The 243,222-nt window shown below is 45.0% G+C and overlaps 3 protein-coding genes and 1 non-coding gene across 4 annotated transcripts; 2 read left to right on the top strand and 2 right to left on the bottom strand.

The window, feature by feature from the left end:
• Window positions 1-83,375: 83,375 nt before the first annotated feature.
• On the top strand, window positions 83,376-84,739 carry LOC130493901 (zinc finger protein OZF-like). Its single transcript, XM_056867523.1, has one exon. The coding sequence runs from the start codon at window positions 83,376-83,378 to the stop codon at window positions 84,723-84,725; it is 1,350 nt and encodes a 449-aa protein (XP_056723501.1). The 3' UTR covers window positions 84,726-84,739.
• Window positions 84,740-93,392: 8,653 nt separating this feature from the next.
• LOC130493890 (zinc finger protein OZF-like) lies at window positions 93,393-207,902 on the bottom strand. Its single transcript, XM_056867515.1, has 4 exons — window positions 207,800-207,902; window positions 206,156-206,266; window positions 94,736-94,831; window positions 93,393-94,621 (listed from the first exon to the last, which is right to left on the bottom strand). Exons 1-4 carry the CDS (start codon window positions 207,900-207,902, stop codon window positions 93,477-93,479), a joined length of 1,455 nt encoding a protein of 484 aa, XP_056723493.1. The 3' UTR covers window positions 93,393-93,476.
• Window positions 95,036-95,107, top strand: TRNAA-AGC (transfer RNA alanine (anticodon AGC)). The gene has a single exon. It is a non-coding gene; the product is annotated as a tRNA-Ala (tRNA).
• A 7,234-nt stretch (window positions 207,903-215,136) lies between the features above and the next one.
• Window positions 215,137-217,225, bottom strand: LOC130493880 (zinc finger protein ZFP2-like). The gene is made up of 2 exons (XM_056867503.1): window positions 216,637-217,225; window positions 215,137-215,255 (listed from the first exon to the last, which is right to left on the bottom strand). Exons 1-2 carry the CDS (start codon window positions 217,223-217,225, stop codon window positions 215,137-215,139), a joined length of 708 nt encoding a protein of 235 aa, XP_056723481.1.
• Window positions 217,226-243,222: the final 25,997 nt, after the last annotated feature.

The following is a 243,222-nucleotide window of genomic DNA, read 5'->3' as shown; positions in this document are numbered from 1 at the left end:
TGTGACAAATCTCTGTATCAGTCCCTGATAGGAAGTTTGTTATATCTTGCTTGTTGGACTCGCCCAGACATATATCAGGCGGTACATTGCCTGAGCAGGAAAAATATGTCACCAAAGCAGAGTGACTGGAAAGCAGCTAAGCGTGTACTCAGATACCTGAAGGGATCTGTAAACAACCAGTTATGCTTGAATGCATGTAATGGGGAACTGACTGCGTATGCAGATGCATCATGGTCAGATCAGGGGAACGCAAAATCAACGACCGGGTATGTGTTGTATTTTGGTGAAGAACCCATACATTGGAAATCAGTAAAACAGTCATTTGTAGCCATGAGTTCATGTAAAGCAGAATATAGTGCTGTGAGTGAATGTATAAATCAGGTGGAATGGTTTGTCTATCTCATGAAGGAACTCAATGTGTCTGTACAATTACCAGTAAAGGTGTATACTGACAGTCAATCAGCGCTACAACTTGCGACTGAGCAAAACTTTAAAGGCAGAAGTAAGCATATAAGAATAAGATATGTCAATGTAACTGAATCTGTGAACAAAGGCTTGGTATGTATTGTAAAGTGTGCCAGTGCTGGTAATGTGGCAGATCTATTTACAAAAATTGTGGATTGCAATAGATTCATGAAACTAATAAAACTAATCTGAAATACTTGAGAAGGAGTGTCAAGATTACAAGTCTGTCAGATAGTTTGACAGGTGCAGGTTAGATCAGTGAGATCTAAGGATGATGTAATCAGCCTGGAAAGTACCTGGGGAGCTAGAGAAAGCTGGCCTGATCCAGTTAGAGCCAGGTGGCTGATACAATGCAGTAGCAATACCAGGATAATTGGATATCTACTGTGATTGGTGGCTGTGTCCACCAGGTGTATATAATGAAGTGAGACCGCAGTTCTATGCGGGATGTTATGAGCGGAGAGTGTGAAAGGAGTATCTGTATATATTTCTGCACTGTACAAATAAACTACACTTTTCTATGTGGCCGTGGACTTTCTGATGGGTATCCTGGACAAGACTGCTAATCCGCTTGGCTTCCGCGTCAATATCTAAAAGTTGGAGCATTGATAATGACTTGTTGTCTAACCAGGAAGTAAGGGAAAGGCTTCAAGGTGAAGTACAAAACTATTTTGATCTTAATACAGGTAAGGAGCATTCCGATTAAAGGACTAGAAGCAAAGCATAAGTCTGATCATAATACTGAGAATCTGAAGGTGCTTAATGAGGAAAGATCCAAGTTATAGGATTCAGATAGTTAGAATCCATAAAATATGTAATACACCAAGCAGCAGTATTGTGAGCAATGGAACAGATCAGGTGAACTTCTTACTCATAAATTAAATAAGAAAAAAGATGCAACGCTATAGTAGCAATTAAAAGAAAGGATGGTCAGAGGGTAACCCATATTGACGAAAGAAGCAAGGAATATGAAGAGCTATATGCATAACAAAAATATAAATAAATAAGAAGGTTCAGCTACTCCAAATAAATGAACACATTATTGCTATTTTGGAAGCTGTGTTCATGGTTCAGGAAATAGTAGCAGTGATTAAAAAAAACTAAAAGAAAATTCAGGCTCTTGGTCTGGATGGATTGATGCCAAAATATTATAAAGCCTTTACTAGAGTCTTATTTCAACTGCTATTAGAGGAGATAAATGCTAGTTTTATTAATAGATTTCATCCCTCAACATGGATTGAATCAAAAATAGTATTAATACCAAAGCAGGGAAAGGACCTAGCTGATGTCATAGCATCTTGACCTAGACGTCTACTTAGTTATGATTATAAAACTGTGACTTCTTTATTGGCATGTAGACTTAAGAGGTTTATTTGCAGTTATATTGCCCTGGATTAAAAAAGCTTTATTCCAGAAAGAACAGTGTCCACAAATATAACTTCTAAATTTAATAGAATATGTACATCACAGTAAGCTCAGTACAGTATTTCCCTTCTTGGATACAGAAAAAGCTTTCGATAGGGTCGAGCAACCTTTTCTTCTTTGGTGTCTTAAAGAATCTGGTTTTGGAAACCCTTTTGTGAAGACTGGGCAACAAATATAAATTTGAAGCCTTTAGCTAAATGATGTATTAACAGGATGCTTTTCTCACCATTAGTGTATGCAGGGTTGTGAAACCAGACTGACCCCTTTCTGCTTTGCTCTTTAACACAGCTCCTGAAACTCTACCCTGTCTAATAATGAACTCCCAGAATATTTTGGGTATAAAGGTTGCTTCATATCAGTATAAAATGAATCTTTTTACTGGTGATATTGTCATATAGGAATTGCTGCTGTGCAATGCTAGGTCCATTAGCAATAAGACCCTGCACAATTATTTTATATCGCAGAGTGTGGACCTGGCTTGCATAACTGGGACCTGGGTGCGAGAGGGCGAAACTGTTGCCCTGAAAGTGCTGACTCCCCCAGGTTGCTCAGTCCTACGCCAGTCTCAGACAGTCTCAAGTAGGCCACATGGTGGACTTAATCTTCGGGTCTAGGATAGGTTTGGGTCTGATATGGAGTGAGGAAGTACCTTTGTCAGACCACTTTGTCCTGAAGGCCTGGATGGACTGTTCACCTCCATTCTGTTTGGGCAGCGAACCGATTTGCACTCGCCCGTGGAGACTCATGGATTCGATTAGTTTCCAGAGGACTCTGTAGGATCCTACTCCCCTTGGCAATTCTCTAGATGTGTTCGTGGAAGGCTGGCATAGTTGGCTCTCTGCAGTCATCCATCAAATCACAACCCGATCCCCTCTTTGCCCCTGCTGAAATCGGACCCCTTGGTATACCAAGGGGCTGCAGAATATGAAACAGGAGTTTAGACCGCAGGAGCGAGTTTGGCAATGAGCTCGTGACGCAGTTTCAAAAACATCTTATAGGATGTTTATGGATGCCTATGAGATGACAGTGAAGGCTGCTAAGGAGTATTATGCAGCCTCCATTGCATCTGCTAGTTTACGCCCGGCACAATTATTTAAGATCATTAGATCTCTTACGTCTCTAGATGGACAGTAAAATTTAATAGTGAATTCGGCCCATAGCTGTGAGGCATTTGTGAGCTTTTTGTGGATAGAGTCTTGTTGCTCTGTCATGCCCTCCCTGCCAGCCTTGATACAGTAAGGGAGCTAGAGGACCTTTGCCCATCTTGTGGTCCAGTTTTGTACCACTTCAGCTGGCTTTCACAAGCCGATGTTGAGAGGACCCTGTTAGCTGTGAGGTCTATCACATGCCTCTTTGACCTGTGCCCATCCTGGTTGGTCATAGACAGCCTGAATGTGGTGCAGGCTCTTCTGGGAGAGATTGTCAACTTGTCCCGCAGTATGGGGATCTTCCCAGGAGCTTTGAAAGAGGCAATGGTGTGACTGCTATTGGGGGAAAAAACATTTTTAGATCCGAGAGCTCTTTTCAACTACTACTCAGTATCAAATCTTTCGTACCAGGGTAAGGTAGTTGAAGGCCTCGCTCTGTATGGCCAATTCTTCCATCATCATGGCAGCCATTTTACTGGTTATTAATCGTGGTTGGTTAAAATCCCACATTTGAGCTGAAAATACAACAAAACACCAGTCTTTCCTTCCTTTCCTTTCTAGGTCAGTTTTGGTTCTGTTTCTCATGTTCTGAGTGATAAGACTCAGTTCCCTTACTTCTACCGGATGCTGCCCAAAGAAGAAACCCTGCACTTGGGGATTGTCCAATTACTCCTGCACTTTAGATGGACATGGGTCGGCCTCATTGCTCTAGACACTGACAATGGAGAAAGGTTTCTGAGGACCTTGACACCTCTGCTCATTGGACACAACATTTGTGTGGCTTTCTCAATAAGTGTGCCAGAATTCTCTTTGGAAAAACGAGTGCCTCCCATTACTTCATTTCTGCAATGGAGACAAGTCAATGTGGTTGTTTATTATGGGCAAAATCGCCTCTTCTATGAGACAATATTCCTTGCCCAAAGAGCAGACGAAATACTTAATAAACAGATTGCGGGGAAAGTCTGGGTCACAACTGCTTTGTGGGACCTCACCTTCCATCTCTCTTATGGAACTCTGGCTTCAGAGCACATTAATGGATTTTTTTCATTCCTAATCCAGACCAAAAAAAGGTCAAAATATGCTAATTTTTGGTCATTTCTCTCCGATGCTGATCAAATTGGGGAGAAGGCATTTTATTGCTCGTATTCAAATCACGCGTTGTCTGCAAAAGGTAAAACAAGATGCAGAGAAAAAGCACAACTGGAGGCCTTCCCCCAGGACCTGCTCGAAAAGATCCTCTTCTCTCAAGACAGCTTCAGTATTTCCAACACAATCCAGGCTGTAGCTCATGTTTTAAATGCTGCCTACTCAGACAGGCCCAAAAGGACAGTGATGGTGGGTGAAAACCATCCAGAAGTCCAAAGGTTACAGCCATGGCAGGTATTTCTGGTCCCTCGCAGATAACTCCACTGAAAGTGATGATTCATGTTTCCATTGTGGAGTTGAGAAGAGTTAAAATGTAGAGGTGATTTTTGTTTTGCCGTCAAGTCACATCTGACTTATGGCGAGTTCTGGTGGGGTTTTCAAGGCAAGAGACCTTCAGAGGTGGTTTGCCATATCCTGCCTCCGTGACACATCCCTGGTATTTCTTGGAGGTATTCCATCCAAATACTTGCCATGGTTGGCCTTCTTAGCTTCTGAGATCTGACACGATCAGGTTATTCTGGGCTATCCAAGTCAGGGAAGAGTGATCTGTACAATATTAAATGTGGAAGTGAGCTCTGCTGTGGTTCTCTGCTAATTCAGCCAATTTTGCTTCTTGTTTAGGGTAACTTACAAAACAGTGGTCCCCCAGTATTCCCTGTAACAGTGGCTCCTAGTGGATGTGTAACACATCCAATCTAGTAATATCTCTTTCCATCTAGGCAAACTGGTCTATGAAGCTTCCAATTTGTCCTACCTTGTGGGTTGCCAGCCCTGACCTGGATGGCCCAGGCTAGTCAGATCTCATCAGATCTCAGAAGCTAAGCAGAGTCAGTCCTGGCTTTTACTTGATTGGGAGACCACCAAGGAATACCAGGGTCATTATGCAGAGAAAGTCAATGGCAAACCACCTCTGAACACCTCTTGCCTTGATAACCTTACTGGGTGACCATAAGTCGTCTGCAACTTAATGACACTTTACACACACACAAACACACACAGAGTGGGTTGCCAGCTCCAGGTTGGAAAGTTCCTGCAGATTTGGGAGAGAACTAGGGCTGTCAATTCGGTTCGGTCCGAACTGAAAATCAACCGAATTTCCCCTGATTCGTTGCTTTTCTGTTCGGACGGATCCGAACTCAAAACTGGCGGGCAACCGGGGGGGCCGAATTCAGCGAGTTCGAGAGTTCGCGAATAAATTCAGCCAATTCGGCCGTCAGTAAGCAGCATAACCGTCAGTAAGCAGCATTCTCCTCCCCCGGCCAATCGGTGGGCAAGCTGGGTCTTCTTCTGGCCAATCAGTCAGGATTGAGTACTGGAGGAATCAGCTGATGTGCGGCCCGGCCAGGGAAAGAGAGAGAGAGAGCGAAATCCTCGTGTGTGTGTGTGGGGTGCTTGTGCACATTCGCTCCTTTCTGTGGCTGCAGGGGGCGCATTTTTTGGGGTGCACACACAAAACTTTCACTGGAACTTCAGATGAAGCTTCTTAAGGTACCCCCCAAGTTTTGTAAACATTGGGTCAGGGGGTCCCGAGATATGGGCTCCCCCCTTTTTCTTTCCATGGCTGCAGGGGGCGCATTTTTGGGGGTACAAATCCCAAACTTTGAGCGGAGTTTCAGACCAGTGTTCTTAAGATACCCCCCAAGTTTTGTAAACATTGGGTCAGGAGGTCTCGAGATATGGGCTCTCCCCCTTTTCCCTCCCCCCTTTTCCATTTATGTGGCTGCAGGGGGCGCTTTTTTGGGGATATAGCCCCCAAACGTTTAGCATAGCTTCAGTGAATTATTCTTAAGATACTACCCAAGTTTTGTAAAGATGGGTTCAGTGGGGGCAGAAATATCGCCTCCCCCCCTTTTCTCTTTCCATGGCTGCAGGGGGCGCATTTTTGGGGGTGCAGACACAAAACTTTCACTGGAACTTTAGATTAAGCTTCTTAAGGAACCCCCCAAGTTTTGTGAACATTGGGTCAGGGGGTCCCGAGATATGGGCTTTCCCCTTTCCCCTTTCCCCTATTGGGATGAATGGGGCAGCCGATCCGATCCTGTGTGCATCTCTCCAGAGCAAAACGTTCCGTGCCTAATTGGAATCATCTTGGATTACAGCCCGTCCTGATGGAACAGAAGACAGCCACAGTAAGACCCCTTTGGGGGCTTTAATCTATAATTTTTCTCCTGTGTATGTGTGTGTGTGGGGGGGAAAGCAGAGTCTGTGTGTGTGTGGGGAGAAAGCAGTTTCTGTGGGTGGGGGGGAAGCCAAAGGGGGCTTTCGTCGGTTCTGCCTGGGGTGTGTGTTCCCCCTCGAGTCTCTCGCTCCCTGGTTTGAGGGGGGAGGTTTCAGTTGTGTTGCAAAGGTGTTGTTTAACAAGGTTGTGTTTGCAGTTGTTTTGCTAATTTCTCCGCTGTTGTCGGGCTGGGAGCTTTGTGCGTGGGCGGCAAGCTCTGCTGAGAGATGCACAACATTAAGGGTGGGGGGACCCCTTTCAGGGCCCATATCTCAGCCCCCCCTGACCCAATCTTTACAAAACTTGGGGAGTCTTTCAATAAACGTCCTTTGAAGCTCTGCCAAAAGTTTGGGACCTCTAAGCCCAAAAATGCCCCCCCCCAGAGCCGCGGAAAGGCGCGGTTGTGTTTTTAATGGCTTTATTCGGCCGAATTTGTTTCCGAACTTTGAATTCCCGCCGAATTGAACGGATCCGAAGTGGGGGAGTTCGGACTTCGGCACGTACCGAACCCACAAGGGCCAAATTCGGCCGAATCCGAACTGTACCGAATTTTTTTTTTTGACAGCCCTAGAGAGAACCTTTATGAAGATGGAGTTTGGGGAGGGAACACAGAATCATAGAGTTGGAAGGGACATTCATGGTCATCTAGTCCAATCCTCTACACAACACAGGAAATTCACAACAACTCCCCCCCCCACACACACACACCCTCCCAGTGATCCCTGCTCCATTCCCAGAATATGGCAAAAAAAGCTCCAGGATCCTTGGCCAAACTGGCCTGTAGGATATTTGCTTACTGACCCCCAAGTGGCAATCAGCATTACCCTGGACATTTAAGAAAGGGTCACGAGAGCCAAACACTGACACAATCCTTCATGCCCTCTCTCTCGTGATCTGCCTAAGTTCACAGAATCAACCATCTAGCCTTGGCTTAAAAAGTTCCAAAGAAGAGCCCACCACTTCCCGAGGAAGCCTGTTCCACTGAGGAACTGCTCTCAGAAATGTCTTCCTAATGTTTACCTAGAAACTCTTTTGATTTAATTTCAACCCGTTGGTTCTGGTCCGACTTTCTGGGGCAACAGAAAACAACTCTGCATATCACCTTTCGGTCGTCTCCTGCTCTCCAGGCTAAACATACCCAGCTCCTTCAAACTGGTATGAATAGGTCTCCAGCCCTCTCACCATCTTCGTTGCCCTCCTCTGGACACGTTCCAGCTTGCCTATAGCCTTCTTAAATTGTGGTGCCCCAAACTGGACTCAATACTCTAGGTGAAGTCCATCCAGACCAGAGTAAAGTGATACCATCACTTTGCGTGAACTGGACACTATACTTCTTTGAAACAGACCAAAATAGTATTTGCCTTTTTAGCTACTGCATCACACTGCTAACTCATGTTCAGTGTATGGTCTACTAGGACCCCAGATTCTTTTTGCACATACTACTGCCAAGGCAAGTTTCCACCATCCTATAATTATGCATTTGATTTTTCCTACCTAAATGCATAACTTTACATTTATCTCTGTTGAAATTCATTTTATTTGTTTTAGTCCAGTTTTCCAGCCTGTCAAGATCATCCTGTATCCTGGCTCTGTCTTCTACCATATTTGCTACCCCTCCCAATTTAGTATCATCTGAAGATTTAGTAAGCATCCCCTCTATTCCTTCATCCAAATCATTTATAAAGATGTTGAACAACACAGGGCCTAGGACAGATCTATGAGGCACTCCACTAGTTACTCCTCTCCAACAGGATGAGGAACCATTAACAAGCACTCTCTTTTTTTGCCACATTGAGCACTGTTTCCCTTGCAAGAAAAGACTGAGGAAAAAATTGAACAGTTCTGCCCTCTCTTCATCACCATTTGAAATTTCACTTTCCGGCCCCCGTAATGGGTCTACCACTTCCTTCTTTTTTTCTTCCTTTGAACATAACTAAAAAAACCTTTTTTTTGTTTCTAACTTTTTTTTGTTTCTCAATAGGGATGTGATGGCGTGGATTCCATCCTCCAAGGTAGTGAAGAAAATTCTCAGATAGAACTGATCTCTGTAATCTGGAGATAAGTTTTAGTTTTGGGAGAACTCCAGGTGTAGTTAGAGGTTGGCAACCCTATCTCCTATGAAGATATCTTGCAGAAGATATGTTCAATATATTTTGAAGCCAAAGGGAGAAAAGCTAAACATTTTCCCTCTCTGTCTTACATACAAACACAGGGGGTTACCACACTTTGTATTCCCAGTGATGTACAAAGAAAGCCTTCGACGATGTATAAAGAGTTTGAAAATGTTATAAAAAACATTGCTTTAAAAAGGTTTTTGGATTCAACGGCTAATAAATGGTTGGAAGACATCTTCACAGCTAAAGGGGCCAAACAAAGTGCGAGCAGTATTTTTTACAACATTTTCAAACTCTTAATACATCGGTGGGAATACATAGAAAGTGCGAACAGTATTTTTTACAACATTTTCAAACTCTTAATACATCGGTGGGAATACAAGTGCGGTAACCCGGTAACCCCCAGTCACACAGTGAAAAATACATTTGTTAAATAGAAATCATGTCCATTTCCTTTCCTTCCATCATATCAAAAAGCTGCACCTACAGAGTCCTATCTTGTTTTTGCAAAATGGTAGAATGGGCTCACTGGAATGCAAAATTAGGTATATAAATATCATGGCTCCAACTACTTCCTGACTCAAAATACTGAAAACTCAAAAATGGCAAGGCAGAGGTACCCAGAGTTGTTTTCTTTTTTAAAACACTTGTTTTTTTCTCTTTCCAGCTTCATCCTTTCTTGAGAAACCTCCAGCTTTACAATGTTTCCCTGGATGGTGTGTATTTTGATGAGAAAGGGGATCTGGCAGCTGACTTGGATATTGTGAACTGGGTGGCGTTTCCTAACATATCCATCGGTGAAGTGAAATTTGGGAGTATCAAGAGAGAGACATCAACAGGCATGAAGCTCACCATTCAAGAAGATGCCATTATGTGGCCCACCAGAATTAACCGGGTGAGGAGACCTCCCATTTCATTATATGTCCTTTCAAATGTGCTAATTGGCTGAGTCCCATCTATACATTACAAATTAGGAGACCCTGAGAAGTAATCTTGGGTAAAGCTGCTTCCACCCCATAAAGAAGGAACTCTCGCAGCAAGAAACTTGCAGACCACGTCGCTTGCTCCAAATGGCCTTAGTTAAAGGAGAAATAGGGAGGCATAACATAAAGCCCTAGATGAAGAGAGTTTGCCAAATGGTAAAACTTCAAGGTAAAATTAATGCCGGTTATAGTGCTCAAAGTTATTTCCTATTTTATGACTCATATCCACCACATATTTGAATTGATCCTCCTTGTCTTTTTAAAAAAAGTTTTTTATTGATTTTTTGGGATATAGAAGGAAAAGGGGAAAAAGGGGGAAAGGGTATTAAGGGAAAAGACATCATTTTTTGTGTCCCATGCAACCCACCTTCCTCTTATACAACTCAATAATCTGAACTAAACATTAAATTTTTATTTAATGTTTAATTTTTAATTAATCTTTTTTAATTAAAATTTTTAATCTTTAATTTTAAAGAAATTCTTCTTTCTTGCAAATCTCACTGAAGTACTAAATCACATTGCCAAATCTGTTTCCCCTTTGGCCTATATATTTTCTAAATATACTATATACTATTCAATCCTCAATATATTGATTCTCTTTAATTAATCATCTATTTAATAAGTAATCATGTTTAGCTTTAAGAGTCAGCCTCTTGTGCATATGTGTCATAAAATGGTTGCCATCTTTGTTTATGTTCATCTATCGTTTCTCTTTGAAGCAAATCTGTTAGTCTTGCCATCGTGGTGAATCTTGCAGACCACGTCCCTTGTTCTAAATGGCCTTAGGAGGAATAGGGAGGCATAAAGACCAAGATGAAGAGAGTTTGTCAACTGGTAAAACCTCATGGTAAAATCCACACCAGTGATAGTGCTCAAAGTTCTTTCCTATCTTATGACTCAATTCCCACACATATTTCAATTGATCCTCCTTGTCTTTATGCATAGACCCAGCCCCACTCAAGGTGCACTGAAAGCTGCCGCCCTGGATACACAAAGCTGGCACGGGAAGGAGATGCGATTTGCTGCTTTGATTGTTCTCCATGCAGTGAAGGAACAGTCTCCACACAGGAAGGTAGGCAGGGGACCCCAGCGGAACGGGCAGCCTTTAGGGAACAAGGCAAAGAAGGACAGAAGTCCATAGAGTTGCATGAAATGATGTTGTGGGATGGACTGCTGTGGGGTCAGGGGTGAGTTTTCTCTCTGCTTGAATGCCTTTCTGTGTCTTTCAGCCACTCGCTCCCAAGGGACAGTGTTAAGGCCCAATTTGGTAGAGAAGTGCCCCAAATGAACTTTGGGGTATCCCCCAGAATCACCTGCAATGTGATTAGCAGACTGGTTGGCAAGGAAAAAGGTTGCTTTGAGATAAGAAGTTTGGAAATGACCAGCCCGGGGGGAGGGGGGCTTCATTAATAGATCAGGTGGGATCTAGATAGCAATTGTGGTTTTTGATGGTTTGGGAATATGATGAACCAGGATATCATTTTGGTGAATTATTTAGGGAGTTGGTCTTGGACTAGAGAGTGGTGGTGGGGGGAATAGACGTTGGGCCAAACACCACCTCTTAACCTACATTGCTTCTTAATGATTAGATAAAAACAGATAAGAGCACCCTGAGAACACTGGATTCAAGTATATTACAGAAAAATAGAGTGAGAACATAACATAAGAAGAGCCCTTCTGGATCAGACCAGTGGTACATCTAGTCCATCATCCAGTCTCACATAGTAGCCAACTTTATTCTAAACATCCCCTTGTTCTAAACAATTGTGGCTTCTAGCTATCTGTTCCTACTTTATTATTTGACTTCATTTCAAGTATATCCCTGTAGTGTTTAAATCCCACCCCTCCCACAAACACACACCATCTCACGAGGAGGGATTTCCTATTTGGAGACTAGAAATGAAATCCTTATATAGGTGAATAGGCCAAAGGTTGTTCTTTGAATATTCTGCATGCAAAATGTATTCTCTCTCACAAAACGTTTGGAGCACTCCCATTGTCTTCAAAATGTTTTCTTCCGAATGGACTCCTCTCTCTCTCTTTCTCTCTCTCTTTCTCTCTCTCTCTCAGCCCCCTTTGACTTGGCTTTTGTTGCCTATGAGTTCTCAGGTGGAACATATCATTTACGGAATGCAATAGACCCAAAATCATCACAGAAGTAAGACAGATTAACGTGTCCTGGAAACGAAGTCACTGTTCTTGTTTTCAGAGGCAGACCACTGCACCCGGTGTCCAGAAGATCAACATCCAAACAAGGACAGGGATGAATGTGTCCCCAAGATTATCACCTTCCTCTCCTATGAAGAACCTCTGGGAATCAGCCTTGCTTTGTTTGCTCTGTTCTTCTCTCTTTCCACAATCTTCATCTTAGCAATCTTCATTAAATACTTAGAAACTCCCGTAGTCAAAGCCAACAACCGAGACCTCAGCTACATTCTCCTCATCTCCCTCCTGCTTTGCTTCCTGTCTGCCTTGTTATTCATCGGCCAGCCTGGAAGAGTGACTTGCCTTCTCCGGCAAACAGCCTTCAGCATCATCTTCTCCATCGCTGTCTCTTCAGTGTTGGCCAAAACAGTCACTGTGGTTCTGGCTTTCATGGCCTCAAAACCTAGGAACAGAATGAAGAAGTGGCTGGGGAAGAGCTTGGCAAACGCAATGGTCCTTTCCTGCACCCTTATTCAGGTCACCATCTGCATTATCTGGCTGGCGGTCTCTCCCCCTTTCCCAGAGTCTGACACACACTCCCTGCCCACACAGATCACTCTGCAATGCAATGAAGGGTCTGTCCCCATGTTTTATTCTGCTCTTGGCTACATGGGGTTCCTAGCTGCTGTCTGTTTTGTAGTCGCTTTCTTAGCTAGGGATCTTCCTGGGGCTTTCAATGAAGCCAAGCTGATCAGCTTCAGCATGCTGGTCTTTTGCAGTGTCTGGGTGTCCTTCGTGCCCACCTACCTGAGCACCAAAGGGAAGTACATGATAGCCGTGCAGGTCTTCTCCATCTTGGCCTCCAGTGCCAGCTTACTGGGCTGCATCTTTGCCCCCAAATGCCATATTATAATACTGAGGCCAGCTCTGAATACGAAGGAACATCTAATGATGAAAATAAAAGATGGTACCTGATTTTGATTGCATCACAAAAAATTGGAAAGGCCTGTGTTGCCAGGGAATCAACAAAACCATTGCCTTTCCCTTCAAAGATGACCCGTTGGTTGTTCTTCTAACAAATCTTTCTTCTCTTCATATACATCACAAGGGAAACTAATTGTGAGTGATGAACAGAAGGAAATGAAAGATGTGATACAGGAATGGGGGGGGGAATAATGTACCTCTATTTCTGTAGATACCAGTAAAAAGTGGGGAAAGTTGATTAATGACCATAAGGAGCCAAAATTGGGTAGGATCCAGTGATCCTTTGATAGAAGAGGCCGAAGGTTGTGGATCTTTCTCATTTTCCTCTCCTTCCCCAAGTAGCTCTTTCTGACCCTAGACAATTTTATTCCTGGGGTCAAGGGACCCACATAGCTATGCGGGTCAGAGTGCCGCAGAGGACAGGTGGAAGGCACTCTGACCCGCATAGCTATGTGGGTCCCTTGTTTACAGGCTTTTCCATCAGTGTAGCTCCAGTGACAGCATAGGAAAAGGGGAACATTTTTAGAAAATGTAGAAGAGTTGGTTTTTATACCCTGTTTTTCTCTATCTTCAGGAGTCTCAAATCGGCTTACAATCACCTTCTCTTCCCCCTCACAACCACAGCATGCAGCTTGGGAGGTAGGTGGGGCTGAGAGAGTGCGGAGAGAACTGTAACTGGCCCAAGGTCAACCAGAATGCTTCATGTGGGGGAATCAAACCCAGTTCTCCAGATTAGAGTCCGCTGCTCTTAACCCCTACACCCCTTTCCCCCTGCTCACTGCAGCCTTCCTTCCTATGTGGCAATTAGTCCATGTGGATCCTGTGACCCTGGAAATAAACTTTACCCCCAAATCAGTGACCTAATAAAGCTGCCCCCTCTCTTTACTTATATAGGGGAACTGTACCTCTGTCATATTTTTAAACAAGTTCGAGCCAATTACACCATGGAACCATGAAACCAACTAGAAGAAATAGTGTAAAGATATAACAGCACTAATTAAAAAAACTAGAAAAATGGTGACCATGGTTCAGATATGGTTGACAACTGGCACTGTGCATTCCTACACGTAAAAGAAAGCTGTGTAATTATGCAAAGCCAACACATGTTGAACTGTCCAGACACATCTGGACTGCTTAGTGAGCAATTGGCTCCCTGCTTGCCACTGCCAAAAAGCATCCAGGCCAATCCAGTGGTTGCTTGATCATTTTTTGAGCTAGGCCTAATCTCTGACTAGTTAAACCTTAACTAGGGCTAGCTGGAACCATACTGGTTACTACACCATAGGTTAAGGTTGCCTGCCATAGCTGACAACCAACAGGGAGAGTTTGGGGGTGGGGACAATCATATTGGTGTAGAAAAACCAGAAGTGGAATCACTGTGCAGGGGCAGTGATCAAGGATTCACCCAAAACTAGAATTCGGACTGAATCCTAGAGTGCCACCTTGACACCTTGTTTTGTTTTGTTGCCAGAAGTGATGTCATCCCTTGGTGCAATGCCGATGAACCCCTCCCATTTCCCCACCTCAGGCCTGTTAGGCTTTGGCAGGAAACACAGGGCCTGACCAGGAAGTCTCCCACTATAGCAGTCCTCCTACCATAGCTGTGGTTATTTGGAGAAGATCCTGAGTCATTTATGTATGAAGCACCATTATCAGAGCATCCCATAATTGGCCAGAGGGGCCAGATATGTAAGGATGGGTCCCCCTTGGTGCTAAATAGAACCATACTCTTAGGTGGTCGAATAGCTCACAAGGTGGGAAGAAATAACACCTCTCAGTACAGTTTGGATGAGCTGACTGAAATAAACAAAGTTGGTGGTAATGCTAGTCAAGTTTGAAACCAGGGTGGATTTCCCCATAATTCTGACATCCAAATCACAAGATGCCATAGTTCTGCTATATACTGCATTGGTCAAGCCACACCTGGAGTATTGTGTGCAGATGTGGACAGAATCGAGCAGGTGCAGAGAAGAGCAATGAGGATTATCAGGGGCCTGGAGATCAAGCCCTATGAGGAATGACTGAGGGAGTTGGGAATGATCAGTATGGAGAAGAGGAGGCTGAGGGGGGACATGATTGCTCTCTTTAATTATTTGAAGGGCTGTCACTTAGAGGAGGGCAGGGAGCTGGTCCTGTTGGCAGCAGAGGATAAGACTCGCAATAATGGGTTTAAATTGTGGGTGGAAAGGTACCGGCTGAACATTAGGAAAAAATTTTTTACAGTATGAGTTGTTCGACAATGGAATCAGCTTCCTAGGGAGGTGGCGAGCTCCCCCTCACTGGCAGTTTTTAAGCAGCAGTTGGACAAACACTTGTCAGGGATGCCCTAGGCTGATCCTGCATTGAGCAGGTGGTTGGACTAGATGACCTGTATGGCCCCTTCATGCTCTATGATACTATGATTCTATGACTGTTCTGGTTTTGGTTCTCATGATGATATTTCTGCAGTAAAGCCACATTCACCTGCCCCTTCACTGACCTGTGTCTGAGTTGGAGCCACACATGGAGTTGATTTTTGCAAACTTTTTTCTCACTCTGTGCACCTGCGCATGGAACCACAACCAGAGCGCATGGAAAGAGCAGAGGCAATTTCCCTCTCTTATCATTAACGAAATCATAGTGATTTATTGTTCTTCTTGCCAAAGCTCAAGGGACCCCGTGCCAAAGATGGCCTTTGAATCTAAAATGGTAAAATTTACATCCAAGGGCAATAAGTGGTGACTTTTTGTTTTGAGCCTGTGACATCTGGGGCATAAACATTTCCTCTGCCCTTGAGAGCTTGGGCTGAGATTTCAGACCTGTGACTAGCATAAGGATTCACAGCATCCCTGGATCAAAGGCCTCGCTTGGGCACCTTCCGTGTCAGTCAGGACACTGCAGTCTTAGCCATGCAAAAAGAGGGTTGGCAGCTTCTCTTTGTGTAAAGTGCTGATAAGTCACAACCGACTTATGGAGACCTTGCAGGTTTTCAAGGCAAGGAACAAACAGAGGGGGTTTGCCATTGCCTGCCTCTGTGTAGCAACACTAGACACTGCAGAGGAACAAACAGAGGGGGTTAGCCTGGCCTTCCTGGTCCGTGTTGGTAGTTTCTAGGAACCCGTATAGGCCACTGCAAGTATTCTCAAGGAAGGAGATGGCAACAGGCAGACCGAGAATGTTGCTGCTTCTCTTGCGGCTGCTGCTTCTGCCCCGTGCCGCCTGTGGGATGCAGAAGGCAAACTGCAACCTGAATCTGGACAAGGATGAATTAGAACCTCTGAATTATTACAGGCCGGGAGACCACCTGATTGGTGGAGTCATTTCCACAAGGAAATTGTTTCTACATCACACTTTCTCCAGTCCCTATTCTAACAGAATACTTGGGTAAGTTATTGCACAGTGACGGTCTTAATGGAAAAGTCAAAAAAAGTATCCAAGAGGAACACAGTGCATAGAATTGGATGAAAAAATGTCTTAAGAAACACCCCATTGTATATTTGTACTGGACAGGTTACTCCTTAAAACAATTATTGGGACAAAAGTATCAATAGAAGTGATGATCATTAGACTAAAAGTACATTCACATGCGCTAAATACATATTCAAAAAGAGTCCATCACAAGCATTAACGAGACAGGTAAGTGGCATATCATCCTGTTCATATGAAGAATATCTTCATCTGAACAATGTATGAACAGTACACAAGTTACGAATTGCATTCTTTCATCATAGTAACTTGTGAATATCTGAATATTTACTGCAACTGTTTTCTGTAGGCACTTTCTGGTTTATAAATCTTGATGTAACAAAGTGATGTCTATTATTTGTTTCAATTATGGAGGGTTCTACATAAACTTTGACAATAGTTTTTTCTCTTCTGTTAAGTTTGGATCAAGCTGGGGGCCGGACAACGAAATATGTTCCACCCCTTTTCCCCATCCCACCTTTTCTTTTTTCTGTATCCCTTTATATAAAAAATAAAATTTTAATAATTATGGAGGGTTCTCTTGGCATTACTGGGGGATTGGTGCAACAGTGCTAGGATCCATTATAACACAGCGGGATTGCTTGGCCAAGATGGTGACCATTCCCCCTCTGAATTATGATCTCGGGTTCTTGGGGGGGGGGTAAGAACCCACGCTGGCACTCCTCCGTTTCCATGGGCTGAGAATGCTCCATTGTCTGAAGCAGGGTGGAAAAACCTCAGCAGGAATATTTTAGTTGTCTCTTGTGGGTATCTGCCTTAATTTCTCCAAGTTTTCCTGCAAATTTCTCCAAGGCGAAAGATTCAAAACAGATAAAAGGAAATATTTTTTCACACAACGCTTACTTAAATTGTGGAACTCCCTGCCCCAGGATGTGGTGATGGCTGCCAGCTTGGAGGGCTTTAAGAGGGGAGTGGACATATTCATGGAGGAGAGGGGTATTCATGGCTATTAGTTAGAATGGATACTAGTCATGCTGCATACCTATTCTCTCTAGTATCAGAGGAGCATGCCTATTATTTTGGGTGCGGTGGAACACAGGCAGGATGGTGCTGCTGCAGTCGTCTTGTTTGTGGGCTTCCTAGAGGCACCTGGTTGGCCCCTGTGTGAACAGACTGCTGGACTTGATGGGCCTTGATCTGATCCAGCAGGGCCTTTCTTATGTTCTTAAGTTTTCCTTTTAATCATTTTATCCTGCTCAGAAGGAGTGAGAGAACTAAAGGAGGAAAAAAGTTCGGCTTCAATCACAATCAATGCCATATCACTTGAGCCCTCATGGACCTCCAGCTTAGAATTATAGAATCATAGAATCATAGAGTTGGAAGGGACCATCAAGGTCATCTAGTCCAACCCCCTACACAATGCAGGAAACCCACAATCACCTCCTCCATACACCCCCAATGACCCCCACTTCATGTCCAGAAGATGGCCAAGATGCCCTCCCTCTCACCATCTGCCTAAGATAATAGAATCAGCATTGCTGACTGATGGCCATCTAACCTCTTCTTAAAAACCTCCAGAGAAGGAACTTGGGATCAGAAGCACCAGGATTGGTTAAATGTGCTTTGTCCGGGACTCTGCGACATGTCCCTGGGTTCTCTGTTCCATCGTACCTTCCCCAGTTGGGACTGAATGATTAACAAATTTTCTCCTAGCCTTTCTAACTTCAAATAATGTTTATTATTTAAGGTTGCTAACTTCGAGGAATTCTCATGTGGAATCAGAGGGCCTAAAAACAGAATCCCAGAAGAACCTTGTTACCACTGTGCCAAAAGTTCTAAGTCTTCCCCCTTCTTCCAGAAGCTAGTGATGTTATTCTAGATGAATGGAAAGGGAGCAAAATCCTGTCACAACAAAGGGCACCTGGCACTCGCTTGACCCACTTTAGGTTAACATAGGATAGATTCAGAAGGAATTGAAGGTTTTGCCCAGCTCTCCTCTTAAGTAGGGTTCCCAACTGCTCAGTGATGGTGGAAAATTGCCCGCCAACTCACTGAGCTGCCTGCCGCCCCTCAGCTAGCTAGCAGCAAGCTGCATGTGAGGCACGATTCTGACACTTCTGGGTTTACCCCAGAAGTGTCAGCAACACTTTACCCCCCTTCCAAAAACTCTATGGGCGAAAACGCATGGTCGCTTTATCCTCCTTTAATCCCTGTTTCAGCCAGGATTCAGCCAGGCTCAAACGAATGCGTTTCACCTAATGTACGTTCAATCCTGGCTAAAACAGGGATTAAAGGAGGATAAAGCGACCGTGCGTTTTCACCCTATGTCGGCACTTTCAAGGTAAACACAAAAGTGATAGAATTGGACCACACACGGTTTGGAAGTCAGGAGTCCCATGCAAAATAAGCTCCCACCAGAGACCAGGTAGGATCTGGCAACCCTACCATTTAGAGGTCCGGTTTATAATTTTGCCCAGGTAGGGGGAAACATTCAAAATAACAGAATGTCAGTCCAACATCAGGCTTCTCTTCCCAGAAGGTATGTGTAATTGAGCACCCACTTTTATTGTAACAGTCATGGCTGACAGGATGTCTCTCACCACATCTATTACTATTAGAAACAGAGCCTTGAGGTTCTGAACATTTTCAGGAAAATCCACACAGAGAAAGTTGCTTCTGACAGATCTGTGTTATATTTTCCAGTTTTTCATAAATTTTATTGAGAGACTGGGCTATAATCAGAGTTTGTTGAGCAAGCAACACAAGAGTATCAGTTTGACCTGTGCAAGCATTAGAGATAGATGTTAAGGGTTCCTAAAGTCTAACATCATTTTTTGGCTTATTGAACTCCTCCGTAGCCAATGAAGGAGTCAGGCTAGTTTCCACTAGGGATAGGAAAGGATCATCATCTTCAAGGCACACATATCGCAAAGGCCTTCCCAAAAATCTACACTTCATTTTGTGGACAGAGTTAGGGCGGGGGTCCTTAAATGGCCTTCCTCTTTTGATCCCCATACCGAAAGCGAAACATACCGACCCACAAAAGAGTAATGTGAATTCTGATAATTATTCCAACGGCCCAAAGGAGTAATAAAATAGTGTAGTGGTTAAGAGCGGTGGATTGGAGCGGTGGAATCTGATCTGGAGAACCAGGTTTGATTCCCCCACTCCTCCACATGAGTGGCGGAGGCTAATCTGGTGAACTGGATTTGTTTCCCCACTCCTACTCACAAAGCCAGCTGGGTGACCTTGGGCTAGTCACACTCTCTCAGCCCACCCACCTCACAGTGTGTCTGTTGTGGGGAGGGGAAGGGAAGGTGACTGTAAGCCAGTTTGAGTCTCCCTTAAGTGGTAGAGAAAGTCAGGGTATAATAAAAACCAACTCTTCTTCTTAAATATCTGGTTCTTAGCCAATACAATATAAATAGTATATAAAAAATTAGACCGCAAAGATAAGGATTTTCTCTTCAAATGAATGAAAAGACCAGCTAGACCCTTCCTGCCCTCAAACAGAAATATAAACGTAGAATAAAAGAGAGAAACGGAAAAGCGGTAACTGGCGGTATTCTTTAATCAAACCTCCCTCTCATGTGCTTAATTGGGTGCCGGGGGGGGGGGGGGAGAAAAGCAGGAAAGAGCTAACTCTGCCACAACCACAACCTGCAGATGCCAAACACAGCCTATCAGGACCAAAGAAACATGGACCGACAACAACAACAGAAGAGGTAAAATAGAAACAATTAACAAAGCTTGACTAAAAGAGTTATAATAAGATAGCATTGAGCCTAGGGCTGCCAATTTGGTTCCATCCGAATCGAAAAACTGCTGAATTTCCCCCGATTCGGCGGTTTTCAGTTTGGATGAAACAGAATTCAAAAAAACGACAAGCCGAATTCGGCGAGTTTGGGGTGATTGCCAAAAAAATTCAGCAAATTCGGGGGCTCCGAATCAGCAGCATAACAGTCAGTTAGTAAGCAACTAGCAGCATTCTCCCGCGGCCAATCAGTGGCCAAGCTGGGTCTTCTTCTGGCCAATCAGTTGGGGATGAGTGCATGAGCCCAGCTGCTGCGCAGTCCGGGGGGAGAGAGAGAGAGTGTGTCTATTTGTGTGTGAGAGAGATCCCCGTGGGTGGGTGGGGGTGCATGTGACATTCACGCCTTTCCGTGGCTCGGGGGGGTATTTTTGGAGGTAGAGGTCCCAAAATTTCAGGGTAGCTTCAGGGGACCCTTCTTGCTAGAACCCCCAAGTTTTGTGAAGATTGGGTCAGGGGCTCCTGAGTTATGCGGTCCCCCCATCCACCCACTGGAATGATTGGGAGCAGGCAGCGATCCTGTGCATCTAGAGAGCGGCAAATCCAAGGCAAAACCTCCTGTGCATAAATGGAATCATACTGGATTACTCCTGAGTCCTGACTCCCAGTCCCTTCATTGCCTTCCAATTTGGTGGCGGTGCTGCTGAGAGATCCGATTCCTGACTGGGCCGAGCTGCTGGTGCTTACCGGAATAGGATTGGATTTACTTCTCCTCCATGCTCCTGCTGGAAGACATCCACACAGTTTGATTTTGGGGTTTTTTCTCTATACCTTTTCTCCTGTGTGTGTGTGTGGGGGAGCAGTTTCTGTGGGTGGGGGGGAAGCCAAAGGGGGCTTTCACCCGTTCTGCCAAGGGGTGTGTGCCCACTCGCCTCTGCGGGAGTGTGCGTTCTGCTTGTGTTGTTTGCCCATTGCCACCCTCGCCTGGAGTTGAGTGCAGCAGTGCAGCTTGAGTCTCCCTCCACTCGGCACCCACACACCTCCTCCTCCTTGCTTTGTTTCTGTTTGGGGTTGAGCCAAGCCATACTGGTTTGAGAGGGGGGGCTTCACCTTTTTTTCCTGTTTGCTGAGCTAATAGCATATTCATAGCTAGTGTGCCTCTGTTCCTTTCCATGTTTTGCAAACTCCCAAGGTCGAGGGTTGCAATTGCAATGGGGTTTGCAAACTCCAAAAGGTCTGCAGGTGTGGGAGTGATGCCATGACAAAAAGGAGCAGGGCAGAAAACAGTCAGTGTGGCAATGTTTGCACAGTCTAGGTCACGTGTTGCAAATGCAATTGCAATAGTTTGCAAACTCCAAAAGGTCTATTCTATTCATTCCAATGGGCAGATTATGGGGGACCCCTTCCAGGCCCCATATCTCGGGACCCCCTGATCCGATCTTTACAAAACTTGGGTGGTCTTGCAAGAAGGGTCCCCTGAAGCTACACTGAAATTTTGGGACCTCTACCTCCAAAAATGCCCCCCGGAGCCATGGAAAGGCACAAATGTGCTTTAAATGGCTTTATTCGGCCGAATTTTTTCCTGAACTCCGAACTTAGCGCCGAATTCTACGGATCCAAATCGGACTTTGGATCCAAATTTGGACTTCGGCATTTCCCGAATCAAAACGGGCCAAATTTTGCCGAATCTGAATTTTACCGAATTTTTTTCCAACAGCCCTAATTGAGTCCCCTAGCAAGAGACACAAAATTAAAACAGTAAAAGTATATTTTCTTCCCCTCCCCCCAGCTCCTAAAACAGAGGAAGGAGGGAGTTGGAGCAAATGTAAATATAAAGATGAGAACCAAAGCTAAAATAAACTGGGGCAGAGTGAGGCAGGCGAAATAGAACAAGGCAGATGAAACAAGGAGCACTGCTCAAAAACATCAAGCCCAACTCAGCCTAATCTCTAGTTCCCATAATAAAGAGAAGGGAGAAAATAAAACACAATAAGAAGAGGAAAAACAAATAGAATAAGGTTTCATTAGACATACAACAAGGTAAACAAACAGAACAAGACCAAAAGTAAAATTAGAATGTCCCAAAACGGAGCCCTGCCTTGTGATGTCCACTCGCTCAGAAAACCGGAAGCTGAAACCATTTCAATTATGTAGGAAAGTCACTTCTTGAAAATCCATTTGAGAGATCCTGCATTCTTCTGATGAAGACACACTTCGAATCAGGGCAGTATCCTGGATGCCTGTCTGGTTGTTGTTTGTGGTGAACCCTTTTCAAGTACATCTTTAGCACATGCAAATGTACTTTTGTTCTAACAATCATCACTTATATTATCTGACAAAGGGAGCTCTGACCCTTAAAAGTTTAAATCTCCAAAATCTTGTTGGTCTCTAAGGTTCTGCTGGACCCAAATCTATCACAAGTGTAGTCCAATGCTGAGATCTCTGCCATCCATCCATACCCTTCTCTCCCCAAACTCCGCCCTCCTTAAGCTCTGCCCCAAAAACCTCCCACCGGTGGTGAAGAGGGACCTGGCAACCCTACTTGTAGTGCTTGCCAGTCAAAAAATAAGAGTTCACTGGGGACTTCCGGGTTGGAAATGGCCGCCAACCAGTCTAGCCTCGGCTAGCTGCTCACAACCACACTAGCAAGGAGAGGTTTCTGGCCCTCTAGAAATCTCAGAGGGCTGTAAACACCTCCCCCATTAGATTGGGGTCTGTAGCATTGGGCTCCTGCACAAAGCGGGTCCGAATTGAGCTGGTGCTGCGCCAGGATCTCCCGAGCCGGCTGCTTCCATCTCCCCCACCATTCCTCCCTCCTTCCTCTTTTCTCATCTTTGAAGAGAAGACTTTGGATCATACCTTGCAACCCACTTTAACAAACAACGAACAACACCCGGTGAATGGATTAAAGCTTAATTGCTGAACAAGACAAGACAAATATTATAACAATCTGAATTTTGAAAGCTTAAGACAAGGGACAAAGAGAAAGGAGAAGGGAGCTTAAAATGGCGGATGAACAAAAATGAAACTAACTACGAAATAAAAAGTTGAGGAGAAGGGGGCCTTGAGAGCAATTAAACAAAAGAGGGACTTACTTGAAAGGCATAGACTTGTTGATTGGGCTGCTGGGGCGGCTGCCTGACCGGCACCCTGCCGCCAAAGGGTGATAGCAGCAGGAGCCCGAGCGCCTGGACAGAGCGAGTCAAGTGGGGGACGGTTGTGATGTGATGAGCACCAGGCCAGAGAAATGGGCTAAGGCGAGACCTGTCGGATGTTGCGGGCACGCAGAACGAGTGCTGGAGTTTGACCGTTTGCCTGGAGGGTGACTTGTGGACGGCTGTGATCAAGGCGGGTGAGTGTTGGAGTGGGATGGCGCTGACTGGTGAGGAAGGCACTTCGGAAGGCCTGAAAATTAGTGAGTCTGGCTGGGAAGACCGAGGCAGGGGAGCGAAGTGGGCACAGATGAATAACTGCTGAGCATGCTGACGGGCGTTTGGAAATTGTGAGCAACCGGTCTGTGGCTCGGGCGTCGGGGGTGGGCGCCAGTGGAGGTCCGTTACGAATTGATTGAGTCATCCAGAAGACACCATCTGTTAAGATCTTACTAATAGCTTTTCTCCCCCTATAGTGGCACTAATATAACCCTCAATTAAGCTTTTTTTAAAAAAATGTCTTCCCCACCTCCTTGATTAACTCTTTGGCTTAATTCAAATCTAATTATTTCTAACATACATTAATAATTTTTGGACACTTATTAATTACTAATTAATTAACTTGTAACAAGATTAACCGATATTCACTTAAGAGTTGTAAATTGGTGATTTGAATATTGATGAATGAATATTTGAATTTAACTGTTTTTTGAAGCTGCATTTGATGAATTAGAAATTGATTCTAATTATAGTTGGTTACTAAATATTGATTTATTACTTGATTGTTTGATTCTGCACCATTATCATCACGATATTGATTAATTGTCAACTTGATGAACTATAGTCTAATTGCCTGGCTAAAATCGATAAAAGGATCCATAAAATTTGTTGCTGTGGATTATGAGAAAATACTTGCAACAATCCAAAAATTGTCTTATTTCATCTAAAGTTTTGACAACTTGTCCTGAGCAAACTCAACACTTGGTGGTTAACCGAAAAGAAATGCCTAAGTCGAAGAAAAAAAACTAAAAATCAAGAAGAATCACAAACGCAAATGGAAGACCTCAAAACTTTAATAACACAACTTAGTGAAGAGAACAAAAAAAGACAAGAAGAAACTAAACAAAGCATACAAGAATCCTTGCAAAGGATTGAACAGAAGATTGACGACAACGCCAAAGAAATAAAAATTCTATAACAAAAACACCAAAAAATAGAGGAGAAACTCGAACAACCATCGGCATCTATACTGTCACACAAACAAAAGCACCATGATGTAGAAGAAAAATTTGACCTCCAAGACATCATTAATCGTGAACACAATCTAAAATTTCGAGGCCTGCTGGAAAGATTTGGCTTAACGGATTTGGAAGTAGAATTACAAGAATTACTTCAAGAAACTTATGGTTTCCGCCAAGAACTCCTCCAAATTGACAAGATGTTTAGAATCAACTCAGCATTTTCCTCCAAATATAACACACCTAAAGACGTACTGGTCAAGTTCTCCAATCAGAAAGCTAGAGACGAAATAATCCGAGCGCAGAGAGATAACAGATTGTCTTATCAGGAAAGAGAAATCTCGGTTCTTACTGATCTACCGCCCACAGTTATACAGAAGAGGAAACAATTAGATGAATTGAGAACCATCCTACATAAAAGAAATATAAGATTTCGTTGAATTGCTCCATATGCTTTGAACATTTCTTTACCGAAAGGAAGAAGGATAATTAGAAACAAGGAAGAGGCAGATCAACTCATAGACGAACTCTTATTTGAACATTCATTTCAATCGAGTGGATCGAGAGGAGAGTCATACCCAAAAGGCAGAAATACTCCAACACAAGAAGCTGACTCAGAAAAATACCACAATAGGAAATAAATTGTGGAAGCAGTGGTTAATTTGGAACAATTAGAATCGGGAACACCGATTACAGAAAGGATTCAAGTCAACAAGGTTGCGAAAGCAATTAAAACAGTAGTCTCTCCCGAAACAAGACAACTGATAGACCAAGCAGAAAGTCAATTGAGTATCCAGGTACCAGAAGAACTCTCATTAGAAGAACAAGAGGAATTCAAACTGTCTGAAGCTACAGCTACCGATTAATAATGGAGAATCTCAAAGTAATATCATTAAATGTTAACAGTTTAAATTCCCCATCCAAAAGGATTTTTTTCATAAACTCCTTAAAACCTCTTCAAACATTGTCTGTCTTCAAGAAACACACATTAAACAATCACATGTTGAACTTCTAAAATGTAAAAAATTAGGAACAGTATATACATCTTCCTCATCAACCAAAAAGTGAGGAGTGGCCATATGTTAGAAGCAATAAACTGTCAGTAATAGACTCAATTGAAGACGAACAAGCAAGATACTTGATCTTACTAATGCAAGGTGCAAATGGGCAGAAATTCATGATAGCTAATGTTTATGCACCAAATCAAGCTAAAGAAAAGTTCTTTAAGTCATTCTTTTGAGAGCTGATTAATTTTCATCACGGAGAACTTTTAATTGCCAGAGACATGAACGGAGTGATGAATACTAAATTAGATAAATCTGCTAAACACAAGGGAGGAAAATTACCAAAGATGGTTTTTCAATTTATGGAAGACTGGAAACTTATAGATGCTTGGAGATATACACACCGGAAAGAAAAAGACTACACTTTTTACTCAAACCAACACAAGACATATTCTAGAATTGATATGATTTCGGTCTCCAGTACTTTGCATAATCGATTGGGAGAAATTAAAATTTTACCTGCAACTTATGCAGACCACAATCCAATGGAACTAAATCTGTGAAGCCCCAGGATAGGGCTAAGAAGATGGAGGATGAACGATAATATTCTACATAGAAAAAATATATTGGAACAATGCGAGAAAGAACTGACATCTTTTTTTGAGATAAATATGATTCCTGGACTAGCGCATAGAACCATATGGGATGCGAGTAAAGCTTATATGAGAGAAAAATTAATAGCAATAACATCCAAGTTGAAAAAGGAAAGAGAACAAACATTAAATGACTTATACCATCAATTACGCTAATCAGAAGAGAAACATCATGCGTCCGGCGACCCACAGACACTTCAAGAAATTTCTAAATGAAAACTCAGAATTGCCACAGAAGAAACTGACTTGCAAAAAAAAGTTGAGATTTGTTAAACAGAAATACTTTGAGCAAGCGAACAAACCAGGCAAACTATTAGCGAATCCTTTGAAGAGAGAATCAGAGAAAAGGAAAATTATGGAGGTCGCAAAGTATAAGTCATGTATGGTCAAATGGATGCAAAATTTTGGTGAAATGATTCCAGTGGGAGAATGGGAGAAAATGTGGAAAGTTGGAATAAAGTTTTCAAGATCTCAAGATGTCCGAGAAAATTGGTATAAAATGTTTTACAGATGGTATTTTGCACCAAAAGACTTACAAAAATGTACAGATCCAACCAAGCGAACTGTTGGAAGTGTTCAGAGACTGAAGGAAATTTCTTTCATCAATGGTGGATTTGCAAAAAGGCTCAGAGATATTGGAAACACATACAAAAAGAGATTACCGTAATACTTCAGACGGAATTTGACTTTAATCCAAAATTTATGCTTCTGAGGATGATTCCGATTCAACTACAAGCCACGCAAAAATAATTCTTCCAGTATGTAGTTACCGCGGCGAGAATTATATATGCAAGATATTGTAAGAACAAAGAGACACCCGTTTTGACTGAATGGATTACAAAAATGATGGAATTTGCTACCATGGCAAAGCTTACTGATCAACTACAGCGAAAAGTAATGAAGAACACCAACAGAAATGGCAATCTTTTTATAATAGAGAAATAGCTAGGCGATCTCCAGGGCTCCTTGGCATTGTTCCGCGGAACCTGGTAACCCTAGCGATTACCCGGGCGCGTCTCCATTGAGGTGCAGATGCCGGCCGGGGCATGGAATGCACACAGGAAAGAAACTAGCTGACATCGTGTGTGTGGGGCTTTTTGTGGACTGCAGCATTTGCAGTTTTGCACCACATGGTCCATGGTAAATCCGGCAATGGAACATTTCTGTTGTCCCACCCTTCCCTTGATGCCCTAAGCACATGCTTATTTTGCTTAATGGTTAATCCAGCCCTGGTTGTCAATCCAGGTAGGGTAATTCCTGGAGATTTGGAGTAGAGGCTGGGGGCAGGGGGAATTCAGTGGGGTATAATGCCATACAGTCCATCCTCCAAAGTGGCCCTTTTCTCCAGGGGAACTGATCTCTAGTCAGGAGACTACCTGTCAGCAGGAACAACCTGCACTTAAAGAAGGCCATGCTTTAGTGATGACTTTATCCTGTTGTTCAGACAAGAATAAAAATCTTGTAATACATACACTTGTATCTTGTTCATTCTATGAGATCATTGCTGTATATCCTAGACTGTTTTGATCTTGGCTCTCATAATGATATTTCTGCAGTAAAGCCACATTCAGCTGCCCCTTCACTGACCTGGGTCTGAGTTGGAGCCACACATGGTGTTGATTTTTGCAAACTTTTTTTTCTCCAACTGTGCATTTGCACATAGAACTGCAACCAGAGTGCATGGAAAGCTCAGAGGCAATTCTCCACTCTTATAATTAGAAAAATCATAGTGATTTATTGTCCTTCTTGCCAAAGCTCAAGAGAACCACCCTAAAGGTGTTATTTGAATCTAATAAGATAAAATTTAGATCCAAGTGCAATAAGTGGGGACTTTTTGTATTGAGCCTGTGACGTCTGCTGCATAAATATTTCCTCTGCCCTTGAGAGCTTGGGCTGAGATTTCAGACCTGTGACTAGCATAAGGATCCACAGCATCCCTGGATCAGGGGCCTCGCTCGGGCACCTTCAGTGTCAGTCAGGACGCTGCAGCCTCAGCCTTGCAAAAAGAGAGTTGGTAAAGTGCTGATAAGTCACAACCAACTTATGGAGACCTTACAGGTTTTCAAGGCAAGGAACAAACGGAGGTGGTTCGCCATTGCTGGCCTCTGTGTAGCAATTCCAGACACTACAGAGCTGGTTAGCCTGGCCTTCCAGGTCAGGATTGGCAGTTTCTAGGAACCTGTATAGGCCACTGCAATGTATTCTCAAGAGAAGTGATGGCAACAAGCAGACCCAGAATGTTGCTGCTTCTCTTGCTGCTGCTTCTGCCCCATGCCTCTTGTGGGATGCAGAAGGCAAATTGCAACCTGAATCTGGAGAAGGATGAATTAGAACCTCTGAATTATTACAAACCAGGAGACCACCTGATTAGTGGAATCATTTCCACAAAGAAATTGTTTCTACGTCATACTTTCTCCAGTCTCTATTTTAACAGAGCATTTGGGTAAGTGATTACACAGTGGCATCTAAATGCTAAGGTAAAAAACAGCACCCAAGAGGAACACAGTGCATAGAACTGGATGAAAAATGTCTTAAGAAGCACCATATTGTATATTTGTACTGGACAGATTACTCCTTAAAACAATTATTGGGACAAAGGTATCAATAGAAGTGATATACATTAGAACAAAAGTACATTCACATGCACTAAATACATATTCAAAAAGAGTCCATCGCAAACATTAACAAGACAGGCACCTGGTATATCATCCTGTTTTGAAGTATATCTTCATCTGATGAATGTAGGTATGGTTCACAAGGAACAGCATTATATACACAGTACTTTGTGAGTTGCCTGTTTCATGACAGTGACTGGTGCTTTCTGGTTTATAAGTCTTTATTTGTTTCAGTTATGTAGGAAAGTCACTTCTTGAAAATCCATCACAGAGATCCTGTATTCTTCTGATGAAGATACACTTTGAAACGGGACAGTATCCTGGATGCCTGTCCAGTTATTGTTTGTGGTGGACTCTTTTCAAATATGTATTTAGCACATGCAAATGTACTTTTGTTCTAATAATCATCATTTCTATTATCTGAAAAGGGAGCTCTGGCTCTTGAAAGCTTAAACCTCCCAAATCCTGTTGGTCTCTGAGGTGCTACTGAACCCAAACATTTCACAAATGCAGTCCAATGTCTGTGTTGTCTACCATCCATACATACCCTTCCCTCTCCACATTACCTGCCTGGCCAATTTTACACATTTCTAGATGGCTATTTTACATGAATCACTTTTTATATGTTTAGATTACAGAAACAAATCAACATTTAACTAATTCCAAAATCAGGTAAGCTTAACAAGAGATTTAAAATTTCCAGAAACTTTTCCCTCCAGGAAAAGAAAGTTTTGTTGTTTTTGGAGGGGGAGTGGACACTAGAGACTTTGGCAGCAAGAACATTTAATTTGTTGTCAGTATTTAAAGTTTAACAAAACATTTAATGGCTGCACAATTACTATTTTCTTCTCAATTTATTGAAATGCTTGAAATTTCAATTTGGAGATCTGTGTGAATTAAAAAAACTGGTAGGCAAGGGACTTAGAAGGGTGTAACACTGCTTACGGAGTTACAAATGCATTGCTAGTTCTATAAAGTTGGACTTCCCCACTTGTCAAACACCACAGTGTAAACTTTTTTTAGATTTTGTTTTCATTGGCAAATGGAAGGTCACCTTAAAGCATGGCCATGCTGCAAAACATGTCAGAAACTATTACACCAGGACTGGCAATCACACAGATCTGGTTTAGAGCTAATGTTACTGTAGTTTGAGGAATACAATCCAGAGATTGGTTGTGTCTGTAAACACCCTTGATGTTAAAGAAGAAATGGGGAATGATCATGTGACACGTCCTTTCCCTTTAGGCAAGTGTTCAGAGGGCATCGACACATCCTGCCTATCTTGATTGCCGTTCAAGAAGTCAACAGGAATCCTGGTCTTTTACGGAATATAACCCTGGGCTACAACATCTATAACAATTTTTTCAATGAAAGACTGACATATGACAGCATGGTAGACATGCTTTCTCCTGGCCAAAAGAACATTCCCAACTATAGCTGTGGAGCACAGAATGTCCTCTCGTCTGTCATTGAAGGGACCGACTCTGAAATCTCCATCGACATTTCAACCATGTTGAGCAACTACAAAACCCCACAGGTTTGAACTGGAGGGGGTGGGGGGCAGTAGAAGGGGAGTATGATTCTATTGTATTCTTTCCCAAGAGGACTCAGTACTTCAGTGGGTGTCAAAAAGCCATGCTAAAGAAACTTGAAGGTAGCTAAGAGAAACAAGAATTCTTAGTACAATGGTGGAGGAGGAAAGTGCCATCAAGTCACAGAAGACTTTTGGTGACCCTGTAGGGTTTTCAAGGCAAGAGACAAACTGGGATGGTTTGCCATTGCCTGGCTCTGTGTAGAAACTCTGGAGTTCCTTGGTCAACCAGAGCGGACTGTACTCAGCTTCCGAGAACCAATGAGATCAGGCTAACCTGGGATATCCAGGTCATGCTGTAAGAACTAGGCAGTTACCAAGAGATATTTTGGTGACATTTGAGTCAATCTCAGTTAAAGAGGCAATCTTCTGGTAGCCCTTAGAAGACCCATTTAAAATAGGAAATAATGTAGTTCAGGTTCTTCAGATTTTATCACTTTGGTGAGAAGAAGTTTGACATTCTTAACTGAGAAACTTAGGAATCAACAAATTGTTTATAGAAAGGGGTTTCCTTTTAAACTAATTTTTAAAGTTGATGAAAAATCCTATACAGTAAGATCTGTTGATGAAACAGAAGACATAACTTCACATATTTTCTCAGTAGAAAATTAACTGTAACGATTTTTAAATATACTAATAAAATATAAGGGGAATTCTTTTTTCTTTCTTTCTAAAATAGCTGTTTTGAAAAAAATCAGTTAATGGTAATACTTTGGAGGATCTACATAAACATCATAGTATGATATTAACTCTACAAGGTAAATGCAGATGAAAACAGGAAAGCGCTAGAATTTAGTAACTAAACACGAGCTTCCTCCATGCCATCAGTATGTATGTCAGCAACATTTGCATGTATGTCAGCAACATTTTTCTCAAGTCAGGAGATCACAGGCCTTTAAACATCAAGAGAAGCACAATTGTAAATGAGAGTTATTAAGAAGGGAGGAAACGAGCCACTTGAATGTCAAAGCCAGTTCTCGACACTGTAGGCTACAGAAAGGTACCTATGTTTGTCTGCAGTAACACGAGGAGATTCTAGTCCAGTAGCACCTTATAGCCCCTTGACCAATCAGGGTGATCTCCAGCAACAATCACGTTTATCCCTCTCTCCTATTCTTTCCTTTCACCCACATAAACAGTTGCTATTCATTCTTGTGGTGGGATGCCACGTGAAACACTTATGTATTTGTTCTGGTGAGGGTAAATTCTGACCCCCTTTGACTTCATCCCCCTCCTTAATACGGACCCGGTAGTAAGCTTCCGCCAGGTCAAGTTTCGAGAAAACACAGCCCTCCTGGAGAGCACTCAGGAGGTCCGGGATTAAAGGGATGGGGTAAGAGTTAGTCTCAGTAATGGCGTTAAGTCCCCTATAGTCCACACACAGCCTGAGATCAGACGTCCCCTTCTTCTTCACAAAGAAGCAGGGAGACGAGAATGCGGCCTTGCACGACCGTATGAACCCCCACTCCAAGTTCTTGTCCAGGAATTCCCGCAATACAGCCTTCTCTTGGAAACACTATCCGCTGCTGTTCCCAGTCGATACTAGGGTTGTGTCCCGCCAGCCAGTTGCTACCGAGAACCACCAGATAAGAGATCTGAGGCACTACCGTGAAATGGATCTGTTCCCAGTGGTCCCCCACCCCCAACAACACCTTGTGGGAGCGCAAATGGACTGGACCCCCCGTAGATCACTCCCATCCATCTGATGGAAATGCAAGGGCTGATCCAGTTCTAGAGTTCCGACCTTCAGGCGTTCCACCACAGCCTGATCTATTAAAGTCAAGGAGCACCCGGAGTCCAGGATAGCAACAACAGCAACAGGTTCCCCTCCCCGGGGGTTCTGCAACACAACAGGCAGCAGTAAAGTTTCCCCCTGGTCACTCACCCTACTCGGAGCCGGTTTGGAATCTTCCGAGGGTGCCCTCCTTGCCGGCTCGCTCACAGAAGGCTGTCCTCTGGAGTCTCTGGAGAGGCCTTGAGGGCTAAGGCTGTACGGACCAGATGCCGGTTCCGCTTGCAGGGCTGCCGCTCCACGTCGGCTGGCTGTCCCCTCTGCTCTTCTCCGATCCAGGGTCCTAGTCGGGGTAGTCTCCCGTTCTCAGGACGCTCGGTTGCCTGACAACTCCGCCGATGTGCTGGTGCGTTTCGCCATGAAATGGCCCATCCTCCCGCACTGGAGACATGCTCCTTCCTTGAAACGGCGCGGCTTTTCCAGGCTGAAGCCCCCTTGGTTCCTTCCATCTCGCCGCGGTTTCACTGCATTGCCCCCTTTGGCGGGGCCCACAGGGAGCTCCTTTGACGGGCGATCTTTGGAGAACTGGAGGATCTGCTTACGATTCTCCATGAAGGCCGCCAGTTTAATCCATTCCTCTACCGACTCTGGGTCTCTCAGGGTCAGGCAGCCATCCAGCACTTTCCAATGCAGTCCTTCACGAAAGTGCTGAACCTTGGTGGCCTCACTCCATTCCCTTATCTTACAGGATAGGGATTGAAAGTCCTGGGCGTACTCAATTACGGAGCGGGCCCCCTATTTCAAATGACACATGGCAATCTTGGCCTTCTCCTTCCTATGCGGGTTTTCAAAACGGCATCGCAGAGCAGACAAAAAATCATCCAGGGACCTCAAGACCCCGGGCATAGTCTCTGCCGCCGTCACTGCCCATTCCACCGCCTCTTTCTCCGGTATGCTGATCACGTACCTGGCCCGGGCTTCCTCCGAGGAAAAAGTCTCCCCTTGGTCCTTCATGAACCCGGAGACTTGGAGTAGGAAATAGGGCAACTGTGTGCTGGATCCGTCAAAGGACACCTTCAGATCCCTGGCAGTAGGGCGCCTGGGTAAGGGCACCTCTCCACAGACGGGTGGTTCAGCGGCGGGCAGTGAGCTGGCTTGGGGTTGCTGTGAGGGCTGTCTGAGATCCCTCACTGCCCCCAAAACTGCAGCCAAGTCCCTCTGCAGAATGCTCATCTGTGCCTGTAGGTCCCGGTTCTGTAGAGCCAGCGCCTGGTTCTGTCTGCTTAGCCGGATGACTTCCTCCGTGGCGATGGGGGCTGGGGTGACTGGAGTGTGGGTGATCAAGGGTCCTTCCAACCATTCCCTAGGAATGACCTCCCGGCTCCGCTCTTCCCCCTCTCCATACCAATCGGTTAGCGGTCCTCGGTACAACCCGCCCCAAGGTTCCGACGCTGCCCGTTCGCTGGCCCCAATTCTCCGTCGCTGCTCAGCTTGCGTGGGTAAGGAGGTCCACGTCAGCATCCCAGGGAAATCGGTAAGCCCGGGCAGGTGCTGCTCTGGGGTCGCTTCTTCCATGCCAACATCAATATCAATAACGGTCTGACGGAGGTCCTCTCCCACGGAGAACGGATTTGAGGATGGTGCAGACATATTAATACTAACTATTCACTAGACAAAAAAATAAAATAAAAATAAAAAGGAAGGCTAAGGAAAACTGTGATTCTGACCTACTGTCAGAACTTCAGTACCTCGTTGCATATCCGTAATAGTAAACTTCACTCCAGACGGTGCAGCGAGTTAAAAGTTGTACTAAGAAAGCAAAATGAGTTCAGTAGGTCCATACAAACCTAAGGTCAGAATACAGATGGGGGAAATACTGGTCATCTTTATAGGGAACATACAATAGAATTGATTACACGTAATGGCGGAACACAAAAGGATGAGATGCAGCAATGCTGTCCTGAATGGGAAAGGAAACAAGTTTACAGTAAGGAAGTATTTGCCGGTGATTACCCATTATGAGACATACTGGTGAAATTGACTAGTAAACGACCGGGCGATCTCACGGGCTCCCAGGCATAGTCCTGCGGCTCCAGCTGGCTCACAGCGGATGTCTATTGAAACGCTAATGCCGTGTGAGAGAAAGAATGAGCACGGGGGCTGGGGGTGAAGAGAATGGAGCTTGCTTATCCGGGGCCCGAATGGAAGCCCTTGCTGACACATTGGATGGCTGAAGTCCACCAGCAGGGACCCCCTCAGCATGAGCTGGAATCAATTATCCCGCCCCAAAGGCCCTTGTTCTGTATGGCCACTTCCTCCATCATCATGGCAGCCATTTTGCTGATTATTAATCATGGTTGGTTAACAGCACACGTTTGAGCTTCCGTTCTGAAAATAAATCAAAGCACCACCCTCCCCTTCCTTTCCTTTCTAGGTCAGTTTTGGCTCAGTTTCTCATGTTCTGAGTGATAAGACTCAGTTCCCTTTCTACTACCGGATGCTCCCCAAAGAAGAAACACTGCACTTGGGGATAGTCCAATTACTCCTGCACTTTAGATGGACGTGGATCGGCCTCATTGCTCCAGACACTGACAACGGGGAAAGGTTCCTGAGGACCTTGACACCTCTGCTCATCGGACACAGCATTTGTGTGGCTTTCTCAATAAGTGTGCCAGAATTCTCTTTGGAAAAACCAGTGGCTCCCATTACTTCCTTTGTACTATGGAGACAAGTCAATGTGGTTGTTTATTATGGGCAAATTCGCCTCTTCTATGAGGCAATATTCCTTGTCCAAAGTGCAGATGAAAAATTTAATAAACACATTACGGGAAAAGTCTGGGTCACAACTGCTTTGTGGGACCTCACCTTCAATCTCTCTTATGGAGATTTGGTTTCTGAGCACATTAATGGATTCTTTTCATTCCTAATCCAAATGAACAAAAGGACAAAATATGATCATATGTGGTCATTTCTATACAACACTGAACAAATCGGGGAGAAGGCATTTTATTGCTCGTATTCAAAGCATGGGTTGTCTGCAAAAGGCAAAACAAGATGCAGAGAAAAAGCACAACTGGAGGCCTTCTCCCAGGACCTGCTTGAAAAGATCCTCCTCTCTCAAGACAGCTACAGTATTTCCAACACAATCCGGGCTGTAGCTCATGCCTTAAATGCTGCCTACTCAGCCAGGCCCAAACGGACAGTGATGGTGGGTGGAGACCATCCGGAAGTCCAAATGTTACAGCCATGGCAGGTATTTCTGGTCCCTCACAGATAATGCCACTGAAAGTGATTGTTCATGTTTCCATTGTGGAGTTTTTATTTTGGAGCCAGAATCCAAGAAGAGTTTAAATGTAGAGGTGATTCTTGTTTTGCCGTCAAGTCCCATCTGACTTATGGCGACCTCTGGTGGGGTTTTCAAGGCAAGAGATATTCAGAGGTAGTTTGCCATATCCTGCCTCTGTGTCACACCCCTGGTATTCCTTATCACTAGGTGAAATGCTTCTTTTTTCTGCTCTGACTCATTTTACAGGCTGCAATGGTGAAAGGAAGCACTAACCTGGGCATGTAAGAAAGGGCCACGAGAGCCAAACGAGAGCCTTCACAATACATCTGATTTCTTGCTGTATACACTGACAGATGTATTGTGAAGACCCATTGAAGGGTGAGCGATTATAATGGTTGATTGGGCTGATGAAGTATACCTTATATGAAACGGTGTGATTCCAGAAATACTTTTCCCGTTTTCATAAGATTTTTTGGATTATGCAAATATTGGCTACCTGAAGAGTGGATGACCACATGGGACCACCAAGGAAAATCTTTCTTGTTCTTGTAGAGACTGGAATTTGGCTTTTTGTTGCCTATCATCACAAGGACACTATTTACCTGTTGATTATCTTTGTTTGTAATATTTATGTACATATATGGTATTACACTTTATATGTTTATATGAAATAAAAATATATTGTTTATGAATAAGTTGGTTTGTGGCCAGTTATGCTTTATTTTAAGAAATCTTGCAGAAGTCAGGTCTAATATTCTTTGAAGCCATAGGCAGAAAAGCTGATCATTTTCTCTCTTTATCTCACATACAAACACAAGCACAGATATTTTTTAAATTGAAATGGTGTCCATTTTCTTTCATTCAATTGCATCAAAAAGTTATGCCTATAGAGTCATATCTTGTTTTGCCAAATGGTAGGATGGGCTTCCTGGAATGCAAAATTAGGTATATAAATATCCTGGCTCTAACTACAGCCTCACCCAAAATGTTGAAAACTCAAAAATGGCAAGGCAGAGGTACCCAGAGTTGTTTTCTGTTTTGGAAACGTTGTTTTTTCTCTTTCCAGCTTCATCCTTTCCTGAGAAACCTCCGGTTTTACAATGTTTCCCTGGATGGGGTGTATTTTGATGAGAAAGGGGATCTGGCAGCTGACTTGGATATTGTGAACTGGGTGGCGTTTCCTAATAGATCCTTTGGTGAAGTAAAATTTGGGAGTACCAAGAGAGAGACATCAACAGACATGAAGTTCACCATTCAAGAAGACGCCATTATGTGGCCCACAAGAATTAACCAGGTGAGGAGACGTTCTGTTTCATTATATGCCGTTTCAGATGATCTAAGTAATTTGCTGAGGCATTGCTGAGGTAATACCTGAGGTTAAAGAACCTCTGCCTGAGACCTTCGAGAGCCACTGCCAGTGTGAGTAGGCAATACTGACCTTGATTGGCCAGTGGTCTGATTCAGTATAAGGCAGCTTCATGTGTTCATTTGTTCAACCTGTAACATGGAGTTTGGAAGACCATTCTCTGTTGACTAAGCAAAGCCAGGAGGCCCATCTCCTGGCCACCTGAGAAGTTTCATTTACTCCCTTGCACATTTCTTCATAACCAGAAGACCCCAAGAAGTAATCTTGGGGGAAGCTGCTCCCACCCCATGAAGAAGGAATTCTGGCTGCAAAAAACTTGCAGACCATGTCCCTTTTTCTAAATGGCCTTAGTTAAAGGAGGAATAGGGAGGCATAAAGACCAAGATGAAGAGAGTTTGCCATCTGGGAAAACTTCATGGTAAAATCCACACCAGTTATAGTGCTCAAAGTTCTTTCCTATCTTATGACTCAATTCCACACATATTTCAACTGATCCTCCTTCTATGTGTGCATAGACCCAGCCCCACTCAAGGTGCACTGAAAGCTGCCGCCCTGGATACACAAAGCTGGCACGGGATGGAGAGGCGATTTGCTGTTTTGATTGTTCTCCATGCAATGAAGGGACAGTCTCCACTCAGGAAGGTAGGCAGGGGAGCCCAGCGGAACAGGCAGCCTTTAGGGAACGGGGCAAAGAAGGACAGAAGTCCATAGAGTTGCATGAAATGATGTTGTGGGATGGACTGCTGTGGGGTCAGGGGTGAGTTTTCTCTCTTCTTGAACACCTTCATGTGTCTTTTAGCCACTCTCTCTCATCCCTGTTTTAGTTGGCTTTGGTTGCCTATGAGGTGGCATGCAGAAACATATCCTTTATAGAATTCAATAGATCCAAGATCATAACAGAATTATGATGGATGCATGTGTCCTGGAAATGAAATAACTGTTCTTGTTTGCAGATGCAGACCTTTGCACCCGGTGTCCAGAAGATCAGCATCCAAACAAGGACAGGGATGAATGTGTCCCCAAGACTATCACCTTCCTCTCCTATGAAGAACCTTTGGGGATCAGCCTTGCTTTCTTTGCTCTGATCTTCTCTTTTTCCACAAGCTTCGTCTTAGCCACCTTCATTAAATACTTAGAAACTCCCGTAGTCAAAGCCAACAACCGGGACCTCAGCTACATTCTCCTTGTCTCCCTCCTGCTTTGCTTCCTGTCTACCTTGTTATTCATTGGCCAGCCTGGAAGAGTGACTTGCCTTCTCCGCCAAACGGCCTTCAGCATCGTCTTCTCCATCGCTGTCTCTTCTGTGTTGGCCAAAACGCTCACTGTAGCACTGGCCTTCATGGCCACAAAACCAGGGAACAGAATGAAGAAGTGGCTGGGGAAGAGCTTGGCAAACGCAATGGTGCTTTCCTGCACCCTTATTCAGGTTGCCATCTGCGTTATCTGGCTAGGGGTCTCTCCCCCTTTCCCAGAGTCTGACACACACTCCCTGCCCACACAGATCACTCTGCAATGCAATGAAGGGTCTGTCGCCATGTTTTATTCGGCCCTTGGCTACATGGGCCTCCTAGCTGCTGTCTGCTTTGTGGTAGCTTTCTTAGCTAGGGATCTGCCTGGGGCTTTCAATGAAGCCAAGCTGATCACCTTCAGCATGTTGGTCTTTTGCAGTGTCTGGGTGTCCTTCGTGCCCACCTACCTGAGCACCAAAGGGAAGTACATGGTAGCCGTGCAGGTCTTCTCCATCTTGGCCTCCAGTGCTGGCTTACTGGGCTGCATCTTTGTTCCCAAATGTCATATTATAATACTGAGGCCAGCTCTGAATACGAAGGAACATCTAATGATGAAAATAAAAGATGGTACCTGATTTTGATTGCATCACAAAAAATTGGAAAGGCCTGTGTTGCCAGGGAATCAACAAAACAATTGCCTTTCCCTTCAAAGATGACCCGTTGGTTGTTCTTCTAACAAATCTTTCTTCTCTTCACATACATCACAAGGGAAACTAATTGTGAGTGATGAACGGAAGGAAATGAAAGATGTGATACAGGAACGGGGGGGGGGGAATAATGTACCTCTATTTCTGTAGATACCAGTAAAAAGTGGGGAAAGTTGATTAATGACCATAAGGAGCCAAAATTGGGTAGGATCCAGTGATCCTTTGATAGAAGGGGCTGAAGGTTGTGGATCTTTCTCATTTTCCTCTCCTTCCCCAAGCAGCTCTTTCTTACCCTAGACAATTTTATTCCTGGGGTCAAGGGACCCACATAGCTATGCGGGTCAGAGTGCCGCAGAGGACAGGTGGAAGGGGATGAAATCATCGTTTACAGGCTTTTCCATCAGTGTAGCTCCAGTGACAGCATAGGAAAAGGGGAACATTTTTAGAAAATGTAGAAGAGTTGGTTTTTATACCCTGTTTTTCTCTATCTTCAGGAGTCTCAAATCGGCTTACAATCACCTTCTCTTCCCCCTCACAACCACAACATGCAGCTTGGGAGGTAGGTGGGGCTGAGAGAGTGCGGAGAGAACTGTAACTGGCCCAAGGTCAACCAGAATGCTTCATGTGGGGGAATCAAACCCAGTTCTCCAGATTAGAGTCTGCTGCTCTTAACCCCTACACCCCTTTCCCCCTGCTCACTGCAGCCTTCCTTCCTATGTGGCAATTAGTCCATGTGGATCCTGTGACCCTGGAAATAAACTTTACCCCCAAATCACCTAAAGTGACCTAATAAAGCTGCCCCCTCTCTTTACTTATATAGGGGAACTGTACCTCTGTCCTATTTTTAAACAAGTTTGAGCCAATCACACCCTGAAACCATGAAACCAACTGGTAAAAATATTGTAAAGGTATAATAGCACTAATTTAAAAATTGTATCTAGAAAAATAGTGACCATGGCATATGGTTCCGATATGGTTGGCAACTGGCACTGTGCATCCCAAAATGTAAAAGAAAGATATGTAATTACGCAAAGCCAACACATTATGAACTGTCCGGACACATCTGGACTGCTTAGCGAGCAATTGGCTCCCTGCTTGCCACTGCCAAAAAGCATACAGGTAGGGTTATGCAAAAAAATAATATGGTAAAATTCGGGTTTGGGTTTACTGGGCCCAATTTTTGGGGGGGAAACCCGAAATAAGCCAAATTCCCATACCGGTAAATATAAGAATTCTCAGGTTTCCTGAAATATTCAGGCCTGGGGGGCATTTTTGTTTTTAGGTAGGGCCCCCAAACTTGCAGGATAGCTTGCAGGGACTCTCCTTGCAAGAACCGCCGAGTTTGGTGAAGATTGGGTTGGGGGTTCCGAAGTTATGGGGTCTGGAAGAGGTCGCCTCCTCCCACCTCCATACACAAGAAGGAAGGTAAGAGTGAGGTTCTCTGTTTGTTTGCTGATCGGCTAATGCTTGTCTATGGAGGAGGGAGGGGTGACCTCTCCAGAGCCCATAACACCGGACCCCCTGACCCAATCTTCACCAAACTTTGGGGTTCGTGCAAAGAGAGTTCCTGAAAGCTACCCTGAAAATTTGAACATTTGGGACCTCTACCCCCCCCCCCAAATGCTCAGGAGCTTCGCAAAAAATACCCATTGTTTTATATTATGGAATTTTCAATCAGCCGACTTCCGCAGGCTTTCTCTACATAGACCACTGGTTCCCAACCAGTGGTCCGTGGACCCCCAGGGGTCCGCGAGAACTAAATTAAGGTCCGCGAAACAAAGTTATAAACCCATAATAAATTAATATTTTCAATTAAAAGTTCTCTATTATAAAAATATATATTCAAAAATTATTCTAAGTTTAATGTTTAACTAACAGTTATGATTAAAGTTTATTTTCAAATTCTCAGAATTTTTATTTTGAACCTTGGGGTCCCTGCACCGAACAAAAAAGTCCTAGTGGTCCCTGGTCAAAAAAAGGTTGGGAACCACTGATTCATAGACACAAGCCTGCAGAAGTCAGCTGGAGTTTAGGGCTGGGACAGAAAAAAACAGAAGTGGAATCACTGTGCAGGGGCAATGATCAAGGATTCTCCCAAAACTAGAATTCGGACTGACTCCTAGAGCGCCACCTTGAGACAATGATGTTACCTCTGTTTTGTTTTGTTGCCAGAAGTTATGTCATCCATTGGTGCAATGCCGATGAACCACTCCTATTTCCCCACTTCAGGCCTCTTAGGCTGCATCAGGGAACCCAGGGCCTGGCCAGGAAGTCTCCCACTATAGCAGGCCTCCTACCATAGCTGGGGTTATTTGGCAAGGAACCTGAGGCATTTATGTATGAAGCACCATTTTCAGGGCATCCCATCATTGGCTGGAGGGGCCAGATTGGTTAAGGATGAGTCCCCCCCTTGGTGCTAAATAGAACCATACTCTTAGGTGTTCAAGTAAATCATAAGGTGGGAAGAGATAACACCTCTCAGCACAGTTTGGATGAGCTGACTGAAATTAACAACGTCGGTGGTAATGCTAGTCAAGTTTGAAACCAGGGTGGATTTCCCCATAATTCTGACACCAACAGAGGCATAACATCCAAATCGCAAGATGTCATAGTTCCGCTGTATACTGCATTGGTCAAGCCACACCTGGAGTATTGTGTGCAGATGTGGACAGAGTATTGTGTGCAGATGTGGACAGAATCGAGTAGGTGCAGAGAAGAGCAATGAGGATGATCGAGAGCCTGGAGATTAAGCCCTATGAGGAATGACCGAGGGAGTTGGGAATGATCAGTATGGAGAAGAGGAGGCTGAGGGGGACATGACTGCTCTCTTTAAGTATATGAAGGGCTGTCACTTAGAGAGGCAGGGAGCTGTTCATGTTGGCAGCAACTCACAATAATGGGTTTAAATTGAGGGCGGAAAGGTACCGGCTGAATATTAAGGAAGTTTTTTTTTACAGTCTGTTGTTCAACAGTGGAATCAGCTGCCTAGGGAGGTGGGGGGCTTCCCCTCATTGGCAGTCTTTAAGCAGTTGTCAGGGATGCTCTAGTCTGATCCTGCATTGAGCAGGGGGTTGGACTAGATGGCCTCTATGGACCCTTCATACTTTATGATACTATGATTCTATGACTGTTTTGATTTTGGTTCTCATAATGATATTTCTGCCCCTTCACTGACCTGTGTCTGAGTTGGAACCACACATGGTGTAGATTTTGTGCAAACTTTTTTTCTCCCACTGTGCACCTGCGCATGGAACCACAACCAGAGCGCACGGAAAGCGCAGAGGCAATTGCCCTCTCTTATCATTAGCTAAATCATAGTGATTTATTGTTCTTCTTGCTAAAGCTCAAGGGACACCCCCCCAAAGATGGCCTTTGACTCTAATAAGGTAAAATTTAGAACCAAGTGCAATAAGTGGGCCTTTTTGTTTTTAGCCTGTGGTGTCTGCGGCATAAACATTTCCTCTGCCCTTGAGCGCTTGGGCTGAGATTTCAGACCTGTGACTAGCATAAGGATTCATAGCGTCCCTGGATCAGGGGCCTCGCTTGGGCACCTTCCGTGTCAGTCAGGACACTGCAGTCTCAGCCTTGCAGAAAGAGAGCGGGCAGCTTCTGTGTATGCAAAGTGCTGATACGTCAAACCAGCTTATGGAGACCTTGCAGGTTTCCAAGGAAAGGAACAAACAGAGGTGATTTGCCATTGCCTGCCTCTGTGTAGCAACACTAGATGCTGCAGAATGGGTTAGCCGGGCCTTCCAGGTCAGGGCTGGCAGTTTTTAGGAACCTGTAAAGGCCACTAAAAGTATTCTCAAGGGAGGGGATGGCAATACGCAGACCCAGAATGTTGCTGCTTCTTGTGCTGCTGATGCTTCTGCCCCATGTCGCCTGTGGGATGCGGAAGGCAAATTGCAACCTGAATCTGGAGAAGGATGAATTAGAACCTCTGAATTATTACAGGCCGGGAGACCACCTGATTGGTGGAGTCGTTTCCACAAGGAAATATTTTCTGCATCATACTTTCACCCGTCTCTATTCTGACAGAAAATCTAGGTAAGTGATTGCACCTTGATGGTCTTCATGGAAAAAAGACTACCAAGAGGAACACAGTGCATAGAATTGGATGGGGGGGGGGGAAGTCCTAAGAAGCACCTCACTGTACATTTGTACTGGACAGATTACCCCTTAAAAATTCTTAGGGCAAAGTTATCAACAGAAGTGATGATCATTAGAACAAAAGTACATTCACATGCGCTAAATACATATTCAAAAAGAGTCCATCACAAACATTAACAAGACAGGCAAGGGGTATATCGTCCTGTTTTGAAGTATATCTTCATCTGAAAAATGTATGAACGGTACACAAGTTATGAATTGCGTTTTTCCATCACAGTGACCTGTGAATATCTGAATATTTACTGCAACTGTTTTCTGTAGGCGCTTTCTGGTTTATAAATCTTGATGTAACAAAGTGATATATATTATTTGTTTCAATTATGGAGGGTTCTACATAAGCTTTGACAATAGTTTTTTTCTCTTCTGTTAAGTTTGGATCAAGCCCGGATGACATAATATGTTCTACCCTTTTTCCCCACCTTTCTTTTCTTTTTTTTCTTTTTTCTCTCTTTTTTAAATTTTTTTTATTGATTTTAGGGATACAGAATAAAAAGAGGGAATGGGAGGGAAAAGGGAAGACAAAAGGGAATAGTTTTACAATGTATGTGTACCTTGTAACCCATCTCCATAATCATGTAAATAAAACCGTTATTGCTCTAAAACTTATTTACCTGTTACTGCATTATATCCATTACTGTATTTCTACATTATATCCTTTACTGTATTTCTACCCTTAGCTATAACATAGATTAAATACTAACCATAATAATTTTATGAATCAGTCTAGAATTTACACTTTATCATCCATGTGTGTGTGTTGTGCCGTCAAGTCGCTTCTGACTAATGGCGACCCTATGAATGAAAGTCCTCCAAAATGTCCTGTCTTTGACAGCCTTGCTCAGATCGTGCAAACTGAAGGCCGTGGCTTCCTTTATTGAGTCAATCCATCTTCTTGCTTCTCACATTCCAAGTTCCTATTATATGCATCAAGCAGCTTCAGACTTTCCTTTTGCATCTATTCATTCCAACCACTGAGCGTCCTTTTGGCTTTAGTCCAATCGCATCATTAAGAACAGTGCTATTTGTACTTGTCCTCTGCTCTACCCCAGTAGCAGATTGCCATCCGACCTGGGGGTTCCATCTTCCAGCACTATATCTTTTTTCATTTTGGATTGTCTCATCATAGGGTTTTCAAGGTAAAGGTTGGTCAGAAGTGGTTTACCAGTGCCTTCTTCTGCGCAGTACTAACCAGGGTTAGCCATAGTGGCACTGCCGTTGTCTACGAAAGATCCTCCCCCAGTGTCACCTTCCACTACTGTTGCTGGCCAGTAGCTAACCTTCAGGGATTCCTCTGCCCCCATCTACATTGGAACTGCCTGTTCTCTTCTGCGGATGTGGCCATTGATCCCTTAAGAGGGTGAATGCATCTTCATCTGGTGTCTCAGCTGTGACCATTCTGTCTTGAGTGACTCTGCTAGGAGTTTAGTCTCTTGATAGAGTCTAGACCCGTGTTGGCGAACCTATGGCACGTATGCCCGACTTGGCACGCGGAGCCCTGTCTGTTGGCATGCGCGGGTAAGTCGAGAAGACTCCCTGCCCGCCCAGCTGGGTGGCAGGGGCTTTGAACTGCTCCACGCTGCACAGACCAGTTCAAAGCCCCCCCTTCCCTGTGGATGAGGCCAAGCCTCATCAGCGACAAAGGGCCACAAACCATCTGCCCCACTTGCCGCAGCAGCGTCCCACAGCAAAGCTCTCCCCCACCCGTCTCGATCAAAGAGCACATCGGGGGGGAGCGGGGGTGTGAATGGCAGCACGAGCAGGCCTTCCTGCTGGGGTGTGTCTTGGCCGGCACGTCCACGCGTCGGGCAGAGCATGCCCTGCTCCCTGGTCCGGTGCGGGTGTGTGCCCGGCTTCGCCCTTGGGGAGAGTGTCGGGCTGAGCGCCCGCGCCCGGCTGGACTGCAGGATGGGACAGCAGGGCGGGTGTGCCAGAGAGAGGGCGTGCGGTTGGCACACGCACCCCGGGCCACCCTCCGGCCAGAGGGTGGCTGCGCGGGCTTGTCTGGACTCGGGCTTGGGGTGCTGGCTCAGCAGTTGCTCACTCGCTGGCTGGCTGGCTGCGCATGGAGAGAGAGGGTGCTCCCCCCTGTCCCATCCCGTTACGTCGACATCAGCGGCCAGCAGCAGCTTGTGGCGCTCGCCTCCGCCCGCCTGGGCTGCCCTGCATGGTGGGCTGGGCTGCGGGGGCAGCACGTGCTCACCGTGGGCAGCCTGAGCCCCCCTTGCCCCCTCGGAGCGAAAGAGCGGCCGGCCTATGCAGAGCGCCTGCCGCTGCTGGCCCACAGAGGGGGCTCGCAGGTTGCGCGGACGGGCGGGGGGGCCTTTGCCAGGCAGCCTCCCTCCCTCCCTCCCTCTCTCCGCCCCACGCCCTCAGATGGGGGGAGGAGGAGCGGAAACTGTCCACATAGAGATCCCAGGAGCTCCCTGGAGCTCCGCGCTGCGTGCGCCCACCAACCCTCGAGGCCTCCTCCAGAGACAACGGGCGGGCTGGCCCCAGGGGCTCACCGCAGTTTGGGCTTGCAGAGCTTTGGAGGGAGCTGCCAACCACACACCACCCCACACTCCCACAAAAGAGCCCCTCGCACCTCTCCAACGCGAGGAGCTCCATGAGGTCTTGAAAGAGCAGGGAGAAGCGTCCGGAGCAGGGAGCCGAGCAGTTCCTTCCCTGGACTCCAAGCCCCCCCTTCCCCGGACTCCTCGCCACTCGGCAGGGGCAAATTGCCGAGTTGGCACTTTGCGATAAATAAGTGGGTTTTGGGTTGCAGTTTGGGCACTTGTTCTGGGACTTATATATTGCTTTTATTCCCATCAAAAAGTCCTTCCCACAATCTATTTGATGCAGTACCGTGATAAGGAAATTCCATGACACGTTATCAAACGCTTTCTCTGCGCCCAAAAATACCATGGCCACCTTCTTCTTACTGACTTTGGTATAGTTCATAGCCACTAGTATCACTCTTACATTGTCTTTTAGTTGTCTTTTTGGAATAAACTCTGTTTGGTCTGGGTGTACTATTTTGTGAACGCATTTTTTAAGCCTCTCAGTTAAGATAGACGTTAAAATTTTATAATCCACATTTAATAAAGAAATTGGTCTATATGCCTTCAGAGATTGCTTCTCTCTTTCATAAATTTCTCAAAACTTCATCGGACATCATCTGCCTTCAAGAAACACACATCAAACAATCACATGTCAAATTTCTTCAATGCAAAAAATTAGGGACTTTGTTTGTGTCTTCTTCATCAACCAAAAAGCGAGGAGTATTTATGTTAAAAGCAATAAATTTTCGATATTAGACTCAATCGAAAGAGGGAGATACTTTATTCTATTGGCACAAGGGGCGAATAGGCAGAAATTTACAATAACAAATATTTATGCACCAAATCAAGCCAAAGAAAAATTCTTCATGATGCTTTTTCGAGAATTGACCAATTTTCATAAAGGAGAGCTTTTAATTGTTGAAGATATGAATGGAGTGTTGAACACTAAACTAGACAAGTCTGCTAAACACAAGGGAGGGAAACTTCCGAAGACTGTATTTCAATTTATGGAAGATTGGAAACTTATAGACGCCTGGAGAGACAAACATCGGAAGGAGAAAGACTACACCTTCTTTTCTAATCAACACAAGACATACTCTAGAATTGACATGATCTGGGTTTCCAATACATTGTTTAACAGATTGGGAGAAATCAATATTTTACCTGCAACTTAAGCAGATCATAATCCAATGGAACTAAATTTGTTGAGCCCTAGGATAGGGCAAAGAAGATGGAGGATGATCGATAACATTTTTTTTAGGAAGGATATCCTAGAGCAATGCCAAAAAGATTTGGAATTTGTTTTTAAAGAACACGACTCCTGGATTAGCTCACAGAACTATATGTGATGCGAGCAAAGCTTATATGAGGGGGAAACTAATTGCAGTAACATCTAAGTTGAAAAAAGAAAGAGAGCAGACACTAAGTGATTTATAACAACAACTACGTCAATTAGAAGAGAAGCATCATGCATCAGGTGACTTACAAACTTTTCAAGAAATTTCCAAGTTGAAACTTAAAATTGCTACAGAAGAATCTGAAGATATGCAAAGGAAGTTGAGATTTGTTAAACAGAAATACTTTGAACAAGCTAACAAACCAGGTAAATTACTAGCAAATATGCTGAAAAGAAAATCGGAGAAAAGAAGAATTTTGGAGGTCATAAAGGGAAATAAGTCTCTCCAATAAAGAAGAAGACATACATGAAATCTTTCGGACTTTTTATTTGGAACTTTATTTAAATACAGACACTAATCAAATAGGACTACAAGAATATGTCAAAACCGCAAATCTACAGAAATTTTCAGACGAGGATCGGTAAATCTTAAACCAAAAGATTTCGACTCAAGAAATAGTGGAAGCCTTTAAAAAACTGAAACTAGACAAGGCTCCAGGTCCAGATGGACTAACTGCTAAATATTACAGAACATTCCCAGACATTTTGATTCCCCAACTTAAAAGAATTTTCAGTGATATAATTACTGATGGTCAGATACCAAATTCGTGGGAAGAAGCTAACATTTCACTAATTCCCAAAGATGAACGACCTTTTCTTTTTTCTGTATCCCTTTATATAAAAAATAAAATATTAATAAATTTGGAGGGTTCTCTTGGCATTGCTGGGGGATCGGTGCAATAATGCTAGGATCCATTATAACACAGCGACATTGCTTGGCCAAGATGATGACCATTCCCCTTCTGAATTATGATCTCGGGTTCTGGGGGGCGGTAAGAACCCACGCTGGCATTCCTCTGTTTCCATGGGCTGAGAATGCTCCATTTTCTGAAGCAGGGTTGAAAGGGTTGAGAATGCTCCATTGTCTGAAGCATGGTGGCAAAAACTTCAGCAGGAATATTTGAGTTGTCTCTAGAAGATTTCTATCAATGATCGTAAAGGGGAATGAAGGTACTAAAATTTTCAAAAAACTAACCTATGTCAAGTAGTACCTTCTGTCTAGGAATCTAGCTTGTTAATAATGTATAAAGACTCTCTTTAAGTGAAATTACCAATATTCAGGTTGCTAATTCACCAGGGACAGTTCCAACTTAGATACAGTTTCAACTTCAGCTATTTTAATTTTAAAATTGAAACAGAAAACTTACAGATAACACATCAAAGTTAATACAGAGATAGTCCCAAACATATATACAGTACGCTAATCCAACAGGTAGTGTTTTGTGTTACATATATTGTTCTGTATAGTATATCCTCAAATCAAAAGTCAAATAATATATTCCAAAATAATTTCCAAAAATAATATACAGTCTTTGCACAATAAATTCAAATTTCCAGTCTTTCAAATTACCCAACACAGAGTATGTAAAGGTAAAGGTCCCCTGCGCAAGCACCGGGTCATTCCTGACCCATGGAATGACATCACATCCCAACGTTTCCTAGGCAGACTTTGTTTACGGGGTGGTTTTCCAGTGCCTTCCGTAGTCATCTTCCCTGTACCCCCAACAAGCTGGGTACTCATTTTAACAACCTCAGAAGGATGGAAGACTGGGTCAACCTTGAGCCAGCTACCTGAAACCAACTTCTGTTGGGATCGAACTCAGGTCGTGAGCAGAGCTTGGACTGCAGTACTGCAGCTTACCACTCTGCCACAGGTTATGCAGGTTGTCATATCCACATACGGTCTTCCTTTGAACAAATTCCAACAAGTTCCTGGGTCTATACTTGTTTCGTACAGTGACTTCTTCAGTGAATACTCTGTAAGAAGATAGAATGAGAAGGACTGCTTAAAAGAATTTTTCTCAGAAGGCAACATTGTGAAAGAGCTATTAGGCATCAGCTTTATAGGAATTTGTGAAGGATTACAGAGTACTCACGGAAGAAATCACTGTACGAAATACATATAGAAAGCAGGAAAGAGCTAACGCTGCCACAACCACAACCTACAGACACAAACACAGCCTATCAGGACCAAAGAAACATGGACTGACAATAACAACAGAAAAGGCAGGGCAGCGGGACTTCTGCTAGGGCAGCGGGACCTCCGCTAGGGCAGCGGAGTGGAGCAGTCGCCTCCCCCGGAGCTCTGGGAAGGGGAACCAAGAACGTCATAAATAAGGGCGCTATCGTGCCCCCCCCCCGATTCCTAAAAAGTGGAATGGGCAACAGGAAATCTCCTGCAGCCTCGCTGTGTGGTTAACTCCTGGAATCTCTTGAGATTTACGACTTGGAGACCCAGTAGCAGTTCCGCCCGCTAAAGAGTACTACACCGCCGAAGACGCTTCTTGGAATTAATTGGCTTCACTCCCCCCTATTTATCTACATCTGGCAACTATATAAGTAATTATACCTGCTCTTTTGACATCTGAGTAAGTTTGAAAGACCTCTTTTCTTCTACCAGGATCTGGAAGTCCCAGGAAATTCTTAAGCTTTTCTGTTGAATCTGTCTCTCCCCACTCAACCTTTAAACGACTTTTTAAAATCAAGAAAGCATCAATAACTTGACAGGAGCTTTATCAACTTGATCAGTGGGAAGACATAACAGCTAAGATTTTTGAAAGACACTTTAATTGCCAATCAGGAACTATTACGTATTAAGGGGAGGGAGGAGTGGAGATCCCCCCCAACTCAAGGGCAGTCTTTTTAATTAAATAAAAGCTTCCTGCCACGTCCTTCCTGGCAACAGTTTAGCATTGCGAGAAAGTCAGAGAACTTGGAACCGGAAGTCTGATATCAGTGTGTAACCAGTAAATGATTCCTAAGCCTCTGACTACAAAGAAGGAAGGTTTATGACTTTGGTTCCTGTAGTACCTCCCTGTTACTCATCTTGAATTTGCCTGGATTTCACTAACTGAACTTTAACAGGAAAGTTTGGAGGTGCAATCATGGCATTCATGGCAAATATGATTCAACAGATGGAACAATTCATGGATTTGATGAACACCTCATTTCAAGGTCTTATTCAGAAACTGGACATTATTTTAGAAGAAACCAAAGAAATAAAAGCCTCATTCACCTCAATGAGATCAGAGGAAGCACCAAAAGACTTTTTGGCTGACAAGAGAGACAAAGAACAAAGGGATCTTGTAAATGACATGGGGAATTTTACAAAGCAATCTGCAGCAACTCACTGGATAATAATGGATTGGAAAGAGACTGAGTTTCATTTTCACTATCTGGATTTGTTTGATAACCTTCTCAAAGTGACCGATTTTGACATGTGCTACCTGGATATATCTGATGGATTTTACAACAGCTGCATGGAGGATTTGAGGAATAGAAAAACTGGGTCAGTCAAGATTCCCTTCTTTGAATTTGGGATGGAAGACAATGCAACATGGATCTACTATGCTCCATCTGCAGAAAAGAATTTACCAACAATATCCAAGGATGCCTTGCGTCAATTACTTCAAATGTGGAAAAGGCAGAAATGCTGGAAATTCAGGATAAAGAGACTAATTTAAAAGAGTCTGGTTTGTTCCTGCTGGTTAAAATTGACAAGTAACTGACTAAATGTATTGGTTATAATGGAAATGGAATTACATAAAATATTAATCTACTAGAAATGTCATGCAATAAATGAGTGCTAGGGAGAAATGGAGGATTTACAAATTAACTAATTTTCACTAGAAATAATTATATGCTTCTTACTATACTAATCCATCTTTTATTAGGGAGATTTAATATTTTTCTTTCTTTTTTTAAATCTTTTTTTCTTTTTTCTCCTTCTTATATGATGTTATTAATTGAATTCTTTTTTTTCTTTTTTTGGTTTTGTTAGAGAAAATATAATAATTAAGTGATTAATGATTAATGATTATTAACAATGGTATTAGGGTTAGAAATTAATGCAAAAGAGATTACAAGTCTATTGCAGGATGGAGGGAGAAGCAGGGGAAGTTAATTTTTTTTCTATTCAATATATGTTATTGTTAAACTTTTTTAGTAATAATTTTTGGAAAATAATAAACATTTTATTAAAAAACAACAACAGAAAAGGTAAAATAGAAACAATTAACAAAGCTTGACTAAAAGAGTTATAATAAGATAGCACTGAGCCCCCTAGCAAGAGACACAAAATTAAAAGCGTAAAAGTATTTTCTTCCCCCAGCTCCTAAAACAGAGGAAGGAGGGAGATGGAGCAAATGTAAATATAAAGATTAGAACTAAAGCTAAAATAAACTGGGGCAGAGCGAGGCAGACAAAATAGAGCCAGGCAGATGAAACAAAAACACCAAGCCCAACTCAGCCTACTCTCTAGTTCCCATAACAAAGGGAAGAGAGAAAAGAAAACAGAATAAGAAGAGGAAAAACAAATAGAATAAGGTTTCACTAGACATACAATAAGAGGTAAACAAGGACAAACAGAAAAAGACCAAAAATAAAATTAGAATGTCCCGAAACGGAGTCCTACCTTGTGATGTCCACACACTCATGTTGTGCCTAGAAAACATTACCCCAGGTAGATCTGATCAAGGATAACGCACTGGAGATCAGGAATTACGTTTACAGCTTATGCTATTTAATGGTACCAGTTTAAAGTACAAAAGAGGATTCCTGCACCTGTTTATGTACACAGGGGCAGTTTATAGTGCCACAGGTAAAAGACCTTTATTGGGGCACTTCACTCAGAAGACCGGAAGCTGAAACCATTTAAATTATGTAGGAAAGTTACTTCTTGAAACTCCATTTGAGAGATCCTGCATTCTTCTGATGAAGATACACTTTGAAACAGGGCAGTATCCTGGATGCCTGTTTGGTTATGGTTTTTGGTGGACTCTTTTCAAATATCTATTTAGCACATGCGAATGTACTTTTGTTCTAATAATCACTCCTATTATCTGACAAAAGTTGCTCTGACCCTTGAAAGCTTAAATCTCCAAAACCTTGTTGGTCTCTAAGGTGATACTGGACCCAAATCTATCACTAGTCCAGTGTCTGAGATCTCTGCCATCCATCCATACCCTTCCCTCTCCAAACCCCACCCTCCTCAGGCTCCACCTTAAAAACCTCCCGCCGGTGGCGAAGAGGGACCTAGCAACCATACTTGTGGTGCTTGCCAGTCAACTAATAAGAGTTCACTGGTTCCAGGCCCTTCTTCCCAGGGTTCGCCTGACACTGTCCAAACAACAAAGTCTCTACCTGGAGCTTCAGTCCTGCAGCAGGAATCCCTGCAGTTTTCTGCTCCAGTCCTTAGTTCCTCTTTTTCAGCTTTTCACCAGCCTGTTTCTCCTCCTTGGCCTGTTCCTCCTGCCAGCATGCTCCAGCCTAGGCCCCCCTCCTCCCTCCTCCCCTCTGGAAAAAGGAAGGCCAGCCTCTCCAGAACCAGTACTGCTAGGAGATATAGCCCCTTTGAAATTCCATTACACTTGTGTGTATAGCCTGAGGTTTATCATAATATTATCTCCCTGGAGGATAGGGTTGCCAGGTCCCCTCTTACCTTCGGCGGGAGGTTTCTTTTTCGTTTGTTAATGTGTGTGTTCATGTGCGCGCATGGGCGTGCGCGCCAACGCAGCACTTACGGTTTACAACCAGAAGTGCCACCTCGCAAGGAGCCAAGGGTTGCTGCAGCCCTTTACCTCTCGAGGCTCCTCGCAAGGCGGCACTTCCGGTTGTAAACTGGTTGGTGGGCAGAGGGACACATTACCGGGGGTTTGCCCGCCACCAGCGGGCACCTGGCAACCCTACTGGAGGAGAAAATCTATAATGGGCAGGGACCTCAGTGGGGTATAATGCCATACAGTCCACCCTCCAAAGTGGCCCTTTTCTCCAGGGGAACTGATGTCTAGTCAGGAGACTACCTGTCAGCAGGAACAACCTGCACTTAAAGAAGGCCATGCTTTAGTGATGACTTTATCCTGTTGTTCAGGCAAGAATAAAAATCTTGTAACGCATACACTCGTATCTTATGTCTTGTTTATATTTATTGTGTCTCATTCTATGAGATCATTGCTGTATATCCTAGACTGTTTTGATCTTGGCTCTCATAATATTTCTGCAGTAAAGCCACATTCAGCTTGACCCTTCACTGACCTGGGTCTGAGTTGGAGCCACACATGGAGTTGATTTTTGCAAACTTTTTTTTTCTCCCACTGTGCATTTGCACATAGAACCGCAACCAGAGTGCATGGAAAGTGCAGAGGCAATTCTCCACTCTTATAATTAGAAAAATCATAGTGATTTATTGTTCTTCTTGCCAAAGCTCAAGCGAACCACCCTAAAGATGTCATTTGAATCTAATAACATAAAATTTAGAACCAAGTGGGGACTTTTTGTTTTGAGCCTGTGACGTCTGCTGCATAAATATTTCCTCTGCCCTTGAGAGCTTGGGCTGAGATTTCAGACCTGTGACTAGCATAAGGATCCACAGCATCCCTGGATCAGTGGCCTCGCTTGGGCACCTTCTGTGTCAGTCAGGACACTGCAGCCTCAGCCTTGCAAAAAGAGAGTTGGGAGCTTCTCTGCATGTCAAGTGCTGATAAGTCACAACCGACTTATGGAGACCTTGCGGGTTTTCAAGGCAAGGAACAAACAGAGGGGGTTTGCCATTGCCTGCCTCAGTGTAGCAACACTAGACGCTGCAGAGCGGGTAAGCCGGGCCTTCCTGGTCAGTGTTGGCAGTTTCTAGGAACCTGTATAGGCCACTGCAATGTATTCTCAAGGAAGGAGATGGCAACAGGCAGACCGAGAATGTTGCTGCTTCTCTTGCTGCTGCTTCTGCCCCATGCCGCCTGTGGGATGCAGAAGGCAAATTGCAACCTGAATCTGGAGAAGGATGAATTAGAACCTCTGAATTATTACAGGCCGGGAGACCACCTGATTAGTGGAGTTGTTTCCACAAGGAAATTGTTTGTACCTCATACTTTCTCCAGGCTCTATTCCAACACAGCATTCGGGTAAGTGATTACACAGCGGCGGTGTTAATGCTAACATAAAAAACAACACCCACGAGGAAGACCGTGCATAGAACTGGATGAAAAAAGTCCTAAGAAGCTTCACACTGTACATTTGTGCTGGACAGATTACCCCCTAAAATTCTTGGGAGAAAGGTATCAATAGAAGTGATGATCATTAGAACAAAAGCACATCCACATGTGCTAAATACGTATTCAAAAAGGCTCCCCCACCGCTCCACATTTATCCTTGCACCCGCAGCCTATCTCCGTTACTTAAAGATAAACAAATATATTGTAGGAGGGCTTTTACCTTGGCTAGGTGCGCAGCCTTACCCTCTGCTACATTAGAGGGGAAATTCAAGAAGATACCCAGGGCAGAGAGACTGTGCCCCTGCAAATCCGGGGATTTAGAAACCATGTTCTCCTGAACTGTAACTTTTACACTATACCCCGTTCTAAGTTTATTGAGCCCCTCATACTGAAAATGGGACCCGACAGGGAAAGAGAAAAGATAGAAAAGCTCCTACAAGGAGATAATCCCTCAAACACCTCTCAGGTAGCAAAGTTTTGTACGGCTGCAATGAAAATTCATTTCCACAGAATAGTCTCTTAGTCCAAATGGCAGATGTAACTTGGATGTTTGTTGTTGTTGTTGTTGTTGTTGTTTTCTTCTGATGAAAATACACTTTGAAACAGGACAGTATCCTGGATGCCTGTCTAGTTATTGTTTGTGGTGGACTCTTTTCAAATATGTATTTAGCACATGCAAATGTACTTTTGTTCTAATAATCCTCACTTCTATTATCGGACAAAGGGAGCTCTGACTCTTGAAAGCTTAAACCTCCCAAATCTTGTTGGTCTCTGAGGTGCTGCTGGACCCAAACATTTCACAAATGCAGTCCAATGTCTGTGTTTTCTACCATCCATACATACCCTTCCCTCTCCACATTACCTGCCTGGCCAATTTTACACATTTCCAGATGGCTATTTTGCATGAATCTCTTTTTATATGTTTAGATTACAGAAACAAACCAACGTTTAACTAATTCCAAAATCAGGTAAGCTTAACAAGAGATTTAAAATTTCCAGAAACGTTCCCCTCCAGGAAAAGAAAGGTGTTTTTTTTTAAGGGGGGGACACTAGAGACTTTGGTAGCAAGAACATTTAATTTGTTGTCAGTATTTAAAGGTTAACAAAAGATTTAATTGCTGCACAATTATTATTTTCTTCTCGATTGAAATGCTTGAAATTTCAAATAGGAGATCTGTGTGAATTAAAAAAACTAGTAGGCAAAGGACTTAGAAGGGTGTAACACTGCTTATGAAGTTACAAATGCATTGCTAGTTCTATAAAGTTGGGCTTCTCCACTTGTCAAACACCACAGTGTAAACTTTTTTTAGATTTTGTTTTCATTGGCAAATGGAAGGTCACCTTACAGCATGGCCATGCTGCAAAACATGTCAGAAACTATTACACCAGGACTGGCAATCACACAGATCTGGATTAAAGCTAATGTTACTGTAGTTTGAGGAATACAATCCAGAGATTGGTTGTATCTGTAAACACCCTTGATGTTATAGAAGAAATGGGGAATGATCATGTGACACATCCTTTATTTAGGCGACTGTACAGAGGGCATCGACACATCCTGCCTATCTTGATTGCCGTTCAAGAGGTCAACAGGAATCCTGGTCTTTTACGGAATATAACCCTGGGCTACAACATCTATAACAACTTTTTCAATGAAAGACTGACATATGACAGCATGGTAGACATGCTTTCTCCTGGCCAAAAGAACATTCCCAACTATAGCTGTGGAACACAGAATGTCCTCTCGTCTGTCATTGAAGGGACCGACTCTGAAATCTCCATCCACATTTCAACCATGTTGAGTAACTACAAAACCCCACAGGTTTGAACTGGAGGCGGGTGAGAGGGAGTAGAAGGGGAATATCATTCTATTGTCTTCTTTCCCAAGAGGACTTAGTACTTCAGTGGGTGTCAAAAAGCCATGCTAAAGAAACTTGAAGGTAGCTAAGAGAAACAAGAATTCTTAGTACAATGGTGGAGGAAAGTGCCATCAAGTTACAGAAGTCTTATGGTGACCCTGTAGGGTTTTCAAGGCAAGAGACAAAGTGAGATGGTTTGCCATTGCCTGCCTCTGTGTAGAAACTCTGGAGTTCCTTGGTCAACCAGAGCGGACTGTGCTCAGCTTCCAAGAGCCGATGAGATCGGGCTAACCTGGGATATCCAGGTCATGCTGTAAGAACTAGGTAGTTACCTAGAGATATTTTGGTGACATTTGAGTCAATCTCAGTTAAAGAGGCAATCTTCTGGTAGCCCTTAGAAGACCCATTTAAAATAAGAAATAGTGTAGTTCAGGTTCTTCAGGATTTATCACTTTGCCGAGAAAAAGAAGTTTGACATTCTTAACTGAGAAATGAAGGAATCAACAAATCACTTATAGATGGGGGTTTCCTTTTAAACTAATTTTTAAAGTTGACAAAAAATTCTATACAATAAGATCTGTTGATGAAGCTGAAGACATAACTTCACATATTTTTTCAGTAGAAAATTAACTGTAACGATTTTTAAATATACTAATAAAATAAAAGGGGAATTCCTTTTTTTTCTAAAATACCTGTTTCGAAAAAAAATTCAGTTAATGTTAATACTTTAAAGGATCTACATAAACATCATAGTATGATATTAACTCTACAAGATAAATGCAGATGAAAACAGGAAAGCGCTAGAATTTAGTAAATAAACATGAGCTTCCTCCATCGCCATCCAATCCTTTGTATGTATGTCAGCAACATTTTTCTCAAGTCAGGAGATCACAGGCCTTTAATCACCAAGAGAAGCACAATTGTAAATGAGAGTTATTAAGAAGGGAGGAATCCAGCCACTTGAATGTCAAAGCCAGTTCTCGACACTGTAGGCTACAGAAAGGTACCTATGTTTGTCTGCAGTAACACGAGGAGATTTTAGTCCAGTAGCACCTTTTAACCCCTTGACCAAACAGGGTGATCTCCAGCAACGACCAAGTTTACCCCTCTTTCCTATTCTTTCCTTTCATCCATATAAACAGTTCCTATTCATTCTTGTGGTGGGATGCCTTGTGAAGCACTTATGTATCTGTTCTGGTGAGGGTAAATTCTGACCCCCTTTGACTGACATTGGATGGCTGAAGTCCACCAACAGGGACCCCTCAGCATGAGCAGGAATCAATTATCCCGCCCCAAAGGCCCTTGTTCTGTATGGCCACTTCCTCCATCATCATGGCAGCCATTTTGCTGATTATTAATCATGGTTGGTTAAAAACACACGTTTGAGCTTTCGTTCCGAAAATAAATCAAAGCACCAGCCTCCCCTTCCTTTCCTTTCTAGGTTAGTTTTGGCTCAGTTTCTCATGTTCTGAATGATAAGACTCAGTTCCCTTTCTACTACCGGATGCTCCCCAAAGAAGAAACTCTGCACTTGGGGATAGTCCAATTACTCCTGCACTTTAGATGGACATGGGTCGGCCTCATTGCTCCAGATACTGACAACGGGGAAAGGTTCCTGAGGACCTTGACACCTCTGCTCCTCAGACACAGCATTTGCGTGGCTTTCTCAATAAGTGTGCCAGAATTCTCTTTGGAAAAACCAGTGGCTCCCATTACTTCCTTTCCACTATGGAGACAAGTCAATGTGGTTGTTTATTATGGGCAAACTCGCCTCTTCTATGAGGCAATATTCCTTGTGCAAAGTGCAGATGAAAAATTTAATAAACCCATTATGGGGAAAGTCTGGGTCACAACTGCTTTGTGGGACCTCACCTTCAATCTCTCTTACAGAACTCTGGCTTCCGAGCACATTAATGGATTCTTTTCATTCCTAATCCAGACAAACAAAAGGACAAAATATGATCATTTGCGACTTTTTCTATCTGATGTTGAAAAAATTGGGGAGAAGGCGTTTTATTGCTCGTATTCAAAGCATGGGTTGTCTGCAAAAGGCAAAACAAGATGCAGAGAAAAAGCACAACTGGAGGCCTTCCCCCAGGACCTGCTCGAAAAGATCCTCCTCTCTCAAGAAAGCCTCAGTATTTCCAACACAATCTGGGCTGTAGCTCACGCCTTAAGTGCTGCCTACTCAGCCAGGTCCAAACAGACAGTGATGCTGGGTGGAGACCATCCAGAAGTTCAAAGGTTACAGCCATGGCAGGTATTTCTGCTCCCTCAAAGATAACTCCACTGACCGTGATGATTCATGTTTCCATTGTGGAGTTTTTATTTTGGAGCCAGACTCTGAGAAGAGTTTAAATGTAGAGCTGATTCCCCCCCCCCCCCAATCAATTCACATTTGACTTAGGGCAACCTCTGGTGGGGTTTTCAATGCAAGAGACATTCAGAGGGGGTTTGCCATATCCTGCCCAGGTTAGCCTGGGCTATCCAGGTCAGGTCAGAGGTGATATGTACCAGTTTAAAAGTAGAGGTGATAGGTACAAGTTGCACATAGCTGATGTCTGTGTGTGTCTTTTGACTTCCTTAGATATGGCGGGACTAGGTTTGCCAGCTCCGGGTTAGGAAGTAACTGGAGATTTTGGAGGCAGAGCCTGAGGAGGGCAGGGTTTGGAGAGGGGAGGGACTTCAATGCAATAAAGTCCAATTGCCAAAGCGGCCATTCTCTCCAGGTGAACTGATCTCTGTCGGCTGGAGATCGGTTATAATAGGAATTCAAAGGAATCTATTTTCTTCCTATCAGCTTTCTTCACTGTCCAGCTTTCACACCCATACATAGTAATAGGGAATACAATGGCATGAATTAATCTAGTCTTGGTAGCCAGTGACACATCCTTACACTTCAAAATCTTTTCTAGCTCCTTCATGGCTGCCCTTCCCAGTCTCAATCTCCTTCTGATTTCTTGGCTGCAGTCTCCTTTTTGGTTGATGGTGGAGCCAAGGAATAGAAAGTCTTGAACAATTTCAATTTCCTCATTGTCAACCTTAGTTGTGTAATTCTCCTGTAGTGTATCACTTGCAACCCATTAATATTTCCTTCCATCTAGTAATCCTCCAATTGTCCTACCTAATGGGTTGCCAGCCCTGATTTGGATGCCCCTGGCTGGCCTGATCTCATTAGAACTCAGAAGCGAAGTAGGGTTGATTCTGGCTAGTACGTGAATGTGAGACCTCCAAGGAATACCGGAGTGTAACCCAGAGGCAGGATGTAGCAAGGCACCTCTGAACATCTTTTGCCTTGAAAACCCTACTGGGTTGCCATTAAGTCATCTGCGACTTGACGGCACTTTACACATACACACACAGTGGGCTGCATGTGCCAGGTTGGGACATTCCTGCAGACTTGGGAGGGAAGCCTTATGAAGATGGAGTTTGGGGAGAAAGGGAGATCACAGAATCCTAGAGTTGTAAGGGACCAGCAAGGTCATCTAGTCCAACCCCTTCCACAATGCAGGAAATTCACAACTACCTCCCCCTCACACACACCCAGTGACCCCGACTTCATGCCCAGAAAATAACCACTAAAAACCCTCCAGGATCCCTGAGCAATCTGGCCTGGGGAAAAATTGCTTCCTGACCCCAAAGTGGTGATCAGCACTAATCTAGCCATGTAAGAAAGGGCCACAAGAGCCAAACATGGACACAACCCTTCCTGCTCTCCCTCTCATGATCTGCCTAAGTTCACAGAATCAGCATTGCTGACAGATGGCCATCTAGCCTCTCCTTAAAAACCTCCAAAGAAGGAGAGCCCACCACCTCTTGAGGAAGCCTGTTCTACTGAGGAACTGCTCTAACTGTCAGAAAATACTTTCCAATGTTTAGCCCTTAACTCCTCAGATTTAATTTCAACCCGTTGGTTCTATTCTGACCTTCTGGAGCAACAAAAAACAACTCTGCACCATCCTCTATATGACTGCCCTTCAAGTATGTGAAGATGGTTATCATATCACCTCTCAATGGTCTCTTTCCAGGCTAAACATACCCAGCTCCTTCAGCCTTTCCTCATAGGACTTGATCTCTCCAGACCCTTCATCATCTTCATTGCCCTCCTCTGGACATGTTCCAGCTTGACTACATCCTTCTTAAATTGTGGTGCCCCAAACTGAACACAATACTCCAAGTGAGATCTAACCAGAGTAGAGTAAAGCGATACCATCACTTTGTGTGATCTGGAGACTATACTTCTTTTGATACAGGCCAAAATTGCATTTGCCTTTTTAGCTTCCACATCACACTGCTAATTCATGTTCAGTAAATGGTCTACTAGGACCTCTAGATCCTTTTCATACATACTACTGCCAAGACAAGTTTCCACCATCCTATAATTATGCATTTGATTTTTCCTACCTAAATGCAGAACTTTACATTTATCTCTGTTGAAATGCATTTTATTTGTTTTAGTCCAGTTTTCCAGCCTGTCAAGATCATCCTGTATCCTGGCTCTGTCTTCTACCATAATTACTACCCCTTCCAATTTAGTATCATCTGCAAATTTAATAAGCATCCCCTCTATTCCTTCATCCAAATCATTTATAAAGATGTTGAACACAGGGCCCAGGACAGATCCCTGAGGAACTCCTTTAGTCACTCCTCTCCAAGAGAATGAAGAACCATTAACAAGCAATCTTTGGGTGCGATATGTCAAACAATTACAGATTCACCTAACAGTAACAGGATCTAAACCACATTTTCCCAATTTGTCAACAAGAATATTGTGAGGAACCTTATCAAAAGCCTTACTGAAATCAAAATAAAGTCCAGAGTATTTCCCTGATCCAGCAAAGGAGTAACTTTATCAAAAAAGGAAATGAGGTTAGTCTGACATGACTTGTCTGACAAGAGAAACCCATGCTGGCTCTTCATAATCACAACCATTCTTTCTAAATGCTCAAGGACTGACTGCTTGTTGATTTGTTCTAAAACTTTTCCAGGTATAGACGTCAAGCTATTTAAAAAATGTATTTTTGCTCTGTGTTTGCATTTGTATGTGAGATAAGGAGAGAAAATGATTGGCTTTTTTTGCCTTTGGCTTTAAAACATATTAGATTAGTAATTTGCAAGATCTTTGCATAGGAGATAGGGTTACCAACCACCAGGTAGGGTCTGGCGTTCTTCCAGAACTAAAACTGATCTCCAGCTTAAAGAGGTCAGTTCTCTTTGAGAAAATCACAACCTTGGAGGGTGGAATCTATGGCAGCACATCCCTGCTGAGCGATGCAAAAAACAAACAAAAAGTTCTTTAGTTATGTTCAAAGTAAGAAAAAGAGCAAGGACATGGTAGACCTATTGTGGGGGCTGGAAAGGTAAATTATAACAGGTGATGAAGAGAGGGCATTACTGCTCAATTCCTTCTTTTCTTTGGTTTTCTCTTGAGAGGGACATGGTGCTCATCATGGCAAAAACAAAATACATGATGAGAAAAGGGAGTTGCAGTCTAGGATTGGCATAGGGGTAATACATAAACACCTCATTTCTTTAAATGAAACCAAGTCCTCAGGGCCAGATGAATTGCATCCAAGGATATTAAAAGAACTCGCAGATGTGATTTCTGAACCTCTGTCTAGTATTTTGAAGAATTCTTGGAGGTGCCAGAAGGTTTGAGGCGGGTAAATATTGTCCCCATCTTGAAAAAGAATGAAAGATTGTATCAAAAAGCTGAGCTTACAGAGTCCTATCTTGTTTTGCCAAATGGTAGGATGGGCTCCCTGGGATGCAAAATTAGGAGTATAAATATCATGGCTCTAAAACAGCCTCACGCAAAATGCTGAAACCTCAAAATGGCAAGGCAGAGGTACCCAGCGTTGTTTACTGTTTTAAAAACACTTCCCCCTCCTCTTTCCAGCTTCATCCTTTCCTGAGAAACCTCCAGTTTTACAATGTTTCCCTGGATGGTGTGTATTTTGATGAGAATGGGGATCTGGCAGCTGACTTGGATACTGTGAACTGGGTGGCGTTTCCTAATAGATCCTTTGATGGCATGAAATTTGGGAGTATCAAGAGACAGACATCAACAGACATGAAGCTCACCATTCAAGAAGATGCCATTATGTGGCCCACCAGAATTAACCAGGTGAGGAGACCTTCTATTTCATTATATGCCCTTTCAAACGTGCTAAGTAATTTGCTGAGTCATAGCTGAGGTGAAAGAGCCTCTGCCTCTGCCTGAGACCCTGGCGAGTCACTGCCAGTGTGAGTAGGCAATACTGACCTTGATTGGACAGTGGTCAGTGTGAGTAGGCAATGTGTGTATGTGTAAAGTGCCGTCAAGTCGCAGCCGACTTATGGCGACCCCTTTTGGGGGTTTTCATGGCAAGAGACTAACAGAGGTGGTTTGCCAGTGCCTTCCTCTGCACAGCAACCCTGGTATTCCTTGGCGGTCTCTCATCCAAATACTAACCAGGGCTGACCCTGCTTAGTTTCTGAGATCTGACGAGATCAGACTAGCCTGGGCCATCCAGGTCAGGGCTGAGTAGGCAATACTGACCTTGATTGGCCAGTGGTCTGATTGAGTATAAGGCAGCTTCATGTGTTTATTTGTTCAACCTGTAACATGGAGTTTGGAAGACCATTCTCCGTTGACCAGGCAAAGCCAGGAGGCCCATCTCCTGGCCACCTGAGAAGTTTCATTTACTCCCTTGCACATTTCTTCATAACCAGAAGACCCCAAGAAGTAATCTTAGGGAAAGCTGCTCCCATCCCATGAAGAAGGAATTCTGGCAGCACGAAACTTGCAGACCACATCCCTTGTTCTAAATGGCCTTAGTTAAAGGAGGAATAGGGAGGCATAAAGACCAAGGTGAAGAGAGTTTGCCAACTGGTAAAACATCATGGTAAGTGGAGGTTCCAGAACTTTACCTGGAGCCTGATTTGGTCTGGGTTGCTGGAGCCTGGGTTGCTGGAGCCTGATTTGGCCTGGGTTGCTGGAGGAAGGCTGGGTCCACTAGTCCAGGCAGGCAAGAGCAGCCCCCCCCTTTTCACTGGAGCCATTTTTCCCCGGGCTGTTCTGTTGCTGGGCTCCCCGGCTGGCCAACCAGAAAAAGGGGGAATTTGAAGGGGCCAATAGGGCCCCAGTGGCTGTTGAGGTGTGGGGTGGAGAGAACAGGGTCGGAAGGGGAGTTCTCCCTCTGGTCCAGCTTAAAGGTTTAAAAGAAAAGAGGACTGGGCAAGGGGCTTCAGTCGCCACGGGATTTCGTCCCCCACCCACCCTCCCAAATCATTATATTTGCTGATTAATTCGTCACAACTTGTTGGGCGATAGGGCATCTGGGCTGGATTCGTTTGGGGAGGGAAGCGGCCTGCGTGCCCCTTCCCTCTGCATCCGGGGATCCTATTAAGGGATTTTGGGAGAGGCTGAGTGGCTAAAATGCCCTAAGGGGATGGGCGTTTCTTGAAGCCTTGTCCCAAATGACATGGGGAACCACTAAGTGGCTCACGTCCAAGTGGTATCCCAGCAGTGTCATCCTGAACTACTCCCAGCGGGAGCGCTGGGAGGTTTTCCTCATAACAGGCAGCATTGGGGTCGGCCCCTTTACCCGGATCCAGCCCTCATGCTACGCCGTGCCTTTACAGCTGTTTGAAGAAAATTAAGTTGTGGCCGTTGCCATTTTCCAGATTAGGTTTCTGAGTGTTAATTGTTAGAAATATGAAGGTGAAGTTGCTCACCCTCCAGATACTAACCCTAGGCAAGCAAAATCCACGCCAGTTATAGTGTACAAAGTTCTTTCCTATCTTATGACTCAATTCCTACACGTATTTGAATTGATCCTCCTTGTCTTTATGAGCAGACCCAGCCCCATTCAAGGTGCTCTGAAAGCTGCTTCTCAGGATACACAAAGCTGGCACGGGATGGAGAGCCAATTTGCTGTTTTGATTGCTCTCCATGCAAGGAAGGGACCGTCTCCACTCTGGAAGGTAAGCAAGTGACCTGAGGGGAACGGGCAGCTTTTAGGGAATGGGGCAAAAAGGACAGATGTCCACAGAGTTGCATGAAATGATGTGGTGGGATGGACTGCTGTGGGGTCAGGACTGGGTTTTCTCTCTTCTTGAACACCTTCCTGTGTCTTTTAGCCACTCTCTCTCATCCCTGTTTTAGTTGGCTTTGGTTGCCTATGAGGTATCATGCAGAAACATATCCTTTATAGAATGCAATAGATCCAAGATCATCACAGAATTATGATGGATGAACATCTCCTGGAAACAAAGTCCCTGTTCTTGTTTTCAGATGCAGACCACTGCACCCGGTGTCCAGAAGATCAGCATCCAAACAAAGACAGGGATAAATGTGTCCCCAAGATTATCACCTCCCTCTCCTACGAAGAACCTCTGGGGATCAGCCTTGCTTTGTTTGCTCTGTTTTTGTCTCTTTCCACAAGCTTCATTTTAGCCATCTTCATTAAATATTTAGAAACTCCTGTAGTCAAAGCCAACAACCGGGACCTCAGCTACATTCTCCTTGTCTCCCTCCTGCTTTGCTTCCTGTCCTCCTTGTTATTCATCGGCCAGCCTGGAAGAGTGACTTGTCTTCTCCGCCAAATGGCCTTCAGCATCGTCTTCTCCATCGCTGTCTCTTCAGTGTTGGCCAAAACAGTGACTGTGGTGGTGGCCTTCATGGCCACAAAACCAGGGAACAGGGTGAAGAAGTGGCTGGGGAAGAGCTTGGCAAACGCAATTGTCCTTTCCTGCACCCTTATTCAGGTTGCCATCTGCGTTATCTGGCTGGGAGTCTCTCCCCCTTTCCCAGAGTCTGACACGCACTCCCTGCCCACACAGATCACTCTGCAATGCAATGAAGGGTCTGTCGCCATGTTTTATTCAGCCCTTGGCTACATGGGCCTCCTAGCTGCTGTCTGCTTTGTGGTAGCTTTCTTAGCTAGGGATCTGCCTGGGGCTTTCAATGAAGCCAAGCTGATCACCTTCAGCATGTTGGTTTTTTGCAGTGTCTGGGTGTCTTTCGTGCCCACCTACCTGAGCACCAAAGGGAAGTACACGGTAGCTGTGCAGGTCTTCTCCATCTTGGCCTCCAGTGCTGGCTTACTGGGCTGCATCTTTGTTCCCAAATGCCATATCATTATACTGAGGCCTTCTCTGAATACGAAGGAGCATCTAATGATGAAAATAAAAGATAGCATATGATCTATAGATAGGGTTGCCAACCCCCAGATACTGGATTAATAATGAATATTCATAATAAAACTATGCTAAATCAATGCATACAAAAACAACAACAAATAATAATAATAACTCAAAATTGTGGTGGTGTCCCAATTGGCCAATAGGACCTAGTGACTATTAAAATCAACTTGAAGGATCAGCTCCCTTAGCAGCCATGTTGGACCTTATTTTCTTTGTTGCCAGAGCATACAGGGCAGTCCTATGAAAAACAAACCGATTGGTATCTTTTAACAAACATACTAGTTTCTCGGCTCTAGGGCAAGTGTTTAGGCCAGAAACCAACACGGCAAGAAATTTAGCCCTAGGTTCCACATATAAAAAGGTAAAGGTCCCCTGTGCAAGCACCGGGTCATTCACTGGGTGACGTCACATCCCGACGTTCACTAGGCAGACTTTGTTTATGGGGTGGTTTGCCAGTGCCTTCCCCAGTCATCTTCCCTTTACCCCCAGCAAGCTGGGTAGGGCTGTCGATTTGGTTCTTCCCAAACCGAAAAACAGCCGAATTTTCCCCGATTTAATTTCCCCCGAAGGCGCGCGCGGGGGACCTTTAAACAGATTTGTGCCTCCCGGCCGGGAGGCACACATCTGTTCCACCACCACCCCCCGCGCACCTTCAGGGGGCTTCCCTGAAGGTGCGCGGGAAGGCCTCCCAGCCCAGAGGCGCAGATCTGTTTAAAGGCCCCCCCCCCCGTGCCTTCAGTAGTGGTATAAGTCCTGCAGAGCTGATGTTCCACAGTTGCAAAAATGTTGATCTTTGCATTCTTTTCCATAAGCAGACAAGCAGGAAAGCTGGAACAAGGCAGGCTCTCATTGGCTGGAGTTGTCAGGTAGGTGAGAGAGGGGAAAGCCATTGGTGCTGAGCAGCATCAAATTAGCCCTTAGTTGCTTAAGCAGTATGTGAGGGAGGAAGACCTCTTGGTATAGTTTAGAAGAGCAGGCTAGGATGAACAGAATCAGTGGTAATTCCGGCCAAGTGTGGACCGAGGGTTGATTTCCCACCAAGTTGGACTTGTTAGAAGTTGTCGGTTAGAAGCAACCCACGCTGACTGTATGTCTGTGAAGGGGTGTCACGTTGTAGCCAACTTATAGCAACCCCGTTGGGTATTCAAGGGAAGAGACAAATAGAGGGGGTTTGTCGTTGGCTGCCTCTGGACTTCCTTGGGGGTCTCCCATCCACATTCTAACCAGGGCTGACTCTTTTTAGCTTTTGAGATCTAATGAGATCAGGCTAGCTTGGGCCATCCAGATCAGGGCATACTTGTGGGCGATGCTTCATAACTGTTTCTGTCCTGTAGATCAGGCAAGAATAAAAACTGTGTTTAACCTATACGTTGGTGCCCTGTATCTTCATTTAGGGTATAAGAATACTGTCTGCAGATCAGCCAAGAATAAAAGCTGTATTTAAACCGTACATTGGTGCCTTGTATCTTCATTTGGGGGAATACAGGTACAACGTTCAGGAGTACTTAATCATGTGAGATCACTGACTATAGCCTTTTATGCACGGACGTTTCCCTGCGGTCACCCCCACCAACTGCTTCGGAGCTTCCTTTTGATCATGCACGCCCTTCCTGACCATCAGAGGTTGCCTTGCTCTCCCCTGTTTTCCGGATGCTCTTTTAGCCAGAATCTGGAAAATGAGGGCAAAATGCGAGAGGAGGGCAAGGTGACCTCTGACAGGTGGAAAAGGCATGCATAATCAAAAGGAAGCCCCGAAGCAGTTGGTGGGGGTGACCGCAGGGAAATGTCCCTGCGCAAAAGGCCTTTGATAATAAGACTCTTACGTTCTTAACTCCCATAATGCCTTTTTACAGTTCTCCTGACCCATTGAAGATCCTGCCAGACTTGGAGCCATGTGGTAGTGATTTTTTTGCATAATATGTTTTCTCCAGCCATGCACCTGTGCCTGGAACCACCCGTGGAAGACACAAAAGTGATTCCTCCCTCTGTAATTAGCAATGTTACAGTGACTTATTGTTCTTCCTACGAAAGCTCAGGGGTTTTTTCAAATGATAGCTTTTGAAGCAAACAACATAACATTCAGAACCAAGTGCAGTACATGGTAACTTATTGTGGTGGGAAGTGTCACAGCCAACGCATGACAACTCCATAGGGTGTTCAAGGAGAGAGACGAACAGAGCTGTTTTGCCATCCAAGTACTGACCAGGGCCAACGCTGATTAGCTTCTGAGATCTGATGAGATCAGGCTAGCCTGGGCCATCCCAAGTCAGGGTTTATTGTACCAGGCCTGAAAAGTCTGGTACACAAATACTTCCTGAGCTCTTCAAAGTCTGAGATGAGGTTTAAGCCATACACCAACTTGAGCGTTAATGGTGTCCCCTCTCAGATCAGAGGCTCCATCTGGGTTAGCCAGGTCACTGCACTCTTGTGTGTGTAAAGTGTCATCAAGTCGCAGCCGATTTATGACGACCCCTTATGGGGCTTTCAAGGCAAGACACTAATAGAGGTGGGTTTGCCATTGCCTTCATCTGCACGGCAACCCTGGTATTACTTGTGGTCTCCCTTCCAAGTACTAACCAGGGCTGACTCTGCTTAGCTTCCAAGATCTGACAAGATCAGGCTATACAACGTTTCCTTCCTGCTCACTGCATCCTTAGTCCTGAAAAATGTAAGTTGATGGCTTCTAATACTTGGATATGCAATTGAAAGCAGTCTCAAGGAAGATGACAGCAACAGGTGGATCCAGATTGTTGTTGCTGCTGCTGCTGCTGCTGCTGCCTCAGGGAGCCTGTGGTTTGTGGAAGGCAAAATGTCCCCTGAATCTGGAAAGGGATGAAGTAGAACCACTGAATTATTACAGGCCAGGAGAACATTTAATTAATGGAATCATATCCACAGCAGTATGGTTTAAACCACATACTTTCTTCAGTCCTCCTTCTAACAGACTTGTGGGGTAAGTGATTACACAGTGATGGCTTTAATGCTACTGTTTCCAGTTCATGTACGCCTGCAGGGACACATCTGGTGTCAAGGAGAAAGACAGAGGAGAAAGAAGGTGGAGAGTCATGGCAGATCAAGGCAAATCCTCTTCTAACTGAAACAGGATAGCATGCAGAGAGATGGAGGAGAAACTTTCTTCTTGCTGTGTTAGTTTTATGATTGAGGGGAGGGTTTTTTCAGGGGGATATGAAGGAACATTCGGAGCTGGAATCCTCTACTTAGTCCCTCTCTTCTACCCTCTCTGCATTCTACCAGATCATTCTCCAGCATGTTCGAACCATGTGGTGGTCAGATGACCTTGGGTAGAAGGCTGCGTCTCTGATTAATTTCATGAATGGCAAACAAGAGAGATGGAATGTGCCAGTAGGTTGTGTCAGCTTTCTTGCACCCAAATATTTGTGCCATATTGTATTTCGGGAAACACCATCTCAAATCCATTCTCTTTTAATGGGCCACACATCAAGATGTGTGTGTATGTGTGAGAGAGGAAAAAACTGAGGAACGGGGTATCTTTTTTACCAGGAAAAAAATGGCTGGGAAGACTTTCACACCTTTCACAACAGGATTCGAAATTTCGTCTGATCTTATGTTCTTGAAATTGGGAGGCTTCCTTTAGATCGTAGTGAAGGATCCAGCAAATTTCACACTGACTTGACAAGTTATCTCAGATTACTAAGAAGTAGAATTTTATTAGCCCTACATGTAGACCTCTTTGGGTAACACTATGACCCATAATTCTTTTCTGACCTGGACTGTATATCTAACCTGTGGAAAAATTCCTTCACTTCCTCACCCTTCTCTCCTTCTCCCTTCCACCCATTCTCCTTTCCCCCTTCTCCTTTAGTCCACCCCCTCTCCTTCCCTCCATCCTTGTCTGCCTCCTTCCTTCTCTCTTCAGTGCCAGCTGCCTTGCTTTGGTGTGGTGCGGCAGGTGTGAAAACAAAGAGAATGGGTGAAAATGCATGGTTGCTTTAGCCTCCTTTATTCCCTGTTTCAGCCAGGATTCAGCCAGGATCGAATGCACGTTTGGCAAAAACGCATGCGTTCGATCCTGGCTGAATCCTGGCTGAAACAGGGAATAAAGGAGGCTAAAGTGACCGTGCGTGTTTTTGGCCCACGTCTCAGCTTGTCCTGACTCCCGCCTCAAATGCTTTCTTAAAAGACAGGAATTCCTCACAAGACATCTGATAGTGTCTCTGGGATTCTAACGCATTATCTGCCCCCAAAGCAACTTAAATGGTGTTGAGGTGGTAGTTCTAAGAATAAAGACAGAAGTCGATGTTTGGGAAGACCATTGGATTTATAAAGAAAGGATCTGATATGATGTTTTCAGTGAAAGGGAGATTATAATGTGAGGTGCCATTTCTTTCCCTTTAGGGAAATACGCAAAGGGTATCAGTACATCCTGCCTTTCTTGTTTGCCATTCAAGAGATCAACCAGAATCCTGGTCTCTTACGGAATATCACCCTGGGTTACAACATCTATGACAACTACTTCAGTGAAAGAATGACGTACGACACCATGGTAGACATGCTTTCCACTCACCAAGGAAACGTTCCCAACTACAGGTGCGGAAGACAGAACGACCTGTTGGCCGTCCTTGAAGGGACAGACTCTGAAATCTCCAGCCAGATCTCAACCATGCTGAACAACTACAAAATCCCGCAGGTATGAACTGGGGAGTAGGGGAGTACAAGATGATTTTAAATTCTATTTCCCCGAGAACTCAATTAAATTCTATTTCCCAGAGAACTCAATATGGTGGTGAATATCAAAAAGTGAGGCTGGACATGGACAGTGTGAAACTACCCCCATCTACCCCTTTTTCCTCACCCTCCTTGCCTGAAAGTACCCAAGTGCAGTGGGAAAGGTTGTGTGTGTCCAACAGGGCCTGCACGCGTGCTCCCTTTCTGCTGTGTGAGAGAGACAGCATGGTGTAGTGGTTAAGAGCAGTGGTTTGAAGCAGTGGGCTCTGATCTGGAGAACCAGGTTTGATTCCCCACTCCTCCACATGAGTGGCGGCGCTAATCTGGTGAACTGGATTTGTTTCCCCACTCCTCCACATGAAGCCTGCTGGGCGATCTTGGGCCCATCACAGTTCTCTCAGAATTCTCTCAGCCCCACCTACCTCACAGGGTGTCTGTTGTGGGGAGGGGAAGGCGACTGCAAGCCGCTTTGAGACTCCTTAAAGGTAGAGAAAAGCTGGTTTTAAAAACCAACTCCTTCTTCTTATGTCCTGGAAGATTAAAATGTTCTCTCACTGGTGTTCGAGCGTTCCTTTTCCTTCTTTCAAGCCCCCTTGACCAAAAGATCTTGAGCAGTAAAAGGGGAGCCTTTATTTCTTTAAGGGAAATGTGGTGGATAGATACTTGGCTACCGCCAATGTTGTTCTTGGGTCTCTATCCGCCATCTGTTTTATTGTTTGTTACGGTGGCAGATATCAGACCTCCATGACTCATGCTGGATGGCTGATACCCATCAGCAAGGGCCTTTCATTGGGCACAATTTATGAAACGGGAACAACTAGGCTCCTTCAAATAGTCTTTACTCTGTGCGGATTATTCCTTCATCATCATGGTGGCCATTTTACTGATTGTCGATCATTGTAGATTAACAATCTACATCTATGGGGGTGGGGTTGTCCTGAAAATAAAACAAAATATCAGTCTCTTCTTCCTTTCCTTCATAGATCAATTTTGGGTTTGTTTCTCATGTTCTGAGTGATAAAACTCAGTTCCCTTTTTTCTACCGCATGTTCCCCAAAGAAGAAATCTTGCACTCGGGGATTGTCCAATTACTCCTGCACTTTAGATGGACGTGGATCGGTCTCATTACCCCAGATACTGATAATGGAGAAAGGTTCCTGAGGACCCTGACACCTCTGCTTATCCGACGCAATATTTGCATTGCTTTCTCAGCTAATGTACCAGCATTTTTTGTAGAAAAAGCAGTGGTTGCCATTACTTCATTTCTTATATGTACACAAGTCAATGTCTTTGTTTATTATGGGCAAGATAACCTCTTCTACGATGCCATATTCCTCATTCAAAGAGCAGATGAAATGTCCATGAAACCTGTCATGGGGAAAGTCTGGATCACAACAGCTTTATGGGACCTGACCTTCAACTTGTCCTATAAATTTCTCTCTTCTCAGCACATCCTTGGGTTTTTTTCTTTCTTAATCCAGGCAAGCAAAAGGACAAAATACAGTGATTTGAGACCATTTTTCTCAGACATTGACCAGTTTGGGGAGAAGGCGTTTCATTGCTCATATTCAAAACATGCCTTTTCTGTGAAAGGCAAGCGAAGTTGCAGAGAGGAAGAGAAACTGGGGACCCTCCCACAGGATCTGCTTGAAAAGATTCTCTCTCAGGAACACTACAGTATTTACAACACTGTCTGGGCTGTGGCTCGTGCCTTAAATGCTGCCTACTCAGCAAGATCCGAGCGGATCACGATGGTGGTTAGAGACCATCTGGAAGTTCAAAGTGTACAGCCATGGCAGGTAGTCCTTTTCCCTCTCAGCTCCACTGAAAAATGATGACTAACTGTTCTGTTGTGAAATCACTACTTTGGATCCAGGTTCTGAGAGTTTTTCAGGTCTAGGGGTGATGTACAGTTTTCGATTCCTGGGGCATCTCTAGTGTTTGAGGCTCCTAGTAGCTGCTCATGTGTGTCCTTTCAGCCCACGTGAGGTGGAACTCCTCCCATTTCTCAGTCATCTGCTGTGTGAACCATTCCTTAGACTCCATTGCAGCAGAAAAATCAAAATAATCATGCACACACAAGATATACTGTTCAGACAGAATAACAGTGGAACTGGCTACCTAGGGAGATCTTTTAGCAGTGGCTGGACAAACACTTGTTGGGGATGGTCTAGGCTGATCCTGCATTGAGCAGTGGGTTGGGTTGGACTAGATGGCCTGTATGGTCACTTCCAACTCTTTTATTCCATGATTCTGACTGCTCATTTTTCTATCCCTTAATGGTATGCAAGATCTGCCCCTTAAAAAGGCTTTCAGGGAACAATCATGCCCTCAAAAGGGCAAATTGTGCTCCCTCCCAAGTTTTATCAGGCTGTTTTAGCTGCCAGAAATGGCACAGGGTAGGGGGAAGGATTGTTTCCTTCTTCCATGCAATGTTCCTGATCCTAATACGGACCTGTTGCATTTCTACTCATGAGTTGCCACTGGGAATTAGCAGCTAAAGTATAACTGCAAGTCCCCATAGCAAACTCATGCAGTTTGTAACATCCAGTTAAGTTCTACTACATACTGCCTTTGGTGAGGTTAGAGCTCCAGATTGACAGAGTTGAGATACCCAGCATTGTTTCTTCTTTGCTTAGAACTGATACCTTCTTGTTGTTATTCTAGCTCCATTGGTTCCTGAGAAACAGCTACAATGCTTCCATGGATGGAGTCTATTTTGATGAGAATGGGGATCTGTCAGCAGACTGGGATATTGTGAAATGGGTGGCATTTGCCAATAAATCCATTGGTGAAGTGAAATTTGGGAGTATAAAAAGGCAGGCATCAAAAGTTACAAAGTTCACCGTTGAACCGGGTGCCATTATGGGCCCCTCCAGAATTAACCAGGTGAGGATCTCTCTAAATTGGGTGATCGGGTATCAACATGGTAAATGAAGTTCAGTGTTGGTAAGTGTAGCACAAAAGACCAGGAAATCCTGACTTTAAATTAATTTATTTGTTTGTTTATTATTTCCACTTCTTACCCTGCTTTCCCCGGCCAAAACTAGGCTCAGCGCGGCTTACCAAATATAAATGTCCCATTAAATCAGTAAAAACATTAAAACATTTTAAAACAACCCTATAATAGCATATAATTATTATCCTAATTTACCAAAGGCGCCTCTATAGTGTAACACAATACATGCTGATCAGGTCCAAACTGACCAAGGCTCTTTCACACAGCCCAAATAATGCACTTTCAATTCACTTTCGATGCACTTTGAAGGTGGATTTTACTGTGTGAACTGGCCAAATCCATTTGCAAATGATCGTTAAGGTGCAGTGAAAGTGGACTGAAAGTGCGTTATTTGGGCTGTGTGAAAGTGCCACAAGGCTGAAAGTGATCATGGGTCATAGTTTGTATTCTCAATGAGAATACAATGAGAATGTTGACACAGACCCCATGCTGGGGATTATTAGGAAAGGAACTGAAAATAAAAAAGTCAGTGTTCTGATTCCCTTCATAGATTTATGGCAGAGTGCCCGCTGACACCTTTCCTGGTACCCGCCAAGTGTTTTTAGAAAGTGGGTATGGCCTGGTGGGGCGTTTGCCCGGCCACGCTTCTGACTGAGCACTGGAGAGCTGATCGGCTGTGCAGATTTTTTAAAACGTTGCTGCCACCACAGCACAAAGATCTTCACGGTGTGACTGAAGGTAATCTGTAGCAGCCGTTTTGTGGCTGGCTCTGCCTCCTGCAGCTGCCATTTTATGTAGGGTTGCCAGGTCCCTCTTCGCCATCGGTGGGAGGTTTTGGGGGTGGAGCCTGAGGAGGGCGGGGTTAGGGGAGGGACTTCAATGCCATAGAGTCCAATTGCCAAAGCAGCCATTTTCTCCAGGTGAATTGATCTCTATTGGCTGGAGATCAATTGTAATAGCAGGAGATCTTCTGCTACTATCTGGAGGTTGGCAAGCCTAATTTTATGTCTGAGCCCACCGCAGTGTATCAGAATAACAAAAGTGCCCTCAGGCTCCAAATGTTTGGTGACCCCTGGTGCATGGTATGGCTTTATCTGGAATACCGTATCTCAAAAAGAAAGGAAGGAGCTCTGGCCCCATAAAGAAAGAACTCTGGCAGCAAGAGACTTGAACTCAGCTCCTTTGGGGAGCTCAGCTGGCATCTTAGCCTTGCAGATCACATGTCTTCTGGAGCTCAACATCCTCATTTGCTGCTGTCCTTGATTTATCCTGAAGTGTGTGACTGGTTCACGTTCCCTAAATGTTATTGCCATTTCTTCTCTACCATCTTTAGACTTGTTTGACTCTTTTCCTCAGCTATGGAAATGATGCCAAAATCAGTCCCCTGAGCACAGCACAGCCCGTACAAGTGGTGAAAATGAGAGGGCAAAATCCCATACCAAGTTTCATAATAGGTCCGATGACAGCATATGCTAATCGTCCTAAAGATTACACTCCCTCATCCCACCCCAAAATGTTTTATAAATGTTGTATTTAGGGCTGCCAACCTCCAGGTAGTAGCTGGAGATCTCCTGCTATTACAACTGATCTCCAGCCGATAGAGATCAGTTCCCCTGGAGAAAATGGCTGCTTTGGCAATTGGAATCTATGGCATTGAAGTCCCTCCCCTCCCCAAACCCTGCCCTCCTCAGGCGCCGACCCCCAAAATTTCCCACCAGTTGTAAAGAGGGACCTGGCAACCCTAGTTGTATTATTCTGGAGGGAGAAGGGAGGCTGTGCTTCATTTCTAAAATGGGAGGTGGTGGGTTATCTACCAAACAAGCTTCTTCAATTGATAGGACCATCGGGGGGGGGGGGGCTCTTCCTGTGATTTTAATTCCTGGGCAGGAGCCTACGGGAGAAGACGGTATTTCAGCTACCTGGTCCCAAGCCATGTAGGACTTTAAAGATCAAAACCAACTAGGGTTCCCAGGTGTCCCCCCCACCCGGCTACTGACGGAGGATGGAAGGGTAGGGCTGCTAAATCCAGGTTGAGAAACTCCTGGAAATTTGAACATGAAGCCTGGGGAGGACAGGAACCTCGGTGAGGTACAATGCCACAGAGTCCACCCTCCAGAACAGCCGTTTTCTCCAGAGGAACTGAGCTCTGTAGTCTGGAGATGAGCTGTAATTCTGGGGGGTCCCCCGGTCCCACTTGGAGGCTGGCATCCCTAAAACCAACCCCTTGAATTCATTTCCTTCACATGTTTGAATAGATGCCTTTTGCCTTTATGCTTAGACCCAGACTTATTCGCAGTGCACTGAAAGCTGTCGCCCTGGATACACAAAAGTGATTCAGGAGGGAAAGCCGGCTTGCTGCTTTGATTGTTCACCATGCAAGGAAGGGACCGTCTCCACTCAGGAAGGTGAGTGATTCCAAAGAAAATGGCAGCCTTTGGGGAGTGGGGTGAAGACTCACAAAAGTTCACTGATCTGGATGAAACACCTCGTGTGAGACGGAGTGCTGGCAAGAAGAACGCTCTCTCTCTCTCTCTCTGCTTTAACACACTGAGTGTTGAACATCTTCTCCTTTAGTGACCAGGGGGCAATGCTAAGTAGGGTTGCCAAGTGCCAGGTGGTGGCGGGCAAACCCCAGCCAATCCACCTGGCTGCCCGCCAACCAGCTGAGGGTTGGCAGGCAACGGGTGCATGTGCGCCTGCCCACCGCGCCATGTCACTTCCGGTTTACACCCGGAAGCGCCGCATCGCAAGGGGCCGTTTACTGCTCAGACTCCCAGTGGTAAAAGGCCCCTTCATGAATTGGTACTTCTGGGTGTAAATGCATCGCAAGGGCCTTTTACCATTCAAACTGGGAGTCTGAGTGGTAAATGGCCCCTTGCGATGTGTTTGACACCTGGAAGTGCCGCATCGCAATGGGCCTTTTACCACAAACTCCCAGTTTGAATGGTAAAAGGCCCTTGCGATGCATTTACACCCAGAAGTGTCAATTCATGAAGGGGCCTTTTACCACTCAAACTGGGAGTCTGAGCGGTAAACGGTCCCTTGTGATGCGGCACTTTCGGGTGTAAACCGGAAGTGATGTGATTGCAGGTGCACGGCCACGCGCATAAGTTATCTCACCTCACCTCCACCCCAAAAACCTCCCGTCGGAGAAGAGGGGGGACCTGATAAGCCTAATGCTAAGGCCTAGTATGTCAAGCTAATGCCCCAAGTGAGCTGTATAGTTTACATAGGGTTGCCAGCGTCCAAACCCCCATCTGAGTGGTAAATTGTTCCATCACACTGCAGCTTTCCGGAAGTAAACCGGAAGTGATGGGATTGAGTTGCTCATGGCCATGCACGCACTCAATCCTTGCTGTTAGTAAGGAGATGGATTGGCGGGAAATCCAAGCCACCAGGCAACCCTAACCTCATCCCTTCTAAACATGGTCAGTTCCTGATGTCTCCCCCATCCCCTTTTTCTCTGGCTTTTGTGGTATAAGGGATATCTTCAAGAAATGTATATTTTATTGAATGCAATAATTATTATTATGGATGCACAACAGGTGTTAAGAGACAGGATCATAAAGTCACTCTTCTTGTTTTCAGATGCTGACCGTTGCACTCCGTGTCCACAAGATCAGCTTCCAAACGAAGACAGGGATCAGTGTATCCCCAAAATCAAAATCTTCCTCTCCTCTGAAGAACCTTTGGGGATCAGCCTCACTTTCTTTGCCCTTTTGCTGTGCCTAACCACCAGTTTTGTGTTAGGAATCTTCATTAAATACTTAGAAACTCCAGTAGTCAAAGCCAACAACAGGGATCTCAGTTACATTCTCCTCATCTCCCTCATGCTTTCCTTTCTATCCTGCTTGCTATTCATTGGCCGGCCTGAGAGGGTGACCTGCCTTCTCCGACAAACGGCCTTCAGCATCGTCTTCTCCACCGCTGTCTCTTCTGTGTTGGCCAAAACAGTCACTGTGGTGCTGGCCTTCATGGTCACAAAGCCTGGGAACAGAATGAGGAGATGTCTGGGGAAAGGTTTGGGGAACGCAATTGTCCTTTCCTGCACCCTTATTCAGGTTGTCATCTGCAGCATCTGGCAGGGAATCGCTCCCTCTTTACCAGGCTCTGACATGCACTCCCTGCCCACCCAGATCACCCTGCAATGCAATGAAGGGTCTGTCGCCATGCTTTATGCGGCCCTTGGCTACCTGGGCTTCCTGGCTGCTGTCTGTTTCCTGCTGGCTTTCCTGGCCAGGAATCTGCCTGGGGCATTCAATGAAGTCAAGTTGATCAGCTTCAGCATGCTGGTCTTTTGCAGTGTCTGGGTGTCCTTCGTGCCCACCTACCTAAGCACAAAAGGGAAGTACATGGTAGCCGTGCAGGTCTTCTCCATCTTGGCCTCTGGTTCTGGCTTACTGGGCTGCATCTTTATGCCCAAATGCTACATTATTTTACTTAGGCCTCATCTGAATACAAAGGAACATCTAATGATGAAGAGAAAAGTTGGCATGTGATCCATCACTGAAGCATTAATGAAACCAGCCTATTGGGAGTGAATACCTTGAAGCTGTATTTACGTTGGTTCTTGTAGGTTATCCGGGCTGTGTGACCGAAAGCAGTTCAAACCAAATCACCCAATAAAATTCAAACTTTTCTCCACGGTCCAATCCCGATTCTAGGGGACAGCAACCCCTTCAGATGATAGGATTAACTACACATAAAAAATAGCCACAATTCCCCCAGTAACCTTGTAGCAGGACCACCCCACCTACTTCTGGCTAAAACAGCATCTGGAAAGTGCAGCCAAAATAAGGGGGGAGAGTGAAGCGACCTCTGACGGCCGCAAAACACATGCATAAATCAAAAGGAAGCAGTTGGCAGCGTGACCACAGGGAAACGTCCCTGCATAAAAGGCCTCTGCCTCTGCACAGGGGACTTGTTCTGCCCCAGCTCTCCAATCTGAATTTAAAAAACCCTAAAAATGTCTGCAGGTTATCTTCCAGTTGTGCTCCCTTCCATCTAGTTTGCCAGTTCAATCTCGAAAAGCGTCTCAGGACAAACATATCTGATGGCAGTAGATGGCACTGCGGGATCACTTTTCTCACAACTAGGCTTCTACTTGAAAGCTGGTCTATTTTAGTTTCAACAACCCACTCTTGAACAATTTTGTGTTTGTGTATGTTTTTAAATTTCAGTCCAGTATTGCTTTTTTTCATGCGCAAATACTGGCAAACCCACTTCTTAAAGTGACCGAGGGCCTTTTTTCACCTACTCCACGCTGCCTGGTAGTGGTGGCAGGAATTATTAGTACTTCATTTATTGAAGTCTGATCCTTGTTATTATCATCCCCCTAACTACTTCCCAGTCACTGCTAAGGCTGGGCTTGCCAACCTCCAGGTGAGACCTGGAGTTCTCCCAGAATTCCAACTGATCTCCAGAGTGCAGTGATCAGCCTCTAGGGTTGCCAGGTCCCTCTTCACCACCGACCGGAGGTTTTTGGGATGGAGCCTGAGGAGGGCCGGGTTTGGGGAGGGGAGGAACTTCAGTTGCCAAAGCAGCCATTTTCTCCAGGTGATCTGATCTTTCTTGGCTGGAGATCTCTTGTAATAGCAGGAGATCTCCAGCTAGAACCTGGAGGTTGGAAACCCTATCAGCCCCCCTGGAACAAATAGCTGCTTCGGAGGGTGTAGTCTAGAGAGCAGTAGTAATTCCGGGAGAACTCCAGGCCCCTCCTGGAGGGTGGCAACCCTACGACAAAGATTAGATCATGGGGAAAAATGGCTGCTTTGGAGAATGGACTGTATGGCATCGCATCCCTGCTGAGTTCTCTTCCCTTCCCAAACTCCCCTCTCCCCTCTACACCCTCCACCCATATATCTGAATTTCCCAACCCAGAGGTGGCATCCCTAGATGGAGTACCTGAAACTTTTCAGCAAAATTCAGGGGGAGAACATAAAGAAAAATCAGTGTCTGTAGCAATTTTCCTATAGAACAGGTTTTTTTTTTCCAGTCTGGCCTTTTATGCAGGGACGTTTCCCCATGCTTCAGGGCTTCCTTTTGATTATGCATGCCTTTTCCGCCGTCAGAGGTCGCCTCGCTCTCTCCATGCATTTTGCCCACATTTTCCAGATTCTGGTTAAAACAGCATCTGGAAAACACGAGCAAAATGCATGGGGATAGCGAGGCGACCACTGACAGGCAGAAAAGGCATGCATAAGCAAAAGGAAGCCCCGAAGCAGTTGGCGGGGGTGACCGCAGGGAAACGTCCCTGCAAAAAGGCCTCCTGTTGACTGTCTTGGTTTGATTTAACTCAGTGTAATATGGCTTGGCCCTGAACTGGATGGCCAAGGCTAGCCTGATCTCGTCAGATCTCAGAAGCTGAGCAGGGTTGGCCCTGGTTAGTATTTGGATGGGAGACCACCAAGGAATACTAGGGCTGCTGTGCTGAGGAAGGCACTGGCAAACTGCCTCTGTTAGTCTCTTGCCATGAAAACCCCAAAAAAGGGGTCGCCATAAGATGGCTGCGACTTGAAGGCACTTTACACACACACACACACACACACACAATACGGCTTGAGTACCAGTGAGAAAGGCAGACTAAAAATAACGTAAACAAAACAAATAAACACAAGGGCCTTCCTGGACTGTTCCATTCCACTGCAATTCTTATCCCTAAAATGTGTTTTTGCGCATTCTGCGGAGTGGCGGAAATGTGGGAGCCTAAGAATGTAGCTGTTAAATGAATAAAACTGTCATTCATCGTATGTGATGGCTATTAGTTAGAATGGGTACTAGTCATGCTGCATACCTATTCTCTCTAGTATCAGAGGAGCAGGCCCATTATCTTGGGTGCTGTGGAGCACAGGCAGGACGGTGCTGCTGCAGCCGTCTTGTTTGGGGGCTCCCTAGAGGCCCCTGGTTGGCCACCGTGTGAACAGACTGCTGGACTTGATGGGCCTGGGTCCGATCCAGCAGGGCCTTTCTTATGTTCTTATTTAGTTGGAATGGATACTAGTCATGCTGCATACCTATTCTCTCTAGTGTCAGAGGAGCAGGCCCGTTATCTTGGGTGCTGTGCAACACAGGCAGGACGGTGCTGCTGCAGCCGTCTCGTTTGGGGGCTTCCTAGAGGCGCCTGGTTGGCCACGGTGTGAACAGACTGCTGGACTTGATGGGCCTGGGTCTGATCCAGCAGGGCCTTTCTTATGTTCTTATGTGATGGCAGTGCTTATTTAAAATATCAGCCCTTAGCAAGATTGGCATCCTTCCTTCCTTCCTTCCTTCCTTCCTTCCTTCCTTCCTTCCTTCCTTCCTTCCTTCCATCCTTCCTTCCTTCCTTCCATCCATCCATCCATCCATCCATCCATCCTTCCTTCCTTCCTTCCATCCATCCATCCATCCATCCATCCTTCCTTCCTTCCTTCCTTCCTTCCTTCCTTCCTTCCATCCTTCCTTCCTTCCTTCCTTCCTTCCTTCCTTCCTTCCTTCCTTCCATCCTTCCTTCCTTCCTTCCTTCCTTCCTTCCTTCCTTCCTTCCTTCCTTCCATCCATCCATCCATCCATCCATCCATCCTTCCTTCCTTCCTTCCTTCCTTCCTTCCATCCTTCCATCCATCCATCCATCCATCCAGCGCTCTTCCTTCCACACTCGCTGCCTTTGTCTGAGCATTAGCTAAGGGTTAAAACGATAGAGCTCCCCGGTCCTAGAGAAGCCAAAAACAGTAAACAGTGCAAGCCACCTTCCTCTTCCTCCTCCCTCCTCCCAGTGGTGGGGGAGTCGCCTTTTCGGAGGTTTCCGGGACCGGGGTTTTGGCTGCAAATTTCCCCGGTGCGGGATGCAAGGCGAAGACTTCATGCGGGTGAGGAGAAAGCACAGATGCGGAGGGAAGCAAGGGAAAGGGAGAAGCAGCCTGAAAAGCCACTTAGCCCCTAGCAGTAAAAGTAGACAAAAGAGTCTGCTGGCAACTAACAAATCGGGGGCGGGGGTGGGGGTGGGCATGCAAGGTTTTGCAGACCACAACAGCCTTTTCCATCCGTTGCAGGAAACAGGCAGGGGCGGTGATAACGCTCGGCTGTTTCCCAGGGTCCAAAGCACTTCGCTTAGTTCGTGGTAAGAATCCCCACAACAGCCTTGCAAGGTTGGCCAGTACGATCCTGCTGTTGCAGAGGTATGGGGCTGCAGCTTAGAGAGGTTGGGTGGGAGGCCTTGCCTTGGGTTTGCCCCTCTCTAAATGCACATTTCCCCCCCGGCCAAATTCTCAACACTCAACCGTAGGCCGCCGTGCAGAGTTTTGAGAATTCAGATGGGGGAAATGTGCATCTAGAGAGGGACAAATCCAAGGCAAAGCCTCCCGTTCGTTTTTGCCCATAAAATGACACACCTGAGACCAGCTTGCCAGTTTGTCTCCAGGAGGAGATTGGAACCGAAACACTCTCAGATCATAACCCCAAAACGTGCGGAGCGGTTACATTCACAACACTTGTTCATCTACCCCAGTACTGTTTCATGTGACTGGCAGTTACGGATGCCGACCTTCAGGTGGGGCCTGGAGATCCCTTGGCATTACAGCTGATCTCTCGATGGCAGAGATCAGTTCCCCTGGAGGAAAACAATAGCTTCAGAGGATGGTATGGCATTACGCCCGGCTGAGGTCCCTCCCCACCCCAAACCCCACCCTCCCCAGGCTCCACCCCCAAATCTCCAGGAATTTTCCAAACCGGAGCTGGCAAACCTATTGGCAGCTGCCCTCCAAGGTCTCGTGGGAGTGGGGAGGTCTTTCCCTAACCTGCTACCTGAGATTCCTTAGCTGGAGGTGCCAGGGGCTGAACCTGGGACCTGTGTGCAAAGCAGGTGGAATGACAGGGGAAATCAGAGAGAATCCACGGGTAAATGGATTCACCATGCAGAGGGAGCCACACTAGCCTTGTTCATAATTTGCAGTGAATGCACACACAATCCATGTACAGCGTACACTTTATTTACCTTTATATGTGTGCCAAATAATTCTCATGTTACTTTCAACACATGTAGTGATTTAAACCCCACCTCAGTACTGGTCCCTGTTTTCTTTTTCTTATAAATTTTTATTAATGTTTATAACAAAATATAAAACAAAAAAACAAACAAATACAATAATGAGTAATACAAAAAAAATAACAAAAGATAATACAAAAGAGTTTCTAATACTTATTAATACATTCATAATTACCAAGTTTTTAAGATCAAAAAGATACCCCTTCGACCCTTCACCCACCGTAAAAGTGTGACCCATCACCCGACTTCCGAAGAAGTGTCCTAACAGTTTTAAAAATATCTATCAACAGTAAAATATAAAAATCTCAAAACTAGTTTCTATAACTGTTTTCATTTGTAAAGAAAACACGTGTTGGCTCTTTCTTACAAGCAGGTGTATGCATGGTGTAGTGGTTAAGAGCGGTGGTTTGGAGCGGTGGTCTCTGATCTGGAGAACTGGGTTTGATTCCCTGCTCCTCCACATGAGCGACGGAGGCTAAACTGGTGAATTGGGTTGGTTTCCCCACTCCTACACATGAAGCCATTTGGGTGACCTTGGGCTAGTCACAGCTCTCTTAGAGCTCTCTCAGCCCCACCTACCTCACAGGGTGTCTGTTGTGGTGAGGGGGAGGGAAGGAGATTGTAAGCTGGTTTGATTCTTCCCTAAGTGGCAGAGAAAGTTGGCATATTAAACAACAACAACAACAAAAGACTAGTCCTATCTCTGTGTGTAAAGTGCTGTCAAGTCACAGTTGCTAGGCCCAAATTCATTCTCTGGTACCTTTTGTTTAAAAATGAACCCCAGGTAACAGGGCCAGGAAGAAAGACTTCTGCCCCACAAATTCTTGTAATGCTGCTGCCATTAAGAGTTGATATCACTGGATTAGATGGACTCAATGAAAGCATCTCTTAGTGGTATAGCTTTTGTTTTGTATGCAAAGGTTTGCAAGGTTCAATCCCTGGTCTGTCCAGCTAAAAGGATCAGGAGTCAGGGCGGGCTGAAGTTCAGCGGTAGAACATCTGCTTGGCAAGCAGAAGGTCCCAGGTTCAATCCCCGGCATCTCTAGTTAAAAGGATGAAGTAGTAGGTAACGTGAAAGACCTGTGCCTGAGACCCTGGAGAATTGCTGCCAGTCAAAGTAGACAATCCTAACATCGAGAGAACGATTTGTCTGATTCAGTATAAGGCAGCATCATATGTTCATATGAACAGTCCTGGGGTAGGAAGATTAAGAACAAAATAGCTATTGCTGACTAGTTCTGTTTAGCCATAAGCTGTTGGAGGTCCTGGGACTGGAGCCTTTGGGGAGAAAGCTCATACTGGCAGGGCACCTGCTTTACATGCTGAAGGTCCCAGTTCAGTCCCTGTTTTTTTCAGTACCTTGGTAACAAGACTGGGGCAGGTCTTTCTCCATGGCTCTCTGTGGCCCTCTGGATTCACCACCAGGCAGAGTAGACCATGCTTGGCTAAAATAAACAGAACTCTTGTGTCCCCTTAAAAACCAATGCAAGTTATACTCCAGTATGATGTTCCATGGACTGAAGCCCTCTTCTTCAGATGCAATGAGTGGAACCTCACTAAACAGTCATTTTATGTAGGAGGTGCAAAAAGATAGTTTATGGTGTACAGTTTTGTTGGTCTTTAGGGTGCTGTTACAAGACTCCTGTTCGTTTTTGCCACAACAGACTAACACAGCTTTCTCTCCGTAAGAGCCAGTGTGGTGTAGTGGTTAAGAGCAGTAGTTTGGAGCGGTGGAGTCTGATCTGGAGAACCAGGTTCGATTCCCCCACTCCTACACATGAAGCCAGCTGGGTGACCTTGGGCTCTGATAGAGCTCTCTCAGCCCCACCTACCTCACAGGGTGTCTGTTGTGGGGAGGGGAAGGGAAGGTGATTGTTAGCCGGTTTGATTCTGCCTTAAGTGGTCAGTGTATAAAAAACAACTCTTGTTCTTCTGTAATCATGTGGAACACCTGGGATTGATGCTGTAATCATCTAACTCATATATTGGATTTTGTGTTTGTTCCAAAGGGTGATGAACGCATGCAGAACAACAAGGAAGGAAACCTTCTGGTAGGAAGACGTGATCTTTTGTGAATTATTGGTTGAAAGCGATAGAGGGACGTTTGTTCTGAGGAGTCTTGAGCAGGAAGAGATGCCTGGAAGCCAGGTGGGTCAAGGCCACCCGGAAAGACATTCCAGGAAAATGACACAAGAAGATCCTTGTGATGAAAGTGACATTGGCTTAAATGAAAGTACCTTCCAAGAGCGGGTTTTCAGGAACAAGAGACAAAAGGCTGACTCAGAAAAAAGCCTGTGTCAGAGCTCCGAGTTTTTTGAGAATCAGGGTGTGCAAGCAGGAGGAAAGCCACATAAATGCTCGTATTGTTGGGAAACTTTTCATGAGAGAGCCCATGTGGTTATGCATGAGAGAAGCCACACTGGAGAGAAACCGTATGAATGCACAGACTGTGGGAAAACCTTTAGTCTTAGCTGCGAGTTTGTAGACCATATCAGAATACACACAGAGGAGAAATCCTATACCTGTGCGGCGTGTGGTCAAAGCTTCCACCTGAAATCCAACCTTACCGCACATAAGAGGACTCACACGGCTGAGAACCCCTATGAATGCTCTGAATGTGGGCAAAGCTTTGGCAAGAGATCGCATCTTGTGACACACGAGAGGACCCACACTGGAGAAAAACCATATCAGTGCTCAGACTGTGGGAAAAGCTTTAGTCAGAAAGGAAACCTGGTTTCACACATGAGGATTCATACGGGGGAGAAACCGTATCAGTGTTCCCAGTGTGGCAAATCTTTCTCTCATTGCACTTCCCTGATGATGCATGTGAGGACCCACACTGGGGAAAAGCCATACAAGTGCTCGATCTGTGAAAAAAGCTTTGTTAATAAAGGAAACCTTGTCTCACACGTGAAAATACACACTGGGGAAAAGCCCTACGAATGCACCGACTGCGGGAAAAGCTTCAGCACCAGTTTTCAGTTTATAGAACATAAAAGGCTGCACACGGGGGAGAAGCCATACACATGTGCAGAGTGTGGGCAAAGTTTCAACTCGAAATCCAATCTCATTACGCACAAGAGAACCCACACAGGGGAGAAACCCTACCAATGCAGTGTCTGCGGAAAAGGCTTCCGGGTCAAATCGTCCCTCACGAAACACGTGAGAATCCACACAGGAGAGAAACCGTACGAATGCCCCGAGTGTGGGAAAAGCTTCAACACCAGCTCTTTGCTTGTCAATCACAAAAGGGTTCATACAGGAGAGAAGCCCTATACCTGTTCCTGCTGCGGGAAGAGCTTCCGACAGAAAGGCAACCTTATTTCGCACATGAGAATTCACACAGGGGAGAAACCGTATGAGTGCCCAGACTGTGACAAAAGATTCATTGACAAAAAGTCCCTTATTAAACACAAGAGGACGCATGTGGCCAAAGAAGCTTACGAGTGCCCCGAAAGTGGGCAAAACTTTGGGTATAGCTGAATATTTCTGTAAAGCACAGGGGAAAAGACACAGGGAGATCATTTCGGGCTGCAAGAAAAAAAATTGTAGCCATGCTGGTCTTTATAAACCAGCAGAAATCCACAGAAGACTAAGGCCACAAGGGTCATTGTATTCTAGAGAAGGCTGAAAGCTCTGCAGAAAAACAATACATCATTTCTCAACCATGTTCTGTTGAGCTCACACTGTTCAATATTAATCTTTTCATATTTGGGGGAATTTCACTGTAGGTGGATGCTCAAAAACAATTTGACAAGGGATCAAACGTGGCAAAGTAGCTCCTAGGAGATGAGTCATCTGAGAACTTGGAGCAGTTGGCAAGGGCCCAATTAGATTTTGCACAAAAGGTGTAGACGATTCTGAAAATAGGAATTGTGTATCTGGTCCCCTCACCCCCATTCTGCATTTTTCCTGCTAGTAACTCTGTTCTAGCCACCAATAGTGGAGGGCAGGGAAATACATGGCCCAGTGATATGACTCAAAATGAATCCTGCTTCTGGGCTTCCCCATGGTCTCTGACTGACCGCTTTTGGTAACAGGATGCTGGATTAGACAGACCATTGGTTTGATTCAGTGGGGCAGCATTTTCTGTTCTTGTGTTACAGAGGGAAACGGAACTAGATGTGCCACAGCTGTTTTCAGTACATTTAGGAAAACATCTCATTTGTCCCTGAAAATCATCTTCGTTTCTCTCATCCTCTTCACCTTTTAGCCGTATTCTGGAAACACCTGAGGATCCTGAGCCCAAGCCTCTGGAAACATAATGGTGTGTGGAAACTGAAAGGTTCTGCTCTCATGAAAAGCTGGTGTCTAAAAATGCAATGCTTGCTTTTTTAAAAAAAAAGGTACTAACACTTCAATAGGAATTATTTTTCTAACTTTTTAGATGAGTGTGTGCAGTTATTTAGGTGGGGGTGACTTGCATTTTAGTGCCCAGGATAATTAAAGAGCTTGGCATGTTTTAAACTGTTTTTAATTAATAACATTTATATGCTTTGTTTCCAGCTGTGGTTACCAGCCGAAAGCTGGAGCAATCACTTAGAATTGTAAATACATTGACACATGGAACCTAAACTTAGCTCACACACGTGAATTAAACTGTAGGCCTGATGTAAAACTGTTTCCTTCCCTCACTAAATTTTACTTCTCAAGATATTATACGGAACATACTGTTTGTTTTCAAGGTGCTGTTCTTGGTCTCATGGTGCTGGAGCCAGAAATATTAGCATATTATGTTTATGGCAGTATTGGTTAATTTTGCTTTTTTTTAAAGCGTGTTTTATTTGGTGCCCTCTCAAGGATTGTATCATAGAAGATACACAGGAGAGTAATTCACAAAGTTGATTCCCTGTGTGAAGTAGAGTAGTCCATCCCATGTCCCCCTTCTGCTACAGGCAAGACCAGAACATTGTGCCGAAGCTTTAAACCAGTCTGAATCCCACCTCTCCTATGTGCTCGCTAGTTAGCCTCAAAGAGCTAGTGGGTTGGATCCAGCAGTCGCTTCCACTCACGGAAGGGATTTCCATCAGCAGATTGTGACTGCGTCACCTTCCCGCTTCTGCTGCAGCCAAAATTGCCCCCCAAAACACTGCTGCCAGGGAAAGAGGACCCCCCAGAAGCTGCAGAAGAGAGTGCCAGAAGTCTGTGGCAAAAGCAGAGAATTGGTAAAAAAAAACGCCCCCTCCCTTTCAATCTGAGGAAATCCTCCACTGGATCCAACCCGGTCCCCTCTGGCTTAGTGTGAAGCCTTCCTCCACAGCGAGGAACCTTCTGCCAGCTGAAGAACCTGTTGGTGGAAGGTTCCTTGCAATTGCGGAAAGCTCTGCAGTAATCAGGAGAATGACAGGATCAAACCCTGCTTATCTATGCTCCAGCCAATCTGCAGTGTGGGGAAATAATAGCATTGACTTGCCTTATAGCGATGTTGTATAGTTTATTGGTCCTGACCTGGATGGTCCAGGCTAGCCTGATCTCGTCAGATCTTGGAAACTAAGTAGGTTCAGCTCGGTTAGTATTTGGTTAGGAGACCACCAAGGAAGTCCAGGGTTGCTATGTGTGGGTTGGCAATGGCAAACCACCTCTGTTCAGCTCTTGTCTTGAAAACCCTACAGGGTCACTATTAGCATGGACTTGACGGTACTTTCCACCACCAAAGATTATGGAGATAAATGCATGAGAAGTCCTTTGGGCATTTGGAAGTGCTAGGTAAATGCTAATTATTATTACACACCAGCTGTATCAAGAACAACAGTTAAGATTTTGAAACTATAAATAAAATTAAACTTTTTATTATGCACATATTTCTGGGCCAAATAACAGTGGTTAAAACCAAACTTTATATACTATACAAAATAGATAAATTAAAACCATCTAAAACATGAGGAAAACAAAATACACACACCCTCAAACTCACTTCCATACCAACATTCTTCAACAGGGCTGGAAACATAATTTTAGGAGCTGAGGCGACCCGGTGTCTGGGATTTTTTTAGTCCGGTTCATGTGTATTTTTTCTGTGTGTAAGTGCTGTCAAGTCATTTCCGACTCAAGGCAACCCTAAGAATCCATGTCCTCCAAAATGTCCTATTTTTGCCAGCCTTGCTCAGGTCTTGCAAATTGAGGGCTGTGGCTTCCTTTATTGAGTCAGTCCATCTCTTGTTGGGTATTTTTTCTAGCCTAACATTAAAAGGTGCAAAGGTTGAGTGAACTGAAGCTACTTTCGGTCATTGCCCCTGCTTCACTGCTTGCAACACATTTACTATTTAATATAGACTCTAGGTCCTAACTAGACAAATAATATTGTACATAATTGAATACAACCGAATTCGGACAAGAGGAGAAAATCCTTACAGTGGTAAGTTACACGAACAAGTGGAAGCTGACACAAATTATATACGCAATACAATAAAACTAAACCTTATGGAGAGGAGGATCCTAAACCCTGAGAGGGGTTCAAACAGGATGTAGCCAGATTCGTTGCTCTGTAGGATCGCTGAATGTTAAAGCGTCCAAAGGTTAAAGCGCCCGCAAGCTTGTGGAATGAGCAGGAGCGGGAAACTCGATTCCAAGACCCAGCAGGGATGGCTTGTGCTGTACCAAAACGCTTTGTAACGTGAAACAGCCTCTGCTGAAGTAACCATATATAGGATCGGTGCTCATGGTGTGAACTTGTAAATGGGGCACCCGATCCACTGGCAAAGGAAATTGACAACGAGTCCATTCTTAAGCCAGCAAAGATCAAGGTCTGGTTAAATCGAAACAAGACATACCGGAATCTTGTCAATTTCTTATCTTGAGGTAGGCAAGGCTAAAAGGCTCCTGGGGAAGTGGTTCGAGGTATAGTTAATAGGTGACAAGATTAGATGAAGCCTTGGAAGGTCCGTACAGCGAATGAGCAGTCTGAGGCAGCTTTGGTATGAACAGGGGTTGCCTGGAGATCTCCCAGAAATCCAGCTGATCTTCAGACAACAGAAAATCAGTCCCTCTGGGGAAAACTGCCTGCTTTGGGAGATGAACTCTATGGCATTATACCTCATTGAGGTCCCTCCCCTTCCCCAGGCTCCATCCCTGAATCTTCAGGAATTTCCCAACCTGCCGCTGGTTATCCTAGCGCTGGCAGCAGTGACTAGGAGTTAGAGCATCGTACTAGCAGGAAAGAAACATGGGTTCAAATGGCTGCTCAAGCATATGCTGATCTGGGGCCTGTCACTCCCTCTCAGTCTGCCCTACCCTGAAGGGCAGGGTACCCTCGGTCCACAGGCAGAGAGTAGCACGCTAGACCCTTTTGCATCGCACTCAGCAGGGCCCAATCACCATCCTAGCTACCAAGGCCCTGGCAGTACTGCTAGAGCCAGCAGTGCGGGAGAAGGTGGCAACCATGGCCTATGCCTGTCTTTGCTTCCCGGACCTGCACAGTCCCCAGCCTAGTCCAAGACGAATCTCTGAGATGCTGGCAGTGCCACTGTGGCTTGGCTTTAAATTCTGGGCACGTCTGGCCAAGTAAAACCCTCATCTCTCCCCCACCCCATTTTGTTTGCCAACAGATGAGAAGATGTATGCTTGTGCCATGGGCTAAACAAATCTGCCTGCCCCAGCTGTGGTGGGATGTTGGCATGGTATATAGTCAGATCATGTCAGATCTCAAAAGCTAAGCAGGGTCAGCACTTAGATGGGAGATAGGGTTGCCAACCTCCAGGTGGTAGCTGGATATCTCCTGAGATTACAATTGATCTCCAGGCAATAGAGATTAGTTCACCTGGAGAAAATGGCCGCTTTGGAAGGTGGACTTTATGGCATTATACTCCACTGAAGTGCCTCCTCTCCCTAAACCCCGTCCTCACATGAACACATGAAGCTGCCTTCTACTGAATCAGCCCCTTGGTCCATCAAAGTCAGTACTGTCTACTCAGACTGGCAGAAGCTCTCCAGGGTCTCAGGCAGAGGTCTTTCACATCACCTCCTACTTGCCTAGTGCCTTTAACTGGAGATGCCAAGGATTGAACTTGGGACCTTCTGCATGCCAAGCAGATACTCTACCACTGAACTACGGCCCTTCCCTCCACAGGCTCCCAAAACCCGCCCAGGCCCCACCCCAGCAACCCTAATGGAACACCACCAATCAAAGCTCTGCAGAGGGAGGCAATGGCAAACCACCTCTGCTTCTTACTTGCCTTGAAAGCCCCTTGCTGAGGTTGCCATAAGTTGGCTGCAACTTGACGGCACTTTACACAGATACACACACAACCTGGTTGTGTAAGGGATGAGAGGGAATGTATCTTGGTCATCTTCTGGGCCTGTAGTGGGGGTCACATGATGTGTGGGGGGGAGGTAGTTGTAAATTCCCTGCATTGTGCAGGGGGTTGGACTGGATGACCCTGGTGGTCCCTTCCAACTCTATGATTCTATATTTCTAGTCACAGGTGGGTAATTGTCCACCAAACAGTTGAGCAAAAAAGTCAGAAGATCAAGCCTTGTGGCGTGACATTTAGATTCTATTTCAATACTATTCAGCCCACCAGTTAAGAGCCTCTTCCCAAGGGTTTCTCTCTGTACCCCCATCTACAAAGGTGTGTGTGTGGGTGTGTGTGTCAGGACCAGAGACAGGACTTTTTCAGTGGTGGTGCCTCACCTTTGGTACACCGTTTCTCTTGAGGCTCACCTGGTGCCCATATATTTCTTTTCATCCAGGCTTTTAACAGTAAGATTCCATCTTTACTTAGCTGCTTTTATGGTCTGCTTCTAGTCTGAGGACTGTTTCATTTTAGGTTGCTGAACATTGTTTTAACTTCGATATTGGAGTCCAGTGGCACCTTAGAAACCAACCAGATTTTCAGGGTGTTAACTTTTGAGAGTCAAAGCTCCCTTCATTAGACACCTTTGTCAAAGAGCTTTGACTCTCAGAGGTTTGTGTGTGTGTTAAGTGCCGTCAAGTCACTTCCAACTCATGGCGACCCTATGAATGAAAGTCCTCCAAAATGTCCTGTCTTTGACAGCCTTGCTCAGATCTTGCAAATTGAAGGCTGTGGCTTCCTTTATTGAGTCAATCCATCTCTTGTTAGGTCTTCCTCTGTTCCTGCTGCCCTCAACTTTTCCTAGCATGACTGTCTTTTCCAGTGACTCTTGTCGTCTCATGACGTGACCAAAATACGACAGCCTCAGTTTAGTCATTTTAGCTTCTAGGGTCAGTTCAGGATTGATTTGATCCATAACCCACTGATTTGTTGTTTTTTGTTTTTGTTTTTTTGGCGGTTTATACCCTGAAAATCTGGTTTATACCCTGAAAATCTGGTTGGTCTCTAAGGTGCTCCTGGACTCAAATCCAGCTGTTCTACTGCAGACCAGCACGGCCTCCCTCCGAAACTTTAACTCTGATGTTGTGCATTTTATGAATTAATTGTTTTCATTCTGTAATGTGAGCTCTCTCTCGAGCAGGACTCCAGATAGATGGCATACACATTCTCTAAATAACAGCAGCAAGTCATTGAAACGTAGAAATCACTGGCAGAGGATATCATGATAGCCACAAGAACAGACAGCTTTAAAAGGGGATTAAGAGGATTCACAGAGGACAGATCTATCAGTGGCTACTAGCCATGGTGACTAAAAGGAAACCTCTGAATCCCAGTGCCAGGAGGTAACATCAGGGAAAGGCCTCAGCCTCTATGCTCTGCTGTTGGACCTCCAGGGGACCTGGTGGGCCACTGTGTGAGACAGGATGCTGGACTTTGCGGACCACTGGTCTGATTCAGGAAGAAAAGTTGGTTTTTATATGCCGACTTTCTCTACCGCTTAAAGAAGACTCAAACCAACTTAATATTGCCTTCCCTTCCCCTCCCCACAACAGACACCCTTTGAAGTACGTGGGACTGAGAGTGTTCTGAGAGAACTGTGACTAGCCCAAGGTCACCCAGCTGGCATCATGCGTAGGAGCGGGGAAACAAATCCAGTTCACCAGATTAGTGTCCGCCGCTCATATGGAGGAGTGGGGAATCAAACCCGGTTCTCCACATTAGAGTCCAACGCTCTTAACCACTACACCACGCTGACTCTTATATTCTTAACTTGGTGCATTCTGCTGTCCAGTGCACCAAGTTTATTTCTCTCCTCTCCCAATAGCAGTTTGTGGGAAAGTTCATAGTACAGAAAAGGAAGAAGAGTTTTCCCCATGAACTGAATCCATCATGTGCATTCTACGTGAGAACTCCTAGGGGAATACACCTCCTCTTACCAACATCAAAAGTAAAGAGGCATTCAAGGAAGAAAAAATACCATTCAGAATTACAATCATTATTACAATTATTTCTCCATAGGTCAACAGCACCCCTTCTCAACCTAAAACCCTGAAATAATCCCTGGTGTCCAACTATGACCATGACGCTATCTGACAATCTTGAAATACTGAATGAAGAGAACGAGTCTTATATTTATATGCTTAAGAACATATTTATATGCTTAGGAATTTTTAGAAAAGCTTTTTTCCCCTTAAATAATTTTGTTAGTAGGTCACTGTATTTATGGTGTTGTTGAAAGATGAAATCCATGGCCTCAAACAACCCCATCTCAGCAAGCGCAACCAGATTACCTGGTGACTAATATTCTCTCTCAATTTGCCTCCCTAACAATATCAGAGAGAATCTTTGGGGTATGGCATTTCCAAAGAGGAGTAAGCCAGGACCCAATTCCTTCCAAAGTCCAGTCGCTCTCACCTGCTTCTCTCCTTTTGCATTACATCAAAACAGAAACCCTACTTCATTAGAAATGTCTGCGCTCATATCTGATGATGGGAACTTGGGACTCTCAAAATTTATACCCCCCACACAAATCTCGTTGATCTCTAAGGTGTTACCTGAATCTAGTTGTCCTGCAAACACTCTTAACTGAAGCTACAAGTCAGCTTACAGCTACTTGCCCCTAAGGGCCATTAAAACTATGAAATGATAAATTAAAAAAACCCAGTTTACATTGGCTAATAGAATCAAGCAACAAAAACCCCTCACCCCAAAACCACAAACCCTCCCAAACAAAAGTAACAAGTCAAAGACCTGGAAGGGGGGACTTTTCACATGGCAGATAAACCTGAAGTTCTAGATGAGCAAGTATAGAGAGTTGTGTCAATGACATGCTTCAGATATTAACCACTCAGAAATTAACCACGCCTCTTATTGATTTACTTGTTCATTTATACCCCATCTTTCTCCCAAATGGGGACAAAGTGGCTTACTTGTTCTCTTCTCCATTTTATCCTCACAAAAACAACTCTATGAGGTAGGTTAGGATGAGAGTGTTATCAATGGCCCAAGGTCACCCAGCGGCTTCAATGGCAGAGTGGGGATTCGAACCTGGTTCTCCCAAATCCTAATTCAACACTCTAACCACTACATCACACTGGTTGTCTATTGACTAAGGCAGAGCTAAAAGGAATGGTACTGTCCACACACACAAACAAAATTGTGACCCCAGATCTTTGTCCTCCACTCTGGTGGTATATGGTCAGCGGACTCAAATCTGGAGAACTGGGTTTGATTCCTCACTCCTCCACATGTAGCCTGCGGGGGTGACCTTGGGCCAGTCACAGTTCTCTCCAAACTCTCTCAGCCCCACCTACCTCACAAGGTGCCTGTTGTGGGGGAGGAAGGGAAGGTGATTTTTAAGCCACTGTCTCCTTACAGTAAATCGGGGTATAAAAACCAACTCTTCTTCTACCTGTGCCATCAACTGTACTCACTGATCTAACAGTAGCCCCAAAGCAGAGAACCTGCTTTGTTAGAGGGAGCACAACCGTGTCCAGAGCAAGCTGACTCGTTAACCCCTAATTTGCCACATTATTGAACAGCAGCACCTCACACCTGTTTAGACTGAGCTTCAGTTTATTGACTCTCACCTCCAGCCATGACTATCTGAGGGCATTGGTTAAAAATCTCCATGGGCAATCTGATGCAGCTGAACTCAGGACAATCTCTTTCAGCAATTTCACGCAGATCTTGACTAATATGGGAACAAGACGGCACCCAGTAGGTCCCCATAGCGCACATGCTAAGGATCTGAGCAAGCGATTCCCCATTCTTCAAGTATCAGGTGGCAAGGACACTACCATCGATGGGATTAAACACACCAATGATAGAAGTGGATGAGCAACAGGATTAAGAAAGGAATGGGATGACAGACACTGTGATAGCAACCTCTCCTACTACAAATACACCAATGAACAGGAAATGCTAATATCTGATGATCTACCTAGCAACTTTCTTTAGACAGTACTGATGCGGCATTCCCATTGCTCAGTTTTTCAGACTTCTGGCCTGGTTCTCCTCCAACATGAATTCTCATGTGCGTATTGCGGTTTGACCTCTGACTGAAGCTTTTCCCACACTCTGAACATTTAAACGGCTTCTCCCCAGTGTGTATCCTCTTATGTTCAAAGAGTACTGACTTATTACTAAACCTTTTCCCGCAATCGGGGCACTTGTGTGGTTTTTCTCCCGTGTGGGTTTCCATGTGCCTAATGAAGTCATATGACCTGCTGTAGCTTTTGCCACAATCCGAGCAAGCATAGGGCCTGTCTCCAGCATGATTTCTTACATGCATCTTGAGGCTGCTTTCCCAACGGAAGCTTTTCCCACACTCTAAGCACTTGAACGGTTTCTCTCCTGTATGGATTCTTCTGTGGACAAAAAGCTGGGAGCTCTGACAGAAACTTTTCCCACATTCCAAGCAACGGTAGGGTTTCTCGCCCGTGTGCGTTCTCTCATGTAAGAGAAGATCAAATTTTCTACTGAAGCTGTGTCCACAGCGCAAACAGGAATGCGGTTTCTCTCCAGTGTGGATTCTGTTATGGATGGTCAGATGCGATTTCTGGCTAAAACTTTTCCCACATTCGGAGCATTCGTATGGTTTCTCTCCCGTATGACTTCTCTGGTGGGCAGAGAGCGTAGATCGACTCGCAAAGCCTTTGCCACACTCTGCGCAGCGATACAGTTTTTCTGCCACGTGAGTCCGCCGATGTTTTACAAAATGTATTTTCTGGGTAAAGTTCCTCCCGCAGTCTGCGCAAGTGTAGGGCTTCTCTCCTGTGTGGGTTCGTTCATGGATTGAAAGGACAGTACTGCAGCTGAAGGATTTCCCACAGTCTAAGCATTTGTATGTCTTTTCTTCTGTGTGGGATTTTCCATGTCGAACAAGAAGCGCTTTATATCCGAAGCATTTCCCACAGACTGGACACTGATGCGGCTTCTCTCCGGTATGCAAGGTTTTGTGGTTTGTTAGGGCCGAATTCCGACTAAAGGTTCTCCTGCATTCTGAGCATACAAACTCTTTCTTTCTTCTCTGACATGGCCAACTGCCAACAGAGCCAGGGTGATCCACTCCTTTTCCACATAACGCTGTTTCAGTTGAATTTGGGTTACCCAAAAGAGAATCTTTTTTCACCGGATCGAGTTCTCCACAACTTTCTAGTCCCAGCTGATTTCCACGGGCTTCTAGTATCTCAGGCATACCTTTTACTTCAATTACTGATGCCCCATCAAGGTCGCTCTCCTCTCGTTCTTCTGAGTGAAAATTCACTCCTTCACCATCACTCACTTGTACAACATCTGTGGGGATAAAAATGACATTTTTAAGTGCATTGAATTGCATGCCTCCATTTTTATGTCTTGTACTGCAAATGAAAATCAGTCTTGAGAATTTCAAATTCATACACTCTGATGAAGGGAGTTTTGACTCCTGAAAACTTATACTCTGGAAATCTTGTTGGTCTTTAAGGTGCCACTGGTCTCTAACACTGGACAACAACTGAAGGGGCTGTGGCTCAGTGGTAGAGCATCTGCTTAGCATGCAGAAGGGCCCAGGTTCAATCCCTGGTATCTCCATTTAAAGGGACTAGGCAAGTAGGTGATGTGAAAGACCTCTGACTGAGAACCTGGGGAGCCACTACTGGTCTGAGTAGACAATACTGACTTTGATGGACTGAGGGTTCAGTATAAGGCAGCTTAATGTGTTCATGTGTTCAACAATAATTCCTCAGTGCAACTCAGAAGCAAACCAGACCAAATCCTGGGAGTTTCAAAGACTCCCCCCCCCTTTTTAAAGCAGATTCTCAGGGCCTCCATTCAGACTGGGACTGAAATAAGGCCTTCTCCTACACAATTTTCTGAACTGAAATAGTCTCACTGGCACAAAATACTACATGTTTGCACCAGTGTGACATACAGCAACTTTACATAGCCATTTCTACTTGCCTCCCACTACAGCTTCATTCCACATTGGGACCCTCCTCAAAATAGGATGCAAAACTAAATAAAGCCCCTCTCAGCCATGTGTCCCAAATTGGCATGTGTCCCAAATTGGTAAGATGGTGGACAGAAGATTCTGCCCTCTTTTCTCCCATCCCTTTCATTCTTTGCCTATTTAGTGAAATGGCATTTATGGTAATAAATTAATTTGTTACCATGAAATACTGCATACTGTGAACCATACTTGCCCCTCTTTTGGAATCTGAGGCAGGATCAGTAGCCACATTCTGGGAAAGGAGGAGATGTGTAACAGTATCTGAAAAACTTCACATTAATGCCCACATCGCCAAGCTAAGCAAAACCTCCATGTTCAGAGGGACTCTACCTTAAATGTGGTTGGGCTAACAATGGAGGGAGACTTTGTGGCTCCGTGGCAGAGCCTTTGCTTTGCACCCAGAAGATCCCAGGTTTAATCCCCAGCATCTCCAGTTACAAGGATCAGGAAGCAGGTGATGTGAAGGACCTCGACTGTGGAGAGCTGCTGCCCGTCAGAGCAGCCAACGCTGACCTTGATCGACCAAGGGTCTAACGCAATACAGGGCAGTTTCATGTCCTCATACTCTTAGGAGCCTCCCTGAGAGTTTGGCTAGAAGAAGAAGAAGAGTAGGTTTTTAATATGCCAACTTTCTCTACCACTTAAGGCAGAATCAAAACCGGCTTACAATCACCTTCCCTCCTCCTCCTCACAACAGACACCCTGTGAGGTAGGTGGGGCTGAGAGAGCTGTGACTAGCCCAAGGACACCCAGCTGGCTTCGTGTGCAGGAGCGGGGAAACGAATCCAGTTCACCAGATTAGCCTCCGCCGCTCTCACATGAGCGGGGAATCAAACCCGGTTTTCCAGATCAGACTCCACCGCTCCAAACCACTGCTCTTAACCACTATACCACGCTGGCTCTCCTAGCTGCTGCAGGAAAACACAATGCTGGACTGGATAGCCCCTTGGCCTGACCTTGCAGGGCTCCTCTTGGGTAGATTTCTTGCAGCCTTCCCTTGCCCTGTCTCCTAGCTGCTGCAGGAAACACAGTGCTGGACTAGATAGCCCCTTGGTCTGACCTTGCAGGGCTCCTCTTGGGTTGATTTCTTGCAGGCTTCCCTTGCCCTGTCTCCTAGCTGCTGCAGGAAACACAATGCTGGACTGGATAGTCCCTTGGCAGGGCTCCTCTTGGGTAGATTTCTTGCAGCCTTCCCTTGCCCTGTCTCTGATCTGCATGGAACTGGATGGGAAACGCTCCTTGCCACCGTGGCTGAAGCTCCTCTATTCACCGTCCTTCCCCACCTCCCCATATTCGTGGCTACCTCTGTTAGCCCTTGCATTTATTTCCTCTCGTCATCCTCGCAAGGTCTCCTTGCATACAGGAACACGCCCACCCTTGCTTCACTTACCCGCTCCTGCCAGCCTTTGCATTGCAACCTCCCTTGAGAACCTGCGCAGTTTGCCCAATTCCTTGCAAGGAGAGACTCGCAAAACTAAAGGGAGAAGAAGGGGGTGGGCTGGGGGAGGAAGCTCCCGTGTCGGGGGCCTCTCTAGAAAACAGAGCTCGGTGCATTTAACCCCTTCCGACCTCTCCGGGGAAAGCAGCCCGGGGACGAATGTGTGTGTTGGAGGGGTTGACGCCCTGCGTCATTGCAGGCAGAAATCCAGCTGGGGCAGAGAGATGCCTGATGAACCGCGCGCCTGGTGAACTGTGGCCCTTTATTCATGGAAGGTTTTGCATTGGATTTGCCGCTCTTTCGATGCACTTTCCCCCCCATCCATATTCTCAAAACTCAACAATAAGCCGCAATGCAGAGTTTTGAGAATTCAGATGGGGAAAATGTGCATCTAGAGTAGGGGTGGGGAACCATTTTTCTGCCAAGGGCCATTTGGATGTTTAGAACATCATTCGTGGGCCATACAAAATTATCAACTTAAAAATTAGCCTGCTATATTTGGTCAGACATTTAGCCAAGAGGCACGACCGGAGACGGCTCCGAGTGTCCGCCACATAGAGCGACTCACTTTTGAGCTCTGCTGTCCCCAGCTGGGCCCAAGAGATTCAGGCAGGGCAGCATCCTTCGGAGCTAGAGATCTGCCAGGACCCATGAAGGGCCAGACCAAATGATTTCGCGGGCCTTATACGGCCCCCGGGCCTGACGTTCCCCACCCCTGATCTAGAGAGTGACAAATCCAATGCAAAACCTTCCATGAATGCCCGGAGCGTTTGGGGCCATTCAACCCGCCCGCCTAAAAGACGTTGGCCATTTACGCACGGGAGGTCTTGCCTTGGATTTGCCGCTCTCTAGATGCACATTTTCCCCATCTGAATTCTCAGATCTCTGCATGGGGGCTTACTGTTGAGTTGTGAGGATTTGGATGGGGGAAATGTGCATCTAAAGAGTGGCAAATAATTAATGGCCACAAACTCTCCGTGCCTTTCTCTGGGGCGGAGCAACCCATCCTGGCTGAATCCTGGCTGAAACAGGGAATAAAGGGACAGGGTAAAAGCCGGAACGGGCATTAAACAAATAATGGCATGCCTTGCAGGGGCTCCAGAACAATATTTTAGTAATCAAAACGGGGAGAGAACATGCAATTATTAACCCTTTCCAGGCCAAAATGACTCCGGGATGGCCCAAAATGACTCCGGAACGGGTATTAAACAAATCATACCACAGCAAAAAACAGTGGTATGTCTTTCAGGGGCTCAGGAACAATATTTTAGAAACCAAAACGCAGAGAGAGTGTGCATTTATTAACCCTTTCCAGGCCAAAATGACTCCGGGACGGCCCAAAATGACTCCGGAACGGGCATTAAACAAATAATACCGCAGCGAAAAACAGTGGCATGCCTTGCAGGGGCTCCAGAACAATATTTTAGAAATCACAATGGGGAGAGAACATGCATTTATTAACCCTTTCCAGGCCAAAATGCCTCCGGAACAGCCCGGAACGGCTCGGAACGGCCCAGAACAGGCATTCAACAAATCATACCACAGCAAAAAACAGTGGCATGTCTTGCAGGGGCTCCAGAACAATATTTTAGAAATCAAAACGCGGAGAGAGCGTGCGTTTATTAACTCTTTCCAGGCCAAAATGCCTCTTGAACGGGCCATTTTGTTCCGTTCCGGAGTCATTTTGGGCCGTCCCGGAGTCATTTTGGCCTGGAAAGGGTTAATAAATGCACGTTCTTTGATTTCTAAAATATTGTTCCGGAGCCCCTGCAAGGTATGCCAGTTTTTTACTGTGGTATTATTTGTTTAATGCCTGTTCCAGGCCATTTTGTGCCGTTCCAGAGGCATTTTGGCCTGGAAAGGGTTAATAAATGCGCGCTCTCTCTCTCAACGTTTTGATTTCTAAAATATTGTTCTGGAACCCCTGCCAGACATGCCACTGTTTTTTGCTGTGGTATGATTTGTTGAATGCCCGTTCCGGGCCAATTTGGGCCTTTCCGGAGGCATTTTGGCCTGGGAAGCGTTAATAAATGTGCCCTCTCTCCCCGTTTTGATTTCTAAAATATTGTTCCTGTGCCCCTGCAAGGCATGCCACTATTTTCTGCTGTGGTATGATTTGTTTAATGCTCGTTCCGGGCCATTTTGTGCCGTTCCAGAGGGATTTTGGGCTGTTCCGGAGTCATTTTGGCCTGGAAAAGGTTAATAAATGCACTCTCCATGTTTTGGTTTCTAAAATATTGTTCTGGAGCCCCTGAAAGACATGCAACTGTTTTTTTGGGGTTGAGCGTGCCTCCCTGCTCTCAATTGTTTTTTCTAATGTGCTCGTCCCAACGAAAAAATGCAAGATCGTTGGACCAACGCCCGAAAAGAGCTCTGTGATTAGCACTGTGCAAGGAACGGCTAGTTTTTATTGTTTTTTTTGGGGGGGGGGGATGCCTGCATAGGTTGTGATTAGGGTTTCCCTGCTGTGCAAATGAGGCAGTTCTTAATGGCGTACAGCGCTCCTTCAGATCAATGATATGTGTGGGGGAAAAAGGGAGGGGAGGCGAGGAAGCATCAGCGACATAGACATGACGCAGTGCTCCCCCACGCTCCTCCTCTCAACTTTTCAGACTATTACTTTGGAGGTGCGATATGATGATAAACCATCTTGGGAGCAGTCTTAACAGGCACGGTGAGATCGGAAATGAAGAATACGCATCCAAAACACACACACCGAGCATGATGATAATATGCTGTAAATTGTTGGTGCAATAAGCCTTTCAGTCTGCCTAGGAAACGTCGGGATGTGACATCACCCCATGGGTCAGGAATGCCCCGGTGCTTGCACAGGGGACCTTTACCTTTAGGAGTATGTATGTGTCAGCAGTGTGCTCCTCACGAGGTGGTTCTACCTACCTCACCCCCTCCTCCCTTCCCTGAGCTCCCTTCAAGAGCCTCTTCTAATATTAATCTTTCTCCAGGGAAATCCCATTGGCTATGGAGGAGGAGGAGAAGAAGTTGATTTTTATACTCTGCTTTTCTCTACCAAAATGGGTCTCAAAGCAGCTTACAATTGCCTTCTCCCCCCACTCCACCACCACAACAGGTATCCTGTAAGGCAGGTGGGACTGAGAGAGTTCTGAGAGAACTGTGACTGGCCCATGGTAACCCAGCTGGCTTCATGTGGAGGAGTAGGGAAATCGAACCCAGTAGTCCGGATTAGAGTCCACTGCTCTTAACCACTACACCATGCTGGCTCTCATGCAGGACTGGATGACTCTAGTATTAAGAACGAATGCCACACATTTTCTTCTTGGGGGGGTTGTGGGAGAGGGAGGAGAGAACTGCTGCAATATAGCTAAAGATTTCCCACACAATCCCTGCTTATTCTAGAAATTTCCGCCCATGATAAATACTACGTTGAATCATAAACTCACTGTGGAGCATAGCTAGAGGTCCCTTTGCACTGCCTACCAAGGATGCATGGGGCATTTTGATCTGGAGAGAAGGTTGCCAACTTTTCAACTGACCCCGTGTTCCTGCTCCTGAGACATCAGCAGGTGATAATTCCAGAGGGACATACTGTAAGAAAAAAGGAAAAACTACAGTGAAAGGAAAAACAATTAGAATTAAAAGCATTTATTTAGCATTAAGAATAGTTGGTCTACATCTCCACTCTCAACCCCAGCACCCTCTTCCCAAACAAACAACCCACCCATATCCCAAAGGGCAAGGTACCTTACCACACAAAACATAATGGAAATAAAAATAAACCAAAACCAAAAAAATTCTTCCCAATAAAATGAAATACTGTTTCTTGTACAGGCCTGAGTAATGCATTACAATTTTTTCAAAACCATACTTAAAAGTTGGATGTGAATGACACGATAGAAGCCATCTAAAACCACTAGATGCCCTAAAGAAAGATGTTCTAAAAGTTCCTTCAGAAAGGTCCCTCCCCCACAACCAGACTCAGGTATTCCTTCTGTCCATGGGTTTTCCCAGTATGGGGCTAGGAAAGTCGTCGTCGTGAGTCTTTGGGTGGGAACGTTTGAAGCTGATGCTTCTCCTTCAAGCTAAGCATGTGGAACCTTTACTGTAGAATATGCACTGAATTTTGAACAAACCTTTCCCCGCACTTTGGGCACTGCTGTGTTTTTCCACTTCCTGGGTGGGTTTTCCTTCTGACTATGAAGACTATAGTTAGTTATGGGTTATTTCTGCCACATTCCAAATGTAAATATAATCTAGCTCTGGCACGGTTTCTTCATATGCACTTTAAGGCTGCCTTCCCAGAAAAAGCTCTTCCCACACTTTGAGCACCTGTGTGGATTCTTGTCCCTATGGAATTCTCTGTGGGCACTGGTACTTCCAATGGAATGTTCTTCGGCATGGAAAGCAATGATAGGATTTCTCTCGTGTATGCGATTTCTTGTGTAACAGACGTTCAGTCACTTGACGGAAGGAATTCCCACACTGCAAGCATGTATGTGGTCTCTCTCGAGTGTGGACTCCCTTGTGGACAACAAGCTGTGATTTTTGACTGAACTTTCCCCCACATTTAGAGCATTATTTTGGTTTCTCTCCAATATGCAGTCTTCTGTGTCGAACAAGACTAGATCTAAACCGAAAGGTTTTCCCACACTCTGGGCATTTATAAGGCTTGTCTCCTGTGTGCACTCTTCTATGCTGAATGAGATACCATTTGAACTTAAAGCTTTTCCCACACGCTACACAGCGATGTGGCTTCTCTTCCCTATGGGGTTGTTTATGTAATGAAAGCTTTGAATTAGTACTGATATTTTCCCCACGTTCGCCAATATGAGATATTTTATGTTTAATGAGTCTTGATTTAAAAGCAAAGCTTTTCTCACACACCAAGCATTTATGTGGCTTCTCTCTTGTGTGGGATTTTTTGTGTTGTGAAAGGTTTGATTTCATACTAAAACTTTTCTCACAGTCTGAGCATTTATATGGCTTCTCTCCAGTATGTGATCTTTCATGTAGAACAAGCCATGATCTAAAAAGAAAGCTTTCCCCACACACCAAGCATTTCCATGGCTTCTCTCCAGTGTGCATTTTTTTGTGTGCTGAAAAGTTTGATCTACAAGTAAAACTTTTCCCACAGTCTGAGCATTTATAAGGCTTCTCTCCTGTGTGCACTCTTCTGTGTTCAACAAGATACCATTTCAACTTAAAGCTCTTCCCACACTCTACACATCAATGTGGCTTCTCTCCTTTGTGGGATTGTCTATGTTCAGCAAGATTTGATCTAAAAGGAAAGCTTTCCCCACACACCAAGCACTTCCATGGCTTCTCACCTGTGTGCCGTCTTCTATGTTGAATGAGATTCCATTTGAACTTAAAGCATTTCCCACACTCTACACATTGATGTGGCTTTTCTCCTGTGTGGGATTGTTTGTGTGCTGAAAGGTTTGATTTAGTATTAAAACTTTTCCCGCAGTCTGAACATATATATGGCTTTTCTCCTGTGTGGGTTCGTTGATGTTTTGAAAGGGAAAAACTGGAACTTAAAATTTTCCCACACTGTGAGCATATATGTTTTCTTTTCTCTCTTGGCTGATTGCCTCTTTAAAAGGTCAGAACTTTGATTGATGTTTTCATGACACCCTACCTCCACCACTTCTCTCTCAACTGGATTGATTTGTGCACAGCTTTCTAGTCCAAACCGAGTTCCACATCCTTCTTGTATCTCAGTTGACTGGAGAGTCTCCCCTTCTTCTCCATCTACTGATGACCCCAGGAGACTGCTACTCTCAGGTATTCTCAAGTGAAGCTTCTCTTCTGTGGTCACCTGTTCAACATCTGTTTTTGGGGGAAAGAGGATCACAACTTGAATCAACCATGTTTTACTCGACATGAAACTAACAGATGGGATGGGTGGCAGACATCCTGTTCTGACGGCAGATTATCAAAGGTGAATCTAAACCAGCATCCGATTTCCATCAGTGACTAGCTTGACTTGCTGTTGTTTATGCCAGCATCTCATATTCAGAGATACAGCCTCTGAGCATGGTGATTTTATTTCATTATTACAGCTTGTAGTCATTGGTAGTCATTTCATAGAATCATAGAATTGAAATGGGCCGCACAAGCCATCTAGTCCAACTCTCTGCTCAAACCAGGCTAAAGCATCCCTGACAAGTGTTTGTCCAACCGTTGCTTGAAGACTGCCAGTGAGGGGGCTCTCACCACCATCCTAGGTAGCTGATTCCACTGCTATATTACTCTTACTGTAAAATAAAATTTAAAAAAATCCTAATAACCAGCTAGTAGCTTTCTGCCCATAATTTAAACCTGTTTCCTTGATGATATTCTTTAATATTTCTTCAAAGTGATTTAACCTAATGGCCATGTCCACATCCCATGTCAGTGATGCAGAATATGAGAAATTTCTACACAAACACAACTGCACTATGCAATTATTTCAGAGTTTCACAATGTGTGTCACATAAGGCTCACAAGGTCCTTGGCACCTTTCAACATGTATTCCTCATGGTTTCATACGAGTTAGCATTTGGGTCATCAGATATGAGAAATGGATTTACCTTTATATCTGATGGTGTACCATGGCACCATAGTGCAGATCAAGAAATCAGCACCATGGGGCCATGGATATGTTCAGGGGAATTTGTCTTACACACCTGGGGGAATAACAAGTTTACCAAAAAATTACAACCATTAATAGGGGTGAGGATTAAAACCACCCAAAAATAGGGAATACCAACTGTGATCGTGTAAATGCTTGCAAGATCACAGTGACCATTGTAGGGTTGCCTAGAACGGAGACCTGGGAGACTGGGCCTAGGCAACCCAGGCTTGACTACAGGTTTGCTTTAAAGAAGCAGCAGCAACCAGGCATAAGGAGTAGGATTACCAGGTCTCCCTGGACAACAGTGGGGGATGGGGATAGGGATGTCAGATCCAGGTTGGGAAACTCCTGGAGATTTGGGGATGGAGCCTGGGGAGGACAGGTACCTCAGTGTGGTACAATGCCATAGATTCCACCCTCCCAAACATCTGTTGTCTCCATATAAACTGATTTCTATAGACTGGAGATGAGCTATAATTCCAGGGGATCCCCAGGTCCTACCTGGAAGCTGGCATCCCTAACAGGGAGGGAGAGACATGATGGACTGGGGAGGGGAAGCATCAGCAGGCCAGTGGGGGATGGGTTTTCCCTCCCCACCAATCTCACAGGTCCCCACCATAATAATAAGACTGGCTTCTTTCCTTGCAAACACTTCTCTAATCATTCCCACCTCTTTCTGCCACAAATAGCAAACAAAACACTGCTGTCCTAGCGATCCTCCAGTAATTCAAGTACATGAATCCGTACCGGGTGAGCTGGCTTCTCCATCACCCTCTTGTTTGGCATCCATACTCAGGGCATCCGATGTTGCCGGCAGTTCTATTGAAGAGGAATAGATTTTAGCATCTCAATGAGGTACCTGTAATAAAAGTATGCTTATGTGTTCCCCGACTCAATCAGCTCCCCCCCACCCCAAGCAGTCTTGAAGGCAGGTAGTGGGACTGGCACCCTTTCCCATCCTTGCTGATGACTTCACAGGAAGCCAAGTATATCCAACCGGCATCTCCAGATAGGCTCCAGGCCCACTTTTCTGTGCCTGTGACAGGCCTTGGCTTATTTTATTTGAATGTAGGAGCCAGCCACAAAATTATGGAGCCCAGACTCATTCATATCAAACAAAAGATTTTTTTTTTATCTCTCACAAGTTTAAGCAAGTTTCTTGTTGCCTCTAAGTTCTCAATGAGGTTTCCTACTGGCCTGGTGAAAAGTGACCAGTCCCTTTAATAGAGGATTAATTGGATATTATTTTATCAGGCAGTGTTATTTACCTCCATGCTGAGCTTCAACAACCCAAGTGCAGAGGGGCCATGGCTCAGTGGTAGAGCATCTTCTTGGCATGTTGAAGTAGTTTCACTTCTCAGTGCTGCCAGCTCTGGGTTGGAAAATAGCTAGAGATTTGGGGGCTGGAGCCTGGGGAGAGCAGAGTTTGGGGAGGGACCTCAGCAGTTCCACTCTCAAAAGCATTCATTTTCTCCAGGGAACTGATCTTGGTCATCTGGAGATCAATTGCAATAGCAGGAGATCTCCAGGTGCCACCTGGTTAGAGTTGCCAGCTCCGGGTTGGGAAATACTTGTAGATTTGGGAGGGTTCATCGTGGGGAGGGCGGGGTTTGGAGAGCAGAGGAACTTCAATGCCATAGAATCCAATTGCCTAAGCGGGCATTTTCTCCAGGGGAACTGATATCTATAGCCTGGAGATTAGTTGTAACAGCGGAAGATGTCCAGTCATCTCCTAGAGGTTGGCAACCCTATCAAAATATCAGGTAGTAGGTGATGTGAAAGCCCTCTGCCTGAGACCCTGGAGAACTGCTGCTGCCACTCTGAGTAGACAATACTGAACTTGATGGACTAATGGTGTGACTCAGGATAAGGCAGCTTAATGTGCCGCCAGTTGTTCATGTGTGTGTCCATTTCCACACATTAAGCCTCCATTAAAGTGACAGGACATTTTTCTCACACCAGTGGGCAACCCGACCCCTAAATCTAGCAAGTCAGGCCCTACTCTAAGAGGTGTGAAGATCACTGAGTTGTGAAGAGCAGGGCCTTTGATGCTCTTCCACTTTGTATGGGCTGCAGCTAGGGTTGCCAACCTCCAGGTACTCAATAAATCACAACGTGTGCTGAGAAAACACTGGTTAAAGGGAAAAACAGAATTGATTCTGTAAGCTGTCACAATCATCCCTGCAATTACTTCTTCAGTTTCCTGTAGAAAATCTGCCAGAAGAACTGTCAGGTATCCACGTAAATCCCGATTTTCCACTTTTTCTTTCAATCCACGTATACGCAACGAAGATTCTTTTATCCTAAGCTCAATCATCGCGATCTGATCTTGTTGTCTCTCATCTCTGTCAGATGAGGCTGCTATTGCCATCTCAAGGGTATCCACCTTCTTCTTAGTTTCTTTAATTTCCTGTATATTTTTCTTGAGCTTAGTTTCAGCTCTATCTTGCCTGATGGTCAGGGATGAAATTGTGTCTTGCAAAGTAGCTATTGCAGCAGAATTTTGAGATGTAGTTGCTGTATTCTGGGATAACTCCTGCTTCATTTCTGTGACATCTTGATGAGTCTTAGTTAGAAGTTCAAAAACAGAAGTCAGTGTTACTTCAGGCTTTACTTTTGGGGGCATCTTGGCAATAACAGATGTTGACGTGACTGGAGACGTTATCTGTTTAGCTGGGATTTGAGTTATTGAGGGCCTTCTCTGAGGAGGCTGTACCACCAATTTTGTATCCTTAAGAATGTCTTTGGTATGTTTCTCTTTTTCTCCCATTGGTAAGCTGTGAAAACTGAAGACAAAACAGCTGGCAATTGTAATCCAAAAACAGAGAGGAGGATGGGGGAGGGGGGCAAAGACTTTCTTTTAGTTCATTACACAAAAATTATTTCAGATGAAAGAATCCCAATCAGAGAAAGCAATCACTATGACATCTTAGATAGTGTTATTCCATGTCACTTGATTGTTCTCCAACTCTTTGCTTTTATTTCCAAGTTCTTGCTTTAGTGAGAAACTTTTTGAAGTGCGTCACACAGCTGGCAAAAAGACAAAAGTCTCAAAACAGAGCGTAACAGAACTATAGATGGTTCTAAGTGAAGTCTTTAAAAAACAATACTGCCACACACCCCAAGTTGATATTTTAAGTGTAAAAAAATTCTTTATTGCAAATGTAAAAGAAAATCGGATCCCACCTCGCTTGCTTCTTGCTGCTCCTTTAAGATGGCGCCGGCCATTCAGCAGAGTCCCGTCAGAGCGACCGCCGCCGATTTCAAGGCGGCTAACGCTCAAATGACGGGTCCGCCACCGGCACCCGAATCTGCATCCCCTCTTACACCGAGGGGTGCCGCTTGCCGGATCTTCAAGGGGCTGGTTAGTCGCCCTGCGGCAGCGAGGCAGCAAGAGCGCGGCTCCGCGCTTGCGGCGGGGGGGAGGGGCGTCCGACCCGGAAGTCACATTCAAAAGTAGAATTTCGTTTAAATCTAAGAAGCTGACTGTAAGGTAAGTTCCGTTTTAAATGAAGTGGATGATTGGACAGAAAATGTAATCCTGCTCCCACATCTGTGGGTTTTTTGTAAGGTCTTACGGCTATCCGTTGCTCTGGGGTCCTAAAGACCTCCACATCCAGAAAAGAAATGGACTGGCTATTCATGTTGCCTGTGAACTGTAAATTAGGATTTAAGGAATTAATCCAAATCAAGAAGTCATCATAAATAGAAGAATTATCTAGAATACAGAACAAATCATCAATATATCTGAAATAAAGAGCTACATGCTCTTGAAAAATATGATGGGGAAAAAGAAAATCAGTTTCAAATGAATGTGACTTCACTGACGCAGCTTTGAATTTTAATACCAATTTACTTAGAAGAGGATATGAGCCTTCAATTATCTCTCATGCCATGTCCAAAGTGGCACTTCAAGAAAGAGGAACCTTACTCCACCCAAAGCCTAATGTGACACAGAAACCCTCTCGGGTTTACTCTTCTCTTGAGTATAATCATCTTACTCATGAAATTCAAAAAATTATTCGCCGTCATTGGCATATTTTGTATAATATACCAGGCTGCTCTGATTTTCCAATTTTTGGTTTAAGAAAAACACAATCCCTACGCAATGTTCTTGTGAGGTCTGATAGATTGCCTAGGCAAGAAGGAGTTAAAGCCCCGGGACATTACAAATGCGGAACATGTGTATTCTGTCCCCAGAGCCTTCCCATTAAGGAAGTCAGTGCAACAGGCACCAATTTTAAATACACCTTGTGACAATTTACTAATTGCCTGTCTAACAATGTTATCTATGCGGTCACTTGCCCCTGTTTTTTAATTTACATTGGGTCAACAAGCCGCCAATTAAAATTGCGTATTGGGGAGCATAAAGCAAGGATACGCTCTAAGACCCTGGAGGCTCCGCTCACAGCCCACTTCCTTGAGAAGGGCCACTCCGACACAGACCTGCGTTTTTTTGCATTATGGCAATACAGACCACGTAGGTTTCAACAAGAGGACATAACAAAGATTCTCCATAGACGTGAAATGCAGTTTATATATTTATTCAAAACTCTCTCTCCCGCAGGTCTAAACAATGAATTTGATCTAAGTTGTTTCCTATAAGGCATCTCTTTAAGACTCACTAGTTCTCATTCCTGCTCTTTCCTTCTCCGCTTGCCTCTGCAATTAGTTTCAGCTGGTTTCTGTCTATAATTAGTGTTTACTTTTGAGCCAACACTACCAGCATTAAGCTAGGAGAGCCCGTGGGGCCGCTGGTCATTGGTATGTATATATATGTGGTTCTTTATTAATAATAATTTTCTTAATTGGAATTTGGATACAATATGGTTCTGTTGGATATATTTATTACAGAGGTCATTGTACCCTTATGAAAATTGATTAATCAACTGAAGAAGTTGAGGTCGTTATACCCTTATGAAAATTGATTAATCAACTGAAGAAGCTCTTTCCAGGCGAAACACACTCAAATCCGGAGGTGTTGTCTTGGATTTGTTGGACTTTGGACCTTGATGAACACTGTTATTATTGCAAGTTTCATACCAGATTGTTTCTGGATCTTCCCGGAACCAGTTCATTTTCTCTCAAGAGGACTCAGTATTGGACTTTGATTTGAACTCGAATTGTACATTTTGGACTCTATTTCATTTCAATACTTTTATTTTTCATGGGTGGGGTAACCTGTGACACCTTGGTTGTGACTGTTTTGATTATATCATTGACAAATGTACAGAATAGTACACCAATACTGAATTATTTTTGAGTAATCATTATAAAATTCAGTTTGATTATTGTTAATTGGAGCTGGTGCTGTTTTTCCCTTTAACCTCCAGGTACTAGCTGGAGGTCAGTAACCGTAAAAATCATGCTGAGCTGTTTGGTGGCTACTGCCAGGCCTGGCCAAGTCAAGAAAAGCTGTGTGGCGGCTGCTCCTGGCCCCAGACAAGTTGTGTAGCATGAAGTCCTAGCCATTGCCCCACCCGGGTGAGTTGCTCAAATGGCATGGTAGCAAGAGGAGGGTGGTTACTATTGGTCTTGGCCCCAATGAGTCCTCTTTCCAGGGCAGGAAGGAGTAGTGCAGGGGTGGCCTGGGAGGCCGGAATAGTCCTAGAAAGGGCCTTGTCACTCCCCCATTCCATTCAAAGAAAGAAACCAAATTTTGAAGGCTGGCAGTATTGTTGTGGTTGCCTAGCAAGCCACACAAGGGTCACTGAAAGGTATATTTCTTAAAGGCACAGGTGCTGTTAAAATCTCACCTCTCCGTTTTTTAATTTTTTTTAAGATTATTTTGCAAACCTGAGGCTTTTCTCAGATTTGTAGAAAGCTGTGGCTTGAGGGTTTGTGGACCCAGCCACCCAACCACGGTGGAAACAAGCTGACCTCACCTGGGATTTCGGGAGTTTTCTTGGCATCCCAGATATGCACCTCCTGGATCTATCCCCTCCCCATCCCTTGCAAGCTATCTCCTTGCGTGCACTCACCTGCTTCTAGGTAACTCTTTCCTTACATTATTCCTAGGAAGCAGACCAGCCCAGGACAGCAAAAGGACTGCAAAGAAGATTTCCCTGAGAAGGAGAAAACAGGTGGGCTAAGAAGGGCCACTCCCATTTGTGGGCTTCTAAAAATGAAGTTGTCATGCATTTAACCCTTTCCACCCACTCCCAGGAAAATGGGAGTAGATACATCTGAGCCAGACAGTTAGTCAGCCATTGTCTCCCTACCCCACAGGCCCCCACCCCTGGCTTTGTCTTCTAAATGACAGGCGACTTTTGGCATCTGAAGGCTTTTCACTCATTTGATTTGTCTGCTCCGCTGCACCACTTGAACTTCCACCTGCCACGATGCAGAGCTCCAAGATGGAGGCATGGGCATCAGACGAAAGAGGCAGCCCTCCAACAGCACTGTTGAAGTGCTAATCCCCCCTCCTTGGAACCAGTTCTGTCCTCCAAATAAACATCTCTGCCATGCAGCCCTTTCTGATTCAACAGGGAAAGGATACCTGGCATAAACCAAGACTTAGAAATCATAGAGTTGGAAGTGACCTCCAGGGTCATCTAGTCCAACCCCCTACACAATGCAGGAAATTCACACCTACTCCTCCCACACCCCCAGAGACCCTTGTTCCATGCCCAGAAGATGGCCTGGAGGAAAAAAAATGATAAACCTGCTCTTTATTGCTGTGCCATATGTTCAGAAAATGTGTCGTACCACTGAAATAAGGTTTGGGCCTGAGTTCATTCCAGGGTAGCCAACTGACCATAACCTGACTTGCTGTTCTGCATTTGCTGAAGCTTGACATGAGGAAATGAGAAAAAATTAAAGCTTTATTTTTTACTTTTTATGCACCAGGTATCAACATACTCAACCTTAGACTTGCATGGCTGCCCTCCTGGAATTACCAACTGCAAATGTCTCTGCATCTATCCCCTTCCCACACTCTTCCAATAGGAGCAAGGGGCTGGTGGAAAAGTTGGCCGGCTTAGCCCTGCCTCAAATTATCCAATGCAACAACAGCAGGCTAGTCAATAGGACCTCTCCCAAGTTCCACAAAGCTTTCAGAAGCAGGTTATGGCTCAATACAATATTTCTTATGGGTGGAAGTTCTAGAACAAGAAGACAGATCTCAATAATCGTATGGAGCCTTTAAGGTATGTTACAGCGCCTATCTGCCAGCACTGTAGAAGAAAATGTGTACAGTTCAGACATCTTGGAAGAGACACTTGAAGAGAGCCTTGGGAGGAGTGTTGGGTGAACTAGAGCCACTTCAGGAGAAGTATGATAGGCTTGGTCTTGCTTGTGGCCTTTCCTTGCTCATGTGGCGACTCTTGTCATGGGAATAGCACAGAAAAGTACCCCAGCAACATGGGAGTAAGTCGCAGTGCTTTGAATCAGCCAGTCGGATATATTTGCTGTGAAAAATTAAGGTCTGACATCGGATATGGTTAGTCAGTACGATTATCTTGCCCACAGAGAATTCCATAGGGACAAGAAGCCACACAGGTGCTCAAAGTGTGGGAAAAGCTTTTTCTGGGAAGGAAGGCTTAAAGTGCACATGAAAAAACCGTGCCAGAACTAGATTATATTTACATTTGGTATGTAGCACAAATAACCCATAAGTAACTATAGTCTTCATAGTCAGAAGGAAAACCCACCAAGGAGGGGGAAAAACACAGCAGTGCCCAAAGTGTTGGGAAAGGTTTGTTCCAAATTCAGTGCATATTCTATAGCAAAGGCAAGATAATCGTAGTCAGATTTTGAGGGCTGATAGAGGAAGGCTGATCAAAGACGAGTTTAAATTTACAAATCAGAGTTATAGCAGAGTGCGAAACTGAGTGTAATGAGGTGTTCAAATAGGCTGGCAGGGTTTACTGGGTTTAGCGTGTGACTTAGGGCTTTTCCAGATTCTCATTTTACTCTCTTGAAATTCCAGTTTCTTCAGGGTGGTGGTGGCTCTGTCCCATGTGTGGTTTGCTCCCTCTAGTGGTTGATTTGATATTATACCATTTTATGTCCAGCTTAAAAACCTGCAGTTTAAATTGCAGGGAGATGTGCTGGACGCAGACCAGTGTAATATCGAATTGACCACTAGAGGGAGCAAACAACGCATGGAACAACCCCCCCCCCCCGCAAGAAACAGGACCTTACAAGCGAGGAAAATGAAAATGTGGAGGAGGAGGAAGAGGAGGAGGAAGAAGAATAATTGGTTTTTATAAGCCGACTTTCTCTACCACTTAAGGCAGAATAATAATAATAAAAAGGAAACCATCTTGTGTTTGTCAGTTCACTGTTATCAGTCCAGGCCTGGGTGGGATTTTGCTGAGGTGCAGTCATCTTCTTTTAAGCAGTTTTAAAAATTTCCAACTGAGAGCCCTACTGTAGTGGGGTACTCTCACAGGGTTGCCAACTGCAGTCTGGGGAATTCCTGGAGATTTGTGGGTGGAGCCTGGAGAGCAGAGGGACGTAAGCAGGGTTTAATGACATAGCTGCCATCCTCCAATGAAGCCATTTTGTCTAGGGAAACTGATCTCTGTAGTATGGAGATCAGTTGTTATTCCAAGAGCTCTCCAGGAGCCATCTGCAGGCTGTGACTCTATACAGCAAATTCTGTTGTGCATAGAGGGGGGAAATCCTGTTGGGTAGTGTCTAGTCCAAAGTAAATCTGTCACAACCCTCTTTGTGTGAATGGGTTTTTCCACACAGATTTCATATGCATGGTCATCCCAGTTCCCATGATGACAGCAGAGATGTGTCAGAGCTCAGGAACCACAACTGTTCTTTGAAAGCCGGGATGATATGCTGTGGTCCAAAAAGCATTGCATATGGCTAAGATCTTGTCATAATTCAAGACTCCAATTTGCCCTTCTGTGGAGCATCAACTGATTGATAATGCATAAATGGTCATATCAAAAAGACTGAACACTTCTTTTGTGTTCAGAAGATCTCAGTGTCCATCCCTTGCATTTCCAGTTAATAGGGTCACAGGATACAGGTTTGGGGAAGGACATTTCTCTGCCTGAGATCATAGAAATCTATTGCAGGCAGAGGAGACTGTAGAAAATTAGAGGAAATGTCCACACTGATGCAAAGAAGAAGATTTAACTCCTCCTAGGAGCATGGATGTATCAGTGTGCTCCTCATGAGATGGTTTTTTTGCATCACCCTCACCTCTCTTCCCTAAGAAGTGCCTCTTCCAACATTCATCTTTCCCCAGGGAAATCACACTAGCTATAAAGGCTCAGATGACTCCCATGTTAAAGACTGCTGAATGCCACAGATTTTATTATTGGGAGGCTTGAGGGGAGAGAGGAAGGCTTAATATAGCTAAAGTTGCTCCACACAAACCCTGCTTGTTCTACAATTTCCATCCATGAGAAATATTACGTTGAATCATAAACTCATTGTGGAGCTTAGCTAGAGGTCCCTTTGCACTGCCAACCATGGATGCATGGGGCAATTTGAGCTGGAGTTAAGGTTGCCAACTTTTCAACCAGCCCCGTATTCCTGCTCCTGAAATAACCATTTGATGCAGAGACATTAGCAGGTAACAATTCCAGAGGGTCATACTGTAAGACAAAAGGACAAACTACAGTGAAAGGAAAAACAATCAGAATGAAAATCATTTATTTAGCATTAAAAACAGTTAGTCTACATCTCCAATCTCAACCCTAGCATCCTCTCCCCAAACAAACAACCCACCCTTGTCCCAAAGGGCAAGGGACCTACCACACAAAACATAATGGAAATAAAAATAAACCAAAACCAAAAAATTTTTCCCAATAAAATGAAATTCTGTTTCTTGTAGAGGCCAGAATAATGCAGTACAATTTTTTAAAATGCATACTTAAAAGTTGGATGTGCATGACACGACAGAAACCATCTAAAACCACTAGATGCCCTAAAGACAGAGGTTCTAAAAGTTCCTTCAGAAAGATCCCTCACCCACAACCAGACTCAGGTATTCCTTCTGTCCAAGCTAAGCATGTGGAACCTTTGCTATAGAATATGCACTGAATTTGGAACAAACCTTTCCCAACACTTTGGGCACTGCTGTGTTTTTTCCCTTCCTGGGTTAGTTTTCCTTCTGACTATGAAGACTATAGTTACTTATGGGTTATTTGTGCTACATACCAAATGTAAATATAATCTAGCTCTGGCACGGTTTTTTCATGTGCACTTTAAGGCTTCCTTCCCAGAAAAAGCTTTTCCCACACTTTGAGCACCTGTGTGGCTTCTTGTCCCTATGGAATTCTCTGTGGGCAAGATAATCGTACTTCCAATGGAAGGTTCTTCGGCAATGCAAGCAATGATAGAATTTCTCTCGTGTATGCAATTTCTTGTGTAACAGAAGTTCAGTTGCTTGACGAAAGGATTTCTCACACTGCAAGCATGTATGTGGTCTCTCTCGAGTGTGGACTCCCTTGTGGACAATAAGCTGTGATTTCTGACTGAACTTTTCCCCACATTTAGAGCATTGGTTTGGTTTCTCTCCAATATGCAGTCTTCTGTGTTCAACAAGATTAGATCTAAACCGAAAGCTCTTCCCACACTCTGAGCATTTATATGGCTTCTCACCTGTGTGCAGTTTTTTATGTTGAATGAGATACCATTTGAACTGAAAGCATTTCCCACACTCTACACATTGATGTGGCTTTTCTCCGGTGTGGGTTCGCTGATGTCTTGAAAGGTTAGAAGTGGAACTTAAATTTTTCCCACACTGAGAGCATTCATATGGCTTCTCACCTGTGTGCAGTTTTCTATGTTGAATGAGATACCATTTGAATTGAAAGCATTTCCCACACTCTACACATTGATGTGGCTTTTCTCCTGTGTGGGTTCGCTGATGTCTTGAAAGGTTAGAAGTGGAACTTAAATTTTTCCCACACTGTGAGCATATATAAATTTTCTTTTCTCTCTTGACTGATTGCCTCTTTAAAAGGTCAGAACTTTGCTTGATGTTTTCATGACACCCTGCCTCCACTACTTCTCTCTCAACTGAGGTTGCTTCGTTTAAACTTTTGTTTGCTAAGGGAGAAGCTCTTTTCACTGGATTGATTTGTGCACAGCTTTCTAGTCCAAACCGAGTTCCATATCCTTCTTGTATCTCAGATGACTGGAGAGTCTCCCCTTCTTCTCCACCTACTGATGCCCCCAGGAGACTGCTACTCTCAGGTATTCTCAAGTGAAGCTTCTCTTCCTTGTTCACCTGTTCAACACCTGTTTTTTGGGGAAAGAGAATCACAACTTATAATCAACCATGTTTTACTCGACATGAAACTAACAGATGGGATAAGTGGCAGACATCCTCCTCTGACAGCAGCTTATCAGACCAAAGGTGAATCTAAACCAGCATCCGATTTCCATCAGTGACTAGCTTGACATTGCTGTTGTTTATGCCAGCATCTCATATTCAGAGATACACTTCCTCTGAGCATGGAGATTTCATTTCATTATTACAGCTTGCAGTCATTGGTAGTCATTTCATAGAATCATAGAGTTGAAATGGGCCACACAAGCCATCTAGTCCAACCCCCTGCTCAGTGAGGGGGCTCTCACCACCATCCTAGGTAGCTGATTCCACTACTATCCTCCTCTTACTGTAAAAAATAAAAGAGAGAGGAGAGTCTCCCCAGCTTTCAACACGTATTCCTCATGGTTTCATACAAGTTAGCATTTGGGTCATCAGATATGACAAATGGATTTACCTTTACATCTGATGGTGTACCATGGCACCATAGTGCAGATCAAGAAATCAGCACCATGGGGTATATGTACGGGGGGGGGGAGTCCTTACACACCTGGGGGAATGACAAGTTTACCGAAAAATGACAACCATTAAAGGGGGTGGAGTTTAAAACCACCAAAAAATAGGGAATACCAACTGTGATCATCAGAATGCTTGCGAGATCACAGTGACCATTGTAGGGGTGCCTAGAACGGAGACCTGGGAGACTAGGTCTAGGCAACCCAGGCATGACTACAGGTTTGCTTTAAAGAAGCAGCAGCAAGCAGGCATAAGGAGTAGGATTAGCAGGTCTCCCTGGCCAACAGTGGAGTGCTAGCCCCGTTGGAGCCAGAGAGATGGAAGAGCTCAAGAACAAAAGTAATTAGCACCTCCTCCATGACGGAAAGACCCGAGAGCAGCTGGCAGATACCGAAAACTGCTCACTGGTCTCTTCCTATTACTTCTATTCTTTAACTTTCAAAGGTGGGGTTACCATTTCGGCTTGCCCCTGGGACAAAAATTAGCAGGAACTTAATGACATTTCAGTACAGCCCCCGAAGAGGCTGGTTCAAGTGGGCAATCTGCCCCATCTTGCAGAGACATGTGAAGGCGGTCCCTGCACTGATGCCGCTCCGGTTTCGGACTGACAGCCCGTGGCCAACACATTGGCTGGCTCGATAAAGAGTAAGGCTGCAAGTCCCCCGGGTCTACGGAGGCAGAACACTTGTTTAATATGGCTACCACCTAAATTCCCAGGCAGCTTACACCTAGAAAGTTAAAGAAATTCACTGTGCCACCAGGTACTTTCCGTTCCCCCAAAGTGAACTGTCTCTTTAAGCTCTTCTCTACAGTTCAAATCAACGCACCTGGTCCTGAGCTCCACCATGAGTGCTGCCAGGTACCTTTACCCAGCATGCCCCTGATTCAACCATTTGCATACGACAGCCCCTCTAAGTCAAAGGCATTGTGCATAGGAAATACCTCCCCTGTAAAAACGGGACACTCTGGGAATGTGTTTAGAATGTTTTTTATTGTTGTTGGTTTATCTGTTTTAAGATCTATTAAGATCTAAGTAAAGTGAGACCCCTCCCCGAGAAGGAGACCCCACCTGCACCGAGGGTTTCCCCGTTAGAAAGAGGTCTCGAGGTTCTGACCAGACACACACCCCGCGGGAGTGTCCAGTCCGAAACCAGGGCAACACCAGTGCAGCCAGTCAGGTCATAATGACCTGCTGGGTAGGTGCCGCTTTCCAGAAGGCTGTACTGAGTCCCATGTGAGCATGGGAACTCAAGCTTGATGGTTTTGCTGGGAAGTTAGCCAGACAACCCTTTTTAGAGAAACAGCTTTTGTGAATGAAGTGAACATTGAACTGCTACAGGAAAATGTACCCTATATGCTTAGCACAGCTCGCAGCAAATGAAGTAGAGACAGGCAGAAGTGTAAAATTTTTCTGTTGCACCGTTTGTCTTGCTCCACGTTAGACCAGCATGCCTTGCAGTTGTTATGCAAATCACCTCACGCCTACTCGGCCTGGCCCTCCCATGCCAGACCCCAAGGAAAGTAGGGAGCCAAAGAGTGCTGCCGAAAAGGCACGAAGAACACCCGAACCCAGCCAGTTACCAGCGGAAGAAGCAAGGAAAATTTTTTTAACCCTTCCCCACCTTTTGAACTTTTGGGAAGTGAACTTTTCTTTTAAAAACACTACGCATTTTTATTTTTGCCTTCACCCTTATACTGGGTGTGTGTGTGATGTTTTTCTAGTTTCAGAATATGCATGTAAACCAGCGGTCTATCTCACTGTTTTCTTTTTGCTATGACTTTTTAAAGGTGCAAAGATTTTTCCTTCTAACATCTGGCAGTCTCTGCCTAAGGTTTTTCTTTGTACCCTATGTTTGCCTTATAAATCAATGTATATATTTATCTGGTTACAGTTTTTATAGTTTAGCAATGTAGTTTGAGTTTAGAAATTGGTGTTTATTTATGTATTGAAAGTCGAACCTGATGCATTCACCCACTTTATGTAACTGTTTTAAAAATTGCTTGCAAATTCAACAATGCATATCTCTCATTGGAGTGTACCAAGTTCCATAGACAGTCACCATTTTTAATCTAAGATTTTAGTTTAGTTCAAATGGTTCCCAATAACCCTTTGGCTTATGCATCCCCGGCTTTGGCGTCTTCAATCAAGACTTCAAGCAACACGTGTAAAGTGTGTCGCCATTTCAGACGGTGTCTTCAAGCGACAAGGGGGGGAATTGTTAGCATACGGGCCGCCTAACTCCCGGACTGGACCTGGCAACCCGATATGTAGGCACACAACTACTCTTCCAGCCGTGCGCGCGCCCCAAAAGCTACTGGGACAGCCGCTGTGCGCACCGTTGAAACTGACACGGCCGCTCCTGTGTGCTCCGTGCAGCCGGCAGCTAGGAAGCAGAGGCAAGGGCAACCTCCAGTGAACCTGAGAGACTCCATGTTCCTGTTCGTCCCTGTTCCAGCCGCCGCCATCTCGTAAAAAGCAGACTGTCACATAGTCAGTGCCAATACCCCCCCCCATTGCAACATCAGCAGATTAATGGGCAATCAGCAGCAATCCTGATATCAGCGATGAGTTGTCTTTCCAGCTTTGCAGCTGCGATCCCCAGACGTTAGCCGCGATCGCACCTTTTGTTTAAGAATGTTAAGCACTTCAGCAGAGATCTCCCGGTTCCTCCCGAGTTGCACAAGCTATTGGAATTAGAATAGATTTCTAAATTCTCACTATCCCACCCCGGCAGCCGAAGATTAATCCTTTTTGTCACCTGGGAACCTCGGAGGGGTAATCCCATCACCCCGCCCCCAGAAAAACACTATATCTGGGGTAGCCCACTGCCATTATGTTACCTTAGTTCTTTCCTGGCATATTCGCTGTTACTCTGTTGGTCTGGTTTTGCGCAGCCTGATCACGCTCCCTCCCGCCTTGCTGGCCAAGTCTACGGGAACCCCTTGCCCCCATCTTTGCTCTTATTTTCTGCTATCTTAGTCTATTGGAACTTGGACAACTCCTCTTCAAGAACAGTAAATATACCCCACCAACGATCCCTGCCAAATGGGCATCTGTCTGTATTCTATTACCTTTTGATTTCTTAGATTCTGTGTATGTTTGTGTTGCACCACTGAATGCTTGAAACAACATAAACTCTCTTAATTCGGAAATCCCTTGTCTGTCTTTATTCTTAAGATCACAGTTAATGGGCTCTGGTATAGTTGGTTGATCTCACTATAGAAATATTAAAGTTACCGATCTGCTCAGCTAATTCCCCAATCAAAGAGCATTTCGGGTAACAGGAGGATGGGGTAGGGATGTCAGGGAAACTCCTGGAGATTTGGGGATGGAGCCTGGGGAGGACAGGGACCTCACTGTGGTACAATGCCACAGATTCCACCCTCCCAAACACCTGTTGTCTCCATATGAACTGATTTCTGTAGACTGGAGATGAGCTGTAATTCCAGGGGATTCCCAGGGGAGAGACAAGATGGACTGGGAGGGGAAGCATCAGCAGGCCAATGGGGAATATATTTTCCCTTCCACCAATCTCACAGATCTCCTCCTTCCATAATACCATTATAAGAATGGCTTCTTTCCTTGCAAATACTTCTCTAACCATATCTTTCTGCCTCAAAATAGCAAACAAAAAACTTCTGTCCTAGCAATCCTCCAGTAATTCATGCACATGAATCCCTACCGGGTGAGCTGGCTTCTCCATCACCCTCTTGCTTGGTGTCCATATTCAGGGCATCAGATGTTGTTGGCAGTTCTGTTGAAAAGGAATAGATTTTAGCATCTCCTCCGACCAATGAGGTACCTGTAATAAAAGTATGCTTATGTGTTCCCCGACTCAATCAGCTGTCCCCCCAGCAGTCTTGAAGGCAGGAAGTGGGACTGGCAGCCTTTCCCATCCTTGCTGATGACTTCACAGGAAGCCAAGTATATCCAACTAGCATCTCCATATAGGCTCCAGGCCCACTTTTCTGTGCCTGTGACAGGCCTTGACTTATTTTATTTGAATGTAGGAGCCAGCCACAAAATTATGGAGCCCAGACTCATTCATACCAAACAAAAGATTTTTATCTGTCACAAGTTTAAGCAAGTTTCTTGTTGCCTCTAAATTCTCAATGAGGTTTCCTGGTGAAAAGTGACCTGTCCCTTTAATAGAGGATTAATTGGATATTATTTTATCAGGCAGTGTTATTTACCTCCATGCTGAGCCTCAACAACCCAATTGCAGAGGGGCCATGGCTCAGCGGAAGAGCATTTTCTTGGCATGTTGAAGTAGGTTCACTTCTCAGGGCTGCCAGCTCTGGGTTGGGAAATAGCTAGAGATTTGGGGGCTGGAGCCTGGGGAGAGCAGAGCTTGGGGAGGGACCTCAGCAGTTCCATTCTCAGAAGCATTCATTTTCTCCAGGGAACTGATCTTGGTCATTTGGAGATCAATTGTAATAGCAGGAGATCTCCAGGTGCCACCTGGTTAGAGTTGCCAGCTCCGGGTTGGGAAATACTTGTAGATTTGGGAGGGTTCATCTTGGGGAGGGCGGGGTTTGGAGAGAGGAGGAACTTCAATACCATAGAATCCAATTGCCAAAGCAGGCATTTTCTCCAGGGGAACTGATATCTATAGCCTGGAGATTATTTGTAATAGTGGGAGATTTCCAACCATTTCCAGGAGGTTCGTAACCCTACACCTGGAGATTGGCAACCCTGAGAAAATTCTGGCCAAGGCGCAAAAGTCATGCTGTAGCAAGTGGCTCAGCTGAGTTGTTTGGTGGCCACTGAAACATGCATTCCTTAAAGGCAGAGATGCTGTATAATTTGGGGGAGGTTTTAACTTCCCCTCCCAGTTTTTTAAGATTTAAAAACCTGAGGTTTTTCTCAGATTGCCGGACAGCTGTAGCTTGTATGTTCCTGGATCCAGCCTCCAAATCATGGTGGAAACACCCTGACCTGACCTGGGATTTCAGGATTATTCTTGGCATCCCAGATATGCACCTCCTGGATCTATCCCCTCCCCATCCCTAGCACTCTATCTCCTTGCATGCACTCACCTGCTCCTAGGTAACTCTTTCCTTACATTATTCCTAGGAAACAAACCAGCCCAGGCCAGCAAAAGGACTGCAAAGAAGGTTTCCCTGACAAGGAGAAAACAGGTGGGCTAAGAAGGGCCACTCCCATTTATGGGCTTCTAAAAACGAAGGTGCCTGGCATTTAACCCTTTCCACCCTCTCCCAGGAAAACGGCCGAAAGGGAGTAGCTACATCTGAGCTGGACAATTAGATAGGCACCTCCCCCCTACCCAAGAGGCTCCCACCCCTTGCTTTGCCTTCTAAATGACAAGCGCCTTTTGGCAACTGAAGGGTTTTCACTCATTTGATTTGTCTGCTCCACTGCACCACTTGAACTTCCACCTGCCAGGATGTAGAGCTCCAAGATGGAGTTATGGGCATCGGACATAAGATGCAGCCCTTCAACAGCACTACTAGGTTTGCCAACCTCCAGGTAGTAGCTGGAGATCTTCTGCTATTACAACTGATCTCCAACCAATAGAGATCCGTTCACCTGGAGAAAATGGCTGCTTTGGCAATTGGACTCTATGCCATTGAAGCCCCTCCCCCTCCCTGCCCTCCTCAGGCTCTACCCCAAAAACCTCCTGCTGGTGGTGAAGAGAGTGGGCAACCCCAAGCACTGGCGAAGCACTGATTCCGCCCCCCACACACGCTAGTTCTGCTATCCAAATCTACATCCACCGAAGGGTTGCCACCATATGGTGCCAACAGTCTATTTAGAATCTGTGTGCCATTGTGTTAGGATTTTAGAGTTTATTGTGTGGTTTTATTGAGGACTATGTAAATTGTTGTTGTGCTTTTAATGATGTTACCTGCCCTGAGCCAGCTCACTGGAGAGGGCAGGTTGTAAGTCTAATAAATAAATAAATCTCTGCCATGCAGCCCTTCCTGATTCAACAGGGAAAGGATATCTGACATAAGCCAAGAGACTTAGAAATCATAGAAACATAGAGGTGGAGGGGGCCTCCAGGGTCATCTAGTCCAATCCTTTGAACAATGCAAGAAATTCACAACTACCCTCTGCCCCGACACATATGCCCGGTGAACCCTGCTTCACGCCCAGAAGATGGTTAAAAAAAACCCTCCAGGATCCCTGACCTGGAGGTAAAAGTGATAATCTTGCTGTATCTTCAGAAAATGTGCTATAACACTGAAATAAGGTTTGGCCTAGAGTTCTTACCAGGGCCGCCAGCTGACCAGGAAATAAACATAACCTGATTTGTGTTCTTCATCATTTACTGAAGCTTGACATGAAGAAAATAGGAAGGTAAGCTTTCTTTTCTTTCTTATTCACCAGATATCAACATACTCAACAACCTTCTGCCCTTCAAACTCTTCTGATAGGCGCAAGGGGTTAGTGGAAAAGTTGTCCGGCTTCGCCCACCCTAAAATTATCCGATGCAACAACTGCAGGCAGTTCAATAGGACCTCTCCTGAGTTCCACAAAACTTTCCAAAACAAGTTATGGTTCAATATAATATTTCTTATGGGTTGAAATTCTCGAACAAGCAGGCAGATGTCAGTCATTGCATGGAGGCTTTAAGGTATGTTACAGGGCCTGTCTGCCAGCACCGCAGATGAAAATGTGCACAGTTCAGACATCTTGAAAGAGACACTTGAAGAGAACTTGGGGAGGGCTGTTGGGGAAACTGGTGCTACTTCAGGAAAGCACGATCGGCTGGTACCCCAGCAACATGGGAGTCAGTTGCAGCAGTGCTTTGAATCAGCCAGTCGGAGATGTTTTCTGTGAAAGGTTGAGATCTGACATGGGATATGGTTAGTGAAAAGTTAGATTTTGAGGGCTGAGACGGGTTTATTTGACGAAAGTGTGAATTTAAAAATAAAGTATCCTTTTCTGGGAAACCGAGTGTAGTGAGGTGTTACAGTAGGCTAGCAGGGTATGCTAAGCTTAGCATGTGACTTAGGGCTTTTCCAAATTCTCGTTTTCCTCTCTTGAAATTCCCGTTTCTTCCAGGGTGGTGGTGGTTCGGTTTCATGTGTGGTTTGCTTCGTCTAATGGTTGATTCAATATTATACCAGATTAAAACCTGCCGTTTAAATCGTCAGGGAGATAAGCGGACATAAACCAGTGTAATATCGAATTGACCACTAGAGGGAGCAAACAAAACACAGAACAGAATCCCCCCTCACCCCCCAAGAAACAGGATCTCACAAGTAAGAAAAATGGAAATGTGGACAAGCCCCTAGTTGAAGCACGGTGCTGTGCTCATACCTTATAAACATGGTTTAGAGATTATTTCTCCGTTGGGCCTGAACTTTGTAAAACCTACCATCCCATAAGTCTTGGTTGAGTGTTCCTATTTACATCAGTTTTCTCTGTATTTATTATGCTGATGCCAAAAAAGGATTTAACTCCCCCTAGGAGTATGTATGTGTCAGTAGTGTGCTCCTCATGAGGTGGTTCTACCTCCCCCCTTCTTCACTTCCCTGAGCTCCCTTCAAGTGCCTCTTCCAATAGTCATCTTGCCCCAAGGAAATTCCACTGGCTATGGTGGAGTCTGATGACTCCGGTACTAAAAACTGCTGAATGCCACAAAATTTATTTTGGGGGCTTTTTTTGTGGGGGGGAGGCTGCAATATTTGTTCCGCATAAACCCTGCTTGTTCTAGAATTTGCATCCATGAGTAATATTACGTTGAATCATAAACTCACTGTGGAGCATAAACCGAGGTCCCTTCGCACTGCCTACCAAGGATGCATGGGGCATTTTGATCTGGAGATAAGGTTGCCAACTTTTCAACCGACCCCGTGTTCCTGCTCCTGAAATAACCATTTGATGCAGAGACATCAGCAGGTGACAATTCCAGAGGGACATACAGTAAGACAAAATGAAAAACTACAGTGAAAGGGAAAACAATTAGAATTAAAAGCATTTATTTATTTAGTTTATTTAGAATCTGTGTGCCATTGTGTTAGGATTTTAGAGTTTATTGTGTGGTTTTTTTGAGGACTATGTACATTGTTGTTGTGCTTTTAATGATGTTACCCGCCCTGAGCCAGCTCGCTGGAGAGGGCAGGTTATAAGTCTAATAAATAAATAAATCTCTGCCATGCAGCCCTTCCTGATTCAACAGGGAAAGGATATCTGACATAAGCCAAGAGACTTAGAAATCATAGAAACATAGAGGTGGAAGGGGCCTCCAGGGGCATCTAGTCCAACCCTTTGAACAATGCAGAAAATTCACAACTCCCCCCCCCGACACACATACCCTGTGAACCCTGCTTCACGCCCAGGAGATGGTTAAAAGATATCAACATACTCAACAACCTCCTGCCCTTCTGGAATTATCAACTGCAAATGTCTCTGTATCAAACTCTTCTGATAGAAGCAAGTGTGAAAGTTCCCCACCACTTTGTGCAAACTCCATGAAATCACTTGCTCAGACGGTGATGCAGAAACAAGGACTTTATTGAAGGCTTCAAGCAGTACAGGCCAAACACTGATAAAGTTGCAAGTGAGCAAGACTTGTCAACTACAGAATTATATCCCCTACAGGGAAGCAAAGGTCACACCTATGTTATGAGAAGCTACAAGATAGATGGGTCCGTTACAGACATCAATCGACCCCAGAGAGCTTGTTAGGGTTATCTGTTCTCCAAGGCTGAATCTGGCAAGAGGGAGTGAATCAAAGCACAGCAGGCGAGACATCCGTTAGAGGGGAGACATTCCAGCCAGGGCCTGACAGATATGGCGCCTGAACCCAGGATAGACCAAATGGTCTGAACTGCTTTTACGAGTCCAGTGGGAGGGGGGAATTGGGACCACAGCAGACAAAGACATACAGACCCTCACATTCTGCCCCCCTTAAGGCCCCCCGAGTCCGGGCGGGCGAGGTCTATCTGGATAGGCAGAGTGAAACTCTCGAACCAGGCGAGGGGTGGCCACATGGGGAGCTGCCACCCACTCATCATGAGCGGAGCCCAGGTGTTTCCAGCGCACTAAATAGAACAACTTCCCTTTCTTCATTTTAGAGTCCAACACCTTAGACATCTCCAAATGCATTTCCCCCCCCCACAACCGTAGGAATCTCGGACTTAGGGAGAGGATGGAACTGAGGGGCAGCGACGTACGGTTTAAGCAGACTTATGTGGAACACAGGGTGCACCCCCCGAAGGGACTTAGGGAGCTCCAACTCCACCGTGACGTCGTTGATCACTCGGGTGATGGGGAAAGGGCCTACGTACTTGTCACTAAGCTTTTTACAAGGCCGAAGTGAACGTAGGTTCTTGGTGGAAAGGTACACCTGCCCCCCCACTTTGAGTTCCCACCCTGGAGACCGATGCTTATCGTCTTGATCCTTGTATTTGCGTTTGGCCCTCTCCAGGTTTTTCTGCAACCAGGGCCAAGTGGTTTGCACTACCTGTACCCATTCCTGGACCTCCTGCACCCCCTCGAGCTCGGGAGTGATGTTAGGAGAGCCAAAGGGTCCAAAGTCTTTCCCATAAACCACACGAAAAGGACTGAAACCTGTGGAAGAATGGGGGGCATTATTGTAGGCATATTCAGCAAAAGGCAACAGATCCACCCAATCGTCCTGGTGGTAATTGACATAACACCTCAAATAGCATTCAACCACAGCATTGACACGTTCAGTTTGACCATCAGTCTGGGGGTGGTAAGCTGAAGAGAGTCCCTGCTCTTCCACCCCCATTACTTTTAGGAAGGCTCTCCAGAATTTGGCCACAAACTGGGCTCCTCTGTCGGAGAGGACCTTCCTCGGAATCGAATGATGCTTCACCACATGATTAATAAACAGTTTAGCCAGTTTCTGAGCTGAAGGCAACCCTGTACAAGGGACAAAGTGAACCTGTTTGGAAAATAAGTCAGTTATCACCCACAATACAGTTTTTCCCCGACTGGGGAGTAAGTCAGTGATAAAATCCATAGCGATCACTTCCCAGGGCATGGTCGGAGTCTCAAGCGGTTTTAAGAGTCCAGGAGGTTTCCCCATCCGTTTTTTGGCAGTGGCGCAGACGGGGCAGCTGCGCACGTACAATTCCACATCGGCTCTCATGCCTGGCCACCAAAACTGCCTCCGTAATAAATGCAAAGTCTTATCAAACCCAAAATGACCTGCAAGTTTGGCCCCGTGAACCATTCCCAGTGCCTCCTTCCAGAGGACCTCCGGGACATAAAGTTTACCCCCCTGCTCCCACAAAGAGTCCTGTCGGTCGAGATGCGCGGGAAGGACTTGCTGCTCCGCTTCCCTTAGAGAAGCGTTTCGGAGCCGCTGTAGAAAATCCTCCGGGATTCCCTTGGGGGGAGGGACCTCCTGACGGTGGGATTGGGAGCGAGTGGTCACTGCGAGTCCCGAGACCTCCCCTCTCTGCTCAGGGGTGAATAAGGAGTCCACCGGTCGATCAAAGTCATTGCGGTATTGGGGAAGTCTAGAAAGAGCATCAGCCAACGCATTGTCTTTCCCTGGCACATGTTTCAGAACAAAGCGGAACTTAGCAAAAAACTGAGCCCAACGAATCTGTTTTGCGTTGAGCTTTCTAGCTCCTTTCAAAGCCTCAAGGTTCTTGTGATCGGTGCAAACCTCAAAAGGGATCTCCGCCCCTTCCAGAAAATGTCTCCAAATGGTGAGGGCATGTTTAACAGCCGCGGCCTCCTTCTCCCAAATGGCCCAGTTAATCTCAGACTGAGAAAACTTTTTAGAGAAATAGGCACACGGTTTCAATTGGTCGTTCTCGTCCCGTTGTAAGAGAGCCCCCCCCCCATGGCAACATCAGAAGCATCAACCTGAACGACAAAAGGCTTATTACAATCAGGGTGTGCAAGAACGGGTTCGGACGAGAAAAGCAGCTTGAGCGTATCGAAAGCCTGCTGGCAGTCCGAAGTCCATTGCAATCTAGCTGAGGGCAGAGCAGCGTTCGCTCCTTTCCCTTTAGTGCGCAGGAGCGAAGTGAGGGGGAGCGCTACCAGGGCAAAACTAGGAATGAAGTTTCGGTAAAAGTTGGCAAAGCCTAAAAATTGTTGCAAATGTCTACGCGTGGTGGGGGGTTCCCATTCCGTTACCGCCCGAACCTTTTCGGGATCCATTTCTAAGCCTTGATGGGAAATCACATAGCCCAGGAAGGTGATGGAGGGTTGGTGGAAATCACATTTGGAAACCTTAGCAAACAGTTTGTGCTCACGCAGCCGCTGCATGCTCTTCCATGGTCTCAGTATAAATGAGGATATCGTCCAGGAAAACCACCACCCCTCGAAACAATAGATCGTGTAGAACTTCATTAATTAACTGCATAAACACACTCGGGGCCCCCAAAAGTCCGAACGGCATCACCAAATACTCAAACATTCCAAAACAACTAGAAAAGGCAGTCTTTGGTTCGTCCCCTTCTTTTATGCGGACTCGGTGGTAAGCCTCCACCAAATCCAATTTGGTGAAGATCCGGCCCTCCTTCAATTGTGCGAGAAGGTCTGGAATGAGAGGGAGGGGGTATGCATTAGACTGAGTGACCGCATTCAGTCTACGAAAGTCAATACAAAGTCTCAAATCTCCCGTCTTTTTCTTGACAAAGAAGGCGGGGGCCGAGTAAGGAGCCTTGGACGGGCGGATAAAGCCCCGAGCCAGATTGGTGTCCAAATATTCTCGCAACACAGCCTTTTCATTTGGGCTCATGGGGTACACCTTTCCTTTGGATAATTTGCCATCCCCCACTATTTCAATAGCACAGTCTGTCTCCCTGTGGGGGGGCAATTCGTCGCACTCCCGCACGTCAAACACATTGGCGAATTGGGAATACTCGCTGGGAAGTTGGGGCAGGGTAGTCTCGAGAGAAGGAGCCCCCACGAGGGCGGCTGCTGGAGTGCTAAGCACCCTGTCCTTATCATGGAGTTCGCATGGGTTGCGAGGGAAGGTGAGCGTCCGTTTCACCCAGTCTATGGAGGGATTGTGCCCCAGCAACCAATTCATCCCCAATACTACGGGTGCGACTATGGGAGCAATGGTAAAGTAAATGCGCTCCCAATGCTCCCCTATAGCCATGACGACTGCTGCGGTGCGGTGGGTTACGGGTCCCCTTTTAAAGTCACTGCCATCCATCTGGGAAAAGCGGATGGGTTCAGGTAACCGCTTCCGCTTAACGTGCAGCAGTTGGGCAGCCTCTTCGCTCATCATGGTGCGGGCACAACCCGAATCCACCAGGGCCGTGAATTCTAACGTGGGCCCCCCTTTTGGTAGTGAGAGTTTGACTTTAACATACACATTGTCTTCTTGAGCGCTTACCATTAGTGGAGCTCCTTGCACAACGTTCGGAGCGGTCTGCTGAGGAGCCCCCCTTACAGCAGACCGACTGCGTTTTTTGCCGGCAGGTCCCAGTCCTCCTCTTCGCTGGAGGAAGTGGCTGTGGTATTTGTAATCCGTGACTCCGATGAGTCAAAGGCTTCCTTTGTAATCCGTGACCCCGATGGGCCGGCAGAGTCCGAGGCTTTGACCTCGGTGCGGGCGTGCAGGGCCGAGGGTGCGCTGCGTCGGCTCGGTGTCGGTGCGCCGCTCCGGCGGCGAGGTTGCCCCTCGGGAGGGGGCTTCTCAGGTTCGGTTGTAGCCGGACGAGTCGGTCCCGGACGTCCGGGTCGAGAAGGGCATTGAGAAGCAAAGTGTCCTTTCCCCCCGCAAACGAGACAGACCCCGCTCTCGAAGCGTTTGCGGCGTTCGGTCATGGAGGGTCCACCCCCCAAGGGGGTTCGAGGGTCCTTTGGACCGCCGGGTCTGTCTCCACGGGTCTTGGTCTCTCGTCCGGTGCGTTGTCGGGACAGGAGCAGCAGTTGCTTTCGGTTTTCGATGTCGGCGGCATGGCGAACCCAACCTTCAACATCGGGAGGGTTGCCCTGCATGAAAGCCCAGTGTTGCAATTCCGGGTTCAAACCTTCGCGGAAACACTGCACCCTGGTAGCTTCGCTCCAATCCAAAACTCGACTCGAGAGCGACTGGAACTCGCTTGCATACTGAGCGACAGTTTTAGTCCCTTGGCGCAGTTGTTGCAAGGCAACCTTTGCTCGCTCCCCCAAATGCGGGTCCTCAAAGCGGTGTCGAAGGGCGACCATGAAGTCATCGAGGCTTCGCAAGACCGGGGAGCGAAGTTCATACTGCTGTACCATCCAGGCGGCCACCTCTCCTTGTAGGAGAGAAGCGACATATTGGACCCGGGAGTCTTCCGAAGTAAAAGTCCGGGCCTGTTCGCGCATAAAAACGTCCACTTGCACCATAAAAAACATTAGCTGGTCACTCGACCCGTCATACGTGATTTTCAAATCTCTGCGAGCCGGTGGAGCGGGACGGATGGGAGGTGCTGGGGCTGCAGGTGGCTGTTGTCCTCCGTCTGGGGGAGCCACGGGTGGAGTCTGAACTTTCAGTTCGTCCATGGCCTGGGCCATCTCTAGCATCACTGCTTGCATAGTATCCATCCGTTCCAGTAAATCCCGGCGCTCTGTCTGCCAGCGCAGCCGCTCCTCATCCATCTGGTGAAGTAGCAAGGCTTCCTTTCGGGAGGGATCGTCCTCGAACCCCAACCTGTGAACCACAGTCCGTCTTAACTGCGCGTCGCTCTTTGAGTGCGACCAATGCCGGGAGTTTCCAGCCAGCTCTCCAAGCGGGTTTGCTTGGGCTTTGTTCCCAAACCTGATCTGGTGTCGGCTCCACTGGGCGTCTTCCCAGTCAACTTCCCTTCCGAAGGGGGTAGAACAGGCTTTTTAGGTACAGCATCGTCCTTCTTGTCGCCGTCATCCGGCTTGCTATTGTCATCCACGTTGCCTGCCATAGCTGTCCAGGAACGGTACAGGAGCAGGTCAACGCGGCAGGACTTGCAACTTAATGTGAGAGTTCCCCACCACTTTGTGCAAACTCCATAAAATCACTTGCTCAGACGGTGATGCAGAAACAAGGACTTTATTGAAGGCTTCAAGCAGTACAGGCCAAACACTGATAAAGTTGCAAGTGAGCAAGACTTCTCAACTACAGAATTATATCCCCTACAGGGAAGCAAAGGTCACACCTATGTTATGGGAAGCTACAAGATAGATGGGTCCGTTACAGACATCAATCGACCCCAGAGAGCTTGTTAGGGTTATCTGTTCTCCAAGGCCGAATCTGGCAAAAGGGAGTGAATCAAAGCACAGCAGGGGAGACATCCGTTAGAGGGGAGACATTCCAGCCAGGGCCTGACAGATATGGCGCCTGAACCCAGGATAGACCAAATGGTCTGAACTGCTTTTACGAGTCCAGTGGGAGGGGGGAATTGGGACCACAGCAGACAAAGACATACAGACCCTCACAGCAAGGGGCTGGTGGAAAAGATGGCCAGTTTCGCCCAGCCTCACATTATCCGATACAACAGCAGGCAGTTCAATAGGACCTCTCCCAAGTTCCACAAGACTTTCCAAAGCAAGTTATGGTTCAATATAATATTTATTATGGGTGGAAATTCTAGAACAAGCAGGCAGATGTCAGTCATTGGATGGAGCCTTTAAGGTATGTTACAGGGGTGTCTGCCAGCACTGCAGAAGAAAATGTGCACAGTTCAGACATCTTGAAAGAGACACTTGAAGAGAACTTGGGGAGGGCTGTTGGGGAAACTGGTGCCACCTCAGGAGAAGCATGATCGGCTGGGTCTTGCTTGTGACCTGGCCTTGCTCATGTGGGGACTCTTGTCATAGGATCGGTACAGAAAAGTACCCCAGCAACATGGGAGACAGTTGCAGCAGTGCTTTGAATCAGCCAGTCGGAGATGTTTTCTGTGAAAGGTTGAGATCTGACAAGGAATATGTTAAGTGAAAAGTTAGATTTTCAGAGCTGAGAAAGAAGGGTTTATCTAATGAAAGTGTGAATTTAAAAATAAGAGTTTCCTTTTCTGGGAAACCGAGTGTAGTGAGGTGTTACAGTAGGCTAGCAGGGTTTGCTAAGCTTAGCATGTGACTTAGGGCTTTTCCAAATTCTTGTTTTCCTCTCATGAAATTCCTGTTTCTTCCAGGGTGGTGGTGGTTCTGTTCCATGTGTGGTTTGCTCCATCATGTGGTTGATTCAATATTATACCAGATTAAGTCCAGCATAAAAACTTGCAGTTTAAAACGGCAGAGAGATAAGCGGGAGATAAACCAGTGTAATATCGAATTGACCACTAGAGGGAGCAAACAACACACCGAACAGACCATCCCCTCCCCCCAAGAAACAGGATCTTACAAGTAAGAAAAATGGAAATGTGGACAAGCCCCTAGTTGAAGCACAATGCTGTGTTCATACCTGATAAACATGGCTTAGAGATTATTTCTCCGTTGGGCTTGAACTTTGAAAAACCTACCATCCTATAACTCTTATCTGAGTGTCCCTATTTACATCAGTTTTCTCTGTATTTATTATGCTGATGCCAAAAAAGGATTTAACTCCCCCTAGGAGTATGTATGTGTCAGTAGTGTGCTCCTCATGAGGTGGTTCTACCTCCCCCTTCTTCACTTCCCTGAGCTCCCTTCAAGTGCCTCTTCCGATATTCATCTTGCCCCAAGGAAATTCCACTGACTCCCATATTAAAGACTGCTGAATGCCACAGATTTTATTCTTGGAAGGCTTGAGGGGAGAGAGGAAGGCTCAATATAGCTAAAGTTGCTCCACACAAACCCTGCTCGTTCTACAATTTCCATCCATGAGAAATATTACGTTGAATCATAAACTCACTGTGGAGCTTAGCTAGAGGTCCCTTTGCACTGCCTACCATGGATGCATGGGGTATTTTGATCTGGAGTTAAGGTTGCCAACTTTTCAACCAGCCCCGTATTCCTGCTCCTGAAATAACCATTTGATGCAGAGATATCAGCATGTAATACTGTAAGACAAAATGAAAAAGTATGGTGAAAGGAAAAACAATCAGAATGAAAATCATTTATTTAGCATTAAGAACAGTTGGTCTACATCCTCACTCTCAACCCCAGCACCCTCTCCCCAAACAAACAACCCACCCATGTCCCAAAGGGCGAGGTACCTCACCACAAAAACATTATGAAAAAAAAAAACCCTTCCCAATAAAATGTTTCTTTTAAAGGCCAGAGTAATGCATTACAATTTTTTTAAAAGCATACTTAAAAGTTGGATGTGCATGACACGACAAAAGCCATCTAAAACCACTAGATTCCCTAAAGAAAGATTTTCTAAAAGTTCCTTCAGAAAGGTCCCTCCCCCACAACCAGACTCAGGTACTCCTTCTGTCCATGGGTTTTGCCAGTATGGGGCTAGGGAAGTCGTGAGTCTTTGGCTGGGAACCTTTGAAGCTGATGCTTCTCCTCCAAGCTAAGCATGTGGAGGAACCTTTGCTGTAGAATATGCACTGAATTTTGAACAAACCTTTCCCTACTCTTCGGGAACTGCTGTGTTCCCCCCCCCCTTTCTGGGTGGGTTTTCTTCTGACTATGGGCGAAAACGCATGGTCGCTTTCGCTTTATCCTCCTTTAATCCCTGTTTTAGCCAGGATCAAACGCACATTAGGCGAAACGCATGCGTTCGATCCTGGCTGAACCTGGCTGAAACAGGGATTAAAGGAGGATAAAGTGACCATGCATTTTTGCCCTCTGAAGACTATAGTTAGTTATGGGTTATTTGTGCCACTTTCCAAATATAAATATAATCTAGCTCTGGCACGGTTTCCTCATGTGCACTTTAAGGCTGCCTTCCCAGAAAAAGCTCTTTCCACACTTTGAGCACCTGTGTGGATTCTTGTCCCTATGGAATTCTCTGTGGGCAAGATAATCATACTTCCACTGGAAGGTTCTTCGGCATTGCAAGCAACGATAGGATTTCTCTCGTGTATGCGATTTCTTGTGTAACAGAAGTTCAGTCGCTTGACGGAAGGATTTCCCACACTGCAAGCATGTATGTGGTCTCTCTCGAGCGTGGACTCCCTTGTGGACAACAAGCTGTGATTTCTGACTGAACTTTTCTCCACATTTAGAGCACTGGTATGGTTTCACTCTTCTGTGACGTTTTTCATGGTAACCAACTCTTCTGTGACGTTTTTCATGGTAACCAAGACCGGATGTAAACCGAAAGGTTTTCCCACACTCTGAACATTTATAAGGCTTCTCTCCTGTGTGCACTCTTTTATGTTGAACAAGATACCATTTGAACTTAAAGCTTTTCCCACACTCTACACATCGATGTGGCTTCTCTCCTGTGTGGGATTTTTTGTGTGCTGAAAGGTTTGAATGAAAACGAAAACTTTTCCCACAGACTGAGCATTTATATGGCTTCTCTCCAGTATGAGAACTTTCATGTTGAGCAAGGATTGATTTAAAAGGAAAGCTTTCCCCACACACCAAGCATTTATGTTGCTTCTCTCCTGTGTGGGATTTTTTGTGTAGTGAAAGTTTTGAATGAAAACTAAAACTTTTCCCACAGTCTAAGCATTTATATGGCTTCTCTCCAGTATGAGAATTTTCATGCTCAACCAGTCTTGATCTGAAAGGAAAGGTTTTCCCACACACCAAACATTTATGTGTCTTCTCTCCTGTGTGGGATTTTTTGTGTACAGAAAGGTTTGAATTAGAACTGAAACTTTTCCCGCAGTCTGAGCATATATATGGCCTTTCTCCTGTGTGGGTTCGTTGATGTCTTGAAAGGGAATAACTGGAACTTAAATTTTCCCCACACTGTGAGCATATATATTTTTTCTTTTCTCTCTTGGCTGATTGCTTCTTTAAAAGGTCAGAACTTTGCTTGACATTTTCATGACACCCTACCTCCGCTATGTCTCTCTCAACTGAGGTTGCACCACGTAAACCTTCGTTTGCTAAGGAAGAAGCTCTTCTCACTGGATTGATTTGTGCACAGCTGTCTTGTCCAAACCGAGTTCCACATCCTTCTTGTATCTCAGACGACTGGAGAGTCTCCCCTTCTTCTCCACGTACTGATGCCCCCGTGAGACTGCTATTCTCAGGTATTCTCAAGTGACGCTTCTCTTCCTTGCTCACTTGTTCAACATCTGTTTTTTAGTGGGAAGAATCACAACTTGAATTGTCCTAGAGTAACTTGAACTCAGTTATTCATCTCCAGTGAAATACAGAGCTTCTGAGTCCCTCCCCCTGACAATGCTGCTTTGTAATTGGCTGTAGTGTGTTCTTTGAAATATGTCACTAGCCCCGCCAGCCCTGCAGAGGGATTCTTGCATTTGTAATTAACCACATTGTCATTTTACAGCCAAAGCAGAGATGGGTCTGGAAAAACACGCCCCCCCCCCCAACCAACCAACCAACCAACCAATTTATTTTAGGCTACCTCAATGCACTGGCAATCTCTCGCAAACGGGAAAAAGGGTTTCATGCCTTTAAGAGGATGTGCATGTGTGTGTGAGAGACAGTGAGTGGGAGGGGAATCTGCCCAGCTGTGTTCCCTCCTGATCACACCTGGGCAGATTCCCCTCCCCCACACACATCCTCTTAAAGGCATAAAACCCTTTTTTCCATTTGCCAGTGATTGCTAACAAGAAAAACCAGAAGGGGGTGGGTGGATGGGGAATGGGGGGGGCATGGAGCTGCATTTTAGCCAAAGTAGAGAACCCTCTCTTTCATTCTCTTTCCCCTCACTCTCTCTATCTCTCCCTCTTTCTTTCTCTCTCACCTCCCTCTTTCTCTCTCTCTCTCCCTCTCACTTTCTCCCTCTTTTTCTTTCTCTCTTTCTTTCGATCTCTCTCCTTCCCCTCCCCTCTTTCTCTCCCTCCCTCTTTCTCTCCTATCTGTTTCACTCTTTCTGCCCCTTTCTTTCTCTTCTCTCTCTCTTTCTTCCCATCTTTCTGGACTGGGGGAGGGCAGCAGGCTCACCACCCAAGGCTGCCAGTCCAAATCTGAGCTGCTGAGCCCAGTGTGAACTCACCTGCCAAGGCAGGCCACCACCACCCTGGTTTAAATTTTAAAAAAAATTAATAGCAGGGACTAGAAATACAAACGTTATAGAAGACACATGCAAAGTCAATTAATGATATTATCTTACTTTGCTTTTTACTTAAAATACAAACATACTTAATAAAAATAAGACTGTTAAATAAAATAAAATAGAATGTTATTGTTGCAAGTTGGTGTTTTAAGTAAAAAAACCCCAATATAATTAATTGCCTTTGCATGTGTCTTCTATAACGTCTTTTATAAAGTTTGGATCTCCAGTATCTGGTATTACATTTTATGGTATTTATTTATTTAGTGCACATGGCCCGGCCCGACAAGTGACATTTATGTCATATCCAGCCCGCCTAACAAATGAGTTTGATGTCCCTGGCACAGAGATTTTATTTGATTTTTACAGCTAGCAGCCATTGATAGAGATTTCATAGACTCCAGAACTGTGTTGGCGAACCTATGGCACGCGTGCCGAACGTGGCACTCCGAGCCCTCTCTGCCAGCACACGCAGGTAAGTTGAGCAACCTTCCCTGAGTGGTTCAAAGCCCCGCCCCCGTCCTGCTCCAGGAGGCCAGGTCATCCGAGCTGGTAGACCTGGCCCCTGGGAAAAGCCATCCACTGGAGGGCGGGGGGGGGGGAGAGGAGAGAGAGAGAGTTTTCTAAACTAAAACCTCAGTATTCAGGTTAAAATTGCGGTGTTGGCACTTGGCTATAAACAAGTAGGTTTTGGGTTGCAGTTTGGGCACTCTGTCTCCAAAAGGTTCGCCATCACTGCTCTAGAATCATAGAGTTGGAAGGGGCCACACAAGCCATCTTGTCCAACCCTGTGCTCAATGCGAGATCAGCCTAAAACAGTGATGGCGAACCTTTTAGAGACCGAGTGCCCAAACTGCAACCAAAAACCCACTTATTTATCGCCGAGTGCCAATGTGGCAATTTAACCTGAATACCACCCCCAGAGGGGGCCCAGAGGGAGAGGCTAGGGTTGCCAAGTTCCTCTTCGCCATGAGTGGGAGGTTTTTGGGGTGGCGCCTGAGGAGGGCGGGGTTTGGGGAAGGACTTCAGTGCCATAGAGTCCAATTGCCAAAGTGGCAATTTTTTCCAGGGGAACTGATCTCTATTGGTTGGAGATCACCTGTAATAGCAGATCTCCAGCTAGTACCTGGAGATTGGCAACTAGTTCCTTAGTGTTTTCTCTCTACATATCAAGACAAATGGAAAGGTGTTTGGAGGATAGCTTGTGGGCACTTCAAAGGTGGAATAGGACTGCACGCCCCTCCGCCCGCACAGACCCAGAGGGCGCCGGAGAAGCCGCTGGAGGGAAAGAAGGAAGGAAGGAAGGAAGGAAAGAAGGGAAGGGAGGGGAAAAGGGAAGGAAGGGAGGAGAGAAAGAAAAAAAGAGAGAGAAAGGGAGAAAGAAATGGAGCAAGGGAGAGAAAGAAAAGGACAGAGGGAGACAGAAAAAGAAGGAGGCCATTTATGCATGGGAGGTTTTGCCTTGGATTTGCCACTCGATGGGGTGCGGCGGCGGCAGGCTTATAAGAGGCGAGCAGGGTGGGGCAGAGGGCGCCTCCTTCGCACCCACCAGCCAGCCACGCCCCTCCGCCCGCACAGGCCCAGAGGGCGCCAGAGAAGCCGCCGGCCATGCCGAGTGTGGGCGCTCGGCTTCTGTTCCCCGCTCTCCCACCCGTCTGGCTGGCCGCTCACGCTCCAGCGGTGGCAATGGCGGCAGCTTCTGTGGGAGAGTCTGGGGGCCACTGCCAATGATGTGGGAGGTTCCCCACCCCTGGGCTACAGCCTCCCCCACCCGGGGCGGGGCAGAGCCGGAAAGGCCAGCGGCTTGGAGGAACCGCGCGTGCCGGCAGAGAGGGCTACGCGTGCCGGAAGTGGCACGCGTGCCATAGGTTCGCCAACACGGGCCTAAAAGGCATTCCTGACGAGTGTTTGTCCAACTGTTGTTTGAAGACTGCCAGACAGGGGGCGCTCACCACCTCTTTAGGCAGCCAATGCCACTGCTGAACTACTCTTAGGGCAAAAGCACATGGCCGCTTTCGCCTCCTTTATCCCCTGTTTCAGCCAGGATTGATCACATGCGTTTTCGCCAAACGTGCGTTAGATCCTGGCTCAATCCTGGCTGAAACAGGGAATAGAGGAGGCGAAAGCGACCATGCGTTTTCGCCCTTACTGTAAAAATGATTTTCCCCCCCCCCCATACTCCATATGGTACCTTTCTGCCCATAATTTAAACTCTTGTGGTTGCTAATCCCATAAATCAATGATACAGACTATGAGAAATTTCTGCCCAAACCTAGCTGCAGTTTGAAATTATTTCAGAGTTGCGTAATGTGTGTCACATTGCTGTGTACGCCACATTGCTGTCAGCAATGCTGATTCTATGACTTTAAGCAGATGATGAGAGGGAGGGCATCTTGGCCTTCTTCTGGGCATGGAGTAGGGGTCACTGGGGGTGTGGGGGGAGGTAGTTGTGAATTTCCTGCATTGTGCAGGGGGTTGGACTAGATGACCCTGGTGGTCCCTTCAAACTCTGATTCTACATAGGGCTCACAAGGCCCTTGACAAATTTCAGCATGCATTCCTCATGGTTTCATATGAGTTAGCATTTGGGTCATTAAATATGATGAGCTGATTCATCTATATATATGATGGTGTACCGTGGAGGCAGAGTGGCGCAGAGTGGTAAGCTGCAGTACTGCAGTCCAAGCTCTGCTCACCACCTGAGTTCGATCCCAACGGAAGTTGGTTTCAGGTAGCCAGCTCAAGGTTGACTCAAGTCTGCCTAGTAAATGTCGGGATGTGACATCACCCCATGGGACAGGAATGACCCGGTGCTTGCACAGGGGACCTTTACCTTTTTACCTTTACCATGGCAGCATAGTGCAAATCAAAAAACCAGCACGATGGGGCCATGTATACGTATAGGGGAATTTTTCTTACACGTAGGGTTGCCAGGTGCCTGGTGGTGGCGGGAAACCCACCGGCAATTGGCCCCGCTGCCCGCCGACCACCTGAGGATCAGCGGGCAAACGTGCACATGTGCATACACACCGCAAGCACGGCACTTCCAGTTTACAACCGGAAGTGCTGCCTCACAAGGGGCCCTTTCCTCTTAGTTTGAGTGGTAAGGGGCCGCTTTACCTCTCAAACTAAGAGGAAAAGGCCCCTCACGAGGTGGCACTTCCGGTTGTAAACTCACACAATCTGATCGCAGCCCCATAGCCACCCGCCGGGGGAGAGAGGGGACATGGCAGCCCTGCCTACATACCTGGGGGAATGACAAGCTGAAAGAAAAAAGAGAGTAATAAGACCCAACCTCAAAACAGAAGCTGGGTACCCGAGGTTGGGTAAAAGTAAAATGCATATATATATCTGTGTATAAATACTGTAAATATAATTTATTGGAAGCGCTATATAAAGGTTAAAAATATATTAAAGTCCATTAAAATGGACTTATGGCATTTCCTAAGGTTGACATCTGTAACTACAACCAAACGCATTTCGGCCTAATGGGCCTTCATCAGTGGTTAATTAAAACCCATGTTAAGCCTGCACACATTTACAGAAATAAGTAAATACATACATATACAAACAGTTCAAACCCAACCAGGCATGTGTATAGGTTGTAAAAGCTATTGCCAATTACTCAAACATCTGGTCAGATTGGTTTTAGTTGTAATACTGGTTAGTATATGTCTCTCAGGTACTATGTGTGCAGGTATCAATCTAGCAGAGCAGTCTATTCTATGCTCTTATTTCTGTAAATGTGTGCAGGCTTAACATGGGTTTTAATTAACCACTGATGAAGGCCCATTAGCCAAAATGCGTTTAGGAATGACAAGCTTACAGAAAAATTCCAACCATTAATGGGGGGGGGGGAGAGTAAAAACCACCTCAAAATGGTGAACACCAACTGTGATCATCTGAACTCTTGCAAGATCACAGTGAGCATCGTGGGGTGCCTAGAACTGCGAGACTGGGCCTAGGAAACCAGCATGATGGTAGGTTTGTAAGAAAGAAGCAGCAGCAAGCAGCCACTGGGAAGAGGTCCCCCCCTGGTCTCCGGTGGGGGATGGCGGTAGGGATTCCAGATCTAGGTTGAGAAACACCTGGAAATTTGGGGGTTGAGCCTGGGGAGGTCAGCCTGGGGAGGTCTGAGTCCACCCTCCAATACATCTGTTGTCTCCAGAGGAACTGATTTCTGTATTCTAGAGATGAGCTGTAATTTCAGGGGATCCCCAGGTCCCACTTGGAAGCTGGCATCCCTAGCAGGGAGGGAGAGACAAGATGGACTGGGGAGAGGAAGCATCAGCGGGATGGGCTTTCCTTCCCCACCAATCTCACAGGTCCCCACATTCAATATTAACATTATACGACTTGCTTCTTTCCTCTCTTCTCTAATCATTCCCCCCTCTTTCTGCCACAAATAGCAAACAAAACACTGCTGTCCTAGTGATTCTCCAGTAATTCAGTTACATGAATCCCTACCAGGTGAGCTGGCTTCTCCATCACCCTCTTGCTTGGTGTCCATATTCAGGGCAGCCGATGTAGCCTGCAGTTCTGTTGAAGAGAAAGAGATTTTAGCGTCTCCACCGACCAATGAGGTACCTGTAATAAAAGTATGCTTATGTGTGCCCCGAATCAATCAGTTGCCCCACAGCAGTCTTGAAAGCAGGGGACCAGCTGCCCTTCCTCTCCTTGCTGATGACTTCACAGGAAGCTATCCATATCCAAGCAGCATCTCCAGCCCCACTTTTCTGGTTTTCGGGCAGGCCTTGATGTATTTTATAAAAAATGTAAGAGCCAAGAATCATCCATAACAAACACAATTTTTTTTCTTCTGGCACAAGTTGAAGTTTCATGTTATAAATGAGGTTTCCAAGTGGCCTGGAGAAAAGTGTCCTGCCCCTTCAATAGAAGATTAATCGGATGTTATTTTATCAGGTAGCATTATTTACCTCAACGCTACTGAAAGCTTCAACAATCCAAGTGCCGAGGGGCCACGGCCCATAGCAGAGCATCTGCTTGGCATCCTGAAGGACCCAGGTTCACTTCTCAACATCTCTAGTCAAAAGGATAGTGCTGGCAACTCTGGGTTGGGAAACATCTGGAGATTTGGGGGGTGGAGCCTGGGAAGGAGGGCAGCCACAGCAGGGTATAATGCCCTAGGGTGAAAACGCATGGTTGCTTTAGCCTCCTTTATTCCCTGTTTCAGCCAAGACTCAGCCAGGATCGAATGCATGCATTTTCGCCAAATGTGTGTTCGATCCTGGTTGAATCCTGGCTGAAACAGGGAATCAAGCGACCATGTGTTTTCGCCCCTAGAGTCCTCTCTCCAAAGCATCCATTTTCTCCAGGGGAACTGATTTGGGTCATGTGGAGATCAATTGTAACAGTGGAAAATCTCCAGGTATCATCTGGAGGTCGGCACCCCTCTCAAAGGACCAGGTAGTAGGTGATGGGAAAGACCTCTGCCTGAGACCCCGGAGAGCTGCTGCCACTCTTAGTAGACAATACTGACCTTGATGAACCAGTGGTGTCACTCAGGATAAGGCAGCTTCATGTGCCTCCATTTGTTCATGTGCGTGTCCATTTCCACACACTAAGCCTCAGTTAAAGGGACAGAGCATTTTTCTCCACACCAGTTGGCAACCCAACCCCTCAATCTAGCAGGAGGAGGAGGAGCAATCTGTCAATGCTAGTGCGTTAGTAATTCCATGGGATCAGTATTTAATGCACTGCCACTATGTATTCCAGAAAAGCATCAGTTTTATATCTTTTGCAACAAAGATCAACAGGAGACTTCTGGCACCTTCAAGACTTAACAGCATTTTATTCCAGTCTAAGCTTCTGTGAAGTACAGCCCATTTCATCAGATGGATTTTAGCTTGTGTGTGCAACAATGTCGTCCGCCAACAGAGGGCTGACGTCATTTGACTCTCTTATTTATAATAACAATAAACAAAAGGCCTAACTTCATCTACACATTAGACCTTTGCAGTCCCAACCACTTCGGGGTGATTCTGCAATTGTATTCTTAGGCCATCTCTTTTTGCCTTACCACCCCACCCTCTCTCAACTTTCCCTCCTTCCCCCCTCCTGGCAGCCTCTGCCTGGAAAAATTCTGGCCAAGTCGCAAAAGTCTTGCTATAGCCAGTGGCTCAGCTGAGTTGTTTGGTGGCCAATGAAAGGTACATTTTTTAAAGGCAAAGATGCCGTATAATTTGGGGGAGGTTTTTTAAAATTTCAGATTTTTTCTGCAAATCTGAGGCTTTTCTCAGATTGGTAGACAGCTGTGGCTTGTGAGCTCCTAGATCCAGCCACCCAACCACGTTGGAAACAAGCTGACCTGACCTGGGATTTCAGGATTCTTCTTGGCATCCCAGATATGCACCTCCTGGATCTATCCCCACCCCAGGCCTAGCAATCGATAACCTTGCATGCACTCACCTGCTCCTAGGTAACTCTTTCCTTACATTATTCCTAGGAAACAGACCAGCCCAGGCCAGCAAAAGGACTGCAAAGAAGGTTTCCCCGACAAGGAGAAAACAGGTGGGCTAAGAAGGTCCACTCCCATTTATGGGCTTCTAAAAACGAAGGTGCCTGGCATTTAACCCTTTCCACCCTCTCCCAGGAAAATGGCCGAAAGGGAATAGCTACATCTGAGCTGGACAATTAGATAGACACCTCCCCCCTACCCAAGAGGCTCCCACCCCTTGCTTTGCCTTCTAAATGACAAGCGCCTTTTGGCATCTGAAGGGTTTTCACTCATTTGATTTGTCTGCTCCACTGCACCACTTGAACTTCCACCTGCCAGGATGCAGAGCTCCAAGATGGAGTTATGGGCATCGGACATAAGATGTAGCCCTTCAACAGCACTGCTAGGTTTGCCAACCTCCAGGTAGTAGCTGGAGATCTTCTGCTATTACAACTGATCTCCAACCAATAGAGATCCGTTCACCTGGAGAAAATGGCTGCTTTGGCAATTGGACTCTATGCCATTGAAGCCCCTCCCCATCCCTGCCCTCCTCAGGCTCTACCCCAAAAACCTCCTGCTGGTGGTGAAGACGGAGCAGGCAACCCCAAACACTGGCGAAGCACTGATTTCGCCCCCCCCCCAAGCTAGTTCTGCTATCCAAATCTACATACCCGAAGGGTTGCCACTGTATGGTGCCAATAGTTTATTTAGAATCTGTGTGCCATTGTGTTAGGATTTTAGAGTTTATTGTGTGGTTTTATTGAGGACTATGTAAATTGTTGTTGTGCTTTTAATGATGTTACCCGCCCTGAGCCAGCTCGCTGGAGAGGGTGGGTTGTAAGTCTAATAAATAAATAAATTTCTGCCATGCAGCCCTTCCTGATTCAACAGGGAAAGGATATCTGACATAAGCCAAGAGACTTAGAAATCATAGAAACATAGAGGTGGAGGGGGCCTCCAGGGTCATCTAGTCCAATCCTTTGAACAATGCAGGAAATTCACAACTACCCCCTGCCCCGACACATATGCCCGGTGAACCCTGCTTCACGCCCAGAAGATGGTTAAAAAAAAAACCTCCAGGATCCCTGACCTGGAGGTAAAAGTGATAATCTTGCTGTATCTTCAGAAAATGTGCTATAACACTGAAATAAGGTTTGGCCTAGAGTTCTTACCAGGGCCGCCAGCTGACCAGGAAATAAACATAACCTGATTTGTGTTCTTCAGCATTTACTGAAGCTTGACATGAAGAAAATAGGAAGGTAAGCTTTCTTTTCTTTCTTATTCACCAGATATCAACATACTCAACAACCTTCTGCCCTTCAAACTCTTCTGATAGGCGCAAGGGGTTAGTGGAAAAGTTGTCCGGCTTCGCCCACCCTAAAATTATCCGATGCAACAACAGTAGGCAGTTCAATAGGACCTCTCCTATTGAGGTTCCACAACACTTTCCAAAGCAAGTTATGGTTCAATATAATATTTCTTATGGGTTGAAATTCTCGAACAAGCAGGCAGATGTCAGTCATTGCATGGAGCCTTTAAGGTATGTTACAGGGCCTGTCTGCCACCACCGCAGATGAAAATGTGCACAGTTCAGACATCTTGAAAGAGACACTTGAAGAGAACTTGGGGAGGGCTGTTGGGGAAACTGGTGCTACTTCAGGAAAGCACGATCGGCTGGTACCCCAGCAACATGGGAGTCAGTTGCAGCAGTGCTTTGAATCAGCCAGTCGGAGATGTTTTCTGTGAAAGGTTGAGATCTGACACGGGATATGGTTAGTGAAAAGTTAGATTTTGAGGGCTGAGAGAGACGGGTTTATTTGACGAAAGTGTGAATTTAAAAATAAAGTATCCTTTTCTGGGAAACCGAGTGTAGTGAGGTGTTACAGTAGGCTAGCAGGGTATGCTAAGCTTAGCATGTGACTTAGGGCTTTTCCAAATTCTCGTTTTCCTCTCTTGAAATTCCCGTTTCTTCCAGGGTGGTGGTGGTTCGGTTTCATGTGTGGTTTGCTTCGTCTAATGGTTGATTCAATATCATACCAGATTAAAACCTGCCGTTTAAATCGGCAGGGAGATAAGCGGGACATAAACCAGTGTAATATCGAATTGACCACTAGAGGGAGCAAACAAAACACAGAACAGAATCCCCCCTCACCCCCCAAGAAACAGGATCTCACAAGTAAGGAAAATGGAAATGTGGACAAGCCCCTAGTTGAAGCACGGTGCTGTGCTCATACCTTATAAACATGGTTTAGAGATTATTTCTCCGTTGGGCCTGAACTTTGTAAAACCTACCATCCCATAAGTCTTGGTTGAGTGTTCCTATTTACATCAGTTTTCTCTGTATTTATTATGCTGATGCCAAAATATGATTTAACTCCCCCTAGGAGTATGTATGTGTCAGTAGTGTGCTCCTCATGAGGTGGTTCTACCTCACCCCTTCTTCACTTCCCTGAGCTCCCTTCAAGTGCCTCTTCCAATAGTCATCTTGCCCCAAGGAAATTCCACTGGCTATGGTGGAGTCTGATGACTCCGGTACTAAAAACTGCTGAATGCCACAAAATTTATTTTGGGGGCTTTTTTTGTGGGGGGGAGGCTGCAATATTTGTTCCGCATAAACCCTGCTTGTTCTAGAATTTGCATCCATGAGTAATATTACGTTGAATCATAAACTCACTGTGGAGCATAAACCGAGGTCCCTTCGCACTGCCTACCAAGGATGCATGGGGCATTTTGATCTGGAGATAAGGTTGCCAACTTTTCAACCGACCCCGTGTTCCTGCTCTTGAAATAACCATTTGATGCAGAGACATCAGCAGGTGACAATTCCAGAGGGACATACAGTAAGACAAAATGAAAAACTACAGTGAAAGGGAAAACAATTAGAATTAAAAGCATTTATTTATTTAGTTTATTTAGAATCTGTGTGCCATTGTGTTAGGATTTTAGAGTTTATTGTGTGGTTTTATTGAGGACTATGTACATTGTTGTTGTGCTTTTAATGATGTTACCCGCCCTGAGCCAGCTCGCTGGAGAGGGCAGGTTATAAGTCTAATAAATAAATAAATCTCTGCCATGCAGCCCTTCCTGATTCAACAGGGAAAGGATATCTGACATAAGCCAAGAGACTTAGAAATCATAGAAACATAGAGGTGGAAGGGGCCTCCAGGGGCATCTAGTCCAACCCTTTGAACAATGCAGAAAATTCACAACTCCCCCCGCCCCGACACACATACCCTGTGAACCCTGCTTCACGCCCAGGAGATGGTTAAAAGATATCAACATACTCAACAACCTCCTGCCCTTCTGGAATTATCAACTGCAAATGTCTCTGTATCAAACTCTTCTGATAGAAGCAAGGGGCTGGTGGAAAAGATGGCCAGTTTCGCCCAGCCTCACATTATCCGATACAACAGCAGGCAGTTCAATAGGACCTCTCCCGAGTTCCACAAGACTTTCCAAAGCAAGTTATGGTTCAATATAATATTTATTATGGGTGGAAATTCTAGAACAAGCAAGTAGATGTCAGTCATTGGATGGAGCCTTTAAGGTATGTTACAGGGCCTGTCTGCCAGCACCACAGAAGAAAATGTGCACAGTTCAGACATCTTGAAAGAGACACTTGAAGAGAACTTGGGGAGGGCTGTTGGGGAAACTGGTGCCACCTCAGGAGAAGCATGATCGGCTGGTTCTTGCTTGTGACCTGGCCTTGCTCATGTGGTGACTCTTGTCATAGGATCGGTACAGAAAAGTACCCCAGCAACCCGGGAGACAGTTGCAGCAGTGCTTTGAATCAGCCAGTCAGAGATGTTTTCTGTGAAAGGTTGAGATCTGACAGGGAATATGTTCAGTAAAAAGTTAGATTTTCAGGGCTGAGAGAGAAGGGTTTATCTAACGAAAGTGTGAATTTAAAAATAAGAGTTTCCTTTTCTGGGAAACCGAATGTAGTGAGGTGTTACAGAAGGCTAGCAGGGTTTGCTAAGCTTAGCATGTGACTTAGGGCTTTTCCAAATTCTTGTTTTCCTCTCTTGAAATTCCCGTTTCTTCCAGGGTGGTGGTGGTTCTGTTCCATGTGTGGTTTGCTCCATCATGTGGTTGATTCAATATTACACCAGATGAAGTCCAGCAGAAAAACCTGCAGTTTAAAACGGCAGGGAGATAAGCGGGACATAAACCAGTGTAATATCGAATTGACCACTAGAGGGAGCAAACAACACACCGAACAGACCCCCCTCCCCTCTTTCAAGAAACAGGATCTTACAAGTAAGAAAAATGGAAATGTGGACAAACCCCTATTTGAAGCATAATGCTGTGCTCATACCTGATAAACATGGTTTAGAGATTATTTCTCCGTTGGGCCTGAACTTTGTAAAACCTACCATCCCATAACTCTTGTCTGAGTGTCCCTATTTACATCAGTTTTCTCTGTATTTATTATGATGACAAAAAATGATTTAACTCCCCCTAGGAGTATGTATGTGTCAGTAGTGTGCTCCTCATGAGGTGGTTCTACCTCACCCCTTCTTCACTTCCCTGAGCTCCCTTCAAGTGCCTCTTCCAATATTCATCTTGCCCCAAGGAAATTCCACTGACTCCCATATTAAAGACTGCTGAATGCCACAGATTTTATTCTTGGGAGGCTTGAGGGGAGAGAGGAAGGCTCAATATATCTAAAGTTGCTCCACACAAACCCTGCTTGTTCTAGAATTTCCATCCATGAGAAATATTACGTTGAATCATAAACTCACTGTGGAGCATAGCCAGAAGTCTCTTTGCACTGCCTACCAAGGAAGCATGGGGCGTTTTGATCTGGAAATAAGGCTGCCAATTTTTCAACCGACCCCGTGTTCCTGCTCCTGAAATAACCATTTGATGCAGAGACATCATCAGGGGATAATTCCAGAGGGACATACTGTAAGACAAAAGGAAAAACTACAGTGAAAGGGAAAACAATTAGAATTAAAAGCATTTATTTAGCATTAAGAACAGTTGGTCTACATCCTCACTCTCAACCCCAGCACCCTCTCCCCAAACAAACAGCCCACCCATGTCCCAAAGGGCAAGGTACCCTACCACAAAAAACATAATGAAAAAAAACCCCTTCCCAATAAAATGTTTCTTTTACAGGCCAGAGAAATGCATTACAAATTTAAAAGCATACTTAAAAGTTGGATGTGCATGACACGACAGAAGCCATCTAAAACCACTAGATTCCCTAAAGAAAGATTTTCTAAAAGTTCCTTCAGAAAGGTCCCTCCCCCACAACCAGACTCAGGTACTCCTTCTGTCCATGGGTTTTCCCAGTATGGGGCTAGGGAAGTCGTGAGTCTTTGGCTGGGAACCTTTGAAGCTGATGCTTCTCCTCCAAGCTAAGCATGTGGAATCTTTGCTGCACAATATGCACTGAATTTTGAACAAACCACTCTTTGGGCACTGCTGTGTCCCCCCTCCCACTTCTGGGTGGGTTTCCTTCTGACTATGAAGACTATAGTTAGTTATGGGTTATTTGTGCCACTTTCCAAATGTAAATATAATCTAGCTCAGGCACAGTTTCTTCATGTGCACTTTAAGGCTACCTTCCCAGAAAAAGCTCTTTCCGCACTTTGAGCACCTGTGTGGATTCTTGTCCCTATGGAATTCTCTATGGGCAAGATAATCGTACTTCCACTGGAAGGTTCTTCGGCATTGCAAGCAACGATAGGATTTCTCTCTTGTATGTGATTTCTTGTGTAACAGAAGTTCAGTCGCTTGACGGAAGGATTTCCCACACTGCAAACATGTATGTGGTCTCTCTCGCGTGTGGACTCCCTTGTGGACAACAAGCTGTGATTTCTGACTGAACTTTTCTCCACATTTAGAGCACTGGTATGCTTTCACTCTTCTGTGACATTTTTCATGGTAACCAACTCTTCTGTGATGTTTTTCATGGTAACCAAGACCGGATGTAAACCGAAAGGTTTTCCCACACTCTGAACATTTATAAGGCTTCTCTCCTGTGTGCACTCTTTTATGTTGAACAAGATACCATTTGAACTTAAAGCTTTTCCCACACTCTACACATCGATGTGGCTTCTCTCCTGTGTGGGATTTTTTGTGTGCTGAAAGGTTTGAATGAAAACGAAAACTTTTCCCACAGACTGAGCATTTATATGGCTTCTCTCCAGTATGAGATCTTTCATGTTGAACGAGGCTTGATCTAAAAGGAAAGCTTTTCCCACACACCAAGCACTTACATGGCTGTTCTCCTCTGTGGGATTGTTGGTGTACTACAAGATATGAACTAGTACTAAAACTTTTCCCACAGTCTGAGCATTTATAAGGCTTTCCTGTGTGCAATCTTCTATGCTGAACCAAAGGCCATTTCAGCCTAAAGCTTTTCCCACACTCTGAGCATTCATATGGCTTCTCTCCTGTGTGCAGCCTTCTATGTTGAATGAGATACCATTTGAACTGAAAGCATTTCCCACACTCTACACATCGATGTGGCTTTTCTCCTGTGTGGGTTCGCTGATGTCTTGAAAAGACGGAGTTAGTACTAAAACATTTCCCACAATCTGAGCATTTATATGGTTTCTCTCCAGTATGAGAACTTTCATGTTGAGCAAGGTTTGATTTAAAAGGAAAGCTTTCCCCACACACCAAGCATTTATGTTGCTTCTCTCCTGTGTGGGATTTTTTGTGTCGTGTAAGGTTTGAATTATAACTAAAACTTTTTCCACAGTCGAAGCATTTATATGGCTTCTCTCCAGTATGAGAATTTTCATGCGCAACCAGTCTTGATCTGAAAGGAAAGGTTTTCCCACACACCAAGCATTTATGTGTCTTCTCTCCTGTGTGGGATTTTTTGTGCACAGAAAGGTTGGAATTAGAACTGAAACGTGTCCCGCAGTCTGAGCATATATATGGCTTTTCTCCTGTGTGGGTTCGTTGATGTCTTGAAAGGGAATAACTGGAACTTAAATTTTTCCCACACTGTGAGCATATATAATTTTTCTTTTCTCCCTTGGCTGATTGCCTCTTTAAAAGGTCAGAACTTTGCTTGACATTTTCATGACACCCTACCTCCGCTACTTCTCTCTCAACTGAGGTTGCACCACGTAAACTTTCGTTTGCTAAGGGAGAAGCTCTTCTCACTGGATTGATTTGTGCACAGCTTTCTCGTCCAAACCGAGTTCCACATCCTTCTTGTATCTCAGATGACTGGAGAGTCTCCCCTTCTTCTCCACGTACTGATGCCCCCGTGAGACTGCTATTCTCAGGTATTCTCAAGTGACGCTTCTCTTCCTTGCTCACTAGTTCAACATCTGTTTTTTAGGGGGAAGAATCACAACTTGAATTGTCCAAGAGTAACTTGAACTCAGTTATTCATCTCCAGTGAAATACAGAGCTTCTGAGTCCCTCCCCCTGACAATGCTGCTTTGTAATTGGCTGTAGTGTGTTCTTTGAAATATGTCATCAGCCCCACCAGCCCTGCAGAGGGATTCTTGCATTTGTAATTAACCACATAGTCATTTTACAGCCAAAGCAGAGATGGGTCTGGAAAAACACCCCCACCCCCTCAACCAACCAATTTGTTTTAGGCTAGCTCAATGCACTGGCAATCTCTCGCAAATGGGAAAAAGGGTTTCATGCCTTTAAGAGGATGTGTGTGAGAGAGACAGTGAGTGGGAGGGGAATCTGCCCAGCTGTGTTCCCTCCTGATCACACCTGGGCAGATTCCCCTCCCCCACACACATCCTCTTAAAGGCATAAAACCCTTTTTTCCATTTGCCAGTGATTGCTAACAAAAAAACCCAGAAGGGGGTAGGCGGATGGGGAATGGGGGGGGGGGGGCATGGAGCTTCATTTTACAGCCAAAGTAGAGAACCCTCTCTTTCATTCTCTTTCCCCTCACTTTCTCTTTCTCCCTCTTTCTTTCTCTCTCTCCTCCCTCTTTCTCTCTCTTTCCCTCTTCCTCTCACTTTCTCCCTCTTTTTATTTCTCTCTTTCTTTCGATCTCTCTCCCTCCCCTCCCCTCTTTCTCTCCCTCCCTCTTTCTCTCCTATCTGTTTCACTCTTTCTGCCTCTTTTTTTCTCTTCTCTCTCTCTTTCTTCCCATCTTTCTGGACTGGGGGAGGGCAGCAGGCTCACCCCCCAAGGCTGCCAGTCCAAATCTGAGCTGCTGAGCCCAGTATGAACTCACCAGCCACGGCAGGCCACCACCACCCTGGTTTAAATTTAAAAAAAATGTCAGGGACTAGAGATACAAACTTTATAGAAGACACATGCAAAGTCAGTTAATGATATTATTTCTTACTTTGCTTTTTACTTAAAATACAAACATACTTAATAAAAATAAGACTGTTAAATAAAATAAAATAGAGTGTTATTGTTGCAAGTTTGTGTTTAAGTAAAAAAAACAAAACCAATATAATTAATTGCCTTTGCATGTGTCTTCTATAACAACTTTTATAAAGTTTGGATCTCGAGTAACTGGTATTACATTTTATGGTATTTATTTATTTAGTGCACATGGCCCAGCCCGTCCAAGTGACATTTATGTCATATCCGGCCCTCCTAACAAATGAGTTTGTTGCCCCGGCACAGAGATTTTATTTTATTTTTACAGCTAGCAGCCATTGATAGAGATTTCGTAGACTCTAGAATCATAGAGTTGGAAGGGGCCACACAACCCATCTAGTCCAACCCTATGCTCAATGCGAGAACAGCCTAAAATGCATTCCTGACAAATGTTTGTCCAACTGTTGTTTGAAGACTGCCGGTCAGGGGGCGCTCACCACCTCTTTAGGCAGCCAATTCCACTGCTGAACTACTGTTAGGGAAAAGCACATGGCCGCTTTCGCCTCCTTTATCCCTGTTTCAGCCAGGATTGATCACATGCGTTTTCGCCAAACGTGCGTTAGATCCTGGCTCAATCCTGGCTGAAACAGGGAATAAAGGAGGCGAAAGCGACCATGCGTTTTCGCCCTTACTGTAAAAATGATTTTCCCCCCTACACTCCAAATGGTACCTTTCTGCCCATAATTTAAACTCTTGTGGTTGCTAATCCCATAAGTCAATGATACAGACTATGAGAAATTTCTGCCCAAACCTAGCTGCAGTTTGAAATTATTTCAGAGTTGCACAATGTGTGTCACAATACCTTGTACGCCACATTGCTGTCAGCAATGCTGATTCGATGACTTAAAGCAGATGATGAGAGGGAGGGCATCTTGGCCTTCTTCTGGGCATGGAGTAGGGGTCACTGGGGGTGTGGGGGGAGGTAGTTGTGAATTTCCTGCATTGTGCAGGGGGTTGGACTAGATGACCCTGGTGGTCCCTTCCAACTCTATGATTCTACATAGGGCTCACAAGGCCCTTGACAATTTTCAACATGCATTCCTCATGGTTTCATATGAGTTAGCATTTGGGTCATCCAATATGATGAGATGATTCATCTATATATATGATGGTGCACCATGGCTGCAGAGTGACGCAGAGTGGTAAGCTGCAGTACTGCAGTCCAAGCTCTGCTCACCACCTGAGTTTGATCCCAACGGAAGTTGGTTTCAGGTAGCCGGCTCAAGGTTGACTCAGCCTTCCATCCTTCCAAGGTCGGTAAAATGAGTACCCAGCTTGCTGGGGGTCAAGGGAAGATGACTGGGGAAGGCACTGGCAAACCACCCCGTGAACAAAGTCTGCCTAGTAAATGTCGGGATGTGGCATCACCTTATGGGTCAGGAATGACCCAGTGCTTGCACAGGGGACCTTTACCTTTTTACCTTTACCACGGCAGCATAGTGCAAATCAAAAAACCAGCACGATGGGGCCATGTATATGTACAGGGGAATTTTTCTTACACATAGGGTTGCCAGGTGCCCGGTGGTGGTGGGCAAACCCCCGGCAATTGGCCCCGCTGCCTGCCGACCACACGCGCGTACACACCGCATGCACGGCACTTCCAGTTTACAACCGGAAGTGCTTCCTCACGAGGGGCCTTTTCCTCTTAGTCTGAGTGGTAAGGGGCCGCTTTACCACTCAAACTAAAAGGAAAAGGCCCCTCACGAGGTGGCACTTCCGGTTGTAAACCGGAAGTAACGTGCATGCGCATCAGCACATGCACGCACTATCCTGATTGCAGCCCCATAGCCTCCCACCGGAGGAGAGAGGGGACCTGGCAGGACTGCTTACACACCTGGGGGAATGGCAAGCTGGAAGAAAAAAGAGGGGAATAAGACCCAACCTAAAAACAGAAGCTGGGTACCAGAGGTGGGGTAAAAGGAAAATGTTGGGTAAAAAGGAAAATGTTGGGTAAAAAGAAAATATATATATATCTGTGTTTAAATTCTGTAAATATAATTTATTGAAAGTGCTATATATATAAAGGTTAAAAATATTTTAAAAATATTAAAATAGCACTATGGCATTTCCTAAGGTTTACATCTGCAACCACAACCAAACGCGTTTCGGCCTAAAGGGCCTTCATCAGTGGTTAATTAAAACCCATGTTAAGCCTGTACACATTTACAGAAGTAAATAAATACATATACAAACAGTTCAAACCCAACCAGGCATGTGTACAGGTTGTAAAATCTATTGCCAATTACTCAAACATCTGGTCAGATTGGTTTTAGTTGTAATACTGGTTAGTATATGTCTCTCAGGTACTATGTGTGCAGGTATCAATCTAGCAGAGCAGTCTATTCTATGCTCTTATTTCTGTAAATGTGTGCAGGCTTAACATGGGTTTTAATTAACCACTGATGAAGGCCCATTAGCCAAAACGCGTTTAGGAATGACAAGCTTACAGAAAAATTCCAACCATTAATGGGGGGGGGAGTTAAAACCACCTCAAAATGGGGAACACCAGCTATGATCATCTGGACTCTTGCAAGATCACAGTGAGCATTGTGGGGTGCCTAGAGCTGGGAGACTGGGCCTAGGAAACCAGCATGATGGTAGGTTTGTAAGAAAGAAGCAACAGCAAGCACCACTGGGAAGAGGTTCCCCCTGCCCACCGGTGGGGGATGGCGGTAGGGATTCCAAATCTAGGTTGAGAAACACCTGGAAATTTGGGGGTTGAGCCTGGGGAGGTCAGCCTGGGAGGTCTGAGTCCACCCTCCAATACATCTGTTGTCTCCAGAGGAACTGATTTCTGTATTCTAGAAATGAGCTGTAATTTCAGGGGATCCCCAGGACCCACCTGGAAGCTGGCATCCCTAGCAGGGAGGGAGAGACAAGATGGACTGGGGAGGGGAAGCATCAGCGGGATGGGCTTTCCTTCCCCACCAATCTCACAGGTCCCCACATTCAATATTAACATTATAAGACTTGCTTCTTTCCTCTCTTCTCTAATCATTCCCCCCTCTTTTTGCCACAAATAGCAAACAAAACACTGCTGTCCTAGTGATCCTCCAGTAATTCAGTTATATGAATCGCTACCGGGTGAGCTGGCTTCTCCATCACCCTCTTGCTTGGTGTCCATATTCAGGGCAGCCAATGTTGCCTGCAGTTCTGTTGAAGAGAAAGAGATTTTAGCGTCTCCTCCCACCAATGAGGTACCTGTAATAAAAGTATGCTTAAGTGTGCCCCGAATCAATCAGTTGCCCCACAGCAGCCTCGAAAGAAGGGGAGCAGCTGCCCTTCCTATCCTTGCTGATGACTTTAAAGGAAGCTATCCATATCCAAGCAGCATCTCCAGCCCCACTTTTCTGGTTTTCGGGCAGGCCTTGATGTATTTTATAAAAAATGTAAGAGCCAAGAATCATCCATAACAAACACAATTTTTTTTCTTCTGGCACAAGTTGAAGTTTCATGTTATAAATGAGGTTTCCAAGTGGCCTGGAGAAAAGTGTCCTGCCCCTTCAATAGAGGATTAATCGGATGTTATTTTATCAGGTAGCATTATTTACCTCAATGCTACTGAAAGCTTCAACAACCCAAGTGCAGAGGGGCCATGGCATCTGCTTGGCATCCTGAAGGACCCAGGTTCCCTTCTCAACATCTCTAGTCAAAAGGATATGGCTTTCAACTCCAGGTTGGGAAATATCTGGAGATTTGGGGGATGGAGCCTGGGGAGGGTGGAGTTTGGGGAGGGGGCAGTTTGGGGGGGGGGCAACCACAGCAGGGTATAATGCCATAGGGCGAAAACGCATGGTGGCTTTAGCCTCCTTTATTCCCTGTTTCAGCCAAGACTCAGCCAGGATCGAATGCATGCATTTTCGCCAAATGTGTGTTCGATCCTGGTTGAATCCTGGCTGAAACAGGGAATCAAGCGACCATGTGTTTTCGCCCATAGAGTCCACTCTCCAAAGCATCCGTTTTCTCCAGGGGAGCCGATTTGGGTCATGTGGAGATCAATTGTAACAGTGGAAAATCTCCAGGTATTATCTGGAGGTCGGCACCCCTCTCAAAGGACCAGGTAGTAGGTGATGGGAAAGACCTCTGCCTGAGACCCCGGAGAGCTGCTGCCACTCTTAGTGGACAATACTGACCTTGATGAACCAGTGGTGTCACTCAGGATAAGGCAGCTTCATGTGCCTCCATTTGTTCATGTGCGTGTCCATTTCCACACACTAAGCCTCAGTTAAAGGGACAGGGCATTTTTCTCCACACCAGTTGGCAACCCAACCCCTCAATCTAGCAGGAGGAGGAGTAGAAGCAATCTGTCAATGCTAGTGCATTAGTAATTCCATGGGATCAATATTTAATGCACTGCCACTATGTATTCCAGAAAAGCATCAGTTTTATATCTTTTGCAACAAAGATCAACAGGAGTCTTCTGGCACCTTCAAGACTTAACAGCATTTTATTCCAGTCTAAGCTTCTGTGAAGTACAGCCCATTTCATCAGATGGATTTTAGCTTGTGTGTGGAACAACATCGTCCGCCAACAGAGGGTTGACGTCATTTGACTCTCTTATTTATAACAACAATAAACAAAAGGCCTAACTTCATCTACACATTAGACCTTTGCAGTCCCAACCACTTCGGGGTGATTCTGCAATTGTATTCTTAGGCCATCTCTTTTTGCCCCCCCCCCTCAACTTTCCCTCCTTCCCCCCTCCTGGCAGCCTCTGCCTGGGAAAATTCTGGCCAAGTTGCAAAAGTCTTGCTGTAGCCAGTGGCTCAGCTGAGTTGTTTGGTGGCCAATGAAAGGTACGTTTTTTAAAGGCAAAGATGCCGTATAATTTGGGGGAGGTTTTAACTCCCCCTCCCGGTTTTTTAAAATTTCAGATTTTTTCTGCAAACCTGAGGCTTTTCTCAGGTTGGTAGACAGCTGTGGCTTGTGAGCTCCTGGATCCAGCCACCGAATCATGGTGGAAACACCCTGACCTGACCTGGGATTTCAGGATTCTTCTTGGCATCCCAGATATGCACCTCCTGGATCTATCCCCTCCCCATCCCTAGCACTCTATCTCCTTGCATGCACTCACCTGCTCCTAGGTAACTCTTTCCTTACATTATTCCTAGGAAGCAGACCAGCCCAGGACAGCAAAAGGACTGCAAATAAGGTTTCCTTGAGAAGGAGAAAACAGGTGGGCTAAGAAGGGCCACTCCCATTTATGGGCTTCTAAAAATGAAGGTGCCGGGGATTTAACCCTTTCCACCCTCTCCCCGGAAAATGGCCAAAAGGGAGTAGCTACATCTGAGACAGACAGCTAGAAAGCTACCTACCCCCTACCCCAGAGGCCCCCACCCCTGGCTTTGTCTTCTAAATGACAGGCAACTTTTGGCATCTGAAAGTTTTTCACTCATTTGATTTGTCTGCTCCGCCGCACCACTTGAACTTCCACCTGCCATGACGCAGAGCTCCAAGATGGAGGCATGGGCATCAGACGTAAGAAGCAGCCCTCCAATAGCACTGCTGGTGTTGATTCCCCGCCCCCCGAGCCAGTTCTGCCCTCCAAATCTCCGTCATGTGACCCTTTCTGATTCAATGGGGAAAGGATACCTGGCATAAGCCAAAGAGACCAATCTGGTCTGGAGGAAAAAGTGATAAACTTGCTATTTATCACTGTGCCATGATAATAATGCTGAAATATGGTTTGGGGTTGAGTCTTTACCAGGGTTGCCAAATGACAAGGGAATAAACATAACCTGACTTGCTCTTCTGCATTTGCTGAAGCTCGACATGAAGAAATTAGGAAGTAAAGCTTTCTCTTCTTTTCTCTGCACCAGGTATCAAAATGCTCAACAACCTTAGCCTTGCATGGCTTCCCTTCTGGAATCATCAACTCCAAATGTCTCTGAATCAAACTCTTCTGATAGGGTCAAGGGGCTGGTGGAAAAGTTGGCCTCTTAGCTCTGCCTCAAATTATCTAATGCAACAACGGCAGGCAGTTCAATAGGACTTCTCTCAAGTTCCATAAGGCTTTCAAAAGCAAGTTATGGCTCAATGTAACATTTCTTCTGGGAGGAAATTCTAGAACAGGCAGATGTCAATTATTGTGTGGCACCTTTAAGGTACATTACAGGGCCTGTCTGCCAGTACTGCAGAATCAGCCAGTCATAAGAACATAAGAAAAGCCCTGCTGGATCAGACCAAGGCCCATCACGTCCAGCAGTCTGTTCACACAGCAGCCAACCAGGTGCCTTTAGGAAGCCCCCAAACAGACAACTGCAGCAGCACCATCTTGCCTGTGTTTCACAGCACCTAATATAATCGACATGCTCCTCTGATCCTGGAGAGAATAGGGATGCATCATGACTAGTATCCATTTTTACTAGTAGCCATGAATACCCCTCTCCTCCATGAACATGTCCACTCCCCTCTTCAAGCCTTCCAAGTTGGCAGCCATCACCACATCCTGGGGCAGGGAGTTCCATAATTCAACTATGCATTTGTGTGAAGAAATATTTCCTTTTATCAGTTTTGAATCTCTCACCCTCCAGCTTCAGCAGATGACCCCGTGTTCTAGTATTATGAGAGAGGGAGAAAAGCTTCTCCCTGTCCATTCTCTCCAAATCGTGCATAATTTTATAGACCTCTATCATGTCTCCCCTTAACCTCCTTCTTTCCAGGCTAAATAGCCCTAAGCGTTTTAACCGCTCCTCATAGGGCAGTTGCTCTTTTTTAAAAAAATAATTTTTATTGATTTTTTAATAAAGGATACAAAAAAGAAAACAAAAGAAAAAAAATAATATATAACAATAATGAAAAAGGAAAAACAAACAATACAAAAAGATATGTACAGCACACTATTACGACCAAACCTAGTACAGGGCAGTTGCTCTAATCCCCTGATCATTTTGGTTGCTCTTTTCTGCACCTTCTCGAGCTCGGCAATATCCTTTTTTAGGTGTGGTGACCAGAACTGTACACAGTATTCCAAGTGTGGTCTCACCATAGATTTGTACAAGGGCAGTATGATATCAGCAGTTTTATTCTCTATTCCTTGTCTACTTATGGCCAGCATGGAATTTGCCTTTTTTACAGCAGCCGCACACTGGGTTGACATCTTCATTGAGCTATCCACTACCACCCCAAGATTCTTTTCCTGGTCTGTCGCTGCCAGCACAGATCCCATCAGGGTATATGTGAAGTTGGGATTTTTTGCCCCAATATGCATCACTTTACACTTGCTCACACTGAATCTTATTTGCCATTTTAATACCCGTTCTTCCAGTTTGTAGAGATCCTTTTGGATCTCTTCACAGTCCAGTTTTGTTTTAACCACCCTGAATAATTTGGTGCCATCTGCAAACTTGGCTACTTAGCTGTTCACCCCCAACTCCAGGTCATTTCTGAACAAGTTGAAAAGCACCAGTCCCAACACAGATCCCTGAGGGACCCCACTGCTCCCATCCCTCCATTGGGAGAACTGACCATTGATTCCTACTCTCTGCTTCCTATTTTTCAGCCAGCTCTCAATCCATAAAAGGTCTTGCCTTCTTATCCCATGACTATGAAGTCATGAAAACAGAGATGTTTTCTGTGAAATGTTAAGTTGTGACAGGGGATAGGTTTAGTCAGAAGTTAGATTTTGAGGGCTGAGAGAGAAGGGTTGATCTAATAGGAGTGTGAACTTAAAAATCAGAGTTGATGCCAGACTGGGTTTCCTTTTCTGGGAAACCGAGTATACTGAAGTGTTACAGTAGGGCTGCAGGGTTTGCTGGGTTAGCGTATGACATAGGGCTTTTTCCGAATTCTCATTTTCCTCATTTGTAATTCCTGTTTCTTCTGGGGTGGTGCATGTTCTGTTCCACGTGTGGTTTGCTCCCTCTAGTGGTTGACTCGATATCATACCAGTTTATGTCCAGCATAAAAACCTGCAGTTTAAATGTGCAGGGAGATATGCTGGACATAAACCAGTATAATATCAAATTGACCACTAGATGGAGCAAACAACACATGGAACAGTATTCTAAGATTCCCCCCCCCCCAAAAAAAAACAGCATCTTAAGAGTTAGGAAAATGAAAATGCGGGAAAGCCTTTAGTTGAAGCATAGTGCTGTGCTCATATAAACCTGGCTTAGAGATTCTCTCTCCCTTGGGCCTGTACTATGCAAAACCTAACATTCCATAACAACTGGCTTAGTATTCATATTTACCTCAGTTTTCTCTGTGTTTATTCTGTTCTTCACTTTAAAAAAAAACCTGGGGAGCCTGGGGAGAGGAGGGACCTCAGCAGGGTTTAATACCATAGATGCCATCCTCCAGAGCAGCCATTTTGACTAGGGAAACTGATATCTGTTGTATGGAGATCAGTTGTAATTCCAAGAGCTCTCCGAGAGCCATCTGAAGGCTGGCAACCCTAGGCAGCAAATTCTGTTGTGCAAAGAAGGGGGAAATTCTGTTGGGTTGTGTCTAGTCCAAAGTAAATCTGTCACAACCCTCTTTGTATGGATGGGTTTTTCCACACGGGTTTCACATGCATGGTCATCCCAGTTCCCATGATGGCAGCAGAGATGTGCCAGAGCTCAGGAACCACAACTGTTCTTTGAAAGGTCTCTGGTATGATATGCTGTGGTCCAAAAAGCATTGCGTATGGCTAAAATCCTGCCATCATTCAAGACTCCAATATGTCCTTCTGTGGGACATCAACTGATTGTTGATTCATAAATGGTCGTATCAAAGAGGCCGAACACTTCCTTTTTGTTCAGAAAATCCCAGCATCCATCCTGTGCATTTCCAGTTAATAGGGTCACAGGAAACAGGGTTTCAGAAGGATATTTCTCTGCCTGATGATCATGGAAATCCACTACCAGGCAGAGGGGAGACCAGCAAATTAGAGGAAACACTCACACTGATGCCAAAAAATGATTTAACTACTCCTAGGAGTATGTATGTTGTCATCAGTCTGCTACTCATGGGGTGGTTCTTCTTCACCCCCTCCTCCCTTCCCTGAGCTCCCTTCAAGAGCCTCTTCCAACATATCTTTCACCAGGAAAATCCCACTGGCTATAAAGCCACGGATTAGTCCAGTATTAAAGACTGCTGAAGGCCACAGATTTTCTTCTTGGGGAGATTTTGTAGGGAGGGAAAGAAAAAGCTGCAATATAGCTAAAGGTGTTCCACATAAACCCTGCTTGTTCTAGAATTTCCATTCATGAGAAATATTATGTTGCATCATAAACGCATTGTGGAGCTTAGCTAGAGGTCCCTTTGCACTGCCTACCATGGATGCATGAGGCAATTTGAGCTGGAGTTAAGGTTGCCAACTTTTCAACCAGCCCCATGTTTCTGCTACTGAAATAACTAACCATTTAATGCAGAGACATGAGCAGATGATCACTCCAGAAGGGCTACATTGTAAGACAAGAGGAAAAACTACAGTGAAAGGGAAAACAATCAGAATTAAAAGCATTTATTTAGCATTAAAAACAGTTGGTCCACATCTCCACTCTCAGCCCCAGCACCCTCTCCCCAAACAAACAACCCACCCTTGTTCCAAACAGCAAGGTACCAACTCTACAGCACAAAACATAATGAAGGTAAAAATAAAAACAAAAAAAGATCTTCCTAATAAAACAAAACAGTATTTCTCATATAGGCCTCAATAAAGCATTATTATTTTTGAAAGACATACTTAAATGTTGGATGCCCGTGACATGTCAGAAGCCATCTAAAGCAACTAGATTCCATTGTGACAGATGCTCTGGAATTGCCTTTAAAGAGATCCCCCACCCACAATCAGACACAGGTATTCCCTCTGTCCATGGATTTTTCCAGAATTGGGCTAGGTAAGTCATGAGTCTTTAGGTGAAAACTTTGGAAAGGTTTGAATTAGAACTAAAGCTTTTCCCACAGACTGAGCATTAAATGGTTTCTCTCCAATGTGCGATCATCTTTGTTTAAGAAGACTTGAATGAGAACTAAAAGTTTTCCCACACACTGAGCATTTATGAGGCTCCTCTGCTGTGTGCAGTCTTCTGCGATGAACAAGATTCCCTTTCAACCTTCTTTCCTGTGGCTTCTTTCCTGTTTGGGGTTGTTTGTGTACTGAAAGGTTTGAATTAGAACTAATGCTTTCCCCACAGACTGAGCACTTATATCATTTCTCTATAGTATTCGATCTTCTATGTTGAACAAGACTGGAGCTAAAGCTAAACGTTTTCCCACACTCTGAGCATTTATAAGGCTTCTGTCCTGTGTGCTGTCTTCTATGTTGAACAAGATTCCCTTTCAATGTAAAGCTTTCCCCACAGTCTACACAACAATGTGGCTTCTCTCCTGTGTGGGTTTGTTGATATAATGAAAGGTTTGAATTAGAACTAAAATGGTTCCTGCAGTCTGAGTGTTTATACGGCTTCTCTCCAGTGTGAGATCTTTCATGTTGAATTAGTCCTAATCTAAAAGCAAAGCTTTCCCCACATACCAAGCATTTATCTGGCTTTTCTCTTGTGTGAGATCATTTGTGTGCCCAAAGGTGGAAACTACTAATAAAACCTTTATCACACTGTGAGCATTTATATGGCTTCTCTCTTGTATGGGATCGTTTGTGTACCGAAAAGCTGGAACTATTAATAAAACCTTTCCCACATACTGAGCATCTATATGGATTCTTTTCTGAATGGGATTTGATATGTTTAATGCAATATGATATGTTTAATGCAAATCTTTTCCCACATTCTGAGCAGTCATGTGGTTTCTGTCCTATGTGGGATAGTTTGTGGTCTGAAAGGTAGGAATTGGAAGTAAAACATTTCCCACATTCTGAGCGTTTATGTGGCCTCTCTCTTGTGTGGGATTCTTGGTGTTTTTAAACTTGAACCTGGAATTAAAACTTTCCCCCATACTCTCTTGTATGGAGTGTCATATGATACTTTAGGGTTCCTTTTTCTCTGAATCTTCTCCCACACTCAGAGCATTCATGTGGCTTCTCTCCTGTGTGGATCAGGTTATGTCGTGCAAGGGAACTCTGGGAACTTAATGTTTTCCCACAGTGTGAGCATATGTAAGTTTTCTTATATTCCTGGAGTGGCACTGGCAGCCAACTGAAAAGGTCAGAACTCTGCCTGAGGCTTCCATCACTTTCTTTGTCCCTCATTTCTTCCCCAGAGGAAGTTGCTTCACTTAAGACTTGGTCAACTAAGACAGCCTCTTTTCTCTTTGGACTGACCTTTATAACAGTTTCTCGTGCCTGTTGACTTCCGCTGGCTTCTCTCCTACGGGAGGCTGATCCACTTAAGATCTGGTCAACTAAGAAAGCATCTTTTCTCATTGGATTGAGTCTCATAAAGTTTCTTGGTCCTGTTGACTTCCACAGGCTTCTTCTTTCTCAAGTTCCTGGGAGATCATCCCTTTTGATTCACCTGCTGATGTCCCAGTGAGATTTCTTTGCACAGGTCCTTCCAGGGGAAGATTCTCCTGCTCACTCACGCATTGAACATCTGCTTTGGGAAAACAACAGAGAGAATTGCAACTTGAATCCACCAAGTTCCATGTTGAATTAAACTGACACATGCTAGTTTTTACCCTGTATCATTTTTGGTACATAATTTTGATGTCTGGCAGATGCCTAGTTTTGTCCGAAGATGATCAAAGATTCCTCTAGTCTAGTACCCTTTTCCCATCAGTGGCCTTCCAGAGGTTTCTGAGAACCTCATAAGAAGGTTTGTTCCAGGAAGTAGAATTCAGAAGTGTATTGCCTCTTAAAAAGGAAGTTTTACTTTGCAATAATGGCTAACTGCCACTAATGGACAAGCCCTCCATAAAGTTGTCTACTCTTTCTTTAAAACCATTTAAAACCATGTCTATGTTTTGTGGTTGCTGCGAACACCCTAAGTTATTGATGAGCGGGTGGGTCGTCAGGTATATAACTTTGACATCTTCATATCTGACCCTTAACAATGTCACTATATTCCTGATCAAACAGGCCACAACTTGGTGTACATATTCAAGGGATTTTTGTTTCTTGTACACACCTAGGATAATCGCAATTTTAAAGAAAAAAATTATAAAACTTAACAGGGGATTTAGAATCCCCAGAAAGTGGAGATTGCTGACTAAGATCATTTGAATTTTTGTGTTGTGGGTCAGCCTGCTGACACTTCCTCAGATGAAGAGGAACTAGAGGGAGAGGGCAGGGTGAGAGCAGCAGAGCTGCTCCAGCAGAGAGAAGATAGTGAAAGGAGTGAAGAACAGGAAGTCTCACCAGGTCTGCAGCTTGGCAGCTCAGGAGAACCGGCTGTGTCTGGGATTCAGCCACAGGTGGTCTCACCTGGAGGGTCACCGAGACCACTCGAGCAGAGATGCCGGAAGATCAGGACCATGATAGAAAGCCGTTGGGAAAGTGCAAGGCTATAGGCTTTGCATAGAGTACTAAGCGATAATGAAACTGGGAATGCCTAATGAGCAACAGCTGATCTGCATTAAGATATGGTGTATTTAGACAGCCAATGAGCGGTGGACACTGGAGCGGTGGACTCTGATCTGGAGAACTGGGTTTGATTCCCCACTCCTCCACATGAGCAGCGGAGGCTAATCTGGTGAACTGGATTTGTTTCCCCACCCCTACACAGGAAGCCAGCTGAGTGACCTTGGGCAAGTCATACTCTCTCAGCCCCACCTACCTCACTGGGTGTCTGTTGTGGGGAGGGGAAGGGAAGTGATTGTAAGCCAGTTTGATTCTTCTTTAGCTGGTAGAGAAAGCTGGCATATAAAAACCAACTCTTCTTCTTTCACATCACCTACTTGCCTGGTCCCTTTAAGTGGAGATGCTGGGGATTGAACCTGGGACCTTCTGCATACCAAGCAGATGCTCTACCACTGAGCCACAGCCCCTCCCCTATACCACTGAAACACACCCTCTTTAACAGTATTAGCAGACTGGATTTTTTCTCAGTCCCTTCCCTAACCATTCCAAACTTTTTCCCCCTGCCACAAAATAGCAAAATGAACTTTTTAATTCCTGGTAGCAGTCGGTAATTTTATTATTTATGTATTTAAAAATTTTCTATGCCACCTTTCCATCCAATTCAGGATCCTGAAGGTAATGAACATTAAAAGAATACATTAGCACATATGAGACATTAAAAGACATTTAAAATACACACACACACACACACACACAGGCTGAGTATCCCTTATCCAGACCGCTTGGGACCAGAAGCTGTCTGTATTTTGGATCTTTCCATATTTTGGAATTTTTGCATATATATAATGAGGTATCTTGGGAATGGGACCCAAGTCTAAACACTAAATTCATTTATGTTCTATATATACTTTGTACACATTGCCTGAATGTAATTTTAAACAGTATTTTTAATAATTTTGTGTATGTTGAACCATCAATGGCACTGCGGAGGGCCTGTGAGGAATGCCTGCATGCCAGCTCAAAAGGTCTAGTTTTCAGATCAGTCCGGATATCGGATGTCCAGATAAGGGATACTCAATCTGTATAAAACACCTAACCCAGGTACATGAATCCTTACCCAGCGATCCGTCTTCTCCATTTCTCTGTTGCTGGGCTTCCATATTCAAGGTGCGTTTGCTTTTGCTAAGGGTGGGAGGGGTCTCAACAGGCACCGTTTCCAAAAGTCCAAGAAGAGTATTACATCAGGACCATTTAGAGAGCTAGGGAAGTGATTTATTTTATAGATTCAACTACACCATATGCCCCCACCCCCACAAAAAAATTAACTCAATCTCCTGTTCTACTGCAATCTCAAAAGAAGGAATGAGGACTGGGTGATGGCTTTGGAGAAGACCAAGCAACGTTTTCGGGCCCACTAAGGTTGCTAACTCTGGGTTAGGGAATTCCTGGAGATTTCAAGGTGACGGTGGGGTTTGTGGCAGGGAGGGACCTCAGTGGGGTATAATGCAGAAGGAGGAGGAGGAGAGAAGAAGAGTTGGTTTTTATATGCTGATTTTCTCTACCACTTAAGGAAGAATCAAACCAGTTTACAATCCCTTCCCTTCCCCTCCCCACAACAGACACCCTGTGAGGTAGGTGGGGCTGAGAGTGTGATGAGCCCAAGGTCACCCAGCTGGCTTTGTATGTAGGAGCAAGGACACAAATCCAGTTTACCAGATTAGCCTCCACCGCTCATGTGGAGGAGTGGGGGATCAAACCCAGTTCTCCAGATAAGACTCCACTGCTCCAAACCACTAAACCACGCTGGAGCACACCCTCCAAAGCAGCCTCTGTTGTCTGGAGATCATTTGGGATTCTGCTAGAGCTCCAGGCTTCATCTGGGGGCTGGCAACCCTAAAGCCCATTTTTCTGTACACAGTGGGATAGGCTGATCTCAGCATCTTATCTGGGCCTAATCACTGCTTAGTTTAAAGTGAAAGGACTCTTATCCTACTTCCGTGAGTGTGTCCATCAATAGTTAATAACCTCAATAACTAGAGTTGCCAGCTCCCAGTTGGGGAATACCTGGAGATTTTGGGGGGTGGAGCCTGAGGAGGGTGGGGTGGAGAAAGGAGGGGCTTCAATGCCATTGAGTCCAATTACCAGTGGCCATTTTCTCCAGGGGAACTGATCAGTTGTAATAGCTGGAGATCAGTTGTAATAGCAGAAGATCTCCAGCCACCGCCTGGCGATTAGCAACCCTATCAATAACTAAATAACTCCATCTTCATAGGCAATGCATCGCTGCAGGCCAGACGCTGGAATAACAAAGAAGGAGCTATTGCTTTCTTGTAGGACTCCTGGAAACCTCTGGACTAGGGTTGCCAACAACCTGGAGTGGGGGGGAAAGGGCTTTAATAGAGGCTCAATGGGACGTTGTTTATCAGGTAACGTTATTAGCCTCCATGCCATGAAAAGCTTCATCTGTCCATTTCCAAACATGAAACGCCTCTATTAAAGGGCAGGACCTTTTCTTCTTCTTCTTCAGGTCACTGGCAACCCTCCTCCAGATAGCAAGAATGCAATTCTAAGCACGTTCAACAGAATCCTACTCAGGTCTATTCAGGGGAGCGTACTAGGATGCTAGGAAATGCTAGGAAAGTATTCTAAGGATTACTCAGTGAATCACCTGGGAGGAAAGGGGAGCCCTTACTAAAGAACCTTTACATGTTTCTAGGCCCTGCCCTTGAGTCCATATAGGAGAAGCTGGGACTGAGAACACCCAACCGTGGTGGAAACTCACTAAACTGACCTGGGATTTCTCTGTTCCTCACAGGTATGGATCTCCTGTATCTATCTGCTCATCACCCCTAGCAAACGATTTCCTTCCACACGGGCACGCCCGCTTCTACACAACTCTTTTCTTCGGTTACTCCTAAGGAACAGACCAGGACAGCAAAAGGATTGCAAAGCAAATTTCCCAGAGGAGCTAAGAATGCCTCTCCCATTTATGGGCTTCTAGAAAGGAAGGCGCCATGCCTTTAACCCTTTCCAGCCTCTCCCGGGAAAATGGCTGAAGAGGAACAACAGCTGTGTCTGAGGAGGAGAGTTGGGCTTAGGGTTGCCAGGTCCCTCTTCACCACCAGTGGTAGATTTTGGGGCCAGAGCCTAAGGAGGGTGGGGTTTGGGGAGGGACTTCGATGCCATAGAGTTCAATTGCCAAAGTGGCCATTTTTCTCCAAGTGATCTGATCTCTATCGGCTGGAGATCAGTTGAATTAGTAGGAGATCTCCTGCTACTACCTGGCAGTTGGCAACCCTAGTTGGGCTCCCATTTTCTATCTACTCCAGAGGGCCCCAATGACAGTGGGAACTTCAGCACATGCAGTTTTTCCCTGGTGGTGTAGTGGTTAAGAGTGGTGGACTCTAATCGGGAGAACCAGGTTTGATTCCCCACTCCTCCACATGAGCAGCGGTCTCTAATCTGGTGAACCAGGTTGGTTTCCCCATCCCTACTCATGAAGCCAGCTGGGTGACCTTGGGCTAGTCACAGTTCTCTCTGAACTCTCTCAGCCCCACCTACCTCACAACATGTCGGGAGAGGAAGGGAAGGAGATTGTAAGCCAGTTTGATTCTCCTTAAAAAGGTAGAGAAAATGGGCATATAAAAACCAACTCTTCTTCCTCTTCTTCACTGCCTGTCTCTGGGGAGAAATGCTTCACCAGTTGAATTGTCACCTGCTATGATGCAGAGCACAGCAGTCACAATGCAGGCAACGGACTAGGTTGCAAGCCTCCAGCAGCAGTGCTGAATTGCTGAAGAGAAGTGCTGAAACCACATGTCAATTCTGTGTCCAAAACTGGTGATAAGGTTAAGTTCTTTGCTGGGGTATATTAGAAAAGGGATTGAACACATAACAGCCAATATTGTACATCTCCAAAAAGGATATTGCAGAGCTGGGGAAAGTGCAGGGAATGGAAAGATGATGAAAACTGGAGCACCTTCTGGAAAAGCTGGACAAAAATGCATTATGTAGTCTGGCCCTAAGACACCAGTTGAAAATCAATGGTTGATAAGAGTCAGGATAAAGAAAAGGAAATAACTTCTTTATTCAATGAGCCAGTGTGGTGTAGAGGTTAAGAGCAATGGTTTGGAGCAGTGGACTTTAATCTGGACAACCGAGTTTGATTCCCCACTCCTCCACAGGAAGCCTGCTGGGTGACCTTGGGCCAGTCACAGTTCTCTCTGAACTCTCTCAGCCCCACCTACCTTACAAGGTATCTGTTGTGGGGAGAGGAAGGGAAGGTGATTGTAAGCCAGTGTGAGACTCCTTAAAGATGGAGAAAATTGCTATTACACGTTGTATCCCGCTGGGAACCAGTTTTACTCAACTGCTGCAACATGCTGTAAAAATTATTTTTTTATATTTTGTATCCCTATGGGGAACCAGTTTACTGTACTCTTGCAAGAAATATTTTTGTTGGAAGAACGTATGAATAGATGAACTACTGAATTACATTGTGCACTAGAAGCGGGACTGATGAAGAATTGAGAATTTGAAACAGCCGTATCCCCTTCTGTGCCTTTGGATTGCACCAAGCTTTCTCTACAACTTCCAACTACATTACCCTGTTACAGGAAGGATTTGAGGATTGAAGTCTTTGGACTAAGATATAGATATAGGATTTTTTCCATAGATTTGTACTGTATATAATAGTATAATATGCACCGTTTATAGCTTTGTAATATTTTGTAGCTCTGTAATACATTTTGCACTTTATATATGCGGTGTAATTCCTGTGCTGATTTCCTAACCACATGGTACAAGTACAGAGGTGCTCCTTTTGTAAGTCTCCAGGTTCTCGCACAGGGGTGGGGAACCTTTTTCCTGCCAAGGGACATTTGCATATTTATAACATCAATCGGGGGCCATACCGGACATTGATCTCCCCGCAAGGTGGGGGGAGGCTAGGGTTTCCAAGTTCCTCTTCGCCATGAGTGGGAAGTTTTTTGGGTGGCGCCTGAGGACGACGGGGTTTGGGGACAGCGAGCAGCAGGAGGAGGATCTCCCGCCCAGCTGGGCCTGCCTCCACCTCCTCCACCCAGCCCTTTCAGAGGAGGCCCGTCTGGTGCGTAGGGAAGGAGGGAGGGAGCCCAGCCCAGTGCCCCTCTCTGCCTGCCTGCCTGGCTTGCCCAGGCCCCTAAGCCCCCCGCCCAGCAGGGGATCTCCCACCGGCCGGCCTGACCCGAGGGGGGGCTCCTTCCTACCCACTTGCGAGGGAGGGATGTGGCGGTGGGGCACCGCTTCAGGCTTGTGAGAGGTGAGCGGGGTGGGGCAGAGCCTTTTTCACGCCCACCCGCCAGCCACACCCCTCCGCTCGCACAGGACTTGAGGGCGCCGGAGAAGCCTCTGGCCATGCTGAGTGTGGGTGTTTGGCTTCTGTTCCCCACTCGCCTGGCCATCTGCACCCGCTCCAGTGGTGGCAATGGCAGCGGCTTCTGCGGGAGAGTCCGCGGGCCGCCAATGATGTCGCGGGCCGTATCCGGCCCGTGGGCCGGAGGTTCCCCACCCCTGTTCTAGCAGAAGATTTCCTGCTATTACAACTGATCTCCAGCCAACAGAGATCAGTTGACCTGGGGAAAATGGCCACTTTGGCAATTGGACTATGGCAGTGATGGCGAACCTTTTAGAGACCGAGTGCCCAAACTGCAACCCAAAACCCACTTATTTATCGCCAAGTGCCAATGCGGCAATTTAACCTGAATACTGACTAAGGTTTTAGTTTAGAAAATACAACTCATACATTCACATCTTTTGCCTTAAAAGAAAAACACAATAACAGAGTAAATATTGTCGAAGGCTTTCACGGTCAGAGTTCATTGGTTCTTGTAGGTTATCCGGGCTGTGTAACCGTGGTCTTGGTATTTTCTTTCCTGACGTTTCGCCAGCAGCTGTGGCAGGCATCTTCAGAGGAGTAACACTGAGACACTGTCCTTCAGTGTTACTACTCTGAAGATGCCTGCCACAGTTGCTGGCGAAACATCAGGAAAGAAAATTCCAAGACCACGGTTACACAGCCCGGATAACCTACAAGAACCAACAATAACAGAGCTTTCAATGATACAAACAACTTTTTATTGAAAGGTAAAAGTTTGCATTTGGCATGCATCTCTCTAGGACTAGTCCTCTGCTCAGCCTGAACCTCCTCAAGAAGTGTTTGAAACTGTCAACAATTCAGAGCACAAGCCATGATGTAATTCACCATTTTTGTGACATCTTTGAGGACATCGTCAAATTTTTTGAACAATTAATGTGATTTTTGCTGTTGTGTGCATTCTGATAATTTGTCTAACCTTGGCTCATACTTTGTAAGTTTGAGAGCAAAACATGCAGCACTCAGGTCATCTGTTAGCCTGTTTCTGGTGTCAGATTTGATATAATTCAAAGCTGAAAACAGCTGCTCACAAGCTTAAGATGATCCAAACAAAGTAAGGAAAGCAATCCCAAGTGCTTTTATTGACTTAAAATTATTTGGCAGAGAATTCCACACTTTTAAGGATTTCATTTTCAGAACTAACTGTGCTGTCCTTTGTCATCCCTTCTATCTTCAAATGTTTCACGCAGGTCATAGAATTTATTTGTCCAGATAGAGCTTTCTTGAAATTCTATTAGCTCCATTTCCAGATTTTCTAAATCTAACCAGTGTAGGCAGGAAAGATCAAGTTCTTCAAATTTGTCTTTGTCTGGAGAAGTAAGAAAACACAGGGTTGCCTCCATCTTACGGAACTGTAAAAATCTTGTTACTAAAATTCACCTTTGCAGCTGCTACAATGCTAGAAAATTCCTTGCAGATTTCCTGATGGCTTGTAGGATTGTCTGCAAATGTTGTAGAATTTTCTAAATGCATTTTTAGATTTGGAAAATATTTCAGCTGCCCACTTTCAAGGTCTTTTTCAAAAACCTGCAGTTTTCTCTCAAATGTTTTGATATCACATACATTCTTTCTGCTGTTTTCCCTACACCTTGTAGTTGTTTGTTCAGTGCATTGAAGTGTTGTGTAAAATCTGTAAAAAACATGAGGTTGGTAAGCCAGGCCATATCAGTGAGCTGTAGATATTCTTGCCCTTTTTCATTCATAAATGAATGAAATATGAACCAGGAAGCTCTATTGGTCAATTCTCACCAATAGAACATACTCTGTGGGCCAAACTACACATTATGGATTTTGGCATGTTGGGTCCAGGTTTCCTGGACCTGACTCAGTTTCCCCTCCCTCTCTCAGCTGAGCCGCGGCCGCAACTCAGCTGAGAGAGGGAGTGGCCCAGACGCAGCCTTTTAGAGCCCTGGAAGAGCGGGGCAGAGCTGGAGAGGTGAGCGCGCGCCCAGGAACAGCTGAGCCGCGGCCACAGCTCAGCTGAGAGAGGGAGGAGCCCAGATGCAGCCTTTTGGAGCCCTCGAAGAGCAGGGCAGCCGGAGAGGCAATTGCGCGCCCAGGAACAGCTGAGCCACTGCCGCAGCTCAGCTGAGAGAGGGAGGGGCCCAGACTCAGACCCAGGAGGCCTTTGAAGGATGGGAGGCTCGGGAGGGGGCGGACGCTGCTGCCGTGCGCCTGGCCCTCTCATGCAACCGCAGCGAGCCACTTACCCACACGTGCCCACAGAGAGGGCTACGCATGCCGGAGTCGGCACGCGTGCCATAGGTTCGCCAACACGGGAGTCTGGCATTGAAGTCCTTCCCCAAACCCCACCCTCCTCAGGCTATACCCCAAAAACCTCCCGCCAGTGGCGAAGAGGGACCTGGCAACCCTAATTTCTAATGAAGTGCTGCCTTTTCTTTCCCAAGAATATGGTGCTTTCTTGCCGTGCCCAGCAGGCCACCAAGAAAAGGAACTTACGTATTTTTGCTCCAGGTTCAAATGCCACTCTGCACAACTAAAACATTCATCTCCGCGCTGTCAAAAGGGAACTCCATAGCAAAAACAAACCCTCAAATTTTATAATGTTTTATTTCACATTAAGAAAACAGCATCTCCCCTCAGTCTACCACCTTAACCCAAAACACTACTCCCCAATATTTCATACCAAAAGGCATTCAGTGTGACAACCTGAAAGCACAAAATGTAATGAAAACTCATTGTCCATATAGCAAATAAATAGTTCTCTTAAAAGGAGCTGACAGTGCATGATCATTTCTGAAAAAGCATTGTTAAAAGACTGAACCTAATTCAGCAAGGAAATCCACATTCCTCATTTACCAATATTGAGCACTCCACCCCAAACAGGACTCTTCCTTGTATAGTTTTCTCCAATAGACTATAAAGCATGAGCCAGTGCTTTTGTGGGTCTCATTATTTAGCTTTCGCATTAGAGAGAAATTCAAGCTTGCAAAAACAGGTGCAAGGAATGAATTGGGTGAGAGGGGCAGTTATAAAATCCTTTCCTGCTAAAAATGAACAACACATGAATCCCAGATGAAAGCTGGAAGCCAGGGTTGAGCAATCTCAATCTTACTTATGGGGCAGATTCCCATGCACAAGATCCTTCAAGGTTTCTCCTTTTTATCGATTGCTTTCACACATGGGTAGAAGTTTGGCTGTAGCCTTTTCCACGCTGATCACTTATATGACTTCTCTCTTGTGTGTGATTGTGTGTGTCTTGAAAAATAGAACTTGACAGAATAACATTTCCCACACACTGGGCATTCATATGGCTTCTTTCCTTTGTGTACTCCCATGTGTCTTAAAAGATTGAAATGGGAAGGAAAACATTTCCCACACTCTGAGCATTCATATGGCTTCTTTCCTTTGTGTTGTCCTATGTGTCTTAAAAGCTTTGGATGGGAAGTAAAACATTTCTCACACTCTGGGCATTTATGTGGCTTCTCTCTTGTGTGGGATTTTTTGTGCCTTGAAAGGCTGGAACTGGAACTCAAACGTTTCCCACACACTGGGCATTTATATGGGTTCTCTCTTTGATGTGATTCTTTGTGTCTTGAAAGATTGGAATGGGTAGTAAAACATTCCCCACACTCTGAGCATTTATATGGCTTCTCTCCTGTGTAGGATCCTTTGTGTCTTAAAAGTGACGAACGTGAACTAAAGCTTTTCCTACACAACCAGCATTTATACAGCTTCTCTCCTGAATGTGACTGTTTGTGTCTTGAAAGGTAGTAACGATTAATAAAGCTTTTCTCACACGCTGAACATTTATATAACTTCCACCCTGTGTGGTATTGCTTGTGTCTTGAAAATAAGGATCTAGAATTAAAACGTTTCCCGCACACTGAGCATTTATATGGCTTCTCTCCCTTGTGGGATCGTTCATGTCTCAAAACTGATGAACTGGAACTAAAACGTTTCCCACAAACAGAGCGTTTGTACAGCTTGCCTCTTTTGTGGCGTTTTATGTGTCTTGAAAATGAGGGCCTGGAATTAAAAGTTTTCCCACACACTAAGCATTTATGCAGTTTCTGCCTTATGTAGATTTGTTTATTAACTGAGCGACTGTAACTGGTCCTAAGCCTTTTCCTTGCACGGGATTGTTCCTGTGCTGAAAGGCTGGAACTAGTACTGGAAATTTTCCTTGTTCTCTGGAATAGCAGACTCTTGAGAAGGTTAAAACTCTGCCTGGAGCTATCACTGCGCTCTGTGTCCATTAAATTTTGGTCAGATGTGAGAGAATTTCTTCTCACTGGATCAAGTTGGGCACGGCTTTCAAGACCCTGCTGAATTCCAGGTGCTTCTTCTATGTCAGCTCGATTGGAACTTATCACTTCTGCTCCCTGCTGGGATTGTCCTGTTTGACTGCTTTGCTCAGATCTTCCAAAATGAAGATTGTTCTCCTCACCCTCACTCACTGGCCCAACACCTGTTCTGGTCCTAAACCTTTTCCCATGCTCTTCTGCAAGGGATTGTTCCTGTGCGGAAAGGCTGGAACTAGTACTGGAAATTTTCCTTGTTCTCTGGATTAGCAGACTCTTGAGAAGTCTAAAACTCTGCCTGGAGCTATCACTGCGCTCTGTGTCCATTAAATTTTGGTCAGATGTGAGAGAATTTCTTCTCACTGGATCAAGTTGGGCACGGCTTTCAAGACCCTGCAGAATTACAGGTGCTTCTTCTATCTGAGCTCGATTGGAACTCATCACTTCTATTCCATGCAGGGATTGTCCTGTTTGACTGCTTTGCTCAGAGCTGCCGAAACGAAGATTGTTCTCCTCACCCTCACTCACTGGCCCGACACCTGTTCTGGTCCTAAACCTCTTCCCATGCTCTTCTGCACGTGATTGTTCCAGTCCTGAAATGCTGGAACTAGTTCTGGAAATTGTCCTTGTTCTCAGGATCAGCCGACTCTTGGGAAGCTTAAAACTCTGCCTGGAGCTATCACTGCGCTCTGTGTCCATTAAATTTTGGTCAGATGTGAGAGAATTTCTTCTCACTGGATCAAGTTGGGCATGGCTTTCAAGACCCTGCTGAATTCCAGGTGCTTCTTCTATCTCAACTCGACTGGAACTCATCACTTCTACTCCATGCGGGGATTGTCCTGTTTGACTGCTTTGCTCAGATCTTCCAAAATGAAGATTGTTCTTTTCACCCTCACTCACTGGCCCAACACCTGTTCTGGTCCTAAACCTCTTCCCATGCTCTTCTGCACGGGATTGTTCCAGTCCTGAAATGCTGGAACTAGTTCTGGAAATTTTCCTTGTTCTTTGGATTAGCCGACTCTTGGGAACCTTAAAACTCTGCCTGGAGCTATCACTGCGCTCTGTGTCCATTAAATTTTGGTCAGATGTGAGAGAATCTCTTCTCACTGGATCAAGTTGGGAACGGCTTTCAAGACCCTGCTGAATTCCAGGTGCTTCTTCTATCTCAACTCGACTGGAACTCATCACTTCTACTCCATGTGGGGATTGTCCTGTTTGACTGCTTTGCTCAGATCTTCCAAAATGAAGATTGTTCTCCTCACCCTCACTCACTGGCCCAATGCTTGTTCTGGTCCTAAACCTCTTCCCGTGCTCTTCTGCACGGGATTGTTCCAGGGCTGAAAGGCTGGAACTAGTACTGGAAATTTTCCTTGTTCTTTGGATCAGCCGACTCTTGGGAAGCTTAAAACTCTGCCTGGAGCTATCACTGCGCTCTGTGTCCATTAAATTTTGGTCAGATGTGAGAGAATTTCTTCTCACTGGATCAAGTTGGGCACGGCTTTCAAGACCCTGCTGAATTCCAGGTTCTTCTTCTATCTCAACTCGACTGGAACTCATCACTTCTACTCCATGCGGGGATTGTCCTGTTTGACTGCTTTGCTCAGATCTTCCAAAATGAAGATTGTTCTTTTCACCCTCACTCACTGGCCCAACACCTGTTCTGGTCCTAAACCTTTTCCCATGCTCTTCTGCATGTGATTGTTCCCGTGCTGAAAGGCTGGAACTAGTACTGGAAATTTTCTTTGTTCCCTGGATTAACAGACTCTTGAGAAGTCTAAAACTCTGCGTGAAGCTATCACTGCGCTCAGTGTCCATTAAATTTTGGTCAGATGTGAGAGAATTTCTTCTCACCGGATCAAGTTGGACACGGTTTTCAATACCCTGCGGAATTCCAGGTGCTTCTTCTATCTCAGCTCGATTGGAACTCATCACTTCATGTGGGGATTGTCCTGTTTGACTGCTTTGCTCTGATTTTCCGAAATGAGGATTGTTCTCCTCACCCTCACTCTCTGGCCCAACACCTGTTCAGGACAATAAATGAAAATTGTGACATGAAGCACCATAACAACATAAGAACAGCCATGCTGGATCAGGCCAGTTGTCCATCCAGTCCAGCAACTTGCCTCCCACAGTAGCCAACTAGTTGTCCTGGTGGAACAACAAACAGAGCATTTAGGTCAAGGGCTTCCCCTCATGCTGCTTCCAAGCACTGGTACTGAGTGGTCTGCTGCTTCCGTATAGGGAAGTTCCTTTTTATCACCATGGCTAGTAGCTGTGCATGCAGCTAACGTCCATAGAGTAAACTCCCTTTTAAATAAAAGGGCCATGCCAGTCCCAGGAGATTAAAAATAATAAATAGATAGATAAATTTATGATTATCAATACATCTGTTCAACTCCCTTTTAAAGGAGAAATCAAAGAGCCACATCAGTCACGGGAGATAAAAATAATAAATAAATGTGTTTATTATTATCCATAAATTATCAACCATTTACAAAACTGCTAGAGCCTATTCTGTCCTTGAGATTGCATGGAAGAGTAAAGGGGGAAAGTCCTTGTAAGTAAGAGAGATAAGATAAAGCTTTCCAGCACCAGATAGGTTTTGGCTCAAATTGAAAGTTTCTTATTGGTGCATAAATGAATGTTACCAACCTGTTAGTTTTGCAGTGGTTTTCCGAAGAAGAGTACATAACCAGTAGCAAATTGCCAGTGAAAGGACCCAGTGAAAGGATTCATGCCATTGTATTCCCTATTACTGTGTATGGGTGTGAGAGCAGGACAATGAAGAAAGCTGATAGGAAGAAAGTAGATTCCTTTGAGATGTGGTGTTGGAGGAGAGTGTTACGGATACCCTGGACTGCCAAAAAACAAATCAGTGGATTTTAGATCAAATCAAGCCTGAACTGACCCTAGAAGCTAAAATGACTAAACTGAAGCTGTCGTACTTTTGACATATTATGAGAAGACAAGAGTCACTGGAAAAGACAATCATGCTAGGAAAAGTTGAAGGCAGCAGAAAAAGAGGAAGACCCAGCAAGAAATGGATTGACTCTCTAAAGGAAGCCACAACCCTCAATTTGGAAGATCTGAGCAAGGCTGTTAAGGATAGGACAGTTTGGAGGACATTGATTCATAGGGTCGCCATGAGTCAGAAACGACTTGACAGCACTTAACACGCACACACACACACATTATATATTACAGATTTCCCTGAAGAAGCCTCTTGGGGAAACACGTAGGGAATTTTTGGGGGGTTACCTGAATAATAAAAAATATTTTTTCCTTATTGTGCGCCATCAGCCTTGGCCTTATTTTTTCCAAACTCCCTTTTAAAACCATGTATGCTTGTGCTCATCAGTCTGCTCACAGTGAATTTCACAATTTGACTACTAATTGACTTAAAAAATATGTCCTTTTGTCTGCCCTGAACCGATTGCCCATCAAGTTTGTCGAGTGCCCCCAAGTTCTAATATTATGTGAGAGGGAACTACAGTTCTGTCTATCCACAGAGGAATGCTGATTCTGTGACCTTAGGCAGATGATGAGAGGGAGGGCATCTTGGCCATCTTCTGGTCACTAGGTATGGGGGGGAGGTAGTTGTGAATTTCCTGCATTGTGCAAGGGGTTGGACTTGAAGGTGGTCCCTTCCAACTCTATGGTTCTATGAATGGGGAATCTTCAGTGTTTTGAAAGGAGTGCCAAATGCAGGTCTAATTTCAGGGGGGGGGGGTTGGGCCCTGGGTGACAGAATATACTGTTTTTACTAAAGAAAAAAGATGACACTTAATGGAAAACCACCACCCTTAGAAATGTTATACACAAAAAAGTTTCTTATATTGGACATAACTAACTTCTATGTGACTTTAAGATGACACTGTCAAAGATATTTAAATATTCCTTAAGGGTGACAGTTTGGTAAAGACAAATCCCCTACCATCCCATAACTGCAGAATATGAATCTTACCTTGCAAGCTGGCCTCTCCATCCCCTTTTGCCTTGACCTCCATTGTCAAGGAAGCTGGCGGATTCAGATTCGGAAAGAGAGAATCAAGCGATATGTCTTCCAACCGTCCTGGCACCTAAAACAGATGTGTTCATTCAGCACATTTGGTAGATTTGCAAAAAGCAACAGATGGGCCATTTATGCTTGGTTACTTTGCCTCATGTTCCCCCTGGACAGTTTCAGGGCTTCACTGGAGTTACTCATGATTTTTCCTACCTTCACTCTGCAGCTGCCACACACTTGTCCTGCATTTTCAGGAACCTGTTTTATCATGAATTTAAATTTTTCCTCAATCCCAAACAGAAGCTCATCAAGGCAATTCCTGTTAATAGTGTTAACTTCAGGTTTCTTTCCTCACACCTACTCCTGCATGTCCCTCCCCCTTCAAACCTCTCCCCCACAATTCCCCATCTGCCCACCTCCACCAGTGTTTGTTTGTTTTTAATCAGCAAGGAATGTTTTAGGGATGAAATGAAAAATACATAAATAGAGATGAAGACAAGAGCAGCCAAAGGAACGGCACACTGTTCCTTCTCCTTCCCCACCCCCAAAATTCGGGCAATTAACAACCCAGAAGGGGAGCGCAGCATTTTTGCCTTGGCTGATCTTGTCTTAATTTTTATTTCTAAATTTACCATTTTATCACTAAAATAAACATGGCAGTCAAAAATATTAACAGGCTTGTCTCCTGAGTGTAATTCTCTGCTTTGTTGGTTAAAAGGCAACTCGGCTCAGTTAAAAAAGACACCCTCAAAGATTCCTTGTTTTGCTATGGCTTTGCCCTTTCTATCCTCCCCCCCCCCCCCCGGAAGTATTGCTTGGTAAAATCTCAACCGAAACAAATTGTAGAAAGGTTTGGATCTGCTCAGCACTCCCTTGTACGGCCAGGTTCCATGCAGCCTTGGCTCCCTGACCCCTGGTGGCTGGGGCACATTTTTTTGTCAGATGCATAACTGAGTGCAAGGTACTTCTGGAATACCTTTGGGACAAAAAAGCCCCCATACATACAGTTTTGAGAATTTGGATCAGAAAACTGTGTCTGCTGAGTGGTAAACCCAGTGCAAAGTTCCCTTGATTAAATGGCCTAATATTGTTTTCCCAGCAATGAAGAGGGCCCCTGTATAGCTATCATTGCACCACTTTCCACAGCCTGATCCTAACACATGGCCCCACAGCAGTCTCAAATGTAAGGTGTGAGACTGACTCCAGAGTACTTGAGGTATAAGCCAGAACAGAACCACGACAGCACAGTGTAGTGGTTGGAGTGCTGGATTTGCTTCTCAGGGATCCAAGTTCCAATCCCAGCTCTGCCATAGAAGAATATCCGGGGACTAATCACTACTCTCAGCATAACCCACCATGCAGGGTTGTTCATGAGAATAAAACGAATGAGGAGAAAAAATGAATGAGGAGAAAACAATGTGTTAATCTGCTCTGGGTGCCTGCCCATTCAGAAGAAAAGCAGGGCAGGAATATCCAAATAAAAAAATAAATCCCATAGACATCACAATCTTCAAGTAAACATGATGCCTAATTTTATTTATTAATTAGATTTTCTGTGCTCTGGGGGCCACAATGATCTTCTCACCCCATCTCTGAGGTTTTAACTGTTATTCAAATAAAAAATCCTTACCGTTGGCTCAGACTCTTGGAACAAGGAAGGGAAAGGCTCCACCATGTCTTCCATCCCAGATGAGGTACAACTTCTTTGGGGCCCAGGAACTTCTCCACTGACATCTGGCAAGTTTTTGGCTGCCCATTGTCCTCCAGGCCATTGGTCAGCATCATCAGCTGCTCTGAAGGGGATCTGAAACCCTTTGAGGAAATCCCATAATAGGTCCTCTGCCACTTGTGCGTCACCCGGCCCTGCTTGGGAAGACTCCACTGTGTTCAGATATTCCTGCATTGAAGGCTCCCTAGGTATATGCAATTCCTCATTGGGTTCTTGTGTCATTTGTGGAGGTGGCCTCGCTTTTAGATCCCCAATAGAGCCAAACTGGGTATGAAGAGCATCTCTCCCACCTTCATACCACTTCTCCCCTGGGTCAGGTTTTGCTGAGTCATGCTTCTCCATTTCTATTCCTTGGACTGCAAGTGAAAATCAGCATTGGTAAATGCTAAATAATGTATGCTAGGTAACAGTAACCCACCAGAGAACATCTGGTAGACATCTGGCTATGTTACCCAAAAACCTTTTTACCGAAAAAATAATTATATTTTATCAATGTCAACAACTAACATATTCCAAGAGCCTGAATGAAATTATAAACAGTAAACTGTGCATCAAACCCCAATGAAAACCTTTTTAGTAAAATTGCACTTTTATACATGGGGATGTCACACATTTATACGCATCTTTCCTAAAACCAGGTACAATTATAAATAATACAAAATAAACCTAAACAGACAGATCTTTCTACAAAACTGAAAAAGGCCATAGTTTGCCGAAAAAACTGAAATTAAAAAATAAATTAAAATTGGAGGCTAAAACCTTCCAAAACAGAAACAGCACCTGAAACTTTAAGAACTGAGTGCCCTCAATGGCTGTGGCTAGGCAACCACAATAGTATTTCCAGCCTTTGAGCATTGGTTTCTGTCAGTAAAAGGCAGGAGTAGGGGTCGGGGTCTTTTCCAGGGCTAGTTTGGTCCTTTAGACAGGATTTATCAGCCCCCCTATGAGAGGGGGTTTCAGCAGGTGCATCATACTGGGGCCTTGGGCCAAGAGGAGGCCCAAAAAGGCCCATAGGGAACCCAAGGGTTCGAGTGTTTCGTGGAGTCCCATTAAAAGTTTGCATATAATGAGTACTAGTATTTATATCTTATGTTGGCCTACACAGCATAGTTTTATCTATCTTTCACATTGGTGTAACACTGAAGAACATGAAAAAGCAATCGCCACAGAGAATGTTACCTAGTCTGGTGAGAACGAGAAAGGCACCTGATGTTTGGGACATGAGTTAGCGCCATCTTAGAAGCATCAATCAAAACTGAACATGCTACATGACTTACAAACTGAATAAGATCAGGAAAATGGGTGAACTCGATCCGCCTTGCTCAATATTTCCCTTGCAAATATGTACTCACAGAAGTTGGGAAAATAAGTTCACCACAGCTGCTGTCTGGTTAGGAGGATGGCTAGTTGGGTCAAAATATAGGGTTGGGGAGGGCGGTGACTGAGCAGGGTACAGTGCCATAGAGTCCACCATCCAAAGAGAGTATTTTCTGCAGAAGAACTGACCTCTATAGCCCAGTGATCAGTTGTACCTCCAGGAGATCTCCAGGCCCAACATGGAGGTTGGCAACCCTACTGGGAGAATACCAACCCAACTCATATCACGTGGGCCATCACATATGTAGCTTTGATTTCTGTAGTAACATGAATACTTGTACCTTTCCTTAAGATTCTCACCATTCAAGCGTTCTACTATTTTGTCCTCAGAATAAAAAACTGCAAAGAGCCCCCTTTATCACCAGGTAGTACCTACCATCCCATAATTGCAGAACATGAATCTTACCTTGCAAGCTGGCTTCTCCATCCCCTTTTGCCTTGACCTCCATTGTCATGGAAGCTGGCAGATTCAGATCCAGAAGGAGAGAATCAAGTGACACATCTTCCAACAGTCCTGGCCCCTGTAACAGATGTGTTAACTCTGAACATTTGGTAGAGCTGCAAAAAACAACAGATGGGCTACTTATGCTTGGTTACTTTGTCTCGCGTTCTCCCCTGGACAGCTTCAGGGCTTTGTGAGAGTTAATCATGATTTTTCCTACCTTCAGAAGTCACTCCGCAGCCGCCACACACTTGTCCTGCATTTTCAGGAACCTGTTTTATCATGAATTTAAATTTTGCCTCGATCCCAAAGAGAAGCTAATCAAGGCAATTTCTGTGAATAGTGTCAACTTCAGGTTTCTTTCCTCACACCTATTCCTGCTTGTCCCTCCTCCCTCAAACCCTTCCCCCTGCCATTCCCCATCTACCCACCCACACCGGTGGGGGTTTTTTGTTAGTAAGGAATATTTTAGCGATAAAATGATGTATCCATAAATAGAAATGAAGACAAGAGCAGCCAAAGGAAAGACATACTGTTCCTTCCCCCTCCAAAGTTGGGCAATTTATCACCCAAATGGGGGGGGGAGCGCTGGTTTTCTCCTTGGCTGCCCTTGTCTTAATTTCTATTTATAGATTTATTATTTTTTCACTAAAATAAATATGGTAGAGAAAAAAATTAACAGGCTCGTCTCCTGGCGTGATTCTCTGCTTTGTTTGTGAAAATGCGACTTGGGTCAGTTAAAAAGGTATCTCTCAGAGATTGCTTATTTTGCTATGGCTTTGCCTTTTTTATCCCCCCCACCCCAGAAGTATTGCTTGGCAAAATCTCAACCGAAATAGGCTGTGTAAAGGATCGGATTGTCACTCCCTTGTATGGCCAGGTTCCATGCAGCCTTGGCTTTTTGAGCCCAGTTGGCTGGGGCATTTTTTTGTCAGGTTTGCACAACTGAGCACAAGATACTGCTGGAATATCTTCAGGGCAAAAAGCCCTCATGCATACAGTTTTGAGAATTCAGATCAGAAAACTGTGTCTGCTGAGTAGTAAACCCAGTGCAAATTTCCCTTGCATAAATGGCCTAATACTGTTTTCCCAGTGATGAAGAGGGCTCTAGTATAGCTATCATTACACCACTTTCCACAGCCTGATCCTAACACATGGCCCCACAGCAGTCTCAAATGTAGGGTGTGAGACTGATTCCAGAGTACTTGAGGTATAAGCCAGGACACAACCAAGACAGCATAGTGTAGTGGTTGGAGTACTGGATTTGCTTCTCAGGGATGCAAGTTCCAATCCCAGCTCTGCCATAAAAGCTCACTAGAATATCCAGGGACTAATCACTACTCTCAGCAAAACCCACCTTGTAGGGTTGTTCATGAGAATAAAATGAATGAGGAGAAAACAATGTGTTAATCTGCTGTGGGTGCCCATTCAGGAGAAAAGCAGGGCAGGAATATCCAAAGAAATAAATAAATCCCATAGACATCACAATCTTCAGATAGACATGATGCCCAATTTTATTTATTTATTTATTAGATTTTCTGTGCTCTGGGGGCCACAATGATCTTCTCACCCCATCTCTGAGGTTTTACCTGTTATTCAAATAAAAAATCCTTACCGTTGGCTCAGACTCTTGGAACAAGGAGGGGTAATTCTCTACCATGTCTTCCATCCCAGATGAGGTACAACTTCTTTGGGGCCCAGGAGCTTCTCCACTGACATCTGGCAAGTTTTCGGCTGCCCATTGTCCTCCAGGCCATTGGTCAGCATCATCAGCTGCTCTGAGGGGGCTCTGAAACCCTTTCAAGAAATCCCATAATACATCCTCTACCACTTGTGCTTCACTCGGCCCTACTTGGGAAGACCCCACTGCATTCAGATATTCCTGCACTGGAGTCTCCCAGGGTCCTTGCAATTCCTCATTTGGTCCTTGTGTCATATGTGAAGATGGCCTCGCTTGTAGATCACCAATGGAGCCCAACACGGTATGATAAGCATCTGTCCCACATTCGAGCGATTTCTCCCCTGGGTCAGGATTTGCTGACTCATGCTTCTCCATTTCTATTCCTTGGACTGCAAATGAAAATCAGCTGTGGTAAATACCAAATTATGTATCCTAGGTAACAGTAACCCACCAGAGAAGTTAAGGTAGACTTTTGGTTATGCTATCCAAAAAATTTTTAAAGAAAAAAATAATTATATAAGGAATTCTCAATGTCACTTATAAAAACAAACGTATCTCAAGAACTTGAATCAAATTATATATATTAAAGAACTGTGCATCAAATATTCAATCTCTGGTCACATATATAGATTATGAAAAAACATCTAATGAAAAAAACTTTTTAGTAAAATTGCACTTTTACAAATGGTTATGTCACACATTTAAACGCATCTTTCCTAGGACCGGGTACCATTATAAATAACATAAAATACACCTAAACAGAGATCTTTCTACAAAAAAAATTTCAGCCAGTAAAAGGTAGGAATAGGGGGCAGGGTCTTTTCCAGGGCTTGTCTGGTCCTTTTGGCAGGACTCATCAGCAAGCAGGACTCATCAGATCTTCTACACACTGCAGAATTGTAGTATAAATTAAAGGATGTTCAAATGTTATTTTTTTTCTCCTGATCTGCATTGTAGAATATAAATATGTTCAAATGTGCATTCTTCTCTCTGACCCCTCTTTTCACTCTTTATCATGTAGAAGGGAATATAGGAGTGAAAGGCCTCAAATGCAGAAAATCAGTAAAGCGCTCCATTCCTCCCCCTCTCATCTTCTATACCTTTTTTGACCTTATGGTTAAAACCACTGTGGATAAAAAAAAGATGGCTAATGGAACAGGACAGGGGGCCTGAATTTTTTTTTTCATCACCTCATAAAAGTCCTTTCAGAAGCTCTACCAGGAGGGATAGGATCCCACAGAGCCCCCTGGAATCCAATGGGATACATGAATCTCTGCGGGCGAGCATAAATCAGCTCACCATCCAAACAGGATGGATGTTGGATGTCAATCTGAGCCTTCAGGACTAGATAGAGTTTGAGTTACGGATTGAGAGCTGGGTGAAAAATAGGAAGCAGAGAGTAGGAATCAAGGGTCAGTTCTCACAATGGTGGGATGTGAGCAGTGGGGTGCCTCAGGGATCTGTGTTGGGACCGGTGCTTTTCAACCTGTTCATCAATTACCTGGAGTTAGGGTTAAACAGTGAAGTAGCCAAGTTTGCGGATGACACCAAATTACTTAGGGTGGTTAAAACAAAATCGGACTGTGAAGAGCTCCAGAAGGACCTCTGCATACTGGAAGAATGGGCATTAAAATGGCAAATGAGATTCAATGTGAGTAAGTGTAAAGTGATGCATATTGGGGCAAAAAATCCCAACTTCGCATATACACTGATGGGATCTGTGCTGGCAGTGACAGACCAAGAAAGGGATCTTGGGGTGGTAGTGGATCGCTCGATGAAGATGTCAATCCAGTGTGCGGCTGCTGTAAAAAAGGCAAATTCCATGCTGGCCATAATTAGACGAGGAATAGAGAATAAAACTGCTGATATCATACCGCCCTTGTACAAATCTATGGTGAGACCACACTTGGAATACTGTGTACAATTCTGGTCACCACACCTAAAAAAGGATATTACAGAGCTTGAGAAGGTGTAGAAAAGAGCAACCAAAATGATTAGGGGACTAGAGCAACTGTCCTATGGGGAGCGGTTAAGACGCTTAGGGCTGTTTAGCTTGGAAAAAAGGTGGCTGAGGGGAGACATGATAGAGGTCTATAAAATTATGCATGGTTTGGAGAGAGTGGACAGGGAGATGTTTTTCTCCCTCTCCCATAATACTAGAACACGGGGTCATCTGCTAAAGCTGGAGGGTGAGAGATTCAAAACAGATAAAAGGAAGTATTTTTTTCACACAACGCATAGTTAAATTGTGGAACTCCCTGCCCCAGGATGCGGTGATGGCTGCCAGCTTGGAGGGCTTTAAGAGGGGAGTGGACATATTCATGGAGGAGAGGGGTATTCATGGTTATTAGTTAGAATGGATATTGGTCATGCTGCACACCTATTCTCTCCATGATCAGAGGAGCATGCCTATTATTTTAGGTGCAGTGGAACACAGGCAGGATGGTACTGCTGCCGTCGTCTTGTTTGTGGCTTCCTAGAGGCACCTGGTTGGCCACTGTGTGAACAGACCGCTGGACTTGATGGGCCTTGGTCTGATCCAGCAGGGCCTTTCTTATGTTCTTATGAGTTACTGTGGCCTAGTTGTGGCCTGTCTAGTTAATTGGCAGTTTTGTGTTCCAACAAATACTGTTCTTATAACCCCTACTGCCTCCAGCACTGATTCTTTCCCTCCCTAAAGGCATAACAGGGATGATGTCACATCACAGTGTTTACTAGGCAGACTACATTTATGGGGTCATTTGCCATTGCCTTCCTCAGTTGACTATACTTTACCCCCATCAAGCTGGGTACTCATTTTACCAACTTTGGAAGGATGGAAGGCTGAGTCAGACTTGAGCAGGCTACCTGAAACTGACTTCCGTCGAGATCGAACTCAGGGCAGAGATTTCCCTGCAGTACTGCAGCTTACCTAAGTCAGGTGGGCTCCACAAGATGTCAAGTTCCACAGAAACCCTTGGAAAAAGCAGTGATAGCTCCCTTATTCCTCCCATTCTGATCCATAACGTATATTCAGAAGACATTTAAAACTGAGAACTAATTTCTACCACTTTTTATGATGAAGTTGGCTACTGCTCTTCATTGGGTCAAAATATAGGGTTGGGGAGAGCAGTGACTGAGCAGGGTACAGTGCCATAGAGTCCACCATCCAAAGAGACTATTTTCTGAAGGGGAATGGACCTCTATAGTCCAAAAATCAGTTGTAACTCCAGGAGATCTCCAGGCCCAACATAGAGGTTGGCAACCCTGCTGGGAGAATACCAACCCAACTCATATCACGTGGGCCATCACATATGTAGCTTTGATTTCTGTAGTAACATGAATACTTGTACCTTCCCTTAAGATTCTCACCATTCAAGAGCTCCACTGATTTGCACCTCAGAAAAAGAAACTGCAAAGATCCCCCTTTATCACCAGGTAGTACCTACCATCCCATAATTGCAGAACATGAATCTTACCTTGCAAGCTGGCTTCTCCATCCCCTTTTGCCTTGACCTCCATTGTCATGGAAGCTGGCAGATTCAGATCCGAACAGAGAGAATCGAGCAATACATCTTCCAACCATCCTGGCCCCTGTAACAGATGTGTTAACTCTGTACATTTTTTAGAGCTGCAAAAACCGACAGATGGGCCACTTATGCTTGGTTACTTTGTCTCGCGTTCTCCCCTGGACAGCTTCAGGGCTTTGTGAGAGTTAATCATGATTTTTCCTACCTTCAGAAGTCACTCCGCAGCCGCCACAGACTTGTGCCGCATTTTCAGGGACCTGTTTTATCATGAATTTAAATTTTGCCTCGATCTCAAAGAGAAGCTAATCAAGGCAATTCCTGTGAACAGTGTCAACTTCAGGTTTCTTTCCTCACACCTATTCCTGTTTGTCCCTCCTCCCTCAAACCCTTCCCCCTGCCATTCCCCATCTACCCACCCACACCGGTGGGGTTTTTTTGTTAGTAAGGAATATTTTAGCGATAAAATGATGTATCCATAAATAGAAATGAAGACAAGAGCAGCCAAAGGAAAGACATACTGTTTCTTCCCCCTCCAAAGTTGGGCAATTTATCACCCAAATGGAGGGGGGGAGCGCTGGGTTTTCTCCTTGGCTGCCCTTGTCTTAATTTCTATTTATAGATTTACCATTTTATCACTAAAATAAATACGGTAGAGAAAAAAATTAACAGGCTCGTCTCCTGGCGTGATTCTCTGCTTTGTTTGTGAAAATGCGACTTGGGTCAGTTAAAAAGGTATCTCTCAGAGATTGCTTGTTTTGCTATGGCTTTGCCCTTTCTATCCCCTCCCCCCACCCCAGAAGTATTGTTTAGAAAAATCTCGACCGAAATAGGCTGTGTAAAGGATCAGATTGTCACTCCCTTGTATGGCCAGGTTCCATGCAGCCTTGGCTTTTTGAGCCCAGTTGGCTGGGGCATTTTTTTGTCAGGTTTGCACAACTGAGCACAAGATACTGCTGGAATATCTTCAGGGCAAAAAGCCCTCATGCATACAGTTTTGAGAATTCAGATCAGCAAACTGTGTCTGCTGAGTAGTAAACCCAGTGCAAATTTCCCCTGCATAATACTGTTTTCCCAGTGATGAAGAGGGCTCTAGTATAGCTATCATTGCACCACTTTCCACAGCCTGATCCTAATACATGGCCCCATGGCAGTCTCAAATGTAAGGTATGAGACTGACTCCAGAGTACTTGAGGTATAAGCCAGAACCAAGACAGCATAGTGAAGGGGTTGAAGAGCTGGATTTGCTTCTCAGGGATGCAAGTTCCAATCCCAGCTCTGCCATAAAAGCTCACTAGCAACTACTACTCACAGCAAAACCCACCTTGTAGGGTTGTTCATGAGAATAAAATGAATGAGGAGAAAACAATGTGTTAATCTGCTGTGGGTGCCCATTCAGGAGAAAAGCAGGGCAGGAATATCCAAAGAAATAAATAAATCCCATAGACATCACAATCTTCAGATAGACATGATGCCCAATTTTATTTATTTATTAGATTTTCTGTGCTCTGGGGGCCACAATGATCTTCTCACCCCATCTCTGAGGTTTTACCTGTTATTCAAATAAAAAATCCTTACCGTTGGCTCAGACTCTTGGAACAAGGAGGGGTAATTCTCTACCATGTCTTCCATCCCAGATGAGGTACAACTTCTTTGGGGCCCAGGAGCTTCTCCACTGACATCTGGCAAGTTTTCGGCTGCCCATTGTCCTCCAGGCCATTGGTCAGCATCATCAGCTGCTCTGAGGGGGCTCTGAAACCCTTTCAAGAAATCCCATAATACATCCTCTACCACTTGTGCTTCACTCGGCCCTACTTGGGAAGACCCCACTGCATTCAGATATTCCTGCACTGGAGTCTCCCAGGGTCCTTGCAATTCCTCATTTGGTCCTTGTGTCATATGTGAAGATGGCCTCGCTTGTAGATCACCAATGGAGCCCAACGCGGTATGATAAGCATCTGTCCCACATTCGAGCGATTTCTCCCCTGGGTCAGGATTTGCTGACTCATGCTTCTCCATTTCTATTCCTTGGACTGCAAATGAAAATCAGCTGTGGTAAATACCAAATTATGTATCCTAGGTAACAGTAACCCACCAGAGAAGTTAAGGTAGACGTTTGGTTATGCTACCCAAAAAATTTTTTAAAGAAAAAAAATAATTATATAAGGAATTCTCAATGTCACCTATAAAAACAAACGTATCTCAAGAACTTGAATCAAATTATATATATTAAAGAACTGCGCATCAAATATTCAATCTCTGGTCACATATATAGATTATGAAAAAACATCTAATGAAAAAAAACTTTTTAGTAAAATTGCACTTTTACAAATGGTTATGTCACACATTTAAACACATCTTTCCTAGGACCGGGTACCATTATAAATAACATAAAATACACCTAAACAGAGATCTTTCTACAAAATAATTTTCAGCCTCTTAGCACTGGTTTATGTCAGTAAAAGGTAGGAATAGGGGGCAGGGTCTTTTCCAGGGCTTGTTTGGACCTTTTGGCAGGACTCGTCAGCAAGCGGGACTCATCAGATCTTCTACACACTGCAGAATTGTAGTATAAATTAAAGGATGTTCAAAAAAATTTTTCTCCTGAGTCCTGATCTGCATTGTAACATATAAAGAGGTTCAAATATGCATTCTCTCTGACCCCTCTTTTCACTCTTTATTATGTAGGAGGGAATATAGGAGTGAAAGGCCTCAAATGCAGAAAATCAGTGAAGCGCTCCATTCCTCCCCCTCTCACCTTCTATACCTTTTTTGACCTTATGGTTAAAACCACTGTGGATTTAAAAAAGATGGCTAATGGAGCAGAACAGGGGGCCTGAAATTTTTTTTGCACCACCTCATAAAAGTCCTCTCAGAAGCTCTGCCAGGAGGGATAAGATCCCACAGAGCCCTCTGGAATCCAATGGGATACATGAATCTCTGCGGGCGAGCATACATCAGCAAACCACCCAAACAGAATGGATGTGGGATGGCAATCGGAGCCTTCAGGAATAGATAGAGTTTGAATTACTGTGGCCTAGTTGTGGCCTGTCTGATAACTGGAAGTTTTGTGTTCCAACAAATGCGGTTCTTATAACCACTACTGCCTCCAGCACTGATACTTTCCTCCTCCGTAAAGGCATAACAGGGATGATGTCACATCACAATGTTTACTAGGCAGACTACATTTACGGGGTCATTTGTCATTGCCTTCCTCAGTTGACTATACTTTACCCCCGTCGAGCTGGGTACTCATTTTACCAACTCCGGAAGGATGGAAGGCTGAGTCAAACATGAGCAGGCTACCTGAAACCGACTTCCGTCAGGGTCGAACTCAGGGCAAAGATTTCCCTGCAGTACTGCAGCTTACTTAAGACAGGCGGGTTCCACAAGATGTCAAATTCCACAGAAACAATTCAAGACACTTAGAAAAAGAAGTGATTATTCCCTCATTCCTCCCATTCTGATCCATAACATACATTCAGAAGACATTTACAACTGAGACTTAATTTCCGCCATTTTTATGATGAAGTTGGCTACTGCTCTTCATTGGGTCAGAATATAGGGTTGGGGAGAGCAGTGACTGAGCAGGGTACAGTGCCATAGAGTTCACCATCCAAAGAGAGTATTTTCTGCAGAGGAACTGACCTCTATAGTCCAAAAATCAGTTGTACCCCCAGGAGATCTCCAGGCCCAACATGGAGGGTGGCAACCCTACTGGGAGAATACCAACCCAACTCATATCACGTGGGCCATCACATATGTAGCTTTGATTTCTGTACTAACATGAGGACTTGTAGCTTCCCTTAAGATTCCCAGCATTCTGTTTTGCACCTCAGAATAAGAAACTGCAAAGAGCCCTCTTTATCACCAAGTAGTACCTACCATCCCATAACTGCAGAAAATGAATCCTTACCTTGCAAGCTGGCCTCTCCATCCCCTTTTGTCTTGACCTCCATTGTCAAGGAAGCTGGCGGATTCAGATCCGAAAAGAGAGAATCAAGTGATACATCTTCCAACAGTCCTGGCACCTATAAAAGATGCGTTAACTCTGAACATTTGTTAGAACTGCAAAAAGCAACAGATAGGCCATTTATGGTTACTTTGTCTCGTGTTCTCGCCTGGACAGGTTTGGGGCCTCGGTGGAGTTTACTCATGATTTTTCCTACCTTCAGATTTTTCCTACCTTTTCCTACTCAGCAGCCACCACACTCTTGTCCTGCATTTTCGGGAAACTGTTTTATCACAAATTTAAATTTTGCCTCGATCCCAAAGAGAAGCTAATCGAGACAATTTCTGTGAACATTGTTAACTTCAGGTTTCTTTCCTCACGTCCATTCCTGCTTGTCCCTCCCGCTTCAAACCATTTTGGTGATTTTCGGTAGCTTGTTTTAAGATCTTGGAGAACAGGGCTGGGCGTTTCTCCCACTCATACACACTTCATAAGCGTCCTTTCTGGTCAGTGTCAGCAGCCAGAGTTCTTTAAAGTTTGCTGAATAACGGGAGATAAAGGTGATCAATTTGCAAGAGGAAGGAAGGGAGAAGGGCTGCATACAGGACTGGGTGACTCTCAGAATAGGTGAAAGGGAGGAAAGCCAGCCTGCCCTCCTCTTCTGAAGAAGCAGCATAGCCCACCTATGGCTACGAAGGCAGGGGAAAGTTTTTGAGTGTGAATCAGCTGCTTCCACAGCCCTCGGGGACAGGCACGTACCCGAGTGGCACAGCCCTCGAGGGAATGGGAAATTGTGGGGGGTGGGGTGGGTGAAGGAAGTGCACGGTGTTTCTCAAGTTTGCTGGCTGGAAGAAGAGAAAGTAATTTGGGTGAGAAGGCAAAACCAAAAGGATTTCTCCACCCCACAACAACTCGACATTGGAGGTTCTCTTTGATCGCCCATGTTTTGTAACCTACCAGTGTATTTCTGTTCTCAGAACCCCTGCATTAAGCTAGTTTGAAACAAATTGGTTGAAGGGGGGTGTTTTTCAAGACCCTACTCTCCTTTGGCTGTAAAATGGCCACATGGTTAATTACAAATGAAAGAATCCTGCTGTGGGGCTGGGGACATATTTAAAAAATATATGCTACAACCAATTACAAAGAAGCATTGTTAGATGGGAGGGACTCAGAAGCTCTGAATTTCACTGGGGATGAATAATTGAGTGCAAAGTACTGCTGGAATATCTTTGTGGCAAGAAGCCTCCATGCATACAGTTTGAGAATTTGGATCAGAAAACTGTCTGCTGAGTGGTAAACCCAGTGCAAATTTATCCTGCACAAATGGCCTAATACTGATTTCCCAGCAATGAAGAGGGCTCCTGTATAGCTATCATTGCACCACTTTCCACAGCCTGATCCTACCTAATACATGGCCCCATAGTAGTCACAAATGTAGGGTATGAGACTGACTCCAGAGTAGTTGAGGTATAACCCAGAACAGCGCCCAGACAGCACAGTGTAGTGGTTAGAGTGCTGGACTAGCTTCCCAGGGATGCAAGTTCCAATCTCAGCTCTGCCACAGAAGTTCACTAGAAGAACATGGGCTAGTCACAAAACTCTCAGCATAACCACCTTACAGGGATGTTCATGAGAATAAAATGGATAAGGAGAAAACAATGTATTAATGTGCTCTGGGTTCCCATTTAGCAGGAGGAGGAAGAAGACAAGGAAGAAGAGTTGTTTTTTATACCCCAATTTTCTCCACCATTAAGGAGTTTCAAAGTAGACAAGCTGGAACGTGTCCAGAGAAGGGCAACAAAGATGGTGAGGGGTCTGGAAACCAAGTCCTATGAGGAAAGGTTGAAGGAGCTGGGTAGCTGAAGAGGAGAAGACTTAGAGGGGATATGATAACCATGTTCAAGTACCTGAAGGGCTGTCATACAGAGGAGGGTGCCAAGTTGTTTTCTGTTGCTCAAGAAGGTCAGACCAGAACCAACGGGTTGAAATTAAATCAAAAGAGTTTCCGTCTAGACATTAGGAAGAATTTTCTAACAGTTAGAGCGGTTCCTCAGTGGAACAGGCTTCCTCGGGAGGTGGTAAGCTCTCCTTCCCTGGAGGTTTTGAAGAAGAGGTTAGATGCCCATCTGTCAGCAATGCTGATTCTGTGACAGGCAGATGATGAGAGGGAGGGCATCTTGGCCATCTTCTGGTCACTAGGGGTGTGGAGGGGGGAGGTAGTTGTGAATTTCCTGCATTGTGCAGGGGGTTGAACTTGATGGCCCTGGTGGTTTTTTCCAACTCTATGATTCTATGAGGCTTACAATCTACTTCCCTTCCTCTCCACACAACAGGCACCTTGTGAAATAGGCAGGGCTGAGACAGTTAAAGAGAGAATTGTGACAGGCCGGCCCAAAGTCACCCAGCAAGCTGCATGTGTAGGAGTGGGGAATCAAAACCAGTCCACCACTCTTAACTACAACGCCATGCTGGCAGGAGAGCAGGGCAGGAATATCCAAATAAATAAATAGACATCCCTGCTTTCTGTACTCAGGGGACCACAATGATCTTCACACCTTATCTCTGAGGTTTTAATTGTTATTCAAATTAAATATCCTTACCGTTGGCTTAGACTCTTGGAACAAGAAGGGGAAAGGCTCTACCATGTCTTCCATCTCAGATGAGGTACAACTTCTTTGGGGCCCAGGAGCTTCTCCACTGACCTCTGGCATGTTTTCGGCTGCCCATTGTCCTCCAGGCCATTGGTCAGCATCATCTGCTGCTCTGAAGGGGCTCAGAAAACCTTCGAAGCTATCCCATAATAAGTCCTCTGACAAGTGTGTGTTACCTGGCCCTGCTTGGGAAGACCCCACTGTGTTCTGATATTCCTGCATTGGAGTCTCCCAGGGTCCTTGCAATTCCTCATTCGGTCCTCCTTGTGTAATTTGTAGAGGAGGCATCGCTTGTAGATCCCCAACAGAGCCAAACTGGGAATGATGAGCATCTCTCCCACCTTCGTGCGACTTCTCCCCTGGGTCAGCTTTTGCTGAGTCATGTTTCTCCATTTCTGTTCTTTGGATTCAAGTGAAAATTAGCATTGTTAAATGCCAAATCATGCATGCTAGGTAACAGTAACCCACCTGAGTACACCTGGTAGACTTCTGGCTACATTACCCAAAATAAATTTTAAAGAAAACAACCCTTATATATGAAATTCTCATGTCAGCTATAAAAACTAACATATCCCAAGAACTTGAATCAAATTATAATCATCTTTAATGTGCATCAAATACTTCAATCTATGATCACATATACAGGTGATGAAAAAACATCTAATAAAAAAACCTTTTTAGCAAAATTGCACTTTTTTACATGGAGATGTCACATATTTATACGCAACTTTCCTAGGACCAGGTATAATTATAAATAACATAAAATACACATAAATAGACAGATCTTTCTACAAAATGGAAAAAGCCCACAGTTTGCAGAAAAATCTGAAATTAAAAAATAAAATAAAATTGGAGGTTAAAACCTCCAAAAATAATAGACCAGTACCTGTAGCTTTAAGAACCTAATGCTCTGAATGGCTGTGGCTAGGCAACCACAATAGTATTTCCAGCCATTGAGCCTCAGTTTCTGTCAGCAAAAGTCAGGAGTTGGAAACAGGGTCTTTTCCAGGGCTAGTTGACGTGGTTGACATGAATAGATGCAAAAGGAAAATCCACAGCTGTTCAACACATACAATAGGAACATGGAATGTGAGAAGCATGAATCAAGGTGAGCTTGGAATTGTAAAACAAGAAATGGAACGTTTAAACATTTCAATCCTGGGAGTAAGTGAACTAAAGTGGACTGTATTAGGACATTTTCAATCAGAAAATCACAACGTGTTTTACGCAGGGAATGACAAAACAGAAGAAACAGAGTTACTTTAATAGTGAGGCAAGATGTAGCAAAGGCAGTCAAGAGCTATAATGCAAAGTCTGACCGAATACTATCAGACTTCAGGGAAAGCCTACCAACATAAGCATCATTCTAGTTTATGCCCCAACTACAGATGCTGATGAGGAAGAAACTGGAAGTTTTTATGCAAGTGTTCAGGAAGAAACTGATCACACGCCTAAACAAAATATGCTGATAATCATAGGTGACTGGAACACAAAAGTAGGAAACAAAGCAGAATCAAATGTTGTTGGCAGATTTGGGCTAGGAGCATGGACTTAATGGCACTTAACACACACACAGTTTGGCCCTTTAGGCAAGACTCATCAGAGCCAGGCCTGGCAGCAACCACCAGGCAACCTGCTAACCCACAACTTGCATAACTCGCCAGAACTGCCTGCTTGCTACTGTTCAATAGCAATCCCCACACACATACACAAACACTAATGTTGTGTAGTGGTTAGTGTTTCACACCAAGATCTGGGAGACTCGGGTTCAAATCGCCACACTTCTGTGGAAGTTCACGGTGTGACCCTCGGGGCCAGTTCCTCATTGTCAGGTTAATTTACCTCACAGAGTTCTTAGGGTGAAATGGAGAAGAGAATAATGAAGTAAGCTGCTTTGGGCCCCCGTAGTGGAGAAGTGTGGGGTATAAAGGAAATAATAAATATAGCTGAAGATGAGAAGCTAGGTTTGCCAACCTCCAGGTGGTGGCTGGAGATCTCCCACTAATGCACCTGATCTTCTGGCAAAAGCAATCAGTTCACCTGGAGAAAATGGCTACTTTGGAAGGTGGACTCTATTGCATTGTACCCCAATAAAGTATCTACCCTTCCCCAGCCCCACCCTCCCCAGGCTTCACCCCCAAAATCTCCAGGTATTTCCCAACCTGGAGATGGCAACCATGTGAGGAGCAGATACAATGTAGGTTGTTGGTACATGGAAAGGAGAGAAGGAAGCATGGAAAGGCAGGGATAAGGGGGTTGTCGGGAGAAGAGAAAATGGAAATACTGTGGGGAAGGGGATACAGAAGAAAATATACCCCCTGCAAGCCCTTCCAGATTCCCTACAATACCAGCACCAGGAAACTGGGCCATAATGTTCCTGAGTACAGGCTACCAGGGAGAGGGAAGGAAGGAAAGCTGATGACCGGGGTGGGGGGAGGGAGAGATAAAGGCAGGTTGGGTGGGAAGCAGGGAAGGCAGCAGGAAAAGGGGAGAGACTATGGGGGCTTTCAGTGAAGGGAAAGAGGAAATACTGGGGGGAGAAAATAAGGTGCCCCCACAACTCCTTGTGGGTCCCCATTTGTCAATATCTAGGTAAAAGAGGTAAAGGTCCCCTTTGCAAGCACCGGGTCATTCCTGACCCATGCGGTGACCCCATTTGTCAATATCTAGGTAAAAGAGGTAAAGGTCCCCTGTGCAAGCACCGGGTCATTCCTGACCCATGCGGTGACCCCATTTGTCAATATCTAGGTAAAAGAGGTAAAGGTCCCCTATGCAAGCACCGGGTCATTCCTGACCCATGCGGTGACCCCATTTGTCAATATCTAGGTAAAAGAGGTAAAGGTCCCCTGTGCAAGCACCGGGTCATTCCTGATCCATGGGGTGACATCACATCCCGACATTTCCTAGGCAGACTTTGTTTGTGAAGTGGTTTGCCAGTGCCTTCCCCAGTCATCTTCCCTTTACCCCCAGCAAGCTGGGGACTCATTTTACCGACCTCGGAAGGATAGAAGGCTGAGTCAACCTTGAGCTGGCTACCTGAAACCGACTTCCGTTGGGATTGAATTCAGGTCATGAGCAGAGCTTTGGACTGCAGTGCAGCTTAACACTCTGCACCACTGGGCTCCTTGTCAATATCTAGCTGCCTACAAAATCTTGTTGGTCTCTGAGGTGCTACTGGACTGGGATTTAGTAATTCTAGTGAAGACCAATGCAGCTACCCTCTGAAACAACAAGGGAGGGAACTGTTACCTTCAGGGAAGCGTCTGGCTTGCCACAGTTAGAAACAAGATACTTAACTAGACAGAGTTCTCAACTGATAAAGGAAGAACATAAGAAGAGCCCTCCTGGATCAGACCAAAGGCCCGTCTAGTCCAGCATTTTGTTCGCACAGTGGCCAACCGGCTGCCTCAAGGAAGCCCACAGGCAGGAAGACTACAACAGCATCATCCTGAATGTGGTTGACTTAAAGAAGTGGTTGACTTAAAGAAGTGGTTGACTTAAAGAAGCCTACTACCTCTAATACTGGAGAGAGCAGATGTCATGATTAGTAGCCATTTGCTAGCCCAAGACTCAATGAATTTGTCCAATGCCCCTCTTGAAGCCTTCCAAGCGGGTGGCAGTGACCACATTGACAAATTAACTATACATTGTGCTTAAAAAATATTTTGTTTGTTTGTTCTGAATTTGCCACCCTTCAGATTCAGTGGATGACCCCAGGTTCTAGTGTTATGGGAGAGGGAGGACTCCTCAAGCATAGTTGATTTATTATTTCCATCTCTTGCGCGTCATTAGTACTGGTGGAAAGGCACCAACGCTTGTGCAAATGAGCACAGAAGGACATCCTGTTTAGACATCTGTCTCTCCCTCCCTCTTAATCACGGGTCTCCTTATTAGCGCCTGTGCCTATTTTCCCCACCATTACCCTTCAGCCAGGAATCTCCTTCCTTCTTTGCACTCACCTACTCCTGGAAACTTCTACATTGCATTTCACCTGGGACTAAAAAAAGGCCAGACACACACATACACAAATCTTGCAGGGACAATCTCCCTGAAGAAGAGGAATCAGGTGGGCTGAGAAGACCACTCCCATTAATGGGCTTCTAGAAATGCGGGCTCTGAGCATTTAACCCTTTCCAGCCTCTCCCAGGAAAGTGGTAGAAGAAAAACAAGGACCACCTGTGAGGAACAGACAAAAAAGGACCTCCCATGAGCAGAAGAGTCAGGTTACCACCTTCCCCTCACCCTCCTCTCTGCTTTTATATGGCAGGCAAACATTCAGCACATGCAGCATCTTTCTTCATAGCCTTGCTCTGATGAGATAAGCTGCACCAGTTGAATTTCCACTTGCCGTGGTACAGAGCCTCAGGCCCACCTCCAGCTCTTTAGCACTGGAGCTGGAACCCCTTTTGGAGCTTCAAGGTTCAACAGGGAGAGAGTGTCTTACACATGCTCAGTGAACATTCATTCCTAAGGCATGGCATATCTCAGGGGGACGAGTCATGACAATAAACTGAGCTTGGGGATTCGACTGTGACCAGGGTTGTCAACTGGCTAGGGAAAACTCCCAGCCTGACTTGCTCTTCTGCTTTTGCTGCAGCTGGACGTGAGGACATTAGAAGGTGACGCTTTTTTAAACCCTAGTTATCAACATTCCCATCAGGAATATCTGATAGCCCCTTTGCAATGCTTGTGTGTGTGTTAAGTGCCGTCAAGTCGCCTCCGACTCATGGCGACCCTATGAATGAAAGTCCTCCAAAATGTCCTATCCTTGACAGCCTTGCTCAGATCTTGCAAATTGAAGGCTGTGGCTTCCTTTATTGAGTCAATCCATCTCCTGTTGGGTCTTCCTCTTTTCCTGCTGCCCTCAACTTTTCCTAGCATGACTGTCTTTTCCAGTGACTCTTGTCGTCTCATGACGTGACCAAAATATGATAGCCTCAGTTTAGTCATTTTAGCTTCTAGGGTCAGTTCAGGCTTGATTTGATCTATAACCCACTGATTTGTTTTTTTGGCAGAGCAATGCTTAATTGCTAATAAACAAGTATCATGATGCTCTTAAAGTGGAAGGGGAGGGTTTTTTTTTTTTTGTGAAAAGTTGGCAACCTGAGCCATGGTTCTCATTGTCCCACACAAAGGGACAACCAGTTAAGCCCCAGTAGGCTATCAAAAGCAGTTTATGGTTTGACATATTTCTCAGGGGTGGAAATTCTAGCAACAAGCCGGCAGAAGGCAGTGTTCTATGGAACTTCTAAAGCTTTCCCACCTCCCCCCCCCATCAAGAAAAAAATCTGTTGAGTTTCAAGATCTTCTATGTTAGAGTAATCCATGCTTATTCCATCTGAAGGATTTAGGTGGAGCAAGTTGGATCTTGGGCTAGACTCCTGAAGGTAGGTCTTGTCAGGAAACAAAGTAAAGTTGCACCCCATTAGGAGCACACTATGCTATTTATTTGCATGAGGCTTGGCTTGTGCTCTTGTGGAGACCCAGCTTGTCTGAATGGGTTGCCTGCTTTGGGAAATACCTGGAGATTTTGGGAGTGGAGCATGAGGAGGGCTTCTTAAAGAATACAAGTGCTACTTTATTGACCTTCTAACCACTATAGCCCTCTGAAGATTTAATGGCTACATGTGCTGAGAGGCCACCCATAGCGTTGCCAACCTCCAGGTACTGGCTGGAGATCTCCTGCTATTACAAGTGAACTCCAGCTGATAGAGATCAGTTCACATGGAGAAAATGGCCACTTTGGCAATTGGACTCTATGGCATTGAAGTTCCTCCCCTCCCCAAACCCTGAACTCCTCAGGCTCCACCCCTAAAACCTCCCACCAGTAGCGGAGAGTGACCTGGCAATCCTAGCCGCCCACTATGTATACATACCTTCAGTAAACCAAACATCTGTGGTTGCCATTTCCTGTGAATGAGTGGCTTTTCCCTGCACAATCAGCTTCTGTACATGTCAGCCAGTACAGAAATGCTGTAAACCCATGGAAAATCCATGATCACACAATCCATAAAGGAACTGGTACTGTGTTTATTAGGCATGTTGTGGGTGTCACTCCTGATACACATGGACATACGGTCTGAAGAGTTTTTCTGTGGATCTGGGTCTTTAAATAGGCCTCCCTAGCAGCAGAGTGAAACACAGAAAATGTTACAACCATTTCCCACCCACACACACAAAATAGTCCCAGAAGAGATCGAAGAACTCAAAGGCCAGTTCACCCATCTTCTCTTCCTGGCAAATTAGTAGAAACTGCTATTCAAGATAGAATTATTAAGCACAGAGGAACAAAGCCTGCTGCATGGAAATTAACTGTTTCTTTGAAGGAAAAGCCTGCCTCACTCAGCTTTTGGACCTCTAAGGAATGGTTAACCAGTTTAATGGATAAGGGTGTTGCAATGGACATTATATAGCTTTTAAAGGCCCAGCGAGAGCATTAATGATTTTATGAGTCAGGTCTGAGTTCCCTGCACTTGACTGTAATATCATCAGCCGACCTCTCAGTGGCCTGACATGAGTCTTTAAAAAATCATCTTTTGCAGTTTGGCTTTTAAAACTATTTGATGTAATACCTCATCAGAGACACCTGAGGAAGCCATGGGATAAGAGAAGAGGTCCTTCTATAAATTAAAAAAAAAAACACACACAGAAGCAGAGAGCAGGAATAATAAATGGACAATCCCCTCAGGGAAGGAAGTGGAATCCCCCAAGGATCCATACTGGGAACAGTCCTATTGAATTTGTTCAAAAATTATCTGGATTTGGCGATGAGCAGGATAGTGGAAAAAATTGTGAAGGGTATAAACTTACTCAGGATGGAGAAAACCTAGAAGAGATCCAGGAGGATCTCTCTAAGTTGGGTGAGCAGCTGCCTTCAACGCCTCAGAATGAGCTTTGTCTTGGTTCCCCTTCTCGCCCCAGGAGGCAGCCAAGAAAGGAAAGGACCACTCTCCTCCATGAACATTTTCATCTCACCATCCTCAGAAGGAAAAAAGGACAGCAAACAACCCCTCAGAATTAAAATCATTTATTTAACTTTAAAAACAATGGGCCTTTTATTGAGTTTGAAGAACATATCTCCTCCCAGTGTCCAATACTGAACTGGAACCCACCTCCATTGTGGTCCCTTGCATAAAGCATGCAATGTGACAACCCAAAAGCAGAAGGCTTTGTGAAGATATTTCACACAGCAAATCTCATTAAGAAGGGTAAAACAACATTTTTCCTGAAGTCTCGGGTAATGCACCACCATTTCTGAAAAGCATAGTTTAAAAATGGATTCTGTAAACTCAACGGAAGCTACTTCAGCAAACACATCCAGATGCCTTAAATGTCTTAAACATTCTGATTGAAAGCCGTATACTGGCAAAGAAACCAGCCATCTTTCTGTATGGATTTTCTAATGAAGAATCACAGGGCACTATCTTTATTTGCCACAAAAGCACCATTTATCACATAATCAAGAAGATGACATTCAAACTACTGAAATACTGTGGATGTGGATAATTCTCATTCACAGGTTTCCTTGTAGTTACTCTTTGGTATGGATTTTGCTATGGCACTGAAGGTTTCCTTTCTGGCCGAAGCTTCTCCCACACTCAGAGCATTTGTATGGTTTTTCTCCTGTGTAGTTTTCTTTGTGTTTTTGAATATCTGAACTAGTATTAAAACATTTCCCACAATACAAGCATTTGAATGGCTTCTCTCCTGTGTGGGATTGCTCATGTGTTAAAATGCTGTAACTGATAGTAAAACATTACCAACAATATGAACATTTATGTGGCTTCTCTCCCGTGCGTATTCGTTTATATGCTGAAAGATTGTAACTGGAAGTAAAACATGTCCCACAATACGAACATTTCTATGGCTTCTCTCCTGGGTGGGTTCATTCATGATTTTAAAGATTTGAACTGTCACTAAAACATTTCCCACAATATGAGCATTTCTATGGCTCATCTGCTGTGTGGGATCGGTTATGATTTGAAAGGCTGGAACTGGTACTAAAACATTTCCCACAATATGAGCATTTATATGGCTTCTCTCCTGTGTGGGTTCGTTCGTGTCCTGAAAAGTCTGAGCGAACATTAAAACATTTCCCACAGTATGAGCATTTATATGGCTTCTCTCCTGTGTGGGATCGGTTATGTTTTGAAAGGTTTGAACTGTCACTAAAACGTTTCCCACAATATGAGCATTTATATGGCTTCTCTCCTGTGTGGATTCGTTCATGTGTTGAAAAGTTTGAACTGTCACTAAAACATTTCCCACAATATGAGCATTTATATGGCTTCTCTCCTGTGTGGATTCGTTCATGTGTTGAAAGGTATGAACTGTCACTAAAACATTTCCCACAATATGAGCATTTATATGGCTTCTCTCCTGTGTGGGATCGGTTATGTTTTGAAAGGCTGGAGCTGGTACTAAAACATTTCCCACAATATGAGCATTTATATGGCTTCTCTCCTGTGTGGGTTCGTTCATGTGTTGAAAGGTCTGAACGAGTATTAAAATCTTCCCCACAATATGAGCATTTGTATGGCTTCTCTCCTCTGTGGGTTCGTTCGTGTCTTGAAAGGTTTGAACGAGTATTAAAACATTTCCCACAATATGAGCATTTATATGGCTTCTCTCCTGTGTGGGTTCGTTCGTGCTTTGAAAGGTTTGAACTGTCACTAAAACATTTCCCACAATATGAGCATTTATATGGCTTCTCTCCTGTTTGGAATCGTTTGTGTCTTGAAAGGGAGGAACTAATACTTCTGCTACCATCTGGGCATAAGGAAGTTTTCTTCTTTCTCTGAGTTGGTAGAAAATCAGAGTTCTCCACCAGCTTTTCACTATGTTCTCTATCCTGCATTTCCCTCAAAAAGGAGGTTCCTTCACCAAAACTTTGGTCAGCTTCTCTTCTCACTGGATCATGTTGGGCACATGTTTCCAGATCCTGCTGACTTGCCTCTTGAATCTCTGCTGCCTGGAAAGGCATCCGTTTTCCACCCATAGATGAACCAGTGAGGCCACTTTTCTCAGGTCCGCCCCACTGAACAATCTCCATCTCTCGTATACTTGCTTGTCCAACAGCTCCTTGGGGGAGAATACAGGAGAAATAGCAATTTTAATAAGAAGAACATAAGAAAGGCTGTATCAGACCAAGGCCCATCAAGTCCAGCAATCTGTTCACACAATGTCCAACCAGGTGTCTCGAGGAAGCCCACAAACAAGACGACTGCAGCAGCATTGTCCTACCTGTGTTCCAAAGAACCTAATATAATAGGCATGATCCTCTGACACTAGGTATGCATCATGACTAGTATCCATTTTCACTAGTAGTCATGAATATCCCTCTCCTCTATGAACATGCCCGCTCCCCTCTTAAAGCCTTCCAAGTTGGCAGCCATCACCACATTCTAGGGCAGGGAGTTCCACAATTTAAATGCATTGTGTGAAGAACTACTTCCTTTTATGTGTTGAATCTCTCACCCTCCAGCTTCAGCAGATGACCCCATATTCTAGTATTATGGGAGAGGGAGAAAAGCTTCTCCCTGTCCAGTTACTCCATACCATGCATAACTTTATAGACCTCTATCATTTCTCCCCTTAACTACCTTATTTCCAAGCTAAGCAGCCCTAAGCATTTTAACCGCTCCTCCTAAGGCAGTTGCTGTAGTCCCCTGATGATCTTGGTTGCTCTTTTCTGTCCCATCTTATGTTCTTACTCTCTTGTTTGATTGGCACATTCATGGTTTCTGCTGCACATAAATCTTGACCTAGAAAGCCAGCTTCTCCTCTTGTTCAATTTGCACATTCGTGGTTTCTGTTGCACATGAATCTTTACCCAGCCAGCCACCTTCAACATCACCCTCTTGCTTGACTTGCACAATCATCCCTGCTTTTAGGGTTGCCAGCCTCCAGTTGGTGGCTGGAAATCCCCCACTATTACTACTGATCTCCAGGCAACAGACATCAGTTCACCTGGAGAAAATGGCCTCTTTGGAAGGTGGACTCTATGGCTTTATACTCCATTGATGTCCCTCCCCAAACCACACCCTCTTCAGGTTCCACCACCAAAACCTCAATGAAATCCCCAACTTGGCACTGGCAACCCTCCACGCTTTACATGGAGGGAATGAAACACCTCCCATATTTTATTACGTGCAGTTTCAGTTGCATACCCATATCTGCTGCCTTGTGGCAAATAATCTACCCAAATATCACTATACATTGGATCGCTGTCAAACGTATGCAATGAATAACCCACCAAGAGCTAAATATGTCTTTCGTTTATGCCATGGTGGGCTTTTCAGTCATTTGACAATTTGCAATGTGCCTTCCTCCTGATTTCATGCATATTTGCAAGTGGATCATCAGCTGTGTAGCCTTCCTCTCTATATTAGTATTACAATATTGTCTTTCTAATAATGTCAGTCCCCTCCCTAATTATTCTCAACTTTAAAGGAATCCTTTCTCCCCCAGTCACAACAAAGGGCAGTGTTTGGTTCCTGATATTGTACATCAGCTCAGATGCATAAATCTTTACACAGCCAGCTGAAGTCCTTGTTGGCACAATTATTTACCCAGTAATCTGGGTTCTCCATCTCCCTCTTTCTGGGCCTCAGTCTTCAGGGTACCTGATGATGCATTTGTATCTCTTGAGGAGGAAATGAAGAAGCATCTCCAAATATCCAGGCACCTGGAACAAAAGTATGCATTTTAATTCAGAACACCTTATAAGGCTCAGGAAGTGTGTTGTGAAATAGGCAAAGCTATACTACATTGTTCCCTTTTTTGATGCACATTTTAATGTGGTGAGGGCGTTTGCGTGTGTCAGGGAAGCTGAGAGCAATACCGTAAGGGGTCTAGACTATCAAGAGACTAAACTCCTAGCAGAGTCACTCAAGACGGAATGGTCACAGCTGAGACACCAGACGAAGATGCATCCACCCCCTGAAGGGATCACATCCGCAGAAGAGAACAGGCAGTTCCAATGGGGATAGGGGCAGAGGAATCCCTGAAGGTTAGCTACTGGGCAGCAGCAGTAGTGGAAGGTGACACTAGCGGAGGATCTTTCGTAGATAGTGGCAGTGCCACTACAGCTAACCCTGGTTAATACTGCGCAGAAGAAGGCACTGGTAAATCACTTATGATTAACCTTTACCTTGAAAACCCTACAATGAGACAATCAAAAATAGAAAAAGATATAGTGCTGGAAGATGGGACCCCCAGGTCGGATGGCACTCAATCAGCTACTGGGGGAAGAGCAGAGGACAAGTATGAGTAGTGCTGTTCTTAATGATGTGATTGGACTAAAGTCGAAAGGATGTTCAGTGGTTGACATGGATGGATGCAAAAGGAAAGTCCAAAGCTTTTCGACGCATATAATAGGAATATGGAATGTGAGAAGCATGAATCAGGGTAAGCTTGAAATTGTAAAACAAGAAATGGAACGTTTAAACATTTAAAAGTCCTGGGAGTAAGTGAACTAAAGTGGACAGAATTAGGACATTTTCAATCATAAAATCACAAAGTGTTTTACTCAGGGAAAGACAAAAACAGAAGAAATGGAGTTGCTTTAATAGTGAGGCAAGATGTAGCAATGGCAGTCAGGAGCTATAATGTAAAGTCTGACTGAATAATATCACAGTGGGTAGCCGTGTTAGTCTGTCTGCAGTAGTAGAAAAGTGCAAGAGTCCAGTAGCACCTTAAAGACTAACAAAAATATTTTCTGGTAGGGTATGAGCTTTTGTGAGCCACAGCTCACTTCTTCAGATACAGCTAGAATGTGAATCCATCTGTCTTTAAGTAGAGGAGAGTGAATTCAGACAAGCATTAGTATGTAAATGTTAACAGTATGTAAATGTGAATAGCAGGCGTGATGGGATTAGGTGTGGTATGCAGAAGAGTATGTGATGTCCAGGGGAGAGATGAGTGTGGAGAAATCAGCATTGGTAATGAGCCATGAATGCAAGGTCTTTATTCAGCCCAGGTAAATGCATTGACTTTAGTTTGAATATCAACTGTAATTCAGCAGTTTCTCTTTCCAATCTCCCTTTGAAATTCCTTTGTAAGAGAACTGCTACTCTTAAATCTGCAACAGAATGTCCTGGAAGGTTGAAATGTTCTCCCACTGGTTTTTAAATATTGTGGTTTCTGATGTCAGACTTATATCCATTTAATCTTTGTCTAAGAGACTGACCTGTTCGTCCAATGTAGATTGTGGAAGGGCATTGCTGGCATAAATCACATTAGAAGATGAGCAGGAGTATGAACCTGAGATAGTATGGCTGACATTGGTGGGTCCAGAGATGATGTTCCTAGAATCTATATGAGGGCAAAGTTGGCACGTTGGTTTGTTGCAGGCCTTGGTGCCAGAGTCCATGTTCCTGTTAAGTAGTTTATCATCATGGCTGAGAAGTTGTTTTAGGTTAGCCGGCTGTCTGTAAGCAAGAAAGGGACGCCCCCCCCCCCAGGGCTTCAGTGAGGGGCATTGTTTAAATGCTTTAAACAAATAACCTCATAAAATAGCAGGACAGTAACCATCCTCAAGACCAGTTAGGAATTTTGCCTGACAATGAGTCCTTGTCTGGGAACCTAATCAAATGCTTGGCCATGACCATCTACCCATCTCCTACCCACTGTTAGCAGGTATAAACCAACCAGGTAATGCAAATTACTCTGCCACAGTCATCTCCCTCATCCTGTAATTATATGCCAAAACAAACTTCCTGTTGGCATCTTCCTCAAAGGAAAATCCAGACTCTTAAATGACAACTTACACTCTGACATTTGCCCAAATGACAGCACAGATTCAAATATTTCTCCAGTCCCAGATCAATTCCCAAAATGTGGCCTAGTGGGCAAAGTGGATTTAAGTGCAACCAATAGTTTTGAATGTCCAAGAGAAAAATAGTATAAAGATGGTGCCCTGGCATGGCAAATTATGTTCACGTTCCTCCCCACACTATTCATTGATCACTTCAGGCAAGATAGGGCTGAATGGTAAGAGATTCTGTCCCTCCCCTAGGGCTGCTCTTGCCTTCCTGACACTCCAGGACAGAGCCCGCCCGTGCCCCCCCCCCCCCCCGCAAAAAATATGGATCTATACCTTGTGGATTTGGATGTTTGTCCTCCAGACCACTGGTCAGCATCATCAGCTGCTCTGAAGGAGTTCTGAAAACCTTTGAAGCAATCCCACAATAAGACCTCTGGCTTTTTTGAGTTTGCTGGCCCTGCTTGGGAAGACCCAGCTGTGTTCTGATATTCCTGCATCGGAGTCTCCCGGGGTCCTGGCAATTCCTCACTGGTTCCTTGTTTCAATTGTGGAGCTGGCCTCATCTGTACATCCCCAATAGAGCCAAACTGGGTATGATGAGCAGCTCTCCCACCTTCGTACGACTTCCCCTTTGGGTCAGGATTTGCTGAGTCACTCCTCTCCATTTCTGTTCTTTGGACTGCAAGTGAAAATCAGTATTGCTAACTGCCAAATCATGTCTGCTAGGTAATAGTAACCAACCAGGGAACATCTGGTAGACCTCTGGCTATGTTACCCAAAAAAAAACTTTTTAAAGAAAAAAAACCCCTTATATATAGAATCATCAATGTCAGCTCTAAAACCTAACATTATATCCCAAGAACTTGAATCAAATTATCAACATTAAAGAAAACAGAGTTGCACTTACCTGTAACTGCTGTTCGTCAAGATGTCTTCTGTGCAGGCACACATTGGGACTGCGCTTGCGCAGGCCAACCTCGGAAAGGATTCTTCTAGCTTCTTAAAATCCGATAGGGGGCGCCGTACGCCAGTGCGCATGCGCCCGCCTTCCCACCCTATGATGCGGCGTCACGGCGCCCCCTACCCAGTTCTGTTCTTTGCCCACTCGAAGAGCCTGAAACACTGGAAAACTAAGAACAAACAACATATGAGAGCTCTCCGAGGGGCAGGAGGGTGGGATGTGTGCCTGCACAGAAGACATCTTGACGAACAGCAGTTACAGGTAAGTGCAACTCTGTTTTCGTCTGCGGTCTTCTGTGCAGTCCCACATTGGGAGATTATATAGCAACACACTCACCTGGAGGAGGGGGTGAGCTCTCAGTCGAATAATGACTGTAAAACTGCCTTTCCCACAGCTGTATCTCGTCTGGCATCGACGTCGACGGCATAGTGCTTAACGAAAGTCTCTGACGAAGACCAGGTAGCTGCTCTACAAATATCCTTGATAGGAACTCTCTTCCGAAAGGCAGCTGAAGCAGATTGGGCTCTTGTGGAGTGTGCTCGTAAGGATTTAGGACACCTCTTTCCAGCTCTCCTATAACAGTGACGTATAGCCTGCACTAGCCATCTGGATAAAGACTGGGACGATGCTGCCAGTCCCTTCTTCGGACCAGCAAAACATACGAACAGGGAATCTGACTTCCGGAACTGTTTTGTACAATCCAAATAATATAATAAAGCCCGTTTAACATCTAGAGAGTGAAGAGTTTTCTCTGCTGTAGACTGCGGGTTGGGGAAAAACACAGGTAAAACCAAGTCCTGCCCCAAGTGGAATTCGGACACCACTTTGGGTCTAAATTCCAGGCTGGTACGTAGTACTACTTTAGAAGGGTAAAACTGGATAAAAGGAGGGTGACACTTTAACGCTGCCAGCTCACCCACCCTTCGCGCAGATGTGATGGCTACTAAGAAACACACTTTATAGGACAACCATGCCAGGGGAACCTTTCCCAAGGGCTCAAAGGGAGAGAACATTAGCTGAGCCAAAACTAGAGACAGAGACCACTGTGAAACAGGCTCATGTCTAACTGGGAACATGTTTGATAGACCCTTTAAAAATAACTTAGACGTAGGATGGGAAAAAAGGGAATACCCATCCACTCCCAGATGAAAGGCGGACAGGGCTGCTAAATGAGTTTTAACTGACGAAAAACTTAGACCTGTTCTCTTGAGGGATAGTAAGTAATCTAACACAACTGGCAAAGGGCATGATGACGGAAAATGTCCTGTACTCATCACCCATTTAGAGAAACGTTCCCATTTAAAAGGATAAGAAACCCGAGTAGAAGGTTTCCTTGAATTCAAAACTACCTCCAGAACCTGATCAGACAACTTTACTGAGGAGGACTTAAAAGCCAAGCTGTCAACTGAAGTATACCCGGGTCCTGCTGCCGCATTTGGCCCACTGATAGAAGGTCCGGCACTAAATGAGGCCCCTGAAATTGTTCTGAGCAAGATTGAGAAGCTCCGAAAACCAAGTTTGTCTGGCCCAATATGGAGCTACTAAGATGCAATGAGTTTTGTAATCCTGAATCCGAGCTAGTGTTTTGGTAATCAACGGAATTGGGGGAAAGGCATAAAATAGAGCCCCCACCCACGGTCTCAGAAACGCATCCCCTAGAGACCCTGGATCGTGGCCCGCTCGGGAACAAAAAAGGATTGCCTTTGTATTTCGAGATGTGGCAAATAAATCTATCTCGGGAAATCCCCATTCTTGAAAAATGGGTAGAATGTAGTCCCATTTTAGAGACCACTCGTGATGAGGGGAAAAAACCCTGCTTAGGGAATCCGCCCTGATATTGTGTACACCTTGAATATGGATGGCTTGTAGAGACACGTTGTGCAGGAGTGCCCATTCCCAAATACGTTCTGCTTCTTTGCAAAGGGTGAGGGAGACTGTACCCCCTTGTCTGTTTAGATAAAACATTGTGGTGGTGTTGTCCGTCTGGATGAGCACTGCGTTGTTGTACAGGATTTCTGCAAAAGACATAAGAGCATAACGAATTGCTCGCAGCTCTAAAACGTTAATATGAAGGGAAACCTCTTGAGAAGACCATAATCCTTGGGCTGAGAAGCCTTGACAGTGTGCACCCCAACCCATCAAAGAGGCATCAGAAGTAAGCACCACATCCGGGGTAAACACACCAAAAGAAACACCAGAAGTCAAGTTATGCATTTGGGACCACCATTTCAAGGTATGTAACACTGGTCTAGGGATTGAAAATCTAGTTCTTTGGGACTGAAGGAGAGGTTTAAATTTTCTGACAAACCAATTCTGTAAGGGTCTCATGTGCAACCGAGCAGTTCTAATAACTGCTGTAGTTGAAGCCATCAAACCCAAGAGTGTTTGGATATGTAAGGCCGATTGATGGCTTTTTCTTAAAAATAACCTTACCAAACCCAATAGCTTGGTGGCCCTACCCAAAGTAGAATCCAGGGAAGTGCCAATAAACCTAGCTGTCTGAGTCGGGACGAGGACAGATTTTTTAAAATTAACTATGAGGCCCAGAGAACCTAAACAATTTTAAATGAGCTCCTTTTGAGCCAGTAACTGCTCCATAGAAGGGGCCGTAACCAACCAATCGTCCAAGTAAGGAAAAATTACACAACCTTTGGTACGAAGGTGTGCCACTACCACGGCCATACACTTAGTGAAGACACGGGGAGCTGTGGACAAACCAAAAGGTAACACAGCATATTGGAATACTTGTCCACCCACAACAAACCTCAAGTATTTACGATGGTCCTCCCGGATTGAAATGTGGAAATAAGCATCCTTTAAATCAATAACCATATACCACCAACCAACTTTTAATAACTGCAAAACATTATGAACAGTCAGCATATTGAATTTTTTGTACTGTAAACATCTGTTAAAACACTTCAGATCAAGAATAGGGCATAATCCGCCATCTTTTTTATAAACTACAAACAAACGTGAGTAAAAACCTCTTAGAGAAGTTGAAACCGGCTGAACTGCCCCCTTGTTAATCAATTCCGCTAAAGCGGCTTGTAAGGCTGGAGATAGATCCAAGCCAGTGCCCAAGGGAGGGTGACCTAAAACAGGTAAAAATTGAAATTCTAACGAATAACCATATAAAACAAGGTGTAAAACCCAAGAGTCAGAAGTTATATTTGACCAGGCTGAGAAGAAAGAGGCTAAACGGTCGCCAAATATACAGGGGACGCTTTCCCCACCCTGTAACAGTCAGAAAGAAGATTTGGGGCCTTGATTCCTTGGAGACTGAGATCTCGGGCCGGAGGGTCGGGACCTTGGAAACCTCCTTCTGTTCTGATGTTGGAACGACTGGAAACCCCGTTGTTGCCCGTAGGGAATGAGCGGAGGGGGAGGTGGTCTCTGGAATCTGGGTTGAAAGGAAGTACCCCTATAACCATAGCGTGGCCTATGGAAACTGCCAGGTAGTTGGACAGATACCCCCATGTACCTGGCATCATGTTTCTCTTTCTTCAACTGGCTGAGAGTGTCATTAGTAGTGGCTGCAAACAGACCCTTGCCGTCAAAGGGTAAATCCTCGATGGTACTTCTCACGTCATGGGACAGAGCAGTGGAGCGGAGCCAAGCAAACCTGCGCAGGGAGACCGAGGCAGCCATGCCCCTAGCAGCCGATTCAGAGGCGTGTCTACCAGCGTTCATTTGGTGACGTGCCAATTGAATTCCTTCTGATAGCACTATTTTAGCTAGCGACTTTTGCTCGTCAGGTAAGTCACTCAGGTAAGTAGACATCTTTTCCCATAAAAATAGATGATAGGCTGACATTATTGCTTGATAGTTTCCAATTCGGAATCCAAGTGCCTCTGCAGAGTATGTTTTCCTGCTAAGAACATCTATACGTTTGCTGTCTTTATCAGACGGTGAGGAATGGCTGCCCAAACGTTTATTTTGAGACTCGGCTACAATCACTGATGAAGGAGCTGGATGAGAAAACAAAAACTCACATCCTGAAGGAAGGACCTTGTACATGCTGTCTACTTTCCTAGATGTAGATGGGGTGGTGGAAGGACTCTCCCAAACTTTTTTGGCCATGTCCATAAAGTCCTCCAGCACTGGAAAGGCTGTAGATGTGGAGGCTTGGGAAAAAAGAGGAGATAAAATTGTTTCTTTTGGCCTAGGAACAAGAGACTTGGCATCGAGTCCCAAAGCTTTAGCTGCTCTGGTCATTTGTTCTGAAAATTTAGAAATTTCTTCCCCAGAGGGGCCAGGCAGCTGGTCACCAGTAGATAGATCTGGTGTAGACTCAGATGGCTCATCCAAACCTAATTCAGAGCGAAGTGACTGTGCATCCTGCTCAGATTCCAGATTGAGCTGCAACTGCTGATCCAAGGGAGGTACAGCCTCTTGTGTAGCTAAAGGCTGCATTTGGTCACCAGACCAGAATGGAAACTGTTGGGGTTGTTGAAAATGCGGACCCCACTGCTGGTAGGGGTATCCTTGCCAGGGAGCTGCTTGAATTGGCCAATACCACTGGGGGGGCCACCACTGAGACATTGGAGGCATAGCCTGTTGCTGTGATCCCATGGAACCAGTAGGTGGAACCGGTTGATCATGGTGAGATGAATGAGAAGAGCCCTGGAACTCTTTTAAAAACAGATCAGGCAGGTCAACCTCCGAATCCGATGACTCTTTCTCAAAATGAGGGGAGGGGGTACTAAGAGGAGGCGGGGTACGATCGTCCTGCCTAGTAATCGGATCGGTAGAACTCTTGGAACCGGATGCCTTCGGTTCCTTTGATTTTTTTGTTAAGTGCTTGGTCTTAGCTCGCGCCTTCTTTGGGAGTGGTTCCGAAGCGCTCCTAGCTCTCTCTGTGGTAGGTGAACGGGGGCGGGACCTAGGAGCGGGTGCGGGGGTCGGATCCGAGCGCATGGAACCGATTGATTCAGAACGTACTGAATGGTCTCGCTTGGCCGATGACTTCGAGGCCGGCATTTGAGATCCAGATAGAACCTTTTCATAAAGCCAAGCTTTCAACCGGGAGGCCCTGTCAGCACGGGCCTTCAGTGTGAACTGCAAACAAATCTTGCAGGCAGTCACATGGTGGGACTCACCCAGGCAGAACACGCAGAGCAAATGTTCATCTGTTTTAGTCATTTTAGTGTCGCACTGCAGACACTTTTTGAACAGAGCTGCCTGCGCCATTACCGTAATGTTCATTTTTTATTTTAGATGAGAGAAAAAACGAGAAGCTGCAAGAAGAACGTCCTTCCTTCCCGGCGGCAAAGAACGAACTGGGTAGGGGGCGCCGTGACGCCGCGTCATAGGGCGGGAAGGCGGACGCATGCGCACTGGCGTACGGCGCCCTCTATCGGATTTTAAGAAGGTAAAAAAATCCTTTCCGAGGTTGGCCTGCGCAAGCGCAGTCCCAATGTGGGGCTGCACAGAAGACCGCAGACGAACTGGGCATTAAATACTTCAATCTTTGGTCACAGATATAGGTTCCTACCCCTAGCGCAAAAAAACATTTTTTAGTAAAATTGCACTTCTACACATGTGAATGTTACACATTTACCCAGATCTTTCCTAGGACCAGGTACAATTATTAATAACATAAAATGCATGTGAGACAGCTGACAGTTTGCAGAAAAATCTGAAATTGCAAAATAAAATAAAACTGGAGGTTAAAACCTACCAAAATAATAGAAGCAGCACCTGTAGCTTTAAGAACTGAATGCCCTCAAAGGCTATGGCTAGGCAACCACAATAAGTATTTCCAGCCTTTGAGCCTCGGTTTCTGTCTAAAAGGCAGGAGTGGGGGCAAGGTCTTTTCCCGGGCTAGTCTGGTCCTTTAGGTAGGACAAACTAATCAGGGCCAGGCCTGCAGAAACCACCAGGCAGCCTGCTACCACACAGTTTGCCTGAGTCACCAGAATGGCCTACTTGTAGGGTCTCCAACCTCCAGGTAGTAGCAGGAGATGTCCTGCTATTACAAGTGATCTCCAGCCTATAGAGATCAGTTCACCTGGAGAAAATAGCCGCTTTGGCAATTGGACTCTATGGCATTGAAGTCCCTCCCCTCCCCAAACCCCGCCCTCCTCAGGCTCCACCCCCAAAACCTCCCACTGGCGGTAAAGAGGGACCTGGCAGCCCTACCTGCTTGATAGTGTTCAACACCAACTCCCCCCCCACACACACACACAAATGCTAATGTTGTGTAGTGGTTAGTGTTTCACACGAGGATTTGAGAGACTTGGGTTCAAATCACCACTCTTATGTGGAAGTTCACTGCGTGACCTTGGGCCAGTTCCTCATTGTCAGCTTAACTTACTTTACAGAGTTTTTAGGTTGGAATGGAAGAGAAGAGAATGATCTAAGCTGCTTTGGGCCCCCATTGTGGAGAAGGGTAGGGTATAAATGAAATGATCAGAGCTGAAAATGAGAACCTAGGGTTGCCAACCTCCAGGTTGTGGCTGAAGATATCGAGCTATTACAACTGATCTCCAGGCAACAGAGATCAGTTCACCTGGAGAATATGGCTGCTTTGGAAGGTGGACTGTAAGGAATTATACCCCATTGAAGTCCCTCTCCTCCTCAAACCTCACCCTCCCAGGCTTCACCCCCAAATCTCCAGGTATTTCCCAACCTGGAGCCTGAAACCCTATCATAAACAGATATAATGTAGATTGTTGGTGGGTGGGAAATAGAGAAGGAATTGTGGAAAGGTGACGATAAGGGGGTTGCCAGGAGGAGGGAAAATGGAAATGGTGTGGGGAATGGGATACAGAGGAAAATGTGTCCCTACAATACCAGAACCAGGCAACTGGGCCACACTTTTCCTGAGTACAGGCTACCAGGGGGAGGGAAGAAGGGAAAGCTGAAGACGGGGGAAGAGATAAAGGTAGGTTGGGTGGGAAGGGGGGAAGGCAGCAGGAAAAGGGGAGAGGCTAAGGGGGCTTTCTGTGAAGAGAAAGGGGAAATACTAGGGGGAGAAAAGGAGGTGCCCCCCACAACTCTTTGTGGGTTCCCATTTGTCAATATCTACTGGCTAAGAGGATCCACCACAAACAAAGGAAATACACCACAGTAGCATCACTGGAAACAAACAACAGCACATTTGATAAATGGAGCATTGACCCTCAGAAGCTCATACCCCACAAAATCTTGTTGGTCTCTAAGGTGCTACTGGACTGGAATTTAGCTACTCTACTGAAACTCTACTGAATTTAGCTATTCCAATGCAGCTACTCTCTGAAATAACAAGGGAGGGACCTGTTACCCTTCAGGGAAGCATCTGGCTTACCACAATTGGAAACAAGGTACTTTACTAGACAGAGTTGTCAACTGATAAAGGAAGAACATAAGAAGAGCCCTGCTGGATCAGACCAAAGGCCCGTCTAGTCCAGCAGCCTGTTCACACAGTAGCCAACCAGTTGCCTCTAGGAAGCCCACAAGCAATACGACTGCAGCACCATCCTACCTGTGCTCCCCAGTAATTGATTTTAAGGGGTATACTGTCTCAGGTACTGGAAAGAGTCAATACCCATCATGACTAGTAGCCATTGTTATTCCAGAGATCTCTACGAATTTGTCCACTGCCTCTTTTAAAGCCTTCTAGTTTGGTGGCCATGATGACATCCATAAATTAACTGTACTGTTGTGTCAGGAAATCTTCCTTCTGTTTGTTCTAAATTTGCCACCCTTCAGATTCAGTGGATGATCCCAGGTTCTAGCATTATGGGAGAGGAAGGACTCCTCAAGCATATTTGATTTACTTTTTCTGTCTCTTGCTTGTCATTAGTGCTGGTGGAAAGGTATCAATGCTTGTACAAATGAGCACAGAAGGACTTCCTCTTTAGACCTCTGTCTCCCCCTCCCTCTTAACCATGGGTCTCCTTATCAGCCAGAGAACCTATTTTCTCCACCAATCTCCATCCTTCTTTAAACTCACCTACTCCTGGAAACTTCTACATCGCATTTCACCGGGGACTAAAGAAAGGCCAGACACACACACACACACACAAATCTTGCAGAGACAATATCCCTGAAGAGTGGAATCAGGTGGGCTGAGAAGGCCCCTCCCATTAATGGGCTTCTAGAAATGCAGGCTCCGACCATTTAACCCTTTCCAGCCTCTCTCAGGAAAATGGCAGAAGATGAACAAGGACCACCTGTGGAGCAGTGGACTCTGGTGTGGAAAACCAGGTTTGATTCCCCACTCCTTCACATGAGCAGAGGACACTAATCTGATGAACTGGATTTGTTTCCCCACTCCTGCACTTGAAGCCAGCTGGGTGACCTTGGGCTAGTCACAGCTCTCTTAGAGCTCTCTCCATCCCACCTACCTCACAGGGTGTCTGTTGTGGGGAGGGGAAGGGAAGTTGATTGTAAGCCAGTTTGATTCTTCCTTAAATAGTAGAGAAAGTCGGCATATAAAAACCAACTCTTCTTCTTTGAGCAGAAAAGTTAGGTTACCACCTTACTCTCACCCTCTTCTCTGCTTTTATATGGCAGGCAAACATTCAGTACTTGCAGCATCTTTCTTCATAGCCTCTCTCTGAGGAGAGAAGCTGCACCAGTTGAATTTCCATTTCCCATAGTTCAGAACCTCAGACCCACCTCCAACACTTTAGCACTGATGCTGAATTGGTAGAGGTGCTGAAACCCCTTCTGGTGCCAACTGTGCCCTCCAAGTCTGCATCTCTGTGATATGGAGTTTCCAATTTAACAGAGAGAGAGAGTCTTACACATGCTCAGAGAACACTCTTTTCTACGTCATGGCATATTTCAGGGAGATGAATCATGACAATGAAATGGGTTTGGGGGTTCAACTGTGACCAGGCAAAACTGACTAGGGAAAACTCCCAGCCTCACTTGCTCTTCTGCATTTGCTGCAGCTGGATGTGAGGAAATTAGGAGGCAAAGCTTTTTTACACCATAGCTAACCCAACAGGCATATATGATAGTCCCTCATCAATGCTTACTTGCTAATATACAACCAGCATGATGCTATTAAAGTGGAAGGGGAGGGGTGGTTGAAAAATTGGCAATCTGAGCCGTGGTTCCCAGTGTCCCACACAAAGGGACCATCAGATAAGCTCCAGTAGGCTCTCAAAAGCAGTTTATGGTTTGACATAATATTTCTCAGGGATAGAAATTCTAGCAATAAGCAAACAGAGGTCAGTGTTCTATAGAACTTCTAAAGTATTCCCACCCCCACACACCCCAAAAAAATTCCACAAAAAATCAGTTGAGTTTCAAGATCTTCTATATTGGAGTAACCCACTCTTATGCCATCGGAAGGATTTCACTGGAGCAAGTTGGATCTTGGGTTAGACTCCTAAAGGTAGCTCCTGTCAGGCAAGAAAGTAAAGTTGTACCCCATTAGGAGCACCCAACGCTATGCCTTTGCATAGTGCACACTATGCTATTTGGCTGAGTCCTGGCTTTGCTCTTGTGGAGACCCAGTTTGTGTGAATGGGTTGCCATGGAAATACCTGGAGATTTTGGGGTTGGAGCATGAGGAGGGTTTCTTAAAGAACACAAGTGCTGCATTGTTGATCTTCTAACCACTATAGCCCTCTGAAGATTTAATGTGCTGAGAGATCGCCCACCATGCATACATACCTTCAGTAAACCCAGCATCTATGATTGCCATTTCCTGTGAATGAGTGGCTTTTCCCTGCATATACAGCTTCTGTACACGTCAGCCAGTACAGAAATGCTGTAAACGCATGGAAAATCCATGATCCATAAAGGAACCGGTACTGTGCTTATCAGGCTTGTTGTGGGTGTGACATTCTCCTGATGCACATGGACTAGGGTTCCCAGGTCCCTCTTCCCCACAGGCGGAAGGTTTTTGCGGCAGAGCCTGAGGAGGGCGGGGCTTGGGGAGGAGAAGGACTTCAATCCCATAGAGTCCAATTGCCAAAGCAGCCATTTTCTCCAGGTGAACTAACGTTCATTGGCTGGAGATCATCTCAAATAGCAGGAGATCTCCAGCTGGTACCTGGAGGTTGGCAACCATAACATGGACATAAGGTCTGAAGAGGTTTTCTGTGGAGCTGGGTGCTTAAATAGGCCTCCCTATCAGCAGAGTGAAACACAGAAAATGTTAAAACCATCCTCCCCCCCCACACACACACACAAACATACACGCGAAGGTCCCAGAAGAGATCTATGAACTCAAAGGCCAGTTCACCCATCTTCTCTTCCTGGCAAATTAATAGAAACTGCTATTCACACACACAAAAAAAACCTTTATTGGCATAAACATTGAGAAAACAATTACAAAAACGTCAGGAGTCAAGAGAAAAACTGCTATTCAAAATAGAATTATTAAGCATAGAGGAACAAAGCCTGCTGCGTAGAAATTAACTGTGTTTCTTTGAAGGAAAAGCCTGCCTCACTCAGCTTTTTGGAGTTCTAAGGAATGGTTAACCAGTTTAATGGATAAGGGTGTTGCACTGGACATTATACAGCTTTTAAAGGCCCAGCGAGAGCATAAATGATCTTATGAGTCAGGTCTGAGTTCCCTGGACCTGACTGTAATATCATCAGCCGACCTCTCAGTGGCCTGACTTTAAAAAATCATCTTTTGCAGTTTGGCTTTTATAAAATACCTCATCAGAGACACCTGAGGAAGCCATGGGATAAGAGAAGAGGTCCTTCTATAAATTAAAATAAATAAAAAGCAGAAAGAGAGAGCAGGAATAAATGGACAATCCCCTCAGGGAAGGAAGTGGAATCCCCCAAGGATCCATACTGGGAACAGTCCTATTGAATTTGTTCAATAAATATCTGGATTTGGCGATGAGCAGGATAGTGGAAAAAATTGTGAAGGGTATAAACTTACTCAGGATGGAGAAAACCTAGAAGAGATCCAGGAGGATCTCTCTTAAGTTGGGTGAGCAGCTGCCTTCAGCGCCTCAGAATGAGCTTTGTCTTGGGTCCCCTTCTCGCCCCAGGAGGCAGCCAAGAAAGGCAAGGACCACTCTCCTCCACGAACATTTTCATCTCACCATCCTCAGAAGGAAAAAAGGACAGCAAACAACCCCTCAGAATTAAAATCATTTATTTAACTTTAAAAACAATGGGTCTTTTATTGAGTTTGAAGAACATATCTCCTCCCAGTGTCCAACACTGAACTGGAACCCACCTCCATTGTGTTCCCTTGTATAAAGCATGCAATGTGACAACCCAAAAGCAGAAGGCTTTGTGAAGATATTTCACACAGAAAATCTCATTAAGAAGGGTAAAACAACATTTTTCCTGAAGTCTCAGGTAATGCACCACCATTTCTGAAAAGCATAGTTTAAGAATGGATTCTGTAAACTCAATGGAAGCTACTTCAGCAAACACATCCAGATGCCTTAAATGTCTTAAACATTCTGATTGAAAGCCGTATACTGGCAAAGAAACCAGCCATCTTTCTGTATGGATTTTCTAATGAAGAATCACAGGGCACTATCTTTATTTACTACAAAAGCACCATTTATCACATAATCAAGAAGATGAGAACAGGCAAACTACTTAAATACTGTGGATGTGGATAATTCTCATTCACAGGTTTCCTCGTTGTTACTCTTTGGTATGGATTTTGCTATGGCATCGAAGGTTTCCTTTCTGGCCGAAGCTTCTCCCACACTCAGAGCATTTGTATGGTTTTTCTCCTGTGTAGTTTTGTGTTTTTGAATACCTGAACTAGTATTAAAACATTTCCCACAATACAAGCATTTGAATGGCTTCTCTCCTGTGTGGGATTGCTCATGTGTTAAAATGCTGTAACTGATAGTAAAACATTACCAACAATATGAACATTTATGTGGCTTCTCTCCCGTGCGTATTCGTTTATACGCTGAAAGATTGTAACTGGTAGTAAAACATGTCCCACAATATGAACATTTCTATGGCTTCTCTCCTGGGTGGGTTCATTCATGATTTTAAAGATTTGAACTGTCACTAAAACATTTCCCACAATATGAGCATTTCTATGGCTTCTCTCCTGTGTGGATTCGTTCATGTGTTGAAAGGTTTGAACTGTCACTAAAACCTTTCCCACAATATGAGCATTTATATGGCTTCTCTCCTGTGTGGATTCGTTCATGTGTTGAAAGGTGTGACTTGTCACTAAAACATTTCCCACAATATGAGCATTTATATGGCTTCTCTCCTGTGTGGATTCGTTCATGTGTTGAAAGGTGTGACTTGTCACTAAAACATTTCCCACAATATGAGCATTTATATGGCTTCTCTCCTGGGTGGGATCGGTTATGTTTTGAAAGGCTGGAGCTGGTACTAAAACATTTCCCACAATATGAGCATTTGTATGGTTTCTCTCTTGTGTGGGTTCGTTCATGTGTTGAAAGGTCTGAACGAGTATTAAAACCTTTCCCACAATATGAGCATTTGTATGGCTTCTCACCTGTGTGGATTCGTTCATGTGTTGAAAGGTTTGAACTGTCACTAAAACATTTCCCACAATATGAGCATTTATATGGCTTCTCTCCTGTGTGGATTCGTTCATGTGTTGAAAGGTGTGACTTGTCACTAAAACATTTCCCACAATATGAGCATTTATATGGCTTCTCTCCTGTGTGGGATCGGTTATGTTTTGAAAGGCTGGAGCTGGTACGAAAACATTTCCCACAATATGAGCATTTGTATGGTTTTTCTCCTGTGTGGGTTCGTTCATGTGCTGAAAGGTCTGAACAAGTATTAAAACCTTTCCCACAATATGAGCATTTGTATGGCTTCTCTCCTGTGTGGGTTCGTTCGTGTCTTGAAAGGTTTGAACTGTCACTAAAACATTTCCCACAATATGAGCATTGATATGGCTTCTCTCCTGTTTGGAATCGTTTGTGTCTTGAAAGGGAGGAACTAATACTTCTGCTACCATCTGGGCATATGGAAGTTTTCTTCTTTCTCTGAGCTGGCAGAAAATCAGAGTTCTCCACCAGCTTTTCACTATGTTCTCTATCCTGCATTTCCCTCAAAAAGGAGGTTCCTTCACCAAAACTTTGGTCAGCTTCTCTTCTCACTGGATCATGTTGGGCACATGTTTCCAGATCCTGCTGACTTGCCTCTTGAATCTCTGCTGCCTGGAAAGGCATCCGTTTTCCACCCATAGATGAACCAGTGAGACCACTTTTCTCAGATCCGCCCCACTGAACAATCTCCATCTCTCGCATACTTGCTTGTCCAACAGCTCCTTGGGGGAGAATACAGGAGAAATAGCAATTTTAATAAGAAGAACATAAGAAAGGCTGTATCAGACCAAGGCCCATCAAGTCCAGCAATCTGTTCACACAATGTCCAACCAGGTGTCTCGAGGAAGCCCACAAACAAGACGACTGTAGCAGCATTGTCCTACCTGTGATCCAAATAACCTAATATAATAGACATGATCCTCTGACACTAGGTATGCATCATGACTATAGCATGCATCATGACTAGTATCCATTTTCACTAGTAGTCATGAATATCCCTCTCCTCTATGAACATGCCCACTCCCCTCTTAAAGCCTTCCAAGTTGGCAGCCATCACCACATTCTAGGGCAGGGAGTTCCACAATTTAAATGCATTGTGTGAAGAACTACTTCCTTTTATGTGTTGAATCTCTCACTCTCCAGCTTCAGCAGATGACCCCATATTCTAGTATTATGGGAGAGGGAGAAAAGCTTCTCCCTGTCCAGTTACTCCATACCAGCCATAACTTTATAGACCTCTATCATTTCTCCCCTTAACTACCTTATTTCCAAGCTAAGCAGCCCTAAGCATTTTAACCGCTCCTCCTAAGGCAGTTGCTCTAGTCTCCTGATGATCTTGGTTGCTCTTTTCTGTCCCATCTTATGTTCTTACTCTCGTTTGATTGGCACATTCATGGTTTCTGCTGCACATGAATCTTGACCTAGAAAGCCAGCTTCTCCTCTTGTTCAATTAGCATGTTCAGAATTTCTGCGGCACACGAATCTTTACCAAACCAGCCACCTTCTTCATCACTCTCATGTTTGACTTGCACATTTGTGGTTTCTGTTGCACATGAATCTTGACCTAGAAAGCCAGCTTCTCCTCTTGTTCAATTTGCACGTTCAGGATTTCTGCGGCACACGAATCTTTACCAAACCAGCCACCTTCAACATCACCCTCTTGCTTGACTTGCACAATCATCTCTGCTTTTAGGGTTGCCAGCCTCCAGTTGGTGGCTGGAAATCCCCCACTATCGCTACTGATCGCCAGGCAACAGACATCAGTTCACCTGGAGAAAATGGCCTCTTTGGAAGGTGGACTCTATGGCTTTATACTCCATTGATGTCCCTCCCCAAACCACACCCTCTTCAGGTTCCACCACCAAAACCTCGATGAAATCCCCAACTTGGCACTGGCGACCCTCCACGCTTTACATGGGGGGAATGAGACACCTCCCATATTTTATTACGTGCAGTTTCAGTTGCATACCCATATCTGCTGCCTTGTGACAAATAATCTACCCAAATATCACTATACATTGGATCGCTGTCAAACGTATGCAATGAATAACCCACCAAGAGCTCAATATGTCTTTCTTTTATGCCATGGTGGGCTTTTCAGTCATTTGACAATTTGCAATGTGCCTTCCTCCTGATTTCATGCATATTTGCAAGTGGATCATCAGCTGTGTAGCCTTCCTCTCTATATTAGTATTACAATATTGTCTTTCTAATAATGTCAGTCCCCTCCCTAATCATTCTCAACTTTAAAGGAATCCTTTCTCCCCCAGTCACAAGAAAGGGCAGTGTTTGGTTCCTGATATTGTACATCAACTCAGATGCATAAATCTTTACACAGCCAGCTGAAGTCCTTGTTGGGCACAATTATTTACCCAGTAATCTGGGTTCTCCATCTCCCTCTTTCTGGGCCTCTGTCTTCAGGGTACCTGATGATGCATTTGTATCTCTTGAGGAGGAAATGAAGAAGCATCTCCAAATATCCAGGCACCTGGAACAAAAGTATGCATTTTAATTCAGAACACCTTATAAGGCTCAGGAAGTGTGTTGTGAAATAGGCAAAGCTAAACTACATTGTCCCCTTTTTTGATGCACACCTTAATGTGGTGAGGGGGTTTGCATGTGTCAGGGAAGCTGAGAGCAATACCGTAAGGGGTCTAGACTCTATCAAGAGACTAAACCCCTAGCAGAGTCACTCAAGACGGAATGGTCACAGCTGAGACACCAGACGAAGATGCATCCACCCCCTGAAGGGATCACATTCGCAGAAGAGAACAGGCAGTTCCAATGGGGATGGGGGCAGAGGAATCCCTGAAGGTTAGCTACTGGGCAGCAGCAGTAGTGGAAGGTGACACTAGCGGAGGATCTTTCATAGACAGTGGCAGTGCCACTACAGTTAACCCTGGTTAATACTGCGCAGAAGAAGGCACTGGTAAATCACTTATGATTGACCTTTACCTTGAAAACCCTACAATGAGACAATCAAAAATAGAAAAAGATATAGTGCTGGAAGATGGGACCCCCAGGTCGGATGGCACTCAATCAGCTACTGGGGGAAGAGCAGAGGACAAGTATGAGTAGTGCTGTTCTTAATGATGCGATTGGACTAAAGTCGAAAGGATGTTCAGTGGTTTACATGAATGGATGCAAAAGGAAAGTCCAAAGCTGTTAGACGCATATAATAGGAACATGGAATGTGAGAAGCTTGAATCAGGGTAAGCTTGAAATTGTAAAACAAGAAATGGAACGTTTAAACATTTCAGTCCTAGGAGTAAGTGAACTAAAGTGGATAGAATTAGGACATTTTCAATCAAAAAAACACAAAGTGTTTTACTCAGAGAATGACAAAAACAGAAGAAATGGAGTTGCTTTAATAGTGAGGCAAGATGTAGCAATGGCAGTCAGGAGCTATAATGTAAAGTCTGACTGAATAATATCACAGTGGGTAGCCGTGTTAGTCTGTCTGCAGTAGTAGAAAAGGGCAAGAGTCCAGTAGCACCTTAAAGACTAACAAAAATATTTTCTGGTAGGGTATGAGCTTTCGTGAGCCACAGCTCACTTCTTCAGATACAGCTAGAATGTGAATCCATCTGTCTTTAAGTAGAGGAGAGTGAATTTAGACAAGCATTAGTATGTAAATGTGAATAGCAGGTGTGATGGGATTAGGTGTGGTATGCAGAAGAGTCTGTGATGTCCAGGGGAGAGATGGGTGTGGAGAAATCAGCATTGGTAATGAGCCATGAATGCAAGGTCTTTATTCAGCCCAGGTAAATGCATTGACTTTAGTTTGAATATCAACTGTAATTCAGCAGTTTCTCTTTCCAATCTCCCTTTGAAATTCCTTTGTAAGAGAACTGCTACTCTTAAATCTGCAACAGAATGTCCTGGAAGGTTGAAATGTTCTCCCACTGGTTTTTGAATATTGTGGTTTCTGATGTCAGACTTATGTCCATTTAATCTTTGTCTAAGAGACCTGTTTGTCCAATGTAGATTGTGGAAGGGCATTGCTGGCATAAATCACATTAGAAGATGAGCAGGAGTATGAACCTGAGATAGTATGGCTGACATTGGTGGGTCCAGAGATGATGTTCCTAGAATCTATATGAGGGCAAAGTTGGCACCTTGGTTTGTTGCAGGCCTTGGTGCCAGTCCATGTTCCTGTTAAGTACTTTATCATCATGGGTGAGAAGTTGTTTTAGGTTAGCCAGCTGTCTGTAAGCAATAAAGGGACGCCCCCCCCCCCCAGGGCTTCAGTGAGGGAAGTGTCACAATCCAGCATTGGTTGTAGGTAGGGCTGTCGATTCGGTTCGTCCTGAACCTAAAAACAGCCGAATTTCCCCTGATTCGGCAGTTTTTAGTTCAGATGGAACCGAACTCAAAAAAGGCAGGAAAAAGGGGAGCCGAATTCAGTGAGTTCGGTGAATAAATTCGGCAAATTCGGGGTTCAGCACAGCAGCATAACCGTCAGTTAGTAAGTAGCATTCTCCCCTGGCCAATCGGTGGCCAAGTTGGGTCTTCTTCTGGCCAATCAGTCGCGATTGAGTGCATGAGCCCAGCTGCTGCACAGCCCGGGCAGAGAAAGAGAGTATCTATTTGTGTGAGAGAGAAATCCCCGTGGGGGGGTGCTCGTGCTCATTCATTCCTTTCTGTGGCTGCAGGGGGCGCATTTTTGGGGGTACAGCCCTTAAACTTTCCGTGTAGCTTCAGAGGAGCCTTCTTGCAAGAATCCCCAAGTTTTGTAAAGATTGGATCAGCGGGGGCTGAGATATGGGCCTCGAAAGGGGTCCCCCCTTAATGTGCATTTTTATTCCATTTACAGCACACATTCGAGCCATTCTGTGGCTGCAGGGGGTGCATTTTTGGGGGGTACAGCCCCCAAACTTTCAGCGTAGCTTCAGAGGAGCCTTCTTGCAAGAATCCCCAAGTTTTGTAAAGATTGGATCAGCGGGGGCTGAGATATGCCCCCCTTTTCCCTATTGGGATGAATGGGATCAGCCGATCCTGTGTGCATCTCGACAGTGGCAAATCCAAGGCAAAACCTCCCATGCTTAAATGAAACCGTATTGGATTACCCAGTCCTCCAAGTCCCTCCTGATGGAACAGAAGACATCCACAGTAGGACCCCTTTTGGGGCTTTAATCTATAATTTTTCTCCTGTGTGTGTGTGTGGGGGGGGAGCAGAGTCTGTGTGTGTGTGGGGAGGGAGCAGTTTCTGTGGGTGGGGGGAAGCCAAAGGGTGCTTTTGCCCGTTCTGTCTGGGGGTGTGTGCCCCCTCGAGTCTCTCTCTCCCTGGTTTGAGGGGGGGCTTCAGTTGTGTGTCCTCAGGTTTTCCCTCATTCATAAGATCGATTAGGTCTATTTTGATGCTTGCTCAAAAATTGTTTTCAAATTGTGACTTAAAGAATGCATTTGCCTGGTCCCGAGTCCGATGCAAAACGGGAAATTCCACCCCCTCCTGCTCCTTATGCTTAGCTAGCATGCCTCTGTCCCTTTCCATGGTTTGCAAACTCCCAGGCATCAGGTGTTGCTTAGCAGGGTTGCAAAGGTGTTGCTTTGTATGGGTTGCATGGTTGTGTTGCTTTGCATGGTTTGCAAACTCCCAGGCGTCAGGTGTTGCTTTGCATGGTTTGCATGGTTGTGTTGCTTGGTGCTGTTTGTCGGGGCTGGGAGCTTCGAGTGGGCGGCAAGCTCTGCTAATTGCAAACCCCCATTGTCAGATGCACATTAAGGAGGGGGAACCCTTTCGGGTCCCATATCTCAGCCCCCGCTGATCCAATCTTTACAAAACTTGGGGATTCTTTCAAGAAGGCTCCTCTGAAGTTACGCTGAAAATTTGGGGGCTGTACCCCAAAAAAATGCGCCCCCTGGAGCCGCGGAAAGGGGCTGTTGTGTTTTTAATGGCTTTATTCGACCGAATTTTTCCCTGAACTCTGGACCTCATGCCGAATTGCACGGACCCAAAGCAGGGGAGTTCAGACTTCGGCATTTCCTGAATAAAAACGGGCCAAATTTTGCCGAATCCGAATTTTACCAAAAAAAAAATTCAACAGCCCTAGTTGTAGGTCCTTAATAATATGTTGGACTGGTTTTAGTTGGGAGCTATAACTGACAACCAGAGGTGTTCTGTTGTCATTCTCTCTGTCATTCTCTCAGAGAGAATGACAACAGAACACCTCTGGTTGTCACTTATAGCTCCCAACTAAAACCAGTCCAACGTATTATTAAGGACCTACAACCAATGCTGGATTGTGACACTTCCCTCACTGAAGCCCTGGGGGGGCGCGTCCCTTTCTTGCTTACAGACAGCCGGCTAACCTAAAACAACTTCTCACCCATGATGATAAAGTACTTAACAGGAATATGGACTGGCACCAAGGCCTGCAACAAACCAAGGTGCCAACTTTGCCCTCATATAGATTCTAGGAACATCATCTCTGGACCCACCAATGTCAGCCATACTATCTCAGGTTCATACTCCTGCTCATCTTCTAATGTGATTTATGCCAGCAATGCCCTTCCACAATCTACATTGGACAAACAGGTCTCTTAGACAAAGATTAAATGGACATAAGTCTGACATCAGAAACCACAATATTCAAAAACCAGTGGGAGAACATTTCAACCTTCCAGGACATTCTGTTGCAGATTTAAGAGTAGCAGTTCTCTTACAAAGGAATTTCAAAGGGAAATTGGAAAGAGAAACTGCTGAATTACAGTTGATATTCAAACTAAAGTCAATGCATTTACCTGGGCTGAATAAAGACCTTGCATTCATGGCTCATTACCAATGCTGATTTCTCCACACCCATCTCTCCCCTGGACATCACAGACTCTTCTGCATACCACACCTAATCCCATCACACCTGCTATTCACATTTACATACTAATGCTTGTCTGAATTCACTCTCCTCTACTTAAAGACAGATGGATTCACATTCTAACTGTATCTGAAGAAGTGAGCTGTGGCTCACGAAAGCTCATACCCTACCAGAAAATATTTTTGTTAGTCTTTAAAGTGCTACTGGACTCTTGCCCTTTTCTACTACTGAATAATATCAATCAGACTTCAGGGAAAGCCTATCAACATAAGCATCATTCAAGCTTATGCCCCAACTACAGATGCTGATGAGAAAGAAATAGAAAGTTTTTATGCAAGTGTCCAAGAAGAAATTGATCACACACCTAAACAAGATTTGCTGATAATCATAGGTGACTGGAAAGCAAAAGTAGGAAACAAAGCAGAATCAAATGTGGCTGGCAGATTTGGGCTAGGAGCACAGAATGAAGCAGGAGAATGACTCATAGAATTCTGTGAAGACAACAATTTGTTCATTGCAAGCACATGTTTCAGGCAACCAAATAGGCAATTGTATACATGGACATCACCAGACAGCTAGAATAGAAATCAAACAGATTACATAATTGGAAGCAGAAGATGGAGAAGCTCTATTCTCTCTGCAAAAACAACACCAGGAGCTGATTGTGGTACAGATCATGAATTGTTAATATAGAAAATCAAGATAAAACTGAAGAAAAACACCAGAATAGCACCAAACACCAGAATAGCACCAAAATACAATCTAAGCAATATTCCTGAAGAGTTTAAAGACCATGTAAAAAACAGATTTGCATTACTGAGTTCAAGTGAATGTAAACCAGAAGGACTATGGGTGGAAACTAGAGATATTATCAAGGAAGAATGTGCAAAGACTATTCCTGTCGTCAAAAGAAATGAAAAGCCTCTATGGATGTCTGAGGAAACTCTTAAAATTGCCAAAGATAGATGAGAAGCAAAAGTAGAAAGTGACCGAAACAGAATCAAAAGTCTAAGTGCAACGTTCCACCGACTCGCACGTAGAGACAAAGAGAACTATTGTAATAACCAGTGTAAAGAAATAGAAGAGAACAACAAAAAATGAAGAACAAGAGTTCTGTTCTACGAGATCCAAGAAATCAAAGGGAAATTTAAAGCACGGTTAGGCATGCTGAATGATCAGTATGGAAATACATTAACTGAACAGGACAAAATAAAGAAAAGGTGGGAACAATACACTGAAGAACTATACAGAAGAGATGAAAGCCCTTTTCAGCCCTGGCACCAGCCTGGTGGAATGCTCTGTTCTGCAGGGCTTGCAAGACAGAGCTATTCTGCCAGGCCTACAGTTGAGGGCAGCCACAGGTATTATCTTTTGCTGGCCTCCCTACTCCCCCCCACATTTGTATGTTATTTTTGTTAATGGGGGGGGGGGGCAACCTGCCATTAGTCCAGGCATTATGGGTTAATTTAGGCGCCATCTGGATTTTTAAGACTGTTAATTGTGGTTTCATTGTTTAGTTTTAGAATTATCATTAATTTTGCTGTTAATTCTTTGATTTTTTTTAATAATTTTTTTTATTATTTTCACAATTATTTACTGATAGGTAACTTTTCAGCAACACATTCATTTGAAATATAAGATATAGAGTAAATTTAACAGCGTCATTGAAAAGCATTTCATCCATTAATAAAATGTTATTAAAATAAAAGACTTCCCCCACAACTTCCTCCACCTTGCTATAAATTTGTCTACTCTTTTGTATTGAGATTCTAATCCAAAAATATACATCAAACTTAATTACTAAATCAATTCTGAAATATCTAATTCATTACAGTAGTTACGTATTAATTATTAATTTAATATATAATAAAAAAGAACTTTTTTTCAAGAATATTCCTTAAGCAAAAGGATTAGATCAGTAGTAACAAAATTCACCAGTTATCATTTAGTTTCTTATTTAACCCTCCATGTCTCTATCAGCCATGAACTGCATGCTTCCTGTTAACTTTTTTCTTGTTGTAAGCTTTGATTTTTCCAGCACTTCTGTTATTTTTAGGATCCAGTCTTTTTTGTTCGTGTGACAAGGCCAACTTCTTTCCCTCTTGTTCTTGTTGTTGGTCAGGATTAGGGCCAACTAGATCTTTTTCATGGTTTTCCAAAAAATGTTTTACGTCCTCCTGTGAAATGATAGTAAATTTGATCTCTTTATAAGTAAAAATGAGTCCCTGTGGGAAGATCCAACAAAATCTTATTCCATTCTTCTTCAATGTCCCAATAAAATCTTTATAGATATTTCTCTTCATCATCAGATGTCACGGAATGTCCTTGAGAATTATAAGTGGAGTTCCATTCACGGACAAAGGGTTGTCATATAAAGTTTGCATAATATAATCCTTCATCCTGATGTCATAAAAGGAAATCATAATGTCCCTGGCTTTTGTCTTCTCCAATCTGGCAGGTAGAGGAATTCTGTATATTTTATTTATTGCATAATCCAGATCTTGTTCATTTATATGGATCAGGTCAGCCAATGATTTTATAATGGTGGTTCTAGAACCTCCCAGTTCTTCTGGAAAATTACGAAGACGGACATGTGATTGTCTTAGCTTCATCTCCAACCAAGGGGCATTCTTCACGGTAGATTTTGCTTCTGTTTTGCCACTGACTAAAGAAAAACACGATTTAAATGTTTTTTTCATGGCCGCGATTTATCCCCATCAATTATCTGTAGTTTTGGTTTTTCATGGGAACAAAGCACGCTGTATTTGACAACGGTTTGGTCTGTCCCTTTTGCAGGAGCCCTCCCCTTCCAACAGGCTCATTGTTTATGCCTGCCCCCAGCTCCGCCCAGCAGAATACCTCGTGCGGTTCACCAGCCCCAGCGCAAAAAACAAGCACCAGTCCCTCTGGTCTCCTCCATTTTTCTTCCACCCTCTCTCTGTTCTGCTTTGGGAACAGTCAGATTCCAAATTGGGGGGGGGGGGAAGGCAGCGCTTTCCTCAAAGCTTCCCTCTATTTTCTATAGGTGTGGAACCCATTGCCCTTTAATGATAGACAGGATTGGGGGGGCAGGGAATCCATGTGCCCAGAGAAGTGTTTAGCTGAAAGTGGGAATGGGGGGTGGGGGGAGAGGAAAGAAGGCCCCTGGATTGCACGCTGGCCATGATCCGGCCACATTGCATCGTGAGAGACAGAAGGGCTCCTAGCTTGCATGCCAGCCCCGATCCAGCCAGTGTGCATGGCAAGGGGGGGAGAGGAAAGGCCCCTGGATTGTGCGCTGGCCATGATCCGGCCACATTGCATCGTGAGAGACAGGAGGGCTCTTAGCTTGCGTGCCAGCCCCGATCCAGCCAGTGTGCATGGCGAGGGGGGGAGAGGAAAGAAGGCCCCTGGATTGCGCACTGGCCATGATCCGGCCACAGTGCATCGAGAGAGAGAGGAGGGAGATAAGAGGAGGCTGGCCGCCCCTCTTCAGAAAAGTGATGGGAGGGAGTTTTGACTTGGGTTTTCCGCTCTCAGGATGCACATTTTCCCCATCCGATTTCTCAAAAATCCCCTCTCCCCTTTGGGGCAGAAGGGCCAACAGCCCCTTCTCTTGAAGATCCCCCCACTGCCCTAGACTGAGCTGCCGCCACCACCACCCCCAGCGCGCGAGGAGCACATGTCGTGGCCCCGCCAGTCTCCCCCTGGAGCCGTCCGTCCAACGTCCCCCTGGGCTTGGAGGTGTGGGCCCAGCTCCAAGACCCATCCCGGGCGAGGGGCGGGGAAGGCGTGCGGGGATGGAGGGAAAGAAGTGCCAGGATTCTAGGCAGGCAGGCAGCCAAAGGGGCGGTATTCTTGTCCGAGCGCAAAACTCCCCCAGCCAATCACCGTTCTTGGGGGAGGAGAAAGGAGACGTCCCGGGGAGCGAAGCAAACATTTTTTCATGGGCATCTGCGCAAGAAAACACGTGTTCACAGGAAAGATCGTTTCAAAAGTGGTTTGGATTGCCTCTCTTTTAACCCGGCTTATTTTGCTAAGGGGGGAAAACCACGGATCTGCAGTGAATAACCAAAATTTGACTCCGATGCAAATCAGCATCGAAACAGCAGCAAATGTCCGTGAAGAATACCCCATAGCGAAATGATCTGTAAGGGTTTGCTGTTGAGAGTGAATAGTTTGAATTTGTTTATCTTGAATTATCTGTTTACTTTTGATATCTTTCTGTTCTTCAACTGCCTGTTTGATTGACATGTCCATTTTTCCCATATCAGTTTTTATTGTAGAAAGATGAGATTTCATATTTTTAATCTCACTTGTCAAAATATCCAATTTCTGACTGGACTGATTGGTAGTTTGTGTCAGGCTAGTCAATATGCTGGTTAGCTGAACCAGTTGCTGAGATACTTTCTCATATTGTTTGGTAAAGATATCATTGTGTTTTACTAACATTTCCTGTATGTTGGTTCTTGTAGGTTATCCGGGCTGTGTAACCGTGGTCTTGGAATTTTCTTTCCTGACGTTTCGCCAGCAACTGTGGCAGGCATCTTCAGAGTAGTAACACTGAAGGACAGTGTCTCTCAGTGTCAAGGCTGTAGGAAGAGTAATATATAGTCGGAAAGGGGCTGGGTTTGAGCTGAGTATTGTCCTGCAAAAGTAATGTGCTAATCATTGTCCTGTAAGTATCAAGATAATGTGCTAATGAGGATATGGTATGTTAATATGGAACCATTGTATCCTGAAGTGATCTGTTAATGTGTGTAATCCAAAGCTAATCTGCATGGCTATTGTTGAATGTTGTCTTTGTTAGTCTGGAGGTTTTTTAGAACAGGAAGCCAAGCCTTATTCATTCTTAAACTCTCCTCTTTTCTGTTAAAGTTGTGCTGATGTTTATGAATTTCAATGGCTTCTCTGTGCAATCTGACAAAATAGTTGGTAGAATTGTCCAGTCTTTCAGTGTCTTGGAATAAGACCCTGTGTCCTGTTTGTGTCAATCCATGTTCAGCCACTGAATTCCAAGACCACGGTTACACAGCCTGGATAACCTACAAGAACCAATGAACTCTGACCGTGAAAGCCTTCGACAATATTTTGAACGCCTCTACGGGGAGGAAATATTTCAACAGACCCGGAGATTGGAAACACTTCGGAACAAGAAAGCACATCTACTTTGTTCTTTAACTTTTCTACTGCGATGCAGAGACACAGGAACCATTCCATCTGTTTACTTTCCTCCCCACACTATTCATTTTTCACTTCAGGCAAGACAGGGCTGAATGGTAAGAGATTCTGTCCTTCCCCTAGGGCTGGTCTTGCCTTCCTGACACTCCAGGACAGAGCCCGCCCGTACCCCGCCCCCCGCAAAAAATATGGATCTATACCTTGCGGATTTGGATGTTTGTCTTAAAGACCACTGGTCAGCATCATCAGCTGCTCTGAAGGAGTTCTGAAAACCTTTGAAGCAATCCCACAATAAGACCTCTGGCTTTTTTGAGTTTGCTGGCCCTGCTTGGGAAGACCCAGCTGTGTTCTGATATTCCTGCATCGGAGTCTCCCGGGGTCCTGGCAATTCCTCACTGGTTCCTTGTTTCAATTGTGGAGCTGGCCTCATCTGTACATCCCCAATAGAGCCAAACTGGGTATGATGAGCAGCTCTCCCACCTTCGTACGACTTCCCCTTTGGGTCAGGATTTGCTGAGTCACTCCTCTCCATTTCTGTTCTTTGGACTGCAAGTGAAAATCAGTATTGCTAACTGCCAAATCATGTCTGCTAGGTAATAGTAACCAACCAGGGAACATCTGGTAGACCTCTGACTATGTTACCCAAAAAAAAACTTTTAAAAAAAACAACAACAACCCTTATATATAGAATCATCAATGTCAGCTCTAAAACCTAACATTATATCCCAAGCATTTGAATCAAATTATCTACATTAAAGAACTGGGCATTAAATACTTCAATCTTTGGTCACAGATATAGGTTCCTACCCCTAGCGCAAAAAAACATGTTTTAGTAAAATTGCACTTTTATACATGTGAATGTTACACATTTACCCAGATCTTTCCTAGGACCAGGTACAATTATTAATAACATAAAATGTATGTGAGACAGCTGACAGTTTGCAGAAAAATCTGAAATTGCAAAATAAAATAAAACTGGAGGTTTAAACCTACCAAAATAATAGAAGCAGCACCTGTAGCTTTAAGAACTGAATGCCCTCAAAGGCTATGGCTAGGCAACCACAATAAGTATTTCCAGTCTTTGAGCCTCGGTTTCTGTCTAAAAGGCAGGAGTGGGGCAAGGTCTTTTCCCGGGCTAGTCTGGTCCTTTAGGTAGGACGAACTAATCAGGGCCAGGCCTGCAGAAACCACCAGGCAACCTGCTACTACACAGTTTGCCTGAGTCACCAGAATGGCCTGCTTGTAGGGTCTCCAGCCTCCAGGTAGTAGCAGGAGATGTCCTGCTATTACAAGTGATCTCCAGCCTATAGAGATCAGTTCACCTGGAGAAAATAGCCGCTTTGGCAATTGGATTCTATGGCATTGAAGTCCCTCCCCTCCCCAAACCCCGCCCTCCTCAGGCTCCACCCCCAAAACCTCCCACTGGCGGTAAAGAGGGACCTGGCAGCCCTACCTGCTTGATAGTGTTCAACACCAACTCCCCCCCCACACACAAATGCTAATGTTGTGTAGTGGTTAGTGTTTCACATGAGGATTTGAGAGACTCGGGTTCAAATCACCACTCTTATGTGGAAGTTCACTGCGTGACCTTGGGCCAGTTCCTCATTGTCAGCTTAACTTACTTTACAGAGTTTTTAGGTTGGAATGGAAGAGAAGAGAATGATCTAAGCTGTTTTGGGCCCCCATTGTGGAGAAGGGTAGGGTATAAATGAAATGATCAGAGCTGAAAATGAGAACCTAGGGTTGCCAACCTCCAGGTTGTGGCTGAAGATATCGAGCTATTACAACTGATCTCCAGGCAACAGAGATCAGTTCACCTGGAGAATATGGCTGCTTTGGAAGGTGGACTGTAAGGAATTATACCCCATTGAAGTCCCTCTCCTCCTCAAACCTCACCCTCCCAGGCTTCACCCCCAAATCTCCAGGTATTTCCCAACCTGGAGCCTGAAACCCTATCAGAAACAGATATAATGTAGATTGTTGGTGGGTGGGAAATAGAGAAGGAATTGTGGAAAGGTGACGATAAGGGGGTTGCCAGGAGGAGGGAAAATGGAAATGGTGTGGGGAATGGGATACAGAGGAAAATGTGTCCCTACAATACCAGAACCAGGCAACTGGGCCACACTTTTCCTGAGTACAGGCTACCAGGGGGAGGGAAGAAGGGAAAGCTGAAGACTGGGGGAAGAGATAAAGGTAGGTTGGGGGGGAAGGGGGGAAGGCAGCAGGAAAAGGGGAGAGGCTAAGGGGGCTTTCTGTGAAGGGAAAGGGGAAATACTAGGGGGAGAAAATGAGGTGCCCCCCACAACTCTTTGTGGGTCCCCATTTGTCAATATCTACTGGCTAAGAGGATTAAAAATAGATCCACCACAAACAAAGGAAATACACCACAGTAGCATCACTGGAAACAAACAACAGCACATTTGATAAATGGAGCATTGACCCTCAGAAGCTCATACCCCACAAAATCTTGTTGGTCTCTAAGGTGCCACTGGACTGGAATTTAGCTATTCTACTGAAACTCTACTGAATTTAGCTATTCCAATGCAGCTACTCTCTGAAATAACAAGGGAGGGACCTGTTACCCTTCAGGGAAGCATCTGGCTTACCACAATTGGAAACAAGGTACTTTACTAGACAGAGTTGTCAACTGATAAAGGAAGAACATAAGAAGAGCCCTGCTGGATCAGACCAAAGGCCCGTCTAGTCCAGCAGCCTGTTCACACAGTAGCCAACCAGCTGCCTCTAGGAAGGCCACAAGCAATACGGCTGCAGCAGCACCATCCTACCTGTGCTCCCCAGTAATTGATTTTAAGGGGTATACTGTCTCAGGTACTGGAAAGAGTCAATACCCATCATGACTAGTAGCCATTGTTATTCCAGAGATCTCTACGAATTTGTCCACTGCCTCTTTTAAAGCCTTCTAGTTTGGTGGCCATGATGACATCCATAAATTAACTGTACTGTTGTGTCAGGAAATCTTCCTTCTGTTTGTTCTAAATTTGCCACCCTTCAGATTCAGTGGATGATCCCAGGTTCTAGCATTATGGGAGAGGAAGGACTCCTCAAGCATATTTGATTTACTATTTCTGTCTCTTGCTCGTCATTAGTGCTGGTGGAAAGGTATCAATGCTTGTACAAATGAGCACAGAAGGACTTCCTCTTTAGACCTCTGTCTCCCCCTCCCTCTTAACCATGGGTCTCCTTATCAGCCACTGAACCTATTTTCTCCACCAATCTCCATCCTTCTTTAAACCCACCTACTCCTGGAAACTTCTACATCGCATTTCACCTGGGACTAAAGAAAGGCCAGACACACACACACACACACAAATCTTGCAGAGACAATATCCCTGAAGAGTGGAATCAGGTGGGCTGAGAAGGCCCCTCCCATTAATGGGCTTCTAGAAATGCAGGCTCCGACCATTTAACCCTTTCCAGCCTCTCCCAGGAAAATGGCAGAAGATGAACAAGGACCACCTGTGGAGCAGTGGACTCTGGTGTGGAAAACCAGGTTTGGTTCCCCACTCCTTCACATGAGCAGTGGACACTAATCTGATGAACTGGATTTGTTTCCCCACTCCTGCACTTGAAGCCAGCTGGGTGACCTTGGGCTGGTCACAGCTCTCTTAGAGCTCTCTCCATCCCACCTACCTCACAGGGTGTCTGTTGTGGGGAAGGGAAGTTGATTGTAAGCCGGTTTGATTCTTCCTTAAATAGTAGAGAAAGTCCGCATATAAAAACCAACTCTTCTTCTTTGAGCAGAAAAGTTAGGTTACCACCTTACTCTCACCCTCTTCTCTGCTTTTATATGGCAGGCAAACATTCAGTACTTGCAGCATCTTTCTTCATAGCCTCTCTCTGAGGAGAGAAGCTGCACCAGTTGAATTTCCATTTCCCATAGTTCACAACCTCAGACCCACCTCCAACACTTTAGCACTGATGCTGAATTGGTAGAGGTGCTGAAACCCCTTCTGGTGCCAACTGTGCCCTCCAAGTCTGCATCTCTGTGATATGGAGTTTCCAATTTAACAGAGAGAGAGAGTCTTACACATGCTCAGAGAACACTCTTTTCTACGTCATGGCATATTTCAGGGAGATGAATCATGACAATGAAATGGGTTTGGGGGTTCAACTGTGACCAGGGAAAACTGACTAGGGAAAACTCCCAGCCTCACTTGCTCTTCTGCATTTGCTGCAGCTGGATGTGAGGAAATTAGGAGGCAAAGCTTTTTTACACCATAGCTAACCCAACAGGAATATATGATAGTCCCTCATCAATGCTTACTTGCTAATATACAACCAGCATGATGCTATTAAAGTGGAAGGGGAGGGGTGGTTGAAAAATTGGCAATCTGAGCCGTGGTTCCCAGTGTCCCACACAAAGGGACCATCAGATAAGCTCCAGTAGGCTCTCAAAAGCAGTTTATGGTTTGACATAATATTTCTCAGGGATAGAAATTCTAGCAATAAGCAAACAGAGGTCAGTGTTCTATAGAACTTCTAAAGTATTCCCACCCCCACACACCCCAAAAAAATTCCACAAAAAATCAGTTGAGTTTCAAGATCTTCTATATTGGAGTAACCCACTCTTATGCCATCGGAAGGATTTCACTGGAGCAAGTTGGATCTTGGGTTAGACTCCTAAAGGTAGCTCCTGTCAGGCAAGAAAGTAAAGTTGTACCCCATTAGGAGCACCCAACGCTATGCCTTTGCATAGTGCACACTACGCTATTTGGCTGAGTCCTGGCTTTGCTCTTGTGGAGACCCAGTTTGTGTGAATGGGTTGCCATGGAAATACCTGGAGATTTTGGGGTTGGCGCATGAGGAGGGTTTCTTAAAGAACACAAGTGCTGCATTGTTGATCTTCTAACCACTATAGCCCTCTGAAGATTTAATGTGCTGAGAGACCGCCCACCATGCATACATACCTTCAGTAAACCCAGCATCTATGATTGCCATTTCCTGTGAATGAGTGGCTTTTCCCTGCATATACAGCTTCTGTACACGTCAGCCAGTGCAGAAATGCTGTAAACCCATGGAAAATCCATGATCCATAAAGGAACCGGTACTGTGCTTATCAGGCTTGTTGTGGGTGTGACATTCTCCTGATGCACATGGACTAGGGTTCCCAGGTCCCTCTTCCCCACAGGCGGAAGGTTTTTGCGGCAGAGCCTGAGGAGGGCGGGGCTTGGGGAGGAGAAGGACTTCAATCCCATAGAGTCCAATTGCCAAAGCAGCCATTTTCTCCAGGTGAACTAACGTTCATTGGCTGGAGATCATCTCAAATAGCAGGAGATCTCCAGCTGGTACCTGGAGGTTGGCAACCATAACATGGACATAAGGTCTGAAGAGGTTTTCTGTGGAGCTGGGTGCTTAAATAGGCCTCCCTATCAGCAGAGTGAAACACAGAAAATGTTAAAACCATCCTCCCCCCCCCACACACACACACACACATGCACGCGAAGGTCCCAGAAGAGATCTATGAACTCAAAGGCCAGTTCACCCATCTTCTCTTCCTGGCAAATTAATAGAAACTGCTATTCACACACACAAAAAAAACCTTTATTGGCATAAACATCGAGAAAACAATTACAAAAACGTCAGGAGTCAAGAGAAAAACTGCTATTCAAAATAGAATTATTAAGCATAGAGGAACAAAGCCTGCTGCGTAGAAATTAACTGTGTTTCTTTGAAGGAAAAGCCTGCCTCACTCAGCTTTTGGAGTTCTAAGGAATGGTTAACCAGTTTAATGGATAAGGGTGTTGCACTGGACATTATACAGCTTTTAAAGGCCCAGCGAGAGCATAAATGATCTTATGAGTCAGGTCTGAGTTCCCTGGACCTGACTGTAATATCATCAGCCGACCTCTCAGTGGCCTGACTTTAAAAAATCATCTTTTGCAGTTTGGCTTTTATAAAATACCTCATCAGAGACACCTGAGGAAGCCATGGGATAAGAGAAGAGGTCCTTCTATAAATTAACATAAATAAAAAGCAGAAAGAGAGAGCAGGAATAAATGGACAATCCCCTCAGGGAAGGAAGTGGAATCCCCCAAGGATCCATACTGGGAACAGTCCTATTGAATTTGTTCAATAAATATCTGGATTTGGCGATGAGCAGGATAGTGGAAAAAATTGTGAAGGGTATGAACTTACTCAGGATGGAGATCCAGGAGGATCTCTCTAAGTTGGGTGAGCAGCTGCCTTTAGCTCCTCAGAATGAGCTTTGTCTTGGCTCCCCTTCTCGGCCCAGGAGGCAGCCAAGAAAGGAAAGGACCACTCTCCTCCATGAACATTTTCATCTCACCATCCTCAGAAGGAAAAAAAGGACAGCAAACAACCCCTCAGAATTAAAATCATTTATTTAACTTTAAAAACAATGGGTCTTTTATTGAGTTTGAAGAACATATCCCCTCTCAGTGTCCAACACTGAACTGGAACCCACCTCCATTGTGTTCCCTTGTATAAAGCATGCAATGTGACAACCCAAAAGCCGAAGTCTTTGTGAAGAGGACCCATATTTCAAACAGCAAATTCTTATTAGGAAGGTAAAACAACGTTTTTCTCAGGTAGTGCACCACCATTTCTGAAGAGCATAGTTTAAAAATGGACTCTTCCGACTCAACGGAAGCCACTTCAGCAAACACATCCAGATGACTTAAATGTCTTAAACATTCTGACTGAGAGCTACATACTGGCTAAGAAACCAGCCATTTTCTTGTGTGGATTTTCTAGTGAAGATTCAGGTGTCATCCAGCTGTTTTCAGCTTTTTGTCCACTATCAGAATCACATCTTTTGCATCACAGCAAGATTAAAGCTTCTGTCAACAGGTAACAGATTATAGGGAAGGAAATGGGGAAAGAGTCACAGGGCACCATCCTTATTTGCCACAAATGCACCATTTATCACGTAATCAAGATGAGTCCAGGCAATCTACTCAAACAAAATGGATGTCGATAATTCTCATACACAGGTTCCCTCTTAGTTAATTTTTGGTATGGATTTTCATATGACGCTTAAGGTGTCCTTTCTTGCCAAAGCTTCTCCCGCACTCAGAGCATTTGTATGGCTTTTCTCCCGTGTGGGTTTGTATGTGTCCTGAAAGGCTGTCACTGTAAGCAAAACATGTCTCACAATATGAACATTTATATGGCTTCTCTCCCGTGTGGGATTGGTTATGCCTTGAAAGGTCGTATCTGTCTCTAAAACGTTTCCCACAATATGAACATTTGTATGGCTTCTCTCCCGTGTGGGATCGGTTATGCCTTGAAAGGTCATAACTGTTTTTGGTATGGATTTGCATATGACGCTTAAGGTGTCCTTTCTTGCCAAAGCTTCTCCCGCACTCAGAGCATTTGTATGGCTTTTCTCCCAAGTGGGTTTGTATGTGTACTGAAAGGCTGTCACTGTAAGCAAAGCATTTCCCTCGCCAAAATATGAACATTTATATGGCTTCTCTCCTGTGTGGGATCGGTTATGCCTTGAAAGGTCGTATCTGCCTCTAAAACATTTCCCACAATATGAACATTTGTATGGCTTCTCTCCTGAGTGGAATCCTGAAAGGGAGGAACTGATACTTTTGCTACCATCTGGGCATATGGAAGTTTTCTTCTCTCTCTGATTTGGCAGAAAATCAGAGTTCTCCACCAGCTTTTCACTATATTCCCTGTCCTGCATTTCTCTCAAAAAGGAGGCTCCTTCACCTAAACTTTGGTCAGCTTCTCTTCTCACTGGATCAAGTTGGGAACATTCTTCCAGTCCCTGCTGACTTGCTTCTTGTATCTCTGCTGCCTGGGAAGTCATCCGTTTTCCACCCATAGATGAGCCAGTGAGAACACTTTTCTCAGATCTGGCCCAGTGAACAATCTCCTTCTCTCTCATACTTGCTTGTCCAGCAGTTCCTTGGGGGAGAAAACAGATAAAACAGCTATTTTAATCATCCCTGCTTGTAGGGTTGCCAGCCTCCAGGTGGTGGCTGGAGATCTCCCGCTATTACTACAGATTTCCAGTCAACAGGGATCAGTTCACCTGGAGAAAACGGCCTCTTTGGAAGGTGGACTCTATGGCTTTATACTCAATTGATGTCCCTCCCCTCCCCAAACTACACTCTCTTCAGGCTCCAACCCCAAAACCTCGCTGAAATCCCCAACTTGGCACAGGCAACCCTACACGCTTTACATGGAGGGAATGAGAAACCTCCCCTATTTTATTATGCGCAGTGCCGGTTGCATACCCGTATCTGCTGCCTTGTGACAAATAATCTGCCCAAAATATCACGGTACTCTGGATCTCTGTCAAACGTACGCAAAGAATATCCCACCAGGGGCTCAATATGTCTTTAGTTTATGCCATGGAGGGCTTCTCAGTCATTTGAAAATTTGCAATGTGCCTTCCTCCCGATTTCATACATATTTGCAAGTGGATCATCAGCTATGTAGCCTTATGTCTATATTAGTATTACAATATTGCCTTTCTAATAGTATTAGTCTTCTCCCTAATCATTCTCAGCTTTAAAGGAGTGCTTTCCCCCCCAGTCACAACAAAGGGCAGTGTTTGGTCCCTGATATCGTACATCAACTCAGACGCATACATCTTTACACAGCCCGCTGAACTGCTTGCTGTGCATAATTATTTACCCAGTGATCTGGCTTCTCCATCTCCCTCTTTCTGGGACTCTGTCTTCAGGGTGTCTGATGATGCATTCGGTTCTCTTGAGAAGGAAATCAAGGGGCTCCTCCAGATACCCAGACACCTGTAACAAAAGTACGCGTCTTGACTCAGAACATCTTATAGGGCTCAATAAGCGTGTTGTGAAATAGGCAAAGCTATACTACGTTGTACTACACTAATCGATCAATTTTTTCTCCAGGCAGTTGGCAACCCTATGAAGCCCCATGATTTTTCAGCCTCATAGTGTCTGGGCTGCAGGAGACACCCCATGTTTGATTTTAAAGCCAGGGAATTAAGGGCTATGCGCAAGAGAATAGCCTAGTCTTCATGTGAGGTTGATGACGGGAGAATTTTCAAGTCCCCCTTTTTGGGTTCTAGTAATTGGCGTTTCCCTGACTGCTTCTTACCAAAGCAAAGCCAGAGAATGTGATAGGAAAGACAGACCTTTTACATGCGAGACACTCTTAAACAATACACCATGACATATAACAGTGAACCATCCAGTTTATTAAACTTACAAGAGAAATATAAGGCAAAGAAAGAAGCAAATACTTGACTGAATATATAAGACAGAAATTAACATACCCACACATGCAAGTTGACATACAGACAAACAGTTACAGAGGCGTCTGGGTCACTTCCAAAGAGAGAGACAGAGATGGCAACCACTTAAATGGGTCTGTGGTCTCTCCGTGGAAGGGCGACGGGCTGGCATCTTGCAGGCTCTTTTATAGGCCAAACCAAGAGAGAACGGCCCCTCCTTACAAGTTTTCCCGGAGATGAGCTCTCCGTAAATTGGGGCTTTATCTTCCTTGGGAAGTTCCTGTTCCCAAATAGTTACTTTAGTTGAACGAGAGTCCCTGGTGATGGTCCGTCTGTGAAGTCTGTTCTTTAACACTCCCCCCCCCCCCCAATCTAGTGGCTAAATTGTTGCCGGCACCTAGTGTGCCTTCGGGTAACTAACTCCTAGTCATGTAATTTCCTTTAAGAGCAGAGGCCTCCGTTTTTGAAGCTGGGGTCAGCAAAGGGCTTCAGGTGATTTCAAAGCTTCAGGTTAGAATGGATGGTTCTTCTTAAACCAAATTCTATTCTTTAATACTAAAAATTCTTACCACAGTTGATACATCCTGGACAACTGTTTGATTCTGCAGCTTACTGAGAACTCAGTCGGGGCTAGCTTTTGGGAGCATGTGAGCCCCGATATTAGAATAATTCCATTCGCTACTGACACGCTCCTGAGCTCAATGCAAGGTGTTGGTTTTGATATTTAAAGCCCTATATGGGTTAGGACTGAGACAATCACAGTGGCTTCCCAGAGAATCAAACCGGCTTACAATCACCTTCCCTTCCCCTCCCCACAACAGACAACCTGGGAGGTGGGGGGGCTGAGAGAGCTGTGACTAGCCCAGGGTCACCCAGCTGGCTTCGTGTGTAGGAGCAGGGAAACAAATCAGGTTGACCAGATCAGTGTCCACCTCTCCAAACCACCGCTCTTGACCCCTACAGCACACTGGCTAACTTGAACACGATGATAATTTGCAGTAAATTCATGTTGCGGTAACGACCCAGGTCTTTTCGGTAACAGCACCATAGTTATGGAATAACCTCCCCAGGGAAGTGTGTCTGGCCCCCTCATATTTGATTTTTAGGAGGAAGCTGAAGAGGGTTTTATTTAGGACTGCATTTGGTTAAGAATATTAGCAGTCCTGAGATGTGATTTTGGTTTTTACATTTTTAATATATTTTATTCTGTATGGTTTTTTTTTAATGTTATAAGCATAAGCTCCATAAGAAAGAAAGGCAACTAACAAATGTTTTTAACAAATAAACACATCAAAATCCAGGCTATGCCTGCAGGAAATTAACCATCCTTCAGTTAGGAATTTGCCTTACAATTTGCCTTGTCTGGGAACCTAATCAAATGCATGGCCAGGACCATCTACCCATCTCCTGCCCATTGTTAGCAGGTATAAATCAACCAATGTAAATTCCTCTGCCACACTTATCTCCCTCACCCTGTAATTATGTTGCTTAAGTAGGATTCCCAACCTCCAGGTACTCAACACTTAGAAACAGCATGTTTGCTCTTAATACTCTAATACTATTATACAAAATCAATATGCACCTTATAGGTATTCCAGTATGTATTATATGCCACAATATAAATCAGTAGAACTTCACAGATATAATTCATACATAACTAAATGAACAATTACACAATGACTGTTATACAAAAACACAAAACAGTTGCACAAAAGCTGTTAGGAATGTTGACTTCACATATCCATAACTATCTATCAATAGTCAAAAAGGGCAAGAGTCCAGTAGCACCTTAAAGACTAACAAAAATATTTTCTGGTAGGGTATGAGCTTTCGTGAGCCACAGCTCACTTCTTCAGATACAGCTAGAATGTGAATCCATCGGTCTTTAAGTAGAGGACACTGTGAATTATCTATCAATAGTTTGATTAGTCTCTTAACTGTGCATCCCCAACGGGTGTCATATAAACCAAACCTCTTGAATAAGGAAAAGGAATCCTCCGAGGTCCGATGCTCTTTGATTTTGTGGAACTACCGGACTCCTATCTCGCAATCCAATCCAAGTTGTTGCCTGGACTTGTCATGGATTTATACAGTGAAAAGCCGTTCAGTATTTAGGACTGACAAAGAAAAGAATTTCCTTGGCTCTTTTAGAACGAAAAATGGATGTTTTCCTACATTGCAAATGCTGATGAAAGCTTATAGAAACGTGCTATATCCGGAAAGCGCATCCTTGTAATTTATTTGTAACCTCCAAAAAAATCCAAACTCTCCAATGACAACCTACATTCTGACATTTGCCTGAAGGAAAGCTCAGATTCAAATATTTCTCCAGTCACAAATCAATTCTATATAGGGTTGCCAACCTCCAGCTAGTAGCTGGAGATCTTCCACTATTACAACTAATCTCCAGCCGATAGTTGGCCTCCATACATGAATAGGAAGCAACTTGATGGCACTTAACACACATGCCTGTACTTACTCCTCAAAAGGCTTCGACTCAACCAGGCCTTAAATATTTACAATGTAAACCATTTCTGCGTAATGATGCTATGCCATCGTAATACATTTTGGGCAAACTTTCAAACCCATCTAACTTAGGGTTGCTAACTTCCAGGTACTGGCTGGAGATCTCCTGCTATTACAACTGATCTCCAGCCGATAAAGATCAGTTCACCTGGAGAAAATGGCCACTTTGGAGATTGGACCCTATGGCACTGAAGTCCCTCCCCTCTCCAAACCCTCCAACCCAAAAACCTCCTGCCGGTGGTGAAGAGGGACCTGGCAACCCTAATTTAACTAGATGACTTTCTTTTTAATGGCCTGTTCCCTGGTTGGTTTTTTCCCCCCTTGGTTTTATTTTAAGAGCAGAAGATAAAAGCAGCATAAATCACAATCTAAAATTCCAGCATAGATGAGATGGACAGACCTGTGATTTTCGGATTTCCCTTTGCACCATTAATTATTCCCTTGTATGCATCTCCTCATTAACCCCTATACCTGTTTATTTCCCCCCTTTCTTTCCCCCAAGAATTCCTCTCCTTGCATGCACTCACCTGCTCATGACAGCTAAGCCCAGGCCAGCAAAATAATGGCAAGAGCAATCTGCCAAAGAAGAAGAAAACCAGTGGGCTGAGAAGGAAACTCCCAATTATGGGCTCCTACAAATTAAGGCTGCAGAAGCTTTAACCCTTTCCAGCCTCACCCAGAAAAATGGCAGAAGAAGAATGTCCAGCTCTGATTAGGAGAGAAGGGTTTTCACCTCCCCCTAGGCGTGCCAACCTCCAGGTGGTGGCTGGAGATCTCCCTCTATTACAACTGATCTCCAGCTGATAGAGATCAGTTCACCTGGAAAAAATGGCCGCTTTGGCAATTGGACTCTATGGCATTGAAGTCCCTCCCCAAACCCCGCCCTCCTCAGGCCCTGCCCCCAAAATCTCCAGGTATTTCCCAACCTGGAGTGGGGGGGGGGGTATTTGAGGACCATGTTTGTTCTAACTCTGGTTCTAACTCTGTCCAGTGGAACGTTTGTATAAAGATTGCTGACATTAAGTGTAGCTAAAATGCTACCCTGAGGTATGAAACTGGAGCCCTGTAAAAATAAAAGAAGAGACAAGATGGACTTGGCAATTTATACTCAATTTAAATATTAGCCACAGATTTGGTACATGTGGCCAACCGGCAATCTGAGTCAGATAAGGATTCAGTCCATTTCAAGGGCTTGTTCTGGAATTGTTTTCAGCTTGTTCGTCATTATATTGTCGAAGGCTTTCATGATCAGAGTTCATTGGTTCTTGTCGGTTATCTGGGCTGTGTGACCGTGGTCTTGGTATTTTCTTTCCTGACATTTCGCCAGCAGCTGTGGCAGGCATCTTCAGAGGAGTCACACTGAAGAGACACTGTCCTTCAGTGTTACTCCTCTGAAGATGCCTGCCACAGCTGCTGGCGAAACATCAGGAAGGAAAATACCAAGACCACGGTCACACAGCCCGGATAACCTACAAGAACCAATTGTTCATCATTGTCTGTTAATGTAATTTTTGGTGGTGTTGTATATATTGTTGTTGGAGTCTTTAATGTGAATATATTTCTTGGCATTGTTCGATAATAGCCTGAATTGCTATCCTTTTTACAAACTCACGTGACCAGCAGTTCTTCCCCTCTCTTGAATTGTTTCTGTGAAGGCAGGGCCTGGCCTCACTCAGCTTCGGGAGCTCTTTGAAAGGGTTAATAAGAAATCGATTTGGATGTTCCACCAGACGTTTTAAACTTGAGCTTCTAAAGGGCCAAACTAGAGAAGACCATTGTTTACAAAGTCCGTTCTCAGCTCCACGACCTGACTCTCCTATCATCTGCTGATTTCTTAGCGGCCTGACAGGTGGCTGATAGTGTGGGAGTCAGGTCAGGCAAACTCAGATCTGACTCCAAAATAAAATAATGTTGTTTGGTTTGGCCTTAAATAGCATTTGACGAAGTCCCTCATCAAAGACTCCAGAACAAGCCACGGGATAAGAGGACAGGCCCTTCTATGTTGGGCCACCTAGCCGCCCTAAGCCTAACCTGGTACCCACGGGAGAGGGGGTGCAGGGATGGAGTGAAAAAACAAGAGCAGGCAGAGGGCTGTGCTGGGGCCTGTGGCTGTGGCTCCGTGGCAGAGCATCTGCTTGGCATGCAGAAGGTCCCAGGTTCAATCCCCGGCGTCTCCAGTTAAAGGGACCAGGCAAGTAGGTGATGTGAAAGACCCCTGCCTGAGACCCTGGAGAGCTGCTGCCGGTCTGAGTAGACAATACGGACTTTGATGGACCAAGGGTCTGATTCAGTGAAAGGCAGCTTCATGTGTTCATGTGCTGCCAGGGACAAAATGGCAATCGCTTGGCATCCATATTGGGATAGCTCCAAACAGGCTAAGAGGGCAAGATTAGGCCTCCTTCGTGACTCCAGAAAAAGAGGAAGAGGAAGAGTTGGTTTTTATATGCTGACTTTCTCTACCACTTAAGGGAGAATCAAACCAGCTTACAATCACCTTCCCTCCCCCTCCCCACAACAGACACCCTGTGAGGTAGGTGGGGCTGAGAGAGCTCTAAGAGAGCTATGACTAGCCCAATGTCACCCAGCTGGCCTTATGTGGAGGAGTGGGGAAACCAACCCAGTTCGCCAGATTAGCCTCCGCCGCTCATGTGGAGGAGAGGGGAATCAAACCCGGTTCTCCAGATTAGAGTGGACTGCTTCAAACCACCGCTCTTAACCACTACACCACGCTGGCTCTCTAGGTCAGTGCCAGATGCAAACCTCACACAATAGGAAAGATA

The sequence above is a fragment of the Euleptes europaea genome, chromosome 1 (assembly GCF_029931775.1).
Source record: "Euleptes europaea isolate rEulEur1 chromosome 1, rEulEur1.hap1, whole genome shotgun sequence".
In the NCBI taxonomy this organism is placed as follows: domain Eukaryota; kingdom Metazoa; phylum Chordata; class Lepidosauria; order Squamata; family Sphaerodactylidae; genus Euleptes; species Euleptes europaea.
This window is presented reverse-complemented; position numbering and strand designations above follow the sequence as displayed.

Bases quoted from the DNA above. Each gene is read 5' to 3' on its own strand.
- LOC130493901 (XM_056867523.1), top strand. From the start codon at position 83,376: ATGCCTGGAAGCCAGGTGGGTCAAGGCCACCCGGAAAGACATTCCAGG.
- LOC130493890 (XM_056867515.1), bottom strand. From the start codon at position 207,902: ATGGCTGCCTCGGTCTCCCTGCGCAGGTTTGCTTGGCTCCGCTCCACT. The intron at 206,267-207,799 runs GTCTGTTTGCAG...TGTCTTTTGCAG, and splicing joins TTTACCCTTTGACGGCAAGG to AAATCCTGTACAACAACGCA. The intron at 94,832-206,155 runs GTATTTGGGAAT...TTATCCCCACAG, and splicing joins CCTTTGCAAAGAAGCAGAAC to ATGTTGTACAAGTGAGTGAT.
- LOC130493880 (XM_056867503.1), bottom strand. From the start codon at position 217,225: ATGCAGGATAGAGAACATAGTGAAAAGCTGGTGGAGAACTCTGATTTT. The intron at 215,256-216,636 runs GTGGGAAAGGTT...GAGGATGGTGAG, and splicing joins GCCATACAAATGCTCATATT to ATGAAAATGTTCGTGGAGGA.